At 45.1% G+C, this 288,358-nt stretch overlaps 1 protein-coding gene across 1 annotated transcript; it reads left to right on the top strand.

Moving 5' to 3' along the window:
- The first annotated feature begins 49,589 nt into the window (after positions 1-49,589).
- RNF34 (ring finger protein 34) lies at positions 49,590-284,523 on the top strand. Its single transcript, XM_086949881.1, has 6 exons — positions 49,590-49,750; positions 214,405-214,620; positions 247,735-248,142; positions 248,938-248,991; positions 263,587-263,640; positions 283,754-284,523. The coding sequence occupies exons 1-6, from the start codon at positions 49,745-49,747 to the stop codon at positions 284,009-284,011; spliced, it is 996 nt and encodes a 331-aa protein (XP_086806007.1). The 5' UTR covers positions 49,590-49,744; the 3' UTR covers positions 284,012-284,523.
- The last annotated feature ends 3,835 nt before the right edge of the window (positions 284,524-288,358 follow it).

Raw genomic sequence — 288,358 nt, 5'->3', positions numbered from 1 at the left:
TTTTGTGAAGATTCGTCAAACAGCGCAAAAGTTATAAGTAAACCAAAAAAATGCTTTTCCTATGAAAATGTGGTCCTAACTATAACTACCCAGTGACAACTTCCACTGAGTAATTTCTTCATAAAGTGGGTAAGCCAGAATTCAGACCCAGGTCTCATGTTACTGAAGTCTTCAACTTAGTCACTTCTGCTCTCCTCGCCTTCAGTGTTGCGACCACTAGCTTAAGGGACAGGGCTTTCACATTTCCTACGTTTATGAGTGAGTAGCTCATCCAATCCATTTTTTTATTTGCATTTGGGGATTTGTACCTGATTTTATAGTGGGATATATGGGACTACAAATTCCAGAATGCAAATAAAAAACCTTAATTAATTAATTATGGGTTTGTAATGCGCTAGAATCGATTCCAGAAGGAGTATCTCTGTGCAGTAGACTGCTGGGGAACCCGTCCTCGCTTTCCCTGTGAGATGGTCCCTACTGGGTATCTCCAAGGTGAAACCAGGCATCCCCGGCGTATGTGGGGGGCCGTTGTGGAGATGAGGCAAGCTAATGCCCAGAGTTGCCGAGTGTGATCCCTGGTTAGAGTAGGCACCGAGGTGAGAATTATTGAGTCTGCTGAACCTGGTCCACGACCCTGCCGCGTCGGGAATTGAGCCCTGGTCCCGGGCCGTCCTCTGCTCTCGGGTCTGCCGCCTCTAACCAGTGAGCCACACCACTCCACCTTGACTTAGTGACCTACTGACGCATTGAAACTCTAGAGCTCTTTGTGGTTCATGCCATTTAAAATAAGTAAATAGGTCTTAGCCTTTCCCCTTTACAAATCTATAAAACATATGTTTTAATTCTCCATCATAGTTGCCATGTGCGTTTTAAAATTCTTTATTCCGCTCACCCAACATGCCTTTGACAGGGTAGACTTGCACTCTGCGCTCATTCAATCATTGACAACAAGGGGCCTAATTTTGCAGGTGACAAAAAGGGTCAAACAATATTTGTGGCAATATTTTACATTTACAACTATAGTAAGCACAAATTTTTCTCATTTTAGTACTTCAATATAACTCCAACTATAAGATGTTGACAAAGCAAAGGGCAACAAAGGTTCACTTACAAGCAATAAAATGGTTTGCACCTGTTAATATCCAAAAATAATAATTCATTTTTTAAAGACCAGCGCAATTGGAAAATATTTCACAGTAATTTCCTGCCAGGGATAGTGTATATTGCTAAATGATGGCAGAAACCCAAATGTACCTTATACAATTTGGTCTACTGTTATGTTTGTATATCTGGAGAGAAAGCAACAGGGGCTCAAGCTTACTTTGAACATGTACGTGTCTAATCAGGGTCAGGAACATTTTATACTTCAAATGAAAATAAGAGATTGGGTCCAGATAACCTTTTTGGCTTGGAGACTTTAAACTGGTGCCCAAAGCTACCATTGATAGACATCCTCCTAACAGAAATACACATGGAGCTTGGACTGCTAGGAGATATGAAGGACTTTGGGCAAATGTCTCTCTGGTGAGTCAAAAAAGATTAAAAAAGATTTTATCTCACTTGCACTCCGTATCTCCTTAAGTTTGAAGTTGTTGCGTGTCCCAGGGTGTACCCTCCTTCAGAGTACCTTAGCAACAGTAACAGTAATTGCGTAACCCTCAACTGGGCTACGTCCCCTGGTCACAGCGTAAACCCATGTACTGGGCTGTAATAGTTCCACAAATTATATTCCAAAATAAGTTCAAGTTCTCTTCATAAATCTTTGTATTTATTTTTTCATTGTTTCAAAAAATTGCGTCATCAAAATCAAAATCAGGGACTGGATTAATGCATAGAAGTCCCTGACACATCCTCATATTTACTTTTAGAATCCAGTCCCTGATGAAGGCCAGCATATGGCCGAAATGCATTGGACGCTAACTGAATAATTTTCACAAGGCTGGATCGTTGATTTTGATTTTGATGACGCAATTTTTTGAAACAATGAAAAAATAAATACAAAGATTTATGAAGAGAACTTGAACGTATTTTGGAATATAATTTGTGGAACTATTACAGCCCAGTACATGGGTTTACGCTGTGACCAGGGGACGTAGCCCAGTTGAGGGTTACGCAATTACTGTCTCTGGTGAGTCAAACATCTCTTGGAGCTTGAATATACCTTCTTCTTCTCCTATGTTACAGGTTGTATTTCTGATTAGATCTTTTTGGGGTACACACAGAATTATTAAATGTAACCCCCACAGTGCTGCATGGGACAGTAGCAATCACTGACCATGCAAAATTGATAAGGGGGGAGGGGGTAGAGCTATTCCTATCCTTCACTAGTTGTCGGAAGGGAGCCTGGAAATTCAATAAATCTCTTCTTAAAGACAGCGTTACCTGGCAGACTCTGAAATATATTACATCCCAGTACTCTCAAGAAAATGATACAGGTGAGGCAGTATTCAGGGGGAGCTGGCCAGACGACTAAGATTGCAGATGGTGGTGATGCGAATGCCTACGTTACTAGGCCCAAATGGCGCTACCCATAGCAAAACTCAGGAGAAACTGAAAGCAATTCATCCTTCCTATCTTAATCTCTACCTGGAGGAACCAGTGGATCTGAGGGAGGTTGAGGCAATCATTCAGAGATGAATCTGTCCAAACTGAATACAGCCAACAGAGCTGTCCTAGAGACACCATTCACAAACATATGAGGTTACGAGGTCCGTTCAAAAACTCGACTCTAATAAATCATTTAAACCCGATGACCAATCTACTAGATTTTACAAACTATTTGAATCAGATCTAACACCTCAGCTGCTGACCCTTTTCAATGTCATCCGTAATATTGTTTTTTTGTTGATTAATTAAAATCATTACAAAAGGAAAAAGTACACATCAAGCACAAAGTCTGATTGAACATATATGAATCCAAAGCCAAAATATAAATTGGTCGACAATTGTTTAACCATTTTCCAGTTAGGGATTAAAGTGCATGATGCTAACAGCAAATATTATTCAATTTTTGATAGCAGTCTACATTGTCTATATAAAGTGCCATGAGCTCACATAGCAAAAACTAAGGTACAATGTGCTAGCAGATTGTCTATAACTTTTAGCAGCGAAAATACGATAGTATTTCAACATCAATACTAAAGTGACTTATGCTAACAGCAGCAAAATGAAAAGTGCATTGAAATTTTCACCAACAAAGCTAAAGTGCCTTATGCTAGCAGCAAAAAGTTATTATTTGATTTTAAAAATAATCTATAATACATAGCACCTTTCGGAGATAAAGTGCACATACTCTGGTCTTTAAAATCATACAATAAGTGGACATGATGAGCCAAGCATAGCTATAAAAGTTGCCTAACAACATACAAAAATTACACAATTTCAACATGAATTAAAAGTGCCATAAAATAGGCCACCTACTCCCTAAAAACAGTAAAATTGTTGTTTCGCAGCTGTAAAGGATTTATCATTTACTTTGGATGTCAACCTTACATAATTTATTTTCCGCTTTAAAAATGAATTGAATAAATTGATGTATACTATAAACATTGACACCACTTAAGCAAAATAGTAATGTCGATCTACAGTTCTGACTCCCATTTCTTTAAAAATAGGTTTTAAAATTGTCTTCCTTCCTGCAACATTTTCGGACATAGTGGTACAATGTGCAGCAAAGTTTCCTCATACAGCCTGCAAAGCCTACAAATATTTAATGACCATTTATACTCCCACTTAGGGGTTCCATCTTTGGTTGGATATATGCCAAACCTTAATAGCATAAATTTCTTTTTAATCAAGGGTTTTAGATGAAACAGTAAATAAGGTTGGACAAACATTTTCACAAAAGAGTTTGCTATAGACCAGAAGTGTTTTTTTTTCTCAGCTCATCTTTATCCATTAATTCTGACAACAGAGAAACACTTAAATTAATTGATTTTTTTATAAACCGTTTTGCTCCTCACTTCATCTACCAGGTTAGGGCATTTGAAATTTAAAAGACACTAGGATAGATAATCCTGCCAGCTTCTTGAATATTGGCCTTTCGAGATCTCACGCCAGCACACATTTGCTATCGTGCCCTCATCAGCTCGAGATAGTGCCAATAATGTTTTTTAAAATGTAGCTTGGCGGACCAAGAACTGATTCCTTAAACCATATTCCAGTCTTAAATTAGCACGAGTAATCTGTCTAGGAATCCTAAAAACTGATTTATATGTCCTTACCACTATGCCCTCAAGCAATTTCACATCCCTACCCTTAAATATTATTGACCCATAGTCCAGGGAGGGGATAAGCTTTGCTCTCATGGCTTTGAGCAAGTGGTCATAATTGGGACATAATAACTTAACTCTTAGTTTTCAAAAAGCAAAGGCAAGTGAGGTACCTTTAGCCTCTAAGTTATTAAAATGATGTCTAAATGTCAATCCATCATCAAATGTAATTCCCAAGTATTTATAAGATTTTACGCAGTCTATAGTCAAACCATTAATATTCAAATCCTTTTCCCCTAATTTGCCTTTCCCTATTGACATTATTTTTGTTTTTTTTGTATTAATTGTTAAACCATTTTGGGTAACATATATGTTAAATGAATTTATTAGTCTTTTTAATCCTATGATAGTTTGGCTAAGTAAAATGGTATCGTCTGCATACTGTAAGTATTTAATTTCTTTACCCATCCTAGCAGGGGAGTGCAATATTACATCATTAAAATGGGCTGGAAGATTGGACATAAATAAATTAAAAAGGCAAGGAGCGAGCACACAACCTTGTTTTAAGCTGACATTTGTTTCAAGGCGACGGATGGTGTGTCTACCGTCGCCAATTTTGATCTGAACCCAAGTGTTGCAGTACAATAATTTAATCATTTTTAAAAGTGTTTCTGATATACCCCAATTAATTAACTTAATCCAGAGAATATTTCTGGGGACAGAATCAAAAGCGGCTTTTAAGTCAATAAAACAGATGAACAATTTTTGTTTCCTACATTTTGCTCTTTCGCCTAGTAATGTCAATAAAATCAAATTAGTGAGAGTTGCATCACCCTTCCTAAAACCCGTTTGAAAAATTAGAATCAGTTCTTCTCTTAGCGCCCAAGACTCCAGCTCCTCTAACAGACAACTTGCAAATATATTTGCCTCTATGTCTGTGAGGGTTATTAAGCGATAATTTGCAGGGTTGTCCTGGGGTCCGCTTTTATAAATCGGTTGTATAATGCTTCCCTGCCATGATTCCGGGATGCAACCAGATTTGAGAACGTCATTAAAAAGGAGCATTATTATTTCTGGCCAATTCACAATTTTAGCTTTGAAAACAGCATTGGGGATTGCATTAGGGCCAGGTGCTCCATTAGATCTGATCTTGAGTAAAACTTTTTTGACTTTGTCTACCGACAATGGCTCGATATCATGGGAGCATAGTGAGTCACTGATACTAAGGGGAGCACATCCTTCTACTGGCTCCAATATTCAGTGAAGGTCAAAACGTTCAGCATCGTCGATCGGTTGACTTTGGGGATCTATTTTCACTTTATTAAATTTTTTTATCCAACTTAATTAATCTATATTGGTACTATTACTTCTAAAATTACAATTTTCTAAATTATTAATAATGCCCCAAAACAGTCGCAAGTCCTTAGATTTGTATGCAAAATTAAGTTTGCCCCAAATTTCTTCATAATACAATTGTTTAGCCCTCCAGATTTCATTCTTGTAACCCCTCTTCAGGTCTCTGATTTTAAGTGACATTAAAAAGTAGGAAGTCCCTTTTGCTTTTCTATACAATGATGTTATTGTTTTATTAAGGGTTCTTTTCAAGTACTATAAGCGATGAGAAAACCAACCAGGGTTCCTCGGGTTCAAAATAACACCCCCAGAGGGTTCCTTGTTAGAAAATTTATCCAAAAGGGAATCACATAGGGAGGGCCAAAGAGCAACCATCGAATTCCCTTCGGAGTTAGAAGCCTGGGCTTCAAAAATTAAATAAGAAAGAAATTCAATAATATCCTTCTCAGTTTTGTCGCTCCATATTAGCCTTTTGAGATTAAAAGCAGCGAGGGCAGTTCTTAATATTCTGGCTTCTGATAAATACTCAAAGAGGAAACTTAAGGCAATAACTTAGGGGATTGTGGTCACTCTCAATCCTTGGAACAACCTCATAACTTTGAACTAAATCAGAGAGTTTATCTGACAATATAGTGTCGTCAATTATAGAAAGACTGTCAGTTTTATTAAATGTTGGAATATGCTCTCTATCATGCAAAATCGTTAAATTATATTTAATAAACTCACAATTTGACCATTGGGCCAAAAGATCTGAGTGAATTTCCCGCTTTTTATACGATACAAGATGAGTATTAAAATCCCCAGAAATGATCATCTGTGAGTCCATGTGATCATAATATAGCACTTTCACCATTTCCCATAACTGGATAAGTTGTAACGATCTAACCAACTATTTGAATCAGATCTAACACCTCAGCTGCTGACCCTTTTCAATGTCATCCTCCTATCACAAATAGTCTTGCCGTCCATAGCGACGGCGAATACCTCATTAATATATAATCCAGGAACACCTTACAATAAATGTAATTCATATTGGCTGATAGCCGTATTGAATTCAGATGCCTGACAGATTGATTCATCATTTGCCTTTTCTAGTAGATCCAGAACAGCCAGGCTTTATTTTGCAGCATCAAGCAGCCAACAACTTTAGGCCAACATGTGGACAGTTCCCATAATGATCATGTCTCCACCCTGAAAAGATGTTTGACAGAGTCAACTGGATGTTCCTCTCTAGGGTACTTGATGCAATCGGTTTGAGCCCCAATTTGAAAACCTGGAATAAGGCAAGCAATAAGCAGCCTACAACTTCAATGGAGAAAGGTTGAAAGAAATCCCATTGGCGTTATGGATACCTCAAGGTTGTCCCCTCTCTCCATTACTGCTTGCCTTGGTTGTTGAACCACTGGCAAAGCCCAGACATTAAAGGTATGACCTTTGGATGAGAAACCCACAAAATGGATCCGTTTGCCAACAATGTTTTGTTAATGTTAACTGGTCTCCAACTCTCTGTTGTGTGAGTCATCGATGTACTGGATCCAGTGATTAATTTGAGTTTTTGGTTTCCGATGCTCGGCACCGACACTTATTTGTCAACACTGGTGCTTGTGACAGTTTGCCACAGTCTGACCGAGCTGTCTGCAGAAGGGGCTCCTCCGCTATGGTGGATTAGAGTTGCCCCACTGCTTTTGAGCAGTGCAAAGCACGAAACATAAAATGATAATAACTTTGCATTATTATCATTTTATTCTGTGTGCTGCTTTGGGGGCAGGTGGGTAGGTGGGCTATGGGGCTGCCGTGCTCTGGGAGCAGAGCAGGGGAGGAGTGGTTTGCACACTACTAAGTGTGCAATGACTGTTTGGTCGGCTCTCTCGGGCCTGCCCAAACCAGTCATGTGCACTTTCCCCCTTCGCCATGCAGGCTTCATTACAGCCTGCATGGACAACATAAACCGTGCCACAGCGCTCAGACCAATCACAACGCTGCATTGCAGTGTTGTGATTGGTCAGGGGAGCCTGGCTGCTTACCAATCACAATGCGCAGGGTAAGGTGTGCACACTCAACCCCCCATACAGACGTGCGACTCACCCCCTGCGGCACCCCTGCCTCACCACCCGCGAGCCATGCCAGCCGCCACTGCTCCAAAAACCTAAACCAGTGCATCTGGGTTGACCGTCAGCCTTTTCCAAATATAGCGGAAACGCTATATATGCTTAGCGTGGCCAATGTGTTCAGCGTCATGGACCTATCGGCAGCCTATCACCAGATGAAGCTGCATGAACAGTCCCTGCACCTCACATCGTTTGTCACACTTTTAGGAGCTTACAGATTCAAAAGGAGACCTTTAGGGTTGGCTTCAGCGGCCGCTTGTTTTCAAAGATTAATGAAGAGGGTCCTAGAGGGAGTCAGTAATGTCTTGTTCTTTCAAGATGACATTTTTTTGTTTTTAGAAGGATAGAACAAGCCATGATACCAGTTTAAAACAGGTCTTGGAGAAGCTGAAAGACAGTGGTCTTACACTGAAATGTGAGAAATGCAAGTTCAGAGTGGGCATTGTATCATATTTAGAGCATACCATCTCAGGGGAAGGCATAAAATCTAAGATGAGTCCATCGTCAAAGCACCTGCTCCTGATGACAAAGAAGGTATTAATCCATTCCTAGGATTGACCGCATACTATTCTAAATTTGTTCAGGGGTTTGCAAGCATTGTGATGTCCTTGAAGGCGCTACTCAAGAAAGAGGGCAAATTAGACTGGTTGACTGAATGTGAATAAGCCTTTTCTAAGATAAAGATTGGAAGTATGCAGAGTTTAGGACATTTTGATGTAACAAAGAAGACCATTTTGACAACAGATGCCAGCCTCAAAGGGCTGGGGGCAGTGTTAGCTCAGATTGTTAATGGAGAAGATAAAGAGACAGCATTTGCTTCACGCTCCCCCAAAGGGGCAGAAGAGAGATACATTATCATCAAGCGTGAGGCACTTGTGTGTGTCTGTGCCATCCATCATTACAATTTTTTTCCAGTGGGGTTTGCCTTTTATGTTAAGATCTGATCACAAGCTGTTGGTTCAGGTGTTTACGTGCAAGGGTACTGAGAGAGCAAGTCCTAGGATCAAGAGATGGGTGGAGGGTGTACTGTAATATAATTTTAAAATAGAATACCATCCAGGAATTCACAGTGCTGTAGCTGACTGCCTTTCAGAGACTCCCTTTGGAAGAACATGTATTGTCAGAGACAGAAATTCCAATCATGTGGGTGAAGGAATCAGCCTTGAATGAAGTAGAGTGGGGTGAAGAGTGTAACAAAGACACGTCTTGGGGTGGGGTGAAGAAGAATGTGGTGGAAAGATGGACTGAGCGTGTGTTGATGTCCGAAGAGGTGAAGACATTTTAGGAAGTGAAGGATGAGTTAAGCATCATGGGTGACTGATTGTTCAAGGGGGACTAGGTGGTTCCACCAAGTGGGTTGAGTAACAACATCATGAACTTGGCCCACGAATGACACCTTGGCAGAAACTTAACCAAGGCGAGAGTGAGTGAGTGTTACTGGTGGCCTGGGTCTGGACAGACAACCTGAAGTCCTGGTGAGAGACTGCTGGACCTGTGCGAATAGTGATGAATCTAAGGTGGTGAGGGCGGCACAGTTATCTCCTTTGGAGGTGCCAGAGGAACCTTGGTGCAAGATTAGATTAGATAGTGGTGGCCCTTTAAATTTGTTGGTCTGAATGAAAGGTATGTATTTGTATTAGTGGACTATACATCTGATTCCTAAAACTATCATTCTGGGCAATGGTGTTCAGTTCGTCACTGATAAAATGAAACATTTCTTGAATTACTTTTCCATTGAACATTGCTGCAGTGCATTGTATACACCATAGGCCAATTGACTTGTGGAGACAATTAATTATCTGGTCAGGGATTGTGCACAGACAGCTGTAAAAACAAGAGGATCTCTCAGGAAGATGTTGAGAGAGAAAGTGTGACCACATCGCACCACTCCAAACAATGTTACGCAGATTTCTCTTTTCCATTGTTTAAATGGTTCGGGTGGCTGGATCCAAACTCAATCCCTTTTGGTTGCAATGGAAGAAGGAGAGGAGGAGTTTGGTTGTAGGAGATTGGGTGGCATACCAAAATAAATACTAGCTGGTAGATGCATCAACGTTGTCATTTGCGATTCCTTATTTGCGAAAAATAAGGAATCGCAAATAAGGAATCGCAAATGGCAATGCTTTAATTTATTTCGCATTTTTATTGAGATTCGGTAAAAATCGCAATTTTTACCTAATCGCAATAAAATTGTGAGTTTCAAATTGCAATTTCGCAATTCCCATTGATTCCTATGGGCCAAAAGGCCCATAGGAATCAATGGGAATTGCGAATTCGCAAATTGGAATTCGCAAAATGTTAGTGCATTCCATGGGTGCAGGGGGGGGTCCAAAGGAACCCCCCTGCACCCCTGAAATGTATTTTAAAGTGCATGTTGCACACACACATGTCCTAAGGACATGTGTGTCTGTAACATGATGACAGTGTTTTAAAATGCATCTTTGGGCATTTTGACACATTTTTGCAAATTACCACGAGGTTCAATTTCGTGGTAATTTGCAATCCCTAATTGCGAAATCGCATTTTTTAAAATAATCATGCATTGCTTTTAAGGAATCGCAAATTTGCGTTCCTTAAAAGCAATCGCATTTTTGGAATTCGCTAAAAATAGCGATTTTCCAAAAATGCTTGATGCATCCCAGAAACCAATTTAGGAAGTGCAAACGGCCGAATTTTGCGATTCGCACCGTTTGCACTTCCTAAAAAGGTTGATGCATCTAGGCAAAAGAGCTTTATGATGCCAAGCATGCTGCCATTCACAAAGTTTGAAAAGTTGGTAATTGTGTGTTTGTGAAAAAACATAGGTGGTTTTCCAAAGGTGAATCCAAGTTTATGGGACCTTTCCTGATAACAGAGGTAAAAAAAGTGAGGTGATTCTGGAGAATAGAGAGGTATGGAGTATGTCACATTTGGCGAAATGTCCATTGCAGGACAATCAGAAGCCCATTGAACGAGGGGTATCAAGGCACTGTGCAGATCCTGGGCATAGGTCATTGACGAGTTCAGCTCAAATGGGTGCAGGGTCAAGAGGAGCCCTACCTAGCTGAAGGACTATGTTGTAAATCGATTGCTACTCCGCCATCCGAAGCATCATACAGGAACAAAATGGCGGATGACGAGGAACATTGTTAAAATCATTACAGAAGGCACGGAAAAGTTCCGGATACACGTAATCTTCTTCTGCTGAGCTGCACTGCAGTCTACTGGCAATTTTGAGCATTTACTGTGATAAGGCTGGGTCTGCTGTTTATGGGGAACATTTCTGCACGAAAATTGATCTTCTCAGCTGGGTGATCCACCTCAGTGCGGTGCCTGACCCTAATGTGGCGCCGGGGACTTAGACCTCGGCAAAATAAAATCAGCAATACAACCATCTGAAGTTGCTAAAACATTAAGCTCAATTCATCCATTCCCTTTATAACAAGCTGAGGGGCTATCTGCCAGTACTCTCAGCCTGAGACTAGCTTATCTTGCAATGTGCCAGTACCAGTTGTAAACTTCATGATGTTCAGCATTTAAGCCCCTGTCGACTATATTCTGCCCATGGCTCCACAAAACTGGCGGTTCCCTCATCCCCCACTGCTCTGCCTCTAACAGAGAATAATGGGGACCGTCTGAATTCGAACTTCAAGGACTCATCTCCCTTGCCTGACCTCAAGATGGCCGCCTCAGTGGGACCCTCCTCAATGCTCTATTACTCTTGGCTAAAATCATTGGTCATCGTCCTGATCTTGACCTGCCCTCACCCGACCCTGTCCTTGCTCACCCACCAGGACATTTACTCAGAGAACTTTCTCTAGACAGTTGAGACCTAGTCTTTTTGACTGATTCCCGGATGAACTACCCCGCGAGCTAAAGGGGAGATGGACTATGGATTCCCTCCTTGGACATCACCTACCCAGCCCGTCTTTGGACAAACTCTCCTGCGTCTCTCCTGACCTTATCTGCCTCCTCCCCCTTCACCTTACCCCTTTCCGCTCGACTCTTCTCTGCTTTCCAGCTATTGACCTTTGCCCTCACCCGGGCTTACTCATAGTTCCCATCCTGGTTGTCCACTGGACTTTCTTCTGTGAACTTTCCCTCGTCAGTTGAGAACTAGCTATTTGACTGATGCCCGATGGAGCTACCTTGTGTAGCTTAGGGGGAGACGGGCTGTGGATACCCTCCTCGGACGTCACCAACCCAGTCTGTCTTTGGGCAGACTTCCTTTCGTCTCTCCTGTCGTCCTTTCCCTCATCCTCCCCCTCACACGTCCCCTTCCCCCCCTTCGCTCTATTTGTCTCACCTTTCTTTCCTCTCTCAATGTGTTGCTTATTTTTGATGTAATGTGTAAATGTTATCATTTTCTGTAACAGTGTGTAAGCTAATGTAAAGCGCTCTGATACCAACGGGTCCAGCCAGCGCTATATAAAACTCATTAAATTAATAAAATTAATTAATTGCCCTTTGGATAAAAATTATGATTCTTGCCTCTGCCTGGTAAAGTGTTTATTGGATTTTTACATTTCCAATTTCATCCTTGTAATTCTTATAACGTATTGTAGTAGTAATTGGTAAAATGTTGAGTCTCGCAATTTATCTTTGAGTTTATTTTGCTTGCTGTATTTTCCATATAAGTATTATGTTCAGTTCTTCTTTATTATTGGGGTGCATGTGTTTTGGCCTATGTATGTATTTCACTATATGTCTCTTTAAGGTGATGTAACCCTTGTAGTGTAAGGCCATCACATGGAATGTCTTGCCTGATGACCTGGCATCCAGTTGGAGAGAAGGCTGTCAACTGTTGGTTATGCTGTACATGGTGAATGTCATAAAGAGAGACTGACGTAATATCACAATGTAATGGAATCTCTTAACAAAATCAATAAAATCCTGTGCCAAAAAGGTGGTGTCCTTACTAAATTCTTATATTAATTAACAAAATATTGCACTTTGTATATTACTAATTTGCACTCACAGCCTCACAGTGTTTCGGTGTGCAAGAGCTGCAAGTTAAGAGCTGTACCCTTTTAGACTGTGTACCAAATGATATTGTCTGGGTTTGGTAGTAGGTATAATAATATCTCTAAACTATTGATTCAGCGACAAACGAGACCTCACTGCCCATGTCAGTCTTGGCCAATTGTGGCACAAAAGTCAGTTCCAAATAGCTCTCTGCATCCATCGTAGAGCGATAGATTCTGAATCTGGGTTTGAACTTAAAAAGTTGAAGGAAAATCAGATGTAGATGAATATTTATTTTTATGAAGTGTTTTTAATTAAATTCATACAAAAGAAATGCTCAATAAGGCTGACTTTTTGCTGTGTGTTGTACTCAGAAAATATGATAACCAAATAGTTATTTTTAGGTCGAGCCTGGGCAATGCATGCGCTGCTCTGTGAGCAATGCTGTACTGTACACTGTGTCTTGAAGCCCCTCCTCTTTTTTAAATCACTTTTGCGCCTTTAACAAATGCATGCTTCTGTTTGGTCAGCATATCTAATTACTCCCGCCTTTTGTTGTTTTAGATCCTCCCTGCTGACTGCCCTGCTACATGTGGTTTTCCACCTTATTTAATTAATGTGTGTTTGTGCGCACTCCTTTTAGGTTTTGCCTGCAAGTGCGCACGTAGTGCGCATGCGCTAAAAAACATTATGAGTCTTATGTGGGATCGATGACCCGCCCCTGGCTCCCATTGGCTAGCTCCATAAATGGAGGCTAGCCATTGGGAGCCGGATCTGTCCGTCAAGGCCGGACCAGATTCGTGGGCGTACCCGCGATTTTTTCCCCTCTCCACCCACTTCTGATCGTCATCGCGGCGGTGGGTGTGTTATTTTTTTTTCCGAGTCGGCCTGTTTTCTTCTTTCTACAAGTGTTTGTTGTTGGAGTTGGCTGCAAGATTTGAGTTCCCACGAAGCGATCAGGTAAGGAGCATTTTCTTTATAAATGTGTTCTCACTTTGTATGTTTACGTATTTTGACGTTTTCGCTCTTAATGTCTTTTTTCTGTTTCCTTTTGTTTTTATCCCGTTCCCGACCCCCTCCCTCCCGCTGTCCGTTCCCGCCCCCCCCTCCCGCTGTCCATGTGCCCGTATATACTTGTTTCTATTACTGTTAATGCCACTGTTAATTGATTTCCAGGGTTTTTTGCGTTAGTCTCTCAAGTTGTGTTCGTTTATCAGTTCAGGGTCTCGGCGATCTATGAGTATCCTTTATTTTTTTTTATAGACTTTGTACAACATGACGGACCGCGTGGTGGTCACTCAGGCTACAAATATACTGTAATCTAATCTCCGCGGAAGTGCAGCAATGCTTTACATGTACAAAACAGGCTCGGAATGCTGAGTATGCACTGTGCCCTCCCACTGGCCATGCACTCAGCTCAATGACAGTGAACCTAATAAGCTATGCAAACATGCAAGAGCCATAACGTCACTGAAGTGCACACGTCATAAACTCACCTCTAGCAACCGCAGCATGGTTTGCAGTTCCTGAGAGTGCGTCTGTAACAACACACAGCACTTTACTGATGGATTAGCAAAGCCACGTGATACGAGTACACATTTCAGTGTCATGCAATGACAGCTGGAATGTCATTACAATTTTGTCTGGCACGTATAATTGACTGGATTTGTCGTACCAAACCGGGCTTGAAAGTAGTATGCTCGGCGTTCCATCGCGCACACAGGCTGCCCAAATTGAATCAATGCTTGTTGTGTAGTTTGGCACACACACGCACGGGCATTCGTGCACTTGTTAGAGGCGATTAATTTGCATAGTTAACTTTCATATGTCAGGATTTTTTGGGAATGCGTCAGCCAGAGGCTTTCAGCGAACCAGTGTTACACAACACATGAATAAAAAGTAAATCATAGATCATGAAACAATATTTTACACTAAGTCGAAGTCCCTTGTTCTTATTAAGGGGTGTAGTGTGTGAGCAGTAAAGGTTCATCCTACCTGGGGGTTATGGGAAGAGACATGGATGTGTGCCTTGTGGGGTGTTATGCAGTTCGGTGCGAGGTCCCGTAGAAGTGCCCAGAATATTCTGTAGATGCCACAGAAAGACACGTGATATAAATAAATAAATCTGTATTTGTAAAGTGCGAACTACTCAACCTTACGGGTCTCAAGGCGCTGTTAAAAAAAACATAAATAAAAATAATGTCAAGAGCAATGCCAATAGCTCTAACTTTAACAAAGGCAAAACCATTGCATTGTAAATGCTTGTTTCTTTGGGCGATGGCTTGTGTACAAGCATGCTGCAAGCACGGTGCCCACCTTATGGACTGCGGCGATGGCTTGTGTATTAGCATGCTACACGTACGGCAGTTCCCTTATACACTGTGGCTTTTATTTTCCTCCAAGGATCTTTTAATTAATGCTGTACGCACAGTGCCTACATTTCGGACTGTGCTTTTTTTTTACCCCGAGCATCTTTTAATGAATGCTGCATGCACGGCGCCTGCCTTACAGACTGCAGCTTGTTTTTTACCCTGAGTATCTTTAAATTATAATAATCACAACTTCTTTGTACAGCAACAGCTGCACAGTTGGGAGCAGTTTTTTGTTTCAGCTTTTCAACTGAGGCATTGTTTTCCAGTTTTGTAAGCTGCGCTTACATTTTCTACCCAGGATGTTTTCATAATAATCAATAGGATTGCTTTGTACAGTAATAGCATGACCAGTTGGAGGAGCTTTTGAGTTTATGCCTATTTGTGCACAATAACAGTTGCACAGTTGGGAGCAAGCAGTTTTGTGTTTCTGCTTTTAAACTGTGGCATTATTTTCCGGTTTCGGAAGCTGCGGTTACATTTTCTCTTGCGGATCTTTTCATATTAGTCAGTAGGATCGCTTTGTACAGTATTGGTGATAATTCTCCCACCTTTGTGTACTTGGTTCCCGCCCATGGCGTATTCACTCATTGTTTCTCCTGGTCGTCCCTCAATTACTTCTGTGCAATGTCATGTCTTTGTCTTCGAAGCACGACAGGAGTCAGCTGATTCTTTCTGGTACTTTATTTATCTTGGTTACAGTACACGATCGCACATCTTGTCTCCTGCCCAGTTCCTGGCTGACTAACTCGCTCCCTCACCTCTTGACTGGAAGTGGTATCCGGTTCCTTGCCCCTCCCACCAGTCGTGGTCCAGGGTCCTAGTGCCCTGTGCCCAGGTCACAACATCTCCCCCTTTGTTGCAGAAAAGATAGAGAGACTATTGATGCCAAAAGATTGTTGAGAGAGAGAGAGCGAGAGAGAGCGAGAGAGAGAGAGAGAGAGAGAAAGAAAAACAGTTGTCCTCATCACATCTCTTCAATCAGTCTCTTTGGTCTTTTGCACTCTCTTCTCTACCTTGGGTCTCCGTTGTCCGTCTGTGCATCCTCATTCTGTCTCATGCCTGTGTCTCCTGTTGTGATTGCTTCTCCGTCTTCATCTACGATCTTGAGTTCCTTGAAGTGTGAGCTGTCTTGCGTGATGTGTTAACGTCCTGCTGATGCTGTTATCATGGGCCCTTTCACCTCGGTCACCGTCAAAGGCTCCTTTGAGAACGGGCTGTCTGATTTCCTTAGCTGCCACTGCCGCACCACCACTTTATATCCTTGCTTTAGTTAAGCTGGAGTGGTGTGTCTCCTTGCATCTGCATATGTCTTCATTTTCTCCTTTGCCTCTTGATCTTTGGTGGCAATGCTGCTTCGCTCTGGCTTGGCTGCTGCTTCCAGCTGTGGTAGCCTGGTCCTGCTTGACCTGCCCAGCACTAGCTCGGCGGGAAACCGTCCTGTGGAGCTGTGAGGGGTGTTTTGATAGTCCCTTAGTACTTGGCACAGAGCCTGCCCTATTGAGATCTGCGCCAGTTTGCTTTTTGGATGGCCTTCTTAATGTTCCCCATAAATCTTTCCACCATGCCATTTGCTTGTGGCCACAGGGGCGTTATTTTCCGGTGATGGACCCCCAGATAGTCCATACATTTTCTAAATTCTTCCCCTGAGAATGGTGGACCATTGTCTGTCTTTAGTGTTTGCGGGGAGCCCCATGCCGCAAAGACGTCGTCCATAGTTGGCAGCGTTGCACTTGCTGATGTTGACGATACTTATCTCACAATGGGAAATCTGGAGAATTCATCAATTATCAGAAGCAGGTAGTTTTCCGTTTCCAGGGGTCCGTAGAAGTCTGCTGCCAGTTTAGTCCACACTGCCCGCTGGAGCTCTGTCATTTGTAGTGGTTCCGGTTTTGTTGGCTGCCCTGTCACTTGGCAGATGTGGCAGTTTGTGACTGCGGCCTCCACCACGTTGTCCAACCCCGTGAACCACACTTTCTCCCGTAGCAGTTTCTTTGTCGCTACCACGCCTCTATGTGATTTGTGTGCCAAATTCACTGTCTGTCTCCGCGGAGCTCTTGGTATCACTATTCATTTCCTCTTTGATCACTCCGTTTTCCATGATGCTGTTGTTGTTGACATGCCTCCATCTTTGTTGTCTTGTTACCATTTTGACCACCTGCATTGTGGTGTTTCTCTCTGTTTCTAGCTCCAACTCCGCCATCGTTATTGATGGCGGAGTGTTTTGTTTTAGTACAAAGTTCAGGTACTCTTCCGCTATTGATGTAGCCTCAGTTGTCGGTGGCAAAGGGTGTCGCAACATGTAATCTGCCGGGTTGTGCTCTTTCCCTGGTTTGTGCATAATCTTAAAGTTGTGATCCATCAGCCGTATGCTCCATCTCTCCATTCTGGGGGATCATCCTTTACAACACAACTTTTACTCCGCACTACCATTACAACGCAGCTATCACAACGCAAGTCTTTACAACGACTTGCGCTGGAGGGCGCTGGAGGATAGGGAATAGTTTAATTTTCTATCCAACACCTTCCCTACTATCCACGGGGACTGGAGTTGGAATAGAAAATTAAACTATTCCACTATCCAGCGCCCCCCAACGCAAGTCGTTGTAATGACTTGCGTTGTAAAAACTGCGTTGTAATGGCATGCGGAGCAAAAGCATGCGTTGTGATGTCATACATCCCTATTCTGGGTGGTATTTTCGCGTTGGGATTTCCATAGATTGTTACTAGCGCCTGATGATCCGTTATAATGGTGAATGGTTTCCCATATATGAACATGTGATATTGCTCACATGCAAATACTACAGCAAGGCTTTCCTCCTCAGGCTGGGAGTATGCCCTCTCGACGTCGGACAGGCTTATGCTTGCGTATGCCATGATATGTTTTGGCGATTCTTTGCTTGGCCGATGCTGTGCCAAGATCACTCCTAAACCCACCGGGTTGGTGACCACCGTCCGGTCCGTGCGTAGCAGAGGATCAAAGTACACAAGGTGGTCTACTGCCATCACTGCATGTCTGATGGCCTCAAACACTTTGTTGCAGTCTTCTGTCTACAAGAATGTTTGGCCCTGTTTTGTATTTCTCTCAGCGGGGGGGCCTACCGTAGCAAAGTCTTTTATGTATCTCGCGCAGTAGCTGGCAAGCCCAAGGAACGACCTCACTTCTGCAACGTCGCTTGGAGGTTTCGCTTTTTCTAGCGTTTCCACTTTGCTGCGATCTGGTCGTATCCCTTTTTTGGAAAAGATGTGTCCGAAGAACACCAGTTCGCATACGTCACGCAATGCTTTGTCATGCTTGTAATCTGATCGACCGAAAACCAGAATGTCGTCACTGTAGTTGAGGCTGTTTTTTACCGGCCTTATCACTTGCCGTATTGTCTCTTGAAATATTTCTGCTGCCAAAGAGATGCCAAAGCTTAGTCGTTTGTAGCTAAAGAGACCCATGTGCGTGGAAAATGTTGTAATGTATCTTGACTGAGGGTCAAGCTCCAGTTGCTGATTTCCTTTGCACAGGTCCAGCTTTGAGAATCAGCATGTGCCCGTTAGGCAGCTGATCATGTCGTTGAGGTGTGGTCCACAGTGTTTTTCATGTTCAATTGCTGTGTTTGGTATCCTCATGTTGACACAGATGCGAATTTTCGATGTGTTCTTCTTTGGCACAGCCACTATTGGCGACTCCCATGGTGTTGGTCCCTCTGCTGGCTCTATGATGTCCTGGCTTAGCAATGCTTGTATTTCCTCCTCTACTTGTGGCTGCAAGTGTATCGGCACTCGCCTGTGATGTTGAGCTACTGGTTTTACTGCTTCATTGATGTGTAGTGTTATTTGCCGTCCTTTTAGCTTCCCTAATCCATGTAGAATTCCTGGATACTCTCGCAGGATGTTCTTCTTCTCCGACATGTGGTAAGTCATTGCTAGGAGGTCGATTACCTGTGCTGTGACATTGCTCAGTAGACATGGTGCTGGCATTCACCCTTTAGTGCATGTATCTCTTCCTTGCTTGTTTGGTCTTTGTACGTCAGTGTCTCTGTGAACATTCCCATGTTGGTCACTGGTTTTCTTGATCCCCACGTGAATACATTCACCCTTTATTGCGCTAGCGCTGGCTTTATTTTCATTTTTTCATATTCGGATATACACATGATGTTGCATGTAGCGACGCTGTCTAGCACAAAGCATGTTTTGTGTTGTCCCACATCTATGGTCACGGCCTCTGTCTTTTTTGCCTGATGCGTCTCCATTAGGTGGATGCTTTCTCGCCCCGTGTCTTCTTCTGCCGCCACAGCATCGGACATCAAGTATAAACGTTCCACGTTCTCTTGCACCGCTTCTCCCTCAGATTCAGCTGATGATTGTTGTTTCCATGTGCCTGGCATATCTGTTTGTCATCATTCGCGGTCTTCCCGGCTTCCTCTCTCACTTCTGAATTGTATGCCCAGACATGCACTCGCGAAGTGATTGCTCCTGTTGCATTTCCTGCATGTCTGACTCCATAAAGGAACAACTTATGGAGTTTCTGGTATTTAAGGTGATGTAGCCCTTGTAGTGTTAGGCCATCACATGGAATGTCTTGCCTGATGACCTGGCATCCAGTTGGAGAGAAGGCTGTCAACTGTTGGTTATGCTGTACATGGTGGATGTCATAAAGAGAGACTGACGTAATATCACAATGTAATGGAATCTCTTAACAAAATCAATAAAATCCTGTGCCAAAAAGGTGGTGTCCTTACTAAATTCTTATATTAATTAACAAAATATTGCACTTTGTATATTACTAATTTGCACTCACAGCCTCACAGTGTTTCGGTGTGCAAGAGCTGCAAGTTAAGAGCTGTACCCTTTTAGACTGTGTACCAAATGATATTGTCTGGGTTTGGTAGTAGGTATAATAATATCTCTAAACTATTGATTCAGCGACAAACGAGACCTCACTGCCCATGTCAGTCTTGGACAATTGTGGCACAAAAGTCAGTTCCAAATAGCTCTCTGCATCCATCGTAGAGCGATAGATTCTGAATCTGGGTTTGAACTTAAAAAGTTGAAGGAAAATCAGATGTAGATGAATATTTATTTTTATGAAGTGTTTTTAATTAAATTCATACAAAAGAAATGCTCAATAAGGCTGACTTTTTGCTGTGTGTTGTACTCAGAAAATATGATAACCAAATAGTTATTTTTAGGTCGAGCCTGGGCAATGCATGCGCTGCTCTGTGAGCAATGCTGTACTGTACACTGTGTCTTGAAGCCCCTCCTCTTTTTTAAATCACTTTTGCGCCTTTAACAAATGCATGCTTCTGTTTGGTCAGCATATCTAATTACTCCCGCCTTTTGTTGTTTTAGATCCTCCCTGCTGACTGCCCTGCTACATGTGGTTTTCCACCTTATTTAATTAATGTGTGTTTGTGCGCACTCCTTTTAGGTTTTGCCTGCAAGTGCGCACGTAGTGCGCATGCGCTAAAAAACATTATGAGTCTTATGTGGGATCGATGACCCGCCCCTGGCTCCCATTGGCTAGCTCCATAAATGGAGGCTAGCCATTGGGAGCCGGATCTGTCCGTCAAGGCCGGACCAGATTCGTGGGCGTTCCCGCGATTTTTTTCCCTCTCCACCCACTTCTGATCGTCATCGCAGCGGTGGGTGTGTTATTTTTTTTTCCGAGTCGGCCTGTTTTCTTCTTTCTACAAGTGTTTGTTGTTGGAGTTGGCTGCAAGATTTGAGTTCCCACGAAGCGATCAGGTAAGGAGCATTTTCTTTATAAATGTGTTCTCACTTTGTATGTTTACGTATTTTGACGTTTTCGCTCTTAATGTCTTTTTTCTGTTTCCTTTTGTTTTTATCCCGTTCCCGACCCCCTCCCTCCCGCTGTCCGTTCCCGCCCCCCCTCCCGCTGTCCATGTGCCCGTATATACTTGTTTCTATTACTGTTAATGCCACTGTTAATTGTTTTCCAGGGTTTTTTGCGTTAGTCTCTCAAGTTGTGTTCGTTTATCAGTTCAGGGTCTCGGCGATCTATGAGTATCCTTTATTTTTTTTATAGACTTTGTACAACATGACGGACCGCGTGGTGGTCACTCAGGCTACAAATATACTGTAATCTAATCCCCGCGGAAGTGCAGCAATGCTTTACATGTACAAAACAGGCTCGGAATGCTGAGTATGCACTGGGCCCTCCCACTGGCCATGCACTCAGCTCAATGACAGTGAACCTAATAAGCTATGCAAACATGCAAGAGCCATAACGTCACTGAAGTGCACACGTCATAAACTCACCTCTAGCAACCGCAGCATGGTTTGCAGTTCCTGAGAGTGCGTCTGTAACAACACACAGCACTTTACTGATGGATTAGCAAAGCCACGTGATACGAGTACACATTTCAGTGTCATGCAATGACAGCTGGAATGTCATTACAATTTTGTCTGGCACGTATAATTGACTGGATTTGTCGTACCAAACATCCTAAACAGCCTGGGCAGCGTTCCTAGCGCCGGCTGCAACGTCACCATTCTCGCCAGTCCGCCGAGGACGCAGGCCACGCCCCCCTTCTAAGCCACGCCCCCTCGACGCCCTTTAAAAGCGCAGGCTTGCAGTGCGCCGCCCCAGATCGAGCTAAACTCCCCAGGCGAAGGCCGGGAGCACCTCTGTTTTAAAAACTTTTAAAATTGCATTTACTTGTTATCCTGACATCCTAAACAGCCTGGGCAGCGTTCCTAGCGCCGGCTGCAACGTCACCATTCTCGCCAGTCCGCCGAGGACGCAGGCCACGCCCCCCTTCTAAGCCACGCCCCGATCCCGGGTACAACATGTGCTGCTACCGGAAGCGCAGCGGACGAGCGCAGCGGGAGCGCCTAAGGCAAGCCAGTCTGCGCCCGTCCGCGGCAGTCCGGGGCTCGGGGCTAAACCCCCTGGTCAAAATTACATTTACTCCTCTGCTTCGCTGCTGTCATTAAGACCTTCTGACAGCACTACCTTCCCCCCGCCCGCTCACACTTTAAAGCGCGCCGCCATGTATGGCATTCTAAAACCTGAGCTTATGCTTACTAAAGCTTGTAAGCCCTCACCACGCTCTACCCCCCCATCCCCACATGTGCCTCAGACTACTTTAAAATGTCTATACCTAAACACCAGGTCCATGGTAAAACATCACTTGGACATCTTTCTTCTGCTTCAGGCCGATCAACCAGATCTTCTATGCCTATCTGAGACGTGGCTTAATGATGCATCTCTACCTGATATCTTGGCGGCAGTCCCCGCTGAGTACTATATACTGCATGTCGATAGGCCAGCTGGTAAGAGGGGCGGAGGGGTCGCTGCGATTATTCGCAAAAACCTTAAAATCTCTCTCTTGCCATCTCTTGATCTGACAGGATCAGATAATGTAATTTTTAAAATGGATGCGGACACTGGCTCTCTTCTCGTGATCCTCATCTATCGCCCCCCTCAAAATATGCCTACCTTCGCTGCATCCCTATCGGAACAACTTGCCCCCCTTATTATTTCCCATGATAAAATTCTACTATTGGGCGATTTTAATTTCTGGCTGGATTCGGTGGAGTCTGATTCTCAGGCAGCCACACTGAAGGACACTCTCTCCGATTTTAATCTCATCCAACACATTCACCTTCCAACACACGAGAAAGGTCATAGCCTTGACCAAATTTGGTCTCAAAACATCTCCTTGGCGGTTAACTCCATCCTGCCTTGCATTTGGTCGGACCATTTCCTGATCAATTTTACCATTACCATTGCAAAAAACAGCAAACCTCTGCCTCAACAAGGCGGGAAGGCAAGAATGTGGAAAAAGGTCGACATTCCGGCCTTTCTCCAATTGTTAACCTCGACTTGTCCCTCACTCGATCTGGACATAGAGAAATCAGAAGTAGTCTTCTCCGACTGGCTACTTCAGGCAGCTGAAGTTCACGCCCCCTGCGTTAACTTTTTCCGCTCTCGCCCCAACGATGCTCACAGGTGGTTTACACCTCACCTAAAAGCCCTTAAACTTAAAACTCGTCAAATGGAGCGCAAATGGCGCGCAGCCTACTTAGAGCATGACAGAGCCAACTTCCGTAAGGCCCGCAGGGAATACCAAAATCTCATCCTCAAATGCAAAACTGACTATTTTTCGGATAAAATTTTCAAGGCCCAAAATAAGTCTAAAGAGTTGTTCAACATCGTGGAAAATCTCAGCTCTAGCGACAGAACTTCCCTTCCTATGGTTCCTACCCAAGAGCTCTGCAACACACTCAACTCTTTTTTCTATGATAAAATTTGCATGATCAAGCAAAGCATTTCTACTACTCAGTCCCCTTTATTGTTTGCTGACACCTGTTACAACCCTGCCACTCTAGACTCTTTCCCCCTCACAGACGATATCAAGCTACTCAAACTATTAACCAAAGTTAAAACTGGCTCTCCTGATGACATTTGCCCTCCTCACATCTTGAAAGAGGTGGGCACCAATCTTCCTGAGTGCCTACTCTCTTTACTGAATGGGTCACTTGTACAGGGCAAAGTTCCACGCAAATTGAAAAAAGCTCTTCTCGTTCCCCTCATAAAAAAGGCAGGAGCCAACCCGCTAGATCCCATCAATTACAGACCTATATCGCTGTTGCCATACTGTGCCAAGCTGCTGGAGTCACATGTGTGCGAAACTATCTCCAGCTTCTTGGAAATGTCTGAATACCTGGCACCGAATCAAGCAGGGTTCCGCCCCTGCCACTCCACCGAGGCGGTCATCCTCTCGGTGTTAAACACTCTGAGGCGGAATGCAGATGCAGGAATCCATCAGGCGCTTGTGCTACTGGACCTCTCTGCTGCGTTCGACACGGTCGACCACACCATCTTGGTCGATCGTGTCGAGCAGGCAGGTCTCAGGGGCCCCGCATTGAGCTGGATCCGCTCTTTCATCTCGGACCGCACACAATCGGTCAGACTCGGCTCCTTTTCCGCTCCCATTATACCTACCACCTGCGGGGTACCACAAGGTTCCTCGTTATCTCCCCTTCTTTTTAATGTTTACTTACGCCCTCTTTTGCACTCCTTGCGTCATGCTAATGTAACCATCTTCAATTATGCGGATGATTTGCAGCTCATCTTCCCTCTTAACAACACTGACTCAGTGGACGTATTCCAAAGAACTATGTCCCACATATTGAGTTGGATGAGCTGCAATCATCTGAAGCTCAACCCGGGCAAGACCGAGCTGGTCCTGCCCGGACAGAGCCCACTAAGCTGGAACCCTAACTTCTGGCCCACTAACATGGGAGCCCCCCCCACTAAATCTTCCGTGGTCAAAAGCCTAGGCATTTTTATCAGCGAGGATCTCTCGCTAAAAAGACAGGTTGGAGCGGTGGTATCTTCCAGCATTTTTCAACTGAAGAAAATAAGAAAAATTGCTCGCTTTTTCTCTTCAGCAGCCCTTACACAGATTGTCCTCTCCTTGGTCCTGTCCAGGCTGGATTTCTCTAACAGTCTTTACCTCGGCCTCCAAATTGGTGAGCTTAAACGCCTCCAGCTTGTTCAGAACCAAGCTGCCAGGCTACTGCTGAATATAGCCAGGAGGCAATCCATCAGACCTGGCCTTAAGCAACTACACTGGTTGCCAGTTGAGCAACGTGTGGCCTTTAAGGCTGGGTGTATTCTGTTCCGTTCTCTGAACGACTCTGGTCCTTCTTTTATCAGAGATCTTTTAAAAAAATATTGCCCCTCCCGTCACCTTCGATCCACCTACAAATCACTTTTGATTGTTCCTCCATTCAAAAGGAAACGCCTCGGAGGCAGCTGCTTCGACCATCAAGCTGCTGTACTCTGGAATTCTCTTCCTCTCCATATAAAGCAGAATGATAACATCCTCAGCTTTAGGCAATCTCTGAAGACCTGGTTGTTTTCTCAAGCTTACTACTGATGGCACTGCTTATCCTTTGACTGTCCTGTTTGGCTCCTTCTACAGCGCCATGAAGCCTCCGGGCGTACGAGCGCTTAACAAATCCCAACTAACATTAACATTAACATTAACATTAACAAACCGGGCTTGAAAGTAGTATGCTCGGCGTTCCATCGCGCACACAGGCTGCCCAAATTGAATCAATGCTTGTTGTGTAGTTTGGCACACACACGCATGGGCATTCGTGCACTTGTTAGAGGCGATTAATTTGCATAGTTAACTTTCATATGTCAGGATTTTTTGGGAATGCGTCAGCCAGAGGCTTTCAGCGAACCAGTGTTACACAACACATGAATAAAAAGTAAATCATAGATCATGAAACAATATTTTACACTAAGTCGAAGTCCCTTGTTCTTATTAAGGGGTGTAGTGTGTGAGCAGTAAAGGTTCATCCTACCTGGGGGTTATGGGAAGAGACATGGATGTGTGCCTTGTGGGGTGTTATGCAGTTCGGTGCGAGGTCCCGTAGAAGTGCCCAGAATATTCTGTAGATGCCACAGAAAGACACGTGATATAAATAAATAAATCTGTATTTGTAAAGTGCGAACTACTCAACCTTACGGGTCTCAAGGCGCTGTTAAAAAAAAACATAAATAAAAATAATGTCAAGAGCAATGCCAATAGCTCTAACTTTAACAAAGGCAAAACCATTGCATTGTAAATGCTTGTTTCTTTGGGCGATGGCTTGTGTACAAGCATGCTGCAAGCACGGTGCCCACCTTATGGACTGCGGCGATGGCTTGTGTATTAGCATGCTACACGTACGGCAGTTCCCTTATACACTGTGGCTTTTATTTTCCTCCAAGGATCTTTTAATTAATGCTGTACGCACAGTGCCTACATTTCGGACTGTGCTTTTTTTTTACCCCGAGCATCTTTTAATGAATGCTGCATGCACTGCGCCTGCCTTACAGACTGCAGCTTGTTTTTTACCCTGAGTATCTTTAAATTATAATAATCACAACTTCTTTGTACAGCAACAGCTGCACAGTTGGGAGCAGTTTTTTGTTTCAGCTTTTCAACTGAGGCATTGTTTTCCAGTTTTGTAAGCTGCGCTTACATTTTCTACCCAGGATGTTTTCATAATAATCAATAGGATTGCTTTGTACAGTAATAGCATGACCAGTTGGAGGAGCTTTTGAGTTTATGCCTATTTGTGCACAATAACAGTTGCACAGTTGGGAGCAAGCAGTTTTGTGTTTCTGCTTTTAAACTGTGGCATTATTTTCCGGTTTCGGAAGCTGCGGTTACATTTTCTCTTGCGGATCTTTTCATATTAGTCAGTAGGATCGCTTTGTACAGTATTGGTGATAATTCTCCCACCTTTGTGTACTTGGTTCCCGCCCATGGCGTATTCACTCATTGTTTCTCCTGGTCGTCCCTCAATTACTTCTGTGCAATGTCATGTCTTTGTCTTCGAAGCACGACAGGAGTCAGCTGATTCTTTCTGGTACTTTATTTATCTTGGTTACAGTACACGATCGCACATCTTGTCTCCTGCCCAGTTCCTGGCTGACTAACTTGCTCCCTCACCTCTTGACTGGAAGTGGTATCCGGTTCCTTGCCCCTCCCACCAGTCGTGGTCCAGGGTCCTAGTGCCCTGTGCCCAGGTCACGACATCTCCCCCTTTGTTGCAGAAAAGACAGAGAGACTATTGATGCCAAAAGATTGTTGAGAGAGAGAGAGAGAGAGAGAGAGAGAGAGAAAGAAAAACAGTTGTCCTCATCACATCTCTTCAATCAGTCTCTTTGGTCTTTTGCACTCTCTTCTCTGCCTTGGGTCTCCGTTGTCCGTCTGTGCATCCTCATCCTGTCTCATGCCTGTGTCTCCTGTTGTGATTGCTTCTCCGTCTTCATCTACGATCTTGAGTTCCTTGAAGTGTGAGCTGTCTTGCGTGATGTGTTAACGTCCTGCTGATGCTGTTATCATGGGCCCTTTCACCTCGGTCACCGTCAAAGGCTCCTTTGAGAACGGGCTGTCTGATTTCCTTAGCTGCCACTGCCGCACCACCACTTTATATCCTTGCTTTAATTAAGCTGGAGTGGTGTGTCTCCTTGCATCTGCATATGTCTTCATTTTCTCCTTTGCCTCTTGATCTTTGGTGGCAATGCTGCTTCGCTCTGGCTTGGCTGCTGCTTCCAGCTGTGGTAGCCTGGTCCTGCTTGACCTGCCCAGCACTAGCTCGGCGGGACACCGTCCTGTGGAGCTGTGAGGGGTGTTTTGATAGTCCCTTAGTACTTGGCACAGAGCCTGCCCTATTGAGATCTGTGCCAGTTTGCTTTTTGGATGGCCTTCTTAATGTTCCCCATAAATCTTTCCACCATGCCATTTGCTTGTGGCCACAGGGGCGTTATTTTCCGGTGATGGACCCCCAGATAGTCCATACATTTTCTAAATTCTTCCCCTGAGAATGGTGGACCATTGTCTGTCTTTAGTGTTTGCGGGGAGCCCCATGCCGCAAAGACGTCGTCCATAGTTGGCAGCGTTGCACTTGCTGATGTTGACGATACTTATCTCACAATGGGAAATCTGGAGAATTCATCAATTATCAGAAGCAGGTAGTTTTCCGTTTCCAGGGGTCCGTAGAAGTCTGCTGCCAGTTTAGTCCACACTGCCCGCTGGAGCTCTGTCATTTGTAGTGGTTCCGGTTTTGTTGGCTGCCCTGTCACTTGGCAGATGTGGCAGTTTGTGACTGCGGCCTCCACCACGTTGTCCAACCCCGTGAACCACACTTTCTCCCATAGCAGTTTCTTTGTCGCTACCACGCCTCTATGTGATTTGTGTGCCAAATTCACTGTCTGTCTCCGCGGAGCTCTTGGTATCACTATTCATTTCCTCTTTGATCACTCCGTTTTCCATGATGCTGTTGTTGTTGACATGCCTCCATCTTTGTTGTCTTGTTACCATTTTGACCGCCTGCATTGTGGCGTTTCTCTCTGTTTCTAGCTCCAACTCCGCCATCGTTATTGATGGCGGAGTGTTTTGTTTTAGTACAAAGTTCAGGTACTCTTCCGCTATTGATGTAGCCTCAGTTGTCGGTGGCAAAGGGTGTCGCAACATGTAATCTGCCGGGTTGTGCTCTTTCCCTGGTTTGTGCATAATCTTAAAGTTGTAATCCATCAGCCGTATGCTCCATCTCTCCATTCTGGGGGATCATCCTTTACAACACAACTTTTACTCCGCACTACCATTACAACGCAGCTATCACAACGCAAGTCTTTACAACGACTTGCGCTGGAGGGCGCTGGAGGATAGGGAATAGTTTCATTTTCTATCCAACACCTTCCCTACTATCCACGGGGACTGGAGTTGGAATAGAAAATTAAACTATTCCACTATCCAGCGCCCCCCAACGCAAGTCGTTGTAATGACTTGCGTTGTAAAAACTGCGTTGTAATGGCATGCGGAGCAAAAGCATGCGTTGTGATGTCATACATCCCTATTCTGGGTGGTATTTTCGCGTTGGGATTTCCATAGATTGTTACTAGCGCCTGATGATCCGTTATAATGGTGAATGGTTTCCCATATATGAACATGTGATATTGCTCACATGCAAATACTACTGCAAGGCTTTCCTCCTCAGGCTGGGAATATGCCCTCTCGACGTCGGACAGGCTTTTGCTTGCGTATGCCATGATATGTTTTGGCGATTCTTTGCTTGGCCGATGCTGTGCCAAGATCACTCCTAAACCCACCGGGTTGGTGACCACCGTCCGGTCCGTGCGTAGCAGAGGATCAAAGTACACAAGGTGGTCTACTGCCATCACTGCATGTCTGATGGCCTCAAACGCTTTGTTGCAGTCTTCTGTCTACAAGAATGTTTGGCCCTGTTTTGTAGTTCTCTCAGCGGGGGGGCCTACCGTAGCAAAGTCTTTTATGTATCTCGCGCAGTAGCTGGCAAGCCCAAGGAACGACCTCACTTCTGCAACGTCGCTTGGAGGTTTCGCTTTTTCTAGCGTTTCCACTTTGCTGCGATCTGGTCGTATCCCTTTTTTGGAAAAGATGTGTCCGAAGAACACCAGTTCGCATACGTCACGCAATGCTTTGTCATGCTTGTAATCTGATCAACCGAAAACCAGAATGTCGTCACTGTAGTTGAGGCTGTTTTTTACCGGCCTTATCACTTGCCGTATTGTCTCTTGAAATATTTCTGCTGCCAAAGAGATGCCAAAGCTTAGTCGTTTGTAGCTAATGAGACCCATGTGCGTGGAAAATGTTGTAATGTATCTTGACTGAGGGTCAAGCTCCAGTTGCTGATTTCCTTTGCACAGGTCCAGCTTTGAGAATCAGCATGTGCCCGTTAGGCAGCTGATCATGTCGTTGAGGTGTGGTCCACAGTGTTTTTCCTGTTCAATTGCTGTGTTTGGTATCCTCATGTTGACACAGATGCAAATTTTCGATGTGTTCTTCTTTGGCACAGCCACTATTGGCGACTCCCATGGTGTTGGTCCCTCTGCTGGCTCTATGATGTCCTGGCTTAGCAATGCTTGTATTTCCTCCTCTACTTGTGGCTGCAAGTGTATCGGCACTCGCCTGTGATGTTGAGCTACTGGTTTTACTGCTTCATTGATGTGTAGTGTTATTTGCCGTCCTTTTAGCTTCCCTAATCCATGTAGAATTCCTGGATACTCTCGCAGGATGTTCTTCTTCTCCGACATGTGGTAAGTCATTGCTAGGAGGTCGATTACCTGTGCTGTGACATTGCTCAGTAGACATGGTGCTGGCATTCACCCTTTAGTGCATGTATCTCTTCCTTGCTTGTTTGGTCTTTGTACGTCAGTGTCTCTGTGAACATTCCCATGTTGGTCACTGGTTTTCTTGATCCCCACGTGAATACATTCACCCTTTATTGCGCTAGCGCTGGCTTTATTTTCATTTTTTCATATTCGGATATACACATGATGTTGCATGTAGCGACGCTGTCTAGCACAAAGCATGTTTTGTGTTGTCCCACATCTATGGTCACGGCCTCTGTCTTTTTTGCCTGATGCGTCTCCATTAGGTGGATGCTTTCTCGCCCCGTGTCTTCTTCTGCCGCCACAGCATCGGACATCAAGTATAAACGTTCCACGTTCTCTTGCACCGCTTCTCCCTCAGATTCAGCTGATGATTGTTGTTTCCATGTGCCTGGCATATCTGTTTGTCATCATTCGCGGTCTTCCCGGCTTCCTCTCTCACTTCTGAATTGTATGCCCAGACATGCACTCGCGAAGTGATTGCTCCTGTTGCATTTCCTGCATGTCTGACTCCATAAATGAACAACTTATGGAGTTTCTGGAGAAAGAAGCCCTCCTCCATCCCTCCCAGTCAGGATTTAGATCAGGCCACTCTACCGAATCGGCAGTCCTGTACTTGACTGAACGTATTCGGAGGATGGTGGACGAGGGAGAGACAGCAGCGTTGGTCCTACTGGACCTAAGTGCAGCGTTTGACACCGTGCTGCACTCAACGCTGCTGTCCCGCCTCTCGGACATGGGAGTAAAGGGCCCAGCTCTCGCCTGGTTCCAGTCCTTCCTGACTGACAGAACGTTTCAAATACACTGCCCTCCCTTCAAATCATCGCCTCGCAGTGTGAGCCATGGGGTTCCACAGGGCTCTAGTTTGAGCCCAACGTTATTTAACATCTATATGGAGCCCCTGGCACACATTGCAGAGGAGTTTGGGGTGGGCATTGTCAGCTACGCTGACGACACCCAGTTGGTGTTTAAATTAACCCCAGAGAGTAGAGAACTTGCCACCAACTTCTCAAACTGCATGTCAGCGATAGCTACCTGGATGAACAACAATTGTCTCCGTTTAAATGGAGACAAGACAGAGGTTCTGGTAGTAGGAAGAGATGTCTCTGTATAGTCTCATGCATGGTGGTCCAGTGAACTAGGTGAGTTGCTTACTCCTGTGGAGACGGTGAAAAATCTAGGCGTTATGCTGGACGCAGACCTCTCTGGTAAAACCCATGTAAATAAAGTGACCGGCAAATGCTTCGGCATATTAAAAGTGCTTCGCAAGGTACTCGACCTCCTGCCCACCGAAGCCAGAAAAACCATAGTCCATGCTTTAATAACACCCCATCTGGACTATGGTAATGCTCTCCTGCTAGGCCTTAACCAGAAGGGACTGCACCAACTACAATGTGTTCAGAACTCAGGTGCTCGGCTGGTGCTTGGTCTCCCAAGAAAAACATCCACCAAAACTGCGCTATTCAAACTCCATTGGCTCCCAATTAAAGAGAGAATCCTATTTAAAACTCTCTGCTATGCCCACCGTATTGCCCAGAACAGAGGTCCCGACTACCTGAAAAGTCTCATCACCATCCATCGCCCGACGAGAGATTTAAGATCGTCAGGCATGATGCTATTCAAAACCCCTCGCATCACAAGAGCTAAAATGGGAGGAAGATCTTTCCGCTATTTGGCCACAAAGCACTGGAACGCACTCCCGCTCCACTTGCGGATGGAGCCTTCCGAAATGAGATTCAGGGCAAAATTAAAAACTCACCTGTTTCCTAAATAGTAACGCCTCTGTCTGAGTTTCTTGACCCCTCTCCTCTGGATTGTTTTGTACTAGCAGTTAGCGCGGGGATACACAGTTTTGTGCAGCCAGGTGCTTAATAAATGTCTTATTATTATTATTATTATTGCCGAGCACACCCCAGTGTGTGGGAATTGAAGTCTGCATCTGTAGCATGTTTTTTCATGTTGTTTCCTTGTCTGTTGCTCATTGTTTTCATTCTTTCAGGTGTTTGTGCGACTGCTTCCGATCATTCGGTTTGCTTGTTCAATCCGCCTCTCTTTGCCCAGCTCCATCTGCTTTGATTGTGCCGTTGCCCTCGCTTCTGCCCTGGCCATCATTAGAATTTTTTCCAGCGAGGTCGGTTTTTCAGAATTCGTGTGCGAAATTCCATTGACCGACATTCCTCAATGATGCGCAGGCGAATCGCTTGTTCGTTGTCAAACTTGTCAAATTCGCAGTGTGTGACCAGTTTGCGCAGTCTTGTCGCAAAGTCATCAAGGGATTCATCTGTGTGCTGAAATGCAATTGCGAAGGTGTATCTCTCAAAGTAAATGTTTCTTTGTGGATCGAATCTGTCTGAGAGGCACTTTATTAGCCCTTTATATGTTGATGTTTGGTCCTCCGGGAATGTCACTAGTAGGTTGTCTACTTCATCACCTACAAGATTTAAAAACAGATCCAGCTGCGCATGTATCGTTCAAACTTGCCAACCCATCGCTCCCATCTGATGCCGACTTGTGGTTCAGACAGGTTGAATGGAAGTGGTCTGCGGTACTGAGCGCTTGCTTTGTCGCCCACTTGTTCAGTCATCTTGAGCCCTTGTCACTACTTTCTTTTGTTCTGCTTTTTCTTGCTACTCTTTTCTTTATTTTACTTTCCTTCTCTTTGTTTGTTTTGTGTCTTCTGTTCCTTTCTTGCGCAGCTTCCTTTTTAGGTCGAGTAATTTATTACTCGAAACTATTGTGTTGAAACCAACTCTTAAAACTAAGGGCTTAGGGAGACGGATAACGCACAGTGCATGTGCCCGTGCACGCGCTTTTCTCCCGAGCCTCGGCATCACACTTCAAAGGAATTCCTTCCGCTCCTTATCTCCTCAGGCACTTAGCATCTACGTGTGTCTCCAAGGCGCCTCACAGTGCCATATGTCCTCAGGGCATCACACTTCTAACGTAAATGACCGTCTGCTCCTTGGAATGCTGGCATGGTTGCCCAGTGCTGCCTGATCTTCTTCAAAGGCAGCTTGTAAACTGAGCTGCCCTCTGCCTTTGCATTCTGAACTCTTTCTTGGATTTCACACACAGTCCATAGCGCTTCCTTCTACCTTTCACCAGGCATACACACACACACACACCACCAGCCCTCAGTGCACGCTTTCACCAGGCGTACACACACACCACCAGCCATCAGTGCACACTGTCAGAATCGGTCCGTAGGGTCCACTGTCCGCGCAATGCGTGGGGAATCTATGCCTGGCTTTCATTCGAACCTCAAACCCCAGAAGGCAAAGGGTGAAGTCGCGCGAGATGTGAGTTGCGCAAACCAGGAAACAAAAACCAAACCGGTAGAGAGACAGAGCCGATAATTTTGGTGAGCCGGAGAATCAGGAGGACGTCCCGTCTTGGTGTAACAGTGAGTAAGAGTTCAGAGTGGTTTCCGACTGGAAACGCTCTGATTCGGAGAACGGTTGAAACCGTACCTGTGTGTGTGTCTTCTCCGGGGATAACTGACACGGCTGTGTTAGTCCGTTTCCCCATTGCTACTGATTCTTACGGAAGGCTTGGAGTTGGTTTTATCGCGTGGCGGAGAAACGCTTATGTGTTTCAAACTTGGGATATTTTCTTTGGAAAGAACACTATAAACTGACTAAAGTAAGAATACGGAACAGTGAATGATTGTGGTTCTTGTGGGATCTTCAATACACCCTCACCTGGAAGTGAGGTTTTCGTGACTGTAATTTGCGAACTAATGCAAGACAGACAGCAAAGTATATTATTATTTGTCAGCGGGAAGAAACAGTAAGAAGGTGCAGTTAACCTTCAGCTCTTTGGTTACTTCCTGTGTTTTGGCGACAACTTGTTTGTGTTTTGTTTCACACTGCAGGAGAGGAATCTGGGGGGGGGGGTACCTAGTTCAACAGAAGAGTGGAGACAGACAGAATCATAGCAAGCAGTGGTATGTGAGCGGTGAAACGAAGCTTAAGAGTACATGGTAAACTGTTGTATATTGAAGTACATCTCTGTGTTCCTTCCTTACCAGATTTCTACCACTGATAGGACCTTCCTTCCCTCCCCTGCATATAAAGATTTAGAATTTTCCTTTTCAGGTAGGCCGGGACATTAGTGTGAATGAAGAGTATACTATATCAATAGTGTTTCTGTCTTCTCGAGTGCATAGGGAGGGGTGTGAAGCTAAATCCCTTGTCTTTTATCGTTACAGATCTCCCTCCCCGCTGTCCCCTTCCTTTTCCGCGATTGCGGAACCTTCCTATTGGTCTGTGATTCTTACCGGGTCACGGGTTGGTTGCGTGAAAGCGGGTTTAGGTCTTTCAACACAGCCCCGAGGAGAAGCGTGTCGGATCGTGACAGAATTATCGGCCCAAGGAGGTTAACCTCCTCTTGGCTGTGTTGAAAGACAATGGCCACGATGGATGACGTATTGGCTGCTCCAGCTTTGGTTCAAACGGAACTAGCTGCCTCCAATAGAGAGGTTGTTGCTTCCAGGGCAGAGAATGCTCAGATAAAAACCCGTTTAGATAGTCTACAAGTAAATCCATTTAGTGCAGGGGCTAGCACATCTACTCCCTCGTCCCTAGTAGTAGAAATACCCACCCAAATTCCGTTAGCTCCCCCTGAGAGGTTTTATGGGGATAACAAAAAGGTCCAGGTGTTCATGACGCAAGTCCGTCTAGATTTCATGTGTAAGCCAAAAATGTTTGCGACTAATCAAGCACGAGTGGCCTTTTTGATTTCATATTTGGGTGGGGAAGCAGCTCAGTGGGCGGTTCCCATAGTTAGGAGAGATGATCCCTTTCTACACGACTGGGACGAATTCCGGTTGGAGTTCGAAAAGACATTTGACCGCAGAGCTGAAACGTTTTCGGCAGACCGGGAGTTGTTGGTGCTTAAACAAGGCTCATCAGACCTGGTTTCCTATCTGAACAATTTTCGTCGTCTAGTCGCTGAAACTGACTGGCCAGAGGCCAAACAGTCCGCTCTGTTCTACCAAGGACTCAACGATGAAATGAAAGATGTCTTGGCACACATTGACCCTCAACCCCGTACATGCACCGCGCTCATAGAACTCGCTCTTCGCCTAGACCACCGCATAAGGGAGCGCAAAGGTGAATTACGTAAGAAGGAGCCGGTGGTAATGGTGCATGAGAGAGGAGGAGGGAACAGTGAAAAACCTCCGTCCGCTCAAGACGCTATGGAGATAGGAGCTGTTAGAGCTTCCTTATCTTTTAGCGAGAAAGAACATCGCAGGAAACACGGACTCTGCTTATACTGCGGAAAAAAGGGGCATTACCTACGGAAGTGTCCGGTGAAACCTAAATCCGGAAAGTTCAGGTCTGGCCAGACCACAGCTGGCACCTCGGAAGAGAAGTCGGAAAACTTCAAAGCTTGAGCGTGAATGGAGGGGAACCCTCAAGCCGAATCACCATCCCTTCAATAATGGCCTGTTGTGAACAAGAGAAGAATCATGTCTTCCTTTCAATGTTACTGGTGATGGAAACTGGAGAACACGGCGTAAAAGCTATGGTGGATTCTGGAGCCACTGGGTGTTTTATGGATTATGCCGAGGCCGAAAGACTTGGGATCCCTCTCATTGAAAAGAAACAACCTGAACCAGTATTCGCAGTGGATGGCAGCGAGCTCATTGCAGGACCCATAAAATACCACACGCCAGAATATCGATGTATCAGTAATGACACGCACCAAGAGACAATTTCCTTTAATATCATACAAGCTCCGCAGTACGGCATCATTTTGGGACTTCCGTGGCTGCAAAAACATGAACCCTACATTCATTGGGCTTCGAGGACGATCGCTTTCGTCTCTGAGTTTTGTCAGGAACAGTGTATGGTTTCCACGACGAGTCCTTCGCAAACCTTGGCAAGGGTTTACAACATCGCCACAGCGGCCGAGAAGGAAGTACAACTCCCGTCCTGTTATGCAGAGTATGCCAGTGTTTTCAGTGAAGAGCAAGCAGAGACCCTCCCGCCTCATAGAACTTTCGATTGTCGCATCGATCTGGTTCCAGGAGCAGTAATACCGAACGGCAGGCTCTACGCCCTTACGGTACCCGAAAGTGAATACCTGAGAAAATACTTGGACAAATATTTGGCTTTAGGATACATACCTCCCTCTAGGTCGCCTGCTTCTTCGCCCTTGTTCTTCATACCTAAAGCCAATGGAGATAAGAGGTGTTGCATAGATTATCGCGCCTTGAACACCATCACGGTAAAAAACCAGTATCCCTTACCTCTGATTCCTGTTTTACTAGAGCAAGTCAGAACGGCCACCATTTACACGAAGCTAGATCTGCGAGGAGCCTACCATCTGGTCCGCATAAGAAAGGGCGATGAATGGAAGACGGCCTTCAAAACACGGTATGGGCTCTTCGAGTACCTAGTGATGCCCTTTGGATTGTGTAACGCCCCTGCCACGTTTCAATACTTCTTAAATGAGGTATTGAGGGAATTCTTAGACCTCTTTGTAGTCGTATACATAGACGACATCCTGGTTTACTCCACCAAGACGAGTGAACATCAAGAGCACGTGAAGCAGGTGTTGGGTGCCCTGATGAAACATCATCTTTATTGTAAGATCACGAAATGTGAATTTCACGTAACCACCGTCGAGTTCTTGGGAGTGATGCTTACGCCATCAGGTCAGGTCATGGCAGAACGAAAGGTACAGGCCATAAAAGAATGGCCTCGTCCCTGTACTGTGAAGGATGTCCAATGTCTATTGGGGTTTGCGAACTTTTACAGGAGGTTCATTTGTGGATTCTCTGCCTTGGTGACCCCCTTGACCCGTTTAACAAGGAAGAATGTTCCATTTCATTGGAACGATGAGACACAACTGGCGTTTGATGGATTGAAGGACGCATTCATCAAAGCTCCTGTTTTAAGACATGCCAACCCCTCCGTGCCCTTTATAGTTGAAGCAGATGCGTCTGAAGTTGCATTGGGGGCGGTTCTGTCACAACGACAAGAGGACACAGGCTTGTTGCATCCCATCGCCTATATGTCCAGGAAACTCAACCCGGCAGAAATCAATTACACAATAGCCGAAAAGGAGTTATTGGCTATAAAAGATGCCTTTGTGGAGTGGAGGCACTGGCTCTTGGGAGCAGTTCATCAGGTGACGGTTTATACAGACCATCGCAACCTGCAATTCATAAGAGCGGCACACCATCTGACGCCCAGGCAATTACGCTGGATGCTCTTCTTTGAGGAATATCGATTCATAGTCACGTTTAGACCCGGAGCAATGAACAAAAAAGCAGACGCTTTGACCCGACAAGAACATCCAGTATTACACACGCAGACCCCTAAAAGATCGATCATAGACCCGTCGAAAGTGGTGTGTGTGACTCAAACCAACGATTTTGTGCAATCCTTGCGTCTGGGATACAATCATGTGTGTGGAGAACCTGGCATCGGCATCATCCAGAATGGCGGTTGAAGCAAGGGGTAGCTATGAAAGGGAAACAAGTGCTAGTACCCACAGTGGCTTTAAGACGTACAGTGTTTAAATGGTGCCATGAAATACCGAGCGCAGGACATATGGGATATGTAAAAACATTGGAAAAGACTTTGAGACAGTTTTGGTGGCCCTCCATTCGGATGGACTTGAAAAAATGGGGAAACCAGTGTATGCAATGCGCCAAAATGAAAGCTGACCGACAACGACCTCAAGGTCTTCTGTTACCTTTGCCGACACCCGAAATGCCTTGGGAAAGCATTTCCGTGGATTTCATAGTGGGTTTGCCAAAAGATCAAGGGAAGACAGCCATCATAGTTGTAGTAGACTTCTTAACTAAGATGGGCCATTTTATAGCTTGTGACAAAGTGCCCACTGCGGGTCGCTTAGCTCATCTCATGTTAACTCACGTAGTTAGGCTGCATGGGCTTCCAAAAGTGATAGTGTCAGACAGGGGGGCCCAGTTCACTGCAAGGTTCTGGAAGGCGTGGTGTGCTGAATTGCGAATCTCAACCTCTTTATCTACCAGCTTCCATCCGCAGTCGGATGGCCAAACCGAGAGACTGAACCAGTCTTTAAAACAGTACTTCCGCTGCTACGTTCAGGCAGACACTGATTCCTGGGTAGATTGGTTGTGGGTGGCTGAACTGGCCTACAATAGTACACAACACTCTTCGACTGGTCATTCTCCTTTCTTTAGCAATTATGGTCATCACCCTAGGGTTACTCCTCTCATCCTCCCTAGACCCACGGTCAGGTTACCAGACGTCAAAACGCGATTGTTGCGCATTCGCAGGATTCTCCTGTCAACGCGCAAGAATCTGGTTCAGGCCAAAGGGAGATACAAGGCTCAGGCGGACAAGCATCGCAGGCCGAGTCCTGTGTACAAGCATGGGGATCTGGTGTGGTTATCTACTAAACACATCAGATTCCGGAGGTTTAGCGTGTTCAACCCTAAGTTCATCGGGCCTTATCGGGTGGTGAAGATGGTGAATCCGGTGGCGGTGAAATTACGGTTGCCTGCCCATTTACGCATACACCCAGTGTTCCACGTATCTCTTTTGAAGCCTTCTCTTAGCCCTGTCCACCGTCCTCCAGTGCCAGTGTGGGTGCAGAATGAGTCTGAATACGAGGTGTTGCGAGTGTTGGACTCCAGATGGGTGAGGGGGAGGCTGCAGTACCTGCTTTCATGGAAGGGTTACGGGCCTGAGGAGAATTCATGGGAACCTGCGGGGTCTGTGCATGCTCCTAGGTTGGTGTCTCTCTTTCACAGACAGTATCCGGACAAACCTGCGCCTGGCCAGCGCCCCTTGTGAAGGGGGATGTACTGTCAGAATCGGTCCGTAGGGTCCGCTGTCCGCGCAATGCGTGGGGAATCTATGCCTGGCTTTCATTTGAACCACAAACCCCAGAAGGCAAAGGGTGAAGTCACGCGAGATGTGAGTTGCGCAAACCAGGAAACAAAAACCAAACTAAGAGAGACGGAGCCGATAATTTTGGTGAGCCGGAGAATCAGGAGGAAGTCCCGTCTTGGTGTAACAGTGAGTAGGAGTTCAGAGTGGTTTCCGACTGGAAACGCTCTGATTCGGAGAACGGTTGAAACCGTACCTGTGTGTGTGTCTTCTCCGGGGATAACTGACACGGCTGTGTTAGTCCGTTTCCCCATTGCTACTGATTCCTACGGAAGGCTTGGAGTTGGTTTTCTCGAGTGGCGGAGAAACGCTTATGTGTTTCAAACTTGGGATATTTTCTTTGGAAAGAACACTATAAACTGACTAAAGTAAGAATACGGAACAGTGAATGATTGTGGTTCTTGTGGGATCTTCAATACACCCTCACCTGGAAGTGAGGTTTTCGTGACTGTAATTTGCGAACTAATGCAAGACAGACAGCAAAGTATATTATTATTTGTCAGCGGGAAGAAACAGTAAGAAGGTGCAGTTAACCTTCAGCTCTTTGGTTATTTCCTGTGTTTTGGCGACAACTTGTTTGTGTTTTGTTTCACACTGCAGGAGAGGAATCAGGGGGGGTACCTAGTTCAACAGAAGAGTGGAGCCAGACAGAATCATAGCAAGCAGTGGTATGTGAGCGGTGAAACGAAGCTTAAGAGTACATGGTAAACTGTTGTATATTGAAGTACATCTCTGTGTTCCTTCCTTACCAGATTTCTACCACTGATAGGACCTTCCTTCCCTCCCCTGCATATAAAGATTTAGAATTTTCCTCTTCAGGTAGGCCGGGACATTAGTGTGAATGAAGAGTATACTATATCAATAGTGTTTCTGTCTTCTCGAGTGCATAGGGAGGGGTGTGAAGCTAAATCCCTTGTCTTTTATCGTTACAGATCTCCCTCCCCGCTGTCCCCTTCCTTTCCCGCGATTGCGGAATCTTCCTATTGGTCTGTGATTCTTACCGGGTCACGGGTTGGTTGTGTGAAAGCGGGTTTAGGTCTTTCAACACAGCCCCGAGGAGAAGCGTGTCGGATCGTGACACACGCATTCACCAGGCATACACACCACCGGCCGTCAGTGCACTCTCTCACCAGGCACACACACACCACTAGCCATCAGTGCACGCATTCACCAGGCATACACACCACCGGCCATCAGTGCACTCTCTCACCAGGCACACACACACACACACCACCAGCCATCAGTGCACGCATTCACCAGGCATACACACCACCGTTCATCAGTGCACGCTTTCATCAGGCACACACACACACACCACCAGCCGTCAGTGCACGCTTTCACTAGGCACACACACACACCGCCAGCCATCAGTACACGCTTTCAACCGGCATACACACCACTGGCCATCAGTGCACACTTTCACCAGGCACACACACACACCACCAGCCATCAGTGCACGCTTTCACCAGGCATACACACCACCAGGCGTCAGTGCACGCTTTCACCAGGCACACACACACACACCACCAGCCATCAGTGCACGCTTTCACCAGGCATACACACCACCGGCCGTCAGTGCACACTCTCACCAGGCACAGACACCATCAGCCATCAGTGCACGCATTCACCAGGCATACACACCACTGGCCATCAGAGGCACACACACACCACCAGCCACCAGTGCATGCTTTCACCAGACACACACACATCACCAGCCATCAGTGCACGCTTTCACCAGGCACACACACACACCACCAGACATCAGTGCACGCTTTCACCAGGCATACACACACATCACCAGCCATCAGTGCACCCTTTCACCAGGCACACATACACACACCACCAGCCATCAGTGCACGCTTTCACCAGGCACACACACACACACCACCAGCCATCAGTGCACGCTTTCACCAGGCATACACACACACCAACAGTGCACGCTTTCACCAGGCATACACACCACTGGCCGACAGTGCACGCTTTCACCAGGCACACAAACCACCGGCCATCAGTGCACGTTTTCACCAGGCACACACACACACACCACCAGCCATCAGTGCACGCTTTCACCAGGCATACACACCACCGCCCGTCAGTGCACGCTTTCACCTGGCAAACACACACACACCACCAGCCATCAGTGCACGATTCACCAGGCATACACACCACCGGCTGTCAGTGCACACTCTCACCAGGCACAGATACCATCAGTCATCAGTGCACGCATTCACTAGACATACACACCACCGGCGATCAGTGCACACTTTCACCAGGCACACACACACACACCACCAGCCATCAGTGCACGCTTCCACCAGGCATACACACCAACGGCCCTAAGTGCACACTCTCACCAGTCACAGACACCATCAGCCATCAGTGCGCACATTCACCAGGCATACACACCACCGCCGTCAGTGCACGGTTTCACCAGGCACACACACACACCACCAGCCATCAGTGCACACTTTCACCACGCATACACACCACCGGCCGTCAGTGCACACTCTCAACAGGCAAAGACACCATCAGTCATCAGTGCACGCTTTCACTGGGCACAAACACCACCAGCCGTCAGTACACGCTTCCACCAGGCACACACACCACCAAACGGCAGTGCACGCTTTCACTAGGCACACACACCACCAGCCGCCAGTGCACCCTTTCACCAGGCACACACCACCAGCTGTCAGTGCACACTTTCACCAGGCACACAAACACACCACCAGCCATCAGTGCACGCTTTTACCAGGCATGCACACCACCGGCCGTCAGTGCATGCTTTCACCAGGAACACACACACCACCCGCCATCAGTGCACGCTTTTACCAGGCATACACACCACTGGCCGTCAGTGCACACTCTCACCAGGCACAGACACCATCAGCCATCAGTGCCCTTATTCACCAGGCATACACACCACCGGCCGTCAGTGCACGCTTTCACCAGGCACACACACACACCACCAGTGCACGCTTTCACCAGGCATACACACCCCCGGCCATCAGTGCACACTCTCACCAGGCACAGACACCATCAGCCATTAGTGCACGCATTCACCAGGCATACACACCACCAGCCATCAGTGCACGCTTTCACCAGGCACACACACACACCACAAGCCATCAGTGCACGCTTTCACCAGGCATACACACCACCGGCCGTCAGTGCACGCTTTAACCAGGCACACACACACCACCAGCCATCATTGCACGCTTTCACCAGGCATAAACACCACCGGCCGTCAGTGCACACTCTCACCAGGCACAGACACCATCAGTCATCCGTGCACGTTTTCACCGGGCACAAACACCACCAGCCGTCAGTGCACGCTTCCACCAGGCACACACCACCAAACGGCAGTGCACGCTTTCACCAGGCACACACACCACCAGCTGTCAGTGCACGCTTTCACCAGGCACACACCACCAGCTGTCAGTGCACGCTTTCACCAGAGACACACACTACCAGCCATCAGGGCACGCTTCCACCAGGCACACACACCACCAGCCGGCCAGGCACACACACACCACCAGCCATCATTTTATGCTTTCAACAGGCACACACACACACACCACCAGTGCACGCTTCCACCAGGCACACACAACCAGCAGTCAGTGCACGCTTTCACAAGGCACACACACACACCGCCAGCCATCATTGCACGCTTTCACCAGGCATACACACCACCGGCCGTCAGTGCACACTTTCACCAGGCACACACACACACATACACACCACCAGCCATCAGTGCACGCTTTCACCAGGCAAACACACCACCGGCCGTCAGTGCACGCTTTCACCAGGCACACACACACACCACCAGCCTTCAGTGCCCGCTTTCACCAGGCATACACACCACCGGCCGTCAGTTCACGCTTTCACCAGGCACACGCACACACCACCAGCCATCAGTGCATGCTTTCACCAGGCATACACACCACCGGCCGTCAGTGCACACTCTCACCAGGCACAGACACCATCAGTCATCAGTGCACGCTTTCACCAGGCACACACCACCAGCCGTCAGTGCACGCTTTCACCAGGCACACACACACACACACCGCCAGCCATCAGTGCATGCTTTCTCCAGGCATTCACACCACCGGCCATCAGTGCACGCTTTCAACAGGCACACACACACACCACCAGTCATCAGTGCACGCTTTCACCGGGCACAAACACCACCAGCCGTCACTGCACACTTTCACCAGGCACAAACACCACCAGCCGTCAGTGCACTATTCCTCCAGGCACAAACCACCAGATGTCAGTGCACGCTTTAAGCAGGCACACACACCACCAGCCATCAGTGCATGCTTCCACCAGGCACACACAGCACCAGCCGGCCAGGCACACACAGCACCAGCCGGCCAGGCACACACACAGCACCAGCCATCAGTGCATGCTTTCAAAAGGCACACACACGCCACCAGCCATCAGTGCACGTTTTCACCAGGCATACACACCACCGGCCGTCAGTGCACACTTTCACCGGGCACAGACACCATCAGTCATCAGGGCACACATACACCAGGGACACACCACCAGCTGTAAGTGCACGCTTTCACCAGGCACACACACACCGCCAGCCATCAGTGCATGCTTTCACCAGGCACACACCACCAGCCATCAGTGCACGATTCAACCAGTCGGCCAGGCCCACACACACACCACCAGCCGTCAGTGCACGCTTTCACCAGGCACACACACCACCAGCCATCAGTGCACCATTTCTACAGGCACACACACCACCAGCCATCAGTGCACACATCAATTGTTAACGCATCCACAATTAACTATTGTAGCAATCGCAGTATGGCACACTTTACTTTTACAATTAAACATACAAATAACTGTGGGTCAAGAAGAATGTGTCTTTTCTAGAGTGTGTAATGGTGACTACGTGTGTGTTAAATAATTTGTTAGAACAGCACACAACAGAGTATCGCACTATGAGGGAAGATATCCATCAGTTTATCATATTCATCTAAAGGGCAGCATGCCACCATTCCCTCACACTCAGCACCCTCACACACTCTGCAATGGGACATAAAATCCAAATACCACTCAGTGTCACATAATTGCACGCCACATAATTACCCTGCACTCAATGCAACATACACTTCAAATACCACTCAGTGCCACATAATTTCATTCCACATAATTACACTGCACTCAATGCAACATACATTCCAAATACCACTCAGTGCCACATAGTTATATGCAACATAATTACACTGCACAATGCAACATACACTCCAAATACCACTCAATGCCTCATAATTACACACCACATAATTACACTCTTCTGAATGCAACAGACACTCCACACAATACCACTCAGTGCTACATAAGTATATGCTGCATAATTACACTGCACTCATGCAACATACACTCAAAACAATACCACTCAGTGCCACATAATTACACGCCACACAATTACACTCTACTGAATACAACATACACTCCCCACACAATACCACTCAGTGCCACATGATTATATGCTTCATAATTACACTGACCTCACTGCAACATACACTCCAAATACCACTCAGTGCCACATAATTACACGCCACATAATTACACTGCACTCAATGCAACATACACTCCAAATAACACTCCGTGCCACATAGTTACACACCACATAATTACACTGCACTCAATGCAACATACACTCCAAATACCACTCAGTATCACATAATTACACGCCATATAATTACACTCTACTGAATGCAACGCACACTCCACACAATACCACTCAGTGCCACATAATTAAACACCACATAATTACACTCAACTGAATGCAACACACTCCACACAATACCACTCAGTGCCACATAATTATATGCTACATAATTACACAGCACTCAATGCAACATACACTCCAAATACCTCTCAGTGTCACATAGTTATATGCAACATAATTACACTGCACACAATGCAACATACACTCCAAATACCACTCAGTGCCACATAATTACACACCACATAATTACACTCTACTGAATACAACAAACACTCCACACAATACAACTCAGTGCCACATAATTATATGCTACATAATTACACTGCACTCAACGCAACATACACTCCACACAATACCACTCAGTGCCACATAATTATATTCTACATAATTACACTGCACTCAATGCAACATACACTCCAAATTCCACTCAGAGCCACATAATTAAACACCACATAATTACACTCTACTGAATGCAACACACACTCCACACAATACCACTCAGTGCCACATAATTATATGCTACATAATTACACTGCACTCAATGCAACATACACTCCAAATTCCACTCAGAGCCACATAATTAAACACCACATAATTACACTTTACTGAATGCAACACACACTCCACACAATACCACTCAGTGCCACATAATTATATGCTACATAATTACACAGCTCTCTATGCAACATACACGCCAAATACCTCTCAGTGCCACATAGTTATATGCTTAAACAAAAAGTGGTTCTGTCGGGTGGCTAAACAAATTACTTTGAGTAAAGGCTGTATTAGCTCATACACGATTAAAAAGAATGATAATCAATTACATTCAAATACACCTCTCTGAGAACTTCCCCTTCGAGCTACTGCCTACATTCACTGACGGTGCTCGGATCTGCCACGGGAATTTTTCTCCGTCTCCAAGGGATTGACCTCAGGCTCTCCTCCAGGGTGCGATTATTCCCTCCTGTGTCCTCCTGACCCCTTGTCCCCACCCCACACCCCCTGTCTTGATAAAGACCCGCCGTGACCACCGACTGGGGCACCTAAGGGTCGAAACGTCGACGCACATCATTGGTCAAGAAATCTTCGGGAACGGGCATAGTAACCATCTGTGTCCTTGGAGTACCCATTCAGAATTCTGACCACCAAAACTAAAGACTCTGTATCAACCCCCCCCGATAAACTCCCTACTTATTCATGTACAATACTGTATAGATTTGTAAATAAGTGTCACCTAATTTGTTTCACTATTCACTGTGTTCACCAACAGTCACCCTTCACTTGTTTTTAACTGTTATTGAATTTGAATTGGTATGAAGTAATTCCAGTGTCATACAATGTTGATTTTTTCATACATAAAAACCTTGAACTAAATCTGTTCTCAGAAAGGTGTATTTGAATGTAATTGATTATCATTCTTTTTAATCGTGTATGAGCTAATACAGCCTTTACTCAAAGTAATTTGTTTAGCCACCCGACAGAACCACTTTTTGTTTAATCACATACACCCAGGTTCTGAGGGACACAGGGTTACCCCTTTTTGTGAAACCACATAGTTATATGCAACATAATTAAACTCTACACAATGCAACATACACTCCAAATACCACTCAGTGCCACATAATTACACACCACATAATTACACTCTACTGAATACAACATACACTCCACACAATACCACTCAGTGTCACATAATTATATGCTACATAATTACACTGTGCTCAACGCAACATACACTCCAAATACCACTCAGTGCCACATAATTACACACCACATAACTACACTGCACTGAATGCAACATACCCTCCAAATACCACTCAGTGCCACATAATTAAACTCCACATAATTACATGGCACTCAATGCAACATACACTCCAAATAACACTCAGTGCCACATAATTACACGCCACATAATTACACTGCACTCAATGCAACGTACATTCCAAATACCACTCAGTGCCACATAATTACACGTCACATAATTACACTGCACTCAATGCAACAGACACTCCACACAGTACCACTCAGTGCCACATAATTATATGCTTCATAATGACACTGCGCTTAACGCAACATACACTCCAAATACCACTCAGTGCCACATAATTACACGCCACATAATTACACGGCACTCAATGCAACATACACTCCAAATAACACTCAGTGCCACATAATTACACAGCACTCAATGCAACATACACACCAAATACCACTCAGTGCCACATAATTACACGCTACATAATAACACTGCACTCAATGCCACATACACTCCAAATACCACTCAGTGCCACATAATTACACTGCAATCAATGCAAAATGTATTCCAAATACAGCTCAGTGCCACATAATTACACGCCACATAATTACACTGCACTCAATGCAACATACACTCCAAATACCACTCAGTGCCACATAACTACACACCACATAATTACACTCTACTGAATGCAACACACACTCCACACAATACCACTCAGTGCCACATAATTACTCACCACATAATTACACTCTACTGAATGCAACACACACTCCCCATATTACCACTCAGTGCCACATAATTACACCCTACATAATTACACTGCACTCAATGCAACATACACTCCAAATACCACTCAGTGCCACATAATTACATGGCACACAATTACACTCTACTGAATACAATATACACTGCCCATATTACCACTCAGTGCCATATAATTACATGCCTCATACTTAAACTCTACTCAATGCAACATAAATACACTTTATCTATCTGTCTATCTATCTATCACCCTTCTATCTGTCTATCTCTCTATCACCCTCACTCTATCTATCTATCGCCCTCACTCTATCTATCTATCGCACTCACTCTATCTATCTATCGCATCACCACAGCATCACTCAGCACCACCAGAGCATCACTCAGGGGTACAACAACATCACTATGCACTACCACAGCATCACTGAACGCCACTGCATCACTTGTCGCCACCACAACATCACTCAGCGCCACCACAGCATCAATCTTTGCAACCATTCAACAACTGGTTCAAATATGTTCTCTCAATGTTTCAAGCTTCATTACAAATGTCACAAAAATATGTTAATAGTTCACTTCTGTTCTTGGATTTTCATCACAATAAAATACAATGAACATAATCTTCACAAAAGTTATTTACAAAAGCTATTGCCATTATAAATTACAATAACTTAAGTATTAATTATTAAAAAAATAAAAGCCATTTTTATTTGTAATATCAATACATCTAAGTCACGTAAATACAACACATATTGCATTACAAATGCTATAGGTGTCACATTTGCGAAAGTTAAAACTATTGGCATTGTAAATGACAAAGCTATTCAATTCACTATTTTCCAAACCAACACATAAATAAAAAAATGTTCATTTACAATACCAATAGCTCAAACTTTCCTAATGCGAGACCTATTGCATTGCAAATGCTTGTTTAAACTCTGTTTTTGCTGTTTGGTTTCTTTTTCATGTATTTCTGTCTTTCCTTACTTTAGACAGCTTTATTCCTTCTTCTTTTCCTTTCGTATTGCCTCTTTTATGTCATTGGTGCATTTTGGCGTCTTTTTTTACATTGTTTGCTCTTTGTTCCACTTTTCCTGTGTTTCCCTTTATTTCCTGACTTTAAAATGGCCGCTGGGCCTCTCCTGCTCCTGATTTACTGAAAATGCCTGGTTCCAAAATGGCCACCTAAGTATCGCAAGATCGTGGGACCTTTTCAGTTCCCGCCTGATATCAAAATGGCCGCCAGGTCTTCCGCTATGCCGATAGGCCGCTTTGCCTGTACTCAAAATGGCCGCTATCATCTCGCGAGATATCGCGAAAGTTTTCTTTCAAGTCTCTCGCGCACGCACTTGCAGTTCGGGACGTCGGGGGCTTCTTACCAGCTTTGTTGGGGCCGGATGATTACTACTTCTCTTTTGCGCTGGTCCTGTTACGGACGGGGTGGGCTCTGTTGATCTTACCAGGGTGGGCTCCTGGCTACGTGGCTTTTCACTTCTGGGGGCACTGGATCCACGCGTAATTCTTCTCCCATGACCTTCGTCGCCAGTTGTTGTGTCTTTGTCTTCGAAGCACGACAGGAGTAGGCTGATTCTTTCAGGTACTTTATTCATCTTGGTTACAGTACACAATCGCACATCTTGTCTCCTCGCCAGTTCCTGGCTGACTAACTCGCTCCCCCACCTCTTGAACGGAATGTGGTGTCCGGTTCCTTGCCCCTCCCACCATTCGGGGTCCAGGGTCCTAGTGTCCTGTGCCCAGATCACGACATCCGAGTCACCTCACATCACAGAACATACTTGCTCTCTTAATGGGCATCCTCCGCATTTATGTTGCATCAAGTTCTGTTGCGGTACGTTGTTTTTGCGCCTGTCAGCTATTTCTTTCCATTAAAATTAATTATTTGACTGAATCTGCTTGTGTAACTGGTTCGGTATTTTAAAGGGTAACAAGTATGTTACCATTCTATAATGGCGGCCAAATTTGTCAAAGCAAGCAGCCATTAGGCAAACTGGTCCGTCTTTTGTTTCAGTTCCCTTCCTAATGTAGCCTTCCTCCAAGGTCTACAGTTCCATCTCCCTTTCATTTTCTTCCTTACTCGAGCATCCTTTCTGTTTCCAGTGTCTTTCCCACTCACTCCTTTGGGTAGGTAAAAGACATTGCCATTTACAACGCCAATACCTCTAACTCTCAAAAATGCTAGACCAATTTGCTTTGCAAAAGCTTGTTTTTATGTTTCTTCCAACACGCAACCTTGCAACCAACTGTATGGTGAATGTACGAATATTTCAAGATGGCCGCTACCTTTACCGTACTTGAGTATTGAAATTCCGAGATTGACTCGTCTCTATGTCATGGAAGTATGCCTGACGACCATCTTGGAGAGAAATGTGTTTTTATCTTTAACAGTGCTTGAACAATAGCGTTAAGAAAACATTTATTTTAATATTATTTCATTACAATGATTACACTTATAATTTTTCTAAATAATTGCAGCAAAAATTAATAATGCGTTGTACTTAACTTCCTGTATTTCTTACCACTATTGATCTTTATTTCTAAAGTGAAAGCTTCTTTGAATCGTTTCAATATTTAGATTTCCTTGTTGATTTTATGTTAGGAAATTGTATAGGACAGGACCTGCATCTTATTGGCAGACACACAGTTGAAGATGGCCACTACGTCATAGTAGCTCTGACATCTAGTAGAAAACCACGTCCGCGGCCATATTCTGCGTTCTGATTGGCGGGTTAAGTGACAGCTCAGTCTCAACGGCGAACCTAAATGGTTACAAGCCCTGCCCATTAGTCTGAGTTCGGGGCGAACTGCGGCGCCACAGGGAGGATGGAGGCTTCGGGTGCTTGGTTCGTGGCCTTGTAGCGGGTGTTCGGCTCAACGTGGACGAGAGGAAAGAAGAGCCTGTCATGAAGGTAAGGGCCGCGGGTCACGAACCCCGGCTGCGCCCTTCCCTCCATGTGGGCGGTGGCAGGGCGGGGTACCTGACCTCCTCTAAGGATGGGGGCGGGGACTGAGGGACATGCAGAGGACTCATCTATGAAAACACAACTGGTATCCCTGCTGCATGTCAAGCTGCAGGGGAGCGTTGCCGGCTGTACCTGCAGACTCGTTTGTGTGTGGTAGACGGATGTAAACAGGACTCCTTTTATTTACTTTTAGTAGACTTGGCTTCGAGAGTGTCTGAGCTTTAACGGTCCAGTTGGTGAGGGCTTGTCTCGTTAGGTTTCTCACGTTATTACCCTATTGTATTGTATTAGCATTTATTGAGTGCCTACTACCCGTGTCGAGGCGTCGAAGCGCTTTTTCGGCGCATTCTACTCCGAAACCCAAAAGGATTAGTGGTGAATTAGTATAGTGAAAATATGAAATTTATTTGAGCGGTGGTATGGTTATCGTCGAGTCAGAGACCGGCCCATTTCGTCTCAGGTTGTACAGTTGCACCAAGGTTTAATTAACATCACGAACCAGATAGTACAGAATGTTTGTGCCCATAACAAGAACTGACTGAATAATAAAAAAAAGAAATGTTATTTATGCATCTGTTTCCTTTAGAAGTAATTTAGGAATAGTTTAGCGAGATCTAAATTACACTAGAAGTGACTAATTGTATTTTCTGCATTTCAATAAATAGTTCATAAATGGTAGGGAAGTGGTATCTTTAGCTATTTTTTACTCATTTTTTTTTTGTCTTGGCGTAAACGGACCGGTCATGTTGATAAAATTCTGGGCATGCTGAAAAACTACAATTCGATACCAAAGGGGATGATGGACGGAACTCTTGAGCAAATCAAACACTCACCCCAGTCAACTAATCTGGGTTTAATCCATCATCATTCTTTAGCTCACCCCAGTTCAGACATGGCCATTTGCAAATCAGTCTGACCCTGTGCCTCATGGGAACAGTCCAGCCCGAACTGCCAAGTCATGTCTTCCCTAGACCGGAAACAAGCATCCTGGGACTGGTTTCGGGTTCATAACCCTCATCAGCCAGGCTATCTTGAATCCAATGGCAGAGTGAGCAAGGGACCAGGGAAGACATGGCTTGGCAGTTCAGGCTGGACTGTTCCCATGAGGCACAGGGTCAGACTGATTTGCATATGGCCATGTCTGAACTGGGGTGGTGTAGTGAGCTATTTGACTGGGGGTGAGTGTTTGATTTGCTCAAACGCTCCTTCCATCATCCCCTTTGGTATCGCCCTAATTTGACAGGGTATGCCCAGACGTGGGTCCCTTGCTCACTCTACCTCTGGTTTTAAGATAGCCTGGCTGATGAGGATTATGAATCCGAAACCGGTCCCAGGATGCTTGTTTCCAGTCCAGGGAAGACATGGCTTGGCAGTTCGGGCTGGACTTTTCCCATGAGGCACAGGGTCAGACTGATTTGCATATGGCCATGTCTGAACTGGGGTGGTGAAGTGAGCTAAAGAATGGTGATGGATTAAACCCAGATCAGTTGACTGGGGGTGAGTGTTTGATTTTAATCGCTCCGTCCGGGCCTGGCTCAGATATGACTGTATAGTGTGGGCCTCGTAGGGTGTAATAAGGTGCAATAAGGGCTGACTGCTCCTTTTTACACTCATATCTGGCAATATCTGCTTCCCATGATAGCTGTTGGATGTGTTTGTTTATTGCACTCTATATGGTCATGTAGCTTACTTATATCATCAATTTTCTATTGCCAAATGTAGAGTCTCCGCTGCTGTGTGCAGATGGCTTTTTCAATGGATTATTCTTTGCTGTGTAGATTGGTTTAAGCACCTCCTTCATGGATCTTACTGGAGCATTCAGGACCCAGTAGTAATATTTTGCATGCATACCCAGGCATTCATATTTTTGCTGCGTAAGGCTAAAGTCCAGACGAATCAGACTGTTGAGCATGTATCCTGCTAGCGGAAAAATGCGCTGTTGGCCCGGACACTGGGCTTTCTCAAATAAAGCATGGCTTTGGTTTGTAAATGGTTGTTGTGTGTAGCCTGCTGTAGAAAGTAATTTTGCTTTATTGACCCTCCTGATTGCTGCAGTTGTTGGGCTGCATAGCCTCCTATGCAATTTACACAGGGTATATATTGTCGCTTGGGCTTTTGTTTTCATCCAATGTTGATAAACAGTTGAATTCTCTGCGTCAGTTATAGGTCCTTTAAGATGCTATGGTCTGGAGGAAAGTCTCCATCTTTGTGATTACTTTTTTGTATAACTACCAGATGTCACCACTCCTAATGTACATTTAAATAGATTTTTACTTTTGTACTATTAAAATGCTTAATGTTTTTCTAAATTCCAAGTGGACATTATTCTTAAACCATGTACATTTTTTATTTGTCTGGTTTCCTGAACAGTTTAATAGGTATTGTTTTTATATGTCCATCAGGGATACTGAATTGAGTCCACAAACCTTTGTATGGCCAAAACACCGATGCATTACCTCCCAGGGTTTATGGATCCGTAGCTTCAACCTAACAACTAGACTCCTTCTGTGCTCTGAAAGTTTATTAAAGCTGCTCCAGTGAAGTGTGTATTTAGAAACTTCGTGAACTGAAACACAAACCCTCATTATTTATGTTGCAGGATTAGTTTGGCAGTATGCATGTGTAGTAGGCCAGTTATTTACGCAGCAGTTCAACATTTGCTTTATTCTAAACATTTTACGTTTTGACTGGCACAGCAACTGAAAACATTAAAGGAAGTTATTTACCCAGCATGAAACTGTACAATTCAGCCCAGATTTAATCAATGCACGGATATCAATTTAACAACCAGAATGCATAATTTCACTAAAGGTGCTGCAGAGCCATAATTATTTCGTCCTTCTTGGGCTGTATGTTTTTTGTGTAGGACAGGATAGTCCCCAGCTTACTTGCACATCTTACACTGCCCTCAGCCTGTTCCAGAAGGTTGGCATGCTTCAGCTTCCAATATCAGGTCGGACATTCTACAATGGCGTGGATGCTGACATGGTAAAAGTAGAGACTTGAAAGTCACATATAGCCAGCCCACCACAAAGTTCAGTAAGGTGTGGGCCGTGCTAAAGTTGGGGGGGGGGGGGGTCGTAACAAAGCACAGTGCCCTTCTTAGACCCCTGCATATCTCCTACACAATGTGGCACCGGCACTTAGATGTTATGTGTGTGCCCACTATAGTAGAAGCGGTGAGGTGAAGTAGCTATACAAGAGCTTTCTGTAGCCTTATGGGGAAAAGAGAAGTGTTAACCTGAACAGAAAATGGCAGTGAGGCATTGCAATGTTAAGGAAGTAGGGTATGAATACCGACCGGTCTGGTTCGAGAGTGTGAGCCAGGCCCTCCCAAAGGATCCCCTGGCCCACCCAAGGCCACTCACAAGTGGACAGCCACTCTTTGGGTCCTGCCATGGCCTTTAGCTGTCTAATTATTTAAAGGATAATTAGCAAAGACGTCGTTGTTGCAGGTGTGGAACCAGCAGGCATAAAAACTACTCCTTTTCATGCACAAATGAACAGTAAGGATATCCAGCTGCACTCCCACTCTATGTAAAGACAAAATCCTCTCACAAGCTACTTAAAATACAAAATCAGACATAGCAGAAATAATCTGGAACGGATTTTATCTTCCCAAGAAAATGAAATTAATATGTTCATACAATTAGATCATATGCACTTTGAAGTGGTTTGGTTTCTTATGTTCCTGCTTTGAGACAGTTTCTAAATTGCTGCATAGTCCTAAAGTAAGTTGAATAAAAAAGAACTTGTTTTTTTATGTATAGTTATAAATGCTACACTTTGGCATTTCCAAGTGCTATACGATCAACAGATGTTAATATTACTCATTTTTGATACTTTATTTAACCACTTCAGAATGAAAGGCAGAGTTGCCGATTTTGTATAGCACTATTATGTGTTTAATTTCAGTGCCATTGAGATATAATTTTAAGCATTGCAGTCTGTACCCATAATACCTTTTAAATCCTGATTAATTAGGTGAGTCAAGTCAAAGAGATTAATTAAGAGCACGTATCACCCAAGGGTCTCATGGCACTTGCGTAAAACAGGACCTGAGTGTCCTGTTAGGTTGATACCAGCTGAGTTTTTTGGGAAAATAATCTGCCCCATTTCCGTACATGCTTTTGTGTGCCGGGCAGAGAACCTTAAAGCGGATTCGCTTCCTGATGGGAAGCCAGTGGAGAGTCTTCAGACTGGACACCGATGGAGACCTCGAAGGGAGGTTTAGTACCAGCCTGGCAGCCGTATTTTGCAGGACCTGGAGTCTTGAATAGAGCTCCTCATTGATGGATGCCAACAGGGCATTTCCGTAGTCGATCTGGCTTATAATTAGTCCCTGGACTAGTGGTTTCCTTGATTCAATTGGGATCTATTGAAAGATTTTTCGTAGGCTGCACATTATTCCATAACAAGTACTGGTTACATTATTTATATGACTTTTCTAGGACAACTGATTATCAATCTTCACTACAAGGTTTCGCACCATGGGCTTAGAAGATGGACAGGGGCCTAGACTCTGGGGCCACCAGTCATTCGACCAAAATATGTGTGCCTTGCCAAAAAGGATGACCTCTGTCTTACTTTCGTCGAGTTCGAGATGATTGATGTGCATCCGGTTGTCAATGTGAGTCATACAGTTTTTGAAACAAAGCCTCGTGTCAGTAGGGTCGGGCCTAGGGTGATCAATAGCTAGGTGTCATCAGCATATGATACCACATCAAACTCGTAGGACCTGATCACTTTGGCTAGCGGTGTCACATAAAGGTTGAAAAGCATGGGACTTGGGATAGATCCTTGGAAGACTCCCATTTTTACTGTCTGACTGCGCAAGACCAGGGTGCCCAGTTGTATGGTGGAGATGTGGTTGCTTAGATAGTTCCTAAGCCAGTCCAGGGCCAAACCCCTGACTCCCATCTCCCAGAGCCGCTGTTCTAAAATACTATGGGAGATGGTGTCAAAGGCGGCCAACAGGTCCAACAGGACAAGCATGACTGACTTCCCATTGTCCTGGGCCAGTCTTATACTGTTGACAACTTCCACCAATGAGGTTTCAGTGCTAAGGGCAGCCTTGAAACCTGATTGTGAGGGATCCAACACTCTATGGTTCTCCAGATTGGTGGTGAGCTGCTTGTTGACCAGGGACTCTGGTACCTTTCCAAAATAAGGAAGCAGTAATATTGGACGATAGCTAGTGGGAACCTTAGGGTGAGTAGATGTTCATTTCAGAATGGGCTTAACCCTTGCTGCTTTCCATCTACCCGAGATTGTTGCTTGTGATAAGAACTTGTTAAATAGGTCGATAAGATTACTGAGGAGCGAAGGGACAATGGTTTAAAAGAAACAAGGGGAGACCGGATCTACTGGGGAACCAGACTTGATCTTAGACAGAGCAGTTGAGACTTCTTCAATATTAAATGCAGTAAACTCTTCTAAAAGATGAATGGTAAGGTTGAGGTTGATGTCTGAGTCAGTGTAGGGATTTTTAGTGTTGTGGTGTGAGAAAGAACTATGAATGGTATTGCTCTTTTCTTCAAGGAAGTGGACAACGGGTCTACCGATTCTTGCGAAGATGGGTTAAAAGACTGACATAGGGGAGGGTTGGTAAATTCCTTTAGTATTTTATGGTGCTACTGGTTTGAATTCGCAGCTTTGTTGATTCTGTTGATGAGATACAGTTTTTTGGCTAGTTTACTATTGTCTAGATAACCTCGGTGGATAAGTTTATACATTTGTCGATCTTCAGTGCTTTTGGTTTTTCTCCATTTGCGCTTAGCCTTCCTACTGGAATGTTTTTCAGTTTTCAATGACTCAGTAAACCAAGGTGATACCCTAGGCTTAGGCTTAACTCTTGACAGAGGGGCCAGAGTGTTCAAGTCCAATGTGATTGCTGCTTCAAAGGCTGATGCTGCATGGTCGATGTTCACAGTGTCTGATAGAGATGGGAGCCTAAAATGGGCTAGAAAGCTGGCAGGGGTGACTTTCTGTCAGTGCCTTCTCCATATGGATTCACTACTCTGGTCAGTTTTGGTGGTGAACATAGAATGTGGTGGTGAGCATAGAATACAGTAAGCAGTAATGTTTCTATGTCTGCTTAGTGAAGGATATGCTTATGAAATATTTATCAGTTGACTCAGTACATGCGAAGTTGAATTCAGGTAATGTGATGCCGGTGGACTTGGTTCAAATGTACATGTGCTTTTGTGATTGTGCATTTGTTAGTCTAAACATGCATTCTTTCAATTTATGATAAAGCTGCTTAAAAGTAGATTCAGAAGACTAATCAGCTGATTTCATGATATCCTGCATACTGGAACCGAACATATATGACTTAGATGCCATTGTGCCTCTAACACAATGAGTACCAAACACTTTCGTATCTCAGCCATCTAGCAATTGTGGCTGATGTGACGTGTTTGAAAGGCTTTGTAAAGCAATCAATACTCTCGAACTACCCTTGGGCTGCACCGGATGGGTGCATTCTTTATACGCCTTGAACTTTGCATAATTTCTCTTTGAAGGAAACACATTATATTAAATACAACGTGAAAAGGTCTTAGTTCTTTTAGAAATAGTAAACAAAACTCCTTCCGGAGTAAATACTTTTCCTATCAAGTCGAGGACTCTCACATCAGAGGTCCGACGACATGCAGGCAAACGCAAATACTTAGCCAGTTTGGCTGACCACTGTTTCCTAGACAACAGGGAATTACTTGGCCATTGTTCGAACAAGGACAGTACCCTAGATACGTCTCACAAAAAAGAACACTTAACCTTTTGGAGGATTCGCCACTCTGATACCCTTGAACAGTTTGTCGACCAATGGGTGCATACCAAACAGTCTACCGTCAACTTGGACATGCCCTGCAGAAATAGCTGATCTAAAGTTATTTACCTACCTGTAAGTGAGACCCTCCAAGGGCTTGTGCGAAAGAAAATGTAACACTTGAGATAACTCTGCCTCCACAAGGTCCATGTGCTGTTCCAGGCACCAACCCATCCAGCATTGCCGCACTGATGAGTATTATTTCCTGGTGGATGTTGCCCAGGCTGGCTGAATGAAACCTCAAGCCGCTTCCGAAATTCCTGGCAACGTTCATTGTTGCCAGAAAGCCTCCAACCCATCAGGGAAAGCTGACCCGATATTGTCAGCGGATGCAACTCTTCCCTGGGGGCCCCAAATCGAGTGAATCATCTGGAACAGTGATGGCTGGAGCTGCCAATCGATGTAATCTTTCAGGTAACAGGAGTTCCAGTCCGCTACAGTGTTGAACTGACCCGGAATGTACCCCGCTATTACTGAAGTCTGGTGAGTGAGACAATAGTGCCAGAAATCCTTGGCAGTCTCTCGAACAACATCGGGGACTTCGTGCCCCCCAGCTTGCTGATGTAGTGCACTGCCGATATGTTGTCCATCTGAAGTAGGATGCAACAAGATACCATCTGGGGAGAGAGGATCAGAATTGCGAATTACCCCGCCTAAAGCCACAGGCAATTGGTGTGAAGGGACAATTCCTGGAGAGACCACCTGCCTTGTGTGGATACCTCCTTATAACGAGCCACCAGCCCTAACGACTATCACTAGATTGTATGACCATTTCCGGACGAGAACTGAAGATAGCTCTGCCGTTCCTGGAATCCACGTGGCCCAGCCACCGGCAGAGTTCCTCCCAGACATCCTCTGTCAGGGGAACCTGATCTGTGTATGACAAACCCTTATGAAGATGGCGTATTTTCACACATTGTAAGGCCCGGTAGTGAAGGGGACTGGGAAAAATGGCCTGTATCGAGGATGCCAGAAGACCGACCAGGCGAGCAATAGTTCTTATTAAGCATACCACCTGTTTGGATAGCGTCAACTTCAGTTCCTTCTTCAAGTCTCACAACTTGGATTTGGGAAGTTTTAACTGCGCCGACTGACAGTAAATCACAAATCCCAGAAACTCCAATGACTCACAGGGGCAAAGAACTGATTTGGATTCGTTGATGGTGAACCCCAATTCCAGCAAAAAGGACATTGTCATCTGTAGATGAAGGGATGCCAGGGATAGAGAGGGGGCCATGATAAGAATGTCGTCTAGATAAATTATCAAGCGTATTCTCTATTACCTGAGATGGGCCACTACTGACTTCATCATTTTGGTGAAGCACCATGGAGCTGAAGAAAGGCCGAAATAAAGGACCAAATATTCTAGCCACTTGTCCTTTCACCGGAATTGTAGGAAACACCAGTGTGGAGGAGATTTAAGTAGTTAAATATGCCTCCTTGAGGTCCAACCTGACCATCCAACTCCTCCCTGCAGTAAGCTCGCCAACAGATGGATACCCTCCATCTTGAAGGGTTTGTATGTGGTAAAATGATTGAAGTCCTGCAAGTTCAAGACCAATCTGTGTCCACCTCCCCTTTTCTGTACCAGGGAGACGTTGCTGCAGAAGCCCCCGGAGCTGGTGTCTCAATATGCCACTGCATTCTTCTGCAGCAAGTCTCCTATTTCTGCATCTATAAAAACGCTGTCTTTTTAGTAAAAATGAATCTGAGTCGAGAGAAATTCCTGATGTGGAGTCTGATAGAAATCTATGTGAAAACCCTGGACTGTTTGTAGGACCCATGCATCCTGCGTAATTGGACGCCCATTTGTGTAGAAAATAAAGACCTCCCCCCCCCCCCCCCCACACATATTTGGTTACATCCTTAATGACCAACAATATACAGAGTATTTGGAGGGTCCAAGGGGAAATGGTTTATAGACAGAATAGGTACCTAGTCCCCCAACTTATATAGCGAAAAAACACAGGAGGTACTTTCAGTCTGGGTAAGGGAATGGACCCAAGTGGTGTCCAAAAATGCATGCAGACCACACAGTTGATCTTGAGAGAAGACAATATTATGTCATGTCAAAGAGAAGATGAAATGGAGAAGATACAGAGTCTTTTAGACTAGAAAACAGTACCCATCGGCCCACTCAAAAGCGGAGTATCGTCATCTGGGTAGTGGGAGAGAAGGTGTCCTATAGGCTCATCCTCAGCCGAAGTCTAAGGTTGCCTGATCATGGACCCTTTAGGTCGAAACCTCCAACCCACAGAAGACAGGATGTGAGCAGACAGGGCAGAAAGAAAAAGTTGCAGTGCAGAAAATAAAGAAAAAGTGCTCCAAGTGTTTAAAAATGCCTAGTTTGATGACATAAGGTAACTTTATTGGGTTTGACCATCAAATTGGCATCATTAAAAGCAGTATGCTGATAGCATGGAAAAAATGTTTTGCTATCTGTCATGAGTGTTACTTGGTCGACATGTTTCAGCCTACAGACCCGAGGCAACGACGGAGAGTGCGTGGCCTCCTTCTTACCTGAGCAGTCGCCAGGCGAGGTGAGGTTTTCTCTCCCTGCATTTAGGGAGAAGATACACCTTTTTCCTTTGAATCCATGGGACATTGGTCGTTATTCACGATAAGTATGTGTTGCGGTAGCTTATCATGGTCCTGCAGAAAGCCGTTAAAGGCTGAAACATGTCGACCAAGTAACACTCATGACAGATAGCAAAACATTTTTTCCATGCTATCAGCATACTGCTTTTAATGATGCCAATTTGATGGTCAAACCCAATAAAGTTACCTTATGTCATCAAACTAGGCATTTTTAAACACTTGGAGCACTTTTTCTTTATTTTCTGCACTGCAACTTTTTCTTTCTGCCCTGTCTGCTCACATCCTGTCTTCTGTGGGTTGGAGGTTTCGACCTAAAGGGTCCATGATCAGGCAACCTTAGACTTCGGCTGAGGATGAGCCTATAGGACACCTTCTCTCCCACTACCCAGATGACGATACTCCGCTTTTGAGTGGGCCGATGGGTACTGTTTTCTAGTCTAAAAGACTCTGTATCTTCTCCATTTCATCTTCTCTTTGACATGACATAATATTGTCTTCTCTCAAGATCAACTGTGTGGTCTGCATGCATTTTTGGACACCACTTGGGTCCATTCCCTTACCCAGACTGAAAGTACCTCCTGTGTTTTTACATCCTTAATGAACCTGTCCCAGAAGAGGAGACCCTCAGCTAACGGGCCCTCTTCAGCAGAGGCAAGTTCTGTGTGGTTGAAGCTCATTCTCCTCAGCAAGGACTTGCACCTCTCGGTTGATACGGCGCAGTTAGCGCTCACAGGAAGCAAATGGCACATTCAGTCCAGCACACCAAAATATCAGGATTCACGGGTGGATCCTGTGCCCTTAGCAATGAGAGCCATCTCCAGAACCTTAGCGAGAGGCCCAGACAGATCTAAAAGTTTATCCTGGCAGCCGAGCTATGCGCTGTTGGTACATTTCTTCGGGTCTTTGCCAAATTTCTTTAGAAAAGCCAGCATATTAGGGTTCATGTCCAGGCTTTCAGTCACCTTGTCTGGAATGTCAGGATGGGGACATTCAGCCCGCAAACGGCTGCAAAATTCCTTGTCAAACCTTCTGTGCACATTCTCGTAGAGATATTCTGTGACGTCAGTGGCAGGAACAGAGTCAGAGGTCCGAGGATATACGATGTCCTGGGGATTGAAATCAAATGGGGAAGGTATTTGCAAAATTTTGCTAGAGGATCTGGCTGCGGGCAACTTTTTGGATTTCTTCTTCTTAGGAGGAGAATTATGATCCGAGGAGTCTGTATGGGTATCAGTGTCTCTGGGCATCAGTGTCTCTGGGCACTTGGCGCTTTGGTGCACTAGAAGAAGCTGAAGGGGCTGAATATTCGTGCTCCTCTGCAGGAACTTGAGGGAGATTAGCTAGGGCCTGTACACGAGGCCATATAGATGACTTGGCCTTCACTTTTGCTGCCCCATCTGAGAAGCCTAGTAAAGAACCTGCACCTTCTGGAGGTGGGAAACCATGGCACTTGGCGAAGCATTCCAGCTGTGATTGGTTCACAGTGTTGGGGACGGCTGTTGCAATGGCCCTTTTAACAGATTGTTGGACTGAGGTGTTGAGAGCATATAATAACTTGGCCTCTAAGAAAGGTCCCTGTTGCTCCTCATAGTAGTCCGACTCATCCTCCATAATGGTGGCCCATCCCTCCATTTTGAGGTAATTTATAATAATAATACACACCAGTAAGCCAAGCCTATTCCCGAAGAATCGGTCTGGGGGAGCCAATACACAGTGCACTTAGATCAGGTAGAGGATAAGCTCCTCAGCAAACCTGTTGCAATAGTATCACAGCCCCATTGTATAGGGCGGCAAGAGCCCTATACAATGTCAAGTCAGAGTCAAGAGTATTTATGAGCCTGCACTCAGCTCAGGGCCAGCTCCAATCTTATTCAACCAGAGTACGGTGTAGCACCATGCTGCGAGGCTAAATGCAGAGTTGAGTCCTGCATTGAAAGAATACCGAACGAGGACGTAAAGACAGAAAGAGGACATCACGAAGCCCAAAAGGATCCCAAATATAGCCCAGTTGGCCGACGCACGTCCGGCTTTATTGACATTGTAAAATGCCCCTGGGCCTGATGCGTGAAAGCTCTGCAGTGGTATCAGATAAGCAGTGCAGCCGCTGGACTAAGCGCGTGTGTCGGGAATCTGCAGGTAAAACAATTCACATGGTACACACAACCACTGGCCTGTGAGGCGCACGGCGTGCCCAGCCATCGTTGAGCTGCGCGGTGGAGCGTAAAGACAATGAGAAAACAGGTGGTACATGCTGTGTGATGAAAATACAACAGCATGGAAAATGATCGCTGAACCGGGATGCAAGCGGTACAGTCCATGATTGGTATGCAGCATTATACAGTTTAACATATAAAATGATGAAGCAATTAAGAAAAGGAGGAAGAGCACTTAACTCGGCTGAGAGCAGCAAAGAAAGAGGCTTGTTATATGTTAAGTAGTGCTCTTATACCGAAGGAGGGACTGTGATTAGTGGTTGAAGTGCATATCGACATGGGATATGTAGTTTACTTTATGTTTGAACGTTTTTCATTGGCTGCTAAAAATTAGCAGTAAAGAAAGAGAACCAATAATCTGAGCCTCCTTTCCTGTAATAGAATTCTGTGGTGTTGTCTTCTTTAAGAGAGCACTTTCTGGTGTATGTGTGACATCATGAAAGATTCTTTTGCAAGCAGTTGAAGCTGAAGGTCACTGATAGCTGTTTCTTAATAAACAAGCTCTTCAACTTTACTGGATTTTAAGTGTGATTACTACACTTTTCATGGCGACGAGTCTCTTATGATGTTAGAGAAACATTTCACTCCTAAGTTAAATGTTGTTTTTGAACGACATAGGTTTTTTTGTCGATCTCAATCCCAAAATGAGGATATTATAAACTATGTAGCTGCGTTACGAGGGCTAGCAGTAACTTGTGAGTTTCAAGGTTTAATGGAATCTTTAATTCGTGATCAAATTGTTAGATGCACGAAAAACAAAAAGATCAGGGAGAGACTTTTATCTTTGGATCCAACTATTGATGAAGCTATTCAGATCGCAAGTAGCATGGAAAATACAGATGTTTGGTTAAAAGAAATTGATATTGGGAAGCCAAGCAACAAAGTATCAGAAAAAGATGTAGTTGCAATCGATGTAGTATCAGAAAAAGATGTAGTTGCAATCGATGTAGAAGAAGTAAAAGTCAAGAAAGAAATTAAGACTTTTGAAAATAAGGCTGGTACGAATAAGTTGCCTGAGAGAAGGACAATTATTTGTTATAGATGTGGTGGGCCAGGGCATATTGCCATGAGTCCAACTTGTGGAGCAAGGAATTCAATTTGTAGAACTTGTGAAAAGAGGGGCCATTTAGCTAAAATGTGTAGGACGAAAATGCGGCCTGTTGAACAATCTAATGTTAAAGTGGTAGAAAATCTTGGTGTGATACATGAAGATGTAATTGTTGCAATTGATGAATGTGATATTTTTAATGAAACCTGTAATGACAATGTAGTTGAGTGTCATAATATTGATAGTGCTAGTGGTAAGGAGGTAAAAAGAGAAAGCACTGACAAACTGGAAAAGCCACATTGTGATGTCATGATTGGAAACTCAGTAGTAAGGGTCCTAGTTGATTCTGGAAGTTTATTCACTATTAACAGTAAAACAGTTTTCATAGAACAACTAAAAGGACGAATGAATGATCTTCTACGATCTGATATAAAGGCAGTTGGCTATGGAGGAAAAACTATCAATATCATTGGTATGTTGTGGAATGATATTGTGTTTAAAGGGAATGCTGTTCATGGAAGAGTATACATATCTGAAGATGGTTCTAACTTATTAGGTTGGCGACACCAAAAAGACCTAAACATAATTCTCAATCCCAATAGTCAAGAACCTGTTATGGTTGTGGAGAGAGTGGGTGAGATTGAGACGGAGTGGGGTTAGAAATTCATGTCTGGATTTCCAAATGTTTTTACGGACAAATTGGGTTTGCTGAAGGGTTTCAAACACCGCATAATCTTGAAGAAGAATGCAGTACCGGTAGTGCATAAAGTTAGGCCCATCCCTTTACTAATGAGGTACCTCTTCAATTAGAACTGAATAAATTGTTGGAATGTAAGATCATTGAACCTATAGAGGCATCTGAGTTGCTTGCTTCCATCGTAGTCGCCCCCAAGGAGGGCAACTAGATTCTTTTGTGCATCAACCTTGGAGATCTTAACAAAAATATCTGGGTGGATCGACAGCCCCTTCCTAATATTGGGGAAATGTTAAGCGGAATGAGTGGTGGTAAAGTCTTTTCAGTTTTGGATATGTCGGTTGCCTACCACCAAGTAAATTTACATCCAGAGTCGAGAGCTTTAACATCCTTTGTTACTCCGCTAGGCGCCTTCAGATATTGTCGCATGCTTTTCGGATTGGCTTTTGCTTCTGCAGTTTTTCAAAGGATTATGCACACTATTTTTAAAGGGATGAGTAAGATCTTGTGTTTCCAGGATGATATTCTGGTGGTGGGAGAATCTTATGAAAAACATGATGAGCTTTTAAATGAAGTCTTGAGAAGGATTGGTGAGTATGGCATGACAATAAAAAAGGAGACGTGTCAATTGAGGAAAGAACAAGTAAACTATTTAGGACACAAAATATCTGGTATGGGCATCAAACCAAAGGAATAGCATTATAAAAGCTATTGTTGAAGCTGAGAGACCTGGAGATAAGGATTTGTTAAGATCATTTCTAGGTTTAGCAGAGTACTGCTCGAAATTTGTGTCTAATTTTTCAGATCTGGTTGAGCCGATGAGGGCGTTGTTGAAGAAAGGTGTTGAATTTGAGTGGGATCAAGCCTGTGAGCTGAGCCATTTTGACATTCATAGAAAAACTGTATTGATAACAGATGCTAGCAATGTAGGTCTTGGTGCCATTTTGTCACAGTATGTTGATGGTGAGGAAAAAATAATAGGATATGCATCGCGTCGTCTACAAGGTGCTGAGAAATCTTATTCGGCAATTAAAAAGGAAGCGTTAGGTTGTTGTTGGGCAATCCATCATTTCAAATGTTATCTTTTGGGGTTGCCTTTCATGGTCAGAACTGATCATAAGCCACTATTGTATATTTTTTAAAGGTGGTAAAGGTCTAGAGGGAAACATAACTCCTCGTATTTCTAGATGGCTATTGTCTGTAATGGACATGAGTTCTACAATTGATTTTGTTAGAGGAAAGAAAAATATTGTGGCTGACTGTTTATCTCGTATGCCAATTATGGAAGAGGAAAACATTTCTTCTTTGGTTGAAGTAGGTGTCATGTCGGTTTGTTCTGGAGATGGATTAGCCTTGAGAAATGAGGACTGGAGTGTGGCTTTGGAAGGTGAGGAGTTGTATGAAAATTTCAAGAGTGCTATAACAAATGGTTGGAGAAATATTTCAAATTTGGATGAGGAGTTGAAACAATACGTTAAGGTGAAGGATCAGTTAAGTATCCACTCTGTAAAGGTTTTGAGATGTAATAGCATTGTACCTCCAAAGATGTTGAGACCAAGATTAGACTGGTGCACGAGGGCCATCTTGGCAGAAGTATGTGTAAAAGAAGATTGAGGCAAAGCTTCTGGTGGCCAGAAATGGACACAAAGGTGGAGATGGTAATTAAAGACTGTTATGCTTGCAGTAACAGTGACAAATGTAAAGTTATACGTGAACCACCTTTGGGGTGTGTGAAGGTTCCAGACCGTTCATGGGAAAAGTTAGCTTTAGACTTTTTGGGTCCTGTGGAGAGGTTGGGTACTAGGAACAGATTCTTGATCGTCTTAGTAAACTATCATAGTAAGTGGTTCACCATTAAACCGGTTGAGAATATCACGGCGACAAAGGTAATTGAGTTTTCAAAGGAGGTATTCATGGAAGAAGGAATTCCTAGAACACTGGTTACGGACAATGGAGTGCAATTGGTATCTAGCATGATGAAGAGATTTCTTGAGGATCTTCGAATTTATCATGTTCAAGTTGCATTGTTTAGACCACAGGCTAATGGTCTTGTTGAAAGGGTCAATGGGATAATTATGGAAAATATCCAATTATCGTTGGCAAATGGTTTAGCTTGGAGAGAAGAATTGAACAAGATGATGTGGGCTCATCGAGTAACTTCTCCTTCTGTTACAGGAATTTCTCCTTTCATTGCATTGAAAGGAAGAGAACCAGCCACTAAAGAATCACCTATTTTGCTAAGGAAGAAAGATCAAGTTTGGGTAGATCGTGAGTGCATGGCTGAAAGGATGGAGGATTCTCATGCTAGGAATAAAGAAAGTTATGATAAAAGAAAGGGAGTGAAAGTTGTGGGAATTGATAATGGTGATTGGGTTGTTGTGAGGAAGTCTGGATTTGTTAAAAAAGGAGAAAGCAAATATTCCCAACCACGAAAAGTGATTAAGGTCATGGGATCAGTTGCAAAATTAGATAATGGAAAAATCTGGAGTTTGGGAAGTATATGCAAAATCAATCCTCATTTTTCCTGATGTTGTATCTTGAACTATTGCAGAGTGTAATTTCTATATCGGTCTAATCAATTTGAATGTATTCTTGATAAGAAATTGTATATATTGTCAAATTTATTGGATATTAACATACTATTATTATTTCTGTAAGTTGTGTTATTTATTTATATTCTGTTATGAGGGGGAGATGTGTGGTGATGTCATCTTTAAGAGAGAACTTTCTGGTGTATGTGTGACGTCATGAAAGATTATTTTGCAAGCAGTTGAAGCTGGAGGTCACTGATAGCTGTTTCTTGATAAACAAGCTCTTCAACTTTACTGGATTTTAAGTGTGATTACTACACTTCTTTACCCAAATTTACATGTATTTATTTCAGGATCAGTTTCATATGCTCCAGATAGTTAATGAAGTGAACTTAGTACCAGCTTCTTCAAGGAAATCCATTTCAGTTTGTCCACATGGTCAAGGCAGGGTTGGCAATTTTTCCACAGAAATTTCTTATCCGTTTCAACTAGCATTGTATCTCCCCTTCTACATATGCTGGCAGCTGCAGGACTTTTGCCAGTTGGGAAGGGCAACTCTGCATGTTATTGGGCGGTGCCAACTTTGTATCTCTACTGTCATTTAACCCTGAGCTAGAGCAGAGTATACCGTTTTCCACAGCTGTGTACGCAATGGGATACTACATGAGGAAAGTTTATAATTTGCACCCTCTAGTTATATAATGCCAGTGAGGGGTTCCTTTGACATGATATTAAGCACAAGACAGTTTGTAAATGTTAGGCAAACTCTATAATATGCTAACATGCATTTTTGTATGTTATAATTTTTAAAATAGTAGACTGTCTTTTTAAAACACTACTATAGCTTACTGCTCCATGCTGTATTATTCATTAATGCCTTTTAGTATTATTTTTAATTGAAATGTGTAATTCCCATGGCTAGTGTAATTTCCACGAATCGTGGAACGTTAATAACTCATAGGCTTGGAATAATTTCTGTGAAACATATGTTTTGAAACCATTGTCGAAAGAACATTCTAATTATGATTTAAAACTTTAAAAAAAACATTGATTTTCATCAGTTAGGGTTAGGCCTGGTGCCATAGCACCCCATGTCTAATAGGCAATCCACAGCAGTATTAATGGGGCATGTCTATTCCAAGTGGCGCTGCTGCAGATAATGGCTTGAGCCCAGGCCTTCTGCTCCGTACCGGGCATTCAGTGCCCATTGGCCTGCAGTATCCACAGGGCACGGTCTACTCTCATGCCTTGTGGCAAATGCTCCTCCATGCAGTACAAATTAGACACTGACAACACAAAATGCTTAATGGTCCTATACATGAGACTCTACATTACAAAGATAAGTACATTGCTAGACTTGGCAAAATTAGATAGATGTCCGAGGCTAAAACAGCTTATGTTATGGAACATTCTCTTTTCATTATGCATGCTCCTCCATGGATCTTCTTGGCCCATCCGTGCTCCTTCCCAGCCTTCCTAGATCCAGAATTTTGGAGCCGGGCCTGAATAGTGACAGTGTAGGCGAGCTGATGCCCTGGTTTGGGCAATTTCCCACCGTGCTCTTAGTCATAACATAGCCCTACACTTCGACAGCTCACATTAACCTGTATTTTGATAACTTGTTTGTAATAGCTATATATATATACATACACATACTACAGGATGAGAAGTTTGGTGACGCATTCTCTATACCCAGAATATTCTCATTAAGGCTGGCACTTTACATTTAAGGTGTATGTGACTCCATCTTGCCCTTGCAATTTACAACAAATGTTATGCATGATGCAGTCTATATATGTTTTACCTCATATCTCGCTGACTTTTAGCTGAAGACAACGTTTCGTTTTTACATGTGGTTTTAAATGTACATGATGGAAGCTTACCTGTTAGTATGTTTTTTATGTCCACTAATGGCCTTGGTGGGATGGGCTATATACACTGTGTGTATAGTCACGCCAACTGGATTGATAAAGGCTTCCAGAAAGCCGAAACACATCTCTCTGTTACCTCAGGGATTGAGGGTGACTTGATCAATTAAAATGATGCTGTATCCTGACTGCCTCGAGTCCGGGCCTCCTTCCATGGATGTGTCTGTTGGACAAGTGCTCATCCCATCCACCAAAATAATAAACCTACCTTCAAGATCAAGCAACCTCCATATTCCTCATCCTGACATCTTTATCCACTTCAGGATTTGAATGAAGATGATACACCACAAACACCCTCCATGTTTCCTTATGTTCAAAGGTGTTAGCAGATCAAGTCAGTGGACTGAGTTGGCAAAATGGAGCTCAGAACCCAAAGCCAAAGATCCTCAGGATGAGAGTTTATGATGTGCCAACCAAAAACATGAGAAACGCCAGAAGATGACCACTTTGACTCCAGGCTGTAACTAGTCTTCAACGAGTTGGTTAGTTCAAGTTCTTGTGGACACAGTTGTATTACCAATGTTCATTAACATTTATTTACTCTCTGTAGTATTTCTGTTTAATATTTTTATCTTTTGATTTCTGAATTTCCATTGGTGATATCGGGCATTTTGTCATGACCAGCCTGTCTGTGCCTAAGCCCTGAATCCAAAGCAAGTGCTCTTCGCCAACATCCACAACAGCTTCGACAACCTGACCACCCCAACAACCAACGAGGTCTCGGAAAACACGGCCACCCCCACAGTGACCCCCCCACCCCCCCCTGCTCACCTGGACCCACATCAACGACGACGACACCATCAAGATCATGAACAACATCCACTCCCGTTCCCCGTCGGACCCATGCCCACACCACATCTTTAACTAAAAGCCAGCGCCACCATCGCACCCCATCTCCGCAAGGTCATCAACATCTCCTTCGAGACCGTGATTTTCCCAGAGAGTTGGAAGCACGCCGAGATCAACGCCCTGCTCAAGAAACCCAAGGCGGACACGAGAGACCTGAAGAACTTCCAGCCCAGTTCTCTGCTCTCTTTCCCGGCGAAGGTCATCCAGAAAGCCGTTAACAAACAGCTGACCCGCTACCTCGAGGAAAACAACATCCTGACCCATCCCAGTCTGGATTCCACAGCACTGAAACCGCCCTCATCGCTGCCACTTCTACATCCGGGCCCTGCTGGACGAAGGCAAAACCATGGCCCTCATCCTCCTGGACCTATTAGCCCCTTTCGACACTCTGCCATCGTACCCTACGCAAACGGCTTCACTACGCAGGTATCCGAGACAAGGCTCTGGAATGGACCACCTCCTTCCTCTCCGGCAGAACCCAGAGCGTCCGGCTGCCCCCCTTTTCCGTTCCGAGGCCTCCAAGATCATCTATGGTGTACCCCCAAGGATCATCCTTCAGCCTGACATGGTTCAACATCTACATGGCCACTCTCGCCCACGTCGTCAGACTGCACAACCTCAACATTGTCTCCTACGCCGACAACACACAGCTGATCCTCTCCCTTACAGAGGACCCCCTCACCACCAAAATCAACCTCCACAAAGGAATGAAAGCCGTCGCCGAATGGATGAAGACCAGCCGTCTGAAGCTGAACTCGGACAAGACGAGGTCCTCATCCTCTGCTCCACCCCCTCAGCCTGGGACGACTCCTGGTGGCCGACCGCCCTGGGAGCAGCACCAACACCCACTGACCACGCACGCAACCTGGGGTTCATCCTCGACTCAACACTCTCCATGACCAAGCATGTCAACGCCGTCTCATCCTCCTGCTTCAACACCCTCCACATGCTTCGGAAGATCTACAGGTGGATCCCAACCGACACAAGAAGAACGGTCACCCAGGCCCTTGTCAGCAGCAGGCTGGACTACGGATACGGCCTTTACACGGGAGCCCCGGCCAAACTGCTGAAACGACTGCAACATATACAGAACGCCTCTGCGCACCTGATCCTCGAAATCACCCAACACAATCGCATCACACCCCACCTGAGAGACCGGCACTGGCTGCCCGTCAACAAGAGGATCACCTTCAAACTCCTCACCCACGCACACAAGGCACTCCGCGACACCGGGCCAGCATACCTCAACAGACGACTCTCCTTCTACACCCCCAAACCGCCAGCTCGGCTCTGCCCTCGCTACCATCCCCCGCATCCAAAGAGCGACCACCGGTGGCAGGTCGTTCTCCTACCTTGCCGCCAAGACCTGGAACACCCTCTCCATCCTCCTACGGCGGACCCAAGACCTACTTACCTTCAGGAGACTAATTAAGACCTGGCTCTTTGAGCAGTAGCAGCACCCCCACACCCCAGCGCCTTGAGACCCTCATGGGTAAGTAGTGCGCTTCACAAATTTCACGATTGATTGATTCTGTTACATCTTACATTCAAACACCCTTGCCATTGTTAGCTACTTATCTGTGGTTCGATTTCGAAAGGCCTTTTAAGGTTGGTTCAAGAACATATACACAAGGATACAATTAAGACAAAGAAGCCATCTGAAAATACCCCAGGAACCTGAAAGACCCAAACATTAGTTTCTTTTCATGTCATACTGATCTGCATTGTGTTCTATTTTGTGTCTTCACAGAAGATTAAGAATGCATTTGTTTCCTGCCATCTGTCTTCTTACATGCGTGATATTTTATTGCCTCGATAGCTGTGAATTTAATCGCTCTTTACTTGTACAGGGTTTGAATTTTCAACTTTTTTTATACTCTGGACCTATTGCTTCTCCTCCTCCTCCCTGCTTTACGACATTACTATTACAGTATTTCCCGTTCTGTCTAGAGCAGGGCGTCTCTAACCTTTTTTTTGAAATATGAGCTGCGTATGATTATGAACATCCATCCTGAGCTACTAATATCATTAGAGGTATAATAATGAGCACATCCGGCAAGATTACCCACTCTGATCAATTCAGTGCATCAGGCAGGATTGCCAGCAGTAATGTAACCAGTTACAAATCGCCTGGAAGGATGCGCGTGGCCAGGACTGTCTCCTGGGAATGATAGTCGCTGACAAAAGATCTCGGCGGAGACGCGCTTCCGCGCGTTGACGCCGAGACCTAAAAAAAGCTTTGCCAATTTGGAATGTCTCCTTGTGGGTAATACAGATCAGCCATACCTGCATTTAGCCCAGCACAAAGGTAATATTAGCAATAAGTCTACCCAAAGCTTTTTAAATTTAAAGCTGATATTTGATTGATCCATCACATTTTGAAAATGTAGTCATTTTTTCTCCAAATGTCAGCTTATGGGTTCTGATAAGACGTACATTTTTGTCCTGAATAAATACTCTCAATTTTTCTACACCTATATTAATTAAACCAAGCAACGCTACTTATTTATTAAGACTGGGCTACACAAAGTAGAGCTGCTTATAGGTAGCCGAAGAGCTTCCATTGGGGTCACAAGCTGTTAGTTGGGGAAGCCTGGTCTGGGTCTTTTAACTCTTCAATAGTTAGTTGAACCTTTTGGGCACAAAGCAGGTTTCCCTAAAAAAATTGACTTTGCGCTGTGTGTGTTCATTCACACTGAGCCTTATTTACTATGTTGATACTCGCACTCTGTTTTATTGATTTGTTGTGATGCCCAACGTTCGTGGGCTGTTCCTTTTTTTTTTTTTTTACATTTCTTCAACTCTTCAATATAGGTAATTAACCCATTTCAACGCTGGAAAGGCCTAGACGACCAAAACAGTATGTATGTGTGTGTATGTATATGTGTGTGTGTGTGTGTGTGTGTATATGTATATGTATATATATATATATATATATATATATATATATATATATATATATATATATATATATATATATATTAATCATTAATACATTTTAACAGTGTGCACCCCAAAGAAATTACATTTTTTTTCGTGACTTTTGTAGAAACACGCTATTAAGAACAATGAAATTAAGCAGAACGTCACATTGTGATAATATGCAAATATGGTGCATTCTGGTGCATGTAGTGGATACTGTGGGCTACATGACCACTGGGAGTATAAAAGTCACTCACTTGTGAACAAGGCTGTGATAATGCTGAAACAATCTAAGGAAGCGAAGCGAAGAGTGGTTTAAATGTTGCAGCGCTGACAAATAAAGGTCGAGTTTGGATTTAGGTTGGAGTTGGGCTCTGAATGTTCTTTCCTGGTGAAACCGATTAATATATATATATATATATATATATATATATATATATATATATATATATATATATTCGACCTGGCAGCAATCATGGCTCAGGGTCCCCGCCCGGTCGTTGTGTAACCTGCCCACGTCACTTTTTCGTGCTGTAATGCCCCGTTTGCTATCCGCTTCACTTTGTACGCTTTTGTCACCTGCACACGTTTCTTTTTCTTCCTGTTAACCTGCCCATGTTACTTTTTCCTGCACAAGTTTCTTTTTCCACCGGTACCTGTGGCTCGCTCACCGCTCCTCCCCACCGCCGCTCCTCCCTCACGTTTGCTTTGCTGACTGGTAACTTGGTGCCCTACCTCATCCGCCGCTGACTGCTCCTCCCCGCCGCCGCTCCTCACCGCCGGTCATGTCCGCTGCTCCCCTGATCTCCGCCGCTCCTCGTCACTGCTCCTCCCCGCACTGATCTCCGCCGCTCCTCCCCGCACTGATCTCCGCCGCTCCTCCCCGCGCTGTTCGCCGCCGCTCCTGTACGCCGCTCCTTGCGTGTACGCCGCTCCTGATGTCAGCACGCACGTCGCGGCCGGCGCTACTTTGAGGGGACTCCTTTTTTTTTTTTTTACTTATATTTTTTAATAACTTATTTATTTTTAATTTATATAGCCTATTTCCATCTGCACACCCTGAGGATTACAACGATGTATCGGGTGTGTGGATTGGCGCTGTGGTTCCCGAGTTTACCCGCCTCAAAGTTCTTCCTTTATGATAGTAGTGTGTGTGTGTGTGTGTGTATATATATGTGTATGTATATGTATATATATATATATATATATATATATATATATATATATATATATATAATCTATCCACCAAAAGTCGGCGAAGAAGCAAGGATGGCAGCGGCGGGCCGGGCCGGGACCGCCACTCCCCCGTATTCCAAACAATCGTTCGCACAATCTCTAAAGAACGACGTCCAGGCCAACAGCTCTGTTCAGTAACTTGTGTTTATTCACAACGCACTTGACGCGTTTCGGGAACTAAATTCCCTTGTTCACTCGTGAAAATATATCTGTCTGTCTGTCTGTCTGTCTGCTTGATAAGGCAGTTGTTTAAAACACTGAACAGGTTTTTGTCAGGGCATGAAAGATGACCATGCAGGATGATGCAGCCTAGCTTCTTCTGAAAAATTCTTGATTTACTTCTTTTCCTACTTTTTTTTCTTTGTTCAATGCTTTCATGTTGTTCTCTCCTTTCTCAATTTATTTTATTCCCTCTTTTATTCTCTTTCTTTCTTACTTACTTTTCTTTCTTTATTACACTACTTCATTCTTTCCCTTGTTTTTCTTATTGTCTTTTTTTGTCCACTCTTTTCCATTTTCTTTTTCTCTATTCTTTTTTTTCATTCTTCTCTTCCATTCTCTTTTATTTCTCAATTTTTCACAGCTTCTTTCTTTTTCTCTAGTTCTTTCTTCACCCTGCTTTTTTTTTTTTTTTTTTTTTACACAGTTTTTATTTTTTTATTTTCACAACAGATTTTAGCACAGATTCAAGGTTGCTTCAGCCAAATTTACAGGAGGTTGCAATGAAAACCTCCATGAACAATGACAACAAATATGTTTGCCAAGTCGATCCAAACTGACAAGAAAAGCATTAGAGATGTAAATCGGCCCCTGCTCCCCGGCTCTATTTTTCTGGATTTCCTCATCTAGGATGGAGTCAGTAGAGCGACCCGGGGCCAGGCCAATACCCCAATATTCTGCCCACCTCTGCCATTGTTTGGAGTGTTTTTGGGAGCCTCTCCTTGCCTGATACACTTTCACGTCAAGACCCATCTGCTATACTGTCCCCTCAAAACTCATACATTAGTCCATCCTCTTTTTCCATGCCTGAGGGATGGAGATGTGTCCGCCTTCCATACTCTGGCAATATCTCTTTTTGCCAAGGTGAGCCCCCAGGGACAACACTAGTCATTTATAATTGTACACCCCATGCCCTCTGTACTACAAAGAAGAATCAACTTTGGATCAAACTGAATAACTCCAGAGAGAACCTCCCCTAGGCAAGACTTTACACCCAACAAAAACGAGCCAACGCCTTGCAGTTCCACAATGTGTGGAGGAAGGTGCTATCATTCGCCTTGCAGCGGAGGGATACTGGGGAGTCAACAGCTCCCATGCCTCATAGGCGATGTCTCATGTAGTAAGCTCTGGGAAGATATTTTAATTGTATCAGTTGGAGGCGAGCTGAGATAGCCACCACTCGGTGGAGCCCCCATTGCCTAGTGTGTCGATGTCTGCTTCCCACGCCGCCCTAAGTGCAGGTAATGTGTTTGAACCATTCGCGACCAGTGATTGGTATGTCTTTGTTATTTTGTGAGCACCCAGGTCTCCCAGGAGGAGCTTGCCCTCTAATGGGCTTAACTTTGGAAGGCATGTGAGATCTCTAAGATCCGGGAAAAGAGCGTGGTGGAGTTGTAAAGTATTGGTAGAATTGGCTACTTTCTATGCATCTCCTGAAATGATTTAAGCCTTCCAGCCGGGCTTCCTTTTCCAGTACACTCACTGCTTCTTTGACATGCGATAACACAGATGCAAGGTCCATGACAGTGCAGCGTCCGGGGAGGATGTATAACTCCAAATATTTACACCCCCTCAACTAGCTTCAGCACCGACACTCACTCCATCGCACTTGCAAGGCCACTAAAGGGAAACACTATGGATTTTGTGGTGTTCATTTACTGCCTGGAGGTTTCACCGAGGATTTGCATGATTCACAAGATGTGGAGTCCTGAAGTTTCCTGATCGGTGAGTAAGAAGAGGACAACGTCTGCATAGAGGGCAATCCTGTTGGATAGCTCTGCAGTCCACGCAAAGACCCTCACTTGGCCGTCCATCCTGACCCATTCAGCCAACGGCTCCATGGCCAGTGCAAATAATAATGGGGAGAGCGGACACCCCTCCCTCGTACCTCTGTGGATTGGGAATGAATCAGAAACAGCACCTACAGTTCTAACTGTTGCATACAGATCTGTATATAATAATCAGACCTAGGAATGGAATCTTGGACCTAAGTTCAATCTCTTAAGGTGGACAATTGGGTACTCCCAGCTGGCTGAGTCGAATGCTTTATATTTGTCCGCTAAAAGGGCTGCCGCTGGCCTCCCCAATCGATCCGCCAGAGCCAAGTCATTATAGACTTGTCTGATATTGTGGCGCCTAGCCTGCTTGGGCATGAAGCCTCACTCGTCTAGGTGAACCAGGTCTGGCATGTGTTTAATCAGACTATTGGCCAATGTTTTGGCAGGGAGTTTCACCTCCATTTTTAATAGGGAGATTAAGTGATACGAGGAGTGCTTCTCCGGCGAGTGCCCCGGATTAAGAAAGACTACAATTTCGGCATGTTTCTAGTCCGACGCGAGCGATGTTCCCTCAAGTAGGGAATAAATCACACCCTAGAGGAGTCTCCTAAATTGAGACATAAATGCTTTAAAGAATTCACTCGGGAATCCATTAGGCCAAAGAGCTTTCCCTGTCTGCCGCTCAGCTAGGGCCAAGGAGAGCTTCTTCTTCGTAATCACCTCCTCCCATGGGGCCTGGATGGTGTAAGCTAGGGACTGAGGAGGCAATGCCTTCACTAATTCAACAATCTGATCTACAGTTAATGTCTCCCTCTAGGCATACACTTCCCTGAAGTAGGCGGCAGAATTTGGGGCCACCTCCCCGGGCCCCGAAAACAGCCATCCCAGCACTACTAGGATTACTGGTATAGAAGCAGTATAACTAGTAGTTTGGCACAGCGAATGCAACATCCTACTCGATTTGTCCACCCACTGGTATATGCGGCTCTGTGCTACCTGTAATGCCTGTTTGGCATCCTTCAGCAGTAATTGTTGGTACTGCTGCTGAGCCAGGATCCACTGGCGCCATGCACCATTGGCGTCTGCCTGGCATCCACGCTTTTATATCGTCTGCATCTGCACCTCCAGGTCTACAAGCTCCTGGGCTCTCCGTACCCCAGTGCAATATCTAATGTCTGTGCCTCGGAGTGTCTGCTTAAGAGCCTCCCGTAATATTGTCGCAGAAGCCACTGTCAGTATTTAGGGTAAAGTATTTTTCAATGGAGAAAGTGAGAAGTGTTTTATATGTAAGATTCCGCAGATGCCACAGCAAAAGGGGACGGTGAAAGACAGGTTTCCTAGGCCTCACATGTAGTTTGAGGGACACAGTGGATTGATCAGACAACCCCCCAGCCCAATATGTCAACATCGGACACCCTAAGGATGATGCTACTGGGGACCAGGTAGTAACGTATGTATGTATGTATGTATGTATGTATGTGTTCTTGTAAAGCGCACTGCTGCCCTGAGGCGTTGTGGCGCTGTAGACCGCTGGGGAACCCGTCCTGGCTATCCCTGTGAGATGGTCCCTACTGGTTATCTCCAAGGTGAAACCAGGCATCCCCTGCGAATGTGGGGGGCCGTTGTAGAGATGAGGCAAGCTAATGCCCATAGTTGCTGAGTGTGATCCCTGGTTAGAGTAGGCACGAGGCGAGAATTATCGAGTCCACTGACCCTGGTCCACGACCCTGCCGCGTCAGGAATTGAACCCTGGTCCCGGGCCGTTCTCTGCTTACGGGTCTGCCGCCTCTAACCAGTGAGCCACACCACTCCACTAATCTAGCCTAGATAGGGAGCAGTGAACTGCAGAAAAGTACTTATGTCCAGTGCTGGTTGGATGATATGTCCTCAAATATCCGCCTATCCCGGACACCAGGGAGCTTAGCTTGGACCGGCCTGTCTTCACCCCACCACCCTGGGTGCTCCACCTATCTACCTGAGTATGCATCACATCATTCCAATCATCTCCGATCACCTAGAGCCAACATGCAGCTCCCCCCACAAGTGCATCACCAGGTCGACAAATGTCTGTCCCAATAGAGGGGAGGGGCATACACACTGCCAAGCGTGGGAGGTTCCTCATATAAGGTGCCTGTTACCGTTGTGTACCTACCATGACTGTCTATCCAGGTTTTGTTGGTCTGAAAGGGAACATTAAGCTGGATCAAAATACACGTACCCCTTGATCCCCTTGTGAATCCGGAGTGAAATGTCTTACTGTAGCCATATCTGGCTAGGCAAGGGACCTTGGTGCCGATAAGGTCCGCCTCTTGTAAGAGAAATATGTCTGCCCCCATCCTCTTGGCTTGTTTTAAGACCGCTCCCCATTTATCTTTATCAAGAACCCTCTGTACATTCCACAAAACTATACGTATCCTTTACGTACCTGATATGTTCCAACTTTACACTGGCCCATAAAGATCCTCAGCAGGTCACCTGGTCCGACCATGCAGTAGTCAACTTCTCCTGGGCAGCGGCACTACCACCTCGCCACTCTTCCCCTCCGGCAGGCCCCCAAGTACGGAAAATTAATATCCCTGGGCTGGCTGAAGCCCTTACGCACTCCCAGATGGGTCTTGCCAGCAATCTAGAGCACCAAGTGGACCTCTTCAATGTCTGGGTCAGTCAAGGAGTAGAGGCTACCTCCAAACCTGCCTCTCAAATCAACCGACGCGTTTTGCCATCTCAACCCTGGTATACGCCAGCGCTTGGAGAGCTAAAAAGATTATGTAAAAAATCTGAGCGGCTCTGGAGGGCTGCTTACTCTCCACAAGCCAAAGTCGATCTCCGCCTTGTACAAAGAGAATACTATACTGCAGTTAAGACTGCAAAAGGCGCCTACTTTGCGACTAGAATCCTAAAAGCAGATAACACTGATAAGGAGATCTTCGCTATAGTCCAAAGCTTTCTGTCACCTCTGGCGGAAAGAAAAAAGATTCCGGTTTCCGCAGACTGGTGTGAGGAGATCTCATCCTTCTTCATTAACAAGATCAAGCTAATTGAAGAGGGATTTGCCTCGAGTGCTGCTGCCGCACCTCCGTTGGCAGAGACGCCCTGTACTCTCTCAAGCAACTGCCTTGCCCAATTCAATATGGCGGGCCAATCGGACATTCTTGCCCTGCTGAAGTCTCTTAAATCGGGTTCCCCTGCGGACCCATGCCCGGCAAGAGTTTTGGCTGGAGTAGCAGATTGTGTAGCGACAGAAGTAACAGCCATGGTTAACTGGTCACTGCAATCTGCAACGGTACCTAGGCAGTGGAAGCAAGCGAAACTTCTGCCCCTCCTAAAAAAGCCTTCAGCAGACCCCCTTGTCACAGAAAACTACCACCCCATCTCTTTGCTCCTGGCACTGGCTAAAGTCTGCGAAAAGGTGATTTTTGGGCAGCTGAACGCCTTTGTGGAGGAGTCTGGGGCTCTTCACCCAGCCCAGTCGGGCTTCAGGGCCTCCTTCAGCATGGAGACCGCCTTGGTCGAGGTGGTGAAAGCCATCAGGGAGTGCACAGACAAGGGTGGCAGAGCGGCGCTTATTCTATTGGACCTCTCTGACGCCTTTGATACGGTTCCTCATCAACTCCTTCTGGCTCGCCTCACTGACATCGGCCTCTCTGGGGCTGTATGGTCATGGCTGGAGTCCTTCTTGGACTCAAGGTACCAGCAAGTTTGGATGCCCCCACACTCCTCTACGGCCAGGTTAGTTCAGACGGGGGTCCCACAGGGCTCAACATTGAGCCCACTTCTTTTTAACATCCACCCCTCTGATCTACCTGGCCGAGAAGCTGGGTTCAAAAATTATGGCCTATGCCGACGATACCCAGGTCCTGTTTACCTGGGGTAAATCACAATTAGAAACGGCTGCAGCACAAAGATGCCTGGCGGCCGTATTCACATGGTTGGCACAGGCCAGGCTTAAATGCAACAAGGGAAAATCGGAGATTATACTATATGGTCACTTTCCAAACCAATTTACTGAATTGGTTTGGCCTCCCGATTTTCCCCGTCCCCTCTCTGAGGGAGGCCCTGCCAAGAATCTGGGCATTTGGTTCAATGAAGATCTAAGATTCTCAGAACAGATAAAAAGACTGACGGGCGCCTGCTTTGGGACCCTTAAATCCCTAGGCAGATTCTTCCCTCTACTGCCCCAGCCGGCCAAAGAAACGGTCGCTAGAGCCCTCATATTGTCCCGCCTAGATTACGCTAACACTCTCTATCTGGGCTCACCCTCTTTTTTGTTAAACAAGCTGCAGCTCATCCAAAATGCGGCGGCAAGACTTTTGCTGGGCATCCCCAGACACATCAGCATAAGATCACAACTGGCCACACTCCACTGGCTGCCGGTGGCCCAAAGAGTGCAATTCAAGGCTCTGGTTCTCACTCATCGAGCCCTGCACGATACTTGCCCGGCTTATCTTAAGGAAAGAGTGACGTTCCACGTTCCCAGTCTCCTCCTCAGGTCGGCTGCCCAACGCCGGCTGGTAGGCTGCCGGTGGCCCAAAGAGTGCAATTCAAGGCTCTGGTTCTCACTCATCGAGCCCTGCACGATACTGGCCCGGCTTATCTTAAGGAAAGAGTGACGTTCCACGTTCCCAGTCTCCTCCTCAGGTCGGCTGCCCAACGCCGGCTGGTAACTCCCCGCTTTAGGCGCACTAGGCTGGGAGGCCAATCTTTTTCTGTCAAAGCAGCCACCCTCTGGAATGCCCTTCCGTTCACTTTTAGGGACACCAGAGACCAGAGCTGCTTCAAAAAGCTTCTTAAAACTCACCTCTTCAATCAAGCTTACTAAAAAAATGCTGTGCTTTTCTTCTGTGACTTCTCTGTGGTTATGCTTCGCGCCAGGATACTCGAGTAGTTGTGCGCGTAATAAATACCCATATAACATAACATAACATACGGAGGTGTCCCATGGGACCGGTGGCACTGGTATCATGCATCTGCGACTGATGGATGAGTTTGGGCCTCCTCATATGGACTCGGGGAGGAATGTGTATTGAGTCTGTGCATTACAACTGGAAAACTTGAGAAACATCTCCCACCCCACCCCACCCCACCCTTCAATAAACTAGAAGTACCTGTTGTGGAAGAAACCAGCCCAGAACCCCCAATGGTGGTGTCAAGTGAGTACTTGCAGTGTATCCCCATTTCCCTACTAAGAGATTCCACTAGAGCTAATGAGACCTGTATCTCCATGGGTGACAGTCATATGTGTATTACCCACACTTCAAGCATGCAGGAATTACCAATCACACAAATGTAACCAGCAACATAGGTCCAACATTCAATGGGGAATTTTAGACCCTGTAGGGCGACCAGGTTCAGGCTCGGATGTATCATCTCGGTACGTGCTCCACCAGGAGGATCAGGATTGGTTACGTTGTTTCACTGTGGACGTTGTGGAATGATTCCGTTTATCACTTTGGTACGAGTCCGAACTATACGAGGCTGGGTATGCAGCCTCCGTGTCACCGACTCATCTGCCCAAACGAAGACTTCCTCCGGGGAGTCAAAGAACAGAGTTTGTGAGTCGGAGACGACTCCAACGCATGCTGGATATAGCAGCATATATTGAATCTTTAGATCTTGGAGGCATTGCTTAGCCGCTGTGAAGAATTGATGCTGCTGTTGCACCATTTTCGTATAGTACGGGAACATTGATGTAGTGGGATTGGTATGTGATCTTGTCCTGACTCTGTGCGCATTTAAGGATTGCCTCCCTGTCCTCATAATTTAGGATCTTTGCAATTTCTGGTTGAGGCCTTGCCCTGGGAGTGTGGTTTCTTCACCAGTGCCCTGTGAGCTCTCTCCATTACACAGCATGAGAAGAGGGACTCTGCAGGTGTAACCGCTCGGAACCATTATATCAGGAACTTGTCCATGGATGGGCCCTCGCACCCTTCCGGGAAGCCAACAAACCATAGATTATTGCGGCGGGGATGGCCTTTGGCATCTTCCACCCTTGCCACTAGCTCTTTCGTCACAACTGTCGAGGTTTTTACTTTGTTGATGCAGAGCCATTATTGAGTCTTTGACAAGGCCCCTCTCGTCTCCACTTCCGTGATTCTTTCCACTGCTTTCCTAAGATCCTGCTGGGGTAAAGTGACATCAGAGCCTACTGCACCAATCATAGCATTAAGCATTTCGTGGGACTGTGTGATGGCAGTCCACAGCGCCACATTATCTGGGATGTCCCCAGCTTGCCCACACCCCGTAGTTATGGTCCAGATCTGGACCCATTTATCCACAGTGCTTTGTTTGACAGTGTTAGGGGGAATTTTTTTCTTTGCCCTGTTGGACCGCTATCTCTCATTCTCCACCCGGGTACCCACTCAGCACCGGTGATACACCTGACCAGCCCGGCCACCTGTAGGGGCAGTCTGTGGGGGGGTGGCCTCATTCCACAATCCACCGCAAAAGGAAAGGAGAAAGTCTGGAGTGTGGGAGCACTGTAAGAGATGTGCTCCCAAACCTCAGTTGGCACCCCACCACAAGCCTCACCAGGACCGCCTCTGCAACAGAGTTGTCCACTCTCAGCGAGGCCCCCTAGCAGAGCCCCACGCCGGGTGTTACTGACACTGGGCCTCACACCGGGGTCTGACCCGATTTTGTTTTTCGACAAGACTCCGTTCGCACAATCTATTAGTCATGTGCATTTGGTTTTCTCTAAAATGTATAGTCTTGCATGTTCTTTTCCAAATTAACTACAAAAAAATCGTTTTCTTGTGTTTAAGCAACAGTGAGAGAAGTTAGGCTCAAGTACCGAATGTGTATTTTGTTCAGAGGAGAGATTTGAAAATTTGGCATGACTGTTCAGTGGCTGACTCTGGTACAGTTGTGAATATTTATACACCCCAGCACATCCTCACATAGCTTAGAAAGCATATTTCTTAATTTTAGTGCTTTCTTACCTGCAGAGATGTACCGAATGCCTAGCAGCGAAAGAAAAAACGCATCTTAATTCTATTCTGTGTTAGCACTTGTTAGCTAAGGTCCTCTAATGCCATAATTTAACATAAATATTAATATGACGTATCTAAGCTTTGCAAATGTGTATTTTATGTGCACTGTATATTTTTGTTTTTGGAAATTGCTTTGCGGTCTGCAGAGTAAAATACTCTGTTCTTGGTCTTTTTGGAAGTACTTGCTGCCTCTGTGTATCAATGGAGTATTTTACGTTCGCATCAGTTGCCGTCTGGATGTGATTTCCACACAAAGCATGCTTTTGCAGTAGGTAGTAACGCGTAGTGGTAGAGAGAGTCCTATCAGACATCCATTGACTTAGCTCGTGCTTTCAGGCTCTATCTCTAGATAATAGACTGGCTTTAAATGGACAACATTCCTGGCCAGGGGGAGGACTGTGTGGTACTAAACACGGAAATTCCTAGCACTCAACCCATGCTTTTTTCATCCATTGAAGTAAATCAATGTGACACTAATGAAGCACTTTATTTTAGATCACAAATAAAGTGTGACTTCTCTATAGGCACCTATTATACACACTCTTTAGTGGTGCCGAAAGCCGGGAGGATCCAGGGCCCATGAGACTCATAAGTCACCTTCGGAGACATGATTCACGGTTTGTCACACTGCATATGCTAACACAGCCTTCACAACATGCAAAGATCCCAGGTACCCCTAAAAATGATTCCAAATGTACGCCCCTTGTATTGGTCTGTTTACTGCTGTGTTCCACCCAACTAAACTCTCGCCTCGCCACCAGTCCACACAGTGGGACTTCATTGAGCTCTTAGTGACATTGCATAAGGGAGTAAACCACAAGGTCCCTATTTGGCTTTATCTTTGCTCTGTCATCTCCATAATGCCTGCCAGCTTTAGAACTGGACCATCTGGTCACCTTGTGAGCAAGGTTAGACAAAAATGGCCCCCTCAGATCTTGCATGCTTCAATCTGAATGAAAAGCACTGATAAACAGTTAATCGAATAAAGAGGTAACTTATAAGGCTCTGGGTGTTTGTGAGGCCAAACACATTTGGCAACAGAGGGATCTGAAACACAGATTAGGTAAGTTGCCCAGGATCACAGAATTTGGTTGAGTAGGAAAGTTTTCATTAGAATTCTGGTCTCCGTATTCTACATCTGGCTAGTTAACCACAAGACCAGTAATCTACCCGAAGTTAATATGGAGTGTGTCCTCGCCCCTTGGATGTGTCAGCAAATATTTATTTGAAGTTATATGTTTATCTACATTATCATAATCATATTTTTCATTCTATTACATGCTATGCCGCATCTGGCATTGTTTGCTTTCCTCGTCGAGGGAAAGGGGATGGGATGATTGTTTTATAATTCACGCACAACCCCACACACACACGCACAACCCCACACACACACACAACCACACACACACAACCACACACACACAACCACACACACACAACCACACGACCCCACACACACAACCCCACACACACAACCACACAACCCCACAACCCCACAACACACAACCCCCACACACACACACACAACCCCCCCACACACACACAACCCCCCCACACACACAACCCCCCCCTTCCCACACACACAACCCCCCCCACACACACACAACCCCCCCCACACACACACAACCCCCCCCACACACACACAACCCCCCACACACACACACAACCCCCCACACACACACAACCCCCCACACACACACAACCCCCCACACACACAACCCCCCCACAAACAACCCCACACACACACAACCCCACACACACACAACCCCCCACACACACAACCCCCCCAAATAATAATAAAGGGGTTTATAAAGCGCCTGGTGACGCCTCACGGCGTATCCCCGCGCTGTGGAGAAGGGTCAGAGAGCAGTAGAAGGGGGAGGGCCTAAAGGGCAAATAGGTACGTTTTTAGCAGTTTTCTGAATGTGGCTTCATTGTTCGCTAGCCTAATATTGGTGGGAAGGGAGTTCCATTTGATTGCTGCCAGAGAACGGAAAGACCGACCTCCCATTCTGGATTTTTTTTTTACGGGGGATCATGAGGAGGCCCTTTCCCATCGAGCGAAGTGCTCTGTTAGGCTAGTACGGAACAGCTAGGTCAGACAGGCAGGACGGTGCTTTATGAGAGATAATTCTATAGCACAAGAGGAGTGCTTTAAAAAGAATTCTCTTCCTAATAGGCAGCCAGTGAAGGGTTGCCAAGGTGGGTTTAGAAGCAACTCTTCTAGGTAGTCTCAGTACTAGCCGTGCTGCTGAGTTTTGTAGCACCTGCAGTCTCCTGACGTTCTTTTCAGAAGTACCAAGAAGAAGCACGTTGCCATAGTCCATACGAGAGGTTACTAGGGCCTGAGTCATGGTACGCCTGGCCTCCAAGGGGAGGAGGTCCAGGGTACGGTTGAGAGTTTTCATGACCCCAAAGCACTTCCCTACAATTTTATTTACATGGCTGTCAAAAGAGAGTTTGGTATCCACCCAGACACCTAGGTTCTTAGCTTCTCTGCCAGGAGTGGGTAAGGACCCCAGACAGGATGGCCACCACTCTTTGGTCCAGCTAGTATCCTTACCTCCAATTATTAACACCTCAGTTTTAGAGCCGTTAAGTTTGAGGCAGTGTTGGGTCATCCAATCTACAAGATCGCTCATACACGTTTTAAAGTTTTTAGCAGCCAAGGAGGGGGCTTGGGATAGGGAGATCAGCAGTTGGGTATCGTCGGCGTAAGAGACTAGCTTTACGCCGTACGATTGGACCACCCCTGCCAGCGGGGCCATGTAGAGGTTGAACAGGGTGGGACTCAGGGCAGAGCCCTGAGGTACCCCCTGTTCTAAAGCTATGCTGTCCGAGAGAAAATTTCCTCTCTGAACCTGAAAGCTCCGGTTGGTTTCAGCCAACCCAATGCCTTCCTGGTGACCCCAGCTTTGTTTAGACACTGTAGCAAGATGGAGTGTGCTACAGTGTCAAACGCGGCACTGAGGTCCAGCATAATGAGTGCCATGGTCTTACCCTCATCTGCTCCTTCCCGTAAAGTTTTGGTCGCTCTCAGGAGCGCTGTCTCTGTTGAGTAGCCCGATCTAAAACCAGACTGAGAGCTATGTAAAGCATTTTGAGATTCGAGGTGGGCCATGAGTTGAGTATTGGCGATTTTCTCTGCGACTTTGGCTAGGTAAGGTAGCAGAGATATAGGTCTTAAATTCTCTAGGGTGTCCTGACTCACATTGGGCTTTTTCTTTATGGGAAGTACGATTGCTTTTTTCCAGTCTTCAGGCAGACAGGCTGCAGAAAAGAAAACTTGTAGCACGTATCTAAGGTGCGGCTCCAAGACAGCTAGACTAGCAGCTACTATTTTGGGAGGAGCAGGATCCCGAGGGGAGCCAGATTTAATGCTTTGGCAGGTTTTTACGAAGATTTCCGGGGGAGGGACCGTGAAATTACGCAGGCATAGATCTGTGGGAGCGGCATCTTCCCTCTCAACAAAGTCGTGTCCTGGTTTTATGTTACCCGAGAAGTTGGCATAAATGTCAGTGATCTTGCCAGCAAAATACTTAGCGATCTTGTTGCAAGTATCCACCGAATCATTATGGGAAGTATTGTTCGAGGTAATTACAGAGATTTCTTTAAAGATCTTAAAGAGCTCTTTTGAGGAACTCTCTGCTTCCATGATGCGAATGTTATAGTGGGATGCTTTGGAGGCTCGGATCATTTTGTTATAGTCTTTTTGAGCTTTTTTGTAAAGGGTTTTAGTTTTTGGGCAAAAATGAATACGCCATGTCCGCTCAAGTTTTTTTACATGCAGATTTGGCTAGACGCAGTTCCTGGGTAAACCACGGATTGGCTTTATTGGCCCTCTTGGTGTTGGCCAGCGTGCGAGTCGGGGCAGTGCTATCTAAAGCTGTAATGATGCATTTTTGTAGCTGATTGTAGGCTGTCTCACAGTCACACACACACACACACAACCCCCCACACACACACACCCCCACCCCCCACACCCCCCCCCCACACACACACCACCCCCCACACCCCCCCACCCCCCACACCCCCCCACCCCCCCCACACACACACACACACACACACAACCCCACACACACACACCCACACACACAACCCCACACACACAACCCCACACACACAACCCCACACACACAAACCCCCCACACACACAAACCCCCCACACACACAAACCCCCCACACACACAAACCCCCCCCCACACACAAACCCCCCCCACACACACAACCCCCCCCACACACACACAACCGCCCCCACACACACACAACCGCCCCCACACACACACAACCGCCCCCACACACACACAACCGCCCCCACACACACACAACCGCCCCCACACACACACAACCCCCCCCACACACAACCCCCCCCACACACAACCCCCCCCACACACAACCCCCCCCACACACAACCCCCCCCACACACAACCCGCCACACACACAACGCCCCACACACACAACCCCCCACACACACAACCCCCCACACACAACCACACCCACACCCCCTCCCCCCCCACTCACACACACACACAACCCCCCCTCTCCCCCCCCCACACACACACAACCACACACCAGGATAGCAAAACATAGCATATCAAAACAAAACATAGCATAACAAAACATAGTATAGCATAACAAAACACAACAAAACGTGGCATAACAAAACACGACAAAGCATTGCATAGCATAACAAAACACAGCAAAACATAGCATAGCATAACCAAACACAACGTAACATAGCACAACAAAACATAGCATAGCATAACCAAACACAACGAAACATAGCATAACAAAACATAGCAAAACAAAACATAGCATAGCATAACAAAGCACAGCATAACAACACATAGCACAACATAATACATAGCATAGCATAAAACCCAACAAAACAAAGCCTAGCAAAACAAAACAAAACCTAGCATAACAAAATATAGCATAGCATAGCATAACATAGCATATTAAAACATAGCATAGCATAACACAATAAAATATAGCATAACAAAATATAGCGTAGCATAGCACAACAAAACAAAGCAAGACATAGCATAACAAAGCACAGCATAACAAAACAAAACATAGCACAACATAATACAACATAATACATAGCACAACATAATACATAGCATAAAACACAACAAAACCTAGCATAACAAAACCTAGCATAACAAAACCTAGCATAACAAAACATAGCATAACAAAACATAGCATAACAAAACATAGCATAACAAAACATAGCATAACAAAACCTAGCATAGCATAACAAAACACAACAAAACATAGCATAACAAAATATAGCATAGCATAGCAAAACACAACAAAACATAGCATAGCATAACCAAACAAAACTCACAGCATAAGAAAACATAACATAGCATAACAAAACACAACAAAGCATAGCATAACAAAACACAACCAAACAGAACAGCATTACAAAGCATAGCACAGCATAGCATAACCAAAGAACGAAACATAGCATAACAAAACAAGACATAGCATAACAAAGCACAGCATAACAAAACAAAACATAGCACAACATAATACATAGCATAACAAAACATAGCATAACAAAACCTAGCATAGCATAACAAAACACAACCAAACATAGCATAACAAAACGCAACAAAACATAGCATAACAAAATATAGCATAGCATAACATAGCATAGCAAAACACAACAAAACATAGCATAGCATAACCAAACAAAACACACAGCATAACAAAGCATAGCATAGCATAACAAACCATAGTATAGCATAGCATAACAAAACATAGCATAGCATAACCAAACACAACGTAACATAGCATAACAAAACATAGCAAAACATAGCATAGCATAACAAAGCACAGCATAACAAAACATAGCACAACATAATACATAGCATAGCATAAAACCCAACAAAACAAAGCCTAGCATAACATAACAAAACAAAACATAGCATAACAAATCACAACAAAACATAGCATAACAAAATATAGCATGGCATAGCAAAACACAACGAAACGTAGCATAGCATAACAAAACAGCATAGCATAACAAAACACAAAAAAGCATAACAAAACATAGCATAGCATAACAAAACATAGCATGCACACACAACCACACCCACAACCACACACGGCCCCACACACACAACCACCAGCACACACACAACCACCAGCACACACACAACCACCAGCACACACACACAACCACCAGCACACACACACAACCACCAGCACACACACACAACCACCAGCACACACACACAACCACCAGCACACACACACAACCACCAGCACACACACACAACCACCAGCACACACACACAACCACCAGCACACACACACAACCACCAGCACACACACACAACCGCACACACCCACAAACACTCAACCACAACCACAACACATACACAACCACACACACAACCACGCAAACAACCACACACATACCACCACACGTACCACCACACATACCACCACACGTACCACCACACGTACCACCACCACACACACACACACACACACACACACACACACACACTTCCAATCCAACCCACACAATTCCACTACACACCACATGCATACACTCTATAACACATGGCTAAAAGACATTGCCATTAGTTCTAACTCTAATATATCCGAGACCTATTGCATTTCCAATGCTTGTTATGTCTGGTGTTAGCCAAAACCTTTTGTTTTTGCAAGGACATAGGTTCCATAGGGAAAGTGTTTTTTGGTTTGCTTAGAAATTTGTTGCCGTATGACAAATCTTGATTTTAGTTCACAAAAAAGTGCCCTCCTGTGTCTGGATGTGCATAGAGAGTTTTGGGGAGATCCATCAAGTGGGGGGTGAAAGATACCGGGAGGGGTGGGGGGGTCACAAAAAGTGTGTTTCCAATGTTAATTCCTATAGAGCTTTTAGACACGACTACAGCCCAAACTGCTGAACAGAATTACGCCACAGACCATGACTTGAGTGATGTAATATGTGAGGTCATAAGCAGTGCATTGCAGGGGCGTAAGTTATAGTTGGTTCAGGAAACTGAATTTCTATGGTTTTGTGCTTCTACAATCTGAGCCCAACTATAACGTTCCAGTAACCTTTGTTTTTTCCCAGTGTAGATATATGTGTGTATGTATGTATATACAGCCGCGGTGCGTCCATTGGGGTGTAGGGGCATAGCCCCACAAGCCCATGGACGACGCTGCTCGGCTGCTGCAATAAATTATGAACACACACACACACTGACTGAGTTAAAAATGTAGTAAAAGTCGTGCGTGTGCCGGCTGGAATCCGGGAACTGGAAGCACCCGAGTAATCTGGGAGAGGGGCTGGTCTGGACTGCTGCGCAGCTTGAGTGACAGTCCACGTGACGCAATCACTCAGCTGCAGCAGCAGACAGCCAGGCCAGCCAAGGTATCTAGCGCGCAAGTGATGCTTGGGGCAGAAACTAGCCCGAGCATGCGCATGAAAGGTCCCCCATAGAGAGTGACCAGGGGGGTGCTCGTTTAACCTGGCCGCAGCCCCCAACTATACAGAGGCGACACAGGGCGAGCAGTCAGTGAGCCCCCCTAGCCAATCCTGGCGCTGCTTTCAGCGCCAGGATTGGCCGGTCACTGCGCAGCAGGGCAATCCATTATTGGATGCCGCGCGTGGGTGGTGACCCACACACTGCATAATGGCCAATCACTGTGTGTGACTTCATGTAGTCATGCAGTGATTGGCCATTTTGCGGCACTGCTGAGTGGACGTCAGATCCTCTACTCACCATCGCCACCAGTCTCGCCTTGTGTGGACCGTATGCATGAGCCAGCCTGTGTGCCCTTTCTCTCGACTCGAATCGCAGCCCTGCTTAGTACATGACTTCAGGTATTTTCTTTTAACTACTACTAATCAGATGCTCCAAGGTAGTCAACGCCTGTTTTCCTGCGGAGCCGGATTGCAATAGTGGTGAGCGCGAGGACTGCTGGTGTGACTTGAATTAGGTCGCGAGGACTGCTGGTGTGACTTGAATTAGGGGCGAGGACTGCTGGTGTGACTTGAATTAGGGCGGAGGGAGGCAAGCACTTGTTCAGGGTCTACGGGTAGGTGGGGAAACCCTCTAGCGATTCCGCAATGAGCCGAGGGTACAGAGGAAAGCGCTTCTTACCTGCGAATAGATGTGCAGTTTGGAATCAGGTGAATCCTAAAGGGAAACCTTTGAACCCGGTGGAAGAGGGCGCCTCAAGCTGATTTCTCCTGGGAAAGTAAAGAGCTAGGACTGGTAATAACCGGTTCCAGTGGTGATTCTCCTTCTGATGGTCGCACTGTTAGTCCAGCTCACCCCTCTGAGTGCTTAACTTGCAGGAGCGACAGAATGTAGGTTATAAGTTCCACTTCCATTAAGAAATTTCGGTCATGGAGATAGTGTGTGGTGGGTGTGCCGCCGGCTGAAAGAACCCTAATCTGCAGGGCATATGTTTCAAGACCAGGAAGTGATATTGATGGTGGGCTAGTGCACGTGGTTGGCAGCGATGTATTACCCGAGTCTCGTATTGACACCAGTGAGAAGGGTGCCAGGGAGACACTGGGTGCGTGGAAGATTGTCTAAGCAGTCTTACTGACCTACTCTCTCCACAAACATCATTTTCAGGGTAATGTTGTAGATCTGCACGTCACTTATCGCCACCATCAGCAGGGTTGTGGCTCCCCTGCAATGCTGGGTGCGTGTGAAGAGTACTACGGTTTTAATAGGGAGAAATGGAGTGTAGCGCATGGAGCCAGAGCCTGGTGATCTTGGCCAGGTTTAAGGAGGGGGGCCGAAAAGTTTCAAAGGATGGAGGAGTAACTCTAAGCAGCATTGCTGGAGTTATATGTGGTAACCTCTGCAAGTGGTCTCTCCATGGGCTAATGGAGAAAGTGGCATTCCCGCTGCAGCATGGAAAGGAGCGTTGATGGTCGCACTGTTGTTGACTGCTTAAGTAACATTTTATGAATAATCACGAGAAAGTCATCGCAGCCCTCCCGCCCCCATTTTTGTGGAAATCATTGGGGATGAGGTCGGCGCTGGATAGGGTGAAATCTCAATCCGGTGGTTCTTTTTATGTTCTCAAGTGATCAGGAGAAAGATGCAGCGGTCTCTTACAATTGCCACACCGCAGGGGGGGGGGCAGTTGGACAGTGAACACGGAGCTAAAGCCCACGAGTAATAAGACTTCTGCCCCGTGGCAAGGGCCTTACCAGGACATGGGTTTGGACCCCGGCAATTAATCCTAGGACAAAGTCCGATCTAGCTGCCTAGTGGATTAAAACCCCGGGGTAATTGTGTCAATCTCTGGCGGGTTCGTACCCCTTCTTCATTATTCTGCAGGTGATAAACTGAGTAGCAATAAAGGTCGGTTAATTCAGCTCCGGCCCCCTTATGGTAACCGCGCATTTGACAGACTTGCAATGTACGGCAAAGCGGGGGTCAAGTATCGGAGAGGTTGATGACAAGCAATTTATTCTGGAATCGTCCAGGTTTTTTTTGTAGCGCTGTGAATTATAACCGCATCACTAAGCAGTCCAGCAAGACATTTCAAAGTTCTTACACTAATGTGCGAAATGTTTTTTGTGAGTCCCGTCCGGGCTCAGCATGACTGGAGCAAGATGGGAGCCACTCGGGTGAGAATCCTTCTCGCTTGACACGCAGGGTCACACGCGGGGGCTGCTCTTGCACGGTGGGCCCTGAAGAGGACGCGGACACAGTGGTTGGGCGACTGCTGCTCCTTTTTATAGCATTTAAAGGCAGCTCATGGGGGATTACATTGGTCAAATATGGGCGAGGTTTCTGATGAAGGCTAATGCTGCCGACTTTCGATTTCAGAGAGCTGGTTCAAGGGGGAATGTTGACGCTCGATAGCCTATGAGTCTGAATAAATTAATGTCATTATGTAAGGTAAGGGATGCTTCCGTACTGTGCCCTAGTAGTTATGTTATGTTATGTTAATTATTTCTTCTATAGCGCTCGGCTACTCCAAGGAGCATCCCGGCGCTTTGGCGAAGAATATCTGCAGGTAGAAGGGCAACATAACAGCTGAAAAGGAGACTAAAAGAGGAAAAAAACAAAGAAAAACTATTTAGTAAAAAGCCACGTTTTCAAGCCCTTCCTAAAAGCAAGAAGGCTGGTAGCCTGTCTCAGGGACAGTGATAGTTGGTTCCAAGCCCGCGGGGCCAGGTAGCGTAACGACCGGCCTCCCATTCTAGCACGCCTAATGGCAGGAAGCGTCATTTTGGTCAGACAAGTTGACCTCCGGGCCCTGCTGGTTTGGTAAAAAGAAAGGAGTTTCCCAATATACTTGGGACCTACGCCATGTAGAGCTTTGAAAGCCAGTGTCAAGCTTTTGAAGAGGATCCTCTTAGGAGTAGGTAGCCAATGCAAGGTAGTAGGTAGCCAATGCAAGGTGTTAAGTAATACAGTGGCACCTGCTCTTCTCGGGAGTCCATAGATGGCTCGGGCTGCTGAGTTCTGTACTACTTGCAAACGGGTCAGAAGATACTTCGGTAGACCCAAAAAAAGGGCGTTTGCGTAGTCGTCGTGATCCAATCAAGGCCTGAACAATTATTTTCCTATGGTGAAGTGACACCAAAGGAAGGAACTTTCTCAGCATCCGCAGAATGCCGAAGCACTTCCCCGAAAGGCACGAGATATGGGGCCCAAAGGACAGATCACTGTCCACTATCACTCCAAGGTTCTTAGCCTTGAAGGACACACTGTCGGGAGGAAACATATCCTGTGGCCACCAGGATTTCCAGTTTGGCTCGGGAGCACATCCAAAGAAGATCAGCTCAGACTTGTTGGAGTTGCACTTCAGGCCGTGTCGCTTGAACCACTCAAAAAGCGCACCTAGGCATTCCCTGATCCGTGTGCCATCAAACATCCCGCCCCTGTCACATGTGAACAGGAGCTGGGTATCATCGGCATAGGATATGATCTGGGCGCCGAAGGACTCCGCCACCACCGCCAGAGGGGCCATAAAGATGTTAAAGAGCATGGGGCTAAGAATGGAACCCTGTGGGACCCCCACCTCTAGCGGTGCCATATCAGAGGAGTAAGGGGGCGCCCAGATCGTTTGCCGGCGGCCGGCCAGAAAGGATTTGAACCAGTTCCACACCGTTCCACGAAGGCCACATTCCCAGAGTCTTAAAAGGAGGCCCTCGTGGGGAACGGCGTCGAACGCCGCCGACAAATCGAGCATGACTAACATGGCCTTTCCCCGTGAGTCGAGCACCTCCCTGATGGCGTCAGTGACCTCGAGTAAGGCCGTTTCCGTGCTAAAATTAGCACGGAAACCAGATTGCGATGCATGCAAAAGGTTGTTTCCCTCGATGAAACTGGAAATCGACCTATGCACGTGTCTCTCGGTCACTTTCGCCAATGCAGGGAGGAGGGAGATTGGCCTGTAGTTTGCATGAATGAGGGGATCTAGGGCAGGTTTTTTGAGCAGTGGTAGAATCATGGTGCGCTTCCATGCCTGCGGAACCACACCTGTGGACAGGGAGGAGTTCAGAAGAGGGTTCAGCAAAGCATTTAGAGCTGGTGCCACTTTTCCGAGGCATTTAGCCGGGCACAGGTCCAGCGGCGAGCCAGATTTCAAGCCTGACAGAAGATCCAAAGATGTGTTGAGGCACATAGGGGGAAATTCATAAAGAAAAGGGCTCTGACCCTCCGGAGAGGATGAAAAGGGTAAAGGACTCAGATCCAACTGTGGGCAAGAATAAGAAAGGGAGGCCTGAATGGTTGTAATTTTATTGACAAAAAAGACGGCTAGTTGTTTTATCCAGGGTTCTGAGTGTGTGTGAGTAGGGGTACACATGGCAGGAGATGTGAAATCCTGGACCACTTTAAAAATCTCTTTGCAGGTGTTCTCAGCCTCATCAATTCGGCGCTCTAGATAGGTCTTTTTTTTCTTCCCAGATCAGCTTATGGTAGGCTCTGGTTACCGCTCTAAATTTCAATCTTTCTGTCAGGTCGTAGACCCGCCTCCAAGCTCTCTCAGCCTTCTTACAATCCTGCCGTAGCGTCCTCAACTGGGGAGTAAACCACGGGGCCGACGCCCTTCTCTCACCTGATTTAGACTTCTTCTCGGGGACTAAGGTCTCAAATCTGGCCATAAGCCATTTTTGGAAGAGAACAAGATTCTCCTCCAGGTTGCCCAAAAGAGGACATGGAAAGCTAATGAGAGCCTCAGATAGCATATCCGCCGAGAGCAGATGAAAAGGTCGCGAAGTTCGCGTGGCATCTGTTGTAGGTCTCACCCGTGTAAGGGCGGTAGAGAGCAAAGAAAAAGTAATTAAAAAGTGGTCAGACCATAATACTGGCTGTGAAGGAAATACGCTGATAGGTTTAGTTAAAAAAACCTGGTCCAGGGTATGGCCTTTGTTGTGGGTTGGTCCTTGTATGAACGGAAACAACCCTAGCGGGCCGTAATGTCACCAAGTTTCATGGCATCAGTGTCAAGTTTGTTGTCCATGTGAACATTAAGATCCCCGAGTAGGATACAGTGTTCTGATCTAAGACATGGAACTGAAAGTGCTACTTGTAGTTCATCAAAAAAAGGCTCAGTGGGTCCCGGCGCTCTATACAAAAGAATCCCGGTGCAAGCCTGGAGGGGAGAGAGGTGAAGGGTGAAACCAAGGGCTTCGCATCCCTGAATGTTTTCTACCGGAAAGGTCGAGCAGGGAATGTTTTTGTTCACAATAAGCGCTACTCCTCCTCCTCTGCCTGATGCTCTATCCTTCCTGAAGATGTTGTAGTCAGGAGGGATGGCATTTGCCAGGTCAGGGGCAGAGCAGTCGCCCAGCCAGGTCTCAGTAAGGAATAGGCATGATACATTTGAATTCTGCAGCAGATTCCAGATATTAAGGGAATGGCAGTTCAGAGACCTGGTATTGAGAAGGAGACACTGATGGTGAGCAGATGTATTATTGAGTTATGATGGGTTGTGGTGCCCACCTAATCGCGCACTGTTCACTTGGTGCTCCGCACCTTATTAATATGTGTTTATATCACCACGCTGTAAACAAATTGGTTTTCTCGTTAGCACATTTGCTTTTAATCATTCATTTTTCATTTAGCAATTGTCCTTGTTGTTTCTCATTTTTCATAACAATATACATCTGTATCTTTTGCTTTACTTATAACCTGTTTTCTTTTTCAACAGTTTATATAACATGTATAATCATTCATTTATTATTGAGCCCAATGCATTTAGGCACCTGTGTGGCGCCTTCATCAGGGGTGACTCTGCAAAATATAAAAATAAAAAATGCAATGTGTAAGTGTTTAGCATTTCATTAGACATGGGGGTCTTGTGTGTATATATATGTTTTTCCATACCTGTGAACAACAATTATTTTGTGTTGTCATGATAATGTAAATATCCACCTCGAGCGCGATAATTCTGCATAAACAAAAATAAGAGCCCATCTTTTAGCTAACTGCATGCTGGGTGTTATTAACAAAAATAAGCCTGTCCTCATATATTGACATACCTTATTCTTTTGACCAGGAAGCTCTGTAACAACAAATAAAATCGTCTGTAAAAACCTCTTCTGGTAAGCTCCCGAAAAAAGCTTAGAAAAAAGAGTCCACACCCTACCTTATCTTCGTGGTTATAATGCCGTCTGAAAGAGTTAAAGAGAGTACCGCGGGGTTATAACCTTATCTTGATGCTTTCTCTTATGCTAGCACTCGGTAACACGCTGTCCGTACCTGTAGATTCGTGGATCTCTTCCTCATGAAAAACCGCTGCCCTGTGCTTGCTTTAATGTAAACTCCGCTCTCAGTTCGAATGTTATTTAAACTCCGCGCGGGTACCTGACTGAAAATAAAAAACGGACGCTTTGTGGAAATATTGCTTAATGAACGGGTTTCAGTTGAAGGTCCTTCAACTGCAGGGACTAATAAGTTTTAACGGTGCTTAAACTGTCCCTAACTAGAACCAGTGATTAAGTGTGGCATAACGAACGAGCCAGTTCGTAAAATTCACCACACCAAGATGGCGCTCACTGAAACCCGTTCATTCAGCGTACTTAATGATATTTCTTGGTCGGAGCCTCCTTATAACAGGAAACTTTAGATACCGAAAGAAAGCAGGATAATGCCCTCAGACGTCCGACGTAGCAGCGTGCAAGTGCGCCGCACAGTCGAAGCAGCGGAAAGATAATCCAGGGGGTCCTTGTTTTTCTCAATCCAGTACTTAGGCCTCAAACAGCCTGACAGCAAGCTCCCTGCAGGAACACAATCTGCGTGAGTGTGTGTGTCTGTGTGTGTGTGTGTGTGTGTGTGTGTGTGTGTGTGTGTGTGTGTGTGTGTGTGTCTGTTGGATCCTTTATTTGCCTTTTCGAAAGAATAGGCATGTGTGGTAGCGAGCTGGCACCTCATGTAGTGACTGTGGAGAGTGGAATCTATCTAGATATGTGTGTGTGAGCGTGTGTGTGGGGGGGGTGTCTGTGTGAGTGTGTGTGTGGATTGATGTGTGTGTGAGTCTGTATGTGAAAGCGTGTCTCTGTGTGTGGGCGTGTGTTTGTAATGTAATAACTGCACTTTCACAATTGCTTTATTAACCTTCCTGCTTTCTCAAATTTTCCGAACCCCCTTATGGGCAGAAAGGCACAAAAAACGAGTGCGACAGAGGGCAGAAAGGCACAAAAACGAGTGGGACAGAGGGCAGAAGGGCACAAAAATGAGTGGAACAGGGGGCAGAAAGGTACAAAAAACGAGTGGGACAGAGGGCTTTGTAAAGGCTGTCTCCCAACTGCTGTTTAACTTCTTCTACTCTTAGAGCTGAGATTTTTCTTTTTTTTTCAAAATTTTCTTGGGGGGGGGGGGGTTTATCCCCCCCCAAACCCCCCTTAAAGGGTTCAGGCTCGCTCGCTACGGTGCTGTATGCAAATCACTTTGCGCCCTACCACTTTCAAATGTCACCCACCGCCCCCGTGTGTGTGTGTGTGTGTGTGTGTGTGTGTGTGTGTGTGTGTGTGTGTGTGTGTGTATATATATATATATATATATATATATATATATATATATATATATATACATATATACAAAGACGCACTTTGCATCTGTGAATTTCAAGCCTTTATTAAAGGTGAAAGAAAGCGGGATCAGCAATAACAGCAGACTAGTGGTTCTACACCTGACGTGTTCCTGTGCTTCCTGTATCTTAAGAGGCGAAACAGTCTGGTGTGCAATACTGACACACCTCCCCACTTAAAAATACGTGCCCTCCAATGGGCTGCTCCGATGAGCCCTCGTTGAATCGTGGGACTTGTAGTGTTGCCAAAAGTTATTTTCCATATTGATGCACTCTATTACAGCTGTTGCCATGTTATTTTAAGCCCACAGATGAGCCTCAGCATGCAGGTCGCGCTTATATATCCTGCTCACGTGCCCCACATGAAAACTTGCGGGGCAAACTTTGGAATATATATACACATGTATATGTGTGTGTGTATACATACATATATATATATATATATATATATATATTCTCTAGTTGGGCCTTCAACTGTCCCTTGCCATCCTTTAGTCTGTTGTTGTCATTCACATTTTATTCCACCCATTACAGTATCGAGCAGGGCCGGACTGGAAACCCAAAGCAGCCCTGGCCCCGGGAGGCTGGAAAAGCCTGCTTGCTGCTTTTGTTACTGGGGCCAATATTGGACCACCACCGCTGCAATACAATCCCCCAGTAACAAAATCAGCCCCCACTACTGTAAACCCGGCCTCACTCTTCCAGCCTCCCAGGGAAACGCCCGATGCACTGTCCGGCCAGTCTGGCCCTGGTGTCATGCATGGGGAAAAGGTCAGCCCACTTCAGCCACTGGCTAACTTTACCGTTAGTGGCAACGTTCTGCTGTTGCACAAGGAGCATGCATATACACACATAAAGTAGTGAAAACATTTTTGCTTTTAGGCAATGTTGTGTATGTGTGTAGGGGGGCGGGGTTGTTTTTTCGTTTTGGTTGACTGCAAAACCGCCCCTAATTTGGCCGGCGCCTTCCCCCACAATAACATTTAGCAAACATAATGAGCTTTGACAAAGCCAAAAGGTTGGAAGCCAGCACCAGACCTATTGGCTTTGCCAGTACTCTCATCAGATCACCTTGTCTGAGTACCTCAGAACAAAAATCGTGTCGATACCATTTCTCCACACACAGTAACTCGGTGAAGCCGGCATGGTTTTTACTTCGTTACCACTGTACACACTGGAACATTTTAATACGAAACCTTGGAAACATTTCCACCCAGCCAAAAAGAAGAGCCCCACATTACAACTTCTGTCTTAGAAGTGCTTTGTCCAGGCACGACATTTTCGTTCCGATCAGCCTGCTGACAGCTAACATAAAAGTTACCCTATGTGTTTGAGTCCAAACGTCCGAAGGCCAAACAGAGACAAATTGTAGAACACCACCTCTTTATAGCATTAGCACCGTCTTTAAAATGCAGTTTTGTGTTCCTTTTACTTTGCATTTTAAAGAATTGATTATTTACAGTGCACGATATACTATTTGCAGTAGCAAATAATGTATGCTGGATTTAAAGTTTTGGAGCCGTGCAGAAACAGTCTGCATGTACAGCAGACAAATGTTTGTACCAAGTTTCTTATTGAAAATGTGCAATGTAGCATATCTTCTTCTTGAGGAAAATAAGCATGGGGAGAGACCATAGTTGTGACTGTGTTTTGTACGATGTCAAGATTTTATTAAGCTTCACTAAAACTAAGAATAGGTTCAGCACTGAAGCAGCAGTGCAGATATTCACCCACGAAAAAGCAAGAACAAGGAGTAGCTGAAATGCGAGTTACATTTAAACCGAGAACAACCACAATATGTGCAACAGCCTTGCAAAGCAGACTGAGAAATGGTTCAAAATGGACAGCAACATTGCAGACTGGATCAGGCAATTACACTTAGTTCACCCTTGAATATGAGATTATCTAACAACCGGTGAAGTTGAGATTACTGCACTCCCTTTGCCTTTTAATGGATTATAGAAGATTACTTCGACCTCTATTCTGCACATGACGTTGGTGTGCCTTACAGTGGATTACAAAAACATACTATGCTTATTGCCAAACATCAAAGTCCAAATTACTTTACAGTTTGTGTTAGGCCGTAGCAGGAGATAGCAATTATTGCTTCTCACTTATTAGGTACAATTACTATCATTGCTTAATTTTATTACTGAAGATTAACCAGATTATTTTGGAGTAAATGAGAGAAAGCATTTTTTTTTATTACTGTGACGGGCATTATATAAAAGAGGACCGTAATTCTGCATACTTTTACCTCTATTATGTTACAAGATTATTTTGATCTACTTACCCTTTAATGGATTGCAGAAGGATTTCTCTTTGGGTACTCTGCACTAGTTTCCTGACAATTGTTTTTGCTTTATCCTGAATTCACCACGATTACTGTTGTAAATCAAAATGATTACTTTGATTACTTCACCCTGTATTAGATTACACAAAGCGATTTGTTCTGATAACTTCAACACGTATTACTTTACAGGAATATCAGCTAATAACTTTACCTAGTGTTATTATATTAGAGGTGCTTTTATCATTAATATACAATATATATTGGATTGCAACATACATTCACTCATATTGCTAAACATTGTACGTGATTATAGAAGATTAATTTCATCCCTCAGTCTTTTGATGCAGTTAAAGAGATTAATTGATTTACCTCCTAGTGGACCCTGAACATTTTTATTATTCTTGATTTAAGAATGAGATGACTGCAGTTATTTTGCCCTGCATTGAATTACAGTCACTTTACAGTTTGCATTACACAACATTTGCATATTAGTCAAGTCGATCTGCCCTGTATTAGGCCATATAATGCGATTGTGTAGATTCTTTTATGCTAGATACATTTATGGAGAGCTGGAAATGGAATAGATTATTTGTTCCTGCATAGATTCTGATTACTATATTCTGATTACGTTACTCTGCTTTAGATAAATATAGGTAGAAAATGAATCCTTTTTTTGTGTGATGTTCCATGCTGTCATTCGTGATTGTCAGGCCTGTAGCTGTGCAGATTAGCTGGCTGCAGAGTTAATAATAAAGTTTTCCTAATGAATCTTAAATTATTGTTATTCTTTTTTAAATTATATAGCACAAACTAGACCCGAGACATTGGGTATCAAAGCACTTTACATGAGCACCAGTTTCGTTACAGAAGAACACATTAAATCTTTTTCGGTGGTGGTATTCGCTGAGGGCTGACTTGCAGGTGGCTCGGTCTGAGTCCTCTTTTTTGGTAAGCCACCTTCTCTCAAGTTGTTTGCAGCTGCGTTTCATTGTACTAAGTTCTAGGGTATACCACCTGGCTTGTTTGGTGGAGCTGCGGTTTCTGGCTAGTTTGGAGGAGAGGAAGACTCGGTCGGCGGCCACGATGATCCACGTGTTTAAGTTCTTGACCGCTTTTTCCAGGTTGGTTGCGGCGTTTGGCTGGGTGGTGTTGAGCGCATCGATCCATTTGGTCTGTGTCACTTTGATCCAACTGAGGAAGGAGAGGTTGGTGGCAGTGCGCGGTGTGCCTGCGACTGTGAAGTGGACGATAGTGGTCGGTCCAGGTGAGTTCTGTGGTATGTCTGTATTGGACTCTGTTGTTGAATGTGAAGATAGGGTCTTCTTTGTGCCCTGCTTTACGTATGGGGTCTGTAACTAGCTGGGTGAGGCCGAAGCTGTCCATTCGTTCCAGGAGGTTGTCGGCGTTGGTGTCTGTGAGGTTGTCCAGGTGGAAGATGAGGTCTGCAATGAAGATGTAGTGTTTGGACTCGATGACCAATGGGCAGTGAAGACTGTGATGGCATTGCCGAGGCCGGTGTGTGGTCCTAGGGGTCTGTTGCGTGGGTGCCTTTTAATTGTTGTTTTGTCCAGTTGGAAATTGAGGTGTTGCGTGATCTGTGTGGTGATGTCTTCGGTGGTGGTACAATGGATTGTTTCTTTGTGGAAGATGGGGATGCCCCGACTTTGTTGGTGCGGTCAGTGTGTCATCTTGTAGCTGTTGGGTGTTGTGGTGGCGATGTCGTTGGAGGAGGGTGGGTTAAGTTAGGCATCTGTTATGAAGGGTACGTCTGGGCGAGGGTGGAGATGGTGTCCCACACTTCGGTGACGTGTTTGTAGAGTGATCTGGCATTGATCAGGAGGCATCATTCAGAAGTAGTCTTGGTCTGGGGAGTGAGAGAGGCGCAAGTTTTTGTGAGGGCGGGAAGTCCTACGTTGCAGGTGAAGTGACAGCGGTGGCAGGTGAACGGTTCTGCTGTAGAATATGGGGATGCAAGGCAGCGGCGTCTGGGATGTAGGGCTGATAGTTCTGTGGAGGAGTATCTGTGGGTGACCAGAGGGCCAGGGTTCCTGATGCTGGGTGCGGGCGAGGCACGGACGGGCACAGACTGACTTGTCTTTGGCTCGCCAGTGGAGTGGGCATGCTGCGGCCTCCATTAGGTGGCACCAGCTGCCACTGCTGATGTTCTTGTCAATAGTACATTTCATTCTGGGATTTGTAGTTTTGCGGTCTTATTAAAAGATATTCACCTTTTGGCTAGAATGCAGGGCATCACACATGATTTGGGAACTCTTATCTGCTAATTGAATTTTTAACTCTCACACAGCACAGGCAAAAGTGTTTCACGAGTTTAATAATTGAATCCTGAAAAAATGCCATAATTTTATTTTAGCAGTACTGTATACATTGTTATAAAAAATATTAGTAATTACATAAATAACGAAAAGCTATAAGCTTTACAATTTGGTATCAAGAATGCTGCACTCTCCTTGTAAATGAATGTCTATGATATTTAAGGAAAGACCATTTTAAAATGGCTAGTTAATTTACACTAGTGAATCGCCCCATTAGAGCAACATCAAAATCTGCATTCAGGAGGATGATGATGATGATGGTGCTAGTTTGTGAAGCACATGGCTCCTTTACTGAAACTCACTAGCGCTAGGATTTTGACTGACTAACAGTGAGCTTAAGTTGCTTCATAGACGAGAGGAATTGGGAGGAATTAAAGAGCAATATTTCAGTTGTCTTCTAAAGGTCGCTTCTGAAGAAATTTGCCAGAGCATTAATGGCATATTATTCAAGATTTTTGTGGCATGAAATTGGAAGGAGCTTCCCCCGCTATCTGATTTTATGAATTTTAAGTACGAGTTTTAGCCTAGCATAACAGGATATCAAAGTTCTTGTAGGGGTGTAAGGTTTGATTAGTCTTTGGAGGTATCATAGACCTGTATTATAATGTGGCCTATGGTAAAGCACATGGCTTTAAATTGGATCTGCTTCTCGATTGGCAGCCAATGAAGTTTTCTCAGGCCTGTTGTGGAAAGCTGGCTTGGTATATGATGTACACTTATGTAAGTGAACACCTTGCACTAGTCGAGACAACCCTTATGGTGATCTAAGAGCTCTTAGATAACCATAGAAAGATCTCTAAGTGGTAGATGTGGAGAGCCTCAATACACTAAATCCTGTCTGGGATGTGGTCACACCTCCCTGTGACAGGATGCCTGTTGTTCTGCATTCCCCTGCTCGAACTTGGCTCAGCAGCAGGAGGGCAGAATCGTGCCTCTGGTCGGCAGCAACCATTTTGTGCTGTCTAGGTCTGGTAGACTGGTAACAGGGACATGGAGAGCCTAACGGAGGGCTCTTCCAGTGCTTAGAATCATACCTCCCACACCGTTTACGGCATGGGGGTATGATTCCAACATGTTTGATACCAAACATGATGGGATTCTTTGCAGCTAGTTTCGAGATGGTCATTGCGTAATTTCACAGTGCCCATCTATAGGGTTTTGGCCACTTCACTGACAACCCGGGAGAATGGACTCCGTAGGCTGCAGGGGTGTCCTGCTCATGCCGGGCACCCTCTCACTTAGAAACAAGCACCCTGCCTTCAGGATTGCAAAGGCCTGCTATAGGGGTGACTTACAGGTTTTAAGTGCAGTGACCCTGGATAAAGTAACCCTATATTTTTAGCAAGTGGTGCTAGCACCAGTTTACACAGGCTTCAATCACAGACCTGTATTTCCATTTTGAATGGTCTCCCATGGGTGGCATAATGCATGCTTCAGCCCATGGGGGACCTCTTGGGTACCTATGCCCTGTGTACCTTAGTACACAGATTGAACTTGTCCACCGTCTCCTTCAAAAAGGAAGTAAAAGCGATCCTCTTGGCAAAATTCACTTGACTAGATGCTAAGCAAATCCTAAGAACAATATTTCCCGTATTGGGGGGGGGGGGGGGGGGGGGGGGCTATCCGTTCTCCCTAAGCACTATACCCTGCCATGGAACTTAAGAAACTGAGATACTCATGTGAAGCTCTCTACTACTGGTCCTGATCTTGATTTTAATGTTATTCCATGTTTCCTTTCCCCACGTTCTGTACTTTGCACTTGTTCTATTGTCCCTTGCTCATGTTACCCCTCCTTTAGTACCTGGATAATTTGTATTATGCAACACTAATACATTCCCTCATAGCCTACATACTTTAACACATTGAAACATAGTTCATTCCATTTTCTAGGACCTTCAAAACACAACAATTACACTTTCCCTGGTTGTATTTTTAATTATTTCTTTCTTTTTTTATCATCACTTTTTGTCTTACTTTTTTGAACTCATTCTATTCTTTTTATCATTTTTAGCACATATAAAAAATCTATATCTTTTTTTAAAAATCCAAGTTATCACCATTCTATACAGTACATTAAGTTGTCCACAGCACTTTTTATATAATACAGACAATATTGAATTTAAAAAAAACAAAGAAAAAAAAGAGACTGCATGAGTGGATAGAGGATGATACTTTCCTAGTATTAGGACATTTTCTTGTATAAATTCACTGGATATGGTCTATTTAGGATTTGTAAATCCGGCATAAATATGATTGATGTTCCCATACTAGTGTGGTAGATGTGTGTACACCGGTTCCAATTGAATCCATTTTATGATGAAAAGGATTTAAATGTATAATGAATTGACCTTCGCTTGTAGTAGTTTGGGATATGTGCAATACATTTTATTTGTAATTTCAGATGCCCTGGTACAAATCAAGGAAGAATGTATCTGTTTAGGTCCTGAGGAAGGTGGTAGCAATATACTATAATCCACCGAAACGCGCGTCGACCCGGCGTGGAATCCTACAAAACATTCTGTGGTTCTCATCTTGGTAGAGTTTTTCTCTGCCTGACAACATACCTTGCTTTGTACAGATATGGTTGCAATGAGTTGGTGTGAAAGTGTATGATTTTGTGTGAGAATAGTATGTTAGTGTGATTAGTGTTGTGTAACCAGGGTATCATATTTCTCTTTTTTCTTTGGTTTTTTTGAAATTCAATATTGTCTGTATTATATAAAAAGTGCTGTGGACAATTTAATGTACTGTATAGAATGGTGATAATTTATATTTTTTTTAAAAGATATACATTTTTTATATGTGCTAAAATGATAAAAAGAATAGAATGAGTTCAAAAAAGTAAAAGATAAAAAGTGATGATAAAAAATAAATAAATAATTAAAAATGCAACCAAGGAAAGTGCAATTGTTGTGTTTTAAGGTCCTAGAAAATGGAATGAACTATGTTTCAATGTGTTAAAGTATGTAGGCTATGAAGGAATATATTAGTGTTGTGTTTACTTTTTCCCCTCTTTTCCCTGGCCTTAAGTATCTTTAGGGGGGGGTCCCCTTTTTCATGTTATTTAATTTGTATTATGCAACTCTGAATACTGGAAAGCGCACTTATATCCGCAAGGATCTTGTTCGTGCTCTATACAACTTCCAAATAAATAAATATACTAGGGACTGACAAGGGTACCCCAGTATTCAATCTGGTATGTACCCAAGTACTAAATATAACCGTTTAAGGGAGAAAGCGGAGAGTCTGTGGTCCTGATTAGCAGGATCCCTAGTCAAAAACAGCTTAGCACCAGGCAAATATTGGAGGTAACCATGCAGAAGGATCCTACCTTCCTACACCTGTGCTAATAGATGTGACCCTAGGTATGTTCACGAACAGCCATGCCTCTAAAATTTGGATTCTCTATAATCAATTTATTCTTGACTTGGGGATACCCAAGTAAGTAATGTTACTTACTGGAGTGATGCATTCTGCTAGTACACTGTTAAAATTAGAGATTTTCTATGGTGGATGATATATCAGCACTCCTGAGAAGGATACATTCTTCTCTTATTTGTGTGTGAAAGATCCTGCTAACAACCTGTGATCTTCAACTCTAGAGTGTAGCATTTCACACCAGCTCCACATTTGATAGCAAGTCCACCTCCCCTTTGATCCTTGCCGATCCTGTCTAACAATTACATAATCCTGTTGAAGAGCTTGCACAATATCAGGAGTAGAGTTCTCCTTCAGCCAGTCACCGTTAAAAATAAAACATCTGGTTTATAGTCCATACTGAATTTAAATACATCTAATTCATGTTTGACCATTAATCGGCAATTCATATAAAATAATCTAAACGACATACTGTTGCCTTATGTGGTGCACACATTTTTGCTTCTTAGGTTTTGCTTCATAACCGAGTCTCCTCCCCTTTGGATATATCCACAGCCTGTACACAGGGTGCAGACAAGGCAGAGAGTAAAGATAGTAACTCCTGCTGAGTAGCACCTTGGTTCTGGACATGGTGAACTAGGGCCCTGGTGCTGTCCAGATGTAGAAGGGCATGCCTTTGGCACACTATCGGCACACCTGCTGCGTGTGTCCACTATGCAGATGCACACTGCCCGAATTGAAATAGCCCCTATGAAAGAGGCATGGCTCATGGTGTGACAGGAGTGCAATTAACACAGGAGCAAAATAACCGCAAACTAGAGCCCAGCAACTGCCCTCCGAATGGAACGCTTCCCTCCCAATTGAAAGTACTGGTAAATAAACCTTCAAGTAAAAGGTGAGAAAGAAATACCAAAAATGATTACAACGGGTGAGCTGCTTCTGCAAGATGGTGCCCGTGAGATATTTGGAGCCAGGCACGATCAATCTGCATTTGCCAATTGCAAGAACAAAAAGCAAGCTGCTAAAATTGTAAAAGCTGGATAGGCAGCGCACCATTCTGGATCAGTGCACCATGTTTGCACCCATATACACTGCAGCATGATGCACTCTTTGAATGTAGATGCAAAGTGTCCTTTATCCTCATGTTCTAACTCCAGTGCAAGTCCTAAACCTCTATAAATGATCCAATGCAGGACTATTTTATCATATGAAAAAAGTAGCAAATGTATTTTTATAAATAAGGAAATGTAACACAAAATATGTCGGCAATTAGGAATTTTATTTCTTCTCCACAGCAAAATAGTTTTTTCCTTGCACTACATGCATTATGATTAACCCTTACCATCTGAGAACACGTTTACTTTTACTCCTGTCAGAGATAAATTTGCAAACCTTCCCATAGTAGAAAAGTACTGTAAATTATTAGTGAATATTTGCAATCAGGCAAGGTATTATTTAGTTTTTTGGGGGAGGGGGGAGAGGTTAGGTTTGTGTAAGGGTTTTATTTTGGTGTTTACTAATTTTTAGGTCAAGCCTAGTGCAGCGTGAATGCTCTGCCCTAGGAAAACAACCTCTTGGAATCACTCTGGACTTTCGACACGCTTGTGCATGTGTGTTTTTTTTTTCTGCATTATTTCAATTGGTCTTTGTGTGTGTCTTTCTAAAAAGACAGCACACAATTGGGCAAAGGCTGCTGCATGTCCCACCTTTCCCAGTAAATGTATCCACCCACGGCTTGTGGCTACGAGCAGGGGCGTCATCTGTTCGGGGTCATGTCACCATCTGTTTTTAATTAGTGCATTTTCCTGGCTCACTCGCCCCCACTTCTCTCTTGCGCCATTCTTTTTAACCAACCCTCCCTTCACATGTCACATGCACATGCACAGCCCTGCCAATGCTCTGTTTGCAATGAGAAACTTGTGCATTCACTGTCATGCTAGGCCCATTACTGTTGACTTGTAGAAAGAGGAAGGCAATCTTAACTTTAAGGCAAGCACCCTATTAATCTTATGTTTAACCTCCCAACCGCAGGCTCGAACCCCGGCGCGTCTGCTCAGCCTTTCATCCTACTAGAGGCAGACAAACTAATTAACATTCATTTGGTTGGCAATAAACATGTTACTCGGCACCAAGATGCAGCATACTCCAGCCCCTCCTTCACTTACACACTGGGATAACTCACTTTCGCCTCCTTTCAATTCGGCTCCTGATTTTCTCTACTGTGCTCGCTTTCTGATTTGGTACTGGCATTAGATAATAGGAGCCATCAGTGGCTGCGGGCAGGCTGCCATCTGTTTTGGGTCAGGTTTAATTTCCAAAACGTACCGCTTTCATTAAAAGGCGCGTCCCCTCCACCCCACCTCCACAAGAGTGCGCTTTTATTTTCTCTAAAACACAAAGGAACAGAAACTAAATGAATTCCGGAGACATTTTACTTTTCAGCTGAATCGTCCGCACCGTCTATTGAGCGGGAATTGGCCAACAAGCCTACCCTGAAATGCAACAAGAAGCTGCTACAGTAGATAAAGCTCCTTCAAGGCCACTCATGTCTTGGCAAGGAAGGGAACAATCCGTTTGGGGTTTCAGTAAATAGCTACATTGTGATGCTTAACCATTTGTTGACCAGATGATTATACTTCTGGTTAAACAAAACAGAAGAACATTAGCAATCAGCATTTTACCCTAGTTGTGTAGGAGAAAAAACAAACCTCTACTGCAGGTAAGCACAGCGTAACTTTACAGAGTGCATCTTTTCGCTCCCCCACCTCAGAAATCTGCAAGCACTTCTCCTTTCATTCCTTTATATTTTTTGCATTATGTAGAGCGAATGAAGGAATCCAAGCACTTTCCATTACAGAAATCTGCCCGGAGGGTGATAATGTGCTGCATGGTACCAAAGGCGAGACCTATTGGCTATGCCAATGTTTATTTACATTATGCCCACAACCTCAAGCCCTCCCCTGTAGATAGGCTAGCTGCCTTGATACTTCTACCATACTGGCGGAATACCCACGTAGAAAAGTCCCATTAGCGATGGGAAAATCCCACCATTTCTCATTCTATGAATTAGGAATGGAATTTTACACCATCAAACAATGTTTTTCTGTTCCTAAGTTTTGTTTAGGTGCATGAAATTCACTTTTAATCAATCCCAGTTTGTTACATAAATGAACACATCTGCTGAATACAAAATCATCAATTTAGAAACTTACCCATGTAAGGCAGTGCTATAATCCATTATTGTTGTTTTAGTTAAGCATTTTCATCAGTTTGTTTTTTGCTAATAAAATTCCTAAATTCCAAGTATATTTTATGTGAACAACTGAGGCATCAGGTTTGCCAGTTGATAGTTAAATGCATTGTTCTACATATGGAAAAATACATATGACAAGTGAATGAACATGGGGCTCATTGAACATTGGACAAGTGAAAGAACATGGGGCTCATCGAAAATTGTGTAATCATTTTAAAGTGTTCATAGTAAACATATGTTGCATAAAACCAGTGATATCATCGGTCATGAATATATTCTTTTATCAGTTTAATGTACATGTTTCGTGTTTTCTCTTTCTTTTTTTTATAACTCCAATGTTATTAGTATTTCCAATTAATTTCATAAAACGAGAAAGCATCACATTTCCCATTGATTTAATTTTGTAAAGCATACAACTTCTCAGAAGTATCCTGGTGTTGAAACTGTAAGGCAGGACGGCAGTGACTTGTTGTAAAAGGTGGGTTTTCAAGAGTTTACATAATACGGCGTGGTTTGATTCAACGTAGATGGCAAAGGGGAGGTTGTTCAAGTCTGAGCAGTAAAGACAGAAAAAGAGCAACCTCCCTGCGGAATTCTGCAAAACACGATGACGGTAACGAGTTGAGAAGTGAAAGAAGAAAGTGATCTAGAAGGCGAGTGTCTTGAGAACATTCATGACATACAGCTAGTGTGAGGGGGAGTATACCGAGTCTTGTGGCAAAAAATAGAGGCCTTTAAATCTCATCTCTTGCAGACCAGGAGCCAGTGAAGACTTAATGCGGGTCAAACCCACAAATCTGTATCTTGCATGCAAGACTTTCAACACAGTCCCACTCCACTGTATCTCTCTCACTAGTGCTGAGTTCTAGATCTTTCCCACCATGGTGCAAAGAGGTGGTATTCAAGTTGCTGGTCTTGATGTAATTCCAGATATCAGATTTGAGTGGGAATAATCATATTGATATTTGGAGTAATGAAGGGTTGCATATGATGGTTGTCAAAGGGGAGGAGGATTTGGATAGAAGTTGATGGGTGAGGACACTTTGGGTAAAGGTCGAAATGAAGATTTATGGCCGTGAGCCACTGGGTTCAGAGTCAGACTAAAACTTTTCAGCTTAGTCAAAATCTTGTCTTCTAGTTCTGGATTCGCTTGTAACACTTTGTGTATCACAGCAAACTTCTGTTCTAATTAGTCCCTTCTGAAAATTCTCTTATCTTGTGAGTTTTGCATACAGTAGGATCACTGCAACTTCCCGTGACTCAGAACTTTCCAAGGTCCCTTGTTCACATGGAAAGAATGCACTGTCTGATTTCATTATAAGACTGGAGGCTACCATTATGCAATAGCCATTTATTGCTGCTCCCACATGCAGTCCTTTAAAAGAACTCTAACACATCATGAAGCATTTAGAATGTTCAAATCATATAAACATCTAGTACACACGGTTATCCTCTTTTATTAGCTGCTGCTCGACAAGATAAGTACTTTCGTATGCCTTTTTGTTTTGCTTTATGCTTGTGTGTTTAATTTTTTTTATTTTGCGCCCCTTCAATTTATGGTTGGGATAGGTACGTTATGAACTTTTGGCTTATGCCTTCCTTTTTAAATGATATTTTACATGTGTAGCTTACGTTCAAAATGATTACTTCCCTTACCTAATCGTTGCATAATCGGTCTTCGACTGCTGTTTCCTTTTCCAAAGGCTCATCTGACCATTTTCATTATCTCCGCACCCTCTGGGCTGTAATCTCTTCGTAGGAGCATATGCACATTCTTTAAGTGTACCCCTAGGCATGCCATGGCCACTGTTGCATTAATATTTTCTGGAGGCGGGGCATTGACCCAGGAGCTTTTTGCACCATGGTCTCCATTTCAAGGGCATATTAGCCCTAAATCTTCTCTTTTCGAAAATGGGCGGCCTGGCCGTCTCTGAGCGCATTACCAGGCAACCTCCTCAACGCCCGCTCGAGGCTGCTGTCTTCCCTTTGTTTCATTCTCAGGTGATGCGCTAGCCTACGTGTTGCCTGGTCACTGCTTCGTTTTTTGTTGTTGCGGTTTGAAGGTCGGGCCACGGCAGCTTACATTATTAGGGAAGAAATTTGGTGAATTTAAGGAGCACTTACTAACCTTGAGCTCCCACTGCTGACTGCAGGTGGCATTTATTATCTCATTTATTTTAACCCCTTCGGTGCTCAGGGCGGCCCCCGGCCATCTGACGTCACGGTGGGCATGTGCTAAAGACAGGCGGGTCGTCCAAATTCCTCCCACTCGTTAATTCTCCCGCACAGCGGGAGAATTAACACTGCGTGCAAGGGGTTAAAGCTGATGACGATTGTTTTACTGTGTGACAACAGGCTCACAAAGGTGCAGTTACCTTTGATATCCTGGTCCCAGTCTCATCCGGGCAATGATTCCATGGGAGAATCCATTAAAAAGTATTTTGAGGACGAACTACAGTCCTCTGTGAGGGAGGCGGTGGATGCTAAACTGGCTAAGAGGAAGAGGGACGCCACTGCAGAGGAGAATGATTTTTCCCCTCTCCGATAGTGACTCCCCTTTGTCCTCTGAATCCCGCGGAGGGGGAAAGGTTTCCCACAGGAGGAAGCATACCAAGAAGGCATTAATTAAGCCACAACTACAGCGCAGGTAGTCTTTGTGCTAAAATAGGAAATGATGTTCCTAGCAGCATCAAAGGAAGGGGGCCACCTTGATTGGGTGCCGGGAAAGGTTGACCGTAGCGGCGCGCCTGGAAAAAGTGACCTCCATGGCACAAAATAATTACAGGGCAGTCCAGGCTCCACTATGGATAATACAGATTATGATGACCTGGAACGGGATGAATATGCTTTTGACCGTCAAGACCGCTCTGATTTTTTTAGGAAGCCTAGATGATGACTTTGAGCAGGCTTCAATCTCTAATGAGGTAAAGGACCCCTTCGGGAAGAGATGTTTAATCCCACCATGATCAGGCATCCACGCAGTGCAGGGTGGTGGCAGATGGTCCATGTTACTAAGTATCTGAAGTATTGGACCAGGAGGTCTTTGGACAAGGAGACCCTTAATCTGCTTCGGGTGGAATGCCCCTTAGACCCTCTACTGGGGAGAGTTTTGTGAAATCTTTAGGGAAGTACGTATCAGTCTGTGCCATGCTGAAGGCATTAAAGGTTAACGTGAAGTGGCTTTGGCTACAGGGCTGTTTTTGGACAAGCTGACACAAGGGGACTGGCTGTCAGCTGCAGTGCCTTCAGGTCTCAATTTTATGCTCAAGATTCGAGAAACTATGGTAACTACGGAAGAGGCTACCGCCCCAATTCAAACTACTACCCCCAGACAGGGAGAAATTCAAGATCCCGTAGTGGAAGATCGAGGCCTTCAGATGCCGAATCCCAAGTTGAGGAGTGTTGGGTCTTCCTAGGGTAAAGGTTAGGGTAAAGTTGAGATTCTTTATCCACAATTGGGAGACCATTACGGGAGATGCTTGAGTTTTAGAAACCGGATAGAGTTCTGGACTGACCAGTTCAGGTCAGGCATTCAAGCGATTTGGCCTTGGATACAGAGAAATGACTGTTAGATTCAGAGGTGGCCCAGATGTTAAAGAAAGGGGCCTTGATTCGTTTCCTAGATCAAGAGAAGTGGTGTTGTGAATACAGTTTTTTTTAGACTCTACTCGTGCATACGCTGACCCACCTGGTTGGGGATATTCTGGGACGCGACCTTCTGTCCACAGCCCACCACCGCATCCGGTCTCTCCCTGCAACCGCCGCAACTCCAACTCTTGTGCGGCCGCAGTGGGGGGCAGACCGAGGGGCACAAAAACTACACCTTCCAGGTGCCCTTGCAGCCAGAGAGCCGCTTCCGGTGGAGTTCGCGCCAGGAGGCGCTTGAAATACGGACTTCCCCTTGGTGGAGCGGGGACTCTACTCGTGCATACGCTGACCCACCTGGTTGGAACCGCTGCTGGGGATATTCTGGGACGCGACCTTCTGTCCACAGCCCACCACCGCATCCGGTCTCTCCCTGCCGCCGCTGCAACTCCAACTCTTGCGCGGCCGCAGTGGGGGGGAGACCGAGGGGCACAAAAACTACACCTTCCAGGTGCCCTTGCGGCCAGAGAGCTGCTTCCGGTGGAGTTCGTGCCAGGAGGCGCTTGAAATACGGACTACCCCTTCGCGTCGCGGGACGCGCGCGGGCGGCGCCGGACTAAGCCCGGGCAAAGGGCGGGCCGCCTGTGGCCAGAGGGGGCCGGCTGGGCCATATCTCCGACGTCCACAATATGGGTAAGAGGAAACAATTGAGCACCCAGGGTCAAGGGGAAAAAAAGGCTAAAGTACCAAAAATTGCTGAATCCATCATTTCTTATCTGACCTCGGCGGTGGGGGTTACCACAAAAGAAATTGCCGATGCCGAGAGAGTTGTTTCTGCCTTCTATGTCGGCCTCGAGGACTGGCATGTGCCCAAGGACATTGCTGGTGCTAGAGGGTCTCAAGACATAGACCAATTGCAAACATTCCCCAATACTGGATTGAGTAGGTCCATGATTGCAGCCATTGATATAGTTCCTGATGTAGGGGTGGCAACTCCGCTGATACCTCCCTCACAACATAATTCCAACTCTAAACCAGCGCAGCAACAGGAGATAGGTGGCCGAACGACCAAGAAATGTCCGAGAAAGACTAAAAATGCGTCGCCCCTTTTTAACCATACCGAAGAGTCAATACTCCACAAACTTAGTTCGAAAATGGAGGAAATGTTTATTTCCATGTTGGATCCAGCCCTGGTGGCAACGGCAAAGGATATAATAGACACTTTAAACACTTGTGTTGCAATACTACTAAAAAGATGTGAAGCTATTGATGTCTTCATACAAGAGTATCGTGGGGCGCTTGGGACATGGCCACCTCCCCTTTCAAACTATACAGGGCAAGATCGCAGCAAGGGCCCTATAGCTACCACAAGTAATTTTCATGTTAGAGATGACTTAACACCCACCACAGATAATCCGGAGCTAAGAACTAAGAGTCCGATGTAGGTGGCAAATACCGGTCGGAAATGGCCAAATTCGGCCGTTTCCGACCGGTATTTTGCATCTTGAGATGTAGGGGGCCAGATTTTACAGATTCTGTAAATTTACCGAATCGGTAAATTTACAGAATCTGTAAAATACCGAATCGGTATTTTTACAGATTCGGTAATTCCCAGATGTAGGTGGGACTCTTCTGAGTCCCAAAGGCCCTACAAATTCGGTATTTTCACACCCAATCCAATTGGGTGTTAAAATACCGAATTCAGGTGTGCATGCACATGTGTGCATGCACACCTAGCCATGTGACAGACAGACATGCCCTTAGGGCATGTCTGTGTGCCACATGGCGCACATCCCTATTTTTGGGGTGCCAGAGGGTCTCAAAGTGACACCCCCTGCACCCTTGCAAAATTCGGTATTTACCGATTCTGCATTGATTCCTATGGGCTTTAAGGCCCATAGGAATCAATGGACAATACCGATTCGGTATTTACAGATTCGGTAAATACCGAATCTTAACAATTCGGTATTTACAGAATCTGTAACACCTACATCTCCCCCCTTCATATTTACCGACTCTTAAATACCGAATCGGTAAAATTCGGTATTTAAGAGTCGGTAAATATGAATTACCTACATCTGGCCCATAGTCTCCTGTTCACCTGGCTAATCCCGTACCTAAAGTAAACCCGTTGATGGTGGATAATACTTCCAAACTTAATTACAATAGGGTTCATGGTTTCTGTCCTACCAAGTTACACCTCCCTCCTAGTGCGGCTCCCCTTGTGGCGGTACTAACAGGGGTTCCACCGCTGGGGGCTGAAACAAGGGGGACTACACAAGAGCTGATGGATTACACTAAAACATGGTGCAGAGAGTACTCTAGTGGGGGCATAGATATATCTAAACACATCATCATGGCTCGAAGAGTAGGATGGGTAGGCATGTCCCATAAGAATCTGGATGGGGACTATATTGTCCTAAACTTTGATAAAAATAACCTGGCGAACTACCTTTTTTGGGATCGCTCGGATTTAAAAAAATTCAGGCATTATGGCACTCCCCCTGGGATATTTTTTCCGCCTCAAACTGAAAAACAATGGCATCTTGTTGGGCGATCAAAGAAACCACACATGCAAAGAAGACATGTCTCCCAGCACCAACAGAGCTCCACTGGGGCGCAGTCTACACCTACGATCAAGCCCTGCCACTGGTTAATCGATATAGCCCTTTAACAACAATGGAGGAAAATGACTGACTAACACATAATTCAAGGTCTGATGAACAGCCCCCGTACTCTACTTGTAGGATTATGACCTGGAACATTGCTGGCATTAAGGCTAAAGCAGGAAATGAAACTTGGGTCAACTCTATAAAAACGTTTGACATCATAGCCCTCCAAGAGAACTGGGACCCGTTAAACAGCTTCTCCCTGGATGGTTTTAGACATTTTTGTATTCCAGCAATCAACAGTGTGGCAGGTAGAGCTAAGGGAGGCCTAGTTAGTTTATTTAAACTTAACTTAAAGGGTATGTTAACCCAGTGCAATTCAGGATGTAAAAATTGTCTAATTGTTAAACTATCCCCTACTGATACTTCCAAAATCTTATTAATTCATTTTTATAATTCATGTGCCAATGAGAGCACTAACTTTAATCTGGATTTATTGGAGAAATTTCTGTCAGTTTATAGCACTACTGTAAATACTTTTGAAATAATACTTTTGGCGGACTTTAATATCCACCCCTGTAACCAACCATGTGCCAATATAGAAGAGGAGGGCCCCCTATATTTTTTACCCATACATCTTGAACATTTAAAACGGGGGGAGGCCCTTGAAAACTTTTTGGCGAGATGGAATCTTTGAGTCAGGTTGCGGGGAAGGTGGTTCTAGGACCCCCACATTTAAAGGAACAGACGATGGTACAATTATTGATTATATTTTTATGTCTTCTTTTATTTTGTCCAAGGTTTTATGGTATAAGACTGAGGTCTCTGTCTTTAATGACCACAATCCAGTGTTAATAGAGATGATGTCCGCGGACCTATTGACCTTCAAAACTGTGACCCATAAGGGCGGCTTAAATGTGACTGTTAAATATCAAGGACGTAGGCTAAAATGGTCAAAAATAGTCCCTGAAACTTTTTTGCAGGAAGTATTTAATAAGGTTGAGGACGATGTGGCCATATGCCTAGAGAAGCAAGCTCAGAGTACACATGTGGTCACTGCTTTTGATAACATTTGCAGACAAATAAACCAAAGTCTACTTGCAGCCACCAGACAGACTAGATATTATGGTAAGAGGTGGTTCAATAAAAGATGCTCTAGGGCACATGCAGTTTTACTTAAGGCCTTGAAGGCCACCCCTAAAGATCGAGCACTAATAGCCAGCACAAGAACTGCTTATAAAAAATCTATTCAAGATAGGAAAAAAGAGTTGAAAAAAGAGGCCTGGACACAATTACTTGCCCCTGAGGTTTTAAAAAATAGTGGGCAGTTCTGGAAAATTATAAATCAACCGCTGTTCTCGGGTGAGGAGAATTCGCCCCTTGAGTCCAACATTCCAGACGAGGGCTGGATAGCGCATTTTGGGAAAATATATTTCACCCCAGGTTCTGAGAATCACACGATTAGTGACCTGCCCAGATCTGAGGGTTCCCCTGTGATCTTTGAAGACATAGAGGTGGAAAGAGCAACTGAACAGACCCTAAAAAATAAGGCACCCAGCCCTGACTGGGTTCCTGCAGATATATTCAAATGCGCGCCAAAACTTTGGTCTAAGATCTTGTGTAGTGTTTTTAATGCTCTGAACTAAAATAACATACCGGTGTCGTGGAAGAAATCCATTATTATCCCAGTCTTTAAAAAGGGAGATAGGCAGGACCCCTCCTGTTATAGACCTATCTCCCTAATAGATTCATCGGTCAAAATCTTGGGACGGGTTATTCTGCATAAAATAAAGGACTGGCTTGACGACAGACGGGTACTGTCGAACGTACAATATGGGTTTAGATCCAAACGGAGCACTTTAGACCAATGCCTTAATCTGCAACTGCTATTGGACAAATATACCAAGGCTAAGGAGGGGTCAATGTACCTGGGGTTCATGGACCTCTCCTCGGCATTTGATCTTGTAAATCGGACAAAGTTATGGCAAATCCTGCTTAATATGGGATTTGATCAGGCCTTGGTTAACCTTCTGGCGGACTTACATTCTGGCCTACTGGCTTCCGTTCGGGTTACTGCTGAGGGGCGCTGTTCTACCCATTTTAACTCAGAGAGGGGGGGTCAGGCAGGGGTGTATCCTGGACCCCCTTCTTTTTACGGTATATATTAATGCCTTGGAACCGGCATTAAAGGAGGCAACTCTTGACATACCGCGTATAGGGGAACTTGGTATTCCAGTTCTCCTTTACGCGGATGACGCTGTCCTTCTTTGACGGACGGGGGTTGGATTACAACAGCTGCTAGATGTCTTTGGGAACTTTATGGGGGTCCTTGGATCTTAAAATTAACGCAAAGAAGTCGCAAGTTATGATCATGGGGAGGAGTTCTAGGAAGAAACAAGTTAAAACCTTTTTTTGCTGTGAGGAAGAACTCTGCAGAGTGCCCACATTCACTTATCTGGGGATCAACTGTGATGAGAGAGGGAACTGGGGCCCGCAACTTAAAAATAGAAACATCGCCTTTGCAAGAACAACTTCTGCACTTCAGGGCTTCACAAAAAACTGGGGGCAAGGCCTATAGAAGCAATAATGAAGATATATAAAGCTAAATGCCTTGCAGTGGCCACATATGGTAGCTCAATATGGGGTTACAGTGCCCCAGATTGCTTACAGGTGACTGAAAATAAATTTATGAGATCTGTCCTAACAGTGCCACAGTCCACTGCCTCATGTACCATCCATTCTGAATTGGGGGCAGGTTTCATTTCTGACATGATAAGAATGGCTCCCTTAATATGCTGGATGAAGACCTGGTTGAACCAGGAAATCTCCTTGAATCCTATTATCATGAAAGATTGTCTCCTATTAGAAAAAGTCAGTAAGATTCAGTGGCTGACATACATTTAAAAACAGTTTTTATAAACTAGGGAGACCGGAGCTTTTCCCCTCACCAGAGTTAATAACATCTTAGGATGTTATACAAACTAAGGGAGCCATGTTACAGATGCTGACACTGGAGAGAGAGGAACTAGAATTTAGAAAACCCACTGTAAGAGCTAACCTCATTGTAGCTAACTTGCCAGGACCCGAACTCTACCTTAATATGGTGAACCGTCCCTATCACAGGTTCCTTCTAACCCGCTTTCGCTTCAATCTGATCCACCTGAATCTAGGCCACTTCCCTAATTGGAGTACCCCGGAAAATGCAATGCCTTGTAGCTGCGACAATTTTTCCACTCCGAACACAATGCATTTTCTGATGTTCTGTGGACACTATACGGAATTAAGGGTGACAGTTTTGGTTCCTATACTTTAAGAGGCAGGGTTCTTGCAAGTTAAGCCTGCTCTCTTGTATCTACAATTATTAAAGAGCCACCGTATTATCTTTCATGTTGCTAGTTTTTTAGTCGGTGCTGCCCGGATCAGGAAAAGGATTAACTGTACCTGAATGAACTTGGATGTTGTAAATTAGAATGATGCTAGTTTATCCTGTAAAAGTGATAGTGAGGGTAACTAAATTGGTTGATGGTTTTATTTTTCCTACTGTGATTTTATGACATTTTATGAAATCCTTTGGAAATTTTTAAATGGCTATATATTTTTTACTCTATCTGTGTAAATAATGCATATTTTGTACAGTACCGTTGTCTTTTTATGATATTGATTTATCGAAATAAAGTATTCTGACTGACTGACTAGTAAAAAAAGACAAGGCTTGGGGTCCTGTTTTTAAATGTAAGACAGTTAAACACATTTCTGATCTACAAGCACTTAAAAATTGCTTCACTTTAGTTTAGTTTATTAAGTATTGTTTGGTTAATTAAATCCTTTGTAACCTAAAACAATAATAAAACATGATAAAACAGTTCAATTAATAATGTCACATCCAGTAAATATAGGGTCACCATACAATGAGAGCAAAAATCCCCAGCTTGAGTCCTATTGTGTACTTGGCATATATATAGTGTGTATGTTTTGTGCAATTTAGTTATAAGACTTTAATGTTTTGCTTATCAGAATATTTTAGGATTTTTTATGGTGTTTTTACATGTATTCTATTTCATGGTTTAATTTTGAGTTTTTGTATTTACAGACAGTTCTTTATAAAGTTTCTGTTTCATCGTAGCCTAAAAGAGGAGGATGCCTGCGTGTACTGGATGTTTATATGTTTTGAACATTCTAAATGCTTTGTGATGTGTTATTTTTCTTTAAAGGACTGCATGTTGGGGCAGCAATAAAAGGTTTCTGCATAATGTTAGCCTCTGTTTATGCTGAAATAAAGGTACGGTTTGCATGTTTCAGCCTAGTTATTGAATTTACTTCCTCTGAGACTTTTGCGTTTCCTTGATATTTGTCTAAAACGACATTCATTGCAGGTGTCTGACGTGGATTACTTTTATCTGTTGTCTATGCAGTGCTGTTCATGGAGCTCCCAACTATGCAGTGATGTTTGTGGGTGGTTAGCCACTTACCCAAGGTGAGTGTAATTTGTGCTTGCTTGTTAAAGGGTACAGTTTATGCCGGTTTTCGCTGGCACCAGGGTCTAAATAACGCAGAAGCATTCAGAGACTTTTTAACGTTATTACCTTGGTATTGTACCTTGGTGACAGGGGCTGCAGCTTCGGCTGTTAAGTATCATCCTTGTAGAGGTATACCAAATTGACGACAAAAAGTCTGCTTGACATTACTGCTGGCAACCCTGCACTGAGGTGATTACTGCTGGTAATCTTGCACAAGGTGGTCACAAATTCAATCTTTTCTGATGTGTACACTACTTATAAGATCAGTAACTTGAGATGTTTTTTATTGAACATAAGTAGCACTTATTACCGAAAAGGTTGGAGACCCCTGCTCTAGTGGCTAGCGAGATAGCATGAAAGATAACGTTAAACCTTTTAGCCTTGCAGCGCTTGTTCTTCATTTGGTTCTTGTATTTAAAGAACAGTATGGTTCGATTTGTGGCATACAAGATACTGTAATTCTTGTTCTGAATGGGAATGGTCATTGTAGAGATTTTTGAGGCTTAATCAGCCGTTATGATGACATTTTATAATACAATCTCATTAATGTGCCACTTTTAAATGATACTACATAAATACACTTCTAGAATGCATTTGCTTGTACAAAATGCTTATTTCATTCTAGAACTATTGACTGCAGGCATAAACATTATCAAGCAGTTTAGCTCATAACTACTATATAGTCTTGTCCTCTGCAGTTTATAAGTTACCTTTAAGGGTTAATAAGTAAGGAATTAATTTAGGGGAAATAACATGTAATTATGGCGCAAAGGAATTCTGTGGAATCTTTACTTCTTCCAGTTCATCAAAAATGCATCATTCTGTTGGCTATGACTTTTTGAGAACGGCGATCGTGTGTCATGTAGATGGGCTATTTGCCTGCACGCCTTTACAGGGCTTCAGCTAATTTTGCTAGATTGTGAAGAAAGCTCTCGACGAAATAAACACAAGCAACATATTGGCTCATCCCATCAAACCGCACTAAAAGCTTGCATTGCTTGCCAGGCGAAGCGGCTGACGTGAGCAAATATGACCATCCGTACACTGAAAGACTAGAAGGATAATACATACATACCCTATGAATCGAACAGTATTTCTGCAAATGAGATTACTTCATCACTGGAAATGGCTCGTGGAGCAAGGGAAGGTGTCTATCAGTAATGAGTTTATGGTTCCCATGCCAAAAATGTATCCAAAGCCCGGGAAGTTGGAAACCAGAAGAAAAGACGGCATCGTGAAGAGCAGATGGCAAAGAAGAACTAATACTCGTGGCAGGGTGGTGAGTAGGCAGATGAGCAATAGCACAAGTGATCATCTGTGTCCTGACCATCGTTAAACTGTTTACTGGATTTCTGTTTTGTGAGTAACTTCTTGGAACATGAATAGAGAATCGTTTTTACAATTTCAAGTGTCTAGATCAGTGGTTCTTTACCTTCTGACTTTTGTGGACCCCCACTGAATCATTACTGGAACCCGTGGACCCCCACTGAATCCTAACTGGGATTCAGGGACCTCCACTGTGCATTACTGGAAGCTGGCAACCCCGGCCTCGGCATTTTCAATGATTAAAACCGCAAACAAAACAGAAAAAATACAGAAACAAACATTCATCAAATAAATACACAAATGAGGAAATATTTAATTTAATTCATGAACCAATCTAAATAAAAAAACATTTTTATTTTAATGGGAAAGTTTGAGGTTTTCTAAATTCATTTGAAGTCGTTCGTTGCTCATACTATATTTTGTCTGATGCACATGCACTGTTCCCACGAATCAATCTGAAGATACTAACTTAATTTTTAGCCTTCAATTTTAAATTCCTTCACAGAACGTGTGTTGCTTCTTTATTTATGTACACTTCGTTATCTGTTTATATCTTTTACATTTTCTAAGCAGTCGCAGACCCCCGAGTATGGTTTGAGGACCCCCAGGTATCCCTGGACCTCAAATTAAGAACCACTGCCCCAGGCTGATTTGAGGCTAAACCTGTATTTACTTTTTAGTGCACCTTTCCAAACTACAAGTAGCCGATATGGAATGGTTAGATTTCCCCTCCCTTACCCTACCCCTCCTCCCAAAAAGGCATCCTACTGAGGACTAGTCAGTCAAACCACAGTCTTGTGCTTCTTGTTATGTATACAAATGCAGGCCCCCACATGTTGATGTGTCTGTCCTTTATATGGAGCTCTCGGAAATAAAGCCTCATTTTTTTGTTTAAATATCTTTATTAGCATTTGTTGTGTTTATACAGCAGTAGGAGATGATATGAGTAAACATAATACATGAGGGATATGGGCATGTTAGTGTTCACAATAACGGTATACATAATTTTTTACAGAGTCGTTTGTAATTAGAGAGTATATAACAGCATGGGTAAGATTAATGTGTTAACTCTTTATACGGTTGCGCATGACATTTGTACTTGGTGGTGAAATCTTGGTGTATGATTTATTATACTGATGTGCTGTATTCTATCTGCTATGTGAGTAGCTCTGTCCCTAAGAATGTCATTTGTTTATTCACCCGCGTGACTTATATTTCTTGTAATACATTTTTCAATGTAGCAAAATACTGAAACGCAAATGTAATACAACTTTCATTTTTAAACTAAAGAAAAGGAAAATTTAAATAAACAAGGATAAAAATAAAATAGATAACAGTGAAAAAGAAAAAAGGCCATAATCAAGTCTTTGCAGCTGGGTCATAGTAGTCAAGCAAGTTGACTGCATTTCTCTAAGTAATCTATAGCACAACCATCACCGTCTTGTTTGTCCACTCCCCCGCCCCCTTCCTGGCGCACGCGTTACAGAAGTGGATTTGTCTTGTTAACAATTCTTTGTGTCTACCACGTCCTTATTTTTAGTCATGACAACGTGGTGTCAAGTGCGGGGCTAGGTTGTGAGGGCAACTGTTGTCTATCATCCTGGTCCTGCTCAATCTCTGCATGCGGGGAGCTGGACTCACTATCTCTGTCTACATATTTTATTTCCACAAGCATAGTATCCCAATATTGCGCAATGGGGTATGTGCGCAGCCCTGCTATTTCCTCCCTGTATAGCGACGTACTCTCAGCTTGTGCCCATACTATAAGTGAATTTTTCCAGCTGTGTATTACTGGAGGTTCAGCGGGTTTCCATCTTTTCGATATTAAGCGTTTGACTACTATGAGGCCAAGATCTGTGAATCTCGCCATGACGTTGTCCTTTTTTGACTTAGGGTAAAAGCCAACTATGCATTCTTCCCATGATCGTAGAGGCGGTCCCCCGGTGCACCTCGCTATCTCCTCCACTACCTCCTGCCAGTACATACTTAGGGATGTGCATGACCACATCATATGTAAAAAGTCAGCGTCCGTCTCGTGACAGTGGGTACAAGCAGAGGCAATCATTTGAAAATAAAGATTTAATTTATCTGGTGAGAGAGATGCTGTGTGTGATGTATGTTTGTCTGAGGCTCAATTTGGAGTTTCTCGGTATACACGTGGGATTAGCAAGTATGGTCTATCACTCACGATCCGTCCACAGAATCCCCCTTAGTTCTCCCACTGCAGACGTAGGTTGATCAGCGGTCCATTACCCATCACGTGTTAGTATTGTATCTAAAGATGCATTTTTGGATCCACACCACTGTCTCCCCCTGCCACTGTGAGTGCTCTCCTAACAGAGATGTGCAGCAGGAATTTACCCGCCGGTAGGTTATAGTCTTCCGCAAGTGTTTCAAACGTTATCAATGTCCCATCAACATCGGTAATAAAGCCTCATGCTTGTATGTTTCTGAAAACTGATCTTTCCTAAGGTGAAGTCAGAATAAAGCAACAGTTACTTCAGGTTTTCTACCTTATAAGATTTGATTTCCCTGGAGATGTGATCCACCTGATGCCCAAATTGTCTCCTGCGTTAGGAAGGATCCTTCCAGTATATCTAGCATGAATGAAAAGCCACCGTCCCAGTGGTCCATTACTACCTATATAGCGGACTCATTTGCTTAGCTTTACCATCTTCTTATTTGAGAAGTTATGTTTTCTCCTCCAATTTACACAACTTCTTCTTCCAGGCAAGCAAGAGAAGCTAGTGGTTAGTATTTGTCCCAACCAGTTGCTAGCAAACATATTAGGCCCTCATTCTAAGGAATTTCGGATTTGGGCCGAAATGGGAGCTTCCGAGTAAGATGGTAATTTTGCATGTGGCACTATTGCATGTAGCATTATCTCCAAGTTTTCAAGGAGCTCTTCTCCTAGGTCAAAACTGTCAAAATGTATCCTTGGAAAACTTACCTCCAGAAATCTGCAGTGCAACACTTATTCTCCAGTAATTGTCCATTTTATAGGGAACAACTTTGTATGACTAGGTAATTCTGCCCCTGGAAAATACGAATCCCTACAGTATGGTTAATTTCAGGTGCACAGTTACCCCTGTAACTGTATTCTTGTGGGCTTGGAATGAGAGCTTTAGTGGCTCTTGGGCAAGGAAATCTAGAGGATCTCCATAACCACGCAGAGAACAACTAGATGCTTGTTATGTGTAAGTCATTCAGTGGAATTTTGGGTCCAAAAACTTCAAGCTTGCATGTTCTGGGAACCAGGGCTAGACTGGTAACCGAAACCGGCCCTGGCAAACTGCTTGGCCAGCCCCCTTGGGAGGACCGAGGGGGTGCGACCGAGCTGTTTGCAATGGCTGGTTCCCGCCGATTTTGTTACCAGGGCATATATTATGGGCCCAAGGTAACAAAAACGGCCACCCAGAGGCCCAAAACTAGCCCCTACCCTGGTGGCCCAACGGGGAAACACCCTGTGCCTGCTATGGCCAATCCGACACTGTTGGGAACTAATTTCTCATAAGGTAAAAGTCAACATAACACAGCAGTTAAGCTGTTCTACTCCTCCTTGTTCGACTTGGTCTACTCAAGCAATCGTTTATACACAGCAGGACTGTGCAGTCAATCTTTAGACTTGTGGTAAACCTCAGCAATCTGAAAAAAATGCTCCATTTGCTCCCAGCGTCAAATCTTTCACAAAACGAATCCATCTTACTAATGTAATACTTGCAGCATGCTCACTGCTTTGTCATGAACGCTTCTTATACTTCCCTGAAGGTGTGCAAAAAATGAGCCCTTCCGTACCTGTACACGGTTAGTTGGCAACCAAGCTGGCCATTTCACCTCTGACTCTATAACTACAAATGGTAATGTTAAATCAGAAATTTAAACATCAAACCAATAACCTCTTTGCCCAGTTTAGGTAAGTTTATTGTTTATCAAGGATCCCTGGTTAGCTGAAAGCAATTGTCCCCTCGTTGACTAAGTGACAAACCGTTCTCCTCCTTCCACTCACCTGGATGTAGCCTTTTTGCTTCTCCGATGAGATATAAATGTCAAGAAATGGATTGAAACCCTGACTAGTGCACAGGTAATAATTTGTAGGAAAGATGGACATCTCAAAGCTGATGGTGGTTTGATCACTATCCACCACAAGCCATTTAAGCTTTCAACATAACCAAAACAAATTAATAGTCACTCTGAAATACTAGCTTGTAAATGTTCACCAGGAAATGTGATGCTGATCTTCATCATTATTTACTGCATTCCCAGTTCACCTTTAATCCGCTTCTCTCTATTCCTAGATGAACTTACCACCTTCGCTCTGCAAAAGTAAAACATTTTACTTATAGGATACCTAAATAACAGAACAAGGTATGAATGAGGAGGTGTACTTCTTAATGATCTACAACCTGCTCTCACTGTATTGGAACAACAAAGAAAGGTGATGCACAACCTAAGGTAGTCTAAGTTCATTAGACGGGATCCCTCCGACCATTTGGGACCCTCACTATTCCGGAGTCATACATTTTTGAGTAAAAACACAGGGCTCCCACCCGTGCATTGTCGCTTAGTTCATCATTTGATCTGCTGCTCACCCCCAGACAACTAGGATTCACTATAGTAGAAGGTGGAACTTTTTTTGTGGTGGCAGTTTGTGATGGGAGAGAGGAGTGTTGCACCCCAAACCCAATAATTTATTAGAGTGTTACACACTGAATGTTCAGCTGACTGAGAACTACAGTGAACCCCTACAAATAAACCAAAATGGCACTTCATGGAAGTCTTCCTCTGCAACCATATTGAAAAACACAAGATGGTGAGCTTCAGGCCTCATTTGTGTCTGCGGAATTACTTAGGACAGAGGAGTACCCATCCCTGCATCTACTCTGACTGGGAAACACCCGTTACAACAAATGTATTGCTTTGCGGTGCTATTGCAACGTGAGTTTTACATCGCGGCCGGCTTCACAACGCATGCTATCGGGATGCAAGCTAGAACGTCGCAATTATATATAAATCGCTAGTGATTACATCGCTAGCGATGACAACGCGTGGAAATCGTTTGCCTGACCCCAATTACATCTTCTGATGTTGATTTGTGTGTGGCTGTGCGCAGAATGGATGGATGCATGATGGGTGCATGATGGGTGGATGGATGGGTGGGTGGATGGGTGGATGGGTGGATGGATGGGTGGATGGATGGATGGGTGGATGGGTGGGTGGATGGGTGGGTGGATGGGTGGGTGGGTGGGTGGGTGGGTGGATGGGTGGGTGGATGGATGGATGGATGGATGGATGGTGGATGCATGATTGATTGGTGGGTGGATGGATGCATGGAGGATGGGTGGGTGCATGGATGGGTGGATGGATGGATAGGTGGCTGGATGGATAGGTGGCTGGGTGGTGGGAGCATGAAGGATTGGTGGATGGCATGATGGATGGGTGGGTTAATGGATGCATGGGTTGATGGGTGCATGGTGGATGGGTGCATGGTGGATGGGTATGTGGATGGATGGGTGGGTGGGTGAGTGGATGGATGGATGGGTGGCTGGGTGGTGGATGCATGATGGATGGATGGATGGATGGATGGATGCATGGAGGATGGGTGGGCGGGTGGGTGAGTGGATGGATGGATGGGTGGCTGGGTGGTGGATGAGTGGCTGGGTGGTGGATGAGTGGCTGGGTGTTGGATGCATGATGAATGGGTGGATGGATAGATGGGTTTCTGGGTGGTGGATGCATGATGGCTGGGTGGATGGATGCATGAAGGGTGGGTGGGTGGGTGGGTGAGTGGGTGGGTGGGTGAGAGGACGGGTGGGTGGATGGATGGATGGGTGGGTGCGGCAACAGCTTTGGCCACTGGCAGCGTTCTGCAAGCATGGTCAGGGGTAGCCTGATAGGTGTGGGGGGTCCGCACTGGGGAGCACTTGCACCGATGTTGGTGCCAGATTGCTTGGAGAAGTCGTTGTGAGCATGAGTGGGCGAGGATAGGCCCGACTATGGATACTCAGCGAGGATAGTTCTGTCTTCCTGTAGCTAAGCCTCTCCACGTTTGCCGCACTTATTTGTGAAATAAGCGGGGATGGATGGCCAGCAGTCAATGTTGTTAATGGTCATAAGTGTGTTCACCGAGTACGACAGCGAGTTTTGGATGCACACACAAACTTGAGCTGGGAGATTTCTGGCTACATTGATGCTAACAAAGACTAAATATCCGATGTTTTGGTGTACACCTATGGCGCAGGGAGCGGCACCATCGCTGTAGGGGACGATGGTCTGCGATTCAATGGTAGGGTGTGCGCATGCACGCAATAATACTTCGGGCGGAAGTGGGTTCCCTGTTTTCTCCAACAGCAAGTGTTGTGGGCACACCCCTGCTTTGAGGGATTGGATGCGGGCTCCAATGGGGCTAATAAAGTTTTTACATAGCGGGGGGGGGTGTTGTGCAAATGCTAACAAGGTAGAGAGGTTCGGGGCACCCGTGATTTCCATAAGTGAAGAGTGGTGTGCGCCGACTTTCAGAATTGCAGTTTGTTGAAGAATGTGTTCATATGCCAACTGGTTTCCTTGAATGTTAGCGCTGGCAAACATGAATACTGTCAGAATTTTGAGAGTCTAGGAACAGCTACGATTTTAGAGTTTAATCAGGTTACGGTGACACATTTATAACTGTTCAAGAGTTATCTCACGGGACAATTGGCACAAGCGCCGCAAAACTGGAGGCAAAAGGAAGCCCTACCACAAAAAAAGGAAGTATGAATTGGGGCGCCCTTCTGCCAACACAAAGATTGGGCCTCGACGTATTCACACAGTAAGAGTCCGTGGTGGTAACAAGAAGTATCGCGCCCTCAGGTTGGATGCTGGGAACTTTTCCTGGGGCTCAGAGTGCTGCACCCGCCAGACTAGGATCATTGATGTTGTCTAAAATGCCTCCAACAATTAACTGGTTCAAACGAAGACCCTGGTGAAAAACTGCATCGTCCTGGGGAAACATCATTTACTACGAAGGAATTACCCCGCATAACGTTTACCACGCGTCACTCACCACGAAAAGGTCTTTTCCACGCGTATGCCTTCAACGTCCGTCTTTACCACGCGAGTGGTATTCCTTCGTGTCGTTCTGCCTGTACGATTTGCGTGGGCTTGGGGGGGGGGGGGGAGGGAGGGGTTTAGGGGCTGGGGGGGCTAGGGGGGAGTTGGGGGGGGGCTAGGGGGGGTTGGGGGGGTCTATCCCCCCAAAAAAAACAAGCGGATAACAATAAATAAATAAGAAAACTTTAAAAAAACGCTCTACAATGCCTCAAAACGAACAAGGAAATAGCCTCACCAACAAGGAGACGTGTACGTCATAATTGAAGTCCTTTCACAGTTTTGATAGACGTGTTTTGACGCTTGTTTCCGTGGTCGGTGGAAGAAAGGGCTGATGGGGAAAGACGTACAGGGGTCAGATAAGAATCTAAACTTTATTAATTAAGGTATTATTTAAGCGCATTATGAAAAAAATAAAAATAAAATGTAAGGGAATCTGTTGTTTTTAATTGTTTAAAACATCGATCTTTTCCTTCGTACTGCATGTAGCCTATCAGCATCGTTATGTAAATTTAAATGAGACGTGAGATGTTTCGTAACGTTAATTTTGCGGAGTAAAAACATGCGTTGTCAAATGCTGCGTGGTGAAGACACATGCGAACTAAAGTTCGCGTGGTAATGCCATGCGTGGAACTTGTCTTCGTGGAAAAATCATATATTCATCGTCCTGATCGACAGCACTCCTTACAGGCAGTGGTATGATGCCCACTTTGCCTTGCCGCTTGGACGTAAGAAAGGAGCTAAGCTGACTCCTGAAGAGGAGGAGATCCTCAACAAAAAGAGATCTAAGAAGATCATGAAGAAATATGAAGAGCGAAAAAAGACAGCGAAGATCAGCACTCTACTTGAAGAGCAGTTCCAGCAGGGAAAGCTTCTTGCCTGTATAGCTTCCAGACCGGGTCAGTGTGGTCGGGCAGATGGTTTATGTCTTGGAAGGCAAAGAGTTGGAATTCTACCTGAGAAAGATCAAAGCAAAGAAAGGCAAATAAAATGTCCAGGTCTACAACATGACATCAATAAACTTGTGTTTGAGAAAAAAAAAAAAAAAGTTTATCAAGTACAGAACTCTTGTCCGAGGTTAGGTCCCCTGATTTCCATAAGTGAATAGTGGTGGGGCGCCGACTTTCAGAATCAGTTTGTTGAAGAATGTGTTCATATGCCAATTGTTTTCTTGCATGCTAGCGCTGATAAACATGAAGGCTGTTAGAATGTTTGAGAGTGTTGGAACAGCTGTGGCTTTAGAGTTGAACCTGGTTACGGTGATAATTTGGCATGGATAGGTTGTGTGTGTGCTCTTACCATGAAGAAAGCCAGAGTAGTTCCCCCTTCTTGTAATGATCCCATGCTGTCTTCTTTCATGCTGCTTTTCGCCCTCCAAACTTAACGAACACGCTGACTGAGGTTAAACAAGGACATCATGCCGTATTGCTTGTCTCATGGTATGTTTCACCGTTAGGTAATTTAATGAATTAGTGCGATGCCTGCTGGCTAATTGTTTCACGCTGCTGTGTTATAATGACTGCTTTCAGGACGTTTTGTAGGGAATTAAACTCATGTGCGTGGCCACTGGCTCGGCTGGGCAGCCATACAACAACTACAGGCGTGGCCCGCTTTAAAATTGCCAAGTACCTCTAGGCAGCTCGAAGCGCAGTATGAATTAACACAGAAAAAAAATAATTAGACTAAATAAAAATAGTAGAATTAGCGTCCGGGGGTGGCAGTGGTGGCCAGGGCTTAGAGGCGGGTTCACGCATTCTGGCAAAAGATGGCAAACACTGTGTAGGACACATAAAAAAGCGCTGTTACGGGGTGCATTTTAAGGCTCTGCGAAGTGATGTTCTTCCCAATAGAACGATTGGCGTTGCTACAGCTCTCGATGTAACAGTTGATGAGGTAATGTACTATGCTTGGGTAAAAGACGGGTGGTAAACGCTCGAGATGAAAAGGTACGCGATGTGTCGTCATACATCCACTCTGACTACCTGGCTTGATTGATGGCGAGCTGTGTTGGATGGAGATGTGTGGTCTTGAAATCAACCCAACATACTTATCCTTAATTGGAAATGAATTGATACTTCCCTTGCTGGATCCACAATTGGATCTGGAATTATAGTAGGGTAGAAGACAAGGAACTTCAGTTTGGAAAATTAATTGTAGTTGTCATGTGGAATATATTAAAAAGAAGAAAAGATTTCCTACATGTTATTTCTGTACTGTATTTAATGTCGTTTTTAGGTCTGGCTTGACAGCGCAGCTGTCGCCACACTAATATGACCAACCAAAAAAAGATTTCAGAAGTACTAGAGAGGTCTTTGGATCAGCTCTGTTGGTAGTCAGGAGTGTATTTTTTGAGAAAAAAGTGAAAAAGTGCTTTCCTCCCGTGCAGCTGTGATTATTTTCTTTATTTATCCAGCTGACTGAGCTTGAACTTTCAGAGACTCGCACATGACATTGTAATGCTATTAAAGTGTCTTAGTCAACTAATTTACCATGTTTTGCTTTTCTCTGACAGCATCTCAAATGGAAGTAGGGCAGTCCCACCACCCTTCCCTCCATCATTAAATTCAAAGTGCTAATTTGTGTTTGAGAGTAAGGAATGACCAATGCAACTCTAACCCACTTGGTCTTGCTTTACAATGTAGCTGACACTTGACGTAATGTAATCAACAAAAAATGCTTTCAGAGTACTACTGAGAAAAGGGCTTCGGCTCCATCCACATGTAATTTCTTAGGAGTACAGGATTTGGTTTGGCTGAATTTGTGTGCTTCCACTAAAACTTCTGCTTGTGTTGCACTTTTCGGCTTGTGGCGCAGTTTACACTCAATACACCAGGATAGAGATGGTTATGGTGGCAAGCCAATGAGCATGGATATAGGCCTGCTCTGTGTATTATGAAATGGAACGAAACATGAAATATTTAATGTGAAAGGTATGTTAAAGTCAATAATCATTTAAGTGTGTATTGTTATTACTCCATATTAAAGTCTACAGATGGGAATTTTGTTACATGGAATTTCACCGATTGCCGTAGGAGGCAAGGGGTTTAGTGTTGGTTACCCTGTGTGACAAACCAAGGATATCGGTTTGTTGTTTGAAAATCCTTGTTCGGCTGTCTGAGGAGAGATGGTATTTTTCTTAGCCAACTGTAATAGTTGTATACCTTTCTATTTTTATGAGTGTGCGCCTGATGTTTGCCTTGTGGAAAAGCTTACACTAAAAACTGTAGGCCTCGGCTGGTTATGGTGACAAGCTATAGTCTTGATTTGATGCACTGAGAAACGTTATGTCCGATGCCATTGGTCTGGTCTGCTTATTATAACAAGCATTGGCATAGCCAATAGGTCTCGCTTTTGGGACCTTATAAGTATTTAGTTATGCATCACAATATCCTTGGTGCAATAACATCAACTGTTGCATGGCTAAAAACTTATAAGGTCCCAAAGGAGAGACCTATTGGCTATGCCAATGCTTGTTGTCCTGTGTAATGGAAGGTTGCACTGCTGTCTTCCCTGTGTTAGGTAATCTTGCACTGCTGGCTGGCCTGTGTAATGGAAACTTGCACTTCAGCCTGTCCTACGTAATGGAAACTTGGATCTGCGGTCTGCCCTCTGTTAGGTAAGCCTGCAACGCAGTCTTTCCTGTGTAAGGGAAGCTTGCACACCTGTGTATGTCCTATAGAAGTAAAGCGTGTATAGCTGTCTGACATGTGTAAACAGCGATTGCACAGCTGTCTGTCCTGCCTATGGGAAGCTTGCCCTGCTGTCTGCCCTGTGTTAGGTAAGCTTGCCCTGCTGTCTGCCCTGTGTTAGGTAAGCTTGCCCTGCTGTCTGCCCTGTGTTAGGTAAGCTTGCCCTGCTGTCTGCCCTGTGTTAGGTAAGCTTGTCCTGCTGTCTGCCATGTGTTAGGTAAGCTTGTCCTGCTGTCTGCCATGTGTTAGGTAAGCTTGTCCTGCTGTCTGTCCTGTGTTAGGTAAGCTTGTCCTGCTGTCTGCCCTGTGTTAGGTAAGCTTGCACTTAAGTCTATCATGTGTAAGGGAAGTTTACACTGCTGTTTGTCCTGTGTTACGAAAGCTTGCACAGCTGTTTGTCCTATACAAGTTAAGCATGTACAGCTGTCTGACCTTTGGAGGAGGAGATTTTACTGATGTCTGCCCTGTATAAGGGAAGCTTGCACTGCTGTCTGCTCTGCCTAAGGGAAGCTTGCACTGCTGTCTGTCCTGTGTAAGGATAGGGTATGCTGTTGGCTGCCCTATGCAAGGCAAGCTTGTACAGTTGTGTGACCTGTGGTAACAAATAAATGTACTGCCGTCTTTCCTGCGTAAGGAAAACTTGCATTGCTGTCTGTCCTTCAGAGGGAATGTTTCCATCGCTGCCTGTCCTGTATAATGGAAGCTTGCACGGGTACCTGCCCTGCTTAATTAAAACTAGCACTGCTGTGTGTCCTCATGAGGCCTTGAATGCCATCACTCCAGCGCGAATGAAGCTTGCGCTCTCGTCTGTGCAAGGAAAGCGTGCACTGCGGTCTGTAACATAGGCCCCTGCAGCCTCTGCAGCTCCTGCGCGCAGGTGGTACCCACCCTTCAAGGGGGCCCCATTCAGCCCAAGGCCAAGGAATATGGAAGACTCTGTGGCCCCTCAGCACATTTTACAGGAGGGAGTGGCATGATTTTGCGTTACACCACTAGGCAGCGCCTGTCCTGAGCAAGGGAAGCGTCTACTGCCGTCCGTCCCGTGTATGGGAAGTTTCGACTCCCACCAGCTGTGCGTAAGAAATGCAGACACTGCTGTTATCCTGGGCAAGGGGAGCTTGCACTGCGGCCTCGGGCTGTCCTAAGTAACTGAAGGGGAGGGGCGTGGTGCCACGGCTGCCGGATTTGTGGGGTTGTAAGAGGGCTCATAATGAGGAAAATACAAAACTGCAAGCAGAGAGGCCGCGAATTTTCAGCCAGGCAGTGTTTGCCCATCCTCGCCCGCATGGTGCAGCAAAATGCAGCGGGTCCATGATCGGCTCAGAGCAGCACATTCCGCAACCTCAGCTGCTTTACGAGCACAGGTGCGGCCTACCCTAAATACCGCTTCGAAGCGCTACGCCATCCTTTGTGCAGACCTACCCTCCAGAACGAGAGGCCTTCTCCCATGAAATTATAAAGATAACTTCAACCATAACGTATGCCTATATTAATGATACTAAAATTAATAGGGTTTTATGCCATTCTGACATCTGTTAGTATTTAGGCGCTACACATCTTCCTGTGCAAAGGAGGCGCTTGCAGCCCTCCCCGTTTGTGACGCTGATACCTCTCTGTGATTTATACCACTCCAGCCTCTCCCTCCCCCCTCACTAGGGAGGCCGCTGATGAATAACGTTAGAAATGGGGGCCGGGGTTTCACGAGCCGTCCCTGAGTGGCTGCCATTAATAAGACCAATACACAACGAAGCCTAATTGTGAGTGCTTGTGTCTGGCAGTGAGGGGAAATCAAGGCGCACCGGAGGCCGCTGGGGAAGACCCTAGGAGGGAGACCGCGGGCGGCCTGGCAAGAGAGAGAAGGAAGGAGAGTGGGTGTGGGGGGTAGGGTGCCCAGGTGTCCCGGATTTGCCCGGACGGTCCCGGTTTTCACCTGCTGTCCGGGCAAATTTCAGGAAATTTAGTTCCTGTCCCGGTTGTTGGAGAGGGGCGGCTGAAAACTGAGAGTTGCTTTCTTATGTTTTACAAAGCAGGGAAACTTAGCAGTTGTTTCAAGAAAGAAAGTTAACTAACAGGAAAGCTTCCAGGTTTAAAAACTGCATTTTGATGTATGTTCTAGTGTGGCCTGTTCTATAATTCTCTGCTAAGGAGCGCTGTCATTCTGTGCGCTCGCTTGAAAAACAAGCCACCCCCGTCCCCCTTGTCAAGCAGGAGATTACCGCACATGAGCCTTACCTGCTGTTTTGCCACAGAAGGCTCCAACATAACCGTGCCTCTGCACTGCTTCTAGCTTGAAAACCACAGAAAGAGGACACAGTCTGAAAAGATGGTGATTGCGCGTGTTCATTGCCCAACACAAACGGAAGCAGGAACCTGAGCGACAGGACGGTAGCAGTTTAAAAAAAAAAAAAGACAGACAATCACATTTTTCTTTTTAATGGAACAGCTTCCTACAGTATCCTAGGTGCGTCCTACTTGCCCTGCTGGCGGCCCCAGCTTCACTTAGAGTAGTAGTCAAATACATGACTGTTCAGTGTTTTGCAGCCCCTCTGACTCCTGCTCATAACGAGTTAACAATGACAGAAAACCGAACGCACCAAAAAAAAAAAAGGGGGCGGAAACAGCTACTGAATACCTCCCCTCCAGGACTCCCTGACCTGCCTCATGGTTGCCAAGGCAATATTTCAAGAAATATTGTCGTGCTACCGTAAGGCAGGTCATGGTGTCCTGGAGGAGAGGGCTCCAGAGCAGAAAAATCTGCTAAACAGTAGATTTTTCCAATGGCAGGCCTCCGTTTCGAGAGGCCTGCCAATGGAACGCCATACTGAATTCTTCTCCTCACAATATCTCTCCGCCTGCAGCAGGGCCATTCCCTGCAATGCAGGCTTCGACCTAAAAAATGTTCTAACAGCGGCAGTTGGCCTAACTTATTTATTGTGAAAACCCTTGGTTAAAACTAGTAAGCCTTTACCAGTTGACTGTTATCACATTGTGCTTCCGGCTATAGAGATGTATTAAGTTTCATGTGATTTCACAGATTACCATAGTAGACAAGGGTTTTTGCATTGGCCATCTATTCTGAGAAACCCTGGGTGTTTTCACTGTGAGGATTTGTTTTAGACCCTGTTAAGAGGGGTTGTATATTGCTTTGCAAGCTGCATTTTTCTACATCTATGTATAACTGTACACGTGATGGTTGGCAGTTTTTTATGTGCACTTGAATATGCCAGTATTGGCTAAGGGGTAAAGACTTCATCGGTTCATTGGGAAAAGTCATGCCATATTTCATAGGTTTGATCTGTTTATTATGAAGTGTTCTAACAAAGCCAGTAGGCCTGATCTACTTATTGTGAAAAACATCTGTTAAAAGCAATAGTCGTTTAAGGATGTATTGCTTTCAAACTGTGCTAAAGCCTGATGGCAGGTATTTTGATACATGTAATCTCACAGAATACTATAGTAGGTAATGGGTTTGTTGTTGGTGAATCACTCACACAAACTGAGATTAAAAGAGAATGCACTACAGTAATCCGTGTTAGACCCATTGATAAGAGATAGTAGTTTACTTTGCCAACTCAAATTTTTTATTAATTTGTATTTTGTATGAGTGTTAGCCAGATGATTGTATTGTTTAAAGCTTACGCTCAATACAGTAAAATTGAGGTGTTTATGATGAAAAGCCAGTGATAAAGGCTACAGGCCTAATTGTTTATTATAAAAAGTGACAAAGGCAGCAGGCCTGGCATATTGATTGTGAAAAGCGTTTATTAAAGTCATTATGCAATTAAGAGTGGATTGATTTTTTGAATTAAAGTTTACAGATAAGTTTTTTTTTTGTCACAGGGAATCTCACAGATTATCTTAGTAGGCAAGGAATTTGGTGTTGGTTACTCCCTTGTGCAAACTATTGGTACAGAAGATTTGCACTCTGAGAATCTTTGTTGTGAGATGTGGTGTTTTGGTTTGCCAACTGTAATTAATTAATTTATTATACATTTGCAATATCATGACTGTATGCCTAATGGTTGCCCTGTTGGAAAGTTTACCCTCAGTACAGTAGGCCAGAGTTGGTTAGGGTGACAAGTCCGTAATAACCGCTATATGCGTGCAGAAAATGTAATGGTAGATGCCAAAAGTCTGTTTGTTTATTGTCTCAAAGATTAGCATAAAAGGCAAGGGTTTTGGCTTTGGTCACTCACTATTACAAGTCCTGGGAGTAATACTTCACAATGATTCATAGTAAGCCCTGTTGATAGAGTTGTATATTGTTTTGTTCACTGTAATTGTGTACATATTTTTAACTTGATAAACATATACCTGATGGTTGCCAGTTTATACACACTTCAATAGGCCTGGGTTGCATACAGTATTAAGCTACTAGCAAAGGCTGTAGGCATGGTCGTGGGGAAATGTTTTTTATGTTTATAATGAAAAATTATAACAAAGAGAGGAGGCTTTACATACTTCCTGTGAAAAGCATGTGTTAAGGCCAACAGGCTTTTAAGGGTGGGTTGTTATTACCAGGCCTCGAGAAATCTACTCACCAACTCCCTATGGCGAGTCCAATCTTATCAGGGTGAGCTATTTTTTAGAGTGCTAGCCCAGTCTGGCCAGAGACTCTAGCGGTCAAAGAATAGGTGTTCTTTTTTTATTATTATTTAAATCGTTTTTAATAACTGTTTTTGTTTATTTTGCACATTGATCAGTAAAACATTAGTCAGCGCAGCATCCATGTAACAGTCGGGGAAAAAAGGGGGAGAATTAATCGCCAGCTGCAAGGTACACTGCGACTAGGAACGACATAGTGCGTTAATTACAACCAAGCCTGTTGCAATATCTCAAGAAAAGAACAGGTGTTATTTTAATTCAGAGAGTGAAAGAGCAATAAAGATGCCTTCAAATCCTGTTACATTTGCTGTGTATTCAAAGACAGAGGCCAAATGTCATCTAATGTCATCTTACAATTTGTTTCTTATTTATTCTTGGAGATTGTGTTTACAAAATACTCTAACTTTACAATCAGAGAGAGAAAAGTAAAGTGAACTATCTGACAAGCTTGCTGTGTGCAATGAAAGGCACTAGAATGTTATTTTATTTCTAACACGTTTAAATAGCTTGTAAATGAACTGTACAAATATTTCCAACTATATTTCAGTAGATGGGGAAACCACTTTTTTTTTTTTGATGTATGAAGAAAACAAATATTTTAATAGGATTGAAACAAATCAGAACACTTTAATTTGTGATGTGCAAATGATAAATATTTTTTTAAACCCAATATCCACATTAACTTTTATACACTATCTAGTTTTATCACTAAAACTGCATGTCTTTGGGAAGGTTTATTGCCATTTCAATGGAAATGTGCTGCAATGTAAATGACACTGCACTCCACATCGTGCTTAGTAATATATCTATTAAAAGTGAGCGTTTTCAAACATAAACTTAGAAACATTTCTGTCCCTGCCATGATGACAAGGGTCATGTTCATCCTTTATGTGGGCTAGATTTTTATTATACATGGAGCAAAAGTTTATTATATTAAATCAAACAAAATATTTTTTGTACAGTAGTCATGCTGAACTCACATATTCAAGGTGCTCTCATATTTGATAATGAAGTAAAAAGCGACTCGATGAAATAAAATATTTGCCTAGGATTACACCATTTGAAACTAGTTTGAGTTAAGCACATTACAGTTAGGTTGAGTAGATTAATCAAGTCGCCAGACCTGCAGGTCTGGTAACATTTTTATGGTTTTTCGAGCCCGGATTACACTGTGCTAAAGCCTGTAGACAGGTGTTTTGTTTCCTAGAATCTCACAGATTATCATAAAAAGCAAAGGTTTTTTGCGTTAGTGATCCACTAGAACAAACCATGGGGATAGACCATTTGCACTATTGTAATCCTTATTAGGCTCTATCAGTAGGAATTTAAAATTGTTTTGACAACTATTTTGTACATATTTGAAATTTCATTATGGCATACCTGATGGTTTCCTTGTGGGAAGTATTCTGACCAACATAGTAGGTCTGAGTTGATTATAGTAACAATTCAATTTTAAAGGTTATAAGCCTAACTGTTTATAATGTAAAAGTTACAATAAAAACAGTAGGCCTGGCATATTGAGTGTGAAAAACATGTTAAAGTCAATAGGCAGTTAAGGCTGGGTTGTCATTTCCCTGCATTAAAACCTACTGATAAGTATTTTGTTAAATGAAATGCCACAGATTACATTTGTAGGGAAGGATTGAAGTGTTGGTTACTATTTGCATTGTAATATTTCTTGCAAGACTCTCCTCTTGGCTGTTTACTTGGATATTGTAAAAAAAAAAAAAGAAATCATTCAATTATACGTATCTATCATATATATATTATGATATAATATGTGCGGTCATTAGCAGTGCATTGCGGGGGCGAGAGTTATAGTTAGCTCGCTAACTATCACTGCAGAATTTCACTGGTTTTGCACAAGTGAAATCTGAGCCTAACTATAACATTGAGGAAAAGGTTATATTATATGAACATGAATACAGACATATTTTTTAAATCCACCTGACTTTGTACAACGTTGTTTGAGGAATTTTCTATGCACGTTCACGTACATTCTTTTTATTTTTTTCTCTCCATGTCCTTGGAGAAATACTAAGTGGCTGTTAAAATAATTACACTTTGTTAATCATTTGTGCTTCTCTGAGATGGAAAGTCACTCTGGTCTTTTTGCATTCAATTTGCAATTAAGCGAAGGCTTGTGATCACTTATCTTGAAAATGTAGCGTGGTTAGCTATTCTTTTTGTATGTATGAGTGGAAGGAAATTTCCAATGGATTTGGGGGAGGGAAGTGAAGTCTGTATGCAGACTTGTTTGAACTATAGTATACATATGAAAGGAGAATTCTTTGTGGTTCATTAGCTACACAGAACAGCGTTTTCCTTGTTGGTCTTGCATCCGCTTAAGCTTGAATAAACTAATCTGTATTATCTCCACTGACTTCGGGGCAATCCGAATCTCAGAAAATATTCCTTCAACGATACTTTAGTGGTGCTCGTACTTGTATTATCCTTTAGTGGGAAAGCCTCTACCCAATTGCCAAAACTGCATATCCCAACCAAAAAATGTTGTTTCCCACTACAAGGGGTTATCTGGATATAATCCATCGAGAGACATTCAAAAGGATATTCTAGCATTCAAAAATTGCCTTGGGGTACTGGTGCACTTTTTACAGAAATGAACTGCTGTCTTCCTCACATTGCTGTTCTCCCATTTTTTTTTAGGATGATGTTGGTGAGACCATCCGCTCCTATGTGTGTAGGGACATGTACCATTTGGACCATTCGTATTGCAAGCTATCTGGCAGTATCCATTTAGTAATTGGCTTCCCATTTACCCAACCTCCCAAGTGGTCACTAAACACATAGCCCCTATCCTTCCATCCTTTCTTTTCTTGTTCATCAGCTAATGCTTGTATCTCCTTTACTTCAGCATATGAGTCATAGGTATTTCCTTCATCAACTACCGCTTTTACTAGATATGTCAATGAGTTAACAGCTAAGGCAGTGTTTTTGGCTACTTCATCTGCGAATTTATTTTCCTGTCCTACTGCATCCGTCACCTTCCTATGTGCAATACACCTTCCTATGTGCGACACAGTTCACTACTGCAACTTTCTAAGGTAGAGTGATTAGAATTCAGCAAACTAGTGATAAGATGGGCATGATTTATTTTTGCCCCACTGGGCGAAATTAATCCTTTCTCCGCCCATAACCCTGGACCACTCGGAAGGAATACTGGCTATGACTTTTATCAGTATGTTATGTTATGTTAAAGAAACTTTAATACCGCGCTCATACACCAATTGGTTTCTTGGCGCTCAAAGACAGTGGGCTAGGGCGTAGGGGGTGTAGGCAGCTAGCCGTGGGCACGACGAAACAAGTGAGTTTTTAAAGATTTACGGAAAGTGGGGTAGTCAGAGATGAGTCGAATAGGGAGGGGAAGGGAGTTCCAAGTGGATGGGGCAAGGAAGGAAAAGCCAGCACCACCGTGCTTCTTGCGTCTAAACCTGGGAGTGACCAACAGGTTGTGGGCAGAGGATCTGAGGTGTCGAGGGGGAACATAAGGGTGTAGGCAGAAAGAAATAAAAGCTGGAGCAGAAACAAAAAGAGATTTAAAAACAGTGCAAGCAAGTTTGAAAATGCAACGTTGCGCAACCGGGAGCCAGTGCAAGGTTTTTAACAGCGGGGAGACATGTTGATGTTTGGGTTGCTGGAAGATTAATCTGGCTGCCTGGTTTTGCACCAGTTGAAGCCGTTGAAGATGGTAGGCTGGGATCCCCACGTATAGACAGTTGGCATAGTCTAAACGTGAGGTAACCAGGGCCAAGATGACAAGAATAAGAGCCTCTGGAGAGAGGTACCTTCGGATCTTCCCGATCCTGCGAAGGTGGAAAAAGCAGGCCGAGGTAACAGCATTGATATGCGGCCGCATCGAAAGGTCACTGGAGATGACGACACCTAGGCTCTTCACGGAGTCAACTGGGCAGGGGGGGGGGCCGAGGGCAGGGGGCCAGAAGTTGGAAGTCCAAGGATGTGAGGGCCCACCGATCAGGACCAGCTCTGTCTTGCTAGGATTGAGCTTCAGCTGGCTGAAGTTCATCCACTCGTAGATGGAGAGCATGGTGGTTTGGAAATTAGAGCAGGAGAGAGGAGAGGAGTCGAAAGATAAGTTGCAGATCATCTGCATAATTGAAAGTGGTAACAGAAGAGTGGAGGAGGGAGACCAACAGAGGCTGCATATAAAGATTGAACAGAAGGGGAGATAAAGCAGAACCTTGGGGGACACAGCAGGAAAGTGAAGTGCAAGGAGCAGAAAAGGAAGATAAGTGTACAGATTGGGTCCGGAGTTGGAGAAAGGACACAATCCAGGACAGGGCCAGGCCCGAGATCCCAGCATTTCTGACACGGTCGACCAAGATGTCGTGGTCGACCGTGTCGAAAGCGGCCGAGAGATCAAGTAACACCAGGGCCTGGGCCAAGTTCTTATCGGCCCCCTGTCTCAGCGTGTCCATAACCGCTATCACCACTGCCTCAGTGGAATGGGAGGGTCTGAATCCGGCCTGTTGGTCATCGAGGAAATGAGTTTCCTCGATGAAAGTGCTCAGACAGCAGGTGACGTAGGTTTCCAAGACTTTCCCCAGATATGGGAGAAGGGAGATAGGTCGGTAGTTGCCCAGAACCGCGGGGTCGGAACCGGGTTTTTTCAAAATGGGTACCACCACAGCGCTTTTGAAAGCATTGGGGACAGAGCCTAAGGAGAGTGAACGGTTTAGGAGGTCCAGAGGAGGGGCAGGGCATGCCATGAAGGCGTCTCTAAGAATTTGGGGAGGACAGCAATCCTTGGGGGAGCCTGAGCCCACAGCCGAGAGTAGTGAGCGGAAGGTGTCTAAAGAGATCGGGGGAAAAACATTCAGGGAGTGGGGATTCGAGGGAGGAAGGGCGCTCAGGTGAGACATAGTGGTGGGGGGAATATTATTTTTAATCGTGGCAATTTTATCAATAAAAAAAGAGTTGAGAGAATCGCACAAAGCTTGTGATGACTGAGGCTGAGGTGTTACGCGGTCGGGTAAGGAGAGTTCAGCTACAATTGAAAAAATTTCTTTAGTTTTAGATGCAGAATTGATTACTTTTTGAGAGAAGTAAGCAGATTTAGCCAGAGTGATGGATTGTTTGTAGGATTTGAGTAAGTCAGTGTAGGTAGTTTTCAGTGAAGGATCATAATTACGCCTCCATCGGCGCTCAGCCTGACGAAGAAGGAGTTTGCTGGCCTTAAGTTGTTCAGTAAACCAGCGCTGAGCGTCGTGGGGTCGCTTCGATTTGATGGATTTGGCTGGAGCGACTACGTCACTGGCTAGAGACAGCCATTGATCCACTGCAGCTGCTTGAGAGTTCAAGTCAGAGTGGCTGGGGGGTAGAGTGGAAGCAAGGGTCGAGTGGAACAGAGAAGTATCGGCGTGCTTCCAATTACGTGCAAAGAAATTGGAGGCTGGAGGGGGGCGGGTGGGCGCAGAGATTTGTAGGGCAAAGGAAATGAAAAAGTGGTCGGACCAGGTACAGGGATACACCAAAGGAGAGGAAATGTCCAAATTGACGGTCCAAACCTGATCCAGGATATGGCCCTTAAAGTGAGTCGGAACAGAGATATGTTGCGAGAGATTGAGGGCAGATAGAAAACCGGAAAATTCAAGTGACAGGGAGGATTCAAAAGGATCGGATGGCCAGTAATTAAAGTCGCCGATAATCAAGATCCTAGCAGAATTAATGGTTAGTTGCGAAATAAAATCACTGAACAAGGATGGGAAGGAGAGCATGTTAACAGGGGGACGGTACACTAAGACACAAATGAAGGAGTGTTTGGGAGAGGAGAATTTCAACATAAGAATATCGGAGTTCAAAATAGGGGTGGTAGTTAAAGAAGTGAGTTGTAGATTGGAGCGAATGATGGCAGCAACTCCCCCACCCGGTCTACCAGAGGTCCTGTTGGAATGAAGGATATAGTAGCCCGAGGGTATAGCGGCCAAGATGTCAGGATAGGAGTCCGCATGTAGCCAAGTTTCAACGAGGAGCAGGATGTCAATAGTGCCAGCCTCAAGCAGTTGGAAGACCTCAAGCTGGTGTTTGGGGAGAGAGCAGGTGTTCAGATATACTACAGAGATGGAGCGCATACCAGAGGAGCTAGGCCTGGAAGATATAAGAGTGGCAGAGTCGGGGGGCAGGGTAGTAGAGGAAGGAGCCGGGGGGATGCTAGATGAGAGAGGGGAAAAAATACCATGATTCCGAGCAATGGCAATCGTGTGAGGGGAAGGAGGAGCACGGGAAAAATATGAAGAAGTTCCAGGGAGGTATAAGTAATGCGTTGAGCAGCATGCATGGCCCCTAGCCCCGGTCCAGTAAAAACATGGCTTGGCAGTTCAAGCTGGACTGTTCCCATGAGGCACAGGGTCAAGGCTGATTTGCATATGGCCATGTCTGTACTGGGGTGGTGTGGAGTGCAAAAAAACGATGGATTTAGGCCCAGATCTCTGTACTGGGGTGAATGTATGACATTGTTCTGCATTCTGTCCATCAACTGTTGTTTTTAGGGCTCTGCCTACGTCCCACGAAGTGGGTGTGGCCTAAGAGTCCTATTCTGAGGGCTGCGAAAATCGTACCTACCAAATTCCTGAAAGCTCGTGAATTTTGCCATTTTTTTGGCCAGCTGCATGGCAATTGGGCCTCGCATGCCTGTGTTTTTAAAAGAGAGCATGCAATAGGCCATAGGCGGTAGACTAGCTCCGGCTATTGCATATTGTGTGCGGTTACGCGCACCAGAAGGCCATATATCTTACATTATCTCGGCGTCACGGCCGAGATAATTGAAAACATATGCCTGCAGTGGCGCGCCCACGAGGCCGAGGCTTTTTTTTTTATTTCGTAGCCGTTTTAGTTAAGCAGCTTGTAAAAATTCACAGTGCACTTTCGTTTAAGTACGACTTCAGCCAACAGTTTGCCTTTGTTAATTGTATTCACAGTATTATTTCATTTGTTTCTTCTCCAAATAATGCGTGCCATGATAGTGCTTTCCCCGGTGAAATGTAAAATTAATATTACGTATGGATCGGATTCACTTCGCAACACACAGCAACCCTTTAGCTACCCCCACGTATTTTGAAAATGCATACATATTGTACCAAATAACGTGTTGCAAGATAACACTCACTGAAAACAATTTGAGCATGATAAACCAACCATCTCCAGGTCGCTCCACCTACCGCAGGGCCCCCATGTGCAAGGTCACCACTGCTGTCTACTGCCACTGCGTCCTGCTCGTGGTTAGCCGCTGCCTGCTAGGGACTCTGCCCTCAGGCCACCCCCCTCGCCACTACCGCTGTTTTTTTCCCGCCTCTCCTTTTCCCGCCGCTGCCCTCCTGCGGCCCGCCCCCTTCCATTTCCCCAACCCTCATTCGCCGCCCCGCTCCCGCCTCCCAGCTGCTCCTCCCTCCCACTTCGCCATATATGGCGGGGACCGCGCGTACGCGCAGCGGGCGTGCCGATTGTGCGCGAAGGTGCTCCAAAGGCAAGCCCATCTGCGCCCGTCCCCGCCTGGACCGCACCCGGACCGCGCCCAGCGCCAGAACCCCTGGCCCCCGCGGATGCCAGCCCACCCGCCGGACCTACGATGCTGCCACCCTCCACGCACTCCACGCCGGCCGGAACCCCGCCTGCTACCGAGCCACCCCGAAACGCACCCACGGACCCTTCACCTGCCAAGCCTGCCGATTGACCTGCCTCCGGAACTGCACCGCACCCGCCAAGCCGATCACCAGCAGCAACCACCTCAAGTGCATCCTGCTCAACACCCGCTCTGTCCACAGACACGCCGTGGAACTCTGGAACCTGCTCGACACAACATCACCAGACGGCGCCTTACTCACGGAAACCCGGATGAACGCCTCCTCAGCGCCCGACATCGCCATCGCCATCCCGGACGGATACAAGATCACCCGGAGGGACCGCATCAACCAGACTGGAGGAGGCATCGCCATCGTACACAAGAACACCATCCGCATCACGACCAACTCCGACGACACCCTCACCGCCGCCGAACACCTCCACTTCCAGATACACACCGACCCCAAGACCTCACTCAGAGGCACCCTCATCTATAGACCCCCGGGACCACGCACACAATTCAGCGAAGACATCGCAGACTTCATCAGCCCGCATGCCCTCCCCTACGCTGACTACATCCTCCTAGGGGACCTCAACTTCCACCTGGAGAACAACAAGGAAAGCAACACCACCACCCTGCTGGACAACCTCGCCAACCTCTGACTCGAGCAACTGATGAACACCCCCACCCACTACGCCGGCCACACGCTTGACCCAGTCTTTTCCTCCAGCAAATACATCTCCTTCAGCCACTCCACCGGACTTCATTGGACTGACCACAGCTGCGTCCACTTCAGCTTCAGAAGAACCACGACCCACCACCACCCGCAACAGGTTCCTCGCAGGAGCTGGAACAATATCACTGCCGACCAGCTCACCACCTCCCTCAGCCAGAAACCTCCCGCCAGCACAACGGACCCCAACGAAGCAGCCAGCAACCTCGCACAGTGGATCTCCAACTGCGCAGACTACCTCGCACCACTGAAGACCTTTCCCAGCAGACCCGGCAGCAAGAAAGCCTCTTGGTTCACCGAACTTAAGAACTCCAAGAAGAACTGCCGCACCCTCGAGAAAGCCTGGCGCAACAACCAGACCACAGACATGACTGCCCTCAAGCACGCCACCCGCAAACACCACCAGCTGATCCGCACCACCAAGAAGACAGCATTCAAAGAACGACTGAACAACAACGCCCACAACAACAAGGAACTCTTCAGCATCGTCAAAGAGCTCTCCAACCCCAGTGCCGGAAACGACATCACTCCCTCGCAAGACCTCTGCGACTCACTCGCCTCGTTCTTTCACAGCAAGATCGCCGACATACACAGCAGCTTCGGCGTACAGACCACGCACCCAACCTCCGAACCAACGCCCCCCACCACCACCCTCTGCGCCTGGACCCCGGTCAGCACCGAAGACACCAACCGCACGATGAACACCATCCACTCCGAATCACCAACCGACCCCTGCCCCACCACGTCTTCAACAAGGCCGACTCCATCATCGCACCCCAACTCCGGGACATCATCAACACCTCCTTCAACACCGCCACCTTCCCAGAGAGCTGGAAGCATGCCGAGCTTAATGCACTCCTGAAGAAACCAACAGCGGACCCCACCAACCTCAAAAACTTCCTCCCCATCTCGCTCCTCCCTTTTCCCGCCAAAGTCATCGAGAAGACAGTCAACAGACAGCTTGCCGCCTTGCTCGAGACGAACGGATCCCTCGACCACTCTCAGTCCGGTTTCCGAGCCAACCACAGCACCGATACCGCCCTCATCGCAGCCACTGACGACATCAGATCCCTGCTCGGCAATGGGGAAACAGCGGCCCTCATCCTCCTGGACCTCTCCGCAGCGTTCAACACTGTCTGCCACCGCACCCTAGTGCAGCGCCTCAGCAACATTGGCATCCAAGACAAGGCACTGGAGTGGATCATCTCGTTCCTCACTGGAAGAACCCAAAGAGTCCGCCTCCCCTCGTTCAGATCCGAGGCCACCGAAGTCATCTGCGGCGTACCACAAGGATCATCACTTGGCCCCACCCTCTTCAACGTCTACATGAGCCCCCTCGCAGCCATCGCACGCCAACACAACCTCAACATCATCTCCTACGCTGACGACACCCAGCTGATCCTCTCCCTTACCAACGACCCCGCCACCGCCAGAACCAGCCTACACGAAGGGATGAAAGATGGCGCCGACTGGATGAAGAACAGCCGCCTGAAACTGAACTCAGACAAGACGGAAGTCCTCATCCTGGGATCATCGCCCTCCGCCTGGGACGACTCCTGGTGGCCCCCTGCCCTGGGCACCACTCCCAAGCCAACGGACCACGCACGTAACCTGGGCTTCATCCTGGACTCCTCCCTCTCGATGACCAGACAAGTCAACGCCGTCTCATCATCGTGCTTCAACACCCTGCGCATGCTCCGAAAGATCTTCCGGTGGATCCCCACCGAAACCAGGAGAACTGTCACCCAGGCACTTGTCACCAGCCGACTGGATTACGGAAACACCCTCTACACCGGAACCACAGCCAAACTTCAGAAAAGACTCCCAACGCATCCAGAACGTCTCCGCACGACTCGTCCTGGACATCCCCCGATACAGCCACATCTCCGGCCACCTGAGAGACCTGCACTGGCTCCCCGTCAGGAAGAGGATCACGTTCAGACTCCTCACCCACGCACACAAGGCTCTCCACGACCTGGGTCCCAAGTACCTCAACAACCGCCTGACCTTCTACACTCCCACCTGCCAGCTACGATCGACCACCCTCGCCGCCGTTCCACGCATCCGCAGAGCCACCACCGGAGGAAGATCCTTCTCCTACCTGGCAGCCAAGACATGGAGCTCCCTCCCCATCCACCTCCGGCTAACCCAGGACCATCTCTCCTTCAGGAAGCAACTCAAGACCTGGCTTTTCGAGCAGTAACGGACCCCTCTCACCCAGCGCCTTGAGACCCCTCCGGGTGAGTAGCGCGCTATACAAATGTTATGATTGATTGATTGATTGACCATCTCTTCTAAAAGCCTGGTATGACTAGACAGCTACTTTTCACCAGCCAAAATTGCCTATATGCGTGCTGTTTCCAAGCCAAGTTTATACTGACATTTCGCCCAAACAAATGACAGCAGAACACATTATGATCTGCAGAAAACAAGTCTAGCCCACGATAATCTGCGCACTCGTAAACAAATAATGTATGAAACACAAAGTATAATCCGGGTATAGGTGACTCGGGAAGTCAAAATAGAAGAGCTCAACACAGATGCGACCTGTTAAGACCCATCCTCACAAGTACCTTGTGCAAAACGAGGATAACACGGTATTTAATTATGCATGTAAGTTGCGTTTCCGAGAGGGGAGTGCGTGCGCAAGCCTCCACTGATCTACTGCTTCCGATGGTGTCTGCCATCTGTGGTGTGTAAATCAAGGCTCAGACAACGGCCACCCAGGAGGGGGCACCTCTGTAAACATTACGTGCTGGATGAGGCAGCCACATCCTATGTGGAGGAGGAGCCCCACCTCTTTAAACAGAACGTAAATGAGGCTACCGCAAACCCACGGAGGGAAATGAAGGACCCTTCTTAACCCCCAATATTTTAAACACTGTGTTTAAAGGGTGCATATGCAAAACCTACCAGGAGGGATAATCCTGAGCCGGTAATCGCAAGGCTCCCCAGCGAACATACTGGGCACGGCACCCGTCTGTCGTTTACGTTAAAGAGCAGCACTACGGTGCTGTTGAGGGCAGAGTGCTGTTGAGTGCTGTTGAGTGCTGTTGAGTGCTGTTGAGTGCTGTTGAGTGCTGTTGAGTGCTGTTGAGTGCTGTTGAGTGCTGTTGAGTGCTGTTGAGTGCTGTTGAGTGCTGTGTGCAGTTGAGGGCAGAGTGCTGTGTGCAGTTGAGGGCAGAGTGCTGTGTGCAGTTGAGGGCAGAGTGCTGTGTGCAGTTGAGGGCAGAGTGCTGTGTGCAGTTGAGGGCAGAGTGCTGTGTGCAGTTGAGGGCAGAGTGCAGTTGAGGGCAGAGTGCTGCTGAGGGCAGAGGGCTGTGTGCTGCTGAGGGCAGAGGGCTGTTGAGGGCAGAGTGCAGAGTGACTGTTCCATAGAGAGCAGGGTATGCTTGTGCGCTTACACGGTGCACTGACACACAGGAGCTAAAACAAAGAACAGCTGAACACATGTCTTGGGAGCTTCATTGAGGCAGCCGGCCGTCTGTGAGGGGAGCAGCAAGTAAGGGACGCCTCAACCAATCAAGCGCAACTACTCACAACCTACTGTACGATTACAACACAGGCCAAAGGGCAGTGCTAGGTATTTTCGCATTACTTAGGGTGAGCAGTGTGTGAGTATGCAGGGTTAACAGTGTGTGAGCGTGCAGGGTGAACATTGTGTGAGCGTGCAAGGTGAGCAGTGTGTGAGCGTGTAGGGTGACCAGTGTGTTAGTGTGAGCCGTGTGTGAGTGTGTAGGGTGAGCATTGTGTGAGTGTGTAGGGTGAGCAGTGTGTGAGTGGGTATTCACCTGTTACAACGCATTTTTTACAACGCACTACCACTACAACGCAGGCATTACAACACATACCATTACAACGCATGGCGCTGGGGGGCGCTCTAGGATAAGAGGTAAGTTTAATTTACTATCTAACACCTTCCCTAGGGTACACGGGGACTGGAGTTAGAATAGTAAATTATACTTACCACTATCCAGCACCCCAAAGCGCTATGCGTTGTAGTGGTATGCGTTGTGAATACCGCGTTGTAATGGTATGCGGAGTAAAAGTATGCGTTGTAACGTCATACATCCGTGTGAGTGTGTAGGGTGAGCAGTTTGTGTGTGTGCAGGGTGAACAGTGTGTCAGTGTGCAGGGTGAACAGTGTGTGAGTGTACAGGGTGAACAATTCCAAACCAAATAATTCCACTACACACCACATGCATACACTCCATAACACATGGCTAAAAGACATTGCCATTTACAATGCCATTAGCTCTAACTCAGATAAATCAGAGACCTATTACATTTCCATTGCTTGTTGCATTTGTTGCCCCGAGTGGGATGGGTATGCTCAGACGTGAGTCCCATGCTCTCCACACCACTGGAGTCAAGCTATCCTGGCTGAAGACGGCTGAAAGCCAGAAACCGGTCCTAGGATGCTTGATTCCGGTCCAGGAAAAACATGGCTTGGCAGTTCGGGCTGGACTGTTCCCATGAGGCACACGGTCAAGGCTGATTTGCATATGGCCATGTCTGATCTGGGATGGTGTGGAGTGCAAAAATACGATGGATTTAGGCCCAGATCTCTCTACTGGGGTGAATGTATGACATTGTTCTGCATTCTGTCCATCAACTGTTGTTTTTGCATATTTCTCTATGCAGCACCACATAACCAAACAGCATCTCTACATCTTTCAGTGTCTTTGGGCAAATATTAGTAGCCTATTACAAGTTATCATAACATTCTTCAGGATCTTTACGTGGGTTGGGCATTTCCTTATTCACTGCCATTAGTTCAGTCTGAGTCCAGGAGGTGTGGACAAACTGTGCTACTGGATTCCCTGTAGCACCACATGCAGGTTGTATGGAATATTTTTCCCTCAAAGGCAGGGTTTTGTTTGGTGCTTCTATCTCATTCTCACTATCAGTATCAAAGGTTTACAAAAGAAACTGGTGGTGATAAGTTTTCATTTCTGATGTCACTCCTAGCAATTCCAACAGTACCCTCTGCCAATCATAACATTGATCAAACCAAACCCTGCACTCAGTCAGTCAGTGTGGCGTTAGACACACTTCTCAAACTGTTGTAAAAGGCTAGGACGAGTCTCCCTTCTCTGTGTCCGTTCCTCTGTCCTCCTATACAGTTCGTATCATCAGGAACCCATACTCATGAGGGTATAGTTTTTTGTTACTAACTGCATATCTTTGCAAGTGTGGTGATCTTTTTTCTTTGTTTGGGGCCCATTGTGCATCCATGTGTACGCCATGTTCCTTATAACCTTTCTCATTCTCATCTAATTGAGCTCTAGTAATTATTAGGGAATCCATTTCCCATGACAACCTCTTAGTCTGGTATTTCCTCCCTTTTGAGCAATACTTTGTGGCATGGGGTAGACTACCCCTACATTCGGGGAGGGAATGATGAGGAGGAGCGTCCTCCTGTCGCACCGGAAGTAGTAGGGTTTGGGGTACTAGATCCAGACTGTGTGACAAATTCTGCGCTAGAGGTGTAGAATTTGTCAGTAGAGGTGGTGGTAACTGAGGAAGTTGTTGTACAGGTACTGTGACTCGGGCGCATTAGGCATGGCTGGGGTGGTAGCAGCTGTGCAGTATTATATGGGGGTGGTTGGTCAAGCAATTTGTCCAATAATGGTTCTCCCTCATGTTCACGTTTGTCTTTTTGGGATACAAAACATTTTATCTGTTTTCATACAAAATTCTCGATCTAATTGTTCCAAATCTTCTTGTATCTTCTTACAATTATATTTGCCTGCACAGTTATATTATGCTCCCTCTCTTTTTCCTTTTTTTGTTTCATTGCGAATGTTCGTGCATAATTCGCCCACATTTTAAAAACCTCAAACATTGCAGGGGGAACCTTTTTTTCTTCATCAGGCATTCTTGCAAATACTGTAATTTCCAAGAGATCAAAAATTCCATTTATGGGAACTGCAACTCTTCTTTGTATATTTATTCCATAAGTTGTTGTATGCTTTCACAGTTATCCTTTTTTTACCATCAAAATCCAGCCCTGGCTGTCTTCAACAGAAGTAGGTACCACTTCATCTAATCAACTTCCTGAACCTATACAACAACAACAACATTTTGAAATGCTTTTCTTCATCTTGGTACAAGTAGTTTCCATTTTATATTATCTATATTCCTCTAAATTAGAAATCATTCAACAGAAAAATGCAACCGAACAATCTCACCAATATGTTGTCCGCCTTTATCGTCCAACTGCCTGCTTTCAGGCAAAACGCTGTTTCACAATAATCACTTTGGGGACCTTTGCCGGGGGAATCCTGTTATCAGGAGGCCTGTTTGGGACTTCAGATGGTAGCTGCTGAGAAACCTTGTCTCCTTGATGCAGGGCACCTTACGATCAGTTGGTCCCTGGTCGCACCTCCACGACCACAGATTCAAAGCTGTTGGATGTCCCTCAGAGAGGTCCCATCTAGGGTGGCAGTTGTGGAAGGGTGCTTTATTTTTTTTTCCAAATCTTCCACTTAAACACAAAAGAAAACCAGACATTCATCTTCTTTTTTGACAGTATTCCTGACTATTCTAATGCAATAGCACTGTGACATGAACTTGACAAAAATCAATAACAGTAAGCCATTCTTCAGCACATGGAATGTGAAAAAATATATTGGCTAGATTCAGTACTATATATCAACCTAGAAAAGTTATACTTCTACTCTCCTGCATTATTGTGTTCTTTTCATTTAGTTGAACCTGTGATCAGAAAGTTACATAAAGTTCCAATCAATTCCATCAAAATCCTTTACTCATTTTATCACCAATTATTAGTAACATTTCTGCAACTGATGGTGCTCTTGAACACGTCATCTAGTTCAAATTTTAATAATTCTGTATGTTTTATTAATCGGACATCTTTATCTGTGAACTCCTTTACTTCTGTGTTTGTTCGTTCTTTCAAATTATAATGTAATTTTTCAACTATCATTTCTGCTATAGCTGTCTCTTGTTGGGCCATTTTAAAATGTACATCCTTATCAGGAATCTGATAATTAACATCATCTACTACTTCCTGGTGCGCACTACTCTTGACAACAGCCACACGCTTTGGTAGTGTTAATGCAGTCAGCAAATTATGAACTAACTCTCCATGCTGTCTCCACAATTGTATGCAGTGTGGTAATAGCATAAGCTGCAGTCGTGGTACCATCGGTTAGCTTAAAACAAGATCCATCTACATACAAATTCACCCTGAGCATCAGGCAGGGGCATGTCAGTCCGGTCCACTGTACCCTTTGTTTGTTCTTCAGTGGTAGAAATAGTCAGCTGAAATCACCTTGGCCGTGAGACCAAGTCTCAGTCTACAGGGAGCCCCTTGGTGTTTCTGTCCTGTCGAAACAACCTCATTCTGGTCCAGCTGTGTCCTTCAATGGGGCCCTACGTTGCCGGCGCCAAATGTAGCAGTGAGATATTTTATCTGTCTCACTGGTGCAGGGTCATCCCTTGTCTATGAGTTCACAAATGAGGATCGACACTGGAGTGGAACAAAACACAGGTTTATTATATCTCATGAGATGACTCCGTCATACAGACACAAGTGCCTGAGAGGGAATGAACTAGAACAGTTCCAAACCTTCCTTTTATACATTTCGGGTACCATAGGAATTTACCAAAACCCTTTTGTCATGGTTACATCACACTTTACATAACCCTCTTATGGCATTTTTACATAACTCTTATATAACCCCTTACACAATGCTTACATGCTGAACTGTGGAATCCTGAATGAACCCCTACCCACGTCAACTTTGTAGATAGGCAAGGGAGGTTACAGGCGTTGGTGGTCAAATTGATTAGACATCTGTGCATGTAGGCCCTTCGGCAGGGCAGGGCTGCTTAATGGTGAGCATTATCAGTTCAACCAGCTTTCAGTGAACACGTAACTTCCGACTATATGAAAGTCCCCGCAAAAACACAAAAAATGGGGGCTGGTAGAGAAAATGAAAGAGGAGTAGAAGCTAACTTAACGGGATACATTTGTTACCGTTCAACAAGGCTACTGGAGATACAAAATACTATATATTTTCCTCAAGTAGGTGCAACACTTCACAGTACTAAGATGGCCAGGCAAGAGTAAACCACATACAAAGGCTTCACAAATTACGTATACATTTACAACAGACTGAATGTGTGTAGCACGAGTCCAAAGTTTATGCATAGGCGTGCCTGGGGTTTACAAAGCAGACGGTGACAAACACTCATTATGGAGATAAGAACATTTGCAGCTGCAAGGCAGGTCACAAATCATGAGGAACATATCTAAGGAAAATAATTCATAGCCACACAAACACGAACATGGCAACCATCAGCAAGAATAAATGGGTGAAATGTCACAGCTTGTTCCAACAAAGCAAAATGTCAGTTTAAAGGACAAAATGAAAGAACTGATGTCATTTTTAAAATACAATTTTCCAGACTGCCTCTTATTCCACTCACTAAGGCTGACTTCAACCCAGCAGTGGTGTGTTGTCACCTCCTTGATTTACCCACTAAATGTGTGCCTGGCTAGAATTCTGAAACTACTCCATCCAATTTTTTTACTTTTTCAATTGCTTATTAGACATTTTCCTGGAAGCCAAAGAACATCCATTGTTGAACCTTTCCTGGGGGGAAGAAACCCCTCAGTTCACTGGATCTTAATTTGTATCCCGTGTCCTTCTGCATTTTCTCAGCAAGCTACTGATAAAACTGTTTTTATTCACCTCTAGAACTTTGCTGAGGAGACCGACTTTCTGTATTGCTTTGTATTTAGATTGCTAGTCTACTTTGAGCTCCATGGACTACATCCTCTTCACTGAAACACAAGCGGATACATGATTTGGTGACCACATTTTTAAATGGGTCAATTATAAAATATATAATTTTCTCATGAAGTACTCAGATTGGTTCACTACTAACTTTTCAATCTGTGCCCAAATATTGGAGCTGTAGGATCCCACAAGAGTCTATTTTTTCACCTTTATTTTCAACCTGTATATACCCCCTTTAGTCTCTATTGTCTATCTTCTACTGCATGAGGACTACACCAAACCATTGTGGTGATGTCTCATCTGACCCGGAATCAAGCACTTTGATCAACTACCTTGCTCTAAACTACTGTTCGATTTCTTCTGCTTGTATTAATTTAAACCCAACTAAGACCAAAGTGTTACTCACTTCTCAGTTACTTTCACCATGGCTTAATGGATGTTGGCTAGAGTCAAGGAATCTCTTTCCTTCTCCAGAGAAAGTTGTCCGCAATCTAGGCATTTACTTTGACATCAACCTCTCACTTGACTCACAGGTGTCCAGGGAGTCTAATGTATGATTCAGTTAACTAAGGACCCTTTGGAAACTTCTTCTATATACACATAACAACTGGCATACATCTGTTGTAATGCTATAATCCAGTCTAGGCTGGACTACGCAAACTCACTTTACTTGCTTCAACTTGTCCAAAATGCTGTAGCCTGTTTCAGAGCAGGTATCTCAAAGCAGGATAGGATTTCTTCACTGGCCGTGAGTGTCCTAGTTGGCAGACATGGTGGTCACAGCTTTTTTTTTTTAAACATATTTTATTGAAAGATTGCACATTAGGCGCAGTACTCCGACATCCGGAGAACACTACGAGCATTTATACATCAGTAGTCAGTTGGCAATCCGTATAACTTTTAGAATAAGTAGCAATAACAAATCCCCTAACTCTACCCCCTACCCTCCCACACAATATCCCCCCACTCATCCCCAAACTCCCCCCTCCCGGGTCCCTCCCCACCCCGCCGCACGATAGCATCTCACAATAAACAAGCATTGGAAATGCAATAGGTCTCGCACCATTAGAGTTAGTGCTTTTAGAATTGTTTATGGGTTTTTTTTGTAAATGTTTAGCATTTTTGTTTCCTGTAGCCAATGCTAAAGTATTACAAATAAAAGAAGCCATAAACATTTCTAAAAGCTCTAACTGAAATGGTCTGAGAACTATTGCACTGTGTGAGGGTGAGGGTGAGTGTGAGTGAGTGTGAGTGAGTGTGAGTGAGTGTGAGTGAGTGTGAGTGAGTGTGAGTGAGTGTGAGTGAGGGTGAGGGTGAGTGAGGGTGAGTGTGAGTGAGGGGTTGAGGGTGAGGGGTTGAGGGTGAGGGGTTGAGGGTGAGGGTGAGTGAGGGTGAGTGAGGGTGAGTGAGGTTGAGGGTGAGGGGTTGAGGGTGAGGGGTTGAGGGTGAGGGGTTGAGGGTGAGGGGTTGAGGGTGAGGTGTTGAGGGTGAGTGAGGTGTTGAGGGTGAGTGAGGTGTTGAGGGTGAGTGAGGGTGAGTGAGGGGTTTTGGGTGAGTGAGGGTGAGGGGGAGTAGTTGAGGCTGAGTGAGAGTGAGGGTGAGTGAGGGGTTGAGGGTGAGTGAGTGAGGGTGAGGGGTTGAGGGTGAGTGAGGGTGAGGGTGAGTGAGGGTGAGGTGTTGAGGGTGAGTGAGGATGAGTGAGAGTGAGGGTGAGTGAGGGGTTGAGGGTGAGGGGTTGAGGGTAATTGAGGGGTTGAGGGTGAGTGAGGGTGAGTGAGGGTGAGGGGTTGAGGGGGAGGGGTCGAGGGGGAGGGGTTGAGGGTGAGTGAGGGTGAGTGAGTGAGGGTGAGGGGTTGAGGGTGGGTGAGTGAGGGTGAGGGTTTGAGGGTGAGGGGTTGAGGGTGAGTGAGTGAGGGTGAGGGGTTGAGGGTGAGGGGTTGGCGATTCTAAGGTGGCCCCTTACTGCAAAACTGGTTGCGGAAATCCTGGTGCATGAGCTGGACTGCTGCTGGGGCGCATTGGTGCTGTTACAAGGGTGTAAGTGCAGCAAAATCACCCGATTGAGCGCTGGGCGCTGCGCATCTAAAATGACGGCAGCGCACTGAGGGGGAGACTTCCACCGGCTGCGGCAACGGGAGATGTGCACTTCTGGAATTAGTAAATTAATTATGGACATATGACGCTTTCCCTTTTTGTCGTGGACGCGGTCTGTCATATCTAGCGCCCTGAGGCTGTCTGTGTACACGAGGTGCTGTGCAAACAGCAGGCCGGCCCCACTGAGTGCGTTTGTGCCGTGTTACTTGCAGCCTTCAGCGCAGCGGCGGTGAGGTGAGCCAGGTGGCGCTCCAGAGAGTGCTAATGAGGTGCAATGTGGCACGAGGTGCAGCGCAGTCTTCGTGTTGGTATAATCAAGTGCCTGCACGAGCCCTCCCGCTCCCCCTCCCCCATGTCTCTCCTCTCCTCATCCTATTTCTTCACCCGTCCAGGAAACCGCTTGTTTGAAGGGGCGGTCTTTGATGTGTGTTTGTTTTAGGGAGGCAGAAGGCCTCGTGCCCCATTTGTCAGTGGGAGGGGCTTCGACAACTGCTCGACATGAAGGGGGTTTGTTAGGGAGGTGTGAGGCTAGACCTGCTAGGGTTGTTGTGGGGGAAAAGGGGGGTGGGGTACAGGCGCAGGAAGGTGGGAGATAGGCACAACACACCCACGAGATCGGAGCAGCACAACACTCGTGGCCAGCTCCATTCAGCCGGTAAGTGTGACCGAAAATTGGGTCTGGGAGATGGATTTAACAGGCACCCATGAGTTTACATCCTGTTTCCAAAGTTGGAGGGTAAAGTGAGTCGTTGGGGAGGAGAAGGGTGCTGTTTGTATTTTTTCCAGCTGCAGAATGTAGCACAATGAACGTTTATTGGCTTAACGCGAAGACATATAGGATTTAATGCATTTAAAAGTGTTGCTGGTATACACGGTGCTGCTGTGAATGAAGGCGTCTTGCAGATTTTGATCGTTGTTTGTGTTTCTCTCCATCCTAAATAATACTCAGTACTGTTGTGCACTTGTTTCTTTAAGGTGCCCCTTTTAAAAAGCTGGCGAGATAGCTCCTTGGGTTTGCCACAGAGAACAGTATGTCTCCCTCGTGTCAGACTAGTTAATTCCTAGCCCGATGCACGTTATAACATGGCTTAGAAACAGTACTGTCCAGACAAAAACAGAAAACACACAAGCAGTTTACTAGGAAAGCTCTTACGCAACCACTTTAAACCAATAGTTTCTATTCAATCTGCGGCAAAGGAGGGAAGAGAGGGGAGGGGGGAGGAGAAATGCGACACGGCAGGAAGGGGAGGGGGCGGAGCGGGTACAATAAACAAGACGGAGGGAAGAGAGGGGAGGGGGGAGGAGAAATGCGACAGGGGAAATGCGAGACGGCGGGAAGGGGAGGGGGCGGAGCGGGTAAACAAAGACGGACGTGAACGCGCTTTTAAGCTCAATGCGCATGCGCATTGAGCTTAAAAGTCACGGGCACTGCAAGGAATCGCCACGATTCCTTGCAGTGTGGATAAAGAGTGGATAAGTCCCAATACTCTCGCCTTGCTCGATGCGCATGCGCATCGACAGGCGAGACCTAAACACCATATCCTATCGGAAGTGTATAGTCAGCCACTTGTATTATGCCTTCATGTCGACCCCGGGAAATCTTCCCGTTACTCTGGGGGATCCAGCCACAGGCCTCTGTAGTCCGCCCATCTCTTCCATATTTTATGTTTCCTAGGGCATCCCCGGGCCGCCAAAATTGGTCGTTCTAGACCCATGCAAAAATCCAGCCCTCTCTTCCACGCCAGGACTGAAGGCGCCCTGGGATCTTTCCAAGCTCTAGCCACATCTCGTTTGGCAATTGTAAGGCCCAGCAACAATAGGTGCCGTTTATACCCCCTCCAGAACATGTAATAGGCCCAGCCGCGGAGTGTGCGGTAGTTCCCATCCCAACACTTCAGACAAGCTGCTCCACAAGCTGCTCCACAAACTTAACCAGCAAACTACAGCTCCACACCGTATGGATCAAGGTCCCAATCTCCTGGCCACAGCGAAGGCAATTCGGGGAAGCAATTAGGCCCGCTCGCCACAAATTTTCTCTCGTATAGTAAATTCTTTGCAAATATTTAATTTGAACCAGCCTCAGGCATATTGCAATCGCCGCACCCCTAGGAGCCTCGAGTGCCTCTCGCCAGTCATCTTCATCCAGTGCCCCTACATCCCTCTCCCAGGCGTCCTTCAGTTTATGCAGGGAGGTAGAGCAGTGTGTCACCAAGGTTTGGTATATGCTGGATATCTTCTTATCTACCAGATCCCCCATGAAGACCTTGGCCTCCACTGGGCTGAATTCTGGTAGTTGGGAAAGACCTGCTAGGCTCGGTGTGATGGCGTGTCGGAACTGTTGGTACTTAAAAAATTGGGACTGGGGCTGTTGCGTGTTTATCTAGGTTCCTGATCGATACTGTGACCTTATGCCCCTATTCGGCTATAAAGCCATTTATTCCCTATATTGGCATAACCGTTCAAGTGCGATTTTCTGAAAAGTCATCTCTGGCCTCACACGAACAGAGCCACATTCCAGCATAGTTCCCTCTGCCACTTCCTTTGCGACCAATTAGTGCAATGACAGAGCAGCAGTCACTATCTGATATTCCTAGATAACACTCCGAGTTCTTCAACAAGATAAAAACTCAGCAAACCTGGAAATCCCCGCTTGCTATGTTTTGATTAGTAATGGAACTCTAATGAGCAACTGATAACTATCACTTCCTAGTGACATCTTTAATTGACGTCTTATGTCCAGCAAACTTGCGTCAAACCCGGCACCTGTCAGGTATAAATATTACCAACGTTGCCTTAAGCAATGCCTGTTGTACGGCATACTGAAGCCAGCTGCCTGCACGACCCCGTGTTGGTAAATCTAGCACTCTGTCGCTGCAGCCTGCTATCCTGTGGTGGTGAAGCTGCTGATACCATTATCGCCGCTAAAGCGCGACCTATGGTGCAGTACGCTTAAGGAGCTGAACAGCCGTCCCTCTGCGAAGACATCCAGCAGATTCCAGCTGCCCGCGGACGCTGTCCCCCCTCCTTCCTCGACGCGCTGAAGAGAAGCCGCTGCCTTTCTCGTGCAGAGAAATCCAGTCCCGGCGCTTCCGGTTTACCCTCGCGGGTGACTGGGATATCGAGAGAGACCCCTGAAGGAGATACCAATCCTCCATCATTCTATTCCGAGGTATGGTGTTGACTAAACCCTTAGACGAGAATTCTTGAAACAAACCTTGGCAAAACCAACTTAACTTAAGCTACTTACTTACTCCCCTTTTCACGTGTTAGGCTTAGGTCAGGCACACTGGGGTAGGCTTAGTTAGAAGCACCAGTTGAGTATGTTAGCCTAATGTATATATGACTGTATATATGTTTTATTACTTTTAAACCATTGTATGGCTAAGAAACCATATCAATGCTTTTACAGTTCTATTTCGCAATACTTATCTTACTGTACGTACTTTTTATAATAACAATTATTGCAATTGTGGCAATACATTTCTCTTGTACGAGAAGAAAGACTGTTCAATAAATGTTAACCCTTTATTGACAAACGCCCGTCTCTCTATTCTCTACATCTCGTGAAAGTAAACTGCACTAGACTGACTGAGTGAAATACATGTCTATTGTTTCACACGACCCTAGAGATTGACTCTTGATCTGAGGAGCAAAGTTGTCATGTTGCACGGTTGTTGGAAAACTGAATCCCTTCTTGTCTGTGCCAGGGAAGCTGATCACTTCCTATGCAGAGAAGAAAGTTTCCAGTGACCTCTGAGCTAGTTGGTAACACAACTCAATTAAGTTTAGCATAGTCAGTGGAGGCCTGGAATATCTGCAGTTCCACGTCGATACTACTGTTTATGTTATTCCAATGCGCAGGGCCTAGTGGGAAACTAGGAACTACACTACATGGCGCCCAACGTTTGGTAAGGCGATAAACTAACGTAAGACTTATAGAGTAACTCAGTCGTGCATATTTCACAGACCCCTTTCTCCCGTAAATACTCCAATAGACGTCTGGAGTGGGTGAAAGGTTAAAATCCGCCCGACCTTAGTAGGAAGAGATTCCTATGTAAAGCTAGGGGTTAATCCAACGTTGAAGGATACAGTGTTCCAAAATATTGTGCACCTAATCTTTGTCTCCTTGGAGACCTACTCTGCAAACCTTGCATTTTTACAATGCCAGAAAATAACGGAACCTCTGGGGCCGCAGTAGACGCGACTCAGCAAAGTCCCGAACAAGCAGACCCGGATGCTATTATCATCCCGGTTCACTTAAGAAGATCTATAACGTTAAAACTTATAGAAAACGGACTGACACCTCAAGGTGGTACAGTAATTTTCGTGATAGAGGCTCACGAGTATCGGCAGACAGAGGTATTCTATTCATGGATAAACTTTCCAGCGGTAAACGCTAGAACAAAAGAGTTTCACTATTACAAAATAGAGAAACCTCCGGAAGAGTACGCTCCTTTCGAGGAGATTGAAATTCCACTTAAATTTCAAGAGCACCTGCTCTGGTTTAATGACGCCCTAAAACATAATAATCACATAACCAGGCTCGGTCCACTAGGTAGACCAGGAGCAACGTGGCCGGTTCTAGCCAGCTACACACCACATCCTGACATTGTAAAAATGTCTAGAGAAGAGCTGTTAGTACAACTAAACACATTAATAAAAATACGTAGGCAATTAGTCCAATATGTAATGCGGACTGCAACAGTCCAACTAGCTGTTAATACACCACAGCTGACCCCTCATCAGGGGAACACAAATAAAATTACACCACAGAACATACAGTCGTGTCTTGGTAAAACACCCGTAAAACGGGAACAAATTCCTTTCTGGTTAGCACAGAAAATCACTCAAATAGAGGCAGTATTTCCTGATACTACCCCTATTGAGAAACACAGAATCTTGACCATCTGCCTTCCTATGGGAATCGCACCACACGTGGAGGACTGCGACACTTGGGGTACAGTCTTTGCTTCCATTTATACAAAAACACACGGTGTTCCGTCTATGGCGGTAATACCAGAAGTGCTAAAACAGATTCAAAATGAATTCGGTCCAGAGCCCGCTTTAAATCTAGGTATGAAATTACTGAAAGACTTCAAGCAGGTCACGGCTATATTATTAGCCAACATTAAAGGAGAAGCAGCATCTGTGGCGATTCGCCAGAAGTTGAAGGAAACAGATATAAAAGATCCTGTTGAACTAGCAAAAATCATAGAAAAGTGCTATGAAGAATTAGGTAGAGACAGCTTGGGTGGGAAACCAGTAAAGCCCCAACTGCTCGAAAATCCTGAAAAATTATTTATTAAAAATAATTTAAACACTCCTAAAAAGAGCTGGGATGGAAATAAACAATCCACTCCCAAGGAAAAAGTTTTCCAGTCCAGAGGAAGGTCTCCTCGACGGAGGGAAAGAACTCCGACTCGAGAACACCAGTCTCCCCAGAGGGAGCCCTCTGAGAAAAGATATAACCTTAGAAATAGGGATAATCTAAAAAAACCTGATAGATATCAAAGTATTGATACACGTCCCTCTCGATCTCTTCCACAGAATTCGGAAAGAAGAGGACGGTCAGACCCAGGAGAGCACACCAAGTCCAAAGACAAGGAACCTGCTCAAAATAAGAAATCTCAATTTCAGAAAAAGAAGGTAGCCAGTATTAGAGTAATCAACCATGCCGAGAATACTGAGGACACAGTTGAAAAACGGGGAGTGGGCATTGACAATGTTGGACAGTGCAGCAGAAATCAGTATAGCGCGCAAGATCTTGATGAGTCATCTGGAGACAGTGGACACGAATGAATACATTCAGGTTGAAACTGCCGACGCCAGACTTAGCGAGCCCCATAAAATATACGAAATAACATTGCGTATAGAGGGTGATAAGACTAGGAAAATTAAGGGTCTATTTTGGGATAAGCTCTCAAAAGGCTATGATATTCTGTTAGCTGAAAAAGATTGGCCCCCAGAGTTTGTCAGGGAGTGCCCTCGTGGCGAAGAAGTGATAATGCCTGCCTTCTCGAATCACATTCCGATTCACAAAAAATATACATATGCAAGGAAATGGGCAGTAGCCCAGGCACCTGCATTATATAAAAATCATGTAGGATTGGATGAGGATTCACCTCCTCACAAAATCCAGCTAAAAAGTGAACCAACTGCCCAACGGCAGTATCCCATAAAGCAAGAAGCTAAAAAACAGGTCAGGGAGATCTTAGATCAACTTGAGTACCAGGGGGTGATTGAAACATGCACCTCTCAAATGAACAATCCTTTGTTTCCTGTCTCCAAGCCAGACAATTCATATCGTCTAGTTTTGGACTACAGACATCTTAATACATGTTGCAAAACTTTTGCAGTACAAAACTCGCATAGTGCAGCCCTAATGAATAATATAGTTAGGAAAAAATATAAAACGACATTAGACATTTCTAATGGTTTCTTTTGTCAAAACATTGCACCAGAAAGCAGATATTTGACCGCTTTCTCCGCATTTGGGTCGCAGAAAAAATTCTGTCGACTCCCACAGGGGTTCAAGAACAGCCCAGGACTATTCTCAGCTAGGGTAACAGAGTTACTACAAATCTATGATGATGAAGCATTATCTTACGTAGATGATATTTATCTCACAGATGACGACTTGGATACTCACTTGAAAAGAGTGAACACCATTATACTTGGGTTCGCAGCAGAGGGTTACAAATTCAACTTTAAAAAGTTTCGAATTGCCCATCTGACGGTACTGTTTTTAGGGTACGAATTATCAAGTGAAGGGAAAAGCCTAGCGGACAACTTCTTAGAGAAGTGCGCTGTACTCCAAGCTCCAAAAACGCTGAAGAATTTACAATCCATTCTAGGTTTTCTGAATTTCGGAAGAACTTACATTCTAAATTACGCAGAAAGGGTTAAAACCTCTCTACGAACTAATAAAACCTGATTTTAAACAAATCAATTGGACTCAAAAACACACAGAAATTTTGAGATCACTGCAAACAGACATGTTAGCAAAAACAAAATTAGACACACGTGACAACACACGTGATCTTGTAATCCGAGTCATCCCAGGAAGATGCGGATTCACATACCTAACCTCTAATGAGGGAGAAAAGGTACCAATTTCAATTAAATCTCACTTGTACACACAAGCAGAAAACACATTCAGTCACACAGAAAGAACTGTGAACGCAGTGCAAATCGCATTAGCAAATGAACGAGAACTAGCACACGGCAAAAGGATTAACATCCTCACAGCGGAATCCGCCTTCGAAGCGCTATTCAGCCCAGTAAACCTGCCTACAGTGTCACTGGATCCGAAATGGATACAGTGCATAGATTCTCTAGGAGCGGAAGATGTGAAATACTATTTCGCCCCGCAATTTGAAGAACTGAATGATTTAGAATATGAAGAAGAATATCCTCTGCCAATCGAAATTCTGCCTCTCCCACAATATGCCTGTATAATCTATACAGATAGCTTTGTACAGCATTTCAACGTAGAGAGAAAATCCTACGATGCGGCATGTGCGATCATTAAAGGTCGTTGGCTGTGCGGTAAATTCAGACCGAAAGTAACAAAAACTGAATCTGTAAGAAACTGTTCGGTTCAGAGAACTGAAATCAGATCTTTAAAGATGGCGCTCGAAAATGCAGAACGTGAATTCCCGACACTTATAGTGTGCGATTCTCATTTTTGCGTCAACTCTTACAATAACAAACTGCAGAGTTGGATTGAAAACGACTACAAAGATGACACAGGTGCCACAATAAAGCATAAATTGCTCTGGAACGAGGTAGCTCTTTTAAGGAAAGAACTACAAAAGACTCAAGTGATTCACGCACAGAGTCTTCAACGTGATGGCGTTCACGTTGCAGGGAATTCATTGGCTAATACAGCCACCGCGGAAGCAACTAAACGGGCTTCCGTAGCCACAAAAAAGCGTACAGATAAATACATAGACGGGGAAACCATGCTGGCAGTAAAAACGACCGTAAAAGGCGACTGTGCAGCACTACCCGTAAACTATCCACTCAATTATTCATACATAATCGATGCAAACTCAGTTCCTTTTGCTCGAATCCCTGGAGTGGGGGACAGAGTAATTCCAAACAGGAGCAGGAGGGGCTTCCTCTTACTGGAAGCACACATGGGGTTGGGTCTGAGACACCAAACAATCAAAGCCTCTCTGAAAGAATTACAATCAGAGTACTGGTGGCCAGGAATGAGTATAGATATTCAATGTTTTGCTCAAAATTGTGAAAACTGCAACCGAGATCGCAGAAATGAACAGGCCAGTGTAGTTTCAGGATCCCTTCTCAACACGGTCTATCTGCGCAATCAAAGAAGAGAAGCGCGTCCCAGTGTACACCATTAAGACGAAAAGCACTTAAAAAAATGAGGCCTCCAGCGCTCGGCTGACGCTAGAACGGTTAAAAAAGATTTGCGAGTCCATATCGGCATATACGCAATTACCACGTTCCATTCTGACCAGGGTCCTGTTTTCAGCTCTCGAGCCTATAAGGAGGCCATGGCTAGCATGGGAATTGGGTTGCGGTATTCTTGTCCGTCATACCCCGGAAGGGAACAGTGTGGTAGAAAGAAAAAACCGGGACATAAAGCAATCTATAACAGCGAAGGTATTAGGTTCAGGCGCTGGGTGGGTCAAACATTTAATAAGTGTCAAGACTAGTCTTAACAACATGCCAAGAAATTCTCTAAAAGGTTTCAGCCCATACGAACTATTGTTCGGAATTAGAATGCGAGTTCAGGACCTCGATAGTCAAATGTCAGTGGTACAAGAAGAAACAACGCACTTTGATGTAAAGGATCGTTTGGCTGTTTTACAGGAACTGAATGAAACAAGAAAATCATTAAGCAACATAAAGTTAAAGCAACAGCCAAGTACCACTGACGAGGCACCACCCGCAACAGCCCCAGCAAGGCCTGTCTGGATTCCAAAGATTGGGGATCTAGTCAGAGGAAAAGATCGCGGTTAAGAAGGAATTTGGGCCTTCTTACAGAAAAGCAGTACCTGTCTTGGCAGTCACCGGAACAAGATCAGTTGTGCTACCGCCCCTTGCTGGTAAAAAGGAGAACAGAGTCGTGTCTATCGATCTGGTAAAACCACAAGCATGTGGCCTATAATCAACAGTAGGCCCAGTGGACTCCCAAGAAACAACAGAATACCCAAACTTGCAACAATCCAAGAGGTTCAAACTGAAAGACTCCTCACATTCGATCAGCCTGCAGTGCACAATGAAGGACTATGCAATAATGCCATGGATCTCGTGCCTCTTGAAACACAGATTGAAACAGTTCGTCAAGAAACAACACCAGTCTACAATGATGTGGCATCAGAAAATGCTACCGAGAGACAGATTGAAAGAACAATCCCACCAATTGACAGAACTGCCTCTGGTTATTTCATCAACTTCGACAACTTCTCTGAAGATCAAAACGACCCCGAAGTGATGCCAGTAACAACAAAGTATTCTAAAGAAAATACAACCAGACTCCTTCAACAAATCAAAGAACTATATCTGGATTCACCGTTGATTGAGCATTGGATTATCTCACGGGTATTCATACTCCTACTATGCCTAATTTTAGTTTTAATTTTAGGAAAGTTATTACAATTGAATGGACACAGCAAGTCAGAACATCAACCTAGTCCTGAAACCACACAGATCATCCCACGTGAAGAAAAGAGAACTGTCAACAGTAAATGTCACAGCCATTCCAATACCTGGTGGGGTAGTATGGGAGAAAACAGACTATGAGATCTATGGTCCAGTAGAAATCCTGAAGTATCCTCATCAACTAAAGGTTTCCTTAAGTGACTTTGTAACTCCTAGTACATTCTCTGATGATTGGGACTTTAACAGTATTAATGACATGATGTCTGATTTAGTAATGTCAGCTAGATTCACAGATCATGATTATTTACAAGGTTCATCTAGTTATGAGCAGTTATTCTGTTACACCCACTATGGGGATCATTACTTGCATAAATCTGCACAGCCTAGAAATGTTTTTATGTATAATCAATGGGAACATTGTTCTACACCACCTAAAAGCAGTTCTAAAGCATTTTTTGAGAAATTCAAATACTTCTCAGGGTTTAACACCAGTAATGCAGAAACGTTTTATTACAAACTGTTAGATAAAACAGGAATGAAAACAATGCTGACAAATTCTAAATTGATATATTCAAAAGCATTTTATGACAAAATGATGACATTTGGTTTTGATTATTGGAAAAATAATATTGAAACGAAAACAATTTGGGGTACAAAAGATTGGCAGGTGCAAGGCATTGAAGCACTATATAGAACCTGCATGATACCAGAACAAATGTTATTTTTAAATGACACAATACACCAAACATCTTGTCTTGGCCTAGCTAAGATCAAAGACCTTAAAACACCGTCTATACCAAAGCCAATAGCTGAAAATGTAACCACAGATATTGAGTTAGGCGTGTCACAAATTTTACATTTCAACAGAACACATCCTGATTGGAAAAAGTGGTTAATCTGGCCTACAGACACAAATAGCTGTCAAGATAGATTCCTGAATAAAACACAGGGTTTAAAAATGACCAGATTGGACTCGAGATATTCCCAGAGACAACATCCAGGGATTATAACAACATACAGTGTAGGGAAGCTCTGCCTTGAATGGCTAACTACATCCACACTGGCTGAAATTAAGCAACACTTATCTTTATTAAAAGATGGTGCTGATTTTGCGATTTCATTCTTGGACCACGCAAACAGCGTCAAAAGCGTTTCATAGCGACCAGTATCTATGCTGCTTACAACGAGGCTTGGAAAGTAAAGCAAATTGAAACTGCTGAAAAAATACGAGAAATTGATCGTATTAATTTGGAGAAATCACTTTCTGTAGTAGACAATAGGTTAATGACTCTGTCTTCCAGAATATATTCGTTGGACAATATTGTATCCTCTGCCTTTGATGTGATAGACAGAGATTTGCTAATGTTACAACATGGCCAGTCTCAATTGCGTTCTATTATAGAATTAGGCTGGACGCTGCAAAATCTTCGTTCAGGCTAGGTGCCTTGGCGTTTAATCAACACAACGTCATTATTTTTTAGTTTTAACCTTACTGATAAACAGATCAGTTTGGCACAGAAAGGAGCAGACTATACAATCCTGAGCATCGAAAAACTCGAGAGATTACCATTGACAATGTCAGAGAGTCCTGTCATTGAATGGATAATACACGGAGTTATCACAATTCCGGTAACAACTTTCCGATTTAAAAAGTGCCTTGAGTACATACCTGCTGGCCAGTATGAACAATTGGGTAAAGGATATGTAAAATCTATATGGAAATTACCATACACTCATTCTTGCTATAGTGACAGTGACAAAAATGTATTTCTTAGTGGTGAGAACTGTAAACATTCACTAAGCGGTATACTTTTGTGTCAGGGTATTAATTTACACGGAGCATGTGATGGAAATTCAAACAACCTTTCATGCCACCAGCTAGTCACACCTGCAACTCAGATAGAGCCCTTCTTTATGCAACTCGCAAACGGGAGTTACATTCTTAGAACGGATCACAGATGTTGTGGCCTCACGCCAGGGAAAAGTTATCTAATAGAAGTAACGTCCATGGTCAAATGTTGTATGCAAGCATTGTTCCCGAGTGGGCCTCCAGACATAGTGACTCCCATCTGGCCTCGTCTGAATCTCTATTCTATACGAATTGATACATTAAGCAAAATGAAATCTGTACTTTTACAGACAACAGTGCCTATAACGTCATCTAAAGAGACGTATGATCTTCTAGTTGCAAGGACAGCTACTGAAATTCATGACCTTTTATCAACAAATTGCCCCGTGTATTTCGTAGAAATGTTCAGCCAACTCCTTAACATGTCTAGTGCCACAAGCATCCCAGGCATATTTAAGACAGTCTTTACGGGACTGCTAACACCCTTCCAGGCAATTTTGGGAATCTTTCCTAATTGTGTGCACTCCATTTTTTGCGGCATACCATTATTTTTGGGACTCTTCGCAGGGATTCTATTTTTGACCCTCCTGCTACGTTATGGCAAGCCTCGGCTCAGACATAGCTCCCATGGGAATGGAAGAGACAATCCTAGCAATGCGCTACCGGGACAGGATAACTAACGTCCTTGGATTGGCCAGGCTGAGAGATCTAAACATGACCTGGTTCCTTTCATTCAGACCGATATGGCAAAATTGCATTTTACCTGTGCTACGGTGTATGCTTTGCGGCGATGAATGCGTGTTGGACATCTGTCTTTCACTTCCATCAGCAGTACCAATGGACGTCGATACTTTGCTCAGTCCAATAACGGCTCACGCATTGTGTTGTCCCCAGCGGCTACCAATCCTGATGACTGCGTTCGTGGAGACTCCTGTACTACAGCCAAGTGGTAACAGTGGAGCAAGTGACAAAAGCAACATCACCCAGGTACAACGTTCTGTGAGCATTGCTGGTCCTGCCTTCGATGACAGCAATCATTCTCACACCTGCCAAGTTACAGCACTATCTAATTTGGTTGAACTATCACCTGAATTTGTAGACCAATTCTTTGAGAGCCTGTCTGATACGATGTTCTCACCCACAGAGAAACAATAACTTTTAGAAGCTTTTCCGACACACAGCGTTCCCAAGAACTCTGAATTCGGCCTTCAGTTTTGATCAACAATAACTGCCAAGAGCTTTGGAAATCTATTTTTCCCCGTTCAAGCAATAATTCTTTGAATTGGACAATTTTTCTAATATTGACCTTTTTTGGCACGAACAATTCTTTGCTTAACGTAAAAACTATTCCTAGAGAACAGAAGCTTCACACTTCTATTTCTACACACATCTAGAGACATAACAATACTACACCAGCCTCTAGCACACATGTTATTACAATGCATTTTTATGTGATGATTTATCTCGCATTTCTTCTGTCAGAGATACTTCATGTGTAATTCTTTATGCATAATCGTTCATTGATTTCATACGCAATAATTTTTTGAATGATTTCTATGCTTTTAAAAAAACGTACAGTACCTATATTCCATGTATTACAAGTACGCCTATTTCGAATGCATTTATGTATTTTGGGGTGGGCAATGTTACACATGCATCTAATTGCATTAGTTTTAGTAATTTTGATGGACATTAACCCGTGGAGTGGGTGTTGCGTGTTTATCTAGGTTCCTGATCGATACTGTGACCTTATGCCCCTATTCGGCTATAAAGGCATTTATTCCCTATATTGGCATAACCGTTCAAGTGCGATTTTCTGAAAAGTCATCTCTGGCCTCACACGAACAGAGCCACATTCCAGCATAGTTCCCTCTGCCACTTCCTTTGCGACCAATTAGTGCAATGACAGAGCAGCAGTCACTATCTGATATTCCTAGATAACACTCCCAGTTCTTCAACAAGATAAAAACTCAGCAAACCTGGAAATCCCCGCTTGCTATGTTTTGATTAGTAATGGAACTCTAATGAGCAACTGATAACTATCACTTCCTAGTGACATCTTTAATTGACGTCTTATGTCCAGCAAACTTGCGTCAAACCCGGCACCTGTCAGGTATAAATATTACCAACGTTGCCTTAAGCAATGCCTGTTGTACGAGCTACTGAAGCCAGCTGCCTGAACGACCCCGTGTTGGTAAATCTAGCACTCTGTCGCTGCAGCCTGCTATCCTGTGGTGGTGAAGCTGCTGATACCATTATCGCCGCTAAAGCGCGACCTATGGTGCAGTACGCTTAAGGAGCTGAACAGCCGTCCCTCTGCGAAGACATCCAGCAGATTCCAGCTGCCCGCGGACGCTGTCCCCCCTCCTTCCTCGACGCGCTGAAGAGAAGCCGCTGCCTTTCTCGTGCAGAGAAATCCAGTCCCGGCGCTTCCGGTTTACCCTCGCGGGTGACTGGGATATCGAGAGAGACCCCTGAAGGAGATACCAATCCTCCATCATTCTATTCCGAGGTATGGTGTTGACTAAACCCTTAGACGAGAATTCTTGAAACAAACCTTGGCAAAACCAACTTAACTTAAGCTACTTACTCCCCTTTTCACGTGTTAGGCTTAGGTCAGGCACACTGGGGTAGGCTTAGTTAGAAGCACCAGTTGAGTATGTTAGCCTAATGTATATATGACTGTATATATGTTTTATTACTTTTAAACCATTGTATGGCTAAGAAACCATATCAATGCTTTTACAGTTCTATTTCGCAATACTTATCTTACTGTACGTACTTTTTATAATAACAATTATTGCAATTGTGGCAATACATTTCTCTTGTACGAGAAGAAAGACTGTTCAATAAATGTTAACCCTTTATTGACAAACGCCCGTCTCTCTATTCTCTACATCTCGTGAAAGTAAACTGCACTAGACTGACTGAGTGAAATACATGTCTATTGTTTCACACGACCCTAGAGATTGACTCTTGATCTGAGGAGCAAAGTTGTCATGTTGCACGGTTGTTGGAAAACTGAATCCCTTCTTGTCTGTGCCAGGGAAGCTGATCACTTCCTATGCAGAGAAGAAAGTTTCCAGTGACCTCTGAGCTAGTTGGTAACACAACCCAATTAAGTTTAGCATAGTAAGTGGAGGCCTGGAATATCTGCAGTTCCACGTCGATACTACTGTTTATGTTATTCCAATGCACAGGGCCTAGTGGGAAACTAGGAACTACACTACAGGGCAACCCATACTCCTTACGGAGGTCCTGGAGGTCACAGCTTTTTGAGGCTTCCGTCTGACCCATAAACATTTGGGCGTGAGATGTTTTGGATTTTCTAAACTTGGTGACGTCTTATCTCACAGTGTGATTTGCTCTTTTGCAGAACTTAAGGCTGGCTTTGACCAGCATAAACACCAGCTTTCGGATACCTGCAACTTTGACTTGCCATATATATCGCTACATTACGCACTTGACATACCTCCCAGACTTCATCCCTCTCAGATCAAAACTACTGATGGTGGACTTGGGGAAAATGTGACCATGTGATGCCCAGATGTGGTCATTGGAGGGTGTTGTGGCCCACCTACTACTGAACAATGGCAGGAAATCTCGCTGGCCCCCTAGGCAGCAGCCATTGTCACCTGATTCCTCATAATCCAATTTAAATATCTGCATAGGATGGGTTTCACTAGACAAATGATGTGTGGCTTTGGGCATATTCTCTGACTAATGCTTGCGGTGCAGAGGGCAGTTAGGAAAGATGTTGCATACTCTCCGTCTGTTTCAAGGTCAGACTTTTGTCAGGGTAGGGAGATGGGAGGTGATATGTGCTTCGTGCCCTGGGGGAGATTATAGGGTACAGATGAAAGATTTTCCAAAATTTGCTCTGCATTGTTTTCTCAGAGTTGGAGTGTATTAGACCAGTATATTAAAAACTACCATTTGTGCTCATCAACATAGTCATTACCAAAGGTGATATAGACCGGAACTGCCACTTTAACAGCTTACCAGACATTGAGTCCTGGGAGGAGGTTTGGATGCAATGAAGGGCAGAAAGGAGATGTGATGGGGAAGAGTTAGCAGGGAGAAGCCTTGTGTGAAACTTAACAGTGGGCTTCTTTCTTTTTTCCTGTAGTGGAGTGGGAATCCAGAATATGTTCTTGTCACCAGACTGAAAGATGATATATTACTGAATGTCGAGCAGGTTTCCTTTCTTGGCATCCAAACTGGTACTTTACGAACATAACAGGTCTTTAGTGGAACATAAACTGTTTCTGAGTCCCCTTTCCCTGAGTTAAAAGAGCCACTTACAGAGGTCAGGCTCTCTCCACTGCGGCAAGCAAATTGTGAAATTCCCTACCAGTAGACCTGTGTGCAGAACCCAATCTATCCAAAACCTAGGTTTAAAATAGTTAACCCCCCCCCCCTTTATTCCCATTGTGCTGAGGAAACCAGTACTGCTTCCTTTATAGGTCTTGCTTACCAGACAGCTTAAGCTGTTAGTTTGCAAAAAGACCTATTGTCAGCTTACAGTGGGCTAGAGCCTGTCTGCTGCTTACAATGTGTTGGATTTGTCATTAATTTGCTTGTTTTTCTATCTGTTAGCATGTGTATGCTTGCCTTCCTCTTCTTGTGTTTGTCTCTCCCCTGAAGTATGGCCTCTTTGCATTTGTCCATCCACTGCTTACTTTTTTATTTTTGATAAAGCACTCTGTGAAGTGTAAGTGTTTACAGCTGGCATCCTCAAGCACTTTCTCCCCTCCACTCCCCGTCATCCAGGGTCCATGTTGCTTTCTCTCACACGTGTTTCTCCGCTGTCACTCGGTTATGCGTTTGGCCTTGTGTGCTTCTCCCCTTTGCACTGCTTTCTCACCTGTGCTGATCTACTCACCTCGCCCCACATTGTGCTCTATCACCTGTGTTGTGTACTTCTCTTTCTTCCCTTTGTGTTGCTTCCACTACTTGCTTTTGGAAAAATAAATGCTTTTGGTGCTTTTCTTTTTTACTTTTCTAACTTGAATCGGTAAATAAAAAGTCCCCTTGTCATTTGTAGTTGCGCTTCTAAAGTTTTACATGATTGCATAATTTTTTGTGTTTTTTAGGGGGGTTGTGGGAGTTTGGTTTCCTTTCTAGCCATGCCACACAGCATTACAAAAAAAACATTGGCAAAGTCAGTAGGTCTGAAAGGCGAGACCTGTTGGCTTTGCCAATGCTTGTTTTGTATGTGGGGCATTTTCAGGTTTATGTTTACTTCACAGAGCGAAAAAGGTCTGTTAGGGTGCTTTCTAAATCAAAACAACATAAATGACGTATTGTTAAAGTTTTCAAAGACTGCTGTTATAAGATTAGTTTGACCTAGGAAATCTCTGTGCCTAGATAGTTATTTTATCGTGTACATGTAAGAAAAAGTTTCTATTAAACAGTCTATCAGCATAATCATTGTATCCCAAAAACAGAACATTGCACAACGCTCAAGAAATTGAGGACTGCCCCCTTTTGGTAGGTTCTAACTGATGGTAGGCAGCATCACTCTGCTCCACCTGGAATGTGAGAACACATTTCATTAGCGGATGCCTAGCGCAATTCTGTTCCCACCACTGGTCCCAAATACATTTTGGGAAAAGTTATTTGGGGAGGCTACAGTTCACTTAAAGCATTGGTCTTCAAACGTTTAATGCTGCGCCCATCCACCACCCTATGTTAAATGTTTTCATTGGGTCCCTCAAAATGACAAGCCCTTCTTTCTCGAAATGATTCTCAACAAAGTTTAATTTTGCAAGAAAGTAATAAAAAAAATTGGGGCTTGAGAGTGGTCACTCTAACATATAGTAAACAAGCAGTGCTGCAGTTCTTTTCAGTTATAACACTAAATACAATACATCAACCAAGCCAAATATTTTAAGTCCGAATGTGGGGTAGAGGGACACAATAAAAACATTGTCAAGAAGTGTTATTTGTGTTGTTGTAATAAATCTCATAATTAGACAAATATATACTGCTAGTGGATCGGGCTCAGCTGAAAATCTATAGATCTGAGGTTTAAAGTTGAAATCTACATCTGACTCTTGTTTATTGAAGCTTATCTCTGATATCATTTAGAGCATTATCAGATTCAGAGAAAGACCTCTGGGAAAGCTGAAACTATTTTGATTATACTGCATATTTTTTATGCTTTACTCACATTCCTCCCCAAATTGTACCTTAAGTGACCCTGTTTCTTCTTCAAACACTCCTTTTCTCCTGGTTCTACTTTTTGTTCATGTTTAGACTTTTTAGGATGATTATCTTCTGGGAACTCACTTCAGTTAGAGAGTTATTGGGAATTTGAAGCAGTGAGGGAGCTCATGGTATTAGAAAACACTAGTTGTGAGGAGGGACATCCAACCATCACTCCTACTGTATATTTGGTGGCAAGGGTTTATAAATTGTAGTTCTTCTATCTGTTCAGTCATCGATGTTATTGAGCCCATAACCAAATTATCCCTCAAGTTCATGTTAACCAACACAGTCATAAATAGGATTTTTAACAAGATCTAAATGGCACCCTTGCCACCAAAACTAAATTTAAAATGTGTTTCTAACGTACGCATTTTATTAAGAGTTGTATACCATTCATTAAATAGTTGCTCTATTCCAAGACATTTTTCAAAATGTCACGATTACTTACTTGCAGAATACTAGTAAATATTTCAATTTACCTTACTACATTGTTCTAATTTTCTGAAGAACAGTTCACAAACTATTCTTTTCCAGCTGTTCGTTGTTCCTATTTATCACTGCAATTCAAATGTAACTATGCCACGTTTGTCAGTACTTTTTTCAGTGTAGAACTATGAGCAGAGTACCTGATATCCACCATAGGTTAGATGCTAGAAAGGTGGAACCAGGGGAGGTGGGTCCCCAAGATTTAGGTGTCCAGGTTCCTTTCACGAAAGTGTAATTAAATGCAACTGATTTTACAATCTTTGATATGTATAGTAGTCTGGTCATTTAAAGGAGAAAAACGAGCTTCAAGAGAATGTGACTATGGTCATCACCTGGATTTAAATCTTTTAACTCCCTCTGAAAGACTAGCTTTGCTAAATGACATTTGTGGAGGGGTTGTTCTTGCAAACCATGGCAGCTGAGCACCGGCGTCTGTGCTAGAAGCTGCAAAAATCTATTAACCACTGCTGGAGTCCTTCTGTTCCAGTACAGTGGCGTGGCCAATATGAATGGCAAGGGTTTGCCACCTGTCCGCTTGTGATTTATGGAGTTGAGGAATAAATAGGCCTTTTCACCCAAATCTGGGAATTTTTGCTTCAGGCTTAGATGCAGTACCTGCGGTTTGACTAAGCTTAAGTCCTGTTATGATTGTGTGAGACCCCCTAGGCTAGAAGTCTGATATTTATGCACAACAAAATATTCCCTCCTTTCTCTGTCCCCTTCCTCCTTTGTCACCTTTCTGGCTTGATAGTCGTTTGCATTCTGCTTTTTATTAAAAAAAGATATTGCCTCTGCCTGACTGTGAACGTGAGTCTTGTTCTATGATATTTGGTGACTGGACACTGGTAATTTGAGACCTGAAATGATTTTGAAATATTTCTGTTGGTATTCATGTTTACCGTGATTTAGTATTGGGTACATGGCTATGCTAGGCTTGTATATCCAATGTCTAGACTTTAGTGAATACTAGTAGAGGATGTCTGCATTCATTTACTTAAATGAAGAATTGTAGCAAAAAATCTCATAGATGATTGGATGGGAAATATCATAAGAGGAGGGGTCTCCAACCTTTATGTAATGGGAGCTACTCTGGTTCAATGGAAATCATCCCAAGCTACTAATATTATTAGTATTGTAAAAGTAACCACTTAAGAAGGAAATACATTAGTGACCACTATATGCAAGATTACTAGCAGTGATCACTTAAGTTCATCAAGCACGTTTGCCAGTTGTAATCCAGAAAATACATTGTCAATGTTGAATGCCTCTATGTGGGTAATACATAATAACCACAGCTGCGATGTACCTGGCACCAATGTAATTATATTAGTAGCAAGCCTCCCCAACGCCACATGATATTTAACCTTTGAGACAGCGACATTCACGGAGAACTGGAAGCACGCTGAAATCAACGCCCTCCTCAAGAAGCCCAAGGCGGACCCCAAGGACCTCAAGAACTTCCAGTCCACCTCCCTGCTCCCTTTCCCTGCGAAGGTCATCAAAAAAATCGCCAACATGCAACTAGCCCGCCACCTCGAGGACAACAACATCTTAGACCCGTCCCAGTACGGATTCAGACGACACCACAGCACCGAGACAGCCCTCATCGTCGTCACAGACGACATCAGGCGCCAACTAGACAACGGCGAAACATCAGCCCTCATTCTTCTGGACCGGTCAGCCGCCGTCAACTCGGTCTGCCACCGCACACTAAGGACACGCCTCGAAGAAGCCGAAATCCAGGAAATGGCCCTGGACTGGACAACGTCCTTCCTCTCTGGCAGAACCCAGAGAGTCCGCCTCCCACCCTTCCGATCCGAAGCCACCGACATCATCTGCGGCGTACCACAGGGCTCATCCCTCAGACCGACCCTGTTCAACCTCTACATGGTCCCCTCGCACAAGTAGCCCGCCAGCATGACCTGAACATCATCTTCTACGCCGACCACACCCAGCTCATCCTCTCCCTCACCAAGGACCCGCACACCGCCAAAACCAACCTCCACGAGGGAATGAAGGCTGTCGCCGAGTGGATGAAGAACAGCCGGCTGAAACTGAACTCTGACAAGACGGAGGTCCTCATCCTCGGCCCCACCCCCTCTGCCTGGGATGACTCCTGGTGGCCGACCACACTGGGAACAGCACTGGACTACGCACTCAACCTAGGATTCATCCTCGACTCCTCCCTCTCCATGTCAAAACAAGTCAACGCCATCTCCTCCTCCTGCTACAACATCCTCCGCATGCTCCGCAGGATCTACAAGTGGATCCCGACCGAAACCAGAAGAATGGTGATCCAAGCCCTCTTCAGTAGCAGGCTGGACTACTGCAACGCACTCTACGCAGGAAGCCCGACCAAACACCTACGACGACTGCAACACATCCAAAACGCCTCCGCCCGCCTGATCCTCAACCTCCCTCGTCACAGCCACATCACTCCCCACCTAAGTAACTTGCACTGTCTCCCGGTCAACATGAGGATCACCTTCAAGCTCCTCACCCACAAAGCACTCCACAACACCGGACCAGCCTACCTGAACAGCAGACTCAGCTTCTACACCCCCACCCGCCAGCTCCGCTCTGCCAGCCTCGCCGCCGTCCCCCACATCCAACGAACGACCTCCGGTGGCAGATCCTTCTCCTTCCTCGCCGCCAAGACCTGGAACACCCTCCCGACCCAGCTGCGGCAGACCCAAGACCTGCTCACCTTCAGAAGATTCCTCAATCAAGACTAGGCTCTTCGAGCAGTGGCAGCACCCCCCCCCCCCCCCCCCCCCCCCCCGTTTAGCGCCTTGAGACCCTCACGGGTAAGTAGCGCGCCCTACAAGTGATTGACTGATTGATTGACTCAAATTGAACTATTTTGCTCCAAACATTAGTGTAAGAGTTAAAAAAAAACATGTTTTCGCCTCTGATGCAAACTTTTCTATTTTGGTTTGCATACATTAATTCAACCAAGAAAACTTTTATAATTTAGTAGGCTGTGGTGCGCAGGGGAGAGCTACGTATAGGTTGGTGAAGAGCTACTGGCAGTTTACAGGCTGCTTGTTGGAGAAGCCTGCAATAGAGCAAATACTAGCGCCCGTTGAACGTAATACAGATGGTAAAACTAATTGAGGAAGAATATCATTAGGTTGAGTGTTCTAAATCTGATGAAAAGCTTAAATCACCTGCAGTCTCATCATCAGTTTAGGCAGGTTAGCCCAACCTCTATACCCCCTTTTTAAAGACACCTCAGTACTGGCGGCATCGTTAATCTGCATTGCTAGTTTAACATTCCGAGTGAATTCATGTTTAGGGAATGTGTGTTAACCCAACTTCAGCTGAGCAAGTTCCTTCATCTAATTCTGTGTTTGCACAGGGAATCTCTTGTTAGAGATCAGACAGAACAAAATTTCCATCCTACGTCAGAGGGCTTGCGGTAGGCAGAGCAGATTGGAAAGTGACATGTATTTGATTCAACGATTTAGATCTGCGTGCCAACTCTTCAGAGGAAGACACGGGTAAGTCATAAAAAGATATTTTGTTAGTATGACCAGTTAAAACATCATAGGCTTATACTGTTAAAATCTGTGGTCAAGAGAAAACCTAGTCTGTTTCCTTGGTACCAGTGCTGAAAGAAGCTCTAGAAGACCTTCTAGATGACCTACACCATGAAAACCTTCTTGGGGTGCCCTCATCTGCCATGTTGCTTAGCAACGGTGCACGGGGAATGCGAGTTTCACCTACTTCCTTAAGTACATGTGCAGTTCAAGAAGTAACAGCCACAGTTTGCTGCTCGTTAGTTAAGTGGTTTCAAGTCTGAACAGGGAAGGTCATACAGTGACACCTTACAAAACCTAACTGGTCGGCTTTCACCCTCCGAGTGTTGTATTCAGGAATAATAGGCTGAATAATAGGCTGGTCGCTCCCCGCACCACACAGCACCACCTGTTGTGCCCACGTCCCTGAGGTTGCTGCTGCTGCCACTGCCGTGAGTTCGTGCCCTCCTCCACCTGCAGGCTACCACCTGTGCCTCATCCCTGGTGGCCCAGAGGTGGGCCGTAGGTATTGGGGTACTCGCTCCGTCCCTTTTTCTGCCTGCCTTCTGCTGGGTCTCTGCACTCTGTTTTTCTATAGAATTCTGTTTTTATTTTGTTTTATTCCTTGTATTTACTTTTGCACAGTTTTTTGCCCTTGTATTCTCCTCCCGTTCTACTCTCCTGTTTCCCGCCACTGCACCCCTGCGTCCCCACCCCCGCTTGCCTATTCGTCCCGCTCTCGCCTCCCAGCTGCTCCCTCCCACCTCCCCTTCTTATGGCGTCCGCTGCTCGGCCACGGAGCAGATGCGTGCAGCGGGTGCACTGCTGGCGTGTCCAAGGTGCGCCTAAGGCAAGCCAGTCTGCGTCCATCCATGCCTGGACCGCGCCCAGCCCAGTCCCCCTGGCCCCTACGAACGCCACGAAGCCGCTACGATGTGCCAGCACCCTCCACGCACTCAAGTCCGGCTGCTCACACACCTGTTTCCTGGCCATGCCGAATCGCCCCCAAGGACCCTTCTCCTGCCTGAACTGCAGCTACACCAGCCTCCAAGCCCCCACCACGCACACTGTGGCAGGTCGCAACAACCTCAGATGCATACTACTCAACACTAGCTCTGCCCGCAAGCATGCCATCGAACTCTGGGACCTACTCGACTTTTCCTCCTCGGACACCGCCTTCCTGACGGAGACCTCGGTGAACCCCTCTTCGGCACCCAACATCGCCATAGTCATTCCTGACGGCTACAAGATCACCCGCAGGGACCGTACTAACGGAGCAGGAAGAGGAATCACCATCGTCCACAGAAACACCCTCAGAATCTCGACCAGCACCGACGACACCCTCCGCACCGCCGAACACCTGCACGTACAGATCCACTTAGACTCCAACACCACCCTCAGAGGAACCCTCATCTACAGACACCCCGGCCACAGTTCAGCGACTCCATCGCCGACTTCGTCAGCACGCACGCCCTTGCGTCCACGGACTTCATCCTCCTCAGTGACCTGAACTTCCACCTCGAGAACACCAACAACAGGAACTCCACCACCCTGCTCGTCAACCTCAGACTCAAACAGCTCATCACGACTCCCACCCACTCCGCCGGACACACACTCGACCCCGTCTTCTCCGCCAGCAACCATGTTACCTTCAACCACACCACTGAACTTCACTGGACCGACCTCCACTGCATCCACTTAACCTTTGAGAAGCCCACCGAGCCACACCACACACAACGGGCCCCCCGCCACTGCTGGAGCAAAGTCACCGAGGACCAGCTTAACACCACCCTCGCCTGAAACACACCGACACGGCCTCCCGCAACTTCAGGCAATGGATCGACGACTGCGCCAACACTCTCGCCCACGATCAAGAAACCCTCTAACAGACTCACAGATAGGCCACCTGGTTCACCGCCGACCTCCAGGCATCCAAGCAGGCCTGCCGCAGGCTTGAGAAGAAGTGGCACCACGAACAGACACTGGACAGCAATGCAGCCTACAATAGCGCCATCCGCAGACACCACCAACTCATCCAAGCCACCAAAAGGACCTCCTTCAAAGAACGCATCAACAACAACGCACACAACAGCAAAGAGCCCTTCAACATCGTGAAGGAACTCACCAACACTAGCGCCAACTCCAACCACCGCAAGATCGCAGACATCCACAACCGCTTCAACAACTAGGCCCTGACGGATACCCACACCTCAGACTCACCGCCCCCTAGCCACTCTGACCCCCTGCTTTCTTGGACCCACGTCAACAACCAAGACACCATCAAAATCATGAACGCCATCCACTCCGGCTCACCATCAGACCCCTGCCCGCACCACATCTTCAACAAAGCAAGCTCCACCATCACACCCCATCTCTGCAAGATGATCAACAACTCCTTCGAGACAGCCACCTCCCCGGAGAGCTGGAAGCTTGCAGAGATCAACGCCCTACTCAAGAAACCAAAGGCTGACCAAAAGACCTCAAGGACTTCGGCCCATCTCCCTGCTCCTGTTTCCGGCGAAAGTAATCGAAGATTGTCAACAGGCAACTGACCTCCTTCCTTGAAGAGAACAACATCCTGGACCCGTTCCAGTCCGTATTGCGCAGCAACCACAGCACCGAAACAGCCCTCATCGCCGCCACCAAAGACATCCAGGCCCTGCTGGACAACGGAGAAACCGCTGCCCTCATCCTCCTGGATCTTTTGGCCGCCTTCGACACAGTCTGCCACCACACCATACGCACAGGCCTCCACAGCGCAGTGATCTGCGACCAAGCCCTGGGCTGGACCTCCTCCTCCTTCCTCACTGGCAGAACCCAGAATGTACGCCTCCCTCCATTCCGATCTAAAGACCCCAAGATCATCTGCGGCGTACCCCAAGGATAGTCCCTCAGTCCGACACTCTTCAACGTCTACATGGCACCGCTCAACAAGATCGTCTGATGACATGACCTCAACATCATCTCATACGCCGATGACACCCAGTTCATCCTCTCCCTCACCAAGGCCCCAACCACCACCAAAACCAACCTCCACGAAGGTATGAAGGCCATCGCTGAATGGATGAGGAACAGCCAACTGAAACTTAACTCTGATAAGACAGCGGTCCTAAGCTAAGTCCTCTAGTTTTTTTTCGGTGACTTAAGTCAATTTTATTATTCTTTGATGGCTTCCTTCATGTCAGCGGCATATTGGCGAGCAGCTTACCTCCTCTATAGCTTTATCTTAAGTATGACCTCAAACGTACTTTAAACTCAGTTGGCAAAATGTCCTTCCCCTCAGACTGGAAAAGAGGTATATTGTAATAGCTTGCAATCGTTGGTTCCATCATTACTTTTCTAAAATTTGACTTTAATTTGCACTTTTGTTGCACCAACGAAAGCACTTACCACTGGGCTGTGTTTGTTGGGCATTATATTATCGTTTTTTTAAAAACACCTTAGTTTAAATTGGCTGTCTTGGTACTTGGGCAGATCATTCATTTTTTTGTTAAGTTTATATTTCAGCTATCCTTTACGATACCCCAACAGTCATTTTTTACAATTTATTTCAATGGCTGTTTTTTTAAAATGTAAATCCATTGTTCACGTGTCATGTTTACTATGCACATCTGAGTTCATGTTTAAAGTCTGAAATCTTGATTCGTAAAGTGCTTGTTACTAATCAATATGTAATCTACAACACCCTTTTACGGCACCATTTCTTGTTTAAAAGGTGTATGAACATTAAACCCAGCTCTGAGGAGATGGTATTTAAAAACATCGTAGTTACTAGAAACATACAGATTAATGTTGGGACATCATTTATAACATCATGTGGAGTGTTTGTGCATTTGAATAGTATGTGTGACTGTATATGACTGTCTTCCTTATGAACTGTGGTATCTTGGCTGGGCCTGCGCCTTGATTCAGGAATGGTCCGGTGCGCCTTCTTTTATGAAAGATTGTGTGGTTATGTGAATGTTTAAGGCTTTGTGCCAGTTGATCCCGGACTACTGAGGTGTACACTACAGCTACCACGCTGTCCAATAAATTGCCTGATGAAGATATTGGAGACTGCATTAATTTTCTACCTACCAAGGATTATGCCATGAGAAGTCCAAGATGATGCCAATGTTTAGTGCATGGTCTATGGATGTGGGAGGGTGGGGTCCAAGATCTGTGGGCCACCAGAAGTCGTTCCCGGCAGAGAAGTTGGAGCACCGATGAGGACTTCGGTGTTCTCGGAGTTGAGCTTAAGGCAACTGCCCTTCATCCAGGTGGCAACCGCCTTCATTTTATTTTGAAAGTTGTTCTTGGTGAATGTGGGTTCGTTGGTGAGGGCGAAGATTAGCTGGGTGTCGTCTGTATAGGAGAATATATTGAGTCTGTGGTTCGTGACGATTCCTGTAAGCGGGCCATGTAGATGTTGAAGAGAGTGGGGCTCAGGGAGGAGCCCTGAGGCACTCTGCAGCTGATCTCTGCAGGTTCAGAGTGGAACTGTGGTAGTCTGACTGTGTGCAGCCGGTAAGGAAGGAGCAGATCCATTCCGGGGATCTGCCACGGATGCTGGTGTCATGAAGACTTGTGCATAGGGTGAGGTGGGAGACAGTGTGAAAGGCTTCCGTCCCATATCCGAATTTCCCACTAGAAAGATTCACTACTAGAAAATGAAAATAAAAAAAAATATGTACCCTTGTCCCTAATCTATGCTAATAGAAGACACCTACATACCCCTAACAGCAATAAGCTGTGGCAAGAAAGGGTTAGAAGGATGAAGAGAGCAGGAGATCATCAGCTAGAAAGGCCTGGCAATGAGTTACAATTTATAATATTAAAGTAGAAATGGTTTTCTGCATGGCAAAAGATTTCAGGTGTCAGTCATAGTTGTTCTAAAACAGCATCTGTGAGTATCCTATCCTGTCTACCCAACAGGCAGCTGTGAACATCTGATAACCATAACATTTTACATTTTGGCACCCCATACACCTGCAAAACAAAAACAAATCTTGTTGCTGCAACCTAACAAAATACATATGAGTGTAACTGGTTGAGGTACTCAGAAATAGTAATGTAACTCCTCAAATAAGAGAACGCTAAAAAGTGAAGTCTGCACTTGTGGAGTGTGCACAGGTCCCCACTTTTTAATTGGTCTTTGTCAAGGCCTGTTTGACTTCACTCACCTTCCTTGTCAAAGCCTCAAATATAGCCTTGAGTACTTTTGATACATGAGTCAACTTTGTTGGATTCCTCATTTAACCCTTTGTGTATGGAGGATATGCTCTACATTAATACCCCTCTCCCACCAAAGGAAATGGATCATCCTTAAATCACAGCAAACCTCCCCTTCATGCGTGAGTGATGCAGTGATACAGGCTTTTAAAAAAGCATCTGTGCCGCCATCTTTCCTTTTCTCCTTATGTCATGTTGTGTCAAGGGTGATCTAAAAAAGATATAGGGTCATGCAGCAATGTCAGGAAACAGAGCATGGTTTCTTTGTAGAAAATATCTAGCTACTCTGTAAGCCAGCAGTGCAGGGGCTGAGTTGGACTTATGTCATTGGAGTCACAAAGTTCCCCATCCAGTGGCTAGGATCCGGTTCTCTCTAATTTCGCCACACCGCCAGCAACACTCCCAATGTCTGCCCCAGATACACCAAAGTTTGCACATTTGGACAACTGCCCTTGTTAATTGGGCTACTGACTCTGTTAAATTGTTATCTTAGATTTTCCTCACACCATCAGCTGGAAACCAACCATCATAAGAAACTCCAGCTCCATGCGTATCCACCTTACATTCAGGGAGCACCTGTAATGGCATTACCAAATTCGGAGTCACCATAGGTCATGCGGCTTCAAAGCATGAACGTCGATGGCCCTCTCTCATAATACAGAATACCAAGTGGTTTGAATGGTGAAGGCTATCCTGGGAGAAAGTGAAACCAAGTCTCATGCCTTTCTGTCCCCACTTTGCAATCCTCATGCCTGGTTTCGGAATGTGCTTGCCCGAAGTTGCACAAATGCTAAGTAAGCATATATTGTTGTAGCGGTCTCCAAGTCTAGCACCTTCTCATTTTCTTCTCATTTCATAATTAAAACTGTGCCTTTTACTTATTGATTAAAAAAATTGAGCACCTGTTGGATATTCATTCTGAATGTTGTGTGTCATGCTATATGGAAATTTGAACCAATAATGCATTCTGAAGTTAGCTTTGACCTCTTAACTTGGCTTCTCCTAGGGAGTTAAAAGTTAGAGTGCAATACTATTGGTGGTCTGAGGACTCCACTAGTAAACAATACCCAAACCTAATAAAGGACATTAATCAAGGACTGTCCAGGGCCACAGTGAAAGGCCACATGATGTGTTCATTCCTAGCTGAGGACAGATTCGGAAGGTCTGCATTGGACTAAGTACAGTGAGTACGGATACATTGAGGAAGAAATAAACATCTTTCTTTAAAAGCCAGAACATTGTGTTAAGGAATACTCTTTAATATGAGCCTAAAGAAGGAAGTATTAGTTTAGGAGCTCAGTGGTGTGCCAAAAATGATACTGTAGCCCAAAGACTAAAGGCTATTCATCATACTGTGATGAATCCCTCCCCCTGTTACACCTAACTTCTTTCCTTCCTCTGCATCCACCAATAGTCTCTGCTAACAATTCAGCTCTGGTGTAGGGAGCATCAGTGGATTCACATTGTCCCTGCTTTAAAGAGTCCGCTACTGTTTTGTTTTTGTAACCAGTCAAAAGGATTATGTCCTCCTGACTGGCCTCCCAGACACAATGGCAGCTGCCTTAATGATATCTGTCGTAGTTGCTGCAAAGAACAAGTCCTTTTGCACTCCATTGAAGGAATTGTACTGGCACTCATTCTGAGCAAGAATCCAGTTCAAAGCACTGTACAAGACCAACACAGCTGGGAAGTTTGTATTTGAAAATGTGTTTCTAGCATCTTGTTTTCTGGAGAAATGGTTTTGATTGTTGGCACATTTACTTGAAGTATATTTAGAAGATGAATTGTTGTGAGCCAGCATTTTTGACCAGCTATCAGCTCGAGTTGCTCTGGTCAAGCAAGGAGGGAACAGTACCAGCTGTTGTGGAGTGATTTTGTGAAGGATTGACATCCCTAATTAGCATTCTGTATGAATTACAAGTTTCAGCTAAAATAAGTATTTGTGGGTCAAATAGAACATTTGAAAATAATGTTGTTTCTCTTTAGTGCAAGCTGTGGGGAAAGTGTAGTCTGTTTGAATTTGTACAAGAAGTAATTTACATTCTCTCATGCTGGGAATCTATTTAAGCTGCTGTTGTAGAAAATGTCTGATTTATAGAATTTTTCAGATCTACCAAATTAAGATTGAGTCTCTGACTCGGTCACTATCTCCCAAGCCACCACAAGTGTTATTGTCTGGACTAAAATGAAGAAGCAGTCTTCACTCAAATCTATATTGTGATAGCCCCATGTCTTCCTTTAATGAATTGTGAATGCTGTGTTTGTTATTAATAAGCAATCAGAGAGCCTTTGGTAAAGGGGACCTTAATATACCGTATGAACTTGTTTAATGGAGCATAAAATTTAAAACCTAAAAGGAAAAATACGAAAATTTAATTCGGAGTATGGATTCAATGGGAAGGAAAATGTGTGGAACAGTGATGAAGTCTACCAGTGCCACTGCAATTTTGGGAAGATATGGCAGATCACTTTGGGACTCTTCAAATGTTTACAGGAATTGCCAAATGTAGGCAGGCACGATTTCCAAGAATCCTTAATTAGGGTATGCTTGTCTCCATCCAAGTTGGTAGTGTAGAAGCAGATACACCAGACCTTGCTGCTCACTGGATATTGACAAGATGTTTACCTTAGTTGAAGTTCTTTGTTTAGCCTAAATGGACTGGAACCTGATGCTCAAAAATGTATTCTGATTCTGCTATTTTCAGGAAAATCACTCTTCGGTTCACATGTGTATAACGAAATGAGCTGCATGAAAACTGAAATCGAAACATTAAGAGCAGTTGGTCTTGAGAAGAAGGAATATAGGAAGTGCTACAAACTATATGATGGAAGCTTCTTCTCACAGAGCGTTCAAGACGGTCACCTCTGCAATTCCATCAGATGCAGCCATGCCGATCATGTAAGCCCTCACAGGGAAGGAGTCCCCAGCAACCATTTGTGGCTGCAGGAAAGCCCCTGACTTCGCCCTTCTGTCTTACCTCTTATCTATGTTAATTACTCTGGAGGGAGGGGCAGGATGGGGTAGGGGGAGTTGAGTATACTCCATCTTCAAGAGTGGTGCTTGATAACAGACTGTTGGGTCTTGAATTTTGTTTAGAATAGATATTCTCTTTGGTTCAAGTCTCCTTCTCCCACCACTGTAGCACAAAAGAAGACTTCTTGTTGTCATCAGATTCGCTTTGAAGGCAAATGAATATTGTACAACAGAAGCATGAGGGTCCCAATCCCCAAAAAGGAACAGGGATTTGTTCTAGTTACTGTCTAGTTCATAAAAAGGGTCCCAAAAAAAGAATTCAGACCTATTCTTGATCACAGAATAACTAACGCATACATTAGGAGAGAAACATTCAGGATGTTGGCATTACTTCAGTCCAAATGCTAGGACTTTATATTGAAGTCAACTTCTTGAATATTTCCCAAGTGTGTGGCTGTTGTCGAAGCACATCTGAGGAAAACAAAAATCTTTATCTACCCTTATTTAGAGGACTTCCTAATAAAGGCAGTGTCATCGGATGAACTCCAGACCTATTTGAAAATGTTTTGAACACCCTGTCCCAATTGGCTCTTCAAATCAACCTGAAAAAGCCGATTGGCTTTCCGGGTACAAAAGATACACTACTTGGGCTCAACCTTTGATGCTGATGACGCAAATGTAATGCTTCAGAGGAGAGACTGTCATTTGCTTCTCTGAAGTGCCTCAATCAATTTTTAGGTTTCGCCTGGCGTCCACTGCGCAGCCGTGTTCGCGCAGGCGAAATCTTTTGTTTAGCAGTACGGGGCTTTGTCCCGCCTGTCTCTTCCATTGGCTAGCTCCATAAATGGAGGCTAGCCATTGGAAGAGAGATCTGTCCGTTATTCTCCGAGCAGATTCGTGGGCGTTCCGTAGATTTTTTCTTATTCCGCCCCTTTTAGAACGTCATGCGGCGACGGGCGGCTGTTTTTATTTTTTTCTCTCTGCATGTTTTGGCCACTTTGGACGTGTGTTTTGCAGGGGTGGGTTGCGCGATTTCAGTTTCCTTGATTTGCTAGCAGGTAAGCGGCATTTTGTACGTCCGTGGCTTGTCTTTGTTTTCTGGTTGTTTACTTTGTAGGTCTTGTCCGTGTCCTGTCGTCTCTGTGTACTGTTCTTCGTGTCTGTTGTCTTTGTCATCTGGGTGTCCTGTGGTCTCGGTTTGTTGTCGTGCGTGGCCCCCCTTCCCTCTGCCCGCAGCTCTCCTCCCCGCAGCTCTTCCCCGTCCCGCTCTCGCTAACGAGAACGTCAAACAATTGCCCCAGGGAGCCCACAGCCTGAAAACCTTGTCTCACCTACTCCCCAACCCCGCTTTCTTCATAGAACAGTCCACTTCTCCTTAACCCAATGCCCTGTTGAGTAGGTTCCCCTTTGTAGTGCCGAAAGCCTCCTATTACAACCCCAGTCAGTCCACTTATGGCGTTCGCTTTTCCGATCCTCAAATGGCCACAAAGTCCTGCTCCCTTCACAGACTTCACTGAGTCAGTCACCTCGTGCCCAACTCCTCACACAATGCCACGTATGCGGCTCTTATAGATTACCAGCCTCTGTCCATTGCAGAGTCTTTATTCTCCTATCACGAAGCCCCGTCCCCGCTCTCGCTGCACGGTAAGCATCTAAAGAACTAGCCCAGAAAACAGCTTACTCACCGTCACAGTTACTCCCCATGCTTGAAGCTGCTCCTCAAGGCTGGCTGTTTCTGCGGGCTCAATAACAAGAAAAAACGTTTTTTAATGAACTGCATTTGTAACACGCTGCCAGGACTTCAACCCGCTTCTTTTTTGGGCAGTTTTAAATAACGCGAAAGTAGCTATTGGAGTGCTTTACATGAGCACCAACTACTTTACACAAGTACATTAGGTAATGTTCTTCTTTCTGTGCTGTGGCACTGCTGAAGTAGTGTCCAAACCTGGGCCTGTGGTGTTCCTGGATCCAAAGCACAGTGGTATGCAGTAGTGTACGAGGTTTTTATTCCTCCACTATAGTTGTACGCGTCTTCTTCCCAGTTTAGTAGTATTTGTCCCTCCCAGTTACAATTGCAGCCTCTCTCGTGTAGTCAGGACATAATGTTTCTACTTCTGAGGTTTCATTTAGCTATTTAAGGTATTCTGGGAGTTGTTTTCGTTTGAGTGGCTGGCCGGATACCAATGGTTTGTTCAGAATAGCCAAGCACTGGAAACATGGCTGTGCTTGCTTCCCCTTCCCCTGGCTGTGCTTGCTCCCCTGCCACCTGGCTGTGCTTGCTTCCCTGCCACCTGGATGTGCTTGCTTCCCTGCCACCTGGCTGTGCTTGCTTCCCTGCCCCCTGGCTGTGCTTGCTTCTCTGCCGCCTGGCTGTGCTTTCTTCCCTGCCCCCTGGCTGTGCTTTCTTCCCTGCCCCCTGGCTGTGCTTGGTTCCCTGCCCCCTGGCTGTGCTTGGTTCCCTGCCCCCTGGCTGTGCTTGGTTCCCTGCCCCCTGGCTGTGCTTGGTTCCCTGCCCCCTGGCTGTGCTTGGTTCCCTGCCCCCTGGCTGTGCTTGGTTCCCTGCCCCCTGGCTGTGCTTGGTTCCCTGCCCCCTGGCTGTGCTTGGTTCCCTGCCCCCTGGCTGTGCTTGGTTCCCTGCCCCCTGGCTGTGCTTGGTTCCCTGCCCCCTGGCTGTGCTTGGTTCCCTGCCCCCTGGCTGTGCTTGGTTCCCTGCCCCCTGGCTGTGCTTGGTTCCCTGCCCCCTGGCTGTGCTTGGTTCCCTGCCCCCTGGCTGTGCTTGGTTCCCTGCCCCCTGGCTGTGCTTGGTTCCCTGCCCCCTGGCTGTGCTTGGTTCCCTGCCCCCTGGCTGTGCTTGGTTCCCTGCCCCCTGGCTGTGCTTGCTTCCCTGCCCCCTGGCTGTGCTTGCTTCCCTGCCCCCTGGCTGTGCTTGCTTCCCTGCCCCCTGGCTGTGCTTGCTTCCCTGCCCCCTGGCTGTGCTTGCTTCCCTGCCCCCTGGCTGTGCCTGGCTCTGGGTGGGTGTGCGTGGCTCTGGGTGGTTGTTCGTGGCTCTGGGTGGGTGTGGGTGGGTGTGCGGGGCTCTGGGTGGGTGTGGGTGGGTGTGCGGGGCTCTGGGTGGGTGTGCGTGGCTCTGGGTGGGTGTGCGTGGCTCTGGGTGGGTGTGCGTGGCTCTGGGTGGGTGTGCGTGGCTCTGGGTGGGTGTGCGTGGCTCTGGGTGGGTGTGCGTGGCTCTGGGTGGGTGTGCGTGGCTCTGGGTGGGTGTGCGTGGCTCTGGGTGTGTGTGTGTGTGTGGCTCTGGTTGGGTGTGTGTGGCTCTGGGTGTGTGTGTGTGTGGCTCTGGGTGTGTGTGTGTGTGTGGCTCTGGGTGTGTGGCTCTGGGTGTGTGTGTGTGTGTGTGTGGCTCTGGGTGTGTGTGTGGCTCTGGGTGTGTGTGTGGCTCTGGGTGTGTGTGTGGCTCTGGGTGTGTGTGTGTGTGTGTGTGGCTCTGGGTGTGTGTGTGGCTCTGGGTGTGTGTGTGTGTGTGTGTGTGGCTCTGGGTGTGTGTGTGTGTGGCTCTGGGTGTGTGTGTGTGTGGCTCTGGGTGTGTGTGTGTGTGTGTGTGGCTCTGGGTGTGTGTGTGGCTCTGGGTGTGTGTGGGTGTGTGGCTCTGGGTGTGTGTGGGTGTGTGGCGCTCGGTGTGTGTGGCGCTGGGTGTGTGTGGCTGGCTCTGGGTGTGTGTGGCTGGCTCTGGGTGTGTGTGGCTGGCTCTGGGTGTGTGTGTGTGGCTGGCTCTGGTTGTGTGTGTGTGGTAGTAATTGCTGTCTGCTGAGCTCGTCCGTAGGGTACAATAGGTCTCACATTTGCGAGAGATTAAGCTAATGGTAATGTAAATGACCATGCCATTTATTTATCTGTTTTCAAAACCAACACATAAATAATAAATACAAATGTTGTCATTTACAATGCCAATAGCTCTAACTTTTCCAAAGGCGAAACCGTTGCATTGTAAATGCTTGTTTTGTTTGAATCTATTCCATTAAATTTTAAACAGGGGTAAAAAGTTGACCTGTCAAGACAAGTTACATTGCCATTCATACAGAAGTACAGCATGTAAACCATTGGCCAGCATTATTCTGCTACAGAGTGCGTAATACACAGTAGTTCTATGTCTAACAGTGAAAAAGGCATTTGGTATTACATACAGAACAGAGTGTATGTGCACCTCAGTGCAGTGGAGTCTCTGCTGAATGTTCATGTTAGGCCTACTGTAGCCTCCACAGCATATGGGGTTGGCAGAGGTGCAAATGATTCATAGAATCTACAGCGAAGGGGACTTCGAACTAAATAAACTGGCCAGACTAAAGTTTCCAGCCTTCCCCCGCCCCAAACAGCCACCTGTATTTGTTAGCAAAACACATGTTTCCAACAACCAACCCAACGAATCTTGATTGTGATGTGGGGTGAGCATGGAAGTACTAATCATCGCTCTGTGTGTCCGATGCAAAATAAGGAGAAGGCCGTTGGCATGGAGAGGTATCATGTGGGTGACGTCTCCCAATAGAATGCCCCAGTTCTCACTTTGGGTCCGCATAGCTGCGGCAAGGGGTTCTATGGTCTCCAAATCTACCTCCCCCTCTCCTGCTGGGGGAGTCCAGTGCATTTTGCTTTGAAAGTCATGCAATATAGTGTCTCAGTTGATAGCTATGGGGAATTTACCCAGCACTTAAATTATCTTCTCTGTACAATGCAGTGCTCTCAGCCTGGGTCCACACCAGGAGCGATTGCCTCTAGACCACGAGGGGCAGAGACTTGAGTGACCTCCAGCTTCTCGTGATTAGGTGTTTAGCTGTCAGCATGCCCAGATCAAAGACAGCGGGAGGTGTCCTTCTACCGCTTATCTCTATGAAAGAGACCCAAGATACGTACTTCCCATGTGTGCATCGCTGGGCGCCCTATGCAGGTGGACAGCTGGGTCGTGATGCCGCGCCAGTAAGTAGTGAGGAGTAGACAAGCCCTCATCTTGAGAAGGAGGTCGGGGTCTGGGAAGCGACATCTAGGGCTATCGGTGTAGGTTCGGTGACAGTAGCGGTTTATCTTCGCCCAAATGAGTTAAACTCTTTGGACAACGTAATAGTGAATGAGGCTGAAGCAAACATTACAAGGGCTTTCAAATATGGTGACCCACTCTTTGTCCATGCAGGGATGGGCCAGATCCTCCTCCCAGTGTCGCTGCAAAGGCAAGAGTGGTGTAGCTGTATGGTGGTGTTGCGAATCCGCAAACCAACTTGTGAGATGTCTGCCTGTCCATATGACATTTAAGTACTGTATAGTAAGGTGCAACAGATATTCCCACATCATGTCACACCATTTGTGGCCTAATGCGCAAGTAATGAGTTGTGCAGAAGAAATTGGCCCCAGTAGGCCCTCTGCCTCTACATGTGTGTCATAGGGCGCAAGGGTACAATCCCCCTATTAGCCTCCCCCAGGCTGTGTAAAGCCTCCTCTAGCCAGGCTTAGATCCCCCAGGTGTAGTGATGGTGCAACCTGTAGGTGTGCCCAGTATTGGTAACACCGGCGCATATGGGATCATGTGAGGTACAGACTTCAACTGTAACATCAATATGCGATTCTAAGAAGCAGTGACTGGTGGTTTCCCGCAATTGCATGAGTGATATAGTCGAAGAATCTCTGGAAGAGTCTAGGCCAGAAACAGTGCGGCAGTGTCTGACAGATGTAAAACCACCACCCAACTGGCCACCCATAGGAGTTGGGAGGCAAGGTAAAAATTGTTCTATGTTCGTCACTGCAAGCCTTCCTTGGTCTGTGGTAAATAAAGTTTACCTACAGACCAAGGCAGCCACCCTGCAACGTCAGTTACTCCAAATGAACTCTCTCATGGTCCCCTCAAAAGAGCAAAAGAAGGGATGGGCAACGTATGTGGGCAAATTTGTGAAATAGAGCAACTGGGGTAGGACCACAATTTTGAGAAGGGCTATACGGCCCATCACTGACGGCTGGATGGTGCGCCAGAAGGACATCTGAGACCTGATGGCTATCATAGCCCTCAGTTAAGGTTACCATCGAACAAGTCAGCTGGCTGGTGATACACCCTTACTCCCAAATATCGAAATGTGTCAGGCTGCCACAGTATGGGATCTCCACTAAGGACAAAGGTAGGGTCGGTATATGCAGGGGTAAAGGGAAATAGGCACGATTGTGCCCAATTAACCCTCAGACCCGAAAGAGCAGCGAAGCCATTAAGTATCTGGTTCATAGCATCAGGAACCGGGCATATGCACAGGAGAAGGCCGTTGGCATAGAGAGGTATCATGTGGGTGACGTCTCCCAATGGAATGCCCCAGATCTTACTTTGGGTCCGCATAGCTGCGGCAAGGGGTTCTATGGCTAAGGAGAAAAGTGATGGGGAGAGTGGGCAAACTTGGCGGGTTCACCTGCATATTTTAATTGGGTCCAATATGTTGGAGCCTGTTCTGACTCTAGCTAGCAGTTGGGTGTAGAGCAGCCGAATCAAGCTAAGAAAGAGACTCCTGACTTTTTGGAGGCAGGGTGGCAAATGAGAAGTTCCATTCCAGGGAATCGAAGGCTTTCTCGAGTTCAAATACCAGGCACCTGGTGTGTGGCCATCGATGAGCAGAATATTTAAATGCACAAAATAAGTGCCATAAATGTAATGAGGTGTTGAGAGCCCGGACAAACCTGTTCAGGTCAAGATGAACCAACGACTGGACCAAGGGTGCTAATTGGCCTGCAGGAACCTTAGCCAGTATTTTGTAGTCTGTGTTGAGTAAACCCAAGGTTCAGTAGGAGCCCAGAGCGGTGAGATCATATCTGGTTTACGTAAGGAGATGAGCAGGGCCTCACATAGTTACTATTGAAGGCAGGAAGCTGATGAGGCCTCTAAGTAAAGGGCATGTAGTTGCGGGACCAGCAAAGGCTGGTAAGCAGTCTGGACCCGGGGATTTGAGTCTCTAGGGCCCTGATGGCCTCTTGGATTTAAGAGAAAGCATTGTGTTCATCAAGTTCCACCCGCTGTTTAGGAGTGATGTTGGGCAGGTGTACCTTGGAAAGAATGTGGGGTAAAAGAAGAGTGCGTGTGCACCGGGTTATGTGCCTGTTTAAGAGAGGGAGAGAAAACTGGCAAACTAATGACTAGAGACACTTTTTGATTGTGCTATTCTGTTATGATATTTTATTTTTTTGACATCTTTTTATGAAAATTATTTTTCTGAATTCATTGTAATTGCAATTAACTATATATAAAAATGACAATACATGTACACACAGTGAGATAATTAACAGTGAAATAAATTGTTATAAAAAACACAGAAGTGCATTCCTTTTTCAACGCAGCGTTGAAAAAGGAATGCACTTCTGTGTTTTTTATAACAATTTATTTCACTGTTAATTATCTCACTGTGTGTACATGTATTGTCATTTTTATATATAGTTAATTGCAATTACAATGAATTCAGAAAAATAATTTTCATAAAAAGATGTCAAAAAAATAAAATATCATAACAGAATAGCACAATCAAAAAGTGTCTCTAGTCATTAGTTTGCCAGTTTTCTCTCCCTCTCTTAAACAGGCACATAACCCGGTGCACACGCACTCTTCTTTTACCCCACATGCTATTCCTTGCCAGGGTTCATCCTATAAGGCAGGGGCCCCATTCTTCCTAAATTAGTACCTTGGAAAGAATGCCTTGCGGTGGTCCTGATTAGCTTCCGTGATCGACTGGTATAGTGAGGTACTTATGAAACACCTATCACACCAACTTAGAACATTCAACAAGAACACAATGTCACAAGTTAAATCCACAAGGTCAAAATCAGGTTGAATGAATGCATAAATCTTTTAATCCACAAGGTTTTCTCCAAGTCCAGCCAACACGTGTTTCGTCGTATGGGCAGGTACCCACGACTTCATCAGGGCTGGGAAAGAAACAATACAAAAATATATTGTAGTCCCGCCGTACATCGGGCAATGTTTATACTGTACACATAGGTAATCAGTGATCTTCCATCTGTGGTATCATGCAAGTGGGTTTATTCGTTCATTTTCTATGCCCACAGTTATCTAGGTTTATTCTCATTCTTATATCAAGGGTGAGTGATGGTGAATAATTGAAGAAGGGAGGAAGGGAGATAGAACTCCCAGAGAAAGGATAAGATACCTCCACAGGGGGCAAGTGAGTTCCCCACAACTTTTGTGAATCAATCCATTCACCGGTAGCATCAGATTTCCCGGCATCACACCGGCACTATGCCTCACTAGTAATTTGTGTGCCAGGAACCCACGTGAGCAGGGTAGCGTAAATATCAGTGCTGTACATCCCTCGGTGGGTTATGTATATAACCCTTGCTCAATATATGTCCAAGACTGAGCATAGCAACTCAGGCCTACCTGATACTGAATCGGTGGTATACTATGTGCCTGTAAATTATCATAAAGTGTCAGAACAGTGCATCCTCAATGTCAACATCAGTATACACATAATGATCAGGCCCAGAGACGTACCTTCTGGCTGGTTATACTTCCGACCCAGCCTCACACAGCTGCGTAGATAAACTTTCAAATCATGGGTCTGTCCTTATTATCACACTGTGGGAAAATCTGTATATATCATATATTACCCTGATAATTAACAAGTCTACATATAATAGCATTATAAGCTATGATTACAATATCCATAGTCCTGTCATGTCCCTGATGATTCCACACTATGTACATCCTAATCCATATTCAAATATCCCACTTCCGATCATCGATCTGTTGTTAATATCTATATTGGTTATATGTCTTTGATAGCTTACCTTTAGATTGGTAATGCAATTATACAGCCCATGAAGCGACCAAGATCAAAAGATTGTATCCGATACGTAAATGTTATAGGTTTCAATTGTTCCTCACGTAGGTAATAAATATCAATGCCGTCACCCCAGCTAAAATGTGCACGAGGGAAAAAAAACACACATACGGACGTCCATTAGTATTCCGTATGTGCAAACTCACAAGAGATCATGCCGCACCTCTTAGCATGTCGCATTCGTCCATACCTTCGTATTATGAAGTTCTGGGAAAAACAATCACCGCAACGAGTAGAGCCGGTCTCTCCGTTATTTGGAAGAACCACGTCTTCTTACCCGGAAGTCTTTTAAGACTGCCTGGTCTTCCTGCTGTAAATCACTAGACCGTCAGCACCAAACGTGCCGGCGTCCTTATCCGCCATTTTGGGTCAGTATCAGTTACTTCCCCAAACTATGCGTCTGCTCCTGATCAGGGCGCCACTGTTCTCAACCAAAACCCTCAATCTACTTAGCTAATATTGATATCGATCTGGATGTGCTGCGACTCCACTGTTTTATAGGAATAGAAAAACATATAAACAACTATAATTTAGTATTCCTGTCCAAAACGGATCATGTCACCGTCTGTGCCTATATATTGGCTGTGCTTATCTTAGTATGTGTATCTATATAATTAGTTAATATCTAGAAAATAACATTACTTTTTGGGAGAATAACATGGGTTTCTTACCGCCAATACCATCATAAATATGTATATCTGCGTGATGTAATGAAAAAATGTCTAGATCAACTATTGAGATGTGACTGTTGCACGATGACAGAAATGCAATCACAGCAAAATATTAATGTGCCCTCAAGCTCACTGAACTCTATAGAAGTTTTATAAAATATAATCTCCTTACTCAGATATGAGGGTGATGATATGTAAATATACTTATATGCCTCACCGATCATGCACTAGGATTAGGTATCTCGAGATTGATGCATATAGCATGATTAATATTATGGCCAACTGTTCCGCCTTATATCTACACTACATGTACTTAACTATGCCCCACATCTGTGTCCAGCATTACCGGTGGCGATAGTATCCTGAATTCAGCACAGGTGCACCCTACTGATAAGAATGTGAGGCCACACCCTCTGATGATCGTCTCTCTAATAATTTAACTTAGAGGTGTATTTTTCTAGATATTAACTAATTATATAGATACACATTCTAACTAAGATAAGCACGGCCAATATATAGGCACAGACGGTGACAGGAATACTAAATTATAGTTGTTTATATGTTTTTCAATTCCGATAAAACAGTGGAGTCGCAGCACATCCAGATCGATATCAATATTAGCTAAGTAGATTGATGGTTTTGGTTGAACAGTGGCCCCCTGATCAGGAGCAGACGCATAGTTTGGGGAAGTAACTGATATTGACCCAAAATGGCAGATAAGGACGCCGGCCCGTTTGGTGCTGACGGTCTAGTGATTTACAGCAGGAAGACCAGGCAGTCTTAAAAGACTTCCGGGTAAGGAAACTCGGTTCTTCCAAATAACGGAGAGACTGGCTCTACTCGTTGCAGTGATTGTTTTTCCCAGAATTTCATAATACGAAGGTAAGGACGAACGCGACATGCTAAGAGGTGCGGCATGATCTCTTGTGAGTTTGCACATACGGAATACTAATGGACGTCCGTATGTGTGTTTCTTTTCCCTTGTGCACATTTTAGCTGGGGTGACGGCATTGATATTTATTACCTACGTGAGGAACAATTGAAACCTATACCATTTACGTATCAGATACAATCTTTTGATCTTGGTCGCTTCACGGGCTGTATAATTGCATTACCAATCTAAAGGTAAGCTATCAAAGACATATAACCAATATAGATATTAACAACTGATCGATTATCGGAAGTAGGATATTTGAATATGGATTAGGATGTACATAGTGTGGAATCATCAGGGACATGACATGACTATGGATATTGTAATCATAGCTTATAATGCTATTATATGTAGACTTGTTAATTATCAGGGTAATATATGATATATACATATTTTCCCACAGTGCGATAATAAGGACAGACCCGTGATTTGAAAGTTTATCTACGCAGCCGTGTGAGGCTGGGTCGGAAGTATAACCAGCCAGAAGGTACGTCTCTGGGCCTGATCATTATGTGTATACTGATGTTGACATTGAGGATGCACTGTTCTGACACTTTATGATGATTTACAGGCACACAGTATACCACCGATTCAGTTTCAGGTAGGCCTGAGTTGCTATGCTCAGTCTTGGACATATATTGAGCACAGGTTATATATATATATCCCCCACAGAGGGACGTACAGCACTGATATTTACGCTACCCTGCTCACGTGGGTTCCTGGCACACAAATTGCTAGTGAGGCATAGTACCGGTGTGATGCCGGGAAATCTAATGCTACAGGTGAATGGATTGATTCACAAAAGTTGTGGGGAACTCACTTGCCTCCTGTGGAGGTATCTTTTATCCTTTCTCTGGGAGTTCTATCTCCCTTCCTCCCTTCTTCAATTATTCACTATCACTCACCCTTGATATAAGAATGAGAATAAACCTAGATAACTGTGGGCATAGAAAATGAACAAATAAACCCACTTGCATGATACCACAGATGGAAGATCACTGATTACCTATGTGTACAGTATAAACATTGCCCGATGTACGGCGGGACTACAATATATTTTAGTATTGTTTCTTTCCCAGCCCTGATGAAGTCGTGGGTACCTGCCCATACGACGAAACACGTGTTGGCTGGACTTGGAGAAAACCTTGTGGATTAAAAGATTTATGCATTCATTCAACCTGATTTTGACCTTGTGGATTTAACTTGTGGCATAGAAAATGAAAAAATAAACCCACTTGCATGATACCACAGTTGGAAGATCACTGATCACTGATTACCTATATGTACAGTATAAACATTGCCCGATGTACGGCGGGACTACAATATATTTTTGTATTGTTTCTTTCCCAGCCCTGATGAAGTCGTGGGTACCTGCCCATACGACGAAACACGTGTTGGCTGGACTTGGAGAAAGCCTTGTGGATTAAAAGATTTATGCATTCATTCAACCTGATTTTGACCTTGTGGATTTAACTTGTGACATTGTGTTCTTGTTGAATGTTCTAAGTTGGTATGATAGGTGTTTCATAAGTATCTTTATATCTACGGATCATTTGTGGGGTGGGATGATGACCCATACCTAGGCACCCAACGCCTAAGATAATAGAACAACTAATATTGATATTGCCCATATTTGGTGTAGCGCCACTACCATCCAGGAGTATCATCCCCTTTTTGTTCTCACTATGGTATAGTGAGGTGTAGTGGCGTGTCAGTTCCGCATGTATGTCATGTTTGGTATGAAGGAGGCGTCCAGTAGATGAGTGCAGCGAAAGGATTGGGTGTCTAGATTGATCCTGGCTTATCAGCCACACCAGTAACCGGCCCGCGTGATCTGACGATGCATGGGTGCCAGATGAATGTGCAGTATAGCTAAGACATCACAACTTTTCCAGCAGTGAGGTATGTCCGCAACACGCCTCTGCTAACCAGTGGGCATAAGTCGGTCAAGTACCGATCGGGTCTCATGTCAAAGAAGCGTGCGCTCAATACGGGAAATGTCGTCATCAAGCTGTTTGCAAATTTTCCATTACCACCCCAAGCAGTGCCCTCTAATGGTCACCTTAAAGCCGTCCCTTTCTATCAATCTATCTGTGACAGAGTTGCTATTAAACTCAAAGTAATCCGTGATGGCAGTGCTGAGAGAGGCGCAAAGTTGTGAGTACTCTAGTGCTGCAGCTTGGAGGCATCACAAGGGGATGGCAGGTGTACCTTCCTTCCATACAAGCTGTAGGAATTGGGGTTGTGGTCAGAGCATGTACGCCCTAAGTAGTCCACTTGCAGGCTAGTAGGGAATATGTTGGTTGACCTAATTGATTGCAGGTTTATATAGCGCTAGGATCGACTCCCGGAGGAGTATCTCCACGCTTCGACCGCTGCGAAACCCTTCCTGGCTTCCCTGAGAGATGGTCCCTTAATGGGTATCTCCAGGGTGAGACCAGGCATCCCCGGCGGTCTGGTGGGGCCGTTAGTGAAGATGAGGCAAGCTAATGCCCAGAGTTGCCGAGTGTGATCGCTGATCAGAGTGGGCACCGAGGCGAGAGAATTATCGAGTCCGCTGACCCTGGTCCAGAAACCTGCCGCGTCGGGAATCGAACCCTGGTCCGGCCCGTCCTCTGCTCTCGGGTCTGCCGCCTCTAACCAGTGAGCCACACTACTTCACTAATGAATCAGTCTATGCTAACATGTAGATTGTGCAGCAGGGAGTAAACTGAGTATACATGCATAGGAAATTTGCAGGTGCACAATATGTCTGAGTTCCAGTGCTGGAGCCAGTCGCAAAGTGTTTAGGCATAGGACATCGCTATTGTGCGAGGTAGGGGAGGGAAAGAGCAGTGAGATGGGACGAATCCGGGTGAAGACAGCCTGTCAGAGCCAGTGCCCCAGTCACCAGTCGTGGTCGCCACTGAGGCAATTTTACTGGAATCTTCGTCCGGGTCCAGGCCCAGTGCAGCCTCTAAGCCCCACCAATGACCACACCGCCACTCGCAAATAAGACCACGGCTGCAGCACGCTGTTGAGGGTCTTTATCATGGTCCCTGCTGGGCAACAAGCCCTCATGCCACTCTTCAAGCTCCACAGCATCGCCCACTCTCAGGCTAAGTCTCTGCTCAGCACAGGGCCGATGAGGCCTCCGGGCTCCTCTGAGCCACTGCAGATCGGGGAGGGGCGTGGCGGCACCGCAGCTGTCCTTGTTCACCTGTATTGTGGCGCTGCATTGAGGCAGCATTAGTCCCGGGCAATGTCTCTCGCTTGGTTGGCGTGATTGCTAGGCTACGCAGGCACTAACACGCAGGAGTCTCTTCTGCCCAGGCACACTGAGGGGCGCCCCATAGCAGCACTGCCTCCGTACTGCACCTTGGCACTGGCCAGCAGGGCACTCCCTCGATCAGTCCAGAAACCAGCCAGGGCTCAGAAGCCGTTGCATTAATCAAACCACTGCTGTCGCCTCCAGTCTGTCACCATGCAGTTAGAAGCTGCAACCCAAGGCCCTTGCTGAAACTCCCCTTGCTGGTCACTAAATGTTGCGTTGAAGGCGGCGGCGATGCAAGGTGACTAGGGGATCAAAGTAGCGTAGTCAATAGCGTCAGATGCCTGACAGCACTGAGGATTATTGCTGGATAAAAGGGGAGTAGTGCAGAGCCTCCTTAGAGTGTGTCCGCCGTCTTGGCCCTGTTAGCCACGCTCCCCTTGAAATGCCCCAATCTATTATTAATGCTTAATCCAACTGTACAACTAATATCTATAAGTCCTGTAAGATCTAGGACCTAGAGGCCCAAATCAGAACTTACTACTGTTGGACTACGATGAACTATTAAGTTCTGATCGCTTTAATACAGAAGTGACTGATCTAGACTCGAACCAGACACTATTCTACATCTGTGCATACTAAAAGATAAGACCCCTTGAGGTAATTCCTAGGCTCATGGGCCACAGGGGGCAAAACACGTGTTGGCTGTGCCTCACAAAATTATATTTTTCTTGCTACTATCCAAGACCCTAAATAAACTCTGAGAATTGAAGAGTTTCCGTCCATATTTCCGACTGTCTTAAACTAGCATTGGATGCATTACATGGATTCTTCTGCATCATTATGAATACATTTACTTGTCCTGGTACACTCTTTTGCGATCGAACTAATGGGTAAGAGGTTTCCCATTTCCAAGAACAGGTGACATCGACTCATCCTCAGCACGCAGGTTGGGTACAAAAAACTAGATCCATTACCCCTTCAGGTTTCTCCCATTTCATGTCAACCAGGCAATTTCTTTAACACTCATCTTTTCTCAATTCCAGTAGAAAGAGCTCTTCCTACACTGAATTTAAAAAGAGTTTTGAAATTATGCTCAAATCAGACAAAAGAGATTTTGCAATCAAATCGTCTATTTGTAAATTATGGGCCTGTAAAAAACAGTTTACCCACAAATAAACAATCCATTTCTAAATGGACAGTATATTATGCATCTTACGATCTCACCAACCAGCTAAGACACCTCTTCCTCATAGGCCTAAATGACATTCCACAAAAGGGAAAGGCCCAACAATGGCGCTTTTTAAGGAATGTGCCTATATGAGAAATATATAAAGATTACACCTGGGAATGTGTGTGTACATTCACAAGAAGTTACTATAGGGATTCGGACTTCAGGCCGGAGGCTCAGAGGGCAAACTTCCCTGAGGAATCTTTTTGGGAGATAGTTGATCCATTGTGTCCACTTCTTTTGTGGAAAGGGCATGCTATTCTATTCGCTGCTTATGATATTCGAGGATCCCCTGGAAGTGAAAGAAAAAGTTACTTGCCTCTAATCCTAGTTATCTTCCAGGGGAATCCTCATCCTAGTCATATGCAACCCTCCCACCTCCCCATAAAACAAGGGATACAGCATTTTCTTCCAGTCACCCAGGATCATCTTTCTTTAAAAATGGAACTGACCTGTCCCCTGTGGGGCATGATGTGCTACATGGTGTACAATGAGGCCCTTAAATGCACAGAGCCAGTTTTTGGATAGATTTGTATTGCAGCCCATCAGCTAACATTGCCCTTTATTCACTTTCTTTTTCCTTTAAAAAAGATTTGTGAAAGGTTTCCTCTAGCCCATTTTATTTAGTGACTATTTTAGTACTCTCGTAGGGGCAAACAGATACTGTAAATGTTAAGTGCTGTCAGACAGGCTATCCTGACCCTGTGGGGGTAAAGAAAGACAACCAGACGTTAGAGAATGGATGTTCCAGCAATGGAATCACTTGCCAATGGATACAATGTCATTCTCCCTAGAAAAGATTAATTTCAAACGAAACAGCACCCCTCTTAACCTACTTGTCTTTAAAGTTCAGCGAGCTTGCATGTCTCCAGGAGCTAACTCAAAGTAATGCGTACATCTCCAAACAGCAGCAGCACCCACGGGTATTCACACAGATCCAGAGGCAGTTAGCCTATGGAGTCGCAGCTCTGACACTCAAACCCTAAAGCCCGGACCTTGGTATGTTGAGTCTTTTTATGTATATTGGTGACACTCGATGCAAGTCGGTTATGGTAGAGGTACTTCATGCTTGGCACCATGTTGGTTGCGGTTTTTGATGCACATATGTGTTATTTAAATGTCAGACATTTGACACATGTAATTCATGGGATACTGTGATCTCCCCAATAAGACTTGTCTTTCACCTTATTACATTCTAACATCTTTAGCCGGTATCATCAGATCATATGGCTTCGAGACTGTGTCATATACCGACGATACCCAATTACTTGTCACCTTTGGTCCTGATTACGTTGGCACACAATCTTGTTTCAAGAGCTGTATGATCCAAATAAACAAGTGGATGAGTGGGAACAAGTTACCACTAAATGGTAGCAAGACTGAGATCATCTTGTTTGGTAGAACAGAGGAATTCTGGGCACAAGACTGGTGGCCATTGGAATTAGGCACATGTCCCTCTCCTAAGTCAGCAGTACGTAACCTGGGAATCGCCATCGACAGTGCACTGTCCATGAAAACCCAAGTTAACCAGGTTCTTGGTGTATGCTATGGGATCATGCGCAATCTCCATAAAATCTTTAAGTGGCTACCCATTGAAGCTAGGAAACCTTTGGTGCAGGGCCTTGTTATTAGCCGACTTGATTATGGGAACGCCCTGTTCACGGCACTTAATGAGGACCTGCTTTCTAAGCTTCAGATTCTTCAAAACACCGCAGCCAGACTTCTTCTTAATCTCCCTACGAAATCCCCCTCCTCCCCAAACCTTAAAACTCTCCACTGGCTCCTGGTAAGACAGAGGCCATTTCAAAATCTTAAATCTTACTCACAAGACAATGTATGATACTGGCCCAAACTGCCTTGCTAAAAAACTTAAATGGTACATACCGGGAAGACCCCTAAGGTCTGGAACCAAATCATACCTTGTCCAGCTTCGCCTTCGAACCTCTCGTAATGGTGGCCATTCATTCTCTTATCTTGCCCTTATGCTGCTGTCCATAGTGCTGTTTCTTTGTTGCAAATGCCATGATACCTCCCGAAGAGATGTGCCTCTATACAAGAATATCTGACATTCACATTGGCATTGACATTTGAATTCGGATGTTGCAGATTGCTTGTAATGAGAAAACTACACTAGTTGTTTGTAATAATGTATTAATGTTAACATCAAAGTAGCCACCAATGCAGCACTGACTCACAGGGCTATCTCTCAAGCTGAAAGTGAAATGACAAGCTAGCAGTAGCTCTCTGCGAGTGCTGCAGTTTAGTTTCCTGGTGACAGTTATTGAAAATGTTTTGGACATTAAATAAATCTTCCAAAGAAAAACGAAGACCGAAATGGTGTCACCGACTGCTCTGAAATGGCTCTATTGTGTAAGTGGCTCAGCTACAAAATTAAGGTATAGTTTTCTTTCTTCCACGAAACTGTTTGTTTTTTCATACCCTTTTCTCCTCCATATTAAAGAATAGTAACATAGATGAGTCAGTGGAAGGCCATAATCCTTTAAGTCCATGCTCCAGCAGCGGGACAAACAAAAGAGAAGGAAGCGAAACCCTCACAGCTAACGAATGAGAAGCAAGGACATTTTTGACAATGAAGCCAACTAATGTTAAACAAAAGGCGGGCACTAAGCCATAAGAGAACAACATGTCTCACAAAAAACAAAAAATGGGAAAAAAGTTTACTCCGAGGGCAACAGATATTTTTATATTTATGTGAATGTGCTCATTGCATTCACAAACGTTGGCTAAGAGTATTGTTTCCAGGCTTATTTCTATAAACGAAGTCGTAAATCTGTACCAATACAAGGACATTAACCTGCGGCTTACTGGGCCCTTCATTTATTTTCGTATTGCCTCTAATAATGCACATAAAGGTATTACAATGGTTCACCATTGTGAATCTTTTTTTTAAATATTGGTATGCATTAAACATGTTTTACTAAGTGGTGGCTCAGAGAAATAATGTTTAAAGTTGCAGTCGATCAGCAAACCATTTATTTCCATGTTGAATTTGTTTTGTGTATTTTATTTTGAAAGCAATCAACAGTTTTGTTATCTTGATTATGCATGGTTTTGCATATAATCGGGCAGCATTCTAGGAGCAATATAAAAAGCCTCAAATTGTTACATTTTGCAAAGGTGTGCACATATTTACACTGGAGATATTGTTAGTGATGCACACTGATCTCACAGCTCACTGCATTTCCTTAGAATAGTCACCCTAAAATTACATTTCGCATTGCTGAATCCTTAATACAAGTTAGAACACCTTTTACACATGGATCAAACCTTGCTTTATTCGCAGGCTGTCTTCTTTCACAGATCTATGCTGTGGTGCTGGCATCCGAAGGGTTTATGCTTCAGCGTGTTTGACCTACTTGTCCAATTCGCTAAATCGACATGAAAACTTATTGTCCTTGACCCTTGAACAAATGTGTTCTGGGCGTCAGTAATAATAATTTCACAAGCGAAACGATTGCGTGCTAGTTTTCCACAAGATGCTAGATTAGTAGACCTTGGATGCTTTGTTGTGGCCTGCTTTTCCAAGGGTGCGCTGTGCTTGGTTACTGTCCCTATCCTGCAGTGCAGTATGGAGGGTTAGTGCCCTGTGAAATGGTGTCGTTTGTGTTATTGTATTGTACACATGGCAGGCAGCCACTCAAGTGACTAGAGTGCTGGCTGGATGTTGGCTCGTTGGTCTAGCTGTATAATGAGCTAGACCACTGCATTCTAAAGTTTTTCAGCAGAAGGAGTATATCGAAGTTCAAACCAGTGAAAGAGCTTAGGCCCTTATTTCTCAAGCCGCACTGTTTCAGCCGCCACTCCTCTTTCTCCTCTGTGTTACTGCAGAGTATTTTCAACTTCCTCTGTAAAGCTCTTCAATGGCCTGTAGTTTCACGCTGTATAAATCCACACTTGGATACATTCATTGGGGCACTTCCAAGCCAACATGGTTGTTTAAGTCGCTGCACTGGTGATGTCCATTATAGACGGACTGTATCTTATTGTAGAAATTACGTCTCTGCATACTGTAGGTACAACAAAAAGTGTCTCTCACTGCAGAAATGTGGGGTACTAGTGATGGATGAATCCCTACCCACAATTCTTATTAAGGGTTACTTTGGTTGGGCATGAACCGATCTACACCCACAAGGTGCATGCAGTACAGTGTGGTATTTTAGTACCCCTAGGATGTGTACAAAGTTGACAAGATTATTGTATTTTGTAGTGTAATGTGGTGGGGTTGTACCCTTAGGATGCAGTCCTTTTGCGATGGGTTGGAGGCCCTAAGTTGCACTGTGCTAGGTTAGTGTATTTACAGTGTTGTGCAGTGTGGGGTTGGGAGGTTAATGTCTGAGCTGTGGATTAATGTTAACAGTATGTGGTGCAGTGTGGTGGGTTCGTTTTCATAGGGTTCAGTAACGTACTGCACCGAGATTGATGTGCGGTAGTTTCCTATAAATAAAGTGCTGTGTGGTGGGTTTGCATCTTTAGGATGCATGTTGTACATGTTTCACAATGTCAGCTAAAGCTCTCTTTGAGCGTATCTAAATTAATATGTAGCTAAACTCCAGAACATATTTATTGTAGCTCTCTACATTTCCATCGGCATAAAGGTCCTTTCTATGGTCTGGCTTGAGGATATGTGGCCCCGTCCACCTGTAAGAGGCAGGAGTACATGTTTTGAGGGAGCAGAAGTTGTGTGCTCCCACAAAAGAAAGTGTTTGCTCTCCACACAGCAGTTATCAATTTGTCCAGCTGCATTGAGCTAGAATTTTCATGGGAACATGCATGCCATTGTAATGCTATTTAATGTGTCTTAGATAACCAGCTCAATTCTTTAACAAGTACTTTATTTGACGTTATGCCATAAAACCATTAGAAAACATACATTCATCTCCATAATTGCAAATGATTAAAAACTCAGTTTTTAAGATCGATAAAATAATAACCAAGAATAAAATTCATGCATTACATTCATAAAGTGATGTGTGCAATTGCTAAAGAGTTAAATATTACTCATGAATGCATTATTCAAATGGTATATTCTTCGTATCTTTCTCTGATTGCAAAAGCCTGTTTCATTTTTTTTTAAAGCATAGCTTATTTCCACCGTAGGAAGTCTTTGCAACATCGCTAACCCCTGTTAGTGCTTTCTAATCCTTAAGCTACGCCACACCAGAACCAAAAAGCATTTGCGTGGGCCTAGGTATGGGGGGCAGAACATAATAAAAAACCCTGTACTTTGTTTTTTAGTATTGTTACATCTGCATGGGGGTAAACAATGGACTCCGCCTTTTTTCGTGGGGAAAGCTACCTTAAAGTGTACGACATTAAGCTTAAAAGGGCTAAAAAGTGGTTCTGGGATAGGTTTTATATCCATCTCACATATGTCTCCAGGCACCTCTTTGTTGAGAACGGGGCATATTTCACAGTGATGCCCTGTACATCCTATAGCGCCAAGACGCCTGCGGGTATTTGTTGCGCTTTATAAATGGCAATAAATAAAAATAAATAAACAACTGTTTGTAACTCAAACACCCTTTACATTCTAGTCTACCTGTGCCCCTCTAGGTATCGGTTTGATAGTTTCTGTGTAACTAAAATTACATCCTTGTGGGTTTGTGAAAACTTACACCACGTCCAATTTATTACAAATATTCCTTATGTGTACAACCCAGGGTATTTTATTCACACCATGTAATGCCAGACAATCAGCCAAGCATGCTCTAACTAAGCTTGCTTCAGGGTTCCCCCTACTCCTGATCAATAACAAAAGCAGGGCTAATCCGATTTGATCCTCAATATAAGGGAAACTTAGTTCCTCATGGGCAATATAAGTTCCTGTACTTGGCGGGACTGTCTGCAATCTACGAGCGAAGGCATTTTCTAATCGCTGAATAGGCCCTGCATTCTCCTAACCCCAAACCTCTGCGCATATACTTATGTATAATTTGAGCATCTCTTTAGTAGGTTTGTTTTTTAGTTTTCTAGCGAATCTGAATATTGCCTGCATGTTACTTCCTAATTGCTGAACTTTGACATTAATAAAAGCATACGAGCCAAGGGATAATAATTAAAGGTGTTCCCCTTCTCCAGGTGTTATCCCCCACATCGTAAAAAAACTTGTTTTTATGTTAGACCTCCCGCATGACATAACCTGTTTTGTCATAGTTAACTTTTAGGTCTAGGGAGACCATGTAAGACAAAGGAATCCAGCATTATTTGTAAACCATTTGCTGTACGGGACATGTACAGCAAAATATCTATGCAATGATTCTCGATCCTTTGCATAGTCTTACCTGTTTCCATCAGATGTTTACTGGCCCCCTCTATGTATAGAAGACACAGGAGTAAACGTAATGCGGTGACCCGGTGTCCCTCAGAACCTGGATTTATGAATTAAAGTAAAAAAGGGTTCTGTCAGGTTTTCAATTACTTGGAGCAAGTAGCTACACCTTACTTGTAACACGTATCCATGATTTGCAAAGGGAAAAGAAAATCATGACACACACCAAAATTAGAATTCAATTTACAATTTCTTTTTTTTTAAAATATATTTATTCATTTTATCAAAATAGACAGAACGCACAGCACATTACATAGGCTCGTAACTAAGAATTACAGTTCATAACAACCAGAAAAATAACAAAGGAAAAAAAAACAATCATGTCATAAAAATTCATAACAACAAAAAATAGCACAAGAAAAAAAACAATTATATCATAACAATTACATTCTATCTTATCCTTCCTGTGCGCGGGTTTCCCTTTATGCCTACTCTCTACTTTAGGTATATGGCTAATTAATTATTAGAAAAGAGGAAAACGGAAGGAGCAAACAAAGAAATAGCCAAAAAGGGGAAAGAAAAAAAAGGGGGAAGCCATACTAACGGTCCCCCCCCCCCCCCCCCCAATCAACCCTTCTTTCTACGCCCTGATTGGCTCCCAGATCCTCCTCCCAAGTTCCCTCTTTCTCCTGCCTCTTCTTGCATATATTCCTTTTTCCAAGTTATAGACAGCAAGGAGCATGGCCAACCATTGCTGCATTGTTGGGGGAGTTTTATCAAGCCACTTCCTTGCTATTGCCAATCTAAAAACAGCCATCGCCACAAATAGAAATTCGCCATCGATATCATTTGGAATTGTGCTGACTCTTAACATAATCAGGGGGGCATGGGGGGAAAGAGTAGTTACCAACCCTAGCGAGTTAGTCAGAAATCCTTCAACCGCCTTGATAAGCATTTGGAGCTGAGGACAGGTGGAGAAAATATGAATACTGTCCGCCTCCAGAGCATCACATCTTGGGCATGTTATCCCGGAGGTTCCACCCCACTGTGCTATTTTTGCTGGGGTAAAGTATAAAGAGAACAAAGTCTTATAGTGCTGTGATTGGAGTGGGGCCGAACAGAGTATTGTACGCCCCAGGTCAAGTGAATCCTGGAAGAGCCCTGGATCGGTCTCCAGCTTATTAGCCCATTTGTCTCCATGTTTCCCTATATCATCTACTTTATAAGCTGCCAGGGCAGCATACAGCCCACGAATCGAACATTCACCTCCCCGTTTAAGTGCCTCCATTATATTGTTACTAGCAAACTCGCATGCCCCCCCTTTCTTATTACCCAGATAACTACGCACCTGGAGATACTTAAAAAGACTCCTCCTATCTAAGTGAAACCTAGCCTCCAACTCTGTGAATTGCTGCACCCCCCTCTGATCCCAGCAAACCCCCTATTTTCAGTATCCCTGCACTATCCCATTCAGCCATGATAGTATCGGCGAAAATCGCTGGGGGCATAGATCTATTTTTATAGAGCCGGGTATATCTGTTAAATCTACCTCAGCCAAATTTCCTTGTGAATGCGGACCAAATCCTATATGCCGCTCGAATAGTCTTAAACCTTGTCCTTTTAAAATAAGCATAGTCTGTACAGGTTAAGAAGCAATATCCCACCTCTGAGCCCAGAATTGTTGCATAGACTTCAGTGGATGCTGCTGTTTTTTCTAGGGTCCCCCCTCCCACCAAGCCCTGCGTAAACTGTAAAGCCGCTGCCCAGTAGTAGTCTGAAATCAGGTGCCCCCCAGCCACCCCTCTGTCTTGGTAAAGTCATGACCCTATACGCCCTCCTGGTTTTCCCGTGCGCCCATATAAACCTATTCAAAAGTGCCTCTAATTTACTAAACCAGATACCCTCAAAAACAAGTGGGATTGCCCTGCAGAAATATAAAAACTTTGGCAGAATCAGCATTTTAATAACGTTTGTGCACCCTACCAGAGAGAGATGCAGATTGTTCATCCTCCCCAGATCCGAGCTCACCTTAGCCATAAGAGGTACTATATTTTTCTCCACAACTGTATTGAGATCCGCAGAGATCTCGTCTCCTAAATAAACTGCAGAGCTAACAACCCTATTATCGCAGCACCCCACAAAAGTGTTCTTAACAATTTGAGTCTTACTGCTGTTTAATTTAAACCCTGAGACTTTGCCAAATGATCGCACCTCTTCCTCTATATGTTGGATTGCTAGTACAGGTTTGGGAGTAACTATTGCCACATCGTCTGCATATGCCAGAACTTTGAACTGCCTATCATTTAACTCTACCGGTGGTATACTGGGATTCCCTTCCAGCTTGCGCAGCAAGGGGTCCATATATAGTGCAAAAAGCAGAGGTGAGGATGGGCATCCCTGTCTAGTCCCTCTCTTTATATGTACTGGTGCCGAAAGACCTTTGTTAACTCTAATTCGAGCAGTCGGGTCCCTATATAGAGCCTGAACAGCTTGTATATAGCCCTCTCCTAGCCCATACCACCTCATCACTTCCCACAGATAATCCCAGGAGACCCTATCAAAAGCCTTCTCTGCATCTAAAAATAGGGCGGCCATAGGGTCCCCTGGGACCTCAGTGGCATCAAAAAGGGTGATGACTTGTCTAATATGCTAGGTGGTACCTTTCTCTGGTATAAACCCGTGTTGGGCTGTGCTGACTAAGCCCTCAATTATTCTGGCCAGTCTCTTTGCTAACACCTTAGAATAAAGCTTTGCATCCGAATTCATCAGGGTAATAGGTCTGTAGGACCCCGGCATTTTTGAAGATTTGCCTTTTTTTAGAATAACGACAACCTCCGCTCCCCCCCATGATTGGGGTATTGATTGCCCATTCTGTGCCTGCTTGAACGTATTTAATAAATCTGCCGCCAGCTCCTTCTGAAATGTTTTGTAAAATTCCACGGGTATCTGGTCTGGGCCTGCCGCTTTAGCTACCGGAAGGTCCCATAATGCGGATATCACTTCTTCCAGCGTCAGTTGATCAGCCTCCAGGAGATCTGGTGCTAGATTATGCTGTAGATACTCCTTGATTTCACAATTTCCGCCTCCCTCAATTTTGCCATAAAGTTCGGCACAAAACTCTCTGAACTCCTCCCTCATCCCCTCTACCACTATGCCTCGACCATCAAAAATACCCTTAATCTCACCTGCTGCAGCTTGCTGCCTAGTCCGAACTGCCAATATGTGCCCGACCTTCTCGCTGAATTCAAAGGATTGTTCCTTTTTAGCCAAATATTGTGCCGCTGCCATACCTGCAATACCCTCTACTGCATCAGATTTAAGCGCTGCAATTTTTAGTAAATGTTGATCTATAGCCATCCCTCGCTGGATTAATCCCCCCAGAGTCTCCTCCTCCCTTACTAACTTCCTTACCAGCTCTTCCACTCTACTCCTCTCAGATTTCTGCTTGTGTATTGAGTAACTAAGCGTTTCTCCTCTAACCCCTGCCTTGATCCTACTGATGTGCTCCCCCTATTAATAATCCCAAAATTTCTAATCCACTTATTCATACAATTAGTGTACCCTTCATCTGCAAGCAGTGTTCTTTCAAACGTCCAAATGGATTGTTTAGCGACTCCCCCCACTAAGTTAACTGCTAAAATCAGAGGAATATGATCAGACATAAGGCAAAGCAGTTTTTCAATTTGGGACTTAACCACCAAGGAATTAGATATTAGAAAATAGTCTAGTCTGACCAGAATCTTATGTGGCGCTGAGAAAAAAGTACTTCCATCTTTTTGTGGATTCAATCTGGGCCATAAATCTACTAACGCATTGTGTTGTGCCATGTCTGATACTGCTCAATGCACTCTTTTCTTTCTGCCCGTATATACTCCCCCCTTTTGAATCTCAGAGGTTGAGGGGTTGTTGATATTTAAATCACTGCAGCAAATAATAGGCTCTGCCCAATTTGCTAGTTCCATGTCAAATAAACAAATATATCCGGGTCATCTTCTGTGGAACCATACACTGACACCAGAGTAAATTTTTCTCCCCTGAATATCGATTCTACAATGACCCACCTCCCCCAAATATCCTCGGCCTTTCTAGTAACTACGCAATCTTTATCTTTGGCCAAAATGGCTACCCCTGTTGTTTTGGATCCTTGCTTAGTGTGAGCTAGCAATGTGAATCCCAACTGTCCAAGAAGAAACCCCTTCCCTCCCTCAACATGCATCTCTTGCAAACATACAAAATCCAGCTTCATTGTTCTGAGTAGTGCAGCAATCCTAAGTTTTTTCTGCGCATCATTTAGCCTGCAAACATAAATTGTGGCAATGCGACATGTCATTAAATAACATCAAATGGTTGTTCTCCTAATTCCACCGGATAATCATAAGAAAAGAAACTCTGTGAACTGTGCTGTATGTACATGTGCATGTGCTGTGCGTGTCATGCTCGCCCACCCCACCCCCCCTTGCTTCCCAACCTCCCCCCCCTCCCTTGGCCCTCCCTCCCCCCCCTACAGGCAACTAGGTCAGGCATGACCTATGTATGGCCACTTGGAGTGCAGCTGCCGTGTCCCACTCCCACCCTGTTCTGTAACTATCATCCTAAGAAAGTGAACCCCTTCCTACCACCCCCTGTGTCTCTGAGGATACCCATACTGCCAGAGAGCCGCCTCAGCGGGGTCCTTCCCTGTACCCCAGTACTTCAATCATGTACTCCTTTGCTTTTATCTCGGAGTAAAACATTTTTATCTGTCCCTTGGTAATCACTTTTAGTTTAGCTGGGTACAGCAAGTATGCTTCTGACCCTAACGCCTGTATCGGGTCTATGAGCTGCCTTAACCTCCATCTACGCTCCACAGTAACACGACAAAAGTCAGGCCTTGCAAAAAATGAAACATTGTTGAAAGAGCGCTTCGCCTCTGGCTTTGCCTTCTCTAAAATCAGTTGTCTTAACAAGAAATTGCCAATGTACACGAGGATTGCTCTAGGTTTTTCATTCTTGGAACCAGCTCGCCCTCTCTTGACTATGAAAGGGAATCGATGCGCCCTCTGAACTTCTATGTCCCATTGCCATGAGGATAACTCTGGAAAAGCGCCCCTCAGCAAGTTCACCACAAAGAGTCTAGCATCCTCCCCTTCAAGCCCTTCCGCAACCCCCAAAAGCCTGACATTGTTGCGCCTCTGACGATTTTCGTAATCCTCCAGTTTCCACTGCACGTCCTCTGTAACTTTCTGCTGTTCTTGTTTAAACGTGTGGAAACTATTAAAGTCATCCTCCAGTTTGCCAGTTCTTTCTTCCACCTGCGTAACCCTCTCAGCGACCTCCTCATACATTTTGTTCATCTTCCTCAGTGCGTTCTGAATTTTCCTCGCGCCTTGTCTAGCCCTCCGGCTTTCCACCATAGCCTCATTCTGTAAAGATTTAAGGGTGTTAAATAGTAACTCTAAGGAGACCGGTTGCGGTGATCCCTGAGCTATAGCCTGGGCCCCTGGCGGAAGTAAGGCCTCCTCTGGACCCTGGTATGTCTGCGAGGTAGCTGAATAGTCCCAAAGTAAATTTTTTGAGGGGTCTATGGGGCTGCCCTGTGGGTTTGACCTCCTCCTGGTTCTCCTTTTTTTCTGGGTGCTTTTCGGGGCAGTGGAGCTGCTCTATGTATCAGTGCCAGTGCCAGTGGACTTCCCTGTACCTGCATCATCCGACTCCCAGGATTATGAGCCCTCCTCTACAGAAAAAAATCGATCCGGCGAGATGCCTCCTCCGGCTGCCCTCCCGTGTTGACCTGGCACCTCCTGTAGTAAGGCGTCCAATATCTGGTTACTGCCCAGGTTTTCCCCCTCCTCTATAGGCATCTCCCCTTGTGGGTCGCCTTCCCTTATGCCACAAGTCTGATATTTCCCATTCACAATGTTGCCATTTTCCACTGCAGCCTGGTCAGGGGTGGCTGTACTCACAGTTCCCTGGGTATACCTCATCCTTCGAGGGGGGTTCCAATGCCGAGGTCCCTGCTAAGGCCCTTGCTGCTACCTCCGCTCCGACTGCTGGAGTGAGCTCCTTTGTTAGCTCTCGATCTGGTTGCTTGCAACCAGCGTGCTGGCGTCCTCATGGACGTTCTCCTCTGCCGGGAGCTTCCCGCTGCTCTGATCAACGGCGCCCTTCTCTGCTGCATTCTCCGCTGTAAGCACCCCAGTCCTGATCCCGAAGCTTTCTTCCACTGTCGGCTGCCTGAAAGTACCTTCCTTTGATTTCAGTTTAATCCGCGTGTGGCGGGAGGGAGCGCTATCTCGTGGTGCCCCCGGGGTCGGGGCTAAAGCACTTCCAGTGCGATCTTCCGTTACTTTTTTCCCCAGAGTTCTTTTAGATGAGTTGGTTAAGTTAGTCTTCAAAGCACCGGTCCTGCTTTTTCCGTCAGCCTTCCCCTTGTCCTTTCCGCTGACATCCTTTAGAGTGGGTAAATCCTTATGCTCCGATCCCTTGATCGTGCGAGGCGGCATCTTTGCAGCGAGCCTATGGGCCAACGTGAGGATACCTGAGACTTTCTTTTGCACTCGCGCTAGAATCCTATCTATATACCAGCCGGTATATCGACTCCAAAGATGGCTGGGTTGATCAGTACTTGCGGATCCTTGATATATAGCCCAGGGCTTCGCACTTAGAACAATTTGGCTGCGGTCCCTTTCTGTCTATTTCAGCATCAGACAGGAGGTAGAGCGGGATGCGACTACACACTACCACCCGGCAGTGGCCATCTTGCCTCAATTGTCAATTTACAATTTCAATTGCAATACGAAATACATGACTGTGGTGAAAAAGTGACATGTAGTACTCAAACAGGCTCCAACCGGCTAGTGGAGGTGTATGAGGTTTTAATTTTAAACCCATGTCTAACTATGAGGCTTCTGATAATTTGCAGAGATACTTAAAGAATCTGCTTTCTGGCTGCCCATCCTTCTCCTGTCCTGAAGAAGACCCACCTTGACGCATTTCACTTTTGCGCAACTTACAGGGTCGAAACGTCAAAGTACTACATATGTCTGCACAACTCTCATTATCACAGACTTATTTGTCATTTGGATCCTGAAGCATATGTGTTAAAATAACAAGGACATAATAACAAATCCTTATTTCTCCCTTCTTTTATTGCGCGCTAAATTGTTTCTGTATATAGTGTACTGTTCTTATCACCAACCACCACATGTCACTTTTTCACCACAGTCGCGTATTTTGTATTGAAATTGTAAATTGCGACAGCCATAACTATTTTATTTTCTCTGAATATACTATTTAATTCTAATTTTGGGGTGTGTTATGATTTTCTTTTTTTCCCTTCGCAAAATATTGATATGTGTTACAAGTAAGCTGTAGCTGCTTGCTCTAAGTAATTGAAAACCCGACAGAACCATGTTTTACTTTAATAGGAGACCCAGGAAGCGCGCAAAAATGCGCCCCTGTCTCACGCCCTATAATGCACTGATCTGTGTGGTCTTTTTTCCCCGTGGGACATAGCTTATAGCTGTTAAGTCATATGGGAGCCGCTTTATAAGATCCAGCAGATTGGGATCCAGCCCCAGGTTTTCCATAATGTGCCATAGCTTTAGAGTTGGATAACTAGATAATTTATGGTGTTTTCTCTTGCAGCAGCACAGGTGGGAGGAGCTTAATCATTAACCTACAAGGATGTTTGTCTGGCTTGACAGTACAACTTACACCTGACCTTTTAACCTACAGTAATATTACTGTACAGTTCTTTGCTTTCACACAATGACATATCCATTCCGCCTGCCATTTACTTGTAATATTTCACATTACCATATAACAATCCTATTTGCTAGACCTATTGGCATTGCCAGTGCTTTTTAATTTTTATACATGCATTACTCCGGCAGTTAGAACTTTTTTGCCAGATATCAAAAAGCAAATCTTGGGCCAACTGTAGAGACCCCTTATCTTCAGTAGCAGTGCTCTGGGTCAAACGTTCTCCAGATTTCTGAGAGCCTGTGGCCAAACGCCCAAACCTGCTGAGCCATCCCTGTAGATATTGCACTGAAGAATCTGAATTCTTCAGTATCAACCCCCCTCCGACCCCCTTAAAAAACAGAGGAGCGTTGAAACGAGTTTGATCTGTTAACGCTGATAAACTTTACAGCAAAAATAGTTTTCTATTTTACATTTATATGAGGGTGTTCCCTTCTCGAACTCGTTGCCGCAAACATTTGCTGCATGCTTTTATACTGAATAAAAACAATAATATTTTCACCAAACCTGACTGTCTCCGCGAGTGGCTCTTTCCTCCGTGGGGATGTGGGGGGTGTACAAATACGCAGCAGCTTAGACCGGATCGAGACTTCTCCACCAGGGGGTGTGCGTGGTGTTCTTCGGACACTTAGTGTATCTCATACAGTTACATCGATTCCAAACTAAAAGTAGTTTCGATTTCCAAACAGCGATATATAAACTTACAGAACTACAATAAAAAATTAAATATTAACTAACTCTGAAAACCAAAAGAGAAACTGCGGTGGTGGGAACCTCCAGTGAGGTGTGTTACAGTAACGGAGAGGTTTTGTGTGATTTTCTACGGCCAGTTGGGGTTCCCCTTTATGGCTAAAAGGTTTGTGTTTGTTGTATATATCGTGGCAACTACTACAGGGAGAGCAGGTTTGTGTCGCTGCGTTTTTGAAGCTGTGGACAGATTGCCCCGGTCCCTTCTTGCCACTGACCTTGTGTTCGTTTCTCCTCAGGCGGGGGCCACCTCCATGTGGGCGTCATGTTGTGGGCTGCTGAATGAAGTCATGGGGACCGGAGCCGTCCGAGGCCAGCAGGCCGGGTTTGGAGGTGGCGCAGGGCCCTTCAGGTTTGCACCAAACGCCGACTTCTCAGCATTCCCGCCTTCCGCCGGAGGGGCCAACAGCGTATGCAAAGCCTGTGGACTCGCGTTTTCTGTCTTTAGGAAAAAGGTGAGTAAATCCGCGAAGCATGTAAACTGGAACGAGTGAGACGTGGATACATGCAACAACCTGCATCTGTTTATTTTGGCACTCTGGCTCAGCGTGTGGAAAGAAAGGTCATCAGGAGAAATGTATCCTACCTTCCATCAGAAACACACATGACTTGCACAGACACAATCATTAAAACAACCTGAAATATTGTGCTGTTACAGGCACCAATCATTTTATACTTGGTTTACGGACCTGTCTTTGTGACACGTACCAGGAAGCAAAATAAATCCAGTTAGTTCATTGCTAGTGAGCCGAGGAAATGTAGATGTCAATGGGGTTTAATAATAATTACTGTAGCAGGCATCTCTACGCCCCCAGTGCCCTCTTGTTGCTGGGAGTGGGCACAGCACTAACTTTTTGGGGACCAGAGCCGTCTTTGCCCTGGCTTGGACAAATGATGCATACGTCATGGTACCCAATTTACTTACTTAATCTATCTATATAAAAATATGTATATATATATATATTTACTTCCCTCTCTTTCAGAAAAATGAAACCTTTGCACAGTGACGAAACACCAACTATAAACGTATTTAAAAAATAAATCAAATTCTTTAATCTCAATAGAAAATTGTAGTTCATTTCCACAATATGAAATCCCAGTTTATGTTATATTGCATAGGAACACCCTTCCCTCACCCTAAAACATCTACTTGAACTAACTCATTCATTCAATATAAATGACAGGCATACGTTCTCCCCTGTTTTCAACATCTAGCCACCAACCAAGATGCTGCGTTTCGATGAAGCTCACATTCTTTACTTCACGAGACACACAGTTGGTATTATTTAAAAACGTAACAGTATTCTAGTGCAGAGTGGCTCGTTCCTTCATTGGGAGCTGAAAAATATTTTTATAATTTTCCATTTGCTTCTGTGAGAATCCACTTTATTCGTTTTCCTCTTCCTATGGAGAGGCACCTGTAATTATTCTTGTTACTATAACTTCACTGTGTGCTTCTTCATTTGCCCTCAAATACACCTATCTTGGCTTATTTTTTAGGCTGTTCAAAGGGGTTTTCACTTCTATTCTTCAACCCAAGGGATTAGCTCTGGTGTTTTTCTCCTGTCCCATAAATAGGTAGGACTCTCATTTAGAGGTAGAGGAACTGCTGTTCCCGCCATTGCAGAGCCTTGGCTTTCTTCAACATTGGAAATCCCACAGGGCTGCTGTGCCACTGACTGTGGCCGAAGCCTTGTCCTATCTAAAGTGAGTTTTTCTGCCCCAGGATGGCGGGGAAAATTCCTTCTATGTCAGAAAATTTATTTTTATTGTATTTCACAAGCAATCCCTCACTTTGAGGATTTGTTTCTGAGAAGCAAAAATATATGGCAGGTGGGATGGATCAACTTGGTGGCTAGGTCAGCGTTCAGTTTTGCCAAAAGTACATTCCCTGCATTGGGGGATGCCCATTGATCAAAGAAAGGGTCCTCTCAATAGGGTGGCTAAAGGCATTGGCATGGCATGCTGGACTGCCCATTCAATTCTAAATTAACCTCTAGTCTCTCATCGCCAAGTACAGAGGCAAGTGGCTTTTCTATTCTGATTGTCCACAGTGTACTGTCCCTTCTGCAAAATCCATATTCGTCATCCAAGACCTCCTATTCCTAATACATTACTGGCTGACTCAAAACTTATTAAGGCCGTGCAGCAGCCCTACATCTCGTCAATTTAGTGCCCCAATGTGATCGCAATAACTGTTTTCTGTCCTTGGACCAGAGTGTGAAACTTAAAAATCAGCCAATTCTTATCGTACGGTCTACACCAGTGTCCAGTCGGAGTTACGGTCCTACTCTATGCAGTCCAGTGTCGGGCTCGGGAGTTAATGAAGGTGTAAGATATTTGTTAGAATATACTTCTTGCTCTCTTGTAAAAGCATTTTGATGCTTTTGTGGGCCAAGTCCGCCCTACAGAAAATCACAAAAATTTAAATAAATAAATAAGAAGGTCTCTGGACTGCTTGAAGAATTTTCTGCATGCCATTATTCTGCAGTGCTACATTACTATAACTAAACTGAATTGCAGTTTTCACTTCGAACACTTGCATTATTTGAGTGGAATTGCTGACAAGATGATAATCTACATATTTTAGAACGGAGACAAAAGAGACATTAGATCAAAACATGTACCGATCAATATGTCTTGACATATTGTCGCTCTTGCCCTGATAACAAAGTATGCAGGCCACCACTTTTCCATGCAACACGCATACTTCTCAATGTAGGTTGGATGGTAAATAGAATACATGTATCTCAGATAATATGCCTGTCCCTTTCTCACAAACTAAATTCTAGAGATTTACCTGAAGTGTCAGTATTTTATTTATTTTCTAATCCTCAGTACAGTGCCCAAGGATATAGGGTCTGAATATGTACAGTATCCTATTATAATGATGCACACATGCTGCACATATGATTGTGTCTCGAATACAAGAATAACTTTTGAAAGAAGTATCCACATTTATTTGTTTTCAAATCCTAAAAAATAAGCAAGGAAGATACTGTATTCGAATAAGCAGCCCCATACTATAAACCTTCCTTGTATGCCTCTCTGGACACACTCTTGATAAGCGTTCCTAAGTTCCACAGACTTGCTGAGGTGTTAATGCCTCAAAGCAACTTAAATTAGTGACAGCTGGTGTTACGACACGGTAATATTATGCATTTGCTAGTGCACTGTCTGTAAATAGGAATTGTGCCCAATTGGTGGCAACATTCAGTTTGGATGGGTACAAAAAGGCCTGCTATGCTCAGACCAGTATCTACTGTGTAGTGATTCGCAGCAATGAACTAATTCTTTTGGGAAGGAAGAAGATATGCGTGAATACTGTAAATTCCAACCTCATCCTGTTATACAAATGTCGTTGTTTGATCTTCTGGATATGGTTTAGCTTGCTATCCATGCGGGTAGGCGTTCAGGTGCCCATTCAGGAGTAGTAAAGTAAGAGTTATACAAAGGTTACAATGTAATACTTACAAACACAGACTACAGTTCCCAAGATCCTAAGGCGGCGCACGCATGCACGCTGTGAGCCAAAGCCACGCCCCCTGTCCTCCGCCTCAGGGCAGCCCCCCTCCCGCACGGGTGCCTGGAGCTCAACAGCTGTGGCTGTGAGGAGGCGGCGCTGGACGGCAGAGCGTATCAGAGGGAGCAGGGACCGGGAGGAGGAAACCTACACCTGGACAGCGGAGTGGGAACCTGCACGGCGTGTAGGCTGCGGGGCGGGGACATGCACAGTGCACTGCACCCCTGAATCTTTCGGGGGTGCAGCCAGCTGGCAGATATATACAGGCACATCTGTTGGCATTATGCACTCAGAGAACCTCCTTCACACAGTCCCTTTAATGGGGCACTCCCCATCCGAGGACCGAAACCTGATTTGTTCTATGGTCCTTCCTGGTTCATCTCTTTGGAAATGTGCACTGTTCCCAATGCACATGCACTCTGCAAGGTTAATGGGGTGCATAACATATGCTCCCTCCATTAACCTAACCCCCCAGTCCATGTTTGAACTTTGTGGCCACACCGCACCCTTTCATTTTCTACCCAGTATTTCATTGTGTACCATAGATCTATTATAATGAACAAGCAAGCTGGTGAAAGCGCGCCGAAGTGCCGTGCCCGCATAGCAAACGCGTGCACATCTCTTGTCCGGGCGCGAGAAGGCACAGCAAAGAGGAGTTTAAGTGGCAGCAGTGAAACTGAAAGCCAGAGAGGAGACGCCATGCGCGTGCACATCTCCTGTCCATGCACGCACGTGGTTTGTCTCCCTTCGCTAGTAAAGCCGACAATAGTCTCGCCAAGGAGAAGCAGCGCATGCGTAGCATTCGCTAGGCGAGACCTAAAAACATGGGGTTACCTTTGTTATATCCTAGGTTTCCAGCATCGTTTTTGAAGTCTGCTCCGCACTGGATGGTGTGTATGTTGACACTTATCTCATATTTCCAGAGCTGATCATGAGCGGCATTTCGATTAACTGTGTAATCGCAGTGCCACACTGAAATATGTTACTTGTGATCCTTATTTAACTTCTGGAACCATTATAGTCGTATTTAATTCTCTTGCCTCAAGCTTCTTACCCTGCAATTTTACTCGAAAGAAGCATATCTGATAGAGACTTCTAGCCGCAGATTCCTTACCTTGGACTTCTCCTCAGCCGTCCGACTGCAATCGGAAATTCTTGAGCAGTACTCCTGTGTGCTGGTAGGTGGCATATTTCTGCTCCACGTCTGTGCCGGAAGTGACGTACGTGGTACCTATTTAGGCGCCACCCCAGCGTACAGACATCACTTCTTTTCTTTCTGTGCCAGCCAGCACAGATCCAGAGAGAACATCCCCCGGTGTGCTAGGGATGTCCCCTAATTTTGGTGGCAAAATTCAATTTGTATGGGTAAAAAAAAGGCCTTGCAGCAAGCAGCTCCCTTGTAGTATTCATTTCTTAAGTCTACAAATACCCTGCTTACTTAGTTGAGGTTCCAGGGTATGCAAGGGAGTAGGTATCCCACACAATCTTTGAGGTAAAGTAAATGTAAATGTGTGCGTCTTGTAAAGGGCACTGCTACCCGGAGGCGTCCTGGCGCTATAGACCGCTGGGGAACCCGTCCTGGCTTTCCCTGTGAGATGTTCCCTCCTGGGTATCTCCAAGGTGAAACCAGGCATCCCCGGCGTTTGTGAGGGGCTGTTGTGGAAATGAGGCAAGCTAATGCCCAGAGTTGCCGAGTGTGATCCCTGGTTAGAGTAGGCACCGAGGTGAGAATTATCGAGTCCGCTGACCCTGGTTCACGACCCTGCCGCGTCGGGTATTGAACCCTGGTCCCGGGATGTCCTCTGCTTCCAGGTCTGCCGCCTCTAACCAGTGAGTCACACCACTCCACAGTCAGAGATATCACAAGGATGAATGCTAAATGGCTGGCTATTACAAAGCAAAAGGATGTCCCCTAAAAAAAATATCAGCAGGTTTCAAACCATGTGGTGCCTGTCACAGGCTGATGTCTGAGACAGACTGACACTTAGTTTACTTGTGGTGCTTGGATCAGAACCATGACTCTAAGGCCTGAGAGGATTGCACGGAAAGCGAATCTGAAGGTGCTGCAGGAATGTTCCCTGAAGTTCCTCCCTGCCCAACGTTGGACAACTGGTTTTGCGGAAGGTCCAGAGAATGATCCGAGTCGCTACATCCGATCGTAGTTCCAGTTGTTCTGGTCCCATAAGAAGTCAAAGCACTCTTTAACTTTACTGTACCAGTCCAAGTCCTTGGACGAGGTGCAGGAAAGACAACACCGATCGAAACATTGCTCCTCCGCTGAACCTGTGCCTGGGTGTGCTCTGCGCCTCCCAGTGTTTCACAGAGCGACCCCTACCCATCTGAGAGTTTTATGAGACCATGCACTTCATATTTAGGTGGCCCAACCCATCTGGAGCGCCTTTGGGCCCCATGGGTTCAGGAGTGGCCTCTACTGGATTCCCGCTGCAGGTCCAACCTCGGTGACAGTCAGGCCCTATGGAACCCGTGCTGGATCCGGAACAACTGCACCCATGAGGCTGTGACGTTCCACAGAGCCCGCTCCAGTGTCTTCGCTCCCGCCAACTCCCCTCCCCCCAATCGTAATTCCGACTCCGATATAGAGCTAGATCTGCATCGTCCGACTCCTGAGCCAGTGCCTTTTTCTGGAGAGAGGGAGATTGGGAGGGTTCTGAGGACCCTTATGCATTCCACCACCCCCTTGGCAAATCAGATAACAACTGGTATTAACTGGCGTATGGCAGTGAGTTGGACACCTCACCAGATGCTGGCTTGGTCTCTCTTCGTACGGTGGTTACGGAGAAGGAACCATCTTTTGCAATGGTGGTGCTGTGGGCAGCGGAGGTCCTGGACCTTAGGCTGCCCGTGGCGGCACTCAAGGTGAACGTCTTGACAAAAGTACTTCAGCCGTGAGTCACCCCATGGAACCGCTCTTCTCATTCAGTGAATCCTTCAGATGTCCTGCACGGGGCCCTGCAGTGGGGCTCCTATGCTCAGGACAATTGCCCACCACTATTACCTCGTTCCGGGGGACCCCAGGTTCCTTACCCAGCGTCCCACTCCTGAAATACTAGACCTGTACATTCTCAACGTCTTCCTGAAGAAGGAGAAGTTCAAGATGCTCACGTTAGCTCAGGTCCTGTCTGCCCTTGACACTGGTACTGGATGTTAGCGCTGGACTTGCAGGGCACCTATTTCCACATCCCCCGTCTTGCCTGCCCAAAGGGGTTTCCTGCAGTCCTCAGTGGGTCTGAGCACTTTCAGTTCACTGTGCTCCCCTTTGGCCTTACTAGCACCCCATAACTGTTCATAAAGGTGATGGCGGTGGTTGCAGCACTTCTGCGGAGGTCAGGGGTTTCAGTCTTTCCCTACCTTGACGATTGGCTGCTGAATGCGTGCTCGCCCCAGGTTGCGGTCTCCCACTTCCAGACTACTGCACACCTCCTGAACTTTCAGGCGTTCACTATCAACATTTAATTTTTGTACATCTACCAATGTTCCACCTCATAGCAATCTACTTCTAGGCATACACAAAAATGTGACAGGATGTCCTGACACACCACCAGGTGTCATGCTTCATCATAGGACTCCCCTCGCTCTTCAAAACCCGGATTGATGAAGAGTGGGCCTACACCTGGAGTCGGGAGGCACTTCTACTTAAGAAAGGACCCATGAAATATAAACATTAAAAACCAATGTGATATGCCAAACTGATAATTAGAATTCCCTGCAATACCACTTGTTATTAAAAACCAAGCGTGGGGATAAGGGGAATTAGTACCCCATCACCATATAAATTGATGGTGGATGTGATGAGGGGGTACTGTGTCTCTGGGCATGGCTGGAACATTGGGGCATGTTCCTGGTGGTTCAACATCTGGCAGGCTCTCTGAACGCCAGAGCAGACTAACTCATCTGTCGATGCCTAGCGTATTACACTTGGTTTCTGCATCTAGTGGTGGTGCAAGGTCTCTTCCGAGACTGGGGAGAACCTTGGTTAAAAATGTTTGCCACTGCTGAGAATACGCAGTGTCAGTAGTTCTGTTCGCTGGTGTTTCAAAGGCGACTCTTGGTCCAAGACTCTTTGTTTCAAGTGGAGCTCAGGATTCCTGTATGCCTTTCCTTCAGTACCATTCCTGCCCAGTCTGGGCAACAAGATCAGGTACGATCAGACCCAAGTAATTCTTGTGGCTTCAGATTGGACATGGAATGTTTGGTATCCCGAACTCCTGAGCATGAGTATCTGTCCTACGACTAGGCTGCCCCTTCGGGAGGATCTTCTATTCAAGCAGCAGGGCAGGTTCTTGCACCCGAACCAGAGCACCCTCTGCCTTCATGAATGGAGATTGAGCCACAGCAGTTGTCAGCCTTCGACCTTCCTCCCAAAGTCTGTGACGTTGTTTTGGCATATTAAACACAAAAGAGGGGCGAGGGTCAAGACAAATTATACTCTACCACCCCAGACCCCCAAAAAACTCTAATGTACGCACAAAAGGGGGTGTATAGAGTGAGTAACATAAACAAAATAAACAAACAGAGAAAGCCCCAATAAGGCAAATCACTCTATTTGAAAAAACTGCCCTCACTCACATACCGAAGTATGTGACATGCTTCGTCATCAGGCCTGCTTACAATACGCCCTGGTGTAGCCACACACAGGGCGGAGCATTAGGGAGGGGGGGAAAAAATTATAATAAACTTCTCTTAACAAGACATATAGTCAAGACAATTGGACATAGACGACATGTAACACAAATCTTGGTGAATGCCGTGCAAGCACCAAGTGACCATCACTGAAAAGTGCGACGAAAAGTGCAGTTAGGAAAAGTGATTAAAACTGATTAAGGGTGTCAACCAGAACACAACCTTTCTTAAACTTTTCTTGACGCCCCTATCAGGATTAAAAAAAAAAGGAAGAGGATGGGAAAAAGCCACAACGAGATAATTGGGAATCTCAAAGCTTCCCTCCTACCACTGCCTGAGTCAACATGTTTCGACTACTCTGTATGTGCCCATCGGGTCACTCCGGTCTTCTTCAGGACCGTCGCATTCAGTGCCACTCTGGGTTTCTCCGTACTTCGGATAAGGATACCCCTGGGGTGAGGTAGGTCCACTAGATCCGTACCCCTCCCGTGATGAGTGTGGAGACAGTTCCCTCAGGTGCGGGGAAAACATATTCTTACTATCATTCCTTCTTCGTTATGTCTCTTTAAGACAAAAACCATTGGAGCCCCATTATCTAGTGTAGAGCTAAAATCCCGGTAACAAATTGTACCCTGAGTCCAGCTCAGATATGTCTTATCGCTTGCCCATTTGTAACCTGGTGTATACAGGATGCAGGCCCTTTCAATCGTCCCTTTCCTCACATTTTACGTGGTCATTCATATCTCGTACCTAGCCCCCTTGGTGTTCATGGGGCCATCATTATACTACAACCAACTTCTTATCCTGTCTCAGTGTCCACACTCGAAAAGAGTGTACGTATAGTTGTGCACTTACCAAGTTCATATTATTTACAAACTCGAACTGGTGTCCGGTGAGAGGGACGCCAAAGAACACAATCTGGAATGAAATGGAGTGAATAAGGGAGAAAATGTTACCTTAGATGCCTCCACCACCCGATGTGCACCTCTGTTTACGAACGCTAAAATGGAGTCTAGTGTTATGGTGCTTTCATCGGGTCTACGCCGCCAAATGCGCTCTATGCGCTCACCCCCTCGAGCCCTCTCCTTACCGTTCTGCTGGCGAGTCCCGGCTCAGTAACCTGCAGACCATGACATCGCATAGATGATACGGGTGGTGTCTTTCAGAGCTTAAAAGATGTCCGATGCCGGTTAGAGCGTCCCACATGACCGTGTCGTCGGCGTCGTCACGTGGAGCGTTCTCCATATCATGGGAAATGTAGTTCTATAGGCATGTAACGACCCACGTTGTTGGTTCGAGGCTCCTACTGCGCTGCGGTGTATATTAAATTGCATAGCAACCGCCCTGCAGTCTAATAGATGGCATTACAATAGATCGCATTTTACCGCAGTGTGCCCCCTAGGTGTCAAAGTAATGTTTAGTGGGGTGACCCTGCCAATGATAGCCTTGGGGGAATATTGAATCAGGCGGTCAATTGGAATGGAACAAACATTCAGGGATACGGCATCCCACGACACCACCCTATCCATTTCATGTATGGTATTGCCGTGGCTGTAATATGGGCTCTATATCATAGGGACTGTATTTCTACAGCTCAATAGGTAAATCACTCCCGTTCTGGTTGAGCTCAAACCCCTGTGGACCTTTATTGTTGTCTCTCCCCAGTCGCATTGCTAACTCCTATAAGCCCAAGGGTGAATATTCGCGGTGGATGATATATCTCCCAAGAAATCATCAGGATTTGGGTGGGAAATGATATATAAGTGGTAATAGCCCATAGAGCCATACAACTACCAATAATGGCTTCTCATTGTTCTCTATGGAATGTACAAGGTGATCAAAGTTATCCTGCCTTATTGCTTAATAACACTTCACTGTCTGCTCAATGTCTGCCATGGGATATCATCATTTAGTCCCACCACATGGCTCTTCAACCGGTACACCCATCTCTGCTCCCGCCGGAGCAAAAGGCTTTGTTCGTCAGCTTGGTGTCTACCTAATTGGATTTTCTCAATAACTGTCCACCTCAGGTCATCTATACCATGTCCTTTTTCCTGAAAATGGGCAGTGAGTCTTGTGTTAGTCTTTCCACACCTTATCGTGCTCCGATGTTCAGTGATTCTCACGCGCACTTTTCTACTTGTCATCCCCACATACCTTTTTTGGTAGGGGCATGTTATCAGGTATATTACTCCCTGGGAATTACAGTTGGTGTGGGATCTCTGTTCCCAGGGAGTACGAAGGCCGAGGTCAAGAGTTTTAGAGTTACACGTAAGGTGACAGACGCTGCATGAACCGCATCTAGTGTGACCATTTAGTTTCGGTAAGCCAGTTAGTGTGTTGGTTTCCCTCACTCCTCCCAGATCCCTGGGTCTAGTGTGTATTAGGAGATCCTTCAGGTTTTGGCTGCGCCTGAAGGAGAAGAGAGGTGTTTCCATATTCATACCTCCCGTGTTGAGAATTTTCCAGTTATGTAGGACCAGACGTTATATTTGATGTGATGCCGTGTTAAAGGTAGACACAAACACTGGCTTTTTCATTTCCGGTCTAACAGTTTTAGTGAGTAATAACTCCCGATTAGCATTAAGGGCCCTTTTCCTAGCCTTCTTAATCACTCTCTGCGGGTAGCCCCTCTGTTGTGATTTCTCTGTTAAGACCTCCGATTCGGCCACAAAATCCTCCCTATCTGAACAGTTCCGGCGGATACGGAAGAATTGGCCCACTGGTAAATTCTCCCGTAAGGAGCGTGGGTGGAAACTCCCGAATGCCAGTAAGGAGTTCTTGTCTGTTGGTTTGTGGAAAACCTTGGTCTTCAGGGTGCCATTGGAGGATTCGATCACTAGGTCCAAGAATGGTAAGTAGGTTTTGGTGATAGTCGAAGTGAAGTGGAGGAACTGGTTCTGGGCGTTGAGCCACTCCAGAAAACGGTCTACAGATGTTCTCTCGCCCCTCCAAATCACTGGGACGTCATCGATATAACGACGCCACAATCGCAGATTGTTTGCCCATGGATCGTTGGCATCAAGGATCGTCACCTGTTCGAAAGCCCCCACGTATAGCCCTGCTAAACTAGGGGCGAACACACTCCCCATTGAGGTCTCGTGAGTTTGGAGAGACAATGACCCCTCAAATTCCAAGAAATTCCTGATCATGGCTATTTCAACCAGATGTAAGATGAAGGTCTGAGGTGTTTCGTAGGGCCACCCCCCCTCAAAGAGTAACGTTTCCAAAACCCTGAGGGTTTCCCGTTCCGGTGTATTTGTATATAAGGCTTCTATGTCAAGCCCTATCAAGAATTCCTCGTCCGGGTTGAACGGCATCTCTTTCAACAAGTTCAGAACGTCTTGTGTATCTCTTAAGTAGGTCGGTAGTTTTTGGACCATTGGCTTCAAATTGAAGTCGCAGAACTCAGAGAGGGGTTCCAGCAGGGACCCTATCCCAGAGACAATAGGTCTCCCGGGAGGGGGTCGCACTGCTTTATGGATCTTAGGCAAGGCATAGAAATAGGGAGTCCTTGGTTGTTTGTTCACAAGGAACTCCGCTTCTTGCTGTGTGATCCAATCATTCGCCTTTGCCTCCTCTACCATGATTACAATTTCTGTGGTGATCTCTTCAGTAGGGTCTTCTCTCAATTGTTAAGTTCTTGGGTCGGCCAAAAGGCGGAGACATTCGCCTTGATAGGTATCAACGTCCATAATTACGGTCGCCCCGCCCTTATCTGCAGGCTTCAAAAATGATTTCTTTTTTTGACCCCAATTCCTTCAGTGCTTCTTTTTCCCGATTCGAGAGGTTGGAGAAATGTCCAGAGTCTGCCAGATTTAATGACTCTAGATCGTGGATCACTGCTTCCTCGAAAGCAGCAATCTGCGGTGTAAAAGTCGACTTAGGGCGAAAGGGTGTATCGCCTCTGTCTATCCAAAGAGTCTTGGTTCTCGAAGAAGACTTTTAATTTTACATTCCGGAAAAAGACCGCTAGATCCTGTCGTAATTTGAATAGATCAGGATAATTCGTAGGGACGAATCCCAGGCCCTTTTCAAGAACTTGCTCCTGAAGGTCAGATAAGGAGTGAGAAGACAAGTTGACCACTAGTGATTGTCTTGGCTCGTGCTCGGTGTTGTTCCTTGTGCCATGCTCCTGGTGATTCATTGGGTAATCTCCGGGTCCTGGTTGGACCAATTGACCCTCGCTGATGTCTTTTGCTTGCCTCGTCCCCTCCCCCGCCCCCCCCTAAAAAAGGCCCTTGGAAACTTTGGAACTGAGCATTCTGGAACTCCGGGTTCTGGAATTGTTGGTTCCCATATGGTTGATTTTGATACTGCCCCGCAGGTGGAAAGCCTATCCTTGGCCAGTTAAAGGCTTGGTTTGGATACGGTTGGAAGGGTTGTTGGAAAAATTGGGGTCTGGGGCCCCTCTAATTACCACGACCTCGTCCTCTTCTCTTAGGGTGAAACTCATTTTCACTCTCTTCACTCGAACTGCTGGTGGTATATTGGTGAGGGCGGCCTTGTTGGTTGTTCTTATTACCTTCTGCCATTTTCTGTTTGGCATACTCATCTGATGTATAAGGGTATGCCTTTTCCCTCGTGAAATTCTTCAAATCTTTTTGTAACTTGGAGATTTTAGAGTGAATCAAATGGTCCCTGTACTCCGCCAATTCGGTGTTAATCTGATCTAATTTATGGTCAAATGTTGCCATGACGATATCCGCCTGTAGGCCCGCTTCAGTCGTCTGTATTTTGATCAACAGAGCATCTGCCAACCGTTTCGCTGTTCGAATGATCAACACCAACCAGTCTCTGGTGCACTTCCATGACACCAGAGCCCAATCCCGTCTGAATTCCTCATTCTCCAGGAAGATAAGAGGCTCATTGGTCACGAGAAGGCCCCAGGGGTAGCATTAACCCGCAAGTATTCAGTGAGGATTGCCCCATGAAGGATAGTTCTAACTTGGTTCTTTTTGAGTTCCAATAGAGTATCCCAACCTTCCCCTTGAGCTAACACTGCTGTGACAGCCCTATCACCTAAAAGAGCGGGTCCTGCCAGGATATCAGAGACAATATCATCCCCAAAGGATAAGCCTGGAATAAGATCCATCACTGACGTTTATCTGGAGGCGACTAGTAAGAAATTGAAGTGGACACTAATAATGTAAGAGAGGTGTAGGAAAGGTAAGATACTGAAATGTCAACCCTAGTTGGATAAAAGTTTAATAAAGGTTGTATTCTGGTTGACACCCTTAATCAGTTTTAATCACTTTTCCTAACTGCACTTTTCCTCGCACTTTTCAGTGCTGGTCACTTGGTGCTTGCACGGCATTCACCAAGATTTGTGTTACATGTTGTCTATGTCCAATTGTCTTGACTATATGTCTTGTTAAGAGAAGTTTATTATAATTTCCCCCCCCCCCCCCTCCCTAATGCTCCGCCCTGTGTGTGGCTACACCAGGGCGTATTGCAAGCAGGCCCGATGATGAAGCATGTCACATACTTCGGTATGTGAGTGAGGGCAGTTTTTTCAAATAGAGTGATTTGCCTTATTGGGGCTTTCTCTGTTTGTTTATTTTGTTTGTTACTCACTCTATACACCCCCTTTTGTGCGTATGTTGTTTTGGCAGCCAGGTGTCCCTCCACCAAGACAGTATACGCCTCCAGCTGGGGCAAATTTTTGACACGGGGAGCATCCAAGAACATTGACCCTCTTTCTTCACTTTTATCCCAAGTTTGATTGTTTGTTCTTTCTCTGGCCCAGCAGGACTCTGCTCTAGGCACTGTTAAAGTTTACTTGTTGGCCTTATCAGCTTTCTTGCAGTTGCCGGACCAACCTTTTTAGGTCTAGCCTTGGTAGCGCATGTACTGTCTCTGAGACATGCTGTATCCCCTCTGTTGGCTTAAAGCTTGCCCATTGCCTTTTTCTTCATCTCTGAATTGTCCTTCAAAAATACTTGCTTGCTATTGGTTGATCCCTCCTCTTTGTCCCTCCTTTTTGTCTTTTGTTTACTCCCAACTACTGGTAGTATTCCACTTTAGTGCTTATCTGTTCATGTCAAGCCACCAGCCGCGTCCGGTGGGTTAGTGGACTAATGCTTCCACTGTAGAGGTCTGTGTTTGACCTCATGGTTACAGGTTAAAATCCCGGCATGTCGACTCAGCCTTTAGTCTTTCTGAGGTTGACAAAAAAAGTACCATTAAGTTGAGTAACAATAAACTTCTGATATTCAGTGTCAAGATACCCTAGAGCACAGTTCTTCAAACTGTGGGGCGCGCCCCCCTGGGGGGGCGTCGATGGGTTCCGAGGGGGGCGCAAAGGCCTCTCCAAGCACATGTAAATGATGACGTCTGGAAGTGCAGCGATGTTTATTTGCTGGATTTCCAGGCTGTCTTCATTTTCTCTCAAGGCCTCAGAGTGCCCCGGAGCCAGAGGTCAGTGGGTGTGCTGCTGGGGGCTCGGCTGGACAGTGCCTGGAGTCTTATTAAGACTCCAGCACAGCCGAGTTTTTCACGGTTTTTTAACCCCTTCGCTGCTCATGACGAGCTCAGCTCATCATGAGGCACAGTGGAGCTGTGCTTATGACGAGCTGAGCTCGTCATGAAACAATGGTATTCAAAGTCACCCAGCACAGGAGGGGAAAAGCCATAGCAGCCAAGGTGTTAAAGACCATTTCCATACATTTGGAAACTGGTTACCTAAGCTTAGTTTTTTTTTTTCCAGTACCCCCTGGGCCCCGACTCTGCCTATTCCTTACATTTGCATTTTAACCTTATTGCTGTAGTGTGAAAATGCATTTCATGAAAAGTAATACAAAAAAGGGTTGCCAATAGAAAAAATGCCAGCCATGTATGTTTAAAGAGCCTGCAAAGACCTTGCTTTGACACTAAATAGGGTCTTAAAGAAAAAAGTATGTATTCATTTGTAATGTGACTTTCTGTCCCTTTTATTTTCAGTCATAAATCATTCAGGCAGCCCTAGAACACATGTAAAAGTACTTTATATTTGCTTTTCGAAGAACGCACAGATAAGTGCTGAAAATAGGGCTTTAGGTGACTGTTTATTTATGTGCCATCTTCAACATCAAAATATTGAGCTGGCAACCCTAATCATAAGACTGGAAGTTTGTTGCAGAATCAGCACATTATTTATTTCCTTCACCCTCGAATCCCTGATTAATTCCATAATAGCAATAGTTTAACTTGTATCTGAAACCCTACGCCCCGCCAATAACATGCTGATTAACTTCAAGTGTCTGGGAATTCACCCTGCTTTCAGACAACTCAGTCCTCATTCTCACCCTTCACTTTCACGCTCACCCTGAACTTACAGCGCATAGTTATGGTTTTCCCGCATTTGCCACATAATCCATCGTCTGCTGCATAATTTGCAGATTAAAAAATGCAGCAAAACATGTTACCTCACAGTGGAAGGCCCTTTCTAAAGGTTGACTGGTCACCTTTCTGTTGTTTATTGCTATATGCGGGTGTTAATGTGGTACTTATGAGGGGTAATAAAGGCCAGCACAATGTTAACAAGTGTAAAAATAGCAAAATAGTGCAGCAATGCTATCAGAAAATATGCAGCATAATTCGCCTTTGCTTGCTGCAGAATTTAGTCAACCATGCTGCATAATTTGGCCTTCTCCTGCCGCATAATTCCAATTGCCCTGTTTATAGTGCTAAGGAGTCCCAGCTGTGGCAGAAAGCACTGTGAATATGTAAGTCATAATTTTAAACAGTATTTACATACTCTAAGCTAGACTGCTGCAAAATGATGCAGTGATTGAGATAAAACAAGTTCTTACAAAATATACTTTTTAGTAGTAAGTAATCAAACTGTATCTAATGCAGACATTTTTGTAAGTGTCTCCACTATTCCAGATCCTAGCTGATAACTCTGTTACATTACATCTTAAAAAGAATAGATCTTTGCCACCATAAAGCTTTAAGCAGATCCACTGGAATTATTCAGCAGAAGAGAACACAATTATGCGTCAGGTTTGACTAAATTATCCAGCAAGAAAGGGTAAATTATGCGGCACAATGAGCCACATTTTGTAGTTAGCATTACTTCAATATTTTGTCATTTTAACTCACGGTAACGCTGTCAAGGGAAATATTTCAACTCATTAGTACCAGTTTAACACCCAAATACAGCAGTAAGCAACTACAACATTACCAGTCTTTGCAAAGGGCCTTCCACTGCTCCAGAACACTTTGTCACGCTTTATGTAACTTTTGTTCCGTTTGAGCTAGAATCAAGTTTTTTGCCATTGAAATCTGGAGATTATGTAGCAAATGCGGTAAACTGATAATTATGTGGAAAGCGCTGCTGCTGCAGAAACTCATAATTCCAGTGGCCCTGGCTTTAAGTGACTCAATCAATTAATGACTGGTAAGAAGGCTGGTTTCTTTTTTAACTTTCTGCACTACCACCACCCACTTCAATTTCAGGCACAGGCATGTCAAAGTCAGTATTAACCATTCAGGGGAAGTTTTTTGTGTGAATGCTGAGTCCATGGGGTGGCTGCTAGAAGGCCAGTAGGGTCACATTCAGATGCAGAGCCCTAATCCTCTCGATCCTTGGGGCCTCACAGAAATGGTCTAGAAGACAGAGGAAAGGATCGAGATTCATAGATATTGTCAAAGAGAAGGCCCAGAATAGTGAGCACTCTATGCAAATGTTTACAAATGGCCAGAGACCGCTTCTTTAGAGAGATACCCCAACGAAGGGGACAATTAAGTTTTTTTTTTTAAAGCGACATTAGTGAAGCTGGTACTGCTGCCAAGTGTGTAAGTGGCCACTGCTGGTTATCATAAAGGAGTAGATGCAGATGCAGAAGGACTTGGGCCCAGGAATTTGGGGGGCCCACTGCATCACAATAATGACTGTCTACCTTTAAAAAAAGGGGCATAGGAGCGTATTGTCCTTTCAAGCATAGGTCAGAGGTGATGATCCATCATGGTGGGGAGGAGGTAAAAGAGGCAGAGGAGGTAGCCTGTTACTCAGGACTGCAGTTATCATTAGTGCAGCAAATATAGTTGCATTGGGGTCAAAGAGTGTGAGGGGCTCACAACACCCCAATTATGGGGAGCATTTTGTTTGGGATATCGGTTTTTGTTTGATGCATTTGCTGTTTTATAAGTCTCATATTTGGTGTGGTTCATAAGCTATAGAAAAAGTATTCCTGAAATCATCTCATAAGCCCCGCTCCCTGCACGCAGCCATGTCCCTCCCGCTCCCCAATCCTTGCCATAAAGTTTTGGAGGGGGGCCCGACCTCAAAACATTTTGCTTAGGGGGGCTCAGAGTAAAAAAGTTTGAAGACCTCTGCCCTAGAGTGACTGTGCGCTATACAAATACTCATGTAATCATGTCAGGGACTATTTTTTTTATTCCTTTCCAGCTCGTCTCTGTCGTGACAGTTTAAAGGCATCCAGTCGCTACCACGCCTGCCGCTCTTACTCCGGACTTCCTCTGTAAACAGGGCTGTAATTATTGTTCTTATCTCCTCACAAAGAATATTTCTAAAAAGTGGGCGCAGATTGATAAGAGTGTGCTTGTCATGGTGTCACTTCTTATTAGAGAACTAGCATTGACTGTTTTGGTATATGCGTTACTGTGTTCTAAAAAAAACAAGGAAATATCACTGGGGCTCTCCCCCGCACAGCAGTAGAGGCACAACTATAAATTCACTTCTTGCTGCAAACTCGCCACATAATGCTTTGTGGGGCCTTGATTTTAAAATGCCTTTTCGTCCATATCTCGGCCTGTTGAGGTCCCAGGGCGACATGACCACCGCCAAATTGTTCAGCACGGCGCAGGTCCTCACCCTAAGTTTGGTGGGGGGGGGGGTTCAAAATCATCACCTTCCCTGCCTCCCAATGCATTTTCAAGCTCTCCCATGGGCAGAGATTTTGCTCTGCAGCCGGGAGTGATTTGCTCTCTATGGGCCTTGTGCATGATAACCTTGTAGAAAGCCCGGAAGGCCGAAAAATGTATAATGCATTATTCATGTGGTTTGCCCTCTAGGGGCCGATTGTATGGTTGCAATTCAATGCTCTTTCACAATGTTGTTTTACTGTGACGTTTTGCCTCCCTTGATCTCTCTTAATTGTCTGTGAGCCTATCTTTAATTATTCACTCCCCAAAATTAAAGATGCTGTACAGTCATGTCGGTAGAACACAATACTTAGACAGTGAGGTAAAATAATGTTGTTTGTGCTCCAAGACCGCAGATAACCTTAAGATCTGGTTTTGTTTTGTATTAAACATACGTGCCTACACCCACTTTGTTTTTATTTTGGTACCTTTTCTAGATGAGAGAAAAAGTTTCACTCATTTCACATTAAGATTAGCATATTATTTTCAGAGCTCCAGCTTGAAAGGTTTATTTCTAGGGATGCACACAAAGCTTGCCTTTCTACTGTGAATCATTCTCAGTGTTGGGTTTCATGTCCCATGCTCAAAAGCCAGTGTCGCCCTATCTTGTAACTTTCAGAGGATCAGAGTGGGTTTAAGTTATGTCATGAAATACACGCTTAGCATACATACACTTAATGTTTTTTTTCTTCTGCCCCTGCTACACAGTATCTTGCCAGTGCTGAAGAGCATCGCCCAAATGCACTGCCAAACCAGCAGGTCCGAAAGGCGAGACCTTTTGGCTATGCCAATGCTGGTTTATTTTATTTATGTATTTTATTTATGGTATTTTATCAATGTACAGAAAAACACCACAACAAAGTTCAACAGTACCCTCACGAAGGTCCCACATACATGTAAGAGATACACCTACATTAGCATTCCAAAGGTACAGCATGCATCTTGATATATTACATAGTACTCCACCAGTCTTGCAAAGTCATCTTCGACTATGGCCCAGCTGGGGCTGCAAGAAGAGAGGACTCCAAATGTCTTGAGACCCTTGTTAGCTCCCCAGCATAGAGTTCCAATTGAGATATACAGTGTGTCATATACAACAACAAATTATTTTTGGTTGAACTTACACGAAAACCCCAAGGAAGCGCTATTCTTCTTTTAACCAGCAAGAAAGCCACCAATACAAATTTTTGCTTGGCAGGTAATAGAATCTTTACCCATCCCAAAAAGCACACTTTTGGATCAAAATCGACTCGTTCTAACACCATATCAGTTTTTGTGTTAGTGTTTTGAGCCTAGTATCGTCTAACGGAGTCACACTGTCATGCTAGACCCGTTTACCTAGAGCGCGTCAGGCTGTTGTTGTGGAGTATACTTTATTAATTTCAGAGCGTGCTCTCTCTTGTAAGGCAGTGGGGCCCTAAGTGGAGTGGGATATGTGTAATCATGTTCCACTGCAACATGGGGCACATGTTCAGATGGTGCATACCAATAATGTGCAAAGAGTGCTGCGTACATAAATAGTAAAGATGAAAATCAGGCGCTTTGGATCCACTGTGCGTATATGGCTTTGTGAGAATGTCCCAACTGATTCTGGGCTATTTCCCGTCCCATACCAGTTTCAACAGTGTGTCTTGGAAAAACAATATAACTGCAACACTATGGGTATGTTGATAAATAGATATAGAAATTTGGGTAAGACCACCTTTTTTAGAATAGCAATCCTATCTGCCAGTAATAGTGATAGCCTCACTCACCTACCGACTTGCTCTTCTACAGTTGCAATGACCCGGCTATACTTGTATCACACTACCAATTCAGGTTCCCTGTGAGTCCATACACCCAAGTATTTGACCAGGTCTGTAATTTACACTTGCTGGAACTCAAGAGGGCATTCTGGGGTGCTGGGTGTTAGAGGAAATATAACTGATTTCAACAGTTTATACTTGGCCTGAAAAGTGATCAAATCACACATACTCAAAAATCACCGTGTGACAGGATCTCTAATATACAATAACATGTCATCTCCATTTAGTGATATGCTAAGGGGTCATAGTTTAATGCTGATGCAGCATGTATCTCACGTATGACGCAGGCTAGCGGGTTTACCATGAGTGCAAATAAGAGAGGTGATGGAGGGCACTCCTGCCTCATGCCTCTGCCAATTGGGAATGCGTCTGACGTGTGTCTATTAATGCACGTACAGGCTATTGGGTTTGTATATAGGACTTGCATCCTGCGCAGAAAGGCCTCCGGGATCCCCATCCTTAACATGACCGTAAACATATAACCCCATTCAATGCAGTCCAATTCAGTCACTGCGTCTAATAGAGCTGCCGTTGCTGGTAGGGACTACCTGAAGTAATAAGGCAGATAAGGTGCACAGGTTATGTGGGGTGATCTGAATGGAATGAATCCTGACTGGTCTGGTAAAACCTAGTTGGGAAGCAGAGGCTACAGCCAGGTCGCTATTATCTTAGCTAAAATATTTGAGTCTATTTTACTGAGGGAAAGCAGTCTTTGGTTTTAACAAGGCTACTATCCACGCTTCGCACAGTTGGGGGTTACTGTTTTTCATGTTGCGCTGCGTGCACAGCAGGAAGATGTGGGGACAGAAGTTCTGCGTACCCTTTGAAGAACTCTCTAGGTAGGCCATCTATACCCGGTACCTTCCCGTAAGGGAGCTTGCATATTATGACCTTGACTTCTTAAACCATTATGGAATGCAATAAATATTCTCGCTGCCCACTGGATAGCAATGCCAGTGCCATGTCGTCTAGATAGGACCTAACTTTCTCTACTGTAGCTGACATGTGACTGCTGTGTAGGCCAACGTAAAACTGTTTAAATGCTGCCACTATGGAGGGCATATCCCAGTGTTCACAGCCTCTGGAGAAGCTATCTTAACTATATGGTCTCTCTTTTGGTGTGTGTAGTCTCTCAGCCAGGCTGTGGCCAGGGCGCCCCCCCACACTATAAGCCCGGGCTACATGTCCTTTAGATAAGAACTCTACTTCTTCTGCCGCTAGATAGTGAAATTTGGTGAGGCATTCTCTAATGCGGGTCAGCGTGGCATGTTTAGGCAGTGATATCATACTCCCCTTCAAGTTCCCATATAGAAACTGTGTGCGAATGGTCTTTAGGACCCCAGCCTGCATACTGATGCATATTCCCCTAATTGTTAGTTTAAACCACTACTTTCTACTGGCCCCTCATTAGTCGCAAAATAGTTTATTATATCCAATTTAAGCTCTTCTCTGAATACCATGTCAAACAGTGCTGTTGTATGCAATCTCCATGTATGTGGGGCATTACTCATTGTTGGAAGCGATAACCATAGCAGTACTAATGCATGGTCTGAGAGTGTCTTAGGCATGTGTGTGATTTCCTTCGCCCACGTGCACAGATCCCAGGATATCAACCAGTAATCGAGTCTGGACAGCAATGAAGTAAATGTGCCCTTACACTGGCCCGGGTGATGTAGCCTGCAATATCCTCTAGCCCATACTTTTCTACTCCCGCCCTCACAACTCCAGCACCATGCCACTCTGTGCAGTTGATCAATCCATTTCGGGGTCTAGATAAGTATTGATGTCTGCCAGCCACACAATATTTATAGGTGACAGTGTATGGATTTGACACCAAACATTTGTGAAAAACTCCGGGTCATCCACGTTAGGGCCATATGTGCCGATTGGTTTTATGGGGTTCCATAGATGCTGCCCTGCATGATCGTTAGACAGCCCTGACTGCAAGATTACAATACTTGAGCTGACTGACAACCAGCGACTCGGGCTGCGTCAGCCGAGGACCGGAATCTAAATAGGTTAGAATGCTGGGTGACTCCTTTAATTGAAGTGTTTAGATTCGGCACTACGCCCGGCGCCTCCTTTTCTAGATTGCGGTGGCTTTTACATACCAACGGTCATTTTATCAAAGACCCCTTTAGCGTAATAAGGCCAACTGAATAGATATACCATGGTCTTTTTCCTCTCACACTACCCCCAGGACCACCCACATTGTGTATCCGGTCCTGCGTGCAAAGGTCAACTTCCCCAAATTGGGTAAAGCATGATTATGTGTATCCGGTCCTGCGTGCAAAGGTCAACTTCCCCAAATTGGGTAAAGCATGATTATTGAAAAATTGTGTGCATGAGATACAAGTGTGAGTTTGTGTGAAGATCCACAGATGTCTTTTTTACACTAGCAGTCAACTTTTAGAAGGTCATACGCCACATGGTGCAATTGAGACCTTTTACACATGGTGCATGCTGTTTTTAGTATGTCAGACATTTACGCTTTTAACGCTAGGATGCGATTAAATTCGCCACTGTTACATAATGCCTGTCACATAATAATTGATATGTCACAGCGATGTGGTATTGAGTGGCACAATGAGGGGTGGATACCTCTACACAGAAGCATGCACATAATTGCTGGCATGCTCACCTATGCGGTATCCACTGCACCCCACTGGTGCAGAAAGCACGGCTACAAGTCAGTTCGTGTTCTTCTATGTTATATGAAGTTTGTCCCTGTTTTTCTTTACAGATGGAGTCTGGCAGATGACGCACACATTCTTTTCACATAACACAAGGAGCTTCACTGATAGGATAGGGACATCTCATCCTTTAGTTCCCTCACATAGGGGGACAAATTTGCCCTGAAGAAAGTCCAGGACCTTCATGGCCATTACGGACTGAAATATGTCAGCACTAGGGTCTTAGGACCATAATACTCCAACAAAGACCCAATTTTAGATTATTTTAATTACCCAGACAGACCCAAGAATAAAGGGAAACTGGGGATCTTCCTGAGGTATTTTATCTGTAAAACCCCCTTGCCTCTTGTCTATCAAAAGAGCTCCCAACACTGTGGTCAAGCACACCCTGACTTGTAGGGATCAGGGTGACCCGATGATGAAGGGTGTGTGAGGGTAATTAAAACAAAAATAGTTTTTTCCCCACATTCATGGTTGGGTTAGGTACAATCTTTCACTAGAGAGTTTTCCTTCCCCTTCTTTTTTGTCTGTCACCAACTTCTGGTACAACTAGTTCACTAGCACCACTGACCACTGTGTGTTCAATTGGAGTATTTTTTGTGTTTCGTTACTACTTGGGGAGGATATACTCCGGTTATAATTACCTCTCCAAAACCCTCTAGGTATTGGGTTTCTTCCCAGCACCGTAATGTGTTGATCCATTTTGAGCAGCGCACAGCTGTGGGTTCAAATACCTCATTGTTTTTAGATCCAATTGGATTCTCATACACCGCAGAAATAGCATAGCACCTGCGTTTTTTAGTTTCTTGTAATCACGATCATTATATCGTCTTTACACACATACATCTCATCACTGCCATGGCTGAACAATTGGGAATTGGTTACACAGATGACGTGGTGTCTGACATTCTAGCAGGTCCGTCCCTACTACTGGATACTAACATCAGCCAAAGCCTATCCCAAGCACAGAACTGGGATGAGGTAAAAGAACGTAAGTGCTGCCAGATGAGAATCCTTCTACACGGAGCCATCATGACAGAATACCTCTGGGGGAATGCAGCACCAGCAGGCTTGTTGGTCATGAACGCACCCCGGATATTTCTGGATGATCCCCAATTTAAAAAGGAATGGTCACTGATCGCATGGCGCTGCTCAAGGGATTGGCTAATCCTGATAATCAATACGACCAAGCGCCTTTCAGATGCAATACTAATAAAAATTAAAACCAGTGAGGACCACCTACTTACAGAAATCAAATTGACACTCTAGTAAAAGAAACTTGAAGAGGTGAACAAAGAGATCACGGAACATAAAGACTTCCTAATGCAGAACAAAATCTCCAAGCTACAAAAAGACCTTAAAAAATTCAGCCACGAGAAAATATATCCCTACATAAAGGACAATTATAAGGGACAAGAGAACTGAACTGAACTGACTGATAGCGGATCTTCACGGAGTGGCCAGTCCGGATCATCCGATTCAGAGCAAGTTGATTGGTCCAGTGATGGCTCTTACAGGAGTTGGCACAATAAACCAAGAAGACCACAACTAGGCAGCTATTACCAGAGATACGGACACCCCCAGATGTATCCATTGCAAGGCCCATTTGGCCCAGTCCCATACCAGGGCCCACAACAATATCCGGCGGGTCCCTACTTCCAACCTGAATATAATCAACATTTTTTATGGCAGGGCGGAAGAAGAGGCAAACGAGGACGACTGGGCAACAGAAGAGTACAATGGGAGGAAGACAGGCCAGGACCAACACAAGGAGCAACTCCAGGGTGTGGTAAAATCGATTACCAATACATAATTTATAATCAATAATCAATAAGAATAACTCAGAGAAATAAGAGGCAAAATCCGGGGTATTGAGGTTAACTCAAAAGGGTTTTATTCCTGTAAAAGGAATTGGGTTATTGGCTCGAGCCAAGGTGGCATAACCATTCCATCACCACGCAGGTTCAGGAAGGGACAGACAGACAACATATTGTTTACAGAAGTACATATATATAGTCAATGCATTACAATGTATGAGCATGTAGTAGGCGTAACAACTGGAAAAGAAGAGATAAAACATGGAAACGTCATGAAAAAGGCATTACAATAGGCGTGTACTAGAAACGTCACTTATCATGAGGTCACAAGTAGGTGGATCCATAAGAGAATCCTGCAATGTCAGCAGAAATATATGGCAGAGATGCGCGCGCAGCAGCTTGACGTGAGTCTGACGTATAACTGGAGGGCGAAGGGGACTTGACATTTAGCACTACAGGGGTAGACATAAGTCGTGTAAGTGTAGACATAAGTCTAGGATGTCAGATCAACCTAATCCCAAATCGTATCTGATATCATATGTTTAAGGAACTGCAATATCTGGAAGGGAAAAAGTCTTTCGGGCGAAGACTACACTATACTGGTTGTGAGTGCGTGTACATGTGTCTACGTGTCGGCCTGCTAGGTGAGGGGGCATGGGCCTACCATGGCAACGGAGTCTATGAATTACTTGCATGGAGACAGAAGGACCGGGCCCTCTGCTCCTGCAGCTGGGAGGATGTTTACTTAAGCTACGAGACAGGAATGTATTTTCGAGGAGTGGAGCAGATAATTCGAAGGTTGAATGCAGTCTTGGCAGGCAGAGGCTAGGCTATGCGCCGGAGCCGCGCAAGGAGTAAGGTGGGGGTCACTGGTACAGAGGTAGCCTGGGCTGAGGCCCTCGGAGTCAGGAAACAGGAAAGAACTCGGAAAAGGCTCAATGGCATAATCTGGGCCTACTTCGCCAGAGCTGAAAAACGTGCAAAGTGCACCACAAAAAGACGGTGGCACGGTATATATAGGAACTTAATATTCAATCCGTTCATGGCGGATCTGAAAGAGGACATGTTAAAGATGGACGCAAATGTATTTGCGTCTTCGTAACTGGCACAGGAGGGAAATTACATGCACTGTAAGCTAGTACATAGAGACGGTGGGGTACTCGCTGGGGAACACTACTCGATCAAAAATTATATTTCCTCAAGGGGCCAACAACAACCGGGGACAAGCACAATGAGGGACTAGTAGTGAACCTCCCGAACTCAACCCTTACTAGTGATGAGATGGGGGTCTTGGAAAAGGGCCTCGGATTCGTTCCGACTACCCATCTTGACAAATTTCAATTGCGATGCGAGCTGGGAGAATTCTTTAGAAAAATTAGAATCAAAACTTTCTTCCACGACAAAGAAGAACTTGCTAAAGATGGTGAGTACACTGACTTGCGACTCAAACCGGCGTTCTACCCACCATCATGCATGATGCCCCCCAGAGGTGCTTGCTTTTGAGGAAACGGTTATAAAAGAAGTAGAAGAACTCCAACTGGTAAGATTACCTTTAACAACTTAAGCAAAAAGGAACGTACAGCCCTTACAAAATTGAAGAACAGGACGGAATTAATTGTTAAACCCTCTGACAAAGGGGGAGCAACAGTGATTCACAGTACGACTGCATACAGGACAGCATGCCTCATCCTCTTGGCCGACAACAAATTTTACAAAAAGATCAGCCGAGACCTGACACAACAACTCAAGAAAACCATCTCCTCTTTGACATCAGATGCCCTAGAAAGGGAATGGATTACTAAGAAAGAACATGGGTTTCTGGATCAAGGGAATTCACGGATACCTCTGTTCTATGCTATTCCAAAAATCTACAAAAGACCCCTTCCCCCAGGTAGACCTATTGTCTCCGGGATAGATTCGTTCCTGGAGCCTTTGTCTAAATATACAGACTGGTTCTTTTGCCCGCTGGTCAGACGTATAACTTCATACGTACAGGACACTAACCATCTCCTCAACATCTTGACAAACATAGAGTATGACCCAAATGAATACTACTTGGTATGCCTAGCCGTCGAGGCATTGTACACTAGTATACCCCAGACAGAAAGCATTGACGTTGTTAAAGAACTCCCCAAGAAAGAGGTTGGCAGTGGACCGCCCCCATTGAATGGGTTATCACTCTGATGCGATTGGCACTCACTGAGAATTTTTTCAAATTCGAGAACCAACTATATCTACAAGTCCATGGCACATCTATGGTCAGTACATTTGCCCCTAGCATTGCATGCCTATACATGAGCCATTTCGAGGACCTACACACATGGACCACAAATCCATACACCAACAACATCTGTAAATGGTACCGATATATTGATGACATCCTGGTGGTCTGGAAGGGTGTGGATCAGAGCCTTGGGAGTTTCACCAACTGGATCAATGGGCTAAATCCACATCTGCGGTTTACCATGAACAAGATAGAGAAACAATCCCTTTTCTAGACGTCAATATAACTGCCAGGGACGGCACACTAAGCAGCTCTCTCTACACTAAACTGACCGTCAAAAATAGCCTATTGAGATTCGACAGAACACACCCACGAGTCCTTAGGGAGAACCTACCGGTGGGATAATTCCTACGAATTTCAAGGAATTGCTCAGAACTCTGAGATTACAAAAAAGAAGCCCAAGTACTAACAGACAAACTGAAAGAAAAGAACTACCCTGTCAAAATCATTGAAAGAGCTAAGAAGAGCGCACGGAATACCCCAAGAGAGGCTCTCCTCGAAACCCAAGAAAGGACACAACCACAACATATGATCTGCTTCACCACATTCAATTCATCTTAAAACGATTTGAAGACAATAATCAACCAAAAATGGCCCATACTTAGATCAAATAATCTGACATATGAGAAACCTATGTTCTCATTCAAAAGAAACCTAAGTCTGAGGGACACCCTTATCAGACCCCCAGGATATAGGGGCATGGATTAGCAAATTTAGCGGCACAAACATGGAAATTTAGCGGCAATTTTGCGGCATTTTATTTGGCCATTTTCCCTACAACAAACACAGATATCTTAGTTTTTTATTTTAGTTATTTAACAACATGAAGCTATGTATATTTGATTTTTTTTACAATGTAGACACTTTGTTTGGCTTCAAGGCTACATATAGGACATAAACATGTTAATGAATAAATGCCCCAAAAGCAATCCCCCCAGGGCCCGCCACACACTGGGCACGCAGCGGGCCCACCAAGAAACATTTGTAAAAAATATAAATATGGCAACCGGGGTTTGCCGCGTGCCCAGTGTGCGGCGGGCCCCAAAACAAACTCCACACAGTATTAAGATGAATGCTAGAAAAATGGAAGTGCCACTAAATGTGCCACGGAAAGACAATGACAAAAAAATAATAGGTGCTTGCAGTGTTGGTAAAAACTGGCCGGAGACGAGTGCTTAGCAGGGCGGAGAAAGCAAGTTGGCTCTCTGGGACACCAGTTGCCAATAACCTGTCACCGGTTGAATCCAAATACATGTGCTCTTTGGAAGTTTGGCCATTAGTCCATCAAGGGTGAGAGCAATAAAAAACCAGCTTATCGAGGAGTCGGTCTCCTGCTGCAGACACACATCCCAGCACACATTTGCACATTCTCTGTCCATCACATGCCTTCCTTCGTTCACCTTCAGTGCACACTCAAAGATTATTCAAGTAATACTGACCAAGTTCATTATATTGATATTGTGTAATAGCGGCTTGTGACCCTCTGAGGAGCTTGCAAGCTACGGCACCGGCACTATCGATGTGAGGCACGCGGCAGAAAGTAACATTAGGCTTCACATCTTTCCCTCTGCAAGAGTGTAAGCTTTGCATGATGTCAACAAGCACATTCAAGTAATCGCAGTATGATGAGTCTACTGAATAGAAATAAAAAGGTTATCTGCAGTATTTTGGGAACATACAATCGTTCAGGTACACAGTTAACTCGAACATCCAATGTGTCCTGCAAACATAAGAATGCACAAGAAACTAGGGGCGAGATTTCCCTTAACCCCTTAAGTGCTGCCTCGGTGCATTGGCCGACGGCAGCACTACCTCCCCAGTGCTGCGCACGACCATTGAACGTCCATTCAGCACTAGTTCTAATGGACAGCGCAGCACTGGGGAGGAATGTTTAATAGCAGCTATGAGGTTAAAAATGAGAACAGTCTAGAGACGGCTTCTGATTTCAGTATTTTTCTTTCAGCATGTTGCATCTGGTCGTAACCTAACTACTTCAGACTCGTTATTTCCCAGTCTTGTGTTATTTTGCTATTCTGTTCTTTGGTAGGCTGGCGCTTTCGTCCCTAAGCAGCAATCCTGAAGATTGCATCATTGGAATGTGCGGCCCCTCCGTGACTGGTAAATACCAGCGCGCGCCTCCAGCGCGAGCTCAGTTTGCTTCTAAGGACCTAGGGTGATTCACACCAGAATCATGTCATTGCGAGTGAACATAGTGCCGATTTCGCGGGCACTTTTGTAAAAATTGCGGCATTTTTACAAAAGTGCCGATTTCGCGGCAAACCGCGAAATCCTGGAGGGTCTGCCTTATCCATACAGACACGTGCAAACCGAAAGGTGATAATCAGTTGACGTTGTGGAAACCTCCACCGGTAATGGAACACTACCCAGGTGGGTCATGTGTGGCTTGTGAGTTCACAGAACACACCAAAACTCTTGAACAGGGATTACGTACCCCGTGGGAACAGAGGTCCCACACAAATTGTAATTCAGAGTCAGTAATTTACCTCATCAAATGCCCCTGTGAACTGTCCTATGTGGGCATGACCAGCCGTAAATTTAGGATCCGGATAAGCGAGCACTGGAGCACAATCAGACGTGCAGTCACAGTTACAAGACTAACATCACATTACGTGGAGAAACAGCATAAAGACTCAGACTAACGATGGACAATAATTGAAAAAGTTAAGGCCGATAGCAACCTGCAGAAGAGACTCCTAGACAGGGAACAACGTTGGCTATACCGATTGAAAACCCATGAGAATGGACTCAATGACAGTATACCATGGAGCCAACTTAACAAATAAACACAGTATACTCCCGCGTCCGACTAATCACAGAAGTAGTCATTCTTTATCTGTGGTTTGACCAAGACAACGGATAAACGTCATCTAATATCTGAGCCCTAGTCAATATGATTAACAAGCACCACAAACATTGTACACACTAAAGGATAGTGAATCCCTAACACTAGACCTCTTTTGGGCCATTCTATATTATATGTGGAAGCAATGTTACCACTTCCAGTAATATCATATAAGGTGGTTTATCATTTTATATATTCGAGTAAGTGATTAGACCAGTGTCAGCAGACATAACCTCAATGCACCAATGGGGACATTCATTTGCTCTATCCCGCCTGCTTTACATATTTTGCCTTGATGACAATAGTTCCAATATCATGTCCTTCTATCATTGGACCTCCCCGTGCCAGGTATTCACGCAAAATAACATGGTTGCGCACTCGGGCATACATTAATTTCATTTTCCAACCACCTTCATAAATGCTTTCACCACGATGATTTAAAAACACACGCTCTACTCATGTGAGTTTGATCGCAGCGCTGTTACTCGCGCCCATTTTTCATATAAGGATACCTCAGTTTCCAGTATCGTCATTTTTGAACTACTAAACCACCAGAAAACTACAATCCCCAGCATCTTCCCACCCACAGCGACTCACTCGCCTCAACGCAGCGCGTCACTTCCTCCGTATGTTGGGGCGGGACCCCTTGGTCCCGGCTGTTGACAGCGCAAATACAATACTTAAGCTGACAACCAGCGACTCGGGCTGTGTCAGCCGTGGACCGGAACATAAATAGGTTAGAATGCTGGATGACTCCTTTAATTGAAGTAAGTGTTTACATTCGGGTCTGACGCCCGGCGCTTCCTTTTCTAGTTTGCGGCGGCTTTTACATACCAATGGTCATTTTATCAAAGACCTCTTTAGCTTAATCCGGCCAACTGAATAGATATACCATGGTCTTTTTCCTCTCACACTACCCCCAGGACCACCCACATTGTGTATCCGGTCCCACGTGCAAAGGTCCACTTCCCCAAATTGGATAAAGTATGATTATTGAAAAGTGGTGTGCATGAGATACAAGTGTGAGTTTGTGTGAAGATCCACAGATGTCTTTTTTACACTAGCAGTCAACTTTTAGAAGGTCATAGGTCACATGGTGCAATTGAGACTTTTTACACATGGTGCATGCTGTTTTTAGTATGTCAGACATTTACGTTGATAACGCTAGGATGCGATTAAATTCGCCACTGTTACATAATGCCTGTCACATAATAATTGATATGTCACAGCGATGTGGTATTGAGTGGCACAATGAGGGATGGATACCTCTACACAGAAGCATGCACATAATTGCTGGCATGCTCACCTATGCGGTATCAACTGCACCCCACTAGGGCAGAAAGCACGGCTACAAGTTTGTTCGTTTTTTTCTATGTTATATGGTGTTTGTCCCAGTTTTTCTTTACAGATGGAGTCTGGCAGATGACGCACACATTCTTTTCACATAACACAAGGAGCAGCTACTCTGCCCTCACTTCACTGATAGGATAGGGACATCCCATCCTTTAGTTCCCTCACATAGGGGGTCAAATTTGCCCTGAAGAAAGTCCAGGACCTTCATGGTCATTACGGACTGAAACATGTTCGCACTATGGTCTTAGGACCATAATACTCCAACAAAGACCCAATTTTCGATTATTTTAATTACCCAGATAGACCCAAGAATAAAGGGAAACTGGGGATCTGCCTGAGGTATTTTATCTGTAAAACCCCCTTGCCTCTTGTCTATCAAAAGAGCTCCCAACACTGTGGTCGAGCCCACCCTGACTTGTAGGGGTCAGGATGATCCGATGATGAAGCATGACACCACTAGGGTGTGTGAGGGTAATTAAAACAAAAATAGTTAGTTTTTTCCCCACATTCATGGTTGGGTTAGGTACAACCTTTCACTAGAGAGTTTTCCTTCCCCTTCTTTTTCGTCTATCACCAACTTCGGGTACAGCTAGTTCACTAGCACCACTTACCACTGCGTGGTCAATTGGAGTATTTATTGTGTTTTGGTGTCAAAAACAATTCACATGAGACCCTCCACCCACCCAGTTCAGCATCTAAATCATGCTAAAGACCCATCCCCTAATAAACAATTGCAACATAAAACAGTCAGCAACACAATAAAAAAAAACATTGCAATTAATATACCCTACGTGGTATACTCTATTGTACCCAAAGAATCACAGTAAGGGACAGTGTGTACTCAACAGGTGAGTTTCCTGAAACATAAGGAACCCCTGGCTGGAATCTCCTACCATATCAAAGAACGGCAGACCTCTTAATGCAATCCAGCTGTCAGTTTACATTCCAAGACAGTACTTTAACTGCCACCATCCAGACAGAAAAACGACTGGGCCAGGCCTGAGTGCAAGGACATTTGTGGACCTAGTGAGGCCACAGTCTCATGCTTGGCGCCGGAATTGACAGTGATGACAGTGTGTGACTGGGACTAACTGAGAATGCATGTGTGCTGTTTTTGAGAAGGCATGCGTGCTGTTTGGTCAAACAGTCTAAGACCAACATAATACCCCATCTCCCCAACCTTCCCCCACCCCATACTTCTTCCCCAGGAGCATTTATAACCCTAACCCCACACAACAGCTGCCCCAACAGCCCCTACACACAATCACATTATTCCAGGATGGGCCCAACAGACCGCACAGGGCCTGACGAGGGGGGGGGGGGGGTTCCAAGGTGTACACCTTCGGTCCGGAACAGATCCGGTGTGTCTGTCCACATGGTGTCCTCGACAGCTCCCTCAGTCTCCTCGCTCCCCCTTTCCAGGCCAGAGGAGCCCATAGGGCGCGAGTGGGTCCTCCGTGACGGGCACGTTTCCTCCTGGGCAGCTCGAGGCAAACTGATTACTACATAGGGTCACGCTTATGAGGCCCTTAGTCGTGCATACCAGCTCATCAGCAGCATTCTTTGTGTCTCCGTGCTTCTTGCATGGAAACATTGCGAAAAGAGCGGATAATAGCACGTTGGTACGTTGCCTATATTAGCATCGCATGAATCACTTCAGGAGCGGACATTGAGCTGAACGGCGCTAGCTACCAGTGCGAAGGGGTACTGCTCAAGAATTTCAGGATCCAGTCTGACGCCTAGTGGATAATTCTAAGGTAAGGGATCTGTGGCTAGATAGTCTCTACCAGATAAGGTGTTACCGAAGGTAAGTAACTTGATCTTTTCCCCTTGGACTAGAAGTGCCCTTCCTTATAAAAATCCACATGTTTGGAATAGTGGAATGTGTCTTGAATTACACTTACTTCACAGAATTACATTATCCAACATAGAGCACTTTTGTGCTAGACATGCAGTTTTGCTGCTGAACATAAATGTTTTAACGATTTTGGCTGATTGGTTCAGATTTGCAGTTTAATCGAGCAATAGCTTTGTCACCATTTGCATAAAATTATCTAAAAGTTTTACAGAGGGTCGCTAGATGAGTTCACCTTAAAAAACAACTGCATGATCAAGATGAGCCTGAGCTTCACAGGGGATCTATCATTACTTTTATCAATGACCCACAAAGAAGGTGGCATTATTAAAGAAATAGTGGTGCTCAAGACCAGATGATATAGTATTTGGATTTGCTAATGTGCTGTGTGATCAATTGGCAATATATTGCTGCTGGCTTAATGGACAATGACATTTCTATTTTATTTTGGAAAATATTACAATATACTTTCGACTTTTTCCCATTTCCACTGTGGTGGTGGAGTAGCACTGTAGCTTGTATTCTCTCAATCATTATTTATTTAAAAATTCAAATACAATGTTTCTTGCATCTCCCGACTGTCTTTTAAACCTTTTGTGCTTATTAAATATCCACTGGAATAATTCTTGCTATCCTGTTTCCTTTACGCCTTTTCTGTACTTTGCATGAGTGAGCGATCGTTCTGGCATGTTTTCGTACATTTTGTTTAATCTAGCTTTCTGTCGGGGCAAAGCAAGTTTTAGTTACATATGGCCTGTTTCATTTAGTCGGTTTCTGCTGAACCAAAAAACTATGAATTGATTCCTAATGCTCCCTTTAATTAGGAGCAGTACATTATTTCACATATGTTTCTCTCTTTTCCTAGCATTTATGCTGTGAATGCAAGAAGGAATTTTGCTCTGTCTGCTCAGTCTTGCAAGAAAACCTCAGAAGATGTGCCACCTGCCATTTACTGCAAGAAACTGCCTTTCAGCGGCCTCAGTTAATGCGGCTAAAAGTCAAAGATCTGCGCCAGTATCTCAATCTTCGGAACATACCAACAGAGAGCTGCAGAGAAAAAGCAGACTTGGTGGACCTTGTACTCAGCCATCACAGATCGGGTCCACCAGACCCAATGGACACCAGTAGCATCCATTCTTCAAGATCACAGACTACAAATTTTTTTGCACACTCTTTTTTTTCAAACCATACAACTTCCACACCGTCACCAACATCATCTCAGGGAGAACTCTTTGACCGGGGTGAAGGTTCAGGAAATGGAGCATATCCCGAGGTACACATTAGTGTATGCTACATAGAACCTGCTGAGTGTTCTGCAGCACTGAGCTCTTAGAATTGTAGGAAATCAGGCCATACATCCTTGCATTTAGAAAAGCCACATGTTCATAGCTTTTATCGCTAACCGATATTTAATAGTAGCATGTAAATGTGTTTTTAGGCAGAGATGGCTAAAGTGTGAACCAGTTTGAGAAAAGGAATACTGTACTATTTAGGCATAAGAGGTTTGCAAACATTTCCAGTCGACCAGGAAGTCCAGTTGAAGAGTCTATCCTCTACCTATTTGTGTTATTCAACTAAGTATCTTCCTCTTAGATCCTCTGTCAAATTCTCTCTTGTTAATCTAGTTAGCGCGACCCCTTTTTTTTCTTGAAATACTTTCCAGTCTGAACTATATATTTGTTTTCCCTGGTTGTTATCTGCAGCTGAGTGCAGTCCCCACAACACCCATGTGCTTGAATCAGGAAGCATGTGGCCTATACCAGGCATATGAGATATGCCTTTGTCCATTTTTATAAGTTTAACTTCAGCCGCCAAGCAGATCTATGTTGTTTTCGTGTTTGCCTACAGGTGGTACTAGTAGTGGGTTCCTATGAGACCATGCCAAATATTTCCCCCCAACTTTAAGAACCCCTTCCCTGTAGAACATCCAGTATCTTAAACTGCTACTTCTTCGCATGCCACACCCAACACCACCAGTTCTATCCTATTAGAGGGTCTTTTTGTTATTCTGAGCCGCTATTTTAATTTAGAGAGTAGTATTTAATTATCAAATTCCTTGTGTGTGCAGGGAAGACGTGAAACGTCCTCAATCACTGATGTAGAAGAAAGTCAAGTACAGCAGGTAAGATGCAAAAGAATCACTACATGCATTTTATTGTGGTTCCCTATGGAAAATGGGCTTTATTGGAGCCTTGAGAGTAAACCAGGCCTTAGTCCTATTAATTAACCAACTGAAAAATAAAGATTAAGATTGCCAACACTGCTAAATGTAAGGGAACACTTTGGAAAATGGAGAATGTTTTTACATTCAAAAGGATTTCTGAAGCACAGTCTAGTATACAAAATCAAGGCCAAGGGTTTTCATGGGCCTCTACACTAAAAATATATAATTTATGCAGCTTTGAGTGAACAGGGATCCACATTTGTCTACAAGGGCTGCGAACACGAAGCATGTAAGTTGTACAGACAGCTAGTCTTTACGATATTCCACCATGAATTCTTAACTGTCACAGTCTCAGTATCTGCTGGCACATAATACTTACAGGAGTGTTCCTGGGAGTAGGTGAGTTCAGTCTTTTGGAATGAAGTTGAAGTTTGCTTGTATCCTGATATTTTTCAGCTTCCAAGATGGGGGTATAGGGAATGGCGGTTGCTGTGGGAGTTCCATGTTCATCCGTGAATGATTAGTTCTTTCTTTCTGGGGCAAGAGAACAAGGCAGGCAGGGAAAGTGGTATGTTGTGTTTGTGAGAGATCCCTCCTGAGTGTGGATAGGTAATAGACTATACACATGACAGCAAGCTGCCCAAGATTGTGTTGTTCCTCAGTGTCTTGTGTGTCTGAATGATGTGTGAATGTATTTTTGTTTGGAGTGGAATGTATGTGATGTGCGAGTGTTCAGTGCCTTAGTGTTCCTGCTGTGTCAGAGGGAGAGTCTCATTGAGGGTCTCGGTTGGTAAGCTCTGGGGCTTCTGGTGTGGTTTTTTGGTTGACTTCCTGCATTATATCTGCACCCGGGAACCTGTCTGAAGTAACCTGTAGACAGTGACTTTTTTTAATGCAACTGAGTAATTTTGGAAGGGACAGATTAGAGAGAAACCTTGGTTGGGAATCGCTTAGCCTTGTGTTTGATATTTCAATGTCAAAGAATGAGGTTAGTTTTAGATTCAGAAAAATTTGACTACTGAAATTCAAGAATTTTGCACCAGGAAAAATATTTTCTTTGCTCCTCCAGACCATACCACGTGTCTTGGAGTTAGTTTCTAAATGCTTTTGTTGAGGAAAATCCAATGATATCAGCCACTAATTTTAATCCGAAGTTTCATGGAAGGCAAAAGGTTACTTGTTCATCCAGCTCTTGAACTTGGTGGCAAGGACCAGAACTCTACAGTTCCTGATGGGGTAACTGTGCATGCTGTTCCATTTGAAATGGGCCTGGAATTCCCTCTGTGCATATGTACTTTCAGTCTCATCCTAAATAAAAAGAATTCTACAAATCGATCTCACTTGAAACCTCTGTGAAGATCTTTCTTTGTAAAATAATTTTGTTCCTTTTTGTGCAGTTTTTATGAGTTTCAGCTGTAAATTCTGTTTATCTTCCCTATGATGGAGTGCCGCAGTGTTGAGGTCTGTCTTCTGACTGACCCTTCACAAGACCAGCATTTGTGTTTGTAGTACCAGACAAATCAACTCCTGCTGCCTACCAAAAGGGATCACTTGCTTTTCCTTCCAATGTTGTTTGCAGCAAACTCAAAACGAAAGGAGAAAAGTTCAGAACATTTTAGATGCCTCTGATGAGAAGAGCAGTGTCTCGTGGTCTAGTAATATCAATAAGGAGACTTCTAGCTCCCAAAGTGTGACCATCCATACTCCTACACGGGTAGAGTAAAACTTTGGAAATTAAACTGGAGTATCCAAAGATTGTTCCTTTGCTACCAACATTTTTTACCCTGGGATCTCCAGTGAGGGGTGTTGGTGTCTACACACTTACTAGACACTGTAATTGATCAGGCTTTGGTGAAATTTCTCTGGGAGTTTTACCCAAATCTCTTCCCAGTAATTATGGTGGGTTGGCACCTGTTGATTCAGAGGTAGGCTCACTTCCACTCTTTCATGTAATAACCTTTAACTGAGAATTAGCAACCTATATTTCTGGGTTCATCGTTTTAGCCTCTAATGCATGAACCTAGTTCTGAAAAAAAGTACTGGCTACCCCAGAAGAATGATTCTATTCTGAGCCTGAGATATAATCAATCAATCAATCATTTGTAAAGCGCACTACATACCCGCAAGGGTCTCAAGGCGCTGGGGGGTGCGATACTGATTGAACAGCCAGGTCTTGAGTATCCTCCTGAAGGCTAGCAGGTCTTGGGTCTGTCGTAGGCTTAGTGGGAGGGTGTTCCATGTCTCGGCGGCAAGGTGGGAGAAGGATCTCCCACCGGTGGTTGTTCTTCGGATGCGCGGGAAGGTGGCGAGTGAGAGGTCGGCGGAGCGTAGCTGGCGGTTGGGGATGTAGAAGGAGAGCCGTCTGTTGAGGTGGGCTGGGCCAGTCTTGTGAAATGCCTTGTGTGCATGTGTGAGGAGTTTGAAGGATATCCTCTTGTTGACGGGGAGCCAGTGCAGGTTTCTCAGGTGGGGGATGATGTGGCCGTGGCATGGTACGTCGAGGATCATTTGTGCTGAGGCGTTTTGGTTGCGTTGTAATCGTTTGATGAGCTTGGTCGGGGCTCCCGCGTAGAGGGCATTTCCGTAGTCTAGTCTACTGCTGACGAGGGCCTGGGTGACTGTCTTTCTTGTTTCTGTCGGGATCCATCTGTAGATCTTGCGGAGCATGCGGAGGGTGTTGAAGCAGGAGGAGGAGACGGGTTGACTTGCTTGGTCATTGAGAGCGTTGAGTCGAGGATGATTCTCAGGTTGGGTGCGTGGTCGGTGGGTGTCGGGGCTGCCCTCAGTGCCGTCGGCCACCAGGTGTAGTCCCAGGCTGAAGGGTTGGAGCTGAGGATGAGGACCTCCATCTTGTCAGTTCAGCTTCAGATGGCTGGTCTTCATCCAGTCGGCTACGGCCTTTATTCCTTCGTGGAGGTTGGCTTTGGCTGTGATGGGGTCCTTGGTGAGGGAGAGGATCAGCTGAGTGTTGTCGGCGTAGGAGATTATGTTGAGGTCGTGCTGTCGGGCTACGTTTGCGAGCGGGGCCATGTAAATGTTGAACAGCGTCTGGCTGAGGGAGGTCTCATGCTGATGTACAGTATTGTTCAGCTTTTATGTTACACTGTTGCATTGCAAGCCGTGCTACTCACCATGAAATTACAAGTCTGAATCTATGCTGATGATACCCACAAAGGTTTTAGAAAATGCTCACAAAGAAGACTACGTTGAATAATAACTCGGTCTTGATATTCAGTATTGGAGTGGTGAAAATTGGCTTTGATTAAATGATGAAATTAGAACTCCTACTGTAGAATTGACTAAAATAAAAAAACAGAGGAAAAATGTTTTGTCTAAATATATCTATTAGCACATGTATCATTCCATGGATCTGTTGATAACTGTACTATTCCCCTCATCTCCTAAAGAAAGCTTTAGGAGAACCCTATTAACAAAGTGGTAGTATCAGCTGCCCGCTACATCTTTCCACCTCTAGCTAATAAAATGATTCAACCACAATCCTGAGTGGAATTTAAGGTATTAACATTAGTTACAGAACTATGAATGTTTCAACCCCCAGTCACGCTCCTTGAGATCCAAGTACCCATAAGAGCACTAGCCAGGGGTACAGTACCTGGCCCTGTATTTGCTGCAGTTATATTAAAAGTCACCAGAGATTTCCACCCTTCAAGCAACACTTTGCGAGTCTTTACTCGTATAACTTCCCAAACTGGACAGGAACCATCAACTACTAGGCTCCTACCGCTCACTTACGCTCCTAAACACTGACTGGAAGATCCTGGCCAAAACACTGGCAGATCGTTTGGCTCCTCTGATGCTCCAATTAGTGCACGCTGACCAAAATGGTTTCGTACCTGCCCGCAATACATCCCTAAACATGCGCTGTTTTGTCCGAGTGACTGAATACTCTAAAGAGCGCTGGCCGCACTCTGGCTGCTTAGTGTTAGATGTAGAAAAAACTTTCAACACACTATAGTGGAAGTATCTATTTGCCACTCTTTCTAGGTACGGACTGGGAACTCACTTTCTTGGCCTAGTGAAATTACTTTACACCCTCCCCACCGCCAGAGTAAAAAAAGGACCCTATATGTCGAACTCAATACCCATTGGCCGCGGCACCAGACAGGGATGCCCATTATCCCCACTGCTGTTCTCCCTAGCCATAGAGCCACTGGCCTAAGCCCTCTGCAGTGGAGGAGAGGGATGGGGTATCCCATTAGGGAATGGAGTACATGCAGTCTCCCTGTTCGCCGACAACCTGCTCCTCTATCTCCGAGACATCAGAGGATCATGCAGTAACATAGCAAAACGCTATCTGACTTTGCCTCTCTCGCTGGCCTACGAGTAAACTGGACAAAATTGTGCCTGTAACTGTTTGTTACATCTACCACTGACCCAGCACTAATGGTTAATGACATAAGAGTGCAATGGCAACCATCTATGTTCTGTTATTTAGGTGTTAGGGTCTATCACCAACCAGACAATTCGCTGAAGGTTAAACTTAGCGCAATCAAATCACAAATGTCTTTCTGGCGCATCCTCCCCCTAAAAGTAATGGGTCGCATAGCGCTAGTTAAAATGGTGGTCATTCTGCGACTCCTATATTACTTCACCAATTTGCCACTCTTCAGGCCCCCAGTCTTTTGCTCACTTGAACACATCATGCAAGACTTCATCTGGCATGGCACACGCTGCAGACTTCCGCTATCTAAGCTATACCTGCAATCAAATAAGGGAGGATTGGCAGTGCCCAATATGGAACATTACTATCAGGTGGCACAACTCCAATGGATAGCCAAATGGGTCGGAGGGGCACATCTGAAAGACAAGGCCACACAGCTACCAGGCAGAATGCCTTTGTCAATTATAAGTCTGTTCCACCCTGGCCAAAAAGGGGCGACCCCCTACCTAATTACTGCTGGAGGTGGCCTACAGATGCTTCCATCGCAGCCTACATATTGCGCAAAATATAATCCCATGTGCGTCTTCTTTACCCATACAAGGTTCACCCAGAACCACGTGCCATCGCCGGAACAGAACTCTCTACCTGGGAGGAGGCGGAACTACAGACTTTAGGCGGCCTATAGCGGGATGGTCAACTAGGGCCATTCAATACCCTGACTGATGAGGATAGCCTGCCACGGGGACAATTCCTATTGTATACCTCACTAACCTCAACACTGCGAATACTATGGGGAGACATATCACACAAACCCATGACACACCTTACCATCCAATATATACACGAGCTGGGGGCAAGAAGACACCTCACCAAATGGCTCACTGTTTAACTGAGTACTCATGCAGCCCAGCCACTGACATCCCTCAGACAGCACTGGGACACTGATTTCCAAAGGCCATGCACAGATAAAGAATGGGCGGCCATATTGGAGGGGCCTACACATATCCCTAGAAATGCTAGATTCTGCCTCATACAGTATTTTATAGTCCACAGGGCATACCTGACACCAGCTAGAATTAATAAATTCTTTGGACGCACAGACCCTTACTACCCCAGATGCAACCAGGCATGTGCAGGCCTATTGCACATGTTGTGGTATAGTACGACCCTTACCATATACTGGGAAGCTGAAGTCACTTATTCGTCGATTTCCACTGGCCATTGTGTTGGGCAGCACCTGGGTGGTATGCCTCGTGGGCCTCTATCACAGATCCAAAAAGCACAAAACAACAACCAGGTTTATAGACTTGGGACTACTCACAGTTAGGTGCCTGATCACTAAACGCTAGAAGCGCCCTGAGCCCCCTCCCAAGAACGCCTGGCTTCACTCATTGACCACCTGGGCACAGGCAGAGAGTGTTACTCTCCACCACGAAGATACCATGGGGATTCGTAAACACCCGATGGCGACTGCATGGTACACAATTCTCCTAGATTTCCGCACTGCCGGGCAGGCAACAGTAATACCCCAGAAGCTCATCATGGAAAATGGTGATGCACCAGCCTCCAATGCCCACCATACGCCATAAAGCATAATAGAAACACAAGTGCGACCCACTGGACGAACCGTCACAGAACCTAGCACCTCAATAGCTCACATCTATCTCCCGAATACACGGCTACTGATGGAACAAGGAGGGACATAAATCTGATCTGATATCTACAATGAACTATGAGCGCTAGGTAGTGATAGAAAACTAAGTTGGACAAAAGTTGATATCGTTCACACCCTGATCCCGCCTCCCTTCCCCTTGACCCTTTACTCCCTCCACCTGCCCTTCCTTGGTTAAACCAAACATGTTGCACGTAGACACAAGACTCACTGGCACCAGAAACGCAATGTCATTCTTGTTGGAAACACCCCTGAATAATAGATGTTTAAGCACACACAATAACTAAACAATCACTGATGACATATGTATTGTTACTTTACTTCATTTTAGGCTAAAATGTGAATTCGATCTGGCTGTATATTTTGCTGATGTGCACAAGTATAATGTCTCTGTTTATTCAAAACAAAAATTAATACATTTAAACAAAAAAAAATAATGGTTCAACCTCTGAACACTTGGAAAAATTGTCATAATACAAAACCCTGCTCGCAACCTTTGCATGTAGGGTAAATGTCTACCATGAAAAGCCTGTGAAAGAAATCCTGACATAAGGGATGAAATACATAAAAGTATGAAACTCCTGCCTTTAATTACATGGTCCCTTCTAAATCATTTGACGTCAGAGGTATGGACTTTTGGCTTACTTTAGTGCTATAAAAGAAACCCCAAACTATGATGTGGTTCCCTGCAGCCAAGATTAAGATGCCCGCAGTAGCAGCTCCACCAGGCTTGGCCATGAAATGCTGCAAGCAGAAGATCAGATCGAAGTAATTCTTAGACAGTGCACAGAATGTATGTAATCCCATCTTTGCCCAGATCCGGCAAGTTTCATTCATCAACCTTTCCACACTCCTGATGGAATCAACACCCCATCTTTTTAAACAACGTGTTACCCAACTGCTTCCTGAAAAGAAATACTTTACTCTCATCTGTCTTAGCTCCCCACACCCCATTTTCCATATTTGCGCTGTCCATTACATTTTTGTAAATATCTCCCTCTAGGTCCTACCACCTTTTTAGGTCTCAGCCTGCGATGGCTGCACAAACCTGCGCAGTCTCGCTGGCGAGATTTAATGAGATAGAGAGAACATCACTAGCGAGGTTAAGCCCCGCCCCTCTTCTCCATTGGCTTGCCTCCTAAACGGTGGCCAGCCATTGGAGAAGAGGTCCTAGTGACGTTCTTCTTTCTCTTTAAGCCCTGTCCTTTTCAGATTGGGTTCCTTGACTTACTGCTGAAGTAAAAGGTTTCTTATCTTCTTATAGGTCCAGATGGCCCCATTAAGAAGATAAGAAACCTTTTACCCCAGCAGGAAGTCAAGGCTCCCAGTCTAAAAAGGATGGGGCTTAAAGAGAAATAAGCTTATACCGAAGAAGCTGTGCCTCTCTATAATCCGTAGCAAACTGCTGCGAGAGAGGGCAAGAGGGAGTCAAGGGAAAAGCAGGAGGCGCGGGATCTGGTGCGGAGGCAGTGTCAGACAGGACAGTGAGGCACACGATCAGCTCGAGGAGAAGCAGCCAGCTCATCTGAGCAGATGAAAATGCGCATCTGATGAAATGCAGAGCGAGCACTTCCTTACAGGCGCTGCATTTCGGGCTGGTTCCTCGCCTTCCGCCTTGAAGGCAGGTCCCCAGCAGGCGAGGGGTTAACTTTCCAGTGTGTCTGTCTGTGTCTGAGTACAGTAGGAGGAGTTTTCCACACGCAGTGCAAAAGGTGTGCTGGGCACAGCCCCTGCCTGCGAGGTGAGCCAAGCGCCGGGGTTGTTTTGGATAAACTTTGGGTTTTTTTGGAGCCGGAGCCGCAGCGTGAACAGCAGGACTGCGGACAGAGATGCTGCAGAAGGAATATCGGATCTGCATACCGCTCAGCGTGGAGGAAGTAAGACGGCGTCACTAACACGGCAGCGTGGGTTAACCGTTCACGGCTTAGATCCTTGTGCAAGTCTGTGGTTTGAATTCCCCTGCGGCGACTCAGCCTTTCATCCTTCCTAGGAGGAGGGATGGCCTTCGGCAATGTCTAGCATTCGAGTAGGCAAGGGACTGGGATGTTGTAATGGGAAAAATAATATGTAATTTATTGGGTTAATGTGCTACTGCTGAGGTCTCGAGTCATTGTTCAAGTCCCAGTCGGTCCACTGATAGAAGTGTTCGTGTCTACGCCTTTCACCTTCATTTTACATAAGGTTGTGGTCTGGTGCATCCGTCGGGTTGCTTGCATTGAAATGACATGAGGCTACTGTCTCCAGCATGTCTGAGCATTGGTCGGGGCTCTTAAATGAAATGCATAGGTTTCAATTGAAATTGACTACCCTTGAGCTACTTTTCATCCTTCCAGGGACAATGAAATGCGTAGATTCAAATGGCTTAAAAGAAGCACCTGCTATTTAAGGTGTTTGAATTGTGCATTAGAGTTCTGCATACTGAACACTACATCTGCACTGTAGCCAGCTCGTCTACCAGTGTCTAGAGCTGCTGACAATCTTCCACCTCTACATTTATTTCACGCACACATCTAGCCATACACTGGCTGATGCGTTGATGTTGTATTCGAGCCCGTAGCAGCTATACGCTTTGAGGGGGAATTAATCATGATGCTCGGATACGGTGCCTCTGTGTGTACGAGACGGTGTTTACAAATGAGCCTTGAGCACTGACAGTTGGCCCGTGTCAAGCATACACAGCTCGCTCACGTCTGTTTTTTTCGATGCATCCTGGTACTTGTAGTTTTCTTTATCATGCATCTTAAATCCCCCGGATGTTATTATAAATTTGTAGTCTATCCCTGAAGAGAGATTTCATTTACAGACAGTCCGGCCTGTATTTGCTTGACGATTGTGGCTCAAGGAGACGGTCCTAATAATGCCTTCCCACTTGACCAATGCTGTGTGATCTTGGACAAAAGACTTTTCCTGTTCTACACATCCCAGGCCTGGTTAAATCGGAGGTGCTTGGAAATTAGCTAAAACTAGTATTACGTGCTATAGAAATGACTGGCCATGACATGGAGTCACTTGGGAGTTCTGTGGGCAACATCTGCAGGAATTCCTGACTTTTTAGTCCACATTCACCTGCATGTGTGGGCCTGTCAGCCCTATAGACAGACATACCTTAAAAAAAGGTAAGTCTCCTAGGTTCCTTAACCCCTTCCGTGCTCATGACGAGCTCAGCTCGTCATGCAGCACAGTGCTTGTGTGCTCATGACGAGCTGAGCTCGTCATGACCACACCAGTTTTAATTGTGGTCCAGCACAGGAGGGGAATAAGACCAGCATCGATGGTGTTAATGTAGTTACTGGTGTCTAGGGAGTCAGGACAAAGGTGCCCCATACGAGATGGGGATACATAGAAGGGTTCCATGAACATGCTCTGCTGTGCAAGGCAGGCCCATGTTCCGCACCTGTGTGAGGCACGTGTGTGCTGGTACATAAGTATCCATTCGCAGTATGAAGTGAGCAAAGTGCGTACATCAGGTGCAGGCCAGGTGATTTCTTCAGATGTACAGTGCATGTTCTGACTTCAGGAAGTAAAGGTTCCTGTATTTACACATGAATATCCACCATTCCTTTTGAAAAATTATATACTGCCGTGTTTGCACATTCATGTTTGAAAAAGTACAGGTTTTTGCATTAGAACATGCATATTCACCATCAGTGTTTGGTTATTGCCACTGCACAAACAGCAGTGCATCCAAATGGGCTCTGTGTGTGTGTGGCTCTGTGTGTGTGTGTGTGGCTCTGTGTGTGTGTGTGGCTCTGTGTGTGTGTGTGGCTCTGTGTGTGTGTGTGTGACTCCGTGTGTGTGTGTGTGTGTGTGGCTCTGTGTGTGTGTGTGGCTCTGTGTGTGTGTGTGGCTCTGTGTGTGTGTGTGGCTCTGTGTGTGGGGGGCTCTGTGTGTGGGGGGGTGTGTGTGTGTGTGTGGCTCTCTGTGTGTGTGTGTGTGGCTCTCTGTGTGTGTGGCTCTCTGTGTGTGTGGCTGTGTGTGTGTGTGTGTGTGTGTGTGGCTCTGTGTGTGGTTCTGTGTGTGTGGGGGGCTGTGTGTGTTTGTGTGTGGCATTTGTGAGGGATTAAGCTATTGGCATTGTAAATGACAATGCCATGTATTTATCGGTTTTCAAAACCAACACATAAATAAACATTTTGTAATTTACAGTGCCAATAGCTCTAACTTTTGCAAAGGGCAGACCGTTGCATTGTAAATGCTTGTTGTCACCTAGGTCTCGACTGAAAAACTCTTGTATACAGCACCCTGTTGAATTGCAGCTGGATTCCCGCTATATAAACAACTAGCTTACCCGTCGCACGTTGCTGCGATCTCAGAAGAAAGGAAATTCAAGGAAACTCGTTATGATAACATTAAATTTACATTGTGTCATTGTTATTGAAACTTATTCATTTAAAAAAAAAATATTTCTAAATGTGGCTTGAGCAGTATGTCCTTTATTTATTTATTTATTTATTTATTTATTTCAATTTATATAGCGCATTATCACCCGGGGGTCTCTAAGCGCTTGTACCAGGCAAACAGACAACTCCACAGGCTTCCAATCTTGATTCTGGTTGCTCTCCTGTTTCATTCGAGCGGGCTTGAGCAGTGCGTAATTGATCGTTTTCCAATCTTGATTCTGGTTGCTCTCCTGTTTCATTCGAGCGGGCTTGAGCAGTGCGTAATCGATCTATTTCCAATTTTTTTTTATTTTATAAATCTTTTTATTATTTAAAGCAAAAAATAAACAGACATATCTGGTGCCATACATACATCCAATAATGACAGGGTGAATTGGTACATATAAACAGGATAGTCGTGTAACAGCAAGGATGTTCGAGAGGCTCGCACTATTAAGCACAAAATAAAATTGCATCAGTATAACTGGTTAACGTTTAGTTGCGGACCCTCAAAACCTTCCCACCCATAAATCAAAACTGCAGGAGAATCATGGCAACCAGATACTAGAGGTTAAGGATCAACGTCAGGCTATTTCGACAATATTACGGGGAAAGGAAAGACTGAGAAAAAGAGAAAAAACCATATGGGCGATAACAGAAAGAAAACAATAAACCCATCCCCTCACCCTGCAAACGGCTATCGCCTAACCCCCAGTAGCAGCGTGCCTGTCGCCCCAACTAACTAAGTTCTAAAAGAAGAAATCTACCGAAGTAGAGAAGAGAAGTGGAGGAGGGCATATTCGTACAGGCTCCCGGTCGCCCCCCCCGCCCCCGCCAGAACCAAGGACCCCCAAATTGAAGTCAAAAAATCAATCGAACAGCAAAAATGAGTCTTGACAAGGGGATCTTCAAACACCGCCCAGCCTACTATAGCATAAGTTTAGCAAATCCCGTGCGTGCCCATCGTTACTTAAGTCAAACCCAGTCTTTCGATCTCATCCTTGCCCCTTACAATCAGACACATGAGTCCCCTCCTGATAAGCCACTTCTTCCGCAAGACAGACCCAGTACGAGGAAAATATGATAGAACACAATGCAGGACAAAGTAGTAGAATGAGAGTGCTGTGATCGTCATCAGGTCCAGAGACTCCCTTCCCCGTTGTGAACTCCCAGGGTTGATTAGTCCGCCATCTTAGAGGCTCCGATACATTGGGAAGCGAAGCAGTGTCATTCCAGTAACAATTCTCATCAGACGTTTCTGGGGTGGGAACATCAATTAGTCCTTCCATAGTCGTCGGCAACTATCGTATGCTTAACAATCCTTTAGTGGCATTGAACTTGTGTTCATCTTTCAAAACACAGGTCAAGGGCTCCGATACCTCACACAATGGGGGGTCTACTTCCTTCATCGGAGTGGCCATATTGGGTGTCTCTGTTGTCGCTGTTTCTTGTAATGGAGTGGGGTCCGGTCCAATTCGTAACATCTCAACCAAGCGTTCCATTGTCATCTGGATACGGTCTTCAATGTACCCATGAAGTGACCCGATGGCCGCCAACACAGTTCGCAGCGACGGTTCACCCACAGTCTGTTCAACCACTCTTGGATCGGTAACGATCATGATCGCTTCCCCCAGTGGCACGATCTCTCAGAGGGGAACGGGCAAATAGGAGACGGTCGACTGCAGAGGGAGACTTATATATTGTTTCGATGATATCTTGGGTCTGCCACCGCAGTCAGAGAACCAAACCCAGCGAACACCAGCAGGCCTGTTACTGGGTCAACGGGCAGAGCCCTCGTCCACAACTGCTAGCGTTGAACTGTCACCCCTCCTCCGACTCTCACCAAGGCAGCCAACCGTCATCCGCAAGCATCCAAAAAAGCGAAAGAGAACTTTCCTCCTTCCACTTCGGTGGACCGGACCCAATCACACCACCACAGCCGATGTTGTTCAACTGAAACCCGGATGGGCCAGCACTCGAGACCCCGGCTTCCGGGCAGATCTAGGCCGCAAACTTCCACTCAACATAACTTCGTCAGCCGAGCAAGTAGAGATCTCGGGATAGCGCCATGGGTCTCACGGCAGATTCACGCACATTTCGGCTGGGCGCAAAGACAGGATAAATAACAGGATATTCTGGCGGGAGGCAGAGGTCGGCGGAGCCGGGAGCCTACGCGGCCATCTTGGTTGCTAGCATAGCTCCTCCTCTGTTTCCAATCTTGATTCTCGTTGCTTGTTTGTTTGATAAGAACGGGCTGGAGCAGTGCGTACTCAATCTTGATTCTGGTTGCTCTCCTGTTTCATTCGAGCGGGCTTGAGCAGTGCGTAATTGATCGTTTTCCAATCTTGATGCTGGTTGCTCTCCTGTTTCATTCGAGCGGGCTTGAGCAGTGCGTAATCGATCTGTCTCCAATCTTGATTCTCGTTGCTTGTTCGTTTGAGAAGAACGGTCTGGAGCAGTTTGTATTCGAACAGCTTCTAATCTTGCTTCCCGTTGCTAGTCTGTTTCTGAAGCTCGTAATGCCTTTTTCTTTCGTGCTCCTGATGTAGATTGACCAATCGATTTCCGTTTGGGGGTCATATCTGTCGACGATGCTCGCAAATTCGCTGTCTATTTCAGTATTTGAAAGTTTATGAGGGCCCTGGGGGCCGATATTTTTTTTTTTTGACAGAAATACTTTGCGGGAGTGTACTCAACAACTTCCCAAAGTTTCATGGCGATCGATGAATGGTGTAGTAATGCATAAAGGACAAGCAGACCGACAGAAAAAAAAAAGATATTATCTATCTATATATATATATATATATATATATATATATATATATATATATATATATATATATATATATATATATATATATATATATATATATATATCCCCATCAGAAGTAGCCAAAAAGGGGGAGAGAAGCCTCCGGCAGAATTTGCATCCATTTCTTTATTGAAGGTCACAGCGCACAAAGCACGAGCGCAAACACCAGCCTCTTTATGAAGTGTTCATGCCAGACGCGTTTCGAGATATATAAATCTCTTCCTCAGTGGCAGCAGTCAACTCATGCACGGTATAATTGCACCAATTTAAGTAGTTACACCTTGGCCCCAGTGGGCGTGGCCACTCGTATGGCCTTCTGGATCTTGTGGTGCCTCATCATTGCTTTCAAATGAGTCTGTTTCACAAAATTAAATTAAATCAAACCACAGTGGGCAGGGGTTTCATGTCTTTGCCCTGTGCCTATTTCGCTTCAATTGTGTCCTTCAAGGATTCTGCTCGCCTTCGCATGACACCGCTTGGCGCCCTTGCAGATCCACATCCTCGTGGTGGGTTTCCCTCGCGGCTGCCCACTGTGGTTTGATTTAATTTAATTTTGTGAACTTTGTGAAACGGACTCATTTGAAAGCAATGATGAGGCACCACAAGATCCAGAAGGCCATACGAGTGGCCACGCCCACTGGGGCCAAGGTGTAACTACTTAAATTGGTGCAATTATACCGTGCATGAGTTGACTGCTGCCACTGAGGAAGAGATTTATATATCTCGAAACGCGTCTGGCATGAACACTTCATAAAGAGGCTGGTGTTTGCGCTCGTGCTTTGTGCGCTGTGACCTTCAATAAAGAAATGGATGCAAATTCTGCCGGAGGCTTCTCTCTCCCTTTTTGGCTACTTCTGATGGATATATATATATATAGATATAGATATAGATATAGATAGATATATATAGATATAGTTACATACATGCATGGTTTCTATGCCTTATTTGGCAATTGTAAGGAATTAAAATTCCTACAATAAAGCAGGCGCGCTCTAGCACTATAGGAATAAGCAAAGGAGATTCTGTTTTCTAATAAGTGAAGGAAAAATGTGACCAGATGCAAACATTTAAGTTAACATTTGGGCTGGTTTTCTTCGAACAATAGTGCAATAGCTGATCTAGTTCCTGTTCTTATAAAATTTGTGATTGTCATTCCCCTGCTGTTTCAGAAGCTGCTGCTGTTGGATAAGAAAAATGTTTGTATCCAATGAGGTTTACTTGTATGAGTGTGCTTGTTTATTTGTGTCTAATTCTTCCTTTTCTGATTACTTTCCTTGTGTTTGTGTAGGATATAGGTGAGACGACCTCAATCGCTGAAGCAGGGGAAAGCCATGAAACACAGGTAAGATTTGAAGCAAGAATTTCCTGAAAGGAACAAGCTACTGTTATTAATTGAAAATCCACAGTTTGTGGATTTCAGGACAGCTGCTAGTTTCCTGCCGAGCTCGATTTACTGACTCCTACAACTTTCAAAGCTTGCACAGAACTGTGACCAACTGATGCCTACTGTTTCCCATCATGAACTGTGTTTTGGAATGTCCTGTACCTCTGTTGTTATTTCTGTAGTTAGTGGATAGCCTTGGAATTGCTTACATTCTGAAGTCCATTCCCCGAGTTTCACTTCTTTAGTGACTTTGCACCTTCAAAAGATGTTTTAACATCTTACTGGTATGAGGTGAAGTTTTTTTAAGAGGGGAAGTGCTTCCTAATGCTCTGACGCCTCGTGATGGGTGTTGGACTTTATTAAAAAAGCCCCATGATGTCTGTGGGATTTCTCAGCAGTGTGTCATTGCAGAGCAGAGTGCTTTGTTTAGTCACTACAGGCAGATGCTTTACTCCAAGTACTCAATAAATTGGACCAACAAGTGTGTTCACACCCGGGTTTTACTGGAGTGCCGTTTGCTAAGGTCCTTACCCTATTACACCATACAGCCAATATTTTTGATGATGATACTTTACCAAAGCTCGATTATACCATTGATTGTTCTTCATCCTGCGACATGAGGTATCACAATGAGCCTGAAAGTGATAACCCAAGCATAGTGTACTGCACGTTTCGGGTCCAGGTGGGGTAGGTTCTAAATATGGGTTTCCATTCATTCAGTTTGATTAAAATGGGAGAGGCATAATATGGAGAAGAGTACAAACACATTTTTGGTTTCCAAGTTCCCTTCTATATCCCGGTTTCTTTAAAGATAACAGAGGAATTAAAATAACTAGTGCTCCAGAAAGAATAAAGACTGTCTTAACCCCATGGTCATGATTTTTGTTTTAACTTTGCATTCAAGTTACTTGCCTTTGCGCTGCATTATGTCGAATTTGTAATGAGTTGTATACTTATGTGTGCGGCTATATAGATACAGACACAAATTTAAGACTAACGATAGTGAAAGCGGATAAGCCATCCAATAGATGCCTCGTATAGGCATATAACGCTGCTCGAGGCAAGGTAAAGATGCCAGTGACCAGATTAAAAAAACTGAAGCATGCAAAAAGTGATGAATAGAATGCTTGAATTAATCTCACCACTGGTAATTACTCAAGCCGTATTCCAACACATCGTTATTTTGCACACCATGCCACCTCAGTTTGGACCCAGCCATATGCAAATCAGTCTTGAACCTGCTCCAATGGCAACAGTCCAGCCCGAACTGCCAGGTCAGGTCCTCTCTGAACCAGAACAGAAGAAACCCAGGCCCAGTTTTGCCCTAGTTAGGGTTTATCAGCCATGTATAGCTTCATTCCGGTGACAGTGTGCACGGGACACGCATCTGGACACACCTGTCTCACACATCTGGGCACACCTGTCCCACACATCTGGGCACACCTGTCCCACACATCTGGGCATACCTGTTCCACTTAGGGTGAAATACTAAAGCATGCAAAAAGTGATGAATGAAATGCTTGAATTAATCTCAGCTACTGATAATTACTTGGGCTGCATCGTGGTCTGGAATGCAGCCTTGAGTAATTACCAGTGGCTTAGATTAATTCAAGCATTCTAGCAATCACGTTTATGTATACTTCAGATTGTTCTTGTTCACCTAAACAGTTCTTCCATGCCAAATAGGGGAACTAAGCTCAATAAGGTATATCAGTGTATGGGGTACACAGAGAGAAGTAATGGAACAGACTATGGTGATGTCTTTAGACTGGAATGGACTTACATGTTTGGGGTCTTGGAAAGAATGGAAATTGAGCCCACTTCCAAAAAGTGGGTCATGCACTTGTATCAGCAGCCATTGGCCAGGGTGTTGTAAACTGCACTCTATCGGGCCATTTCTGTCTGGGAGGGCTGGCCGCTTTCTCTCTTGATCTTTGCTACAGCCTTTAAGCATAGGTTAGAGAGCACCCACTGATTAAAAGAGTGCAATAAATCGTAGTACAAAATAATCTTGTTCTATGCATACTATGTGCTGCTCTATGTGGCACAACCTGGCTTGCCTATTTCCAGACTCCTGCAGATATTTGGGAAATATTCAGGCTGCATGATACCATAACTGCCGATGCACCAGAGTAGTAAATGGAATGTCCATTACAAATCTCACTTAGGGGTTTTCAATACTTATGCATACATGTGACTCCAGATGTGAATCATGTTCTTATTAAGAATGTATATACACTGCTAGACCTGTTTAAAAAATGATGTCTAGCATTAGGCGGTCTCAGCTATTATCTTTGGGCAGGGCCGCTGTATTAAATATGGTGACCTTGCCAAGTTCCTGTGCACCCTTCTGAATATTTCATTTAGGTTTCTAGCAGACTTCTTTATTAAGAAATGGTGAGGAACAGTGCACTTTTTTGGGGCGATAGCTCTCCCAGATGTTAAAAAATACTTTTGGGCCACACTGTTGATAATGTTTAATGAATGGCTATTTTCTTCCCAGGTTAGCCTGCTGTTAACACCATCGATGCTCATGGTATTCTCCTGCGGTGCTGAATAATTGGAAATCCCATTGTTCATGACGAGCTCAGCTCGTCATGAGTGTGTGGAGGTTTACATCATGACGAGCTGAGCTCGTCATGAGCGTCCAAAGAGTTAAGGTCGACAAACACGTCATGAGGAGCAGATGTACAGAGCGGCACTATATGACGATAGACTACCTAATAACTACCGGCACATTAACATACAGTGGTGACTACTTGAAAGGAAATGAAGACATTTTTAGGATGTGAGGGTTGTGTTCACTAATAAAACTCAATTGTGGGGCAGTGATGACTTGGCAGATGTGGTTAAACTCCAGGGGTTCCTTAGGTGGAAGCTTATAGGCATAAGCAAACTGGAAATCTATGGAAATTCATGGACTTTATCTTATTTTGCTCACACGAAAGCCAGATGACTGACTTGGAAAGCTTTGGATTGATGTAGGTTAAGCATGCTTTAGCCACATAAATTATAAAGGGGAATGACTCTAGGGGACTCCTCCCCACTGGAAGACTGGGTATTTCATAAAAGAGCTATCTCAATGATATGTAGAAAATAAATTCATAAATAACTCTCCTGATATCCTGCTGAAATTGAAAGCTGAATGAGAGGTGGAATTCTGGGACTTTGAGGAGAAAAAATAGGAGGTGCTGAGAGCTCCTCGCAAATTGACAACAGAATCAGGATTCTGTTTTATACAGTTTGCATCGCACGCACATCTTATTACATCAGAATAGTGCTGCAAAAACTAGGGAAAATTGACACCCACAGATGTGTTTGGGGTTGCAACCAGATTGAGTCCTTCCATATTCTACGTTCGAGCCAGAAATAAATCTATACTGGTGGGAAAGTACGGGATTGCCGGCAGTTGGTGACTGGAGTAAAAATGGAAGATTCAGCTAAATTGCTCTTCACATTTGATTTGGAGGAGGGGTGGCTGAGCGTTCGAATTACATTAAAATGTTGGTTGTCCTCGACATATTAGTCACAAAACAGACTATTGCCAAACGATGGGGAGCGTGCGACTAACCAAATTTACGCACCTGAAAAGAAGACGTGGACTGGTGCATGCTTGCAAATAAGCAGATTCATGAAGGCAGATGATTCCAGGCGAAATAAAAAGAAATGGCAATCATGTCAATGATATAGAGGAATTTACATAAAGGTGTAAAGGCTGAACCAGGCTCTGAGATTGAGATTAATCGGGGGCAATATAAATTGCATTGACCACTCATGGCTGGAGTTGTCCATGCGCCATTGAGAAATGACCACAGCCACCAAGCTGCCGGATAACAAATTTGTACTAATACTGATGACTACTTGTTCTGTTTGCCAATTAAAATATACTTTAATCATAATGTAAGACTAAGGCATCAAGCATGTGCAGACTCTACTTCTGTAGTAGGGGATCTCTGTGTATTGTCATAATCATCTGAATAGTCCCGCCCATGTGTGTGGAACCTGGAGCACTTCATTAGATATATCCTCTTAAGTTGTCCTCTTCTGCAGTCCTGCATAGACACTTAAAAGATAATAGACAATAATGCAGCCTAAAAACATCTAGGCTACACTGGCCATTACTTCATCCTGAAGTGAAAAAGATAGCCAGGTAACAGTTCAATTTATCTATTTTACTAAGTTTCACACAGAAAAACTCCCTTTCACAAAGATCCCTTTTTCATGATAGAGATGAAGGTTTGGACAGACAAGCCCCCATAGGCTGCCATTATGTGTCTGTAAATGCTAAACTTAATATTCTGTTGTTGGCTCCAGTACCTTTAACATCCGTAATATTTGAAACTCTCCAGCAGAGACAGTTGTCTTGCCCCTTACTTCCACTGGTACCTGGCTTGCTGGAACCAGCTATGGAGCTGTTCCTGACGCCTTCTTCATTAAAGTCTGCGCCTTCCCGGCTTCAGAAAAAGGACAGAGCTCCCGATTTGGATCCTATCTTTCTCCGGATGGATCCTACCCCGGACTCTGTCATTGTGGTGGCAGCAAAAAAGCAGCATGCTACAGCTCCAGTGTCTTCTCTACCACCGGACAATCATAAGCTGGAGTCGGTGGGGAGGAAGGTCTGCAGCTCTGCAGCCACATGATGAAGGCGGCTAGTTCGACTGCCCTTTTGGGAAGGTATGGCCGCTCCCTGTCGGAATCGCTCAACCAATTTGTGGATCTCCTACCCAGGGAAAAGTGGGAGGACTTTCAGGAAATACTGAATGAGGGATGATGGTCTCTAACCAGATCATCAGTGCGGCGGCGGACACATCACTCTTGCCGGCCCACAAATATTGTCATGGCGTGGCTCTTCAAAGGCATTCCTGACTCCGCCTTACTTCTTTAAACCCAGAGGCTCAGCAGCGCATAGCAAACGTACCATTCTCTGGCTCGACTCTTTTCGGTTCTGTGAGAGGGACGGGCGAAAAAAGAAACTAAGAGGTCTTATGCATGGATCTATTTTGGCGTGTTTATTTAAAGTATGTGCACAAACAAAAGTAGATCAAGCATATGGCTGTCTTCTAGGGGTGGGTTTCTGGGATGGTGGATGTTTCCCTCTGGTGATACCGTCTTCTCTCCAGGCTGGCGTCGGTGGTGTTCCCCCGGCTAGCGTGTAGAGAAAAGAAACAAAGGTGGTAAGAAGGGCTGTTAGGCGTCTCTTTGAAAGGAGTACCACCCCCAAGATGTTTTAGAGAGGTTCCCAGGTCCAGTAGGATTGGAGGTGTGCAGGGATAGGAGCAAGAAGAGGGTTCAAAGAATATAATCTGAGACGGTTCTTAACTTGTCCTTACTTCAGGACCTACTTTTATGGAAGGTTATCATAATTGCAATACGGGCTTCCTTTTTACCCAAAAACCACGTTAAGCGTGTGGAGTTATAAACAAGAGGGAGCACGAGGCTTATGAGGTTTTTTAAGAACAAAGAAAACGGCAGCCCTCAGATCCCAATCGGACCTTAGTACCTTCCTACGGCTGAAAACAAAAAGGAAACAGCAAAACAAATGGCCCCAAACCCACACAAATCCCGGTGACCCAACCCGTAACGTTTTTCCACCGCCACCTCCCCCCCAAAGCCTCCCTCCAACCCCTTCGCCCGATTCACGCACCGTGAGAGCCGTAACTCTCCAGAGTTAAGGGAGCACTTGGGCATCCTCCGGGGATGTCCACCAGTCTTCAGACCAAGTCTCAGCCTCCCCTTCAGCAGCGTCGTCCCAGTCTGTTTTCGGCGGGGCTGTAGTCCTCAGGTAGGTCCTGGTCACCACTGGTCCACGTCTGGTTTTGCGCGTCTTCTTCCCGTGTGCTGGCGTCTTCTGGGTTCTCCCCTTCGGTCATCAGATCTGCCCTCCTAATGGCCCCGGTTGCATCCCATTGGCTGTGGCTCCCCCCTGGGCATTCCTTCAGGGAAGAGGACTCCAGGTTAGTTAACCCTCTCTGGTCCGGGCCAATGGAAAGAAGTTCCCAGATAAGACTCCTGTGGGGGCAGATTACGGGTGTAAAGGCCGGCTCCTTCTCACAGGTTCACATGCAGATGAGGAGATGGCACGGATGAAATCCGAGATGGAAACCTTGAAGGCTGTTGGTTTGGAGAAACCCAAAGAGCAGCGTAAGACCTTCCCTCCCACCCCCCCACCCCGTTCCAACGGCGGTACGCCTCTCAGAGGTTCCAGCGTGGGCAAGGCTGTCGGTATGGTCAACAACAGCAACAGTTTCAGCGACAACCATTTCATAAAGGTCCCACCAGCAGTCTACAGGGAACAAGGCTCCTGTTGGGCCTAAGCCCTGAAAGGTTACTTCCCCCTCTTCTGTTACCCACTCCGGCGAGGGGAAGCATTTGAAATTACCTGGCAGAGTGGCAAAATATAACTCTGGACAATCGGGTGCTGAATATTGTTCACAATGGATATTCTCTAAGTTTCATCAGCCCTCATCGAGTTACAGGCGAAAAGGGCTATAGAGACAGTTCCTCTTGCACAGAAGGGAACAGGACTGTATTCCAGATTCATTTTTGTCGGAAAGAAAGACAAGAACAAGTTCAGGCCCATTCTTGACTTGCGACAGGCAAACAAGTGGATTCGCAGAGAGAAGTTCTGCATGTTATCCTTACATCAAATCTACCCTAATCTCCTTCAGGGAGATTGGTTATGCGGAATAGATCTGCAAGACTCATATTTTCACGTGCCAATAGCGAAAAAACATCGCAAGTTCCTGCGTTTCACGGTTGGAAACAATCATTATCAGTATGCAGTGCTTCCCTTCGGCCTGAAGTCAGCGCCCAGGATGTTCTCCAAATGCATGGCTGTGGTAGCAGCACATCTGCGGAGGGACAAAGTGTTCGTCTACCCATATCTGGACGACTGGCTGATCAAGACAGTGATGTTCCAGAAGCGCAGCTGCATTTCAATCCGATTTCGGCTCTCCTTCGACGTTTGGGCCTTCACATCAACAACACGAAGTCTGTCTCAACTCCGGTACATGCCTGCAGTATCTGGGAGCAACTATCGATACTTGCAAGGCAAGCCTGTGTCCTTTGGAGGAGAGACGCTTATCAGTCCTTCAGAAGGCTCAGGTTCTCATGACCATTTCCTTGCCGATGGTGAGGACGGTGTCTTCTCTCCTGGGTTCTATGGCGTTTTGTATCTTCCTCACTCCACATGCACGCATGTGTCGCAGCAAGCCCTCCAGTCCATCAAGTGGTGGTTCTCGCCTCACAATCTCCTCTGAGGGATTCCGATCCACAAGGAGATACCGGCTCAGACCATTGTGACAGATGCATCTGTCCACGACTGGGGAGCGCATTCAGAACACCTTCAGATACAGGGCACATGGTCCCAGAAGGAGGCCACGTATCACATCAACTTCCTGGAACTCCGAGCGGTTCATTTGGCGCTGAAAGCTTTCCAGCCTTTCTTTCCCACCAGTTCCCTGCTTGTCCAAACGGACAACACAACGACTATGTACTATCTCAACAAGCTGGGGGGTTCAAGATCTCACCCATTGTCTCAGGAAGCACAGACAATCTGGAATTGGCTGCTGGCCAGGGACCTGACCATAATGGTAACTCATCTGCCAGGTGTGCAGAATGCTCAGGCAAACGCTCTCAGCAGACTCATTCAAGAAAATCACGAATGGGTCTTAAACGACAAAGTGGTAGGAGAAATCTTCTAAAGATGGGGTACTCCAGAGATCGATCTCTTTGCCACCGCAGACAACAGCAAATGCCGAGACTTCGCCTCCAGGTCTTGCCAACCGGGGATGCTGGGGAATGCACTGTGGATCAACTGGTCGAACAGCTTTCTCTACGCTTTTCCACCCATTCCCCTGATCCCGACAGTGTTGATCAAGCTTTCCCAATCACAAGCAAAGATGATCCTCATTGCTCCGGAATGGCCTCGCCAGTGGTGGTTCACCGATCATCTACACTGGTCTCTCCTGCCACACCTTTGACTTTTGTGTCGGCAGGACCTTCTCACGAAGTTCGAAGGGCAGATGGTTCTCCCCAACCTCTCGTCGCTGAATTTGGCAGCGTAGCTCCTGAGCTGGTGCAGTATGGACATCTAAATCTCCCTCAGAACTGAATGGAGAAATTAAGGGAAGCACAAAGACCATCCACAGGGACTTCCTATGCATATAAGTGGAAGAAATTTAGCATTTGTTGTGCCTCTAGGAATGCAGATCCTACCTACTGCAATGAGGATGTCATTCTTTCGTACTTGCTGCATTTGGCTCAATCTGGCCTTCATTTTCATTCCATTAAAGTTCACCTAGCAGCTTTAACTGAGTATAGGAAATGTCTTTCACAAACTTCCTTTTTCCAAATCCCAGTCATCAAAGATTTTCTGGAAGGTTAAAAGAAGGGGTTTGCTCCTAGTAGGCGTCCTTCACCTCCGTGGGAGCTTAATGTGGTGCTTCTAGACTGATGAGGGAGCCTTTTGAGCCCTTTCATAAGGCTTTTCTCCAGCATCTGTCCTGGAAGGCAGCTTTCCTTGTAGCCATAACATCGGTTCGCAGGGTGATTGAAATCCAGGCTCTATGTTGTCAAGAGCCTTACACAGTGTTTCATTCTTCTAAGGTAGTCATGAGAACTCGCCCTAAATTCCTTCCGAAAGTGGTGTCAGAGTTTCTATGTATCAAACGATTTCTTTACCCATGTTTTTTCAGCGTCCTTCCTCTCCTGCAGAGAGATCCCTTCGTTCTCTCGATGTTAGAAGGGTGTTGAAGTTCTACTTAGATAAGACTAAGGAGATTCGTAGATCGGATCAGTTGTTAACGATGACTCTGTCAGGACTGGTCTTGCTACCTCCAAGCAATCCATCGCTAGGTGGATCATGTCCTGTATTCAGTTGTGTTATCAGAAAGCCAACAAGACTCTAGTTAGTAAGCCTAAGGCTCACTCTACCAGAGATAAATCTGCTACAGCTGCTTTACTCCGTAACGTCCTTATTGCAGAAATCTGTAAGGCTGCCACTTGGAAGTCCGTCCATACCTCTGCTAAACACTACTGCCTGGACTCTGATGCCAGGGCAGGTGGCCAGGATTGGGAGGCTTCACTGAGGAATCTGTTTGCACAATAGTGGGTCTGTTTGTTTCTTCCGCCGCTGGGGTTGTTGTTTGGGGATGGGCTTGCTATTCTATCCAGATGATTGACTATACACAGAGATCCCCTACTGCAGAAGGAGTCGTTTCTTACCTGTAACTCCAGTTCTGTAGTAGGTGTATCTCTGTGATCGTCAAAAGCAACCCACCCTCCTCCCTGGTGGATGAAACAGAGATATCCAGAATTAAGCAGGCCCTGCTTTACATGCCTTTAAAAAGAACTGAAAGTAACTAGCCTTTGGCTGTGAATCATGGGATACAAAGGGTCTCTGGAAGGATTTCTTAAAGGCACAGTATCCATTACAGACACCTAATGGCAGCCTATGGGGGCTTGTCTGTCCAACCCTTCATCTCTATCATAAAAAAGGGATCTTAGTGAAGGGTAGTTTTACTATGTGTGAAACTTAGTAAAATAGTTACATTTAACTGTTACCTGGCTATCTTTTTCACTTCAGGATGAAGTAATGGCCAGTGTAGCCTAGTTGTTTTTAGGCTGCATTATTGTCTATTATCTTTTAAGTGTCTATGCAGGACTGCAGAAGAGGACAACTTAAGAGGATAAATCTAAAGAAGTGATCCAGGGTCCACGCACATGGGCGGGACTATTCAGATGATTATGACTATTGCAGATATACCCCTACTACAGAACTGGAGTTACAGGTAAGAAACTACTCCTCATTTCTGCGACAGCTGGATAAAGAGATGAGAGAAGAAGTAGGAGCAGAAAGACTGGCTTTTGACAGTATGAGGATGTCTGGGAGTTTCTCCTTCTCAGTCTGTTCGGTTTTCATTTTTTGAAACTTTTTACTGATCTGCTGACAAAAGGCAAAACACCTTACATCATTCGAAATATATCTGCATCTGAAATCCTGAAATCTACAATAAATCATCTTACAAAGACCAAACACAGGTAATAACTACCAAAAGAGAATTGTTTTTTTTTTAGCTCAGAAAATCAAAGGTTTTGCATTCTCCCCTCCAAACTCCTGCTTCTCAAGGACATGACAATGTCCCCATAACAACAAAGTAAAACATCAAGTGCCTGCTGTCCCAAGGTGTCTAGTTTGATATCTTTGTCTCCAGCAATCCCTGAGCTGGTCACATCAGAATATATGTTGGGTTTATCAGGAAACCAATCGAAAGCCTAAAAAATCTTAGTCAGAAATTATCTCAGTTGCCTACAGTTCCTGCTTTCTTTCCTCAATGGCCCTACTCCATTTCGGAGATATGTGGATTCTACAGATATCCCTCTATCTGGAAGCAGTGTTTATCACTACTGTTCTTTGATATTGCCACCATTTCTACAACAGTTCCAGGGCCAAGGGATCTCTATCTCTGACCCTTTTAATGTAATCATTTTAGCTCTCTGAACCCCCAAGAGTATCGAAACCATTCTTCAGGACCTGCGCAGTGAAATTTGTCGCATTGGAGCTCCCAAATTGGTTTTTCACAGACAATTGCATAACCCTTAATACTCTGGTCCTTGAAGCTCCCATTGTACTGTTCATACGCTCCTTCCACATTACTGATGCACGAATGCTGTGCCTCATGCATGCTAATGGTCTCCACATGTGAGTGCGCCCGATAGCCAGACCCATTCAGCTTCTGTTTAGTCTCCTGACCTGCTTATCAGTTTAACCATCTTGTTGTTTCAGCTTTTCCATCAAGCCCTCTTTTTGTTTATCTTTACAGTCAAAGGCTGTAGTCTTGAATCTTCTGTCCTTCCACAGCTTTTAGAGTAGGGATTCCAGAACTTATAATATGGGCAATCACAGATGTAGGTCATTCCCAGAATCCTCAGTATGAACAGGGTGACTCTTAACAGCAGCAGGACGATTTACAAAGAAGTCCTTCTCTTTGAGCATCTTTTCATCCTCTAAGAGCCATGTTTAGCGTCCAGTTATGCACAGCATCTGCATAAAGTAAGGATGTTGTGAGAGACCTCATCCTCTCACAATACCGCCTCTATCCACGAAACATCTGTCTCAAAAGCTGGTCATTGTGTTATAAACAATGCAATGGGGCAAGAATAGACTCAAAGGCCTGTTGGCTCCCTCTGCCTTCCCTTTTAGCTTTTCTTTGCGACACTGCTGTTGCCATATTGACTAGTCTGCAACAGGCCATGCCCAGGTATGCCGATTCCAAAGCTAGTCACTCAAGTAATGGGTGCCCCTCACTCATTCTACAACGGTCATCCCTGGGCGGGGACTGCTCCACGCTGCATCACCATCTTGAACTGCAGTGTGGCGAGGTAAGTGGTCTCAAAAATAGGTTCCTTCTGCACCGACATGTCCTCCTCCTCCCTATAGTCACTTATTAAGTCAGGTAGCCTAAAAACTAGGAAATAAAACGGCACTTCTCATAGTGAATGCAGGCAGATTAAATTCCTTAGTGCAAACATTGATTTAGTCTAAGTCCGTCTGGTTACCATGATGTCCCAGTAGTATTAGATGTTGTTCAAATAACTCGATGGTATGGATCACAAAAGCAAAGTGGAACCATTTTCGGTACAATTTAGCATTAGTGTGCTTGAGAAATTGGAACAAAGCTCAAGTTGTTCATTAAGTTCCTCCCTCAAAACTCTGTGGTGGCTCCATAGGTATTATTGTCTTTTTGGTGGTTTTTCTCTCGGAAGAATGAGTCTTTTTATGATGATGTTCTTCACTTTTTGGAGGTTCACAACCTGTAAGCAGTCTTCGTGAATCGCTAATATTCAATGTGGTGACATAATTGAGCAGGCTGTAGAATTTGGTTACACTTGTGCTAAGCATGTGCCATTGCCTTTTCCAAAAGTAGTTTTCCAGGCCTTCTTCCAGACCATCATCAGCGTCTGTCTCTCATGTTTCCATTCACTTCTTTCAAACCTCTCGGCCCTAGTAAATTGATAGCACTTGTGACAAGGTGGATGCTATATGATTGCTGTTTTTAAAAGATATAGGAGTTGGGCCCTTTGAGGAATACTGCTATGGGTGAGAGTTTATAGAAGAGTTTATGGGAGAGCGATTATGGAGAGGGTGATTGCATTAGAGCATGTGATCTGCCAGTGTTTCAAGGAATGTTACCAATTTGGAGTAGATGGCCTCAGATGGTGTGCCCGCTTCAATATATCGGTCACGTCACCCCGGGGCTAACCCTGTGTTTCTATACTCCACTTCAGGAGCACTTCTTCTTCCGTTTCCTCTATTTGAACCCCTCAACTCCTCACATCACACAGCTGCTCTGGCATGCTGGGCCTTCCGTATACTTCAATTGGAGGCGGAAGGGACTTGACCTAGATTCTGGTACCACTGGGGCACAAGCGCTTTAGAGTAACAGTGGGTAAGGATCATCATGGCCTTGTTTTGGCCCCACAAGTTAATCCTGTTGCATTATCCACTCGCGGCAAGTATTGTCCGTGTATGGCAGCATACTGTGGCTTAGAGTCTGTAGTGGCTCAGATAGGGAATCTAGTGCAGAGGTCTACAGCATACCCTCCACTTTTATAATCCTACTGCCCTCCTGTGGCACGAATGAGTACCAGGGCCGGACCGGCCATAGTGGGCACCGGGAGTTCCTCCGGTGGGCCGGAAGGGTGAAGGTCAGTTTTGTACCGGTGGGGACTTCTTTTGTTGCTGGGGGCTGGTTCCACCCTCTTCCCTCCCAATCCCCACCCACCCCCCGCCCCCACAATCCCCCTCGGCCAGTCGGACATAATTGCCAGGGCTGGTTTGCAATCCCAGTTTGGCCTAATGAGTACTGTAAGTAGGGAAAAGTGAAATGAGGCGTATTCCTTATTCCTGTGTACTTTCATCTCACCTCATCACACCAGAAGGATGTATCCCGGAAGAATACTTTTCTATTGCTACCTAAATGTGTCTCTGGAAGTAAGAAAACCACACAATGAGAAAACCCTCTTGCAGTGTAGATGTCCATGAAAAGTAGTATAACCTGGAACACATTTCAGCATAGGCAAGGTATGAGCCCCATATAGGGCGATGTGTAGTACCTCCTCATCCTTGATCATTTAAGGCAGAGCCTCCCCATTTGACTGGCACCACTGATGCCAAAGCAATAATACTTTGTTATGACTTCCCATAACATAGGGATCTTAGGAGTTGGATGAGTCATAAAAGTGTCTTTTATCTCGGAACCCTCGTCATTTTCGCATCCAGGGCAGGCTTCCCAGATTTCTATTGGGCCCGGTCTTGAGTGAATTGCGAGGGGCTGTATTGCATACTTGGACCAAGCCAGGTAGGTTTAACATAAGAGCCCTCTTTGAGACCACTGTATACCTTGTAGACTGGTAATCTCTTGGCTGGCAGGTGTTAGCTATCAGAGGATGATATTTTCTAGACTGTTAGTCTCAAAATTGAATGAGACAAGTTTAGCTGCTCCTTGGTTGACAGGCTCAGCCTTTGCTTGAAGCTGTATCGTCAGAATAACCAGCAACCCAGATGAAAGTTTATTTTTTACAATGTGTTTATCCTTGCTCTAGCTGTGCTTTGTATGAGGCCTTTGTTTGGTATGATGGTGATCTGATAGAGACTTATAGCCGCATTAGAATTATCCCCAGGCGTCCGTCTAGATCTGAAAATGTTTCATGAGCAATACCCCTGCGCTGCAGTAGATGGTGTCATTCAACTCTGCGTGGTGTTTTCCAAGCTGCAAGCGATGTGTACGGTGCCTATGTAGGCGCCACTTTGACGCGCTGACGTCAGTTCTTTTCTTTCTGCACTAGTCGGCGCAGATCCAGAGAGAGCTACACTCAGTTATTTTTTGACTTACTATTTATTTTACGTTTTGGCAAAGTTTTTGGGGGATTTTTCTTCTTGGTGTAGCAGGGATGTCCACAGGAAAGCTGCCTTTGAGCCTTGAGGCTCCTGTCACAGACAGATGTTGGTGACGGGATGCATCTTGTTTGCCTCTGGTGCCTTGAACGCGACCACGAGGGGAAGATCTGCGTCGATGCCGCGCAATGCACCCTAAGGCCTTGAGGAAATGGTCTCTCAAACTCCTTGCATCTGGTCATACGACGGTGCGACAGTCTTGATCCTAGTCGAAAGAAGGGTCCTTGGATCAGTCACAGAGCCATTAATCTTTGTCCCAGTTGAAGTCCTGGCATTCGAATTAGTCCTTTAAATAGAACAAAAGTAAGAAGTGGAAGAGATCTTTGACTTCACCCCGTCCGTCAAAGTCATCCGATGAGATGAGGGAGCATTGTCATTCAAGGCCAGGCTCTGTAGTTGGGCCTGCGCCAAAGCCAGCTCCGCACCTCCCGGAGTTTTCTGAAGTCAGAGCGACCCCTGCCGAACTCTCCAAATTTCATGAGGCCATGCACCTCATATTTGGGTGGCCCATCCCTGCTGGCGCATTTTTGGGCCTCATGGATTCGGGAGTGACCCCTACTGGTTTCCTGCCGGCTGGTCTACCCCTGGCACCAGTCGGGCACTTGGATCCACAGATGGTTCCAGACCGGCGCCGATCATACCACCTTCACCTTCCAGACACTGGTTCCGATGTTGATGCACCTGGCGGCGCCGTCTCCATTCTCATTCCTGACTACATGGAGCCCGAGGGGCGTTGTCTGTCACCGACTCTGGCGCTGACTGGAGTCTTGCCCTCCAGACCAGAGCCTGAGGCCTATTCCTATGGGTTAAGTAGGACTAGGGGAAGATTGGGAAAGGCCCCTGGACCCTGAGGAATAACAGACCCTAGATGCCTACATTTTTTATTTAAAGAGTTTTATATAGCGCTGGCTAGACCTGGAGGTATCCGAGCGCTTTACATGAGGTTCCACAAAATTACAAGATTACATCAGTTGCTAGACGAACAATTACAAGAGCGTAGAAAATGAGATAAGTGAAGTGTAGAGGGGAAGGGGGTACGGGCAAAGGGGTGGGAGGAGATACGGCAGAAAGACGCAGGAAAGTCTGTCCAAAGTCCGGCTGGGTAGGTGACGTCAAGGGGGAAGTCCCAAAACCCATCTCCTCTATAGCTATCAGGTAGCTCCACCGGCTTTGGCCAAATAGCTAGGTCTCAATGGGAAACATTTAAGGAACATGGAGGGCAAAATAAATGGAGCGTAGAGGGGAGGGGACAGGGAAGGTGAGAAAGGAAGGATAGGGGAAGAGACAACGAGAGACAAAATGAAATCTGTCTAAAGGCAGACTGGGTAGGTGACGACCTAGGAGGGAGTCCACTGCCCATCTCCCCTATAGCTAAACCAGGTTGCTCCATCGGGCATCAGACAAAATAGTTCAATCTGAATACATTGAGATAGGAGAGAAGGAGAGACATAAATAGAGGGAGGATGCAGGAAGAGACGACAGAAGAGATGAAAGGAAGTCTGGCTAAAGACCGACTGGGTAGGTGACGTCCAAGGAGGGAATCCCCGACCTGTCTCCTCTATAGCTAAACCAGGTAGCTCCATCGGGCATCAGACAAAATAGCTAGATCTTAAATGACGAGGGAAAATTCACAGGTAAACAGGGAGGGGACTAGGGCCAGGACAGGTGAGGGCAGAGGTCAGTAGCAGGAAAGTGGAGAGGAATAGAGCGGGAGGGGTAGGGGGTAGGTAGTTCGGTAAAAGTTTGCATGGATCTGCTTCGAGTCATTCAAAAAGCAGGTCCGTTCCTTCTCAGGCACCATCTTGAGGTTAAACGCCGAGCTGGTATGAGGAATTGGTGGATGCCAGTGGACTGGACACCTCTCTAGATGCGGGCATAGTCTCTACTCCTACATTGGCTACGGAGGAGGTAGCTTCTTTTGCAATGGTAATGAGCAGAACCGCCGAGGTCCTGGACCTTAACCTGCCCTCCGTGACAGTCCAGACTGACATCTTGACAGAGATGCTTTAGATGTGAGTGACCACCTCAGAACTGATTCTCCCATTTAATGAATCACTTATGGGCATTTTGCTTGGAAACTGGTCCAAGCTCAGCACTGGAGCTCATGTGAACAGAACAATTGCCTGTCATCGCCTCACCCCAAGGAACCCCAATTTCCTCATGCAACACCCTACCCCTGCTGCATTCCCTACCACTCCACCGAATAGGGAATCCAAGAGGCTAGATACCTTGGGCTAGAAAATGTTTTCTTCGACTAGCCTGACACTGCTGTCCATGAAAACTCTGTTCCTTTTGGGCTGTTACTCCTAAGCACTGCAGGATTAGGTTTCGCTTAAGCTGCCCATGGTCCTGGAGGAGGCCTGGGCCATATGAGACGTGGGCTGGATATGACTAACTCTAAAGGGATAGCGGTTTCTTCGTTGTGACCTTACGGAGCCACAACTAGCTGAGACCAACCAGCTTTTCAGGGGATGTCTAAGCCTCGATTATAGACATGCCCTTTGATGGTTCCCGTTTCTTTGGAGTGCCAGAGCGCTTTAAGGATAGTAGGGCTATGACCAGGCCCAAGGGCCATTCCATGGCCCCTGCCAAACCCATTCCGCCTTTCGATCCTTCTGTGGCCACAGAAGGGGCTTCTAGCTGCGTCCTTACTCCCTCCCCCCAACCCCCGCCACCATGCCGTGCACGCTCCCAGTCTCTTCGTTTCTGAGGACGTGGTACCCCCACACTCCAAGGATCCGGCAGCCAGAGGTCGGGTCAGTTCACCCCCCCCCCGACCCCCTCCCCAGCAGTGGCAGCTTCCAAACATCTTTAGTTTACCCTCCAACCATCATAAGCAACCAGCGGTAGCCAGGATATGCCATCACCTGCACCACTGGAGGTCGATAACATCAGACCTTTGGGCTCTCCAGATTGAAAGGGCTACTTCCCTCCCTTTTGTGACTACGCCTCCACATATGCCACCCACTTGTGACAGGCTGACGGAGGACCACCTCTCCTTACTCTCCCAGGATGTGGCAACTCTCTTGGCCAAGGGACCATAGAGAGGGTGACAATGCCAGAAGTAGGTCATGGTTGTTATTCCTTCTACCTTCTGGTGCCCAAAAAGGATGGAGGCCTTTGCCCTATCCTAGATCTGCACCCTCTCAATTTCTTCCTTAAAAAGGAGAAATTCTGAACTCTCACATTCTCTCAAGTCCTGTCTGCCCTGGACCCGGGAGACTGGATAGTAGCGTTGGACTTGCAGGACGCATATTTCCACATTCCCATCCGGCCTGCCCGCAAACGTTACCTGCTATTCATGGTGGTCCACCAGCACTTTCAGTTCGCCATGCTCACTTTTGGCCTTACCAGTGCCTCTTGTATGTTCACCATGATGATGGCGGTGGTTGCATCTCATCTGCAGAGATCAGGTGTACCAGTCTTTCCCTATCTTGATGACTGGCTGCTGAAGGCGGGCTTGCCCCAGTCAGTCACCTCCCACCTCCAGACTACAACGGACCGCAGCTGACTCCCTCTCAGATGGTCCTTTTCATTGGAGCTCTTCTGGACACGGTGTAGTCTCTGGCTTATCCTCCTGAAAGACGCATTCAGGATATTCAAACTATGATACTAATGTTTCAGCCTTTATCCTGGGTTTTGGTGAGACTGAATCTGAGGTTTCTGGGCCTCAGGGCCTCATGGCCTCCTGCATCCTTCTTGTGACACATGCCTTCTGGCATATGCAGGCTCTGCAGTAGGACCTGAAATTCCAGTGGCCGGAGCATCAGGGGAATCTCTCCGACATGGTCCATATCACGGAGGGAACTGTAAAAGATCTACAGTGGTAGTTAGCGATCCACGATTGGGCCAGCGGTAGACCCCTCTCCCTTCCCCTTCCCCAAACAGATATGATGGTGGTGACAGATGTGTCCCTTCTGGGATGGGTTGGCCATCTGGAAGAGGTGGAGATCAGAGGCCTCTGGTGAAATCTGAACTCCACATCAACCTACTGGAGCTCAGAGCGATAGGAGCTGGACAACTCCACCTCCATCGGGTAGTGGGTACTGCTCATGAAATATTTTCGGATCTAGTCTGACGCTTGGGGGTAATTTTAAGGTACAGAATCTGAGGCTAGATAGTCTCTACCAGATAAGGCGGTACCAAAGGTAAGTAACTTGTTCTTTTATACCACTCCCCACTTCATGGTCTCTGCTGGCAGCAATGCGCAGGAGCTAGAGGGTAAGTACAGAGGCCACACACTGGATGCTGTCCCACCGACCTTGCTTAAAGAAACAATGCAGAGTTATGAGAGGAGAGAGAAGGAGCAGGTTACTGGAAAAAGGCTGCTTCCAACGAGGGACCTCGTGGTACTCCTGGAGATGAAACAGGCAACAGTTTTTTTTTTATTAAAGAGGAGCGGCTACAGGCAGATAGTGTGGATCTAGGCTAATAAGGCTACAAGTGGAGGATGCTCCTTCCTCTAGGTTTGCTCTTTATTGATGGAAGACAAAAAGTGATTTACTATTAGTGACAATTCATATTCCGCTCTCTAGTAAGACATTGACAGAACCGTGGGATGTGAGAGGCTGAGCTTCAGGCATTGATCTAATCTTTTGGGGACCATTGACACGTCTCAGAGGATGGGAATCAAGTGTGGGTATCCAACATTTCTTTCTGTACATCTTTCGTTTTTGCTTGTATTTTTTATCACTAGAGTTAATTACTCAAGATCTCCCTTTTTCGTTCCAGCCTTTATGAGCAACAGTGCCTAGGCTTCTATTTCATGCATATTAAAATAGTTATCTGGGGTTTAAAGAAGAAAGCCATGATATCTGAAAAAATACTGAAGTGGTGAAAACAATATACACCTATTTATAGTTGTGGTTGTGGGTCAACTCTCAAATGAGTTCTGATCATGGTCTTTTTTTTTCATTGATCGATTAGTTTTATTGTTAAACAAGCTATGTTTGACTAGAATGTATTGTGTTTTGGTATGTATCTTGTCAAGTCAAATGATCTTTATTCGGATAAAAATATCCATTCTCGTGTGTATATCACAATTTACCTTTCTGCACCATATAAAAGTCATATGTGAACATTCATTACTAATGTTATAGAAAATAAAATGATCGTATGTGCATGTTAGCCCTCATTAATAGAATATATGAAAGTTATAGCATTAATACATTGTGAGACGATTTAAGCACGCGAGGGGATTGATGAAATGTGTGTCTTAAATACTTTTTGGGAGTGGAAGAATCACCTTTGTTTGCCTAAGTACTAATACCTAGATTCCCTTAGTGGTATCGGGCAGACTATTTATTTGATATTGGGCTCACATTCGCACTCATTAAGCACAAAAGCTTGCAATAGGATTTCATTGTGGTATTCAGTCACCCGGCGGACCAAGTGCATACAATTTATGGTTTTTATGAAGGTTGGACATATAAATGTGTCAGTAAAAAACATTTTTGTGTGTATTCGAAGAATTTGAGTTTTGGCAAAATTAGTGTTGCAACTTTCAGGATCTTACCCTGAAGTTTCTTGGGAAACGTCTTAGACCTTCAAAAAATGTGATTTTGTTGACCCAGCAAAAACACCCTTGAATTTTCTTCAGCTCCAACTTCAACATGTTAATTCCCTGTTACTGCTATTTTCAATCCAAAAGAGTTCGGAGGAATTAATTTTATGTACATTCTAAAGATAGTCACAACTGTTCAGTTGGATTTGTCAATGGAACAACTTCTGTTGCAACAGTTGATTGTTGAAATAGATTTGCCTAGCCCGTTGTTGCATGAGGTAGCTGATCATTCATGGATTTTTTGCCACAAATTGTAGAGTTTTCTGCAAAAACATTAGGCTTGCTTTGCAGGACATATGCCCATCCTGCGGTTGGCTATTCGTGCATGAAGTGCTCATTCACTCCCCAGCTATAAATTGGAAACTAATATAAGATAAGCTTTTTTTAATAATTATTTGAAATATGCACGGAGATTTCCGAATGGGTTATATGATGTTCCTTCATGTTTAAGACTGATGTCTACCTTAAAGAGTCAAGTAAAAGTATAACATCTGTTATCAAAGATATGTAAATGTAGTTCTTGATTCTAAATTAATATAATTGTTTTTCAGACTATGGCACTATCAAGAAAGAGGGCAAGAGCTTCGCTGTCCGATTTATCAGCTCTTGAAGATATTGAAGGGCTGACTATCCGCCAACTTAAAGAAATCCTGGCTCGTAATTTTGTAAATTATTCTGGATGTTGCGAGAAATGGGAGCTAGTGGAGAAAGTAAACCGACTGTACAGGGAGAATGAAGAAAATCGTAAGTCGTGTAGGTTGACAATTTGTATCGGGTGTTGCAGACTCCTAGTCATTGCAAAATTGTAGCAGAAACTTGGGACCATATTGTTCAAACTTCCATTTAGGCTTCTGATTACTATCGTTTATAGCACATTGACGTGATCAATTTTCTCCTGTTTTTGTTATTTTGATGCTGGTTTATGTGTGAAATAATTTTCAGACGAAATAAGCTAGTTGGCTTCTGCCACTGGAAGCATGCATGAAGTACTAAATGGTTCAAGAGGACGACTCAGGTTTTGATTTCTTAAGGCAGTGGCTAAATAATTGAAACTTGCATGTGGTATGGTCTTTTGATGGTCGTCTAGTTATATTCTAACTGTGTAACCTTTTAAATAGTTTGAATACAAGTAGCCATTTATTTTCAGGAGTGGCTATTTTTGACAATTTTTTGCTGTGAATTGTGGTGCATTTCCATAAAATACGAAAGTAAATTTCCAGTTGCTACATGGAAAGTATTTCTGTGTTGGAGCAGCTTGAGTGAAATATATGTTATTTAAAGTGGAGCTAAAGTCAACATGTTTTATTCTTGCCTGTGGTCCATTGATCCCTCTACTGATCCACTGCATACCTTATCATGTTTGTGTTGGTTGGACATTTTAAGTTCTATTGTGGCAGCACAGTTGTCTCTTACTTATTGTTACCAGTACTTTAGATTGTCTGTAAGGTGGACTTTGCCTCGGGTCCAGAGGAGTAATACTCTCACTTCGTAATATTGACTGTTTGTATGTACCTGTCCCCCTTCCATAGCAAGGCACGAAGGACTGTTGAAATTTTTTTTTTAAACCTTTATATATTTATGCACAATACACAGCTGTCAGCCTACAACCCAGTGGGCCTGCCGCTATGACATTTAAACATTGACGTCTCATAATCAGGCCCCCCGGTATCTTCTTTGGGGGTTAAGCAACCCGCAATATAATCCTGTACATGACGTAGAATCAAAAGACAAGTATTGTAGGTTTAGTTTTGGAATTTTGATGAACTGAACTAACAACATAAAACACAGACACATGGCAATCATCAATTACAGGGAATCAAAGGGAGAGGGCGGAAGAATCCGACTAGCATACTATGATGGAGCATATGTCTCGAGATGAAGGGCGGCGAGGAGATCTGTCCGTACATACTATTACAAACTTAAGCCTGGAACGCCAACTAAGGGGACACAGCGAGATATCAATGGTGTAGTCTTGTGGGGGAGTGCAGACATTCCCACGGTAAGTGTTCCATTGGGACCAAATTCTACCCCATTTCTTAGGTCGGCCCCGGACCACATACTGTCTTTTCTCTGAACATACACCAGTCCATGTTCTCCTTCCAAGCCTCTATCGTAGGTGGTCTGTGGGAACCCCAGAGTTGCGTAATATCCCTCTTGGCCACCATATTACCAAGAGTCGCCCAAAAAGTCTGGGCCGTGTTGTAGTCCGTAGGTTCCCAGACATTAAGAAGGCATCGTCTGGCCTCAGGCAATAGAGAGACCCTGGTGACTCTTTCCATAATCGCATGCACTCTAGACCAGAAGGCAGCCACCTCAGGACACTCCCAAATGATATGCAGGAAGGTACCACTCATACCACAGCCGCGCTTACATAGCCCATCAAGAGAGTAACCCATTCGCACCAGACGCGTACCAGTTACATATACACGATGGAGGATCTTCAACTGTACGAAACTGAGGCGGGCGGGTATGGCCACCTCCTTAGGGGAGGAGACGGCCGTTTCCCAATCCTCGTCATCTAGTTCCGGGCCGTCCGCGATCCACGAAGCCCTGAGGCGCTCAAGCAAATCAGCCCTGTTATTGATGAGCTTTTTGTAAATCAGTGATATGGTACTATCCGGCACATGGCCGTCAAGGATACGGTCCTCCAGCGGTGAGGATTGGGGAATCTCCGTCCCCGGGGGGAAAACGGAGGTCAAGGCATGTCGCACCTGAATGTACCTGAAGTGTTCCTTGTCATCAAGCTCATATTCAATTTCGAGCGCCTCAAAAGTCTTAATACTACCTCTGGACCAGAGATCCTCCACCTTGCTTATACCAATCATGTCCCATTTATCGAATCCTTTTGTTCTCCACAAATTGCCCAAACGGTCAGAATCATACAACGGTGTCACTCGGGTCAACCTATCACTCCACCCCATAGCAGCATTCGCGTCTCGCCACACTCGCACAGCACTTTTAGTGGGTCCAGTCAGGGCGTCAAATGGTTTCTTAGAATACAGTGCCCTGTTAAAATTCCCACCCGGCAGAAGATGTTTATCCATTGCAAAGGCAGGAGTATGGCCAGGGGCGTAAGTCACATGATTAACTGCGCATAGCTGCGAGGCCCAGTAGTAGCGTCTGATGTCAGGGATGGCGATGCCACCGTCATATCACGGCAAAGTGAGTTTGGGTAAGGAGATACGAGCACGCCCGTCCCAAATCAGTTGCCTCTGAAGGCCCTCAACCTCACGGAAATACCCCGTAGGTATAGGATCAAAGAAGTTCTGGAGTGCATATAGGAATCTGAGGAGCGACATCATCTTAAAGAGAGTCGCACGCCCCAATGGGGAAAGGGGCAGTCGTCGCCACCGTGAGACGTCAAGTTTAAGCTGCTGGACGGCGGAGTTCAGTGAGACATGAATCCCCAGGTACCTAAAACCAGTCTCGCCACCTGAATCGGAAATCTACGGGGCAACGGGGGTAGATCCCCAGCCAGAACGTAGACGCAGGACTTGGTCCAGTTGATAACAAGACCCGAGTTCTTCCGAAGGAGGTAAGAACATCGAAAAGCACATTAAGAGACTTCCGGGGGGAGGTGAGATAAAGAAGAATGTCATCTGCATATAGCGAGACACGATCTTCAAAGTCAGGGGTCCACTGGATACCCCTGATCGTGGGTTCCCAGCGAAGCCACTCTTCCAGCGGCTCCAGAGCGAGAGCAAAAAGCAACCGAGACAGCGGACAACCCTGACGGGTGCCACGTCCAAGTGCGAAAGTACCGGAAACCCTGCCATTCACCACCATCTGGGCTAGCGGTCGTTCATAAAGGAGCTGCACCCAGGCGATAAATTTCGAGCCGAAACCAAACTTAGCGAGAGCTGCCCAGAGATACAGCCATTCTATCGTATCAAATGCCATAGTGGCATCGAGGGAAGCCAAACTGGCTGACTCAGTCAGAGTTCCAGCTCTCGCGAGAACTCCGTGGAGTCTCCTGAGGTTAAGAGAGGTATTTCGGTGCGGGATGAAACCGGATTGATCCGGATGGATCAAGTCGCCGACCACCTTAATCAGCCGATTGGCCAGTAATTTAGCAAGTATCTTGGGCTCAGCATTAAGCAGTGAAATAGGCCTGTACGAAGCACAACAATCGCGCGGCTTACCTTCCTTGTGAATGACAACGATGGTGGCCAAGTGCTGATCAATAGGAAGGAGACCAGTATCGAAAGCCTCGAGAAACATATTTCTCAGATAGGGCGCCATTTTGTCGGACCTTAATTTGTAAAGCTCAATAGGCAAGCCATTGGGCCCCATGGCCTTACCAGATCGAAGGGCGCGAATGGCACCAGCGACCTCATCCACTGTTATAGGCGCATCCATCATGGCCCTATCCTCATCAGAGAGGCATGGTAACGCGATATCGCGCAACAGCAAACGGGAGTCACACTCGTCTCTATCGCACACTGAGGCTTAGACCGTCTGGAAATGGTCCACAAAGCAATCAACAATCCCAATCGGGTCAGACACACGATCCCCATTCGACTTTTCAATCACCGGCACAACTCGATTCGCTCTCTCTGACTTATCCAACCACGCAATGAGCTTACCCGCCTTATCACCCACATCGTAGAGTCTACCCTGCTGCTCTCTATTCAAGACTTTAGCAGCGTCTGTCACCAGGGCTCTATAGTCGGCCTGCTTCAGAGCTAGGGAGTGTAAAGTTGCAGGGGTATCATTCCCACCCAGGTCACTCTCAAGTACTATTATCTCATCTTCGAGACGCGCTAATTCTTCATGTTTGGCCTTCTTAGCTGCAGCAATCAATGACAGTGAATAACCCCGAATAACAGTTTTGAAAGCCTCCCACAGTGAAACAGAAAAGGAGACAGACCCCACATTTTCAGTAAAGTAGTAATCAATGGCCTTGACCAGCTCAGAGCGCGTCTTGGGGTTTCGCAAATACCAAGGGTTAATAGGAGCAACTCTCCCCTCACTACCTACCCCAACCGCAACCCTTAGCCACAGGGGAGAATGATCAGAGATGCCCCTAGGGAGGTGACAAACCTCTCGCACGGAGGAAGATTGGGCCGACGGCAGTAAGAAATAATCAATTCTAGAGAGACTACCGTGGGCCCCAGAATGGAACGTGTATTGTAGTTGCGCGGGGTGTAGCATCC

This window comes from Lissotriton vulgaris, unplaced genomic scaffold (genome assembly GCF_964263255.1).
Source record: "Lissotriton vulgaris unplaced genomic scaffold, aLisVul1.2 SCAFFOLD_1442, whole genome shotgun sequence".
Classification (NCBI taxonomy): domain Eukaryota; kingdom Metazoa; phylum Chordata; class Amphibia; order Caudata; family Salamandridae; genus Lissotriton; species Lissotriton vulgaris.
Note: the sequence above shows the minus strand (reverse complement) of the source record. Positions and strands in the feature narration are given on the sequence as shown.

Coding starts and splice junctions, on each gene's coding strand:
- RNF34 (XM_086949881.1), top strand. Junction 214,621..247,734: donor TTTCTGTCTTTAGGAAAAAG/GTGAGTAAATCC, acceptor CTCTTTTCCTAG/CATTTATGCTGTGAATGCAA. Junction 263,641..283,753: donor GGGAAAGCCATGAAACACAG/GTAAGATTTGAA, acceptor ATTGTTTTTCAG/ACTATGGCACTATCAAGAAA.